We start from the raw sequence: 288,358 nt of genomic DNA on the forward strand, positions 1-288,358 counted from the left end.
GTGCCAAGCAAATGTCAAATAGTATGGTATATGGGTCATAGGAAGGTTTTGAGACAGAGAAATAATCCAAGAGAAGACCGCTTAATTCATGTTACTTATCTTGAATGCCATTGAGTCTACTCTAGGTTATTACAAGGATTTGGGTGGGCTTATCTATAAGCTGTTGGTGCCTGGGGTCCCAGATGCATAAATATGGAAAAGATTCAAGGCAAAGCCTTCTGTTTTCGAAGTGTGTTTCATCTTCTCAAAGGTATTAGTTATATGGTGCTGATTATCATGTTGAAAGACTATCATGTCAAAAGGAATATCCTCACCTTACTACTTATTAATATTGCTGAAGTGATAGGTCTATATAAATTCTAGTAGCTTAGCTAGGGTGATTGGGATCAAATATTTCAAAAACCTAGCAGTACTCTGGGCACCAGGGAGAGACATAGACCTCAGGCTGTGGAGATAATTTCTTGCTCAAGAACAGTGAATGTTTTAAAATGACATGATGCAGAGCATTAGTATTTTGAGGCTGGGTCACAGCTCCATCTAAAAGCAGTAATGTCACTTTTATGGCAGTATGGCCTGTACCTATTTATGAAAGCTTTGTGCTAGTTTTGGTACAAATACCAATGCATGCACCAGAATCAGTCAGTTCTTTCTACCACCACTCTTAGAATCTGTCACTATGGCTGCAACAGATTCTAAAATAATTGCCATCAGTGCACAGATAAGCAAACTGGCAGTAATTAAAACCAACTTAAAGTTGCCCTACATGTGGGGGAGGGGGGGGGGGTGTTGTGTGTTCAGTACTTTATATGTTTTTGAATGTGTTTTACATTTACATCATTGGTTGCTATGAAGAAGGCCCAGTAACAGAAAATGCTCCTACCTCACTGACAACAACCTTCTTGACCCTTTACAGTCTGACTTTTGCTCACTCCACTCCACTGAAACTTCCCTACTAAAACGCACTATTTATTTACTAACTGCTAAAACCAATGGCCACTACTCCATACTCTTACTACTTGACCTCTCTGCGTTTTTTGATACTGTTGACCATCCCCTCCTCCTCAAAAAACTCCACTCTCTTGGCCTCCGAGACTCCGCTCTCTCCTGGTTCTCCTCCTACCTATCGCAGAGCTCCTTCAGCGTTACCTATAACTCTGTCTCCTCTTCTCCACTTCCCCTTTCTGTGGGGGTCCCTCAAGGTTCTGTCCTTGGACCCCTTCTCTTCTCCATTTACACTTGATAAACTCCCATGGCCTTTAGTACCATCTCTATGCTGATGACACACAAATCTATCTTTCTACTCCTCACCTCACCCCTTCAGTCTCCTCTCGCATTACTAAACTACTAAGTGACATATCGGTATGGATGTCACTCCACTTCCTCAAACTAAATCTTTCCAAAACTGAGCTCATACTATACCCTCCAGCCTGTGCCCCCTCCCCTGACTTCTCCATCAAGATCAATAACAGAACAATCAGTCCTTCCCCTCATGGCAGGGTACTAGGTGTAATTGTAGACTCCCATCTGTCCTTTCAGCCCCAAATACAATCACTGTCCAAATCATATAGACTTCACCTCCGCAATATCTCCAAGCTACGGCCATTCTTAACCTCTGAAACCACTAAGCAACTTATTCACTCCCTTGTTATCTCTCGCCTTAACTATTATAACTCCCTCCTTCTTGGCCTACCTAATTGCAGGATATCCCCTCTTCAGTCTATCATGAATGCTGCTGCCAGATTCATCCACCTTACTAACCATTCCGTATCTGTCATCCCTCTACTGGCTTCCCATTGCCTAACGAATAAAATTCAGAACATTAACAATAACATATAAAGCCATTTGTAACTCTGCTGCAAATTAAATCACCGATCTTGTCTCCAAATATCACCCAAACCGTCCTCTCCGCTCGACCTCCTGCTCTCTAGCTCCCTTGTCTCCTCCTCCCATGCTTGACTCCAGGACTTCTCTTGAGCCTTCCTGTTATGTTTCACATGACTGTCATATGCCTTTAAGTATTCTCTATATTTTGTCTGTGCTCCTCCCTTTCCTTTGGTTTAGTTAATGCTGTATAGATAGTCCACCCCTTTTTCCCAGAAATGCATTGCAGCTCTAGCCTCATGTCATGAAGCAGGACACATTATGATCTTCTGACCTATCAAGATGTTCATTGTTGTAAGATTCTCTCGGTTTATGGAATAAACTTCACAAGATCTACAAGATATCATCTTGATTGAGTCACTGACTGTGGTATCCAACTGAGATTGGAGTTATCGATATCTCATCACAACTGTAAGTTACAGAGATCACACTTTCAATGCTTAGATTGGAGAGACAGAACACTTCCCCTTCCTCCAGAATGCTCCAATCTATCCGACTATCATCTACTCTGCCCACTTTTAGGAGATCTCTGAAAACCTATCTCTTCAGGGAAGCCTATCCCACCTTCAGCTAATAACGGAATCTTCTATTCCTCCTACCGGTCTGTCCCTACAGTTATTACCTTTTGTACCACCAGCGCCTCCCTCATAGATTGTAAGCTCCAAGGAGCAGGGCCCACCTAACCCTCTTGTATTGAACTGTATCATTGCTGTATTGTCTCTCTTTATATTGTAAACTTTGGCACTATATAAATCCTGTATAATAATAATAATAATAATAATAATATGCAAGTCACACAAAACCGACAGTGGGCAGAGCCTGATTGGGAACTCTGAGCAGCTGGTTCCCCACCAGGCTCACCTTGCCCATGATTAACAATACAGCAGTGGGAAGATCGATAGCAGCTATTCAGTCCAATATCTGCATTATCAATCACAGGCAAGGTGGACCTCATGGGGAACTATTCTCAGAGCTCCACATCAGGCTCAGCCCCCTGACAACTCAAATTCATGGTCGTGGCATCTATTGGTGGGCGGAGCCTGATGGGGAACTCTGAGGTTAGTTCCCATCAGGTCCACCCTGCCTGTGATCAACAGCACACAGCAGTGGGTGGATTCAAAATTGTTATTGAACTTAATAGTGGCTATTGATTTACCCACTGCCATGAGCTGTCAATCAGAAGTAAAGCAGACTTGGTGGGGAACTAATCTCTCAGATCAGTCCAGTATGGACATTCTGACCTCACTGCCTACTACACCCTTTATGAATTCCCCATTATTTATTCTGTCAATTCTGAAGATTTATTACTTGCTTGAAGAAACAGGGTGCTGAAAAGATCTATATAATTTAAGATAAAAATATGCTCTGGTAGCCACCAAATCCTAAGAGTCACTCTGGTTTAAGGTCCTCAGTTTCAAGCTCTAGGGCGTCAATCCTGTACTTATGGGGTTCTGTTTTGCGTTATGAGTATAATAATCTCATCCGTTTTGTGACCCAGCAGCGTTAAACAATGAACCATAAACCGGCCATAGACGAACCATAAGCCGGCCATAGACAGTTCAAATCTCAGCCAGTTCAGCAGGAACCAGCCAAGATTCAAACCATGTATGGGCAGCCTGAATGTACCCAAGTTGATCTATAGATCAACCTGGGTACAACCAGCCTGCTGGATGCGATTATTCCTAGTGGCTGTTATAGATGCTAGCAATAATCACTTTGTTCTCCTAGTGGGGACAGCTCCTCCCAACCAGTAAAACACAATGGCACTTGACAGGAGTGATTCCTCTATCAACACTGACAGTGGTAATGGGAAATCGAGCGAATGTCGAGCAAAAGTTTACATTAATTTTAAGAAAACTAACCAATAGTCATTATACTTTTTTTATCTGCCATCAATCTGCTGAATAATAAAAGCGCATGATCACAATGGTGAGGTTAGTACTCTTGCAATCATCAAGCTCAAGCTTGTACCAAAAGTCAGTTGGGTTCAGTGTGTGCTGCTGTCTGTTCGACAGAAGCCTCTCTGGCTCGAATGGTCATGCAGGAATACTAGCATTCAGTAAATGCTTGTACCCAAAGGCTGCAGCAGTGATGGGGAGGGAGTCCCCTTTGTCAGAATACAATAGTGCAGTGGGAGAGATTCCTGCATACACATAATATGTATTGATGCAGGGATGTTTTTATTTTTTTTGTTCAACCCGCTGGTTGCATAAAAGAAGAAAGTCAGTGTGTAAACCCAGATTTAGGGCTCATGTACACTGCAGATGATAAACTCACGTTTAGGAGCTGTTGAGCATTTTTTTTTCAGCAGCCCCTGAACTCTCCCTAATGTTTTCCTATGTACACATCATTGTTCACAGTCATTTACAGGCATTTGTGTTTACAGTCATTTTTTTTAATGCAGAAAACTTGCGTTCAGCATTAGATTTTATCAGCGTTTCAAACGCCAAACGCTGGTAAACGTGGCCAACCACGTTTATAAGTGTTTGCGTTTAAAAATGTTTTTAACTCTTCCATTTCCAGATGCTGTGCAGAGCCTTTTTTCATCATGAAAAATGCATGCAAAGTGTTTTTCTGGTACTCAAATGGATCTGGTACACCATACTTTGAGGATTTGCATGAAAGAAAATATGTTAGACACTGCTGCAATAATTTCTGCACTGAAATGAGCTGCAACACATCCAAACACCACAAAAAAACACAGCTAACCTCAACAAATACTGCTATCTCTGCTTTCTCTATTTCTCTAAAACCTGAGGTTATCTTTAAAAAATGCTTCTAAACTCAAACGCTCATAAACACGGTATGCAAACGCAGCAAAACAGATTTTTTTTTACCCTACGTTTTGCAGCAGTCAGTTTCCATCATTCAGAAGTGTCCCGTGTACATGGGGCCTAATGCAGGCCATAGATGGGGAGAAAATCGGCCGATTTTTTTTTTAAAAATTGAAAAACCGGTCGTTCAAGCGGCCGACGTTACCAGCAACGGTAAAAAAAATCGGCCGATTTTCATCCTGTCTACAGCCGGCAAAAAGTGTCCCTGCAGAGAGCTCCACTATTTCTTTGACAGTTCCTTGACATTTATAGCGGTTGCAACAATGTATTTGTATCCATTTCGGATACAGATGTTTTTATTCGGAAACAAATAGATACATTGTTGCAACCGCAATAAATGTCAAGGAACTGTCAAAGAAATAATGGAGCTCTCTGCAGGGACATTTTTTGCCGGACTGGAATTCCTCTTCTTCTTCATCCTCTTCTTCTTCTACCTCTTCTTCTTCTTCATCCTCTTCTTCTTCTTCATCCTCTTCTTCATCTTCCTCTTCTTCATCCTCTTCTTCTTCATCCTCTTCTTCTTCTTCTTTTGCTTCTTCTACTTCATCCTCTTCATCCTCTTCTTCTTCCTCTTCTTCATCCTCTTCTTCTTCTTCATCCTCTTCTTCATCTTCTTCTTCTTCCTCTTCTTCATCCTCTTCTTCTTCTTCATCCTCTTCTTCTTCCTCTTCCTCTTCTTCCTCTTCGTCTTCATCCTCTTCCTCATCTTCTTCATCCTCTTATTCATCCTCTTCTTCATCCTCTCTTCTTCTTCATCCACTTCTTCTTCTTCATCCTCTTCTTCTTCTTCATCCTCTTCTTCTTCCTCTTCTTCATCCTCTTCTTCTTCATCATCTTCTTCTTCCTAATCTTCTTCTTCCTCTTCTTCATCCTATTCTTCTTCTTCATCCTCTTCTTCTTCATCATCCTCTTCTTCTTCCTCTTCTTCATCCTCTTCTTCTTCTTCATCCTCTTCTTCATCCTCTTCTTCTTCTTCCTCCTCTTCTTCTTCATCCTCTTCTTCATCCTATTCTTCTTCTTCCTCCTCTTCTTCTTCTTCCTCTTCTTCATCCTCTTCTTCTTCTTCATCTTCATCTTCTTCATCCTCTTCTTCTTCCTCTTCTTCTTCATCCTATTCTTCTTCTTCCTCCTCATCTTCTTCTTCATCCTCTTCTTCATCCTCTTCTTCTTCTTCATCCTCTTCTTCATCCTCTTCTTCTTCATCCTCTTCTTCATTCTATTCTTCTTCTTCTTCCTCCTCTTCTTCTTTTTTCTTCTTCTTTTTGTCTTCCTCTTGCAGGTCACTGCTCATGCGCAGATTTTTTTATCGGTAAAAAGATCGGCCAATTTGCCCATCATTGCCGCGAAAATCATCCGATCGGCAAAGTCGGCCGATTTTTTTTCCAACTTTACAGATAAAAAAAATCTGCCAAAAAACGGCTGAACAATTAGCCCATTAACGATCCGAAAATCGGCCGATTTTATTTTCGGCCGAAAAATCGGCCGATTTTCGACCCATCTATGGCCTGCATAAGACTGACTCCACTCTGCAACAGTTAATAAAACCTGATTGGCTTTCAGTGTTGACCCTTCTACACCTAGTCAAAGTCTAGTTGTGCAGGGAATTACAAGAAGCTAACATAAAGACAGATTCAAATATATATACTGATAGTATTTAAAATGCATTTAAAGGGAAGTATAGTGGTTTCAATCAATTCTAACCTTTTTTTTTACGTAGAAAAGCGTATCCTTTCTCTGAGGTATTCAGTTGTGTGTGCAATCGTATCTGTCCTGCACCCTTAGCCTGGGTTCACATATGTGCGGTGCGGTACATCACATGTGATTTGCACAGGAACTCTATGGCTCTAATCTCACTGCACCCGCACCAAAAATGTGCAGGATCCTTTTTTGAGTCTGCACTAGAATGGGATCGCATAAGTGCTTCGATTCTGCACATCACACCGCGTTTTGTGAGCCATTTTTGGGGTGTTGTTGACTTAACATACACCCACAGCGGTTCGCATGAATGGGGTGCGATTCTGATGCGGTGCGGAATTTTCACAGAAAATTCTGCAAATTCCACACCGCATCAGTGTGAACCCAGGCTTACAGGACAGCTTCACATGTGTAGGAATCCTGTGCAGAGCAAGGTGCAACAAAGCATTGTCAAAGCTCCTCCTTTTTTTCTTTGAAATTACTCTGAAGTAAGGCAGGCCACAGATGGTGTAAATTTCTTCCGTTGGTTGCAGGAAATAAATTCGGTTGATTCCCCCATCAAAGCACAGACAGTGTTGACAGGGGAATCCCTCCCACAGAGCCATTGTGTTCTCCTGGCAGGAGGGTGGGGGAAGCCATCCCCACTGGGAGAAAACAGTGACCATTGCTAGTGGTTATAACAGCAGCTAGAGTTAATTGCATGTAAACTCTGGCAGGCTAGTTGTACCCAAGGTGCTTGATCAATCAACTTGGGTACCTTCAGCCAGCCCATACATGGTTCAAATCTTGGCCGGCCCCTGCTGAACTGGCTGAGATTCAAACTGTCTATGGCCGGCTTAAGGTGGTGCCTTTGCCGGCCTCCATCTCAGAAATACTTTTGAGTTACAGATCTTTAAAAAAATCTATATCTCTATATACTATATGTTCTAGATCTGTGAAAACACACTTCAATTAAAATGTATCCCATATTGGAGCTCACCTATAAAAAATTACTATTCAAGGTGGGTAAGACCCCAAAAAGACTGACATAGAGGTTTTCTTTGGAATTGTCTACTTTTTACCATGGAAAAGAGCCACATGCAGTGGTCTCAGCATCTTTGCTGTTCCAGAATCTGTTCTGCACACTGTGGGGGTGACATCACTTCCGCTCCCCTGGCATACGTTGCTATTGTGTTCATCCACAGTGTTGACAGTCCTCATGATGTTGGTGAAGGAAGTGCCATCAGCCAGGAAGTGAACCACTGGATAGATTTCAATATGGTGCTAGCAGGACGGGTAGCACAGCCTGGAGTGATTGGGATAGATCACTGCCCACACCACTGAACACTGCTCCAATGCTGTTAAATCATTCTGCCAAATCCAGTGCGATTCCTTTACCTGAATTCCACTGATTACAGATGAGGGTAGTGACATGAAGTTCAGCTAAAGGAGAGACAGGGTCACTTAAAGACAACCTTTACCAGCAGTTTAGGGATGTAATCCGTATGTAAATGTGAGTGCTGAGTAATTAAAAAAAAAGCTGGCAGCATGCTTTTAGAAAGGTTAATATGTGTGGTGCAAAGAAACAGTGCATTACATAGCATGGCAGATTAGACCAATAAATTAAATACACTACTTGAGAGCTGGCTGAAGCCCACTAGCAGCTTGTTTAAAGTGACAGCAATTCCATTATGATCTGTGTTTAACATCCCAAACTGCTGCTGAAGAGCCTTTTAAAGACTTCAGGAAAGCTGCTCATGGCTTGCTGAAAGCTTTGCAAATACTTTGTAAAAGCTTGCTGCACACAGAGTTTTTTTTTGCAAGCTAAAACCATTAATTATTTATTTTATAGAGATATGTAACTGGATTGAATCATTTATTTTAAGAAATACATAACTGGATTATTTGGTGATCTTTCCTCTTTGCCTGGAGTTCAGCTTTACCATTTGAAATCACTGTTCCGTGAGTAAAAATATCGAACCCCATTTTACTGTTGATTAATAATATCCCTTGTAATTGAGCCCTCAGAGACTTTGTCTCTCACCTTCTATCTCTATGTTTATCTCTCACCTTCGATCTCTATGTTGATTCTCCAAATATTTACAGAGAAAATGTTAGGAAGGAGACTTGTACGCTTTACTTACTAATATTCATGAATGTAAATTTTAAGAATTAATAACCCCTGTCCATCTCTGAAAAGTAATGCTGGCCATACAGTGTGAGATTTTGTTTTGGATATTATCCATCAACTAAATTTACCAACAGCTGTACAGTGTAAGGGTCTTCCTGATATAATTGAAATGTATAGGCTCTGTAAATTAACTTTCACACTATGTAACAGTTTTTAAATTTTTTTCATTTTACAGAACATGCCAAAGACAAAAACAGATGGTGTGTTTTCTGGCTTTAGTTTGCTTCCATTGAACATTGTAGAATAGTGGTAGTGATCATTTATGGGCAAGCAAAGGCTTCTGACTACCCTTGTTGTAAACCACTTCAAGCACTCTTTAAGTACTAAAATAAATAGCCACATACACCATAAAGTATTAGAATGTCTGCCTTCACATGCACATACCAGTCTTAGTCCGTAGGGTTCAGTATTGAGTTGTCTCACCCTTGCAGCTTTAACAGCTTCAACTCTTCTGGGAAGGCTGTCCACAAGGTTTAGCAATGTGTCTATGGGAATGTTTGACCCTTCTTCCAGAAGCGCATTTGTGAGGTCAGGCACTGATGTTGGCTCGCAGTCTCCACTCTAATTCATCTCAAATGTGTTCTGTGGGGTTGAGGTCAGGACTCAGGCCAGTCAAGTTCCTCCAAACTTGCTCATCCATGTCTTTATGGACCTTGCTTTATGCACTGGTGCGCAGTCATGTAGGAACAGGAAGGGGCCATCCCCAAACTGTTCACACAAAGTTGGGAGCATGAAATTGTCCAAAATGTCTTGGTATGCTGACACCTTAAGAGTTCCCTTCACTGGAACTAAGGGGTCAAGTCCATCTCCCGAAAAACAACCCCACACCTCCACAAAACTTTACACTTGGTACAATTTTGTCAGGCAAGTACCACTTTCCTGGAAACTGCCAAACCCAGACACGTCCATCAGATTGCCAGACAAAGAGTGATTTGTCACTCCAGAGAACACTCTAGAGTCCAGTAGCAGCATGCTTTACATCACTGCATCCAATGCTTTGCATTGCACTTGGTGATGTAAGGCTTGGATGCAGCTGCTCGTCCATGGAAATCCATTCCATGAAGCTCTCTACACACTGTTGTTGTGCTAATCTGAAGGCCACACAAAGTTTGGAGGTCAGTAGCTATTGACTCTGCAGACAGTTGGTCACTTCTGCGCACTGTGAGCCTCAGCATGCACAGATCCCGCTTTGTCATTTTCCATGGCCTACTGCTTCATGGCTAAGTTGCTGTTGTTCCCAGTTGCTTCCACTTTGTTATAATACCATGAACAGTTGAATAGTAGAATATTTAGTAGCAAGGAGATTTCATGGATGGACTTATTTGCACAGGTGGCAACTTATCACGGTACCACGCTTGAATTCCCTGAGCTCCTGAGTGTGACCCATTCTTTCACAAATGTTTGTAGAAGCAGTCTGTATGCCTAGGTGCTTGATTTTATACACTTGTGGCCATGGAGGTGATTGGAACACCTGAATCTAATGACTTGGAAGGATGTCCCAATATATTGTGACATTGGGTAGTTAGCTCTAGAGGTAGATGTATTTATAAGGTGAGACCACGGCCAACAGGAACTATTTTTAAGGGCCTGGTAGCTCGCTATAATTTAAAAGAAGGCAAAATGTCACAGAATGACTTCCCCTGCAGAGGATCCTCTTTAACTTCAGCAAAAAAGAAACACTGGAATATGCAGAGCCACCTGGTTCATAAGTTCACTCAGCTTCAGTTGCAGTACCTCTCCTGGATACTTGGCTCTCTAGCATTTAGACACAACACCCTGCTGAAAGACCCACCTCTGGTCTATGGATGGGGGTTCTCCTGACACCCTGATAGGAGCTGACATGACTCCTGGAACTGAGACCTCTGTCTCCTGACTTCTGGCTGGGTCCTCTGACCCCTCAATGAGACCTTTTGTCTCCCACATCGGGAGCGGTCTCCAACTGGGAGCTCTAGGCTTACCTCCCTCAGGAGGGTGGGGCCCTAACCTCTCATCCTGGCTTTTATATGAAACCCACACACACCTGTGCCATTAGTGTGCTTGTCTATTACCAAATCTACCATAAACTGGCCTTGCACTGTCATTCCATATATACTGTGTTTCCCCGAAAATAAGACATTTAGGTTAACAAAATGCACTAGGGTTTATTTTCGGGTAGGTCTTATTTTTATTGATACCCCCTCCGACGATCCCCGCAGGATGGATCGGATCTGAGGATTAAGCATAAAGGATCGGAGTCCGATCCATTATCCTCTCCAATCCGCAGATCCGACCCATCCTGGTGAGATCGTCAGCTTGCAACCTAACTGATCTCTCCACCAGCTCCAAAAAAAGGTACGTTTTAAAGCAAGCCCCCTCTCTCTCTCTCTGCCTTCTCTCACTCTCCCTCTGCCTTCTCTCTCTCTCTCTCTCTCCGTCTCTCTCTCACTTTCTCTGCCTTCTCTCTCTCTCTGTCTTCTCTCTCTCTCTGCCCTCTCTCTCTGCCTTCTCTCACTCTGCCTTGTCTCTCTCTGCCATCTCTCTCTCACTCTCTCTGCCTTCTCTCACTCTCTCTGCCTTCTCTCTCTCTCTGCCCTCTCTCTCTGCCTTCTCTCACTCTCTCTGCCTTGTCTCTCTCTATGCCTTCTATCTCTCTCTCTCCCCCGTCTCTCTCTCGCTCTCCCTGCCCTCTCTCTCCCTGCCCTCTCTCTCTCTCACATGCACACTCACACACACATACTCTCTGCCTTCTCTCTCTCTCTGCCCTCTCTCTTTGCCTTCTCTCACTCTCTCTGCCTTGTCCCTCTCTCTGCCATCTCTCTCTCCGTCTCTCTCTCTCTGCCTTCTCTCTCTCTCTCTGCCCCCCCCCCTGTCTTCTCTCACTCTCTCTGTCTTGTCTATATGCATTCTCTCTCTCTCTCCGTCTCTCTCTCACTCTCCCTGCCTTATCTCTCTCTCCGTCTCTCTCTCTCTGCCCCCCTCTCTCGCTCTGCCTTCTCTCACTCTCTCTCTGCCTTGTCTCTCTCTCTGCCTTCTATCTCTCTCTCTGTCTCTCTCTCACTCTCTTTTGTCTTCTCTCTTTTCTCTTTCTTTGCCCTCTTTCTCCCCCCTTCCTACATGAAGCTGCAGTACTGTCACCAGGGTCATGGGATTACATTGACCTGCTGCATACTTTGCCCACCCCTCCAGCACTCCGTCTTCAGCACCGTGGCAGGGATGTGGTCCCGCCCCTCTGCTGAAACTCCGAGAAGGAGAGATGCCTGCAGTGCCTGCCTCACTGTCCGTCCCCTCAATACCTCCTTATTTCAGAAGTGGCACATACAGGGACGGATTGAGCCTCTCATGGGGACTTGCAGTGACCCCGGGTCCTTGGGTAGTGCCTGAATGGTCAGTTCTCCCCTGGTGGAGGTAGGTCTTATTTTTGGGGGAGGGCTTATATTAGCGGTACGTCAAAAAGTACTGCTAGGGCTTACTTTTGGGGTAGGTCTTACTTTTGGGGAAACACGTGTGTAATCATTAGATTGTACTCACCTGCTTTCTCCATTGTACAAGTCCATCTACAGTGGATGCAATTTGTTTTTAGTGATTACCACTTCCCAGTGAGTGAATGCATACACACGACCTCAAGAACAAGTCCTTATTCATGGAGCCTCATACATGCACATGGGTGTTTGTGCTGAGAGCACGCTGCACAACACCTGATCACTGTGACAACCTCTTGTTGACTATCACATTGATCAGTCACTGTTCAGCATGCCCTTGTGTTTTTTCTCCTCTTGAATGGAGAAAAAGATACATTGTATTACATACAGGATACATTCTATAACACATTTTATCTTTTTCTCCTTGTTAGAGGAGAAAAATGTAAACAAATCAATGTGTGTAAAAATATTATTAAGTAGAAAAGCTACAATTTCTGGGGAAATTGTGTGAAGTGTTCTTGCCTCCACCAGTAGTCTACAACTGGAGTGGGCGGAGTAACTGTTGTGTGGTTGGAGTGGCTGGAGTAACTGTGAAAAGGTTGGACTGGGCAGAGTAACATTATGGAGTGGGCAGAGTAACTGTGTGGAGTGTTTGGAGTGAGTAAAGATAGTAAAAATTACACTAACCAATTGATCATATTTAAAAAGTGTACATGGCAAGCTTGAGAGTGAGAAATCCATTTCAACTTTTATTTTTCAGCTCACACTCTAGCTTTTGTCACTCTGCCTGAAGGCACAGTCACAGTTTAGAAACTGTCCCCTTTAAATTTGAGGCGTCTAGAGTGGAGTTTCAATGAATGTCAATGGGCAGCGTGAGTTGCAAACAAATGGTCATATTGTGAAAACTATCAGGACTATGGCTTAGCCGTGGACATTTTTAGTGGCAGCAGGGATAGCTGAATGTTTTGATATAAGATTTGTGTAGGTGGGCTTGAAAATGAGGGAGTGATGGCAGTTTAGAAATCATGTCCTGATTTTTCAGCTCACACTCTAGCTTTTGTCAGCTTCCACTCTAGTTTTGAACATTTCTCCATTCATTCCTATGTAACCAATTTCACCACAAAAACACCGATATTTTGTGAACCATTTGGCGAAACGTTCCACAAAGTAATAGCACACCAATCGGGAACAATCCGCACGTTTCCTTATATTACTGTCTATGTAGTGTAAAAACTGTGGGAGGAGTTAGGGTGGTAAATTTGGCTATAATAATAAGAATATATATGTGAGATAACAGTAAGTGGTCTTGCCATGCAAGAATACTTAAAAATAATAATAAAAACTAGAAAAGCTACAATTTCTGGGGAAATTGTGTGAAGTGTTCTTGCCTCCACCAGTAGTCTACAACTGTAGTGGGCGAAATAGCTTTTGTCACTCTGCTGCCTGCTCACACACCTGGGTTCCTATGGCAACTCACTCTACAGCAAGGGCAGAGGAGCGGTTAAAAACAAACTGCTCCAAATTGCTCACTTCACTGGCGGTTGCCATCTTCAAACGGTTGTAGTTTTAAAACTATAAATCCTAGTGAAGAGCTTGATATTGTGAGAATCACAAGACCCAGACCTACATTTTGATGCATAGTATGTCTCTGAAATATTAAAAATGAAGGCACAGTCGCAGTTTAGAAATTGCCCTTTAAATTTCAGGTGTCTAGAGTGGAGTTTCAATGAATGTCAATGGGCGGCGTGAGTTGCAAACAAATGGTCATATTGTGAAAACTATCAGGACTATGGCTCACACTCTAGCTTTTGTCAGCTTCCACTCTAGTTTTGAACATTTCTCCATTCATTCCTATGGGACCAATTTCACCACAAAAACGCTGATATTTCGCGAACCATTTGGCGAAACGTTCCACAAAGTAAAAGCACACCAATCGGGAACAATCCGTGCGTTTCGGTATATTACTTGTCTATGTAGTGTAAAAACTGTGGGAGGAGTTAGGGTGGTAAATTTGGCTATAATAAGAATAAGAATATATATGTGAGATAACAATAAGTGGTCTTGCCATGTAAGAACACCTAATAAAGAGAAAAATAGCTAGATCAGGGTTTGATCTAGGTCAGTGTCAGGGTTAGGGTCAAAAGTCAGGGTCAGTGTATTTTAGGTATGATTTTAAAAAAAGCATTCTTTGATTTAGTACCAGCATCAATGTGTTTTAGGTAGGATAAAAAAGCAAAACGTGTACTATTTTTGGGTCCTTTTATGGACACAGACAACAAATAACAAATCATGTGTAATCACTTGAATCGTCAATATTTTGGATTATTCTTTTATATATTTTTTCTGTTTTTGCCAGTATTCCTTTGATTAAAAAAAAACAAACAAAACTGAGACATACATTACATTTACCACCAATTGAAAGCCTGGTTTGTCCTGAAAACAACAATGTATATATTAGCTGGATACACTAAGGGCCAGTACACACTGACTTGTGCTAAAATGCATATACATTTCAATCATTTTTAGCTGCGTTTTAAAGCACGCTAACATTCACTAACATACATTTTGTAACATTTTGTATTTCAGTGCAATGCAATGCAATGTTATGGTGTGAATGGGACGCATTGGAAATTATTTTTTTTCAGATGTTCTTCTGTTGATCAGCATTTTACAGCTGCGCTAAAATGCACTGGTGTGAACTGGCCCTATGGCCGGGTACACACAGGCCAAATATTGCGCAAAATTAGTCGGTACAGTAGAAATTGGATGACTTTCAGCCCATGTGCACAGCTGCCTGTCCGACAGAGTAAGCTGGAGAACCAGCATCTGGCCGGCATCCAATCAGCGCTTGCAGCCTATCGCTGCGAGCACTGACCAGTGTGTCCCTGCGAGGGAGAGGTCCCCCTCTCAGAACACAACAGCTCATTGCTTGTGTTAGTACAGCAATTTGTCATTTTCTTTTTTAACAAAAAAAAACCTCAAACTTTTAGTGTGTACCAGGCTTTTGTAGCTGCAATAATATGTACAGATTAACTAATGCATGCCAAAGTTGCAGAACTGTGTTCAGGCATTATGATTTGTTTTTACCCTTCAACATGAATGGGTTAAAGAGTGCTTGAATTAATTTACAAGACAGGTAACCAGAAGCATTCTCTTCCCAGAGTAATAACAATGCACTAAGCTCTTTAAGATTATTCAGAAAATTGATGGATGCTTGTCTTCAAAGAGGTCCTAAGGATATTACTAAGATCATGTGACAATTTATTACATAACTAAGTGACATTAGAAAGAGTGCCTATTTAGGAAAATATGACAGCTCATGACAGCTGTTTTAATTCAAAATAATAGTGCAATTAAATGCATCTAGGTGACAGGTGCTTGATGCCAATATATATATATAACCACATACATCAAATGGTATCAAAACAAGAATTCTATTTAATAAAACAAACTCAGTTTCAATTGCAATCCCATTATCTTTAAATAAACTCATATTTTACTGAATTGTACAACTTTAAACAAAAGTTGCTACTGTCAAAAAAAAAAAAAAAGTTTCAAAGAATTTGGCACATAACTGAACAATTTAACTGGTCAACCATACAAGATTTTCCATACATCAGGAACATTTACATTCATACAAACTGACATTTGCAGATATATCATCATTGCAAGCGCTGTACAGGGTCTACAAGCACATAACAGTTCAGAAAAAATACACATTACACCTATGAAGAAAGCATTATACTTACAGTATATGCTACGACTAAGTTTACAATGTTCTTAAAGATCTTTTGTAACATATAATTAAAATGTTAAAGTTGTCAAATGACGTATCAAATTACAGATGTATCTACAAGAAGATCTGTTTGATCATGTGCAAGAATTCTAAGGCAACAATTGTTGTTGAACAGGACACAGAGCTGAAGAAAAATGATTTTGTCATACATGTGCTTAGACTTCAGCACTAAGATACAGAAGGGCTTGTGAAACATTCATATTTCCACCTTGATTGGCTCGTTTATCTTTTCATCAATGTCACTTTGTGGCTTCTTAATGGATATAGCACCATTGTAGAAAGTTCTTCCAATAACAATTCATATATAAGCAGAATCATTTGTATTTGTAATCGTTAGGGTCAAACAGGCTCCTTTTAGCAAATACTACTTACTTCTGCATTTAATAGAATTTAAATGACAGTCTACTTTTTCTATTCACAAAGTAGCAGCCATTATACATATTGATTTTGTAAGGTGGAAAGAAAAACTGTTTTGCATTCGCAATTCAGCTGACTGTTCCTGTTTAATTAACTGTTTTTTTTTCCTTTGGAGAATAAGGAATCTGAGAAGTATGACAGATTTGCAAACCAGTAACAGTTCCCTGATTACATCTGGTGCAAAGGAACAGTGCATTACAACGCATGGCATAGTAGACCAGTAAATTGAAAACATCCTTTTCGGAATTGCATTTACATTATGAATGTAATGGAGAGGAGGGAAAATTTACATTCATATAAATGATGGTTACAACGATGGAACAAAACTGTTTCTTGGAAATAAAACAGGCGTCTGTGCAGAAACAAAGAAGCTTTAGGTTCCCAGGTCCTAAGCATCATTGTTTTACTGGATAAATGGAGGAATCCTGACTTGGTTTCAGATCATCTTCTTAAACATCTTCTCATTTTGTATTCCGTATGCCATTTTATTTGCATGATAAGCAGCCTGTCAAGCACAAAAGTCTAATAAATTCTGTGAACACGTAAGTCTATGGCCTGCAGGACCTTTTTCATCTTGTTTTTTTCTTTCCAGGCAATAGTCAGAAGGTATAGCTGTCCTTGGGGTGACTTTCAGTGAGCGGTGCAGATTGATTTTGCAAGAAACATTGACAAATGTCAAGCGAAGTATGAAAGCGCTTACGGGGAAATTCACAAAAACTGACCTACAACGATTTCTACTGAGTATAAATTATTGTAATGACCTTTCTTTTACATATTGAAGTATTTATTTTGATGCTGTGGACTGTCAAAATGTAAAACAGCTCAACATTTTAGGTCAATGCCACCAGATTCAATGACCATTTTCCATTGCTATATTTAACACTTTGCTGGAAAATACAACAGAAAGAAATATTTCACATAATGTTTATTTGTGGTCATTTTGGTGTAAATTTCCTCCATAGCCTCCCTAGCAGCATGCAATACCCTGTGTTCAATGTCAGTAAAGGACATCAGCCTGCCTACTTGTCAATGTCTTTTAGGTGACGACATGGTCCAAACATGATCAGTGCAGTCTTTGCAATGATTCTTCCATTTCTATTTACGATATAAAACATTTGCACTAATAACGTTAGTAAAAAAAATATTTCCTTTCGCAAGTTCACGCAACATATCCTATTATCCCCATTCTTGGGTTACAGAGGACTCCTGTGTTATTTGGTGTGAAGGATATCTTGATACTTTACACTTTTGTATCGTATATGAAATCCCTTCTTGCTGATTGTATCATCAGTGTGAAAATGAATTAGTATCGCATCTCCAGTGGATATAATTTCTTCTGGAGGCTGAAATGAGAAATATATGTAAACATTTAAAAAAAATATCCATAACCATATCTGCCTCAACTATAAAATGTTAAAGTTATTAAAATTAAATCTGAACACCAAACAAGCAGCTAAATACATACAATATATTGGAATGGTTTTACCCCCCCCCCCCCCCATAGGTTTTCTGGTATCCCAGTGTAATGAACTAGGTATCTCTGACAGAAAGTATAAACAGGTCGCTTTCCATCAGTTTAGCAGCACAGCTTTGTCAAAGAACATATTCCCCCAGTCTGTTGACTTATAATACAATAAAGGTGGAACAGGACACTCATGAGTAATTGTACAAACAAATGCCAACCATCCCAACCTATACCTGGCCCTTGCAGCAAGGAGCACATGGAAGGCCGACGCATGACAAAAAACAACAAACGAATTACCAGCTCACTTACCAGCCAGCCTGCAACAAATCAAATTACCCTGTCTAACAGTTCACATTAAAACAAGGGTTTGAATTTGTACACATTTGCAAATGTATGCGTAAGCTGCAGAGGTCCCCCCCCCGCCAGTGTACTGCAGTCCTAACTATACATTTTGAGAGTCTTCAAAGTTGGAGCACATATACAATATGTCTGGAGTGAGCTCACCCCTCGTTAAAGGTATAAGGATGCACTGGACACCCAGCAATAGCACAAGGGCAGAGAAGGTATCCCATGTGTCCCCTCACCAATTCACCAAACTAAGCCCTTTGTTTTAACCGTGTTCGACAGGGTGATTCAGTTTGTTGTGCACTGGCTGGTAGTGAACCAGAAACTTTTTTTTTTTTTTACGTGTTGTCCTTCCATGTGCTCTGTGTGCCATAGCTGCAAAGGTGAGTTATAGGTTGGGGTGGTTACCATTTGTTTGTACTGTTGGTGAATTGGTGAGGGGACACATTGGATACAATTGCTGCCATTGTGCTGTTGCTGGGTGTTTAGTGTGGACAGAGACATAAGAGGAGCTGCAAAAACATGTCATGAACCCCTCTTCTACATAAATAACAGTTATCATACAGTACTTTATCCACCTACTTTTTTCTGGCTAGTGTCTGGCCAGAGTATTGTCTCAGCAAGCACTTCAGCAAATAACTGTCTACATGGTTCTATATATTACTCTAGTCTAGCCCATTAATGCAAGGAACCATTCAATGTCATTACTGGCTTCAGATGTATCATTTAGAGGGAGTCCATCCCTCAAAATCTTGACATCATCCTGGTAACGTTATAAAGGGGCCTTGGCAATTAGTAAAAAGGAGTATGGAATAGGAGTAAATATCTAGCCATTTAATGGTTGACTAAAAGATACTCTTTGAAGCACCAGTGCAGGAGCATATACAGTATGACCACTGTATGCTAGTGCTAGTCCATTCAAAAGCTAATATGTAAAGAATAATATGTAAGATACAATGGACTGAAGGTTCTGAGTTTTGATCTACAGTCACCCAGATAAAAGGCCCTCAGAGATCTATAAAAATTAGAGAGAACATGGTTTTTCAAATGCAAAGTCTTTTATATAATTTTCCAGTGAATTTCAAAAAATTAGAACTAGAAGCCGATTGGTTGCTATATCAACAATAGAAACATATTCTCTCTGGACTCTTCCATGTGGCCACACTACATAGATCTTCAGTGCTAATAAGGGGAATTAATCAACAAGCCATCACTGTTAAGGATTTATTGTATTGCCAAAAGCAACAGAGAATACAAACCCGAATCAAGCATATAAAACATTATTGATTAGTGCTTGAGAGGTGGTGAGACAGCCATTTCCTTTATTTTGTACACTTTTCCTGACACTTATACTAATGAAATGCATGAGAAAATAGGGTTTTGCTCCAAATAAATGACAGATGAATCGCCGAATATGCTCTTACCCCTGATCCACAGTAACGACCCAGTCTCATTGCTGACGTGTCATGGCCATCGAACAGCTCCATGTAATCATAGCCACAGTCTGCTTCCTCCTCCACCTCAAATGTTGGAAAGCTTAGCTCAACACGAAGACCTCTTTCAGATACTAACAACCACTCACAATCTGTTTGGACAGGGTAGTTGTTGTCACCAAACTGGGCATGGGAGAACAGGTCTCTGGGCTTTGTTTCTGATTTCAGTCTGCCGCCACACTCTGATGAAAAGAAATAGATCCTACATGAATGTATTTTCAACTAGATAGAATTGACATAGTGATCACATCTTTAAGAACCATGCTAATTTTTTCACGATCCTTTAGTGAGGACCTTGGCTTGAAAGTCAAAAAACACTGGTTGTACTAAACTCTCAAAGAGAAGAATGTTTAGAACATATCTCTAATATAGGGCATCATGTTGAGGAACATTTTGGTGGGCAAGAACATGTTAAAGCCTAACTCCAGCTAAAAATCATTTTGGATTGTATAGAGAAGAGCTCAAATTTCAATCAGGTTTTTTTCCTGGCTTTGACCTCATTGGGAAGATTTTTCCTTAGGTCCTCTGCGGATTGTCACTTGCAAAGGGTAGTGCAGACAGCAAAAAAACACTTTGCAGCTCTAACCCTACCTGTGCCTTGTCTGTGTCCTTTTTGGAGAGATTTTCCCTTCCACTCCTGACAGGAATGAAGGGAAGTCTCCCCAAAAGAAACAGATGGCAAAAAAACCCAATATAGGCTCTAACAGTCCCTGCTCTGTTTAAAACAACATTTTGGCTTTGAGTTTATAATGTAACGTACATAATCGCTGGCCAGATTTTTTTATTGTGATTTTTGGGACAGGAAGTTCCTTGAGTTCTTAAACTTGTGATGTGAAATGACTAATCCTTCTGTTGGTCCTAGTGATAGGATTAAAATTTCAAACCTCAACAGTTATTTAAAATTCACTTTAGTTTAAATAATTGGATAGAAAATTGGATAGCATATTCTATTTGCTGGGTGTATTCTGACTGTCACTTCTTTTGTGGTCACAGAGAGAATAATTTTTGACGTTAAGCTTTAAATAAAATGCACCATGGACATTGTATATGTAACATCTACAAGTAAATAAATAAAGTATACTTAGCTAGCAGAAGTGTACAAATACTTTGAGAGGTAAATAAATGACTCACCGTAGATCTATTAATAGGAGTTGGAGGATTCAAATAGACTGAAAAAGCTATTTACCCACTAGATGTCAGTGTAATGCAATTTTTGTGGCCACAATTACTAACCAGGCAAGGTGAATGTTACCAGAATGGCAGTGTTTATTGTCTGTTTTACTTAATAATGCTTACCCAGAGATTCCAATATTTATATCAGAATTGAAGTGCGGATACTAAAGAATTGCTTAAAATGTATCACTGGTTTACTGCTATTTTAAAGGCTGGTATTTTTTTGGCCATTTATTTTTTATTTGCTCTGAGGCATCAGAACCCCTTAAACAGATGGAGAAAATCAGCCTTTTGAACCCTTTTGGCATAACTCATATTGTAAGCTACTGCATGGAAATAATCACCTTAATAAATAACATTTATTACACCTCTAGCTCAGAAGCAGCTACTGTGGACAGGTCAAATCAAAGCTGCTGCCATTGGCAGTAGCATGGACATAGCGGAATATTGGGACTATACGATATGACCACTCTACAGTCAGCACACGACAGACATAAATAATTATTATCTTAGTGCGCTGCATTATAATATTAAAATAATCACACTCATACTTATTTTTAATTGATTGTTTAGCAGGTTTTTTTGTTAAAGAAAAAATGTGATAGCTGAAAAGAGTAATATATACTGTATATCCAGTGGCATTATAAGGGGGGGTTTGTGGTCTGCACCAGGTGCAGACTTGCTGGGGAGCTGTGGCTGCCTGCCATTCCTTTTTTTTTTGTAGCGTTATGATGTACTGCTCATATGACAGAGTTGAAAAAAGGATTTCCCATCACTCTGAGCTACCACTGCATATAGTACTCTAGTGAGTTAGTTTAGGGAGGTGGGTGCCTGTACTGAGGGTTCTGCCCTGGGATGTGGGGGAGGGAAATGGGGGTTGTCTGTACTGAGGTGTCTGTACAGGTAGAGATGGGGGGAAGCTGTACTGAGGGGTCAGTCTGGGGGGGATTTAGTCATGTTAAGGGAGTCAGTCTGTATTGAGAGATTTGTGCTGGGGGAGGGTGTCTGTACTCAGAAATTTGTACTGGGGGGAGAACTCCACCTATACTGAGGGGTCTGTGTTGGGGGGGGGGGGGGATCTTTCTGTGCTGAGTAGTCTATGCTAGGGGGATCAGTCTGTGTTGGGGGGAGCCTTTGCTGAGGGGTTTGTGTTCGTGGAGGGGGGTGCATCTGTACTGAGGGGTAAATGCTTGGAGGGTCAGTCTGTGCTTGACCATGTACACGATGCGGTGAATCTTCCCAGAATTATTATATTTATTCAGGGGCAGCAAACTAAATTAATTAATATTTCACTGACCTGTGGAATGAGTGGCTTGAAATCCTTTCCTTTGTACTGATGCATCAGACACAAAACGAAGAAACATCTTATTTCCTGTAGCAATTAAAGGCTCTGGAATTTTGTTACCACATAATCTTCCCAAGATGGATGACTTGTCCGTTTCACCATCAAAAACTTCTAGGTGGTCATATGCACATTCCTGATGCTGCTCAATCTCAAATTCACTGAATGCCTAGCGTGAAAGTAGATTACATAATATAAGATATAGCCTTATGTTTGTACAGCTGAGAGGCTTAATGAAATATCCTGTGTCACCATAAGCATAAAATTTGATCTGACAACGTATTCATGAATTGAGCTACAACACAAACTGCATAGTGCACAGGGTTTTCCTATGGATCAAATCTTAAAAAATGTTAACAAGCACGACCGGATTTAGTACATGCCAGATGGACATTTTTTTCAAGTGCTTCACTGCTTTGGGTGTTCTAGGTAGCCAGGCTAAAGGATTTAGGTTTAAATAAACAAAAACAATATTATATTTTTTTATCCAGTCCGCCAAGATGCATGTATTATTTTAACCAGCTAATTTACAATTTACTTACCTAAATGAATACTTAACTTTCAAAATTCTGTATAAATCAGTATTCTATCTCCACCTCAAATAGCTTAATTTTCTGACTATCGCTAGAAATTTCACATTTACTGTTAATCAGAATCGAAATGTGAGGAGCCCATAATGTTGGTGAATTACCCCCTTACATTGATAATATATAAATACCAATATAGTGCTGCGCTTATACTATTCTACACTAATAGGATCATGTTATTACCCAAGACATAAAAGAAAAATAGTAGCAATCAATCAAACTGAAATACATGCACATATATAAAATATCCTTTAAAAAATGTCCGTGTAATGAAGTCCCATATATCTTCCAGTGCTTCAAAGCTTAACATTTCTTCTTAATCACATTAGAGACATTCACCAACAAGTGAGCTTCTACTGCATTAAAATTGTGATTTCCCCCACTGGATGTGCTCCCACCTGAATACCTCTGATCTTTTTGAGGGAAGGGAATATGATGTCATGGCGCTCCAGGAGTAGGCGTGAGTAGTAACTATACCGTTCTGAATCCCGATATGCACGATTGTCTGCTCTGTTGTTTTTAAGCATGATATGTGTGGTGCGCTGTAAGCACCTTTTTAATGTGAGTTAATCTCCTATGGTTTGGGATAAATAAACTATGTGGGTATTTTCTGTCCTCCCCCTTATGTAATCTGGTTGTATTGAATAAGGGAAGAGGCACAGAACCTTAGCAGAATATGAAATAGAGGAGAAGAGAGATTGGAGTTTGTCTGGGAGCAATGCATCGGGTCCCTGCGGGACACAAAAAGCACTGGAAGATGTATGGGACTTCATTACACGGACATTTTTATTAAGAATATTTTATATATGTGCATGTATTTCACTTTGATTGATTGTTGGATTTATTTCTCTTTAATGTATTGGGTAATAACATTACGCTATTAGTGTAGAATTAGTAGTATGAGCGCACCACTATATTGATATTTACTTTAGCACATAAATTCATGGGATTGTGTTTGGTGCTAGCAGCAATTAATTAGATACAATTGCATAGCAGCTCACAAGGTTTTTCACATACATTGATAACATATAGTTTCTGATAATAAAAACATGGACAATTTATCTCAAAAACAGCTGCTCTCTGCACACTAGGCCTTGTATAACAAAGAGTGTGAATGAAAATTGTTTTTTTTCGCATGTAACAAGCAATAAGATTCTTCCTTATATTCTACTAGGGAAATATTTACTGTAATGGGCAACTTAAGCTGACCATAGACGATTCACACCATATATGAATGTATCCAAATTGATTGATCGATCAACTTGAGTACAACCAGGCTGCTGGATTTTACATGCGCTTATCACTAGCGACTGTTATAGCCACTAGCAATAATCCCTGTCTTTCCCAGCAGGGACGGCTTTTCCCATGTCCCCACTGAGAGAACACAATGGCTCGGTGGGAGGGATTCCCCCATCAACACTGACTGTGGTCCCAGGAAAGAAATTTGCACTGTCTATGGCCTACCTAACACTGTTCTTTCATTTGATAATTTGATAAGTAAGGATTATTGTTTCATTTCTTACTGTGTTAACTAAATGCAAGCGTTGACAACTGAATGCTAAATCCTTTTATAGCTCATTATTATATTGTATACCACATACTTTACCAATAGACAAAACACAGCATACGTCTGACACCATTATCCTCTAGTATATCTTACAGAAACGGCCTTATTAAGGAGGAACAAACCAAAATGGTTACATCTGAAGATCACCAAGAATTTCAGTCATGGTAAAAGAACTGATACTTTGAAGATCTGGTAAGCCATATATTTTTAGCAAAATGGATAGCCTGTAGCTCTCCCCTTAGATCACTCAATGGCTACCCATGCATGTAAGATTGTCTGTGAATTTTTTTTTTGCTGACACTTACAACAGACGTTCAGCAGAGCCATTAGCCACAGCAGAGATTGTGAACTGGTTGGTTACCTAAACCTTTGCAGGCCCAACATGGAAGCTAGAACTTTGATGATGAGTCTGACAGAGACATGTTGTCTTGAAGGTGGGGGGGGGGACCATTCAACACTGTTCCACCAAGAGAAACACTCTTCCCATAAGTCTATGATAACAGTCTCCAATCAGTCTAAAACTTTATACTGTGTGTGTATGTACATTGTACCCACATCATTTCCATCACCTTCATCCCATGTCCAGAATGGTACCGAATGTTGAGAAATTAAAAATTAGCCTTAGACAGCAACCCTATCAAAAAACTTTAAAATTCTGCTTTGATGAAATGTGTGATTTGTGACCAATTGACATGAATATGGCCGAGCAAATTTTGATTGGTACATAGATTTGTTATGCCTAGAATTTCTTAGGTAGATACTTGATCATGTGCGTGAATGATAAAATTCAAGCAGGGGTCGAGTCCTTTTTGTATCTATCATCTTAGGTGATTTTCAGTGAGATATCTCACCTTGTGTTCCAGCAATAACTCTGCTGTTTGTTCTGCTGTGCAAAACTAGAAGACCACATTACAGGTATTTATTAAAAGAAAAAAAGGAACAGAGAAAGAAAGGCAGCTTTGTAATCAATTTTACTGTGTCATGCCTTTTACCACAATTTTATATTTTCACAGTAGTATTCCTAGCCTTAAATAAGGTGAACACATACAAGTACTTACTAGCTTAACTCTATGACCTGGAGTGGCACTTATTTCCCAAGTACATTCCTTACGACTTGGATACTTGTCTGGCCAGTTGGGGCTTGTTATAAATCCATTCGGACTATGAATTCTATGTTCACATTCAGCTGTGTAAGATAAGAAATGATTTAATTTACAGTAAATTTCAATTCACAGAAAAGTTAGTCAAGATATTAGGCAGGGGAGATGTATATTATTAAAATGTTAATGAAGGTGTACACAATATTTTAATCACAGTAAAGGCATTGGTATGTCTATACTATCCAAACAGCCTGTAAATCATATTTTTGGTTCACTTATATTGTAAGTGGCTTGTCTTTTATTGCTCAGATGCTATATAAACTTTTTATGCTTAAAGATGAATTCCAGGTATGGTATATTTTTACATACTGTGGTTACATTGGTCCAGTTTGGGCCAATATGAGCATGTATATACCATACCTGGCCAATGCCCCTGAAAGCTGGAAATCACGGACGTAGACACTGCTTCCCCGAGGATCTCCACTAGCTTTTGAGTCCTGTGCTGAGCACCAGGCCTGATACATTGTGAACACAGGAGTTTCGTCACTGCATGGGTGCCATTCTCGTGAATGCTTTTTATTTTCGGAATAAATGCAAAGCATTCTCTGATTGGACAAGGGGGAGAGTGTCAAGGTCCTACCTTTTCCCAGAGGTTATGTTACTCCATGTGCTGGCATCCATCTTGGATTTCTGCTGAGCATGATGGGAATCTTTTATGCCTTCAGGTCTCTGAGGTCCATCCCCCAGAGGGGTGTGGCTGAGTACATATAAGCCTGGGATCTGCACATGCTCTTTGCACTTGTGTCTTGGTCTTGCTACAGCTCTGTGTATACGCTCGTGACTCTTCTGGTATTCTGACTCAGCTTGTGACTAAGACCATTCTCTGTGTTTCCCTTTGATCTGACCTTCCGTTGCTGAACCCGGCCCGTGACCTGTGATTCTCTGTCTACTGTTCTGTACTGTTTTGTCCCGTTGTTGTTGACCCGGCTTGTCTGACTACGCTATTGTCATTCTCACCAGCTACACGCCTTTGGCGGCGGCCATTACCGCAGCCGGGGTGTCTCGGGGGCCGCGACCTGGTTCCTAGCTGCGTCAAGTCCATCCCCACCATCAGGGGCCCTGGTGAAGGGCAGCCTGGGACTTAGACTCCGCGCCCTGAGGGACTTCGGTCTGTTGGTGGTGGTTGTCGTCAGCCAGTGCATTACCCTGCCACTAGGCCTACCTGTCCGTTCCACAGCCCTGCCCTGACAGAGAGTGTGACATCACCACCCCGCCTCATCACCTTGACCAATCAGAGATGTCTTTGCATTTATCCAGAAAATGCAACGCATTCTCTGAATGGTATCTGTGCTGAGTGGTCCACCTCCTGTATTCAGAATGCATCAGGCTGGCATCTCAGTACTCAGCACAATACCTGGAATTACCTTGAGTAGTGATGTCTACTTCAGAGATTTCCAGCTTCCAGGTGTAGTATATGCATAGCTATACTATGTAAAATATACCATGCCTGGAATTCTTTAAATGTTCAAGCTCACTTGTATTTTGTAGAACAGTTCTGGTTGATGGTGTAGCACAATATTTCCCAAATTTAAATATTTACTACTTTGTCATTTCCAGGTGCCACTTGTAAACCTGCTGTTCAGATATTTGGGCCAGGGTCTTGGCTCTTTGCAAGGGAATTTTCCCCAGAGCTTAGTAAATAAATTGAAGCTCTGCTGACTTCCTTAATCCCATTATGTCCAAGCAAAGATGTTTTTTTAATTGCATGTGATTGGGTGTTCTTTTCAAAGCAAAGTCTCACCACATTTAGTAAGGTCCAGGGAAAATGTCCTTGCTAAATGCAACTTCTCTTGCATAGTGAACAATTTGTTTGCCTTTAGTAAACAAACACCATATTCCCCAGAGTACTCTGGGTTTTATAAAAAGAGTACAGCAGTGTTTCTTGCCTTTCAGGCAGGATATCTGTAACTAAAACTTTGCACAGAGCTGTCAGAGAGGACACAGAGAGAACAGAATACAATATTGTGTAAATTACCTCTTGAGTGTTTAAGCTTTACAACAACAGGTTTTTACCAACAGAAGGTGTAAACTAAAAAACATGGTATAAAGAGCTTTGAGCTCCACCTGCTGGCTGCATATAAATATACAAGATAATAATTTGTAATATTTAATATCTATCCAATTAAACAATGCATATATATATATATATATATATATATATATATATATATATATATATTTATCAAATTCAGCCATAATCAGAGTACTTTAATTTGCCAGGCAGAAGAAGGGACATATTTAAACACATTGTAGACCAGAAGTGTCCAGAACCTCATCTAGGTGCTACTCTCTGCCATGTACCATCAGGATGAAAATGTGTACCATCAGTGATCAATGGATCAAAATTTGTAAAAAAAAGAAAAAAAAACATTGCGAGGAAACACTGGTGTATTTTATTCCCTTTGCTGCACTATAGTTAAATAGAAGCTGTTTATTTTCATTTTAAAATGCTAATCCAAATATTTTTAACTCCAGAGCAATCTGTAGATACCTACTATGCTATTCACTGACTTTTAGCAAATTAATTGCTTTGCTTACAGCACTCTAATGTAAAGAAAACGTTTAGTTCTCTTTACTGGTGTACACAATTTAGCATTGCAATGGTTTCCTTGGGACTCCTACCTTCTTTACAATCATGCTTGTTCTCATGGAGTACAAATCCATTGCGGCACTGGCAAACATAGCTGCCAATTGTGTTGATGCATTCATGTTGGCAACCTCCATTTTCTTTTGAACATTCATCTTTGTCTGTTTGTGAGAAAAAAGTGTTGTTACCCCTTTGAAAAACAGCACATTATGTGGCACCAAAATTACCAAAATTACTGGTAAATCAAGCAAAGCATATCATGCAAAACCATGTTAGCCTGTAACCTTGTACACATATGACTCTGCAGGTAACATAAATATTTGTTTATTATCATGAATTAATTTGTTCCATTTTAATGCATTTTCAAAAATGATCAGATTTTAATATATATTATTTAGAAAACTGAAGCTAAACTTAAACGCTGTTGATGTTTCTACAGATTAGGAAAATACAAGGTTGCAGGTAACATGTTTTTTTATTTAAAGATTAGCATAGTTGTACAGCCCTGAAGAACAATATAATAAATCCTACTAAATCAGTTTATACATTCGGGATCAATTCATAAATTTAAAAGTTATTAATATGTAAAAAGGAGATGGCTATAGACCAGTTTACTAGGAAAATTAATTAATATTAAATATGCATACTGCCACCATTAGATCTAAAGTAAAGATGAGAAGATGGAGAGCAATTTTCAGAAGGTCAACAGTGTTTTTGCATAAAGAAGGATTCTTAACAGCAGCCATTCCAGAGAGAGGCATCCACTAAAATAGGAATGTGTCAGATGTCATTATCCAGCAGACCTGGTCAGAGCTTCAGATCTGAACTGACAGATTGGTCTTGACATATACAGAAAAAGCTATGTCATGGCAATGCATAATGCAAATGAATAGCAATTAATTAGAGACGACACAAGGCAATGCTTAAAAGTTTTATCTTGTGTGTCATCCTTTTAAGGGCTTATTAGTCATCATTGTTCCTGAAGGGAGTTGTCATTTAATATGTTCAAAATTAAGTTTTTTAAAAAACGTTTTTATATGTTTTTCACAGTTAAAAAGACGTTTCATCTTTTATTCTTCCTCTATTTTTTTATTACAATTTCACAGGCATTAAGGTGGCATTAATGCTTTGCAAGTTCAAATAGCTCTGAAAAAAACAAGTTCCTTACCACCTTAACCTTTTCTAGTAGATACACAGATAAACATAGGTAGATACATAAAATATTGAGCAGAAAGCTTAAGGCCTCATGCACAGCAGCATTTTGGCAAAAAAATGCCTGACGCTTATAAAGATATCTAACGCTTTTACAAGTGTTTAGGTGTGTTTAGAAGCATCAGGCACTTGGGCATTAATTCATTTCAATGGCCAGAATAAATAATTATTAATAATAAATTATTATTATTTTTATTATTATTATTAATAATAAATAATTTATTCTGGCCATTGAAATGAACGAACACTCAAGCGCTAAACGCACTTAGGCTTGTTTTGCCACGTTTACACGCATCAAGTGTTTTTTTCTGCCAAAACGCTGATGCTCCTCCACGCACCGGCCCTGGGTTTTTTTTCTCCTGTTGGTAAACACTACAGCTAATAAAAGCTTCTAAAAGTCTACATAGGATAACATGGAGAGCTGTTTAGAAGCAGTAAAAAAAAGCCTGACACCCCTAAAAGTGGCCCCAAAAATGCCCTGTGTGCATGAGGCCTAAATGTACAGTTGTTGCTATTGTTAGGAGTTTAATTGCTCCCCAGCACCTGCACAGACTCCTCACTCCTGGCAGTAAGCTCCATAGAAGGACCACTGCTCATGTTCAGAAGTACAGCTCTGCAATCAGGCAATCAGCAGGGCCCATGGGCTTTGTGGCTTTGATAGATCTAAACAGACAGGCAGCATTTCAGACTGCTGCAGAGAGACCATTGCTTCCACAAGTTTTTGTTTTCAAAAACGTTAGTGAGGCTTTATTAACACAGCCCATGGCTTATTATTAAAAAGGTACACTTGATCAAACTTGATAGTTCTCAATAATGACATGTAATGTCAGTTGGGCATAGTTTTGTGGTTTTGTTTACACATTTTAACAATATTGTCATTGGCATGACATAAAAATCAATTCTATCTATAATGTACAGTATGCCCTTGACCATGAGACTTAAGTTTTTTGCCCATTGACTTTTCCTAACTGCCATGTACTTATACCAGCCAGGGTTAATGGACACATTTAAGAATATGAAGAACATGTACTTAAACTGACAAAAATAGAAAAAAAAATTAAAAAAAGGTGGTGTGTCCATATATATTTTGGGATTCACTGAACCACTGCCTATGCTGTCTTGTTCTAATTAAATATTTACTAATAAACTATCAAAAAGCATTTAAGGGATCCGCCTAAATAAAGCTACATTTGCATTAACAATGGCATTTGACTTAACCTTGCACTGTTTCAGATACCTCAAATTTAGCTCTGTTATAATGTAATTACATGGTAATAACATTACTGATTATGAAATAAATGTAAAAAAGAATATCCAGCAAAGGAAAGAAATAGGATATAGAACACTCCATAGGTATTTCTGAAATTCCTAAGATTTCTATTTTACCATGTACTAAAACAAAGGGAACACAGTAAACACTAAGAGCTCAACCTATTGATTCAGAAGGCCAGTATTTTAAACTTTTAATAAAAGTGTACTATTTTCCTATAGTGACCACAGACTAGGTAAGCAATAGCTTTAAGCTGGGCACACACGGGCCAAAAATCATCTGAAAATGGTCAGTTGGACAGGAACCAGCCGACTTTCCACCCATGTGTACAGCTCGCTTTCATACAGAGCATGCTGGAAAACCAGCATTTTATCAGCACTGGCAGCCAATGGCTGCAAGCGCTGATCAATGTGTTCACACACATTGTGCTGAACACAATAGTTTAGCAGGGGAGATTGCCGCACTAACATCACTTAGTAAGCATGGCAACCACTCATTTTTTTTTCGTTCAGCCCACTGGCTTGAATGAAAAAAACCTTCTACGTGTGTACCCAGGCAAACAATACTGTAGTTGCTAGCTTAAGGTTAACCTGAGTCCCCCTATAATTTTTTGTGTAGATGAGCTCCAAAATATTTTGGTCAGAGCTTGATGTCAAGATACAGAAAACGTAGATAATGACATGATCTTAAGGGATGCTTGCTGGAGTAAGTTTAAAATGTGTTAAAAAGTAACAGTCTGAAATTCCCTTGTGGTTAGTTGAAGTTATAAAGTCTTGAAAACAAATGCTTTGGGCATATCTTAACCCCAAGACATTTGTGAGTAAATGAGAAGAAAGCAGTTCCCCAGCTTTCAATGGATGTTTGTTCCCTTAGACCGAAGAAGAAGCAAACATCCTTCCCCCACCACAAATGATCTTACGGGGTGGTCGTACCTCTGATCCCTTCAGAGGCCACCAGTCTGTCAAATATACGTACACGACCTGACGGGATACTTTTTGTCAAGTCCTTGCAAGATTCAAAAATAAAAATTCTCTCTCTGCAGGCAGCTTTCTTGTCTGTGAACAAAAATTTACCAGCAACAGCAAAGAAATGAGTGTGGACAGTAAGCTTGACCCCTCTGCATCATTATCATCACCAAGTGTCCACAGTCTCTAAAAATAATTTAATAAACATGCAGCATTACACAATAAATACTGAGTTACATTGCAATAATTCAGTTATTAATTCTGCATAATAAACTCTATACACTGGAATAATGTTGTATGCTTTGTAATGAAAAGTTTATACATAATGATAATAAATGTGATGAAATATACACACTGCAAAACTGTGGTATGCTATACAAATACAAAATAAATACATAAAAAAAACACATAAGTAATATTCAACATAAAACACATTTATCAATGCATAAAATGTATTCAAACTGAATGAGAGGCAGATTTCCTTCTTTTCACCAAAAGTACAACAATCAATTAGTAAAATGAATGTGCTTATCACAACCATACATTTTTGGCATTACAGCTTGGGAAAGAAAGCAAAGGCTGTGGACTTGAACTTGCAGGCATTTTCTATCTCCCAAAAGCTTTCTTTAACTTGTCAGATAAAAATTCACACTATCATGGAGAGGTGAATGTCCAGACACCTCAAGGTCAGTAGATAGGGGCACTTTACTGCATTGTAGTCTACAATCTTCATATGGCTATAGCCTCCTTTCAACAAACCTGTATTTTGCCCAAGCAGGTATGTGGAACAATGTAACTCACACCCCTCCAGACCATTTGACAGCACTGGTGCTTGTTGACTGGCTGCTCAGACAGCCAACACTTGCAGGTGAGTGTGAAGAGTCTGGTTTGGGAGAGAATGGAAGGTAAGTATATGTAATTGTATGGGTCCAGTATTGACGTAAAGCTGTTAACCAGCATAGACAAAGCACAGGCTAATGTTAACATTATAGAAATGATAGAAATTGCCCAAGACATCAGCATTAGGATTTTGACTTAGGGTATAATAGTGTTTTGGAAACAAGAAAAATACAATGGATCCCTGTTCTTTGGCATGCAACATTCTGTAGAATGCCATAGCTTGACAAGCCTGGCCACTTGTGCAGGATATGAACCAGGGCACCAAGTTTAATTTGTACTCATTACCTGCAGACTTTAAATCCACAGACCCAATGATTCTCTGAATCTAACATACACACTCCATTACCTACTGTGTCTAAAGCCCCCAACTCTCAGAGCTTCTTATCTGCACTTATCTACACTATTAACTTCTAGAACTCCCTCCACCTTTACCATAAGAACTGCTGTAACTGCTCAAGATGATAATAAAGGAAAGCATATTTGGATAAGGCTATATATATTAACCTCAACCTTTGTTGCTGTTCTCCCTGTATCACAGGTTCTATCACTTCCCTTTATATTCTGCTAACAAATGTAACTGGATGAGTGAAGAAAAGCATATCTACTGTATAAAGGGTGTTATTTATACAGATAATTGTACAGCTAGTGGTAGTTTGGTAACATTCAGCTTGATTTTTCTTTAAACACTTACCATCCACCCTACAGCAGATTTACTGCTACAGGGCATATGTTCTATGCAAAATCACGTATATAAACGTGATTTTGTACATCCACCATAGGGGGCGCCGCTGTGCTGTGATTGGACACAGGAAACACAGGAGATCACCGAGGAGACTGACAGAACACAGCTCTGCTTATGTAAACAAAGCAGAGCTAGGTAGCGGTACCATGTACCCCATACTCATTCACATGGGAGGGGGTCAGGATCTGGGGGCCCCCTTGCTAAAGGGGGCTTTAAGATTCTGATAAGCCCCCTGCCCGCAGACCCTCACAACCACAGCCCATGGGTGTGGGGAAGAGGCCCTTATCCCCATCAACATGGAGACAAGGTGCTTTGGGGGGGTGGAGCTCCCCACCCCCCAAAGCACCCCCCCATGTTGAGGGCATATGGCCTGGTATGGTTCAGGAGGGGGGGCGCTCCCGCTTGCTTGCTCCCCCCTTTCCAGACCTGCCGGGCTGCATGCACGGATAAGGGTCTGGTATGGATCTTGGGGGGGACCCCACGCCATTATTTTTAAAATTTTGGCATGGGGGTTCCCCTCTATACCCAAACCAGATCCGAAGGGCTTGGTATGGATGGAGGGAGGACCCCACACCGGTTTGTTCTATTATTTTTTACTTTCTGGCAATTGTTTTTTTTTTACATTCAGCTGTCAGTGGGGAACCCTGCTGACAGCTGATGACTAAAAACTCACCCCCCCCATTTTGAGGGCATGTGGCCTGATATGGTTCAGGGGGGGGGGGGGGACTCGCTCGTCCCCTCTCCCCCTTTCCTGACCTGCCGGGCTGCATACAATCCGTTGATATCCGTTTTTCATCCATTTCGGGGGTTTTTGCGGAAGAAAAATAGGGTTTTCTTCCATTTAAAAAAAAACAAGGTGAATGGATGCGGGCATTAATGGATGTAAAGAGATGTTCAACCATTAACATACGCAAGTCCATAGAAATACATGGGGGGCCGTTTTTCATCTGTAAATGGACAAATGAAAAACGGACATATGGAACGCCCGTGTTAAAGAGGCCTTACACTAATAAATAATGTATTACAAATATTCACAGGTGTTACTGGTTTACCTGTAAACCTTTATATCTTTAGGCCATACAATCTGTTCATCTTTAATTTGGTGGGAACATCCTATTCACAAACCACAAAAAATGTTTTAGTTTTGATAAAATATGGTTGAGACTTAACCTAGGCCTCTAAATCTAAGGCATTGGGAAAGATCACTGGGAATGTAAAAATAGCCAGAAACTATGGCAAACAGAAGCTACTGTATATTGCAGATAAAGGTTTATCTGCTGATATATTTAAGTAATATTGTATAGGCACTGTAAACTGTTCTGAAATGTCCTTACTTTTACCATGAAATAGAAAGGAAAAGTCACTCAATGTAAAGCTATGAAATGCAGAATGTAACTTTTTTAAATACATGTATCCTTACACATGAATACATTTTGATTGATTCTACATTTGTGTTAACTTCACAGCAAAAGCAATCTACAGCAGCACTGTGTAAAAGATGTACCATGTTTAACATATTTTCTTTGGAACATATTTAAAGCCAACTTTTTTCTCCATTTTGAATACAGCAGTGAATGGTTAATTGTTTTTTTTTTCTATTGTAGTCATCTGTTTAATTGAGGACAGTGGTCACCAAGACAAAAAGAGAAACTGAATCTACCCAACAGGAATCCTTAACAACTGCTTGAAAAACTAAAAACAAAAAAAATAAATTTTGACTTTAGATACACTTTGACCCACAAGTGTCAAACTGGCGGCTTTCCAGCTGTTGCAGAATTACAAATCCCATGAGGCATTGCAAGGTAGACAGTTACAAGCATGACTCCCACAGGTAGAGGCATGATGGGACTTGTAGTTCCGCAACAGCTGAAGGGCCATCAATTTGACACCCCTGCTTTACCCTTTCGTTGCCAGTCCCTGTGCTTCACTTTTAACCACCTCCCATCCGGCCGTTGTATATAAATGGCTGGACGGTGGCAGTGCAGGTTTGGGTGGCCATTTATAAATGGCCTCCCCGCACCCTGCTTGTGCGCGCTCCCTGGGAGCGCGCAGCACTGCTATCTGTTGCCCGCAGAGTAGTAAGCAAGATGTCACTTGTGACATCATTGCTTACTACGTGTGAAATCTGTGAATAATCACAGAGGTCAAATGGTACAAGGCTATTCACAACAGCCTTGTACCATGTGACAAGCTGTGACCAATCACAGCTCACTCAGAAGTTCTCAATGGCTGCAAGAATGCAGCTAGAGAGAAGGAGAAATGCTTGCTTTTACAGCCTTTATGGGTGTAAAAGCAATCAGTGTAAAAAAGAAAAATCTTCATCACCCCCTACAAGTAGTACAGTGTCACCAGGGTGACAAATATGTAAAAAAAAAAAAAAAACATAAATAATAATATAAAAAAATGTAAAAAATGTAAAAAAAAATGTTTAAAAATTATAATTTTTGGTCATAAACTAATTTGTTTTTTTTTTCTACTAAAAAGATAATGGAATCAATTTTGGCCAAGATTTATGATGAAATACTATTTATTTGCAAAAAACACTTTTTTTCATTTGCAAAAAACACTTCTTTTAAAATTTTTGGACTTTTTCATTTACATAGCAAAAAAAATTAAAATCCCAGTGGTGAATAAATACCACCAAAATAAAGCGTTATCTGTCTCAAAAAAATGCTAAAAAATTTATATGGGTACAGTGTTGCTTGACCGTGCAATTGTCATTCAAAGTGTGATAGCACTGAAAGTTGAAAATTGGCCTGGACAGGAAGGGGGTAAAAGTGTCCAGACTGGAAGTGGTTAAACTCATGTGGCCAGACTTTGGAATTTTTCCATTGCTTTTTTTATTTTTCTCTTACAGTTTGTAAAAGACCCAATAAATTTGTAAACATTTGTAAAATACCCCTAAACCATATATTTTTTGAAAGCACTTTACAAGTAGAATAAAAAGAAGGTAATACTGATTTTTAAGGCCCTGCGATATTTGCAAAAATGTTTATTAAAACAATATTTTTGCTAAAAATACACTTAAATCATTATTAGCCGATACAAACACAGCAAAATTCCTGCTGTATTCCTACTACATATACAAGATTACCTTGTATTTAATTAATAAATATCAAATATTTGTCAATTTTAAATTGTGCCTTTTTGCAAAATGGTGAAATTGAGCTTACGCAAAAATGTAAATAACCAAATCTTTCTAAAAATCTGGAGGTTTTCTTTGTTCACTTACAGCTTTAAGAGTTTGTAAAAGACCCTCCAAACCACATATTTTCTGAAAGCACATCATCAGTATAATAAAAAGAATGTGCTACTGATTTTTTAGGCTTCACAATAATTGCACAAATGTTTATCAAACTGTTATTTTTGCTAGAAAAACACTAAAATCCTTATTTGCACACAAAACCACAACATACCTTACAAAATACCTGCTAAATTCCTACTAAGGCCTCGTTCAATGTGATGTACTAATGCGTACATGAATGGAGGGCCGTCTTTACCTGCACAGAAATGCAGAGGTGTTTTGTGTATCCCTGTGCAGGTAGTCATAATCACACCAACTGGGATGCAGTGGCTGCAAGCATAGATCTGACATCTGTGCAGATGTAGCTCCATGGCCCCAAATGCAGACAGTATGAGTTCAGGAACATACACCCACGTGGATGTCAAGTTAGAGCAGTGGCTGTCTTGATGCAGCCACTCCGTCAAAACTGATATGGATGAGATTGCATGCACAAGAATGCATGGGACACCTGTGCATTCCCTTGCAGCTACTGTGTCCCAATTGACATCAATGTGACTGCCTGCATGGAGATACACAGAACACCTATGCATCCCTGTGCCGCTTAACATGGCCTGGCTGTAGCATGCCCCACGTGAACAAGGCCTTAAGCCTTGTTTAGACTTGTGGTTGGGGATGGCAAAAATGCACGGTAGATTTGCCACCTGCTAAATGCCCCTCCTTAAGCTGTAATAGGTAGTGGACAGGGTGCTGATGCCATGATGCTTTGTGCCCATGGCAAAGTGAAGCCAACGTGTAGCGATGCTGTCCACTGAAAATGACACATTCATGTCAACTGGGAAGTGCAACAAACACCCCGCAACCTCATGCAATGCATGCGGTTGTGGCACATTTGTTGGTCAAATGGGGTTAAAACAAGCGTTGAGGAGGCACCACCTGTCAGTAGCCACTGGAGCGTGATCTGAAGGAGATTTAGACACATGTGTAAATCTACCCATACTATGTTGTTTTTGTTTTGTTTTTTACAACTTAATTGTTTTCTGTAGAGGTACATTTTTATTTTTTTACATTTTTTCTTTGAGGGTGGGGATTTGTCACATTTTAGGTAAATAGCTCTAATCATTGGCTCATCAGTTTGTTCAGCAGCGTCTGAAGTGACCATGAGCTTTTAGCAGAGGAGGAGTGACCATAAGCTTTTTAGCACAGGAGGACCTGGCCAGCTAGAGGCTGTGCTGTAGGTCCATAGGACATACAGGCCTGGAAGCAAAAGGATTAAAGGGCATATTTATAGTTATTATTATTATTATTATACAGTATTTATATAGTGCCAATGGTTTGCTCAGCGCTGTACATTATAATGGGAGACAGTACACGAGACAGTACAGTAACAATACAATACAATACACGAGGGGTTTGAAGGCCCTGCTCCTTGGAGCTTACAACCTAGGAGGGAGGGGATAATGGTACAGGAGGAAATAGCTGTGGGGGATGGAGTGATGGAAAGAGCGGAGGAGATCAGCAGTGAGGGCGGGATAGGTTTCTCTGAAGAGATGGGTTTTCAGGGTGCGCCTAAAGGTGAGGAGGGAAGGTGACAGTCTGATGGATTGGAGTAGTGAGTTCCAGAGGATGGGGGAAGCCCTGGAGAAGTCCTGGAGATGGGCATGGGAGGAGGAGACCAGGGAACTGGAGAGTAGGAGGTCTTGTGAGGAGTGGAGAGTGTGTTTTGGGTGGTAGATGGATATCAGGTCGGTGATATAGTTTGGGGCAGTGTTAAGTGTTTGTACGACAATGTTAATATTTTGAATTTTATGCGTTGGGCAATCGGAAGCCAGTGGAGGGATTGGCAGAGGGGGGGGGTGGCGAATACGGAGCGGTTGGTAAGGTGGATGAGTCTGGCCGCTGAGTTCAGGATAGACTGAAGCGGGGATAGCCTGTGTTGGGGTAGGCCGGCGAGGAGGGAGTTGCAGTAGTCAAGTCGTGATATGATAAGGGAGTGAATGAGTTGCTTTGTAGTTTCAGGAGTTAGGAACGTGCGTATTTTGGAGATGTTGCGGAGGTGGAGTCTGCATGAATTTGTCGATTGGATCTGGGGCTGGAAAGACAGATTGGAGTCTAGAATGACACCTAGTTACAAACAATCAATCATTCCAAATATTCCATGTGCATACAGTTGTGGCCAAAATTATTCAACCCCCAATGCTGTAAAGGGGTTTAGGGACTATAGTGTACATTTGGAATTGTATTCAGAATCAAATCCTACAAGGACGTTGTAACTACCCAAATGCAACTAAAATGACATCAATTGTTTATGTAATACAGTAGTAAATGGTTCTTATGTGGTTTCTTCATTGCCACAATTATTCAACCCCTTAAAGACTACCACTCTGAAGAACAGAGGTTCATACAGGTGCTTTCCATCAGGTATTGAAAACACCTGTGGATGTCACCGAGCAGCAATCAAGCATAATAAGCACCAATTAGGCAGCTTTAAAATGACTGTGATACTCAGCTCCTTCTAGACATTTACTGGTGTGGTTACAAACATGGTGAAGGCAAGAGAATGGTCCAGGAAGACAAGAGAAGAGGTGATTTCTCTTCACAGGAAGGGCAATGGCTATAAGAAGATTGCAAAGATGTTAAACATACCAAGAGACACCTTAGGAAGCATCATTCGCAAATTCAAGGCAAAGGGCACTGTTGAAACGCTACCTGGTCGTGGCAGAAAGAAGATGCTGACTTCGACTGCTGTGCGCTACCTGAAGCGTAGAGTGGAGAGAAGTCCCCGTGTGACTGCTGAGGAACTGAGAAAAGATTTGTCAGATGTGGGTACAGAAGTTTCAGCCCAGACAATAAGACGCACACTGCGTAATGAAGGCCTCCGTGCCAGAACTCCCAGGCGTACCCCCTTGCTGTCTCCAAAGAATAAGAAGAGTCGACTGCAGTATGCCAAAAGCCATGTGGACAAACCACAAAAGTTGTGGGATAGTGTTCTGTGGACTGATGAAACAAAATTAGAACTGTTTGGGCCCATGGATCAACGCTATGTTTGGAGGAGGAAGAACAAGGCCTATGATGAAAAGAACACCTTGCCTACTGTGAAGCATGGTGGAGGGTCAATCATGCTTTGGGGCTGTTTTGCTTCTGCAGGTACAGGGAAGCTTCAGCGTGTGCAAGGTACCATGAATTCTCTTCAGTACCAGGAGATATTGGATGGAAACGTGATGCAGTCCGTCACACACCTGAGGCTTGGGAGACGTTGGACCTTTCAACAGGACAATGATCCCAAGCATACCTCCAAGTCCACTAGAGCATGGTTGCAGAGGAAAGGCTGGAACATTTTGGAGTGGCCATCGCAGTCACCAGACTTAAATCCGATTGAGAACCTCTGGTGGGACTTAAAGAAAGCAGTTGCAGTGCGCAAGCCTAAGAATGTGACTGAACTGGAGGCCTTTGCCCATGAAGAATGGGCGAAGATACCCGTAGATCGCTGCAAGACACTTGTGTCAAGCTATGCTTCACGTTTAAAAGCTGTTATAACTGTAAAAGGATGCTGTACTAAGTACTAAGATTGAATGTCACTTGGGGGTTGAATAAAACTGATAATGCTGTGAGCACAGAAAAGACATTTGTGGTTATTTCATTATAACTGTTATGTTATATTTGTCTGACCTACAAGTGCCTCTTTAATGTAAATGTAAGCAAGATGACTGAATGATCAAAAGCAATGTCAAACTGGCCAAAACACTCAATTTCAGTGGGGGTTGAATAATTTTGGCCACAACTGTATGTGTTGAATTGACAGTGACTGAATCACCAGCAGTGCATTTTTGATTTAAGCCATTATTTTACAAATATGCTTTTAAGAGTGCTTTAGGCTAGTAAATAAGAAGTTACTTTATATGAGACAGCTACAAATAGAAACATATTTGCATTTCATTTGTATATTTCTATCCAGACCAGAGGTTAGGTTTTTGTAGGAAAAAAGGTGAGCTAAAGTGTATATCTGGCAAAACGTACTCAGCAAATCCCTGCAATACATGTACATTTTCCCATGATCTGTCTCTTTAAAAATGCTTAAAATACAGAAAAATACATGCTGATATTGCCAGAAATCCACTGTGCTTCTAACCTCCTTTTCTGGACTGAAAATGCTTCCTCTGCTGCAAAAAATATTTTGTAAATGCTTTAAAGTGGAACCTCACTCTCTTGATCAACAAAGACTATTTGTATTCAGTATGCTGCTAGCATTAGTAAATAGATGGGAAAGTATATCATATTTACTTGTTTTAAACTTTGTTTTTACATTTCTCCAATTGCTTCCTGGTTTCCAGTCCTAAGCAAAGGATGTAATACATCCCAGGAGTCTTCAGGAGGGGAGGAGGGGTTTTCTCAGCTAAGCACATCCTCCTGCCTGCATGCCTGTACTAAAGGCAGATGGATTCCAGGAAGTAAATTCTACATGAATCATTTGCTCTTACTTAACATGCCCACAGTCATAAATGTTAGGGGATGTTTTTCAAAGTGATTCCCCAACATAATAAAATTTTAAGACATGGATAGATGGGTGAGTTTGGCTTGAATATTATAAAAAAATAATTAAATAGTGTTTTTGGTTTGTGGTACTTTTTGAGTGCCACAAAAGAAAATCTTAATCTGAGTTATATAGAGAATGATGACAGTGGCTCAAATCTGATTACCAGTCTTTTCATATGTGCACTTTTGCAATCTGTTTTAAGTATTCAGAAGATACACCCTGCTCTTATCTTTAATATTTTAACCTGCCTTCAATAAAAACCTCAGTCCTTATTGCTTGTTGTTCACAATACAAACCCTTTTCCTTCTTTAATTCTGGCATGTAAAAGCGTTTGTATTAAATGCAGAGGAAAGTAGGTGTAGTGCACGACCACCACTGAGATGCTTTGTTTTGTATGGCTGTATAAAAATTACAGATGAAATACGACTGAAATAGAGAAGCAAAAAGTAAAGGAAGGTATTACCATACCTGAAAAGAAGTGTGCACGGAAGCCCTTTTTTGAAACTGTATTGTCAGAACGGAATTCAATTCTCATGTTGTTGTATTGCGAAGTAATGACTTCAGGCACTTCTGTTCCACAGAATTTCCCATGTAACTTGGAATCTGAAGATAGCCCACTCCTTATCTCCACAAAATCATACTTGCATACCTGAAGACAAAATATTCAAAAGGGTTAAGAAATATGCTAAACGGGCCAAGATATCTTTTGCTAAGAAAGCATTTGTTTTTCCTAAAATGATTTACGGAGTTAAAATATTCCTATTTAAAATTAAAAACTGTTGTTTTTAAGAAAAACAGCAAACATGGTGGATACTACAGATGCCTAGTGCATGCTACAGATTCCTACATTAAATTACAAATTATGTTTTAAAACACATTTGATTTAACTTGGATATGAGGCTTAATGGATACCATAAAATGAGATTGGTTAAAGCTTGAGGGAACCTTAAGGGTTAACTAATAATCCACTGATATTATATAAACTAAATTAGACTTTTATGAAATATAAAAAGTATATTTACTTTTTGGAGAAGATTGGAGAAGAGTCCTAACAAAGCAATGTGTGCAACCCCTTGTATAACAGTATGAATCAGCGAATGATTAGCAAGAGGGCATTAGAAAAGAATGCACAGGGCAAACAGCAGACCTTTGATGGTACTAGGGGCCAACTGAACCACAACTGAAGGAAAAAAAACACATGGCCCACTGAAAAGGCACATGGTGAAACTCACATACAGGTCAGTGTACTATTCTGTAAAGCCATTGAGAGCTATCAGAATGACTGGAATGTTATCAATCTCTTTACTTGGCAGTAGACAAGGCAAAGGCTTCAGTGGAAGTATAGAACAGGGCATACTGATACGGTGCCACAAGGGCATCTGCTGTATTCGCTGTTAAACCCCACTTCCTGGAGAAAAAAATCTGTCAAATTTTAGAAGTGAAGATTCTGACTGGGGACAACAACCCTGAACAGACAAAGGGTCCAAAACTTTACCTCAACACAGAAGACTGGCATCTTTCAATACAAACTGTTCATTGTAAGGGGAAAAAGAACCTGGTCTGTAACCACACAAGGACAGAAACCACCTTGACAGAGATGTCTTGGTTCAAGGACATAACCAAATTACTTGTCCAGTGGCAGACTGGATTTGTACCACACCTTGTTAATGTTCCATTGAAAGGTTCAATGTTATGTAAAAACTATCGGGCCACGCCAAAGCCACAGAACAGAGCCACAAACTGATAGTGGCTGTCGCCCCCAACAAAGCAGTGAAAATGCCAATGATCTGGAATGATGAGAATGTGAACATATGCATCCCTTATATTGATGTAAAATGGATTCCATCTGAAACTTTTGAAGGCAAACAGAGGCATTGAGAGAGGACCTTTAAGTCCAAGATGGGCTAAATATTCACTTCTGGTTAACTGTAAACAGCTGTGAGTAAAAAGAGCCAGAAATACTGTCTTCTGTGGAGGGTTAAGTGATCAGCACATAAAACACCTTGCAGATCTAGATACAAGGAAGTGTTACCCAAGACATAAGCTGTCTAGCGATTTCGATCAGTGAGCCAAAGCCTTAGAGATGAGTGTCGAGGCAAGCCCCTGGTGAGTGAGTTATACCACTCCTGAACGGTGTGAAACACAGGCACTTGAACACTTGCTATAACATTCCTCACCTTGTGGAAGATGTTTGTTTACACATTGCATGGGTTAATGGATTTCTGATTATTTTATTATATACTATCTCTTTTTCACTGTATTGTTTGATGGATGAACTAATGATGCATTTCGTTTATGCACCTTTTTGATTTCAACATTTTTTATTATGAGTTTTTATTTATTTTCATGCATTGATCTGTTCATTAATTGCATTCCTTTCAGTTGTAGTTATTATGGTATGCCATTTTTATATATATATATATATATATATATATATATGTTGTATACAACACATATAATCTTCACTGGGTGCATTTGTTAAAGTGGCTGTGAAGGCAGAAGGTTTTTTTTTACCTTAATGAATTATATGCAGCAATTGCATGCAGCTTACCCGCAGACCCCCTTAAATACACAGCCTGATTTCGATCCAGCAATCTACCAAGGTTGTCTCAGTTCTCTCACGCCTCATTGGCTCAGATTGACTCCCACTGCTGTCACTCATGGGGGGGTGAGCACTGTACTGTGTGTCCTATGGACACACAGAGCTGGGCTCAGGAGCAGGCACACATGAGTTGCTCTGGTGACATCCAGCAGGGGTAGGGGGAGCCCAAACTGCTGGCTAGGGACCCAGAAGAGGAGGATTGGGGCTGCTCTGTGCAATGGTTTTGGCAAGAATGTTTGTTTCTTTTTAAAAAATAAAAAGTGAGTGTCCTTGCAGGAGAGCAACTGGGAGGCAGGGGGTTGTCATCCTATAACAAAAAGTCCCTTAAAAAGAACATGGCAGGATCATAAGGTATTATTAAAAACTTCATATTTAAAACATTGAACATAAAATTACTTTAGGGTGTTAAAGTGACTGTTTAAAAAGGAATTATGGTTTCTGCAAATGAAGACTCTTCATACTTACTCCTCTGGTAAATAAAATGTTGTTTTGTTATAAAGTAATAGTGGGAATAGAATAGAATATTCAGCATTCAACACACTCCTGGGTGCATGTGGGGTACCTGGTCCCAATTGAAGTGGATGACGTACTACATTCAACCCTACTTCCTAACCTTAATGAACAAACTTTTACCATTACAGTACTTTTAACATCTGGCTGACCATCAAAAATTTCTGAACATCTACACTAACTCTTTGTTGATATGTATCCTTCTGCAGCTTTGCATTCAGAGAGTTAACTTCCAAATTTTAAAGTTCATTTTACAAACTGTGTTCCATATGTCAATGTGTGAATTATTGTTCCATTACATAATCTGATGAATTTGATAGAAAGTGTTTTATGCAGGAATTTTCTAAGCTTCTTATGATGAAATGTAAATTGCTTCAGAGAATACACCAGTTGTTTGCAGCAATTTTGTCATTCCCTCCAGTCACAACTATGCTTAAGAAAGTTTATTTGAGGCTCAATGTGTGTTATTAATTCAAAGTCCATAAATCACAGTCAGTTACTGAAAAACAGACGGAAGAACAAAATATGCAAAAAAAAAATCCTGGCTAAAGTTGCTACCTCCTGTAGCTTTCATTAATGTTTCTTCATTTATTACTGCTGTGTGAACACAGCTTCTGTTGTACAAAAAAATTGGTGCAATACTTGAAGCCAAATGTAACTTCATTGATCAGGGAAAGTAACATGATTCTAATATTAAGAATTGTGAGAACCACATTATGTGTGATTCTATGTGTTACCCAGCTGTGTGAAAAAATGTGTGAGACCTCAGGCTATAAATGTGGATGTCTGTACTGATCTATTCCAGGTTCATTAAAGGACCCAAATAAACCTAAAATAGAAGATGGGCCTTATAAAGTTGCTTGAAGTGACAGTTTTAGGAGCTCAACAGAACTAATGATATTCAACAATGATCTGTTTTTTGGAGACTTGTATTTGGCTCCACATTGCAGACTTTCGGAAATGCACTGTACTAAGAATGTGAAAGGGATAATCTGGATGGTTGCTATGTTCAATGCAGACTGTTTGATATAATAGGATTTTTGTACTTACCAAAAAATGTGGTTCTTGGAACTCATTAAAGGATAAGTTCACCTTTGGGAGCATGTTATACGTTACACCCATATTTCAGGGTGCAGTGTTAATTTTGACATCAAATTTCAATTTAGTTTTAGTCCTAGTCTTTTGACTAAAATGCCATTTTACTTTTATTTGTATTTTAGTAATCTGAATTATTTTAGTTTTAGTCATATTTTAGTCTGCTAAAATCTCCAGTACATTTTAGTTGACTAAAATCTCCTAAATTTTAGTTGACTAAAATCTCCAGTACCTTTTATTTGACTAAAATCATTTTAGTAGACTAAAATCCAGTTAAATTGTAATGCGTTATTTAGCCATTTCTCTAGAATTTTCAAACTCCAGAAGTAAAAATCTAATAACTTATTATTTATGGTATTAAGATTTGAACATGCACTACAGACACAGGTTTAGCTGCTGTGATATATAACCAGTGTTCATTTTTATGTCAAATTTCAATTTGGTTTTAGTCATAGTCTTTTGACTAAAATGCCATTTCAGTTTTAGTCATATTTTAGTCATCTGAATTGTTTTAGTTTTAGTCGTATTTTAGTCAACTAAAATAGTGTAATTTCTTCAATGAAAATGTTTTATTCGACCAAATTAACACTGTTAGGGAGTAACGTGTAACATGCTCCAGCAGTACCACACCACCCGCACCCCTCCATCCTCCCCCTGTGGAAGTAGGCCGGGGTTCTTCTCCCGAACTCTGCTGTCACAATTTTAAAAAAGTGTGGCTGTGAGGTGCTCTGCTCACACAACCGTGTCATGTAAACACAGCGAATGAATGGACTACAAATTTCATTTGCCACTAAAACAGATCATTTGTAGTTCTCAATGAACTGTGAGGGAGCTAGTGAGCACTCTCGTAGCTGACTGATCTTCCTGCTCTTCAGTAACTGTCTGCTCATACGGGAGGCATGGACAGACAGCTATACTGAGAGTCTGCAGGAGCCTGACACTGCACTTGTGATCTATATTAAATGCACAAGAAGTTCAAAAGTTCTGTCAACACTTCTGAAGTGTTGACAGAACCAAGTTCAATGTTCACAGAGCCACAGTAGGATGCAGAGGAGGAGCTACATGAGAGATACTTTGTACAAACGTTTTAGCAAAAAAATGGGAGGTTTTTAGAATAAGATTGAATGGGTCATGGTTTGCCCTTTGACGGTGCTCAAGGAAAAAAGCTGATCCAGGCCTGATTGCAAAAAGGTCTGGATTCGTACCAAAGAGTATTTCCTCGTGTGAAAATGTATTTCCTTGCACATGTTAACGTATGCTACCCATGCTCAATAGCTGACCATGTGGGAGGTAGACTTCCTAGCTTTTAATAGCAGCCATGCTCAGTTCCATACTTGTGTCTCACCTTGGAGGATAAAGCCTGGGAGAAGTAAGAAACCCTTCTTACTCTCGGAGAGGGGTGGAATAGGAATTTTCCAAGCTTGAGGCCTAGGCTTCTTGAGATGGTGTAAATGAGTACTCTTAACCCCTTTGATATTTTTTATAAGAGTGTCCAAAGCAGCTCCAAAGAGGCATTCCCCCTGAAAGGGCATGTGCAGCAGACACTTTGTATATGCCTGCTTCACAGACCCACATTTCAAACAATAGTACTTTGCATATTCGCTAATAGGAGAGATATTAACTAACCAGTCTACACAACAGTTTATGAGTTGTTGGCATTTAGTCTAGTCAAAGCTTTAGTCCAGACTAACATCACAACCATGACAGAATGCAATGCAGGGTCTGCTAGCGAAAACACGGATTTGGCAAGGGATTTGATACATTGTCAATGAGATGCTTAAACATTTGTGTATCCTAAACAGGAATAAAGATATAGAAAAAACCTCTAGACTAAATGGGGCTTCATGTCAGACATTCCTTGCTTAGAGGTGCCATTATGGATCTCTTATGACTATGCCTTGACATTGTCCGTGATGGAGCACATGGTGTGACTGGACAGAGATTAGTGGATATCTTTGTATATACGGCCTATGGCCTATTTATGCAGATGCCAATATATCTGTTTAGGACCATCGAGACCTCTGTTAAGTATAAGGTGATCTGGGTGGCCCCTGTGTTCTGTCTTGATGGGATCCTTAGATGCCCAGTGCCCGCAGGTGTGCTGGTCGGGAGGTGCTGGCATTTTGGAGTCTGTTTTTTATACGATTGAAAACTCATACACATTTTGATCTTCTCATACTACTATATCACCCTTACACAGAGTGTTTGCTATCCTTGAGGAAGGAGTTACATTACTCTGAAATGTGTCATTATTTTGCAGAATCATCTCTGTAACTAATCAGGACCATTGTTTAACAATTGCATGACATCCTTTTATGGTGATATGATATTATTTTAAACATGACTGTTTTGTAATATGGTGTTTTATGCCATAAATTATATGGAAATTTTGATAAAATAAAGATTTCACAATTTCAATTTTATGTATGATGCCTTTAAAGCTCCATTTAGTCTAGGGGCTTTTTCTATATCCTTATCCAGTTGTATAGGGATGGTGGCAATCTATCAGAAATTGTCTTTTCTTTCTCTCATCCTAAACAGGAATGGTCAATGCTTTGTTAAGATGGAGCACTGTCTGATCAACAGTGGGACTGCCCACCTAATTAAATGGAATATTCCTCTGAAAAATATTTGGGAGACGTGAATAGTTTATCGAGAGTTCATCATCCTCCATACATGATGCCTTGAAGTACCTTGTGTACCAAAAAGGTTTTATTAGTCTTGGGGCCTCTCAGGGATCCCAGTCTAGTGGCAGCACAGTAACAGCCAAAGGCTGCTTTTCTATTTTTGAAGTGGTACACTTTGCATCAATAAGGGTCAAGATGGTTACTTGAAAGCTGAGCGCTATGGCACATGCCTGTGACTCTTCAGGGACAAAATCATCCAGCAAGGATTTGCGAGTCTGCACCAAACAGTGCATTCACAGCAGAAGACTCAGATGCTGCTGCAGGTATATCAGACAAAGATTCTGGAGAGCTATTGAGGTAAGCTTACATGCTTTATGTTCAGAATCAGCAATCAGTGTCGCAATTTGGTCCATAATCTTCGTCATAACTATGGAGAATTCCTCCTTGGATAGAGCTGAGGTGGGGGCCATGCCCAAATGAACTAAGGAAGACTCCATAGGAACTTAAGCAAGGGACAGGCTGTCAATGTCAGGCCTATGAGAAGGGGTACTGCAGGCCGCCCTGGAGCTGTAATTGGATTATGAACTGGAGAGATCGGATAGAGAGGGATTGCTCCCCTTGCGTTTAGGATCTGACATGGTTAACAGAGACAAATCAGCTGAGGACAAACGTCAGCTACTCCTACACTGGTTCCTGAATGCAGTAGAGGTTCAAATGGCCAGAGGTGACAAGGTAGGAAGATTCTACCTCACACTAAAATGACAGGAACATACAGTAGCAAGGAGTGTGCTCAAAATTCTACCTAGTGATACAGCACTCAGTACTTCTGCATTTTACCCTTTCCTTGGAGACAAATGGAAATAAAGGGAAAAAATGTTAGCCAATGGTTCTAATAGATAGAGTAGCTCCCCATGCTCAACCCACATGGCTTACGCAAAAATGAATCTTCAGAGGCTGGGTTACACCACAGGCTGTGCCAAGGCTCTGGACATGCAAAGCACTCTTTGGCTAACATAGTACCCAAGGTCTGGAAAGCACTGCAAGCTGAGCTCAGTGCTCGAAGGTCACATTCCAGACAGGCCCTGCAATCCTTTAGTGCAATGGGGTCCAGATATGGCCTTTAAAGACGTTGCTGATAGTAATAGATCGGCTCAAGCAGAGAACTATTGATTGGATAAAGAAAGAAAAAAAATGACTAGCAAAAATGGTTAAACTTTTCTCAGAAGAGATAGAAGTCCATCATCCCAGGACATTAGCAAAAAACTGGGGTATGCTGGGAGTGGGAGGGGATACAATGACAGGTCACTTTTTTTTGCTTGCCTTTGCAAAATTCTTCTGTAGGTAGCAGAATAACCGAATTTTCTCTGAATCCTGTGTCCCTCAATGAATGAGAAAGAAAATTTGATTTTTGTACCTTCTGTAAAATCTTTTTCTTGGCAGTCCATTGAGGGACACTGTAAAATAGTAATTTGTGAACAGGTGGCTTATATGCAGCTGCCTTCAGGAGGTGGACACTGGGAAAAAAAAAATGTTGAGGTCCAATCCCCATATAACCCAACCCTATCATGCCTCAGTTTTGCAAGCATCTCATACATATAGCCAATAGAAACAGGGGATAGGGCCAGTGTCCTTTAACAGACACCAAGAAAAAGATTTTATGGTAATTAAAAAATATTTTTTACCATCCTCTGAGGGACAAAGGAATATAGTAATTCATGGACATGTGGGACATCAGAAAGCAATCTGACTGTGGAGCAGGCAAAAAGAGAAAAGGCACAAAAAAATAAATATGGTGTTCCAGAGCATGACAGGTGGTACCACTAGGGGGAGACTGCATAGATGAAAAAGTGATAGACCTCAACAAAAATATGGAGAACAACCAAACACCATAAAAAAAATATTTGAAAGAAACTCAGACCAACACCTAAAGTGGTCAGGAAATATGAATATTTACTAGGGTAAAGCCAAGGCCTAGGATACCTAACCCTTAATCTCAGGGAAAGCAAGCTTGGGCAAAACAGTATGTCCTGACCAAAGACCAACCAGTGAACAACCAAAGTTGAAGCAGAAAAGAGAAAGGGTCATTTCACAATGTAACAGCCCTCTCAGCAGCAAAGGGAAAGAGGAAAGGAACGAAGATAGATCTTCCTACTCACACCCATGGTTGTTACAGAGGTGTGATAGTAACAATTGACAGATTATATGTACAAATAATCAGTGTGATGAAGATAAGAAATGTGATATTTCTTCCAGTAAATAAGTCCCATAAGGACTTCCTGAATTACAGTTTTCCACCTTGGGAAACTCTGCAGCCAGGTACCATACATCTTTCTGGGAAAATGGCTATTTCCTTGTAAGGAAGGAAAAGGCATTGCATTTATGATCAGAACCCTTATTATGAAAGGAAGGAAACATTGAGTGCAAAGATACAAAAACAAGGCTTTGAGTCCAGCATGAGCACAGACAGATGACATGTTTTTTAGCAATGTCTAATATGGCTTTTCTATTCTATTATGAATGGTTTGCACCTTGTGGTGAACACTCTGTATTGGCTCTCATGAAGTCTTCTCTTGATTGTAGACTTTGGCAATGATACGCCCACCTCCTGGGGAGTGTCTGGATGTTGTGAATGGGTTTTTCTTTAGCATACAGAGGATCCTGCGATCATCCATCACTGTTGTCTTCCATGGACGGCCATGCCTTTTTATGTTGCTGAACTCACCAGTGAGTTCTTCTTTCCTCAGAATGTACCAAACTGTTGATTTGGCCACTCCTAAAGTTGCTGCTATTTTTCTGATGGATTTGTTTAATTTTTGATGCCTTACAATGGCCTGTTTCACTTGCATGGACAGCTCCTTTTAACGCATGATGTAGATTCACAGCAATAGATTCCAAATGGAAATACCACACTTAGAATTAACTCCAGACCTTTTACCTGCTTAATTGACGAAGAAATAATGAAGGAGTAGCCCACACCTGGCCATGAAACAGCTTTTGATTCAACTATCCAATTACTTTTGGTCCCTTGAAAAATGGGGGATGGCTACTCTTAAGAGCTGTAATTCTTAAACCCTTCCTCCAATTTGGATGTACATACCCTCAAATTAAACTTGAGAGCGTGTACTTTCAGCCCATATCCATTAGATAACTACAGCTTGAATATGTTTTGGTAAATACCTGAATAAAAGTTAAAATGTGCCTGTGTCCAAATATATATTGACCTAACTATATATATATATATATATATATATATATATATATATATATAGTGCCTTGAAAAAGTATTCATACCCCTCTCATGTTTCCACATTTTGAAAACATAAATATATTTTATTTGGAGCTTATGTAATAGATCAATACAAAGCGGCACATGATTGTGAAGTGGAAGGAAAATAAAAAAAGGTTTTCAAAATTTTTTACAAATAAGTATCTGAAAAGTGTGGCATGCATTTGTATTCAGCCCCCTTTACTTTGATACCCCTAACTAAAATCTAGTGGACCCAATTGCCTTCAGGAGTCACCTAATTAGTAAATAGAGTCCACCTGTGTGTAAATAATCTCAGTATAAATACAGCTGTTCTGTGAAGCACTCAGCGGTTTGTTGAGAACATTAGTGAGCAAACAGCATCATGAAGGCCAAGAAACACAACAGACAGGTCAGGGATAAAGTTGTGAAGAAGTTAAAAGGAAGGTTAGGTTATAAAGTAATATTCCAAGCTTTGATCGTCTCATGGAGCACTGTGCAATTCAGCCTCTGAAAATGGAAAAAGCATGGCACAACTGGAAATCTACCAAGACAAGACTGTCCACCTAAATTGACAGGCCGGGCAAGGAGAGCATTAATCAGAGAAGGAGCCAAGAGGCCCATGGTAATTGCAGAGATCCACAGCTCAGGTGGAAGAATCTGTCCACAGAAGAACTATTAGTCGTGCACTCCACAAATATGGCCTTTATGGAAGAGTGGCAAGAAGAAAGCCATTGTTGAAGGAAGCCATAAGAAGTCCAATTTGCAGTTTTCAGGAAGCCATGTGGGGCACACAGCAAACATGTAGAAGGTGCTCTGGTCAGATGAGACCAAAATTGAACTTTTTGACCTAAAAGCAAAACGCTATGTGTGGTAGAAAACTAACACTGCACATCACCCTGAACACACCATCCCCACCGTGAATCATGGTGGTGGTAGCATCATGTTGTGGGGATGCTTTTCTTCAGCAGGGACAGGGAAGCTGTTTAGAGTTGATGGGAAGATGGATGGAGCCAAATAAAGGGCAATCTTAGAAGAAAACCTGTTAGAGTCTGCAAAAGACTTGAGAACGGAGTGGAGGTTCACCTTCCTGCAGGATAACGACCCTAAACATATAACCAGAGCTACAATGGAATGGTTTAGATCAAAGCATATTCATGTGTTAAAATTGGCCAGTCAAGGTCCAGACCTAAATTCAATTGAGAATCTGTGGCAAGACATAATCATTGCTGTTCACAGACACTCTCAATCAAATCTGACAGAGCTTGAGCTGTTTTGCAAAGAAGATGTGCAAAACTGGTAGAGACATACCCAAAAAGACTTCCAGCTGTAGTTGCAGCGAAAGCTGGTTCTACAAAGTTTTGGCTCATGCTTGCTCGCCCCCCCCCCCCCCCCCTTTCCTGACCAGCCGGGCTGCATGCTCGGATAAGGGTCTTGTATGGATTTTGGGAGGGATCCCACGCCATTTTTTTTTAAATTTTGGTGTGGGGGTTCCCTCAAAATCCAAACCAAATCCGGAGGGCTTGGTATGGATGGAGGGGGGTACACCACGTCATTTTTAAAGTTATTTTTTAATTGCCGCCAATTTTTTTTTTTTTTTCACATCAGCTGTCAGTGGGGAGCCTCAACCCTCCCATGTTGAGGACATGTGGCCTGATATGGTTCAGGAGGAGGGTGGGGTGCTCACTCGTTCCTTTCCTGACCTGCCAGGCTACATACAATCCGATGACATCCGTTTTCCATTTTTCATCTTTTTTGCGGAAGAAAAATAGGGTTTTCTTCCGCTCAAAAAAAAGATGTTAACGGATGTGGACATTAACGGATGTAAAAAGATTACATTCGCAAGTCCATAGAAATACATGGGGGTCCGTTTTTCATCCGTAAACGGACAGATGAAAAATGGACATATGGAAAGCCCGTGTGAAAGAGGTCTAAAGGTGAAGAAATGGAGGGTTCACAGAAGTCAGGGATCATTAAAAAAAAAGATTGCCTATCCAAAGGTAATAGCTTCATCACATCATCAGGAGGAAGTCATGATTGCATGGGATGTTCCCAGTCCCCATAGAAGAAGTTTTAAATACTGAGTGTAAAGGGAAAGTCTTTGTGGCAGTTAAGATCTAAAAGGCCCTATACCAGGTACAACAGATTCATCCACTTGATGCATAGTAGAGTGTACTGCATCAATAAGATTGAAAACAACAGCTTGCATATCTGAGTTATATAGCATCTGCTCAATAATATTAGATGGTTTCATTAGATGGTAGGTTGTAACAACACTGGTAGTGAATCAGAGATTGTGATAGGAGCCTCAGGCTCTCTGAGATATAAAGGCCCACCACAATCAGAAGTAAATTCTTTGATGGAAGGCACCAAAAGCATGAGTAGAGTAAAGTAGATTTCTGGGTTAATTGTGCACAGACTGACACAAGTTAAGAGATGGATATAAGTGGCCTAAAAGACACAGTACAGCTCTCTCATACTCAGGCAGTAAGGGTTATAAATATTGCTGATGAAAATGACCTAATAGAAATAGGAGTCCCAGGATAGAGATTACAGTTGGTACCTTCTAAGGATATCAGTTAATTGCTTCTCTTATTAGGGGTCACCAATTGCAGTGGAACTGTCCTTTCAATGTCTTTCAAAAGACATGTTGCAGTACTCATCAGTAAACAACTAGGACCAAAGCAAGGCCTCTCATACTTACAAACCAAGGCAGCTGGTACTGATAAGGGTCATAAGTGGGCAGAGGTGATCAAGTCGCTGTAGAGAGGCCGTGGAAAAATATCAGAGAACAGATGATAAATGACTTGCTATAAAGCAGCAGCAGTAGTAGCAGCAGTGCAAAGGCAAAGGAAAAGTGGAAAAGAAATGTGTGTACACAAACTCCACATAGTGGGTAATATAAGTACTGAGTTCACTCAGGTATGACTTTATCTCAGTAAAAAGGGCAGGAATTTTAAATTGGTGTTCAACGGTCAAAACTGTGAGATAGCTGCTGTTAGACTACATTCACACCTGGAAATATAGGCCAGTGCAAATCGCATTTTGTGTACATCCAGCAACGATCTCCGTAAGTAATTGCTGGCTGTACGGACAGCTGTGAATAGCTGCAGCTGGTGGCGACCTGTCATAATAGTGAACAGGGACAGCTGCCATACCTAGCCGCTGACAACTGCAGCAGAAATCAGAAGATTCCTGCTGCTGCAATTTGTACCGGCCTAAATTGCTGGTGTGAATGTAGCCTTACTGCAGCTCGACCGGCCATACACATAAAATAGGTTGTGAGAGACTGGGGCACACTACAAGGCTGTGCCATGACTCCAAAATTGGAATGAGCTCTGTGAGCTACTAATAGAGTACACAAAGGACTAAAAAGTACCAAAAAGAGTTCATTACCCAAAGGTCACACATCAGGACATGTTAACAACAATCAGAGATTCACTCAGTGAGACAGCAAAGACTGGGTCATAACAGAAGCTGTGCCAATGCCCTGGACGTGAACATAGCTCTGTGGCTAACACAGTGCACAAGACTCTAGAAATAACTGCAATGCAGAGCGCAGTGTTAGAAGATGACCTACCAGGTTGTTGTTGGTACTGCCAGAGCCTTATTCACAAAGAGAACCATTAGAAATTCTGTCACACCAGAGGCTGTGCAATGGCCCTGGACCTGGAAAGTGCTCTGTGACTAACACAGTACACCAACGTTCGGAAATACAGAGCCCAGGGTCTGATGGTGACATTACAGGCTAGCCCCACATTACTGGGTACAGCAGTGTCTGGGTACAGCCTCCAAAGCTATTGCTGAGGATGTGCTGATCCAAAAAGCTGCTGTATAGAGACCAGCTCAAGCAGCATATTGGATGTCTTGACTGATGAAACAAAAGAAATCTATGGAATACAGAGCATGCTGATGGAAGATTAAAATTTTGTAAAAAATCCAAAATTTTCCTCAGTGAAGCTGATGAAAAAGCACCCAAAACCCTAGGATACTAGAAAAAAACGGAAACATTAGAGTTAAGCAGGCCATACATGACCACAGCCACTGGTTTCAGGAAAGATATTCATCAGTCAGTGTTGATGGGGGAAATCCCTCCTGCTTGTGTTCTCCTGGCAGGGACGACTCCCACCCCACCCATTCCCCCACAGTAATTATCGCTAGCAGCTATAATAGCCACTAGCAATAATTGCATGAAAAATCTGACATGCTGGCTGTAACCAAGTCCTACAACAATTTACTTGGATACAATGAGCCTGCCCATAGATTGGTTTGAATCCCGGGATCTGAACCATCTATGGCTGGCTTTAGAGTTGGGGTTATACACAGGCTGGCCTTCAACTTTTTTCTGTTTGCCAGTGTCCACCTTGTGAAGGAACCTGGATATAACCCACATGCCCAAGAATTACTAAATTCATGTATCCTTCAGTGAACTATAAAGAAAGTTCTTTACTTTATAAAATACAAGTAAACCTTTTAGGTGGGGGTGCCAGGGGAGACTGATGTATAAACAAGACCTGCTCCTTCACCCCATTTATAACACCAGCTCTACTTCAGCCATTTGCTACAACAACGATATTGTCTTTTCAGCTTACTCCTTTAATCATTAATACCTATATATTAGATTCTCCAGCTTACTATATGTAATTAAATCAATAGCTAAATCTATGGCGGTGACCAAAGGTAGTGTACTGTGTGACCCAGAGGCACTGAATAGCAGCTTAATAGAAGCTATTTGGTTTCTATGCAGAAGTGAGCTTGATTTTGCAATCTCCAGTTTTAGTAAATAAACCCCCATATCTCTGGGGTCCATAGAAGCTAGGCTTATTACATTGTATGTTAATGAAAGGAGACTCAGTCTGTCCTTAGGATAGGCTCATGCTGACACTGCTCAAAAAGCCAGGAGGGCTTCTCCTGAGAAACATCTAAAAGATAAGAAATATATATTTTTTGTATGATGGGTAAAAAGAAGCACATAACATATAGTGGGGTTTTCTCAACTTTGACTGAAAAGTGGAAATCCAATCTAAAGAGTTTTGAAATGTCTTAATCTTTTCATTCGAGGTTAGGGTTGTGCTTTGGGTTTAGTCACCCTTGTGTAGCTTTAAGGCCAATGGACAGAAGCAAATACTTACTTCATTACCCTCTAATTCAAAGTATTCAAACTTCACTGATATCCTGTACTGAGAAGGAGCAACAACTTGCCAGACACAGTTCTTGTTTGGTGGATATTCTTTGGGCCAGGCTGGGGTGGTTATTGTTCCATTAAGCTTGGTTAACAGCCCTCCACATGCAGCTGAAATGACAAAATACACATCATCTCAAAACATAGCCCTGAATTTACTCACAACAACCTATTAAACTAAAGTTACTTTTGTTTAGGCAAGAATGACTACTTGAGGCCAATAATGAAATGTCTGTGCAGAATTTTTTTAGTACAGAGCATATTTGCTTGACCACAGAGCTTCCTGGCCACTGCTGAAATTTACCTGAATGGGCATTAATTGGTTATAGCAACGGACCTTGGGATGTTTGGTAATAAACAAAGTTGATTGAGAGCTGTCCTTCCAATATATAAACTCATAAATGCATTAAAGTCAAGCCTTACTACATTGAGCATGTCTGTTATTACATAGTACGAAGCTGTAATGATACTATTTTTTTACTACAGCATCAGTTTACTCACATTCAGGCTCCATGCACACTGGCTTAAAAAAATGCCAGTGCTCTTGGCAGAAAAAAACAGCTAATTTTAAGCACTTTTGTACTAGCGTTTAGAAGTGTTTAGCAGCTTTTAGGAGCATTTATAATGTTTTTTTTCTGCCAGAGAATGCTCTCAAAAACACAAACCATAAGGTTTTTTTTTCTTCAAGTAAACGCTGAGCTTAAAAAATGCCTCTAGACTACCTAATGTGCATGGACAGATAAGATAACATTAGTTGCTTCTACAAGCAAAACGCTAAACTCCTCTAAGATCAGTGTTTTTTAAGCCAGTTTGCATGGAGGCTCATGAAAAAAACGTCAGCCTGCCATTTCTGAGTTCCTTCTACTAGCATACCTATTTCCTGGATACCCCCAGGTTCAATATGTCTGAGTCACTAACTTGTAACAAGTATAAAAATCAGCAATGTCATTAAAGTGTCAGAATTCACTTCTGCATACTTGTTTCAGGTACATTCTAGAAAATGAGGCCAAAACAGGCAGCAGGGAAGTAGCATAATACCTCCTCACTGCCTATCAAATGCCCTCTGATAAACAATCCACCAAGAAATCACTCTTTAGTGGGCTAACACAATTGTAAAGGGGCCCTTAGAGAGAAGTCAGTATTTGCATACAGGTTTTTTGTGTTCAGGGACTCCTGAAGTGCACAGGAGCTTGTTCAGCAGTGCCAGGAAATATACAGACACTTCATAGTGCTTACTATTCTGATTATAAGACTTTATTTGAAAAGGCAAAAAGAAAGGCAATTGATGATCTATCAATGTTACTTGCTGTATTTCCGCAGCATTTTACAGAATTTGGGCAAGAAACTGTGCCTGGTATAGTAAATGATAAGCTTTCATGCCAGGCATTTTAGCTAATTACAAGTGTGTACAAAAGCTTCATTTATCCAGTCGTCCCCAACCAAACAAAAAACCAATTGCTGCAGACAAAACAGTCAAAGTCTGGATGTGTATTGGTGTCCCCTCTGACACCTTCTGCAAATGGTAGATGAGCCATGACTGTGTCATTTGATGTGTATGATCCATGTTACATAAATTTTGTGAGCAAATGCATCTCTCTCATTGCACAAACTGGGACCTCACAAGACTCTCTTCCTTCCATGTCACAATATTAATCAAACCATGGTTTATGGCAGAACGTTGGACAAAGGGAGGAGTGTTAGACTTGACAGTGAATGTATCTCTTCCTACTCCTTCCAAAACAAGATATTGTGGCTTGAATTCCACTGTACACCATTTTCAAATTCGAAGAAATAAGCACAAAGAACACTGGTTTCACAGTGCTAGCTTTACACATCACTGATGAAATGTTACCTTCACAACTCTTCTTGTCAGGACCAAGCTCATAGCCAGGATCACAGGAACATTTGTAACTTCCAAGAGTGTTAATACAGCGCTGTTCACAGCCCCCATTGTCTGGTTTGGCACATTCATCTTCCTCTGTATATAAGAAAATATATGTGTAAAGTACACTGATTTCCATTAGTCTTAAAAAATAATAACCAAAATATAAAGAAATAATAACAACAATGAATGATATCAATACCACTCAGGGTCATATGAAGGATTTTTTTTCTATGGGAGACTAAATTACACATTGTCCTGAACATTAGGCTATATTCAAAAACAGATTAACAGAATCCCTAAATCCTGACATATTTTTTCAGTGATGAAAAAGGGAGTATTAAGTGGCATGTTTTAAGGATACAGACATATCTAAACTGCACACTGTTTGTCAAGATAAAACACAGTTGCTTTGTTAAAAGAAATTATAGATTCCTTAAGCGAGGAAGAAAATGCACAAAGATTGCATCCCAATGTATTTTGGCTCAATGAACACTTCTAATTGTATGTGTATTATCTAAGTTGAACAGCACTGCAGAGGTTTAGCTTGCTTTTGTTACACTGCAATGGACAATTTATTGTTCTTTAACCTTATGTCATAATGGAAAGCCAAAAAATGTCTTAAATCAAATCTACATAGCCAATCATGCTTTAGGAAGTATAAAGCACCTTTTAAGAAATTAGCAGCAAAGCCAGCCTTGTTTACAGTTGCATCTGAGACAAACTTCATCCACAGGGTGTTAGAGGTAGATCTGATATCGTCTGGCTTATCATAGCCACAGAAATGTCCAATCAGGGGGCTGTTCTCACTATTCCCATCTCGTACTTCCAGATAATCATAAGCACAGGTGTCATGACGCTCTATCTGTAAAGGAAATCATTAACTGGGTGATTACTGAAAAATATGCATGACACAAGTTCATGACAACACAGTACAAGTTCATGACAATGTGATGATCTCTAATAATTATTTTAATACCAGAGATTTTGACAGACAATAGGAAATGAGAGGTAAAAGCCTTCATTAGGAAGTTCAGACTATTATATGAATGTTGTCTCACACAAAGGATGCCACTATGGTGTTACTCCAGAAGATACCTTGCTTTTACCTTGGAAACATTAAATTGATTATTATCTTATAGATTATTTTATTAAAAAATATATTTACAAATTGTTGTATAAATCTGAATTCCAGGTATGTTTTTTTTTTCTGCATAGGGACATTGATCCAGCATGGACCAGTGTAGATATGTATGTGTCATACCAGTAGGATCCCTGTGGAAGCTGGACATTGATGTAGTGAGCATCACTACTACAGTGATTACATCTGTTTTTTGGGTCTCAAAATGAGCAGCTGCCCTGCTGCTTAGTGTACACAGGAAATCTCTTGCTTGGAACAGGAGCCATTCAGAAAACACTTTGCATTTTCTCAATGATTGGGTGAAGTGGAGAGGTGAGCCGGTGACATCACAATATCCACCTCATCTAATCAGAGAATGCTTTGCATACATTGAGAACTTTAAAATTGTCCTCTGATTGGCACCCATGAAAAGCGAGTTACCTCTTGTGTTTACTAAGCAGCAGAACAGAAACTCAGCAGGGGATATGGAATCCATCAGCAATCACTGCAGTAGCAGTGTCCACTATAGCGATTTTCAGCTTTCACAGAGATCAGCCAGGTATGGAACATGTATACATACATGCAAAATAGTCCACACCCAGAATTCAGATTTCATACAGCCAGATGTGGATAATCACTTTGGTATTTTCAGAACAGCTGGTGTGGGCACCAAACTAATACCAAGTTGGATTTTGCAAATGTGCAAGTATTATTACTGGTCAGTCACAGCACAATTTCTTAACACATACAAGTGTGCCCCAGAGTGCTTTAGAATCAATCAATAATCCAAAACAGTTCAGTGAGTGGACTAAGAAATAGCCTAGGGAGATGTGGCTACCAAGAACCTGGACGTACCATGGATCAGAGTGTAGCTAAAAGAAGAGGGACACGGAAGAAGGAGAATGGAGGAGTTTAGTGAGTAAGGGGACAAAAGGGAGGAGAGGAGAGGAGAGAGAGAGAGAGAGAGAGAATGAAGGGGGGGAGGGGGGGAGAGAACAGCAGGAAAGGACCATTGTGGGCAGGGAACAATACCCGAGGTACAATGCCTAACCCATACGTCATATGTCAGATACGTCACTTCCGGGTACACGCATTGGCGCCATACACGCTGACCAGCAGGGAAGCGGCCATATTTGTGTGCCACGAGCTGTGCAAGGCTGCACAGGCACCAAGGGGAGAACGGAGCCTGCCAGTCACAGTCCCAATGTTAGCGGCTGTTGCCGGGACTATGCCTGGTAATCCAGACGGAGGTAACTTCCAGAAAGTATCACCTATGGCTCGGGTGGTGAGTGAACTGTCACACAGCTAGATGAAAAGGCGTTTATTCGCCACTCTACACATACATTGGCCAGAATATATTGATTGACTGTCCATTTGTCATCAATTTATTGCAGGATGGGGACAATATGATTCACTATCTAGGCGCAAGGCACCAATTATATATTACAAGAGACGGAGGATCTTGCAGGCAAGAAACCTCGTGAAGCAGGGTGCTGCCATCTTTATCTCACTAAGGATATCAACAGTGATTCCTTCGTGAATGACTGCATCTATACATATGGGCATGTCCACTGTGAATCTGTACATGTTCCCCACTCACTCGTGCCCTACATAGGGGCTGTATTGCTATTATCCTATCATCCTGTCATTATAGGAGCATCCGTACCCCCATTTATATTTTCAATTTTTTCACCCACATTGCCTTGATTGGGTCATGGGTAATCTCATTAATATATGGTGCCTGTTATCAGCCATTATTGCATAGCGCTGTACAGTATTATGCCTGATGGTACAATTTTTTGACACACCCCCTGCCGGTGGTGTAACCAATGTGTTGGTGCTGCAAATGCACTAGACAGGTTTCTGTCATTGCATATGCAGCACATTTTTATTAAGACCGGTCATGATGTTGCTTTTATGTGATTTTAGGTCTTTGTATATTATTTCATACTGAGGTGATGGTGAACCAGGGTATTTACCCTATTGTCTATAATCATTGTGTGATAAAGCATAATTTTTGGGAATTATTCTGAGTATCGCATTCTGTCCATGATGTAACCACTTTTCCGTGAATCTCTTTCACAACCCCTCTTTTTTGTATGCATGTTTTTTGGTTACTGGGCAGAAACCATATATTGGGTGATACAGTATATTTATGAACCTCTACCCTCTCTTATTCACAATGCCATACCCCAGTCATATAGGGAGAGGTATCAATGTCTAGTCACAATGTCTAGACAGTAATGCCCTGTGCCTCTATCCAGCCAGCCTTGATTCTGTCAAATTTAGCAGGACAGTTCTGGCTAATGTTCATAAGCTTATATAAGGGAAGAGCCCTATTGACCACTGCCTTCCAGCCAGAAGCCATGGGCGGAGTAGGCCATTTCCATTTCAACAGGATTTCCCTTCTAGCAGTATGGCATAAAGGAAATACACTGTTTAACATGTTTAGATGCCTCCACAGAATCAGTAAGTCCTAGTGTTAATGGTATCTGTGTTAATTGTATCCAACACTCCTGCCCAGAAAGTACATCATTTTGAACAAGACCAAAACATGTGAGCAAATGTGCCCTCTGCCATGTCACACTGGGACAAGCTACCGATCTTCTATGGATAAATTGCAGCCAGTCGCTGAGGGGTAAAGTATAAAGAGCTGCAATAATTTGTCTCATGTTTGCCTGGAATGAAGCTTTAATATTGACTGGTGATTAACATTTTCTAAATATGAGGCAAAGTGCAGAATTTAGTGATTTACTAGAGAATTTGAGTTTACACCACATCCCAAAGTAAATATACAAGAAAACAGAAAAAAGGTTGCATGACTTTCTAGCTAATACCTCTCAACAAATCACACAACAGAGTATATCAAAAAAACTAGTGGGTGTAGTACTACACCTTAGTGGGGGGGGTTCTCTCTCCCCCTCATGTTATTCTGGAGGTTGTAATAAGTCCGTCTGTTGATTAGTAATATTATGGGGCTCGGTTATTTCTATATTGCACTATGTTTATAATGGGTAACTGTTTTTGTTGGTGTCGGGGAGTGTCTATGGGCCCTCCTCGATTTGGAAGACTCTTCCCTGAGTTGTCTCTCCGGGTAGATCCATTCCTCTACAGGGCTTTAGTCCTGAAATTGTTGGTATATTGGTATATTGTTTGATTCGACTTTATCATTATGTACCATACCTTTGATTACCGGACACGAGGATGTTTACATTCCGAGTGTCCCTTTTTACTTCTTTCCTTTGGGTCTTTTTTTGCTTTTCTTTTCTCCTTCTTTGAGGGTCAGCTGTCTGCGTTCCTGGTTTCTCTGGACCATTCCTGTGCTCCGAGAGCGAATGGTTCCCATTGTACACAGAGTATCGACTGTTCACCATGTCACCTTAACGGTCTAACAGCGGGGTCCTCCGCATATTATCCCACAATCTTCAGGGGTTTAACTCTCCCACTAAGTGTATTAAGTCCTTTAATTCGTACCGCTCCTTTGGGGCGGATATTGTAGCCCTACATGAGACACATTTCCCCCCTTCTTTTGCACCATGATATGTTCACAAGGACTATCCCCTATGTTATTTTGCTAATGCTATGGAAAAGAAGCGAGGGGTTGCCCTTTGCTTGTCCCGCTGTTTGTCGTTCACTGAATCTAAAATTATCCGGGATCGGGAAGGGCGCTATCTTCTGATCCCACTTGGGCGGACATTTACTTACTTTTTTGATTTATTACGCTCCGAACACCAATCAGGTGGATTTTTTCACTCTTTATTGAGTTCCCTGGCCTCGGAATTTGAGGGCGATGTTATCTTGGCTGGTAATTCTAACCTAACATTGGATCAGATTTTGGATCACTCCCGGACCGCCATGCTTCAGTCCCCTTCTAGACAAAGTCCTAAGTTTGCTCAGCTGCTATACTGTTATGACTTTATTGATGCCTGGAGAGAAGCTAACCCAACTTCTTGAGATTACTCCCATTACTCTAGAGCTCATAATTGCTACTCACGTATTGATCATGTATTTCTTGGTACACACTCACTTCCCAGACTTCTTCCAGCTAAAATCCTCTCCACACCTCATGACCCGATCTTTCTAACATTTCTATCCTGGGCCCATGGTAGGACTGTTCCTCATTGGCGCCTCAATGAAGCTATTTTGGGCAATGCTTCATATTGTCAGGATATTTTGTCACATCTACAAGCGTATTTTGAAATCAACAAAGCAGATGATATGAATCCGGCTATTAATTGGGCAGCCCATAAGGCTTCGGTTAGGGGGTTTCTTATTCAACTTTCCTCAAGGCTTAAAAAAGCTTGTAACGATTTAATCCTTACTAAAACTCAAATATATACTGACCTGGTAACTCATCACAAACAGAACCCTGATCCAGACTTATTGGTTAAACTTGACCAAGCCCATTTGGAACTTAACATATGCCTCACTACTACCGCTGACAAGCAGTTGCGATGGGCTAACCATAAATTTTTCACTTGGAGAGATTGGCCAGGTACGTTTTTAGCACGTAAATTGCCCTAAATACTCCCAAATGGCTCTCCCTAAACTTACTGATTAAATAACGGTACTTTATCTCAAGATCCCAGTAAGATCCTTCAAAAATGTCATTACTTTTACACTGAGCTATACCAATCGCCTCGATGAGATGTTTCCTTATCTTCTGACAGCTTTCTGAGCTCTGTTGCTCTTCCTTTTCTTTAGAAGGCCCACAGGGAGTCAATGAAGTAGCCATTTTCTTGTGAGGAGATTCGGAATGCCTTGAAAACTCTTGCCCCTCATAAATCCCCAGGACCAGATGGCCTTCCTCATAGTTATTATAAGACCTTCCCTGATCTTCTGATTCCACGTATGGCCCACTATTTCAATTATTTATGGGATGGGGGACTTGTATCTCCCGACGAAAATAAAGCATTTATTAGTGTTATCCCTAAACCCCATAAAGACGCTACCTTGGTTTCTAACTATCGTCCTATCTCATTAATTAATTGTGACCTCAAGATTCTTACTAAAATGCTGGCTTTACGCCTCCATAAATTTCTAGCTCTTTATATCCATGACAATCAATCCGGATTCATCAGCGGTCGACAAAATTCAGACCAAATTTGACATTGTTGTCAGCTGTCCATACCAACTGGGATAGATCCTCACCGAGGGAAATTCTACTACTATCATTAGATCTCCACAAACCATTTGACAGTTTGTCTTGGGACTATTTATTCCAGATCCTGGGAAGGTTGGGGTTGGGCCTTTCTTTCCTGACCCTAACACGGGCTCTCTCTATTCTAATCCTTCAGCTCAGATTTCCATCCGTGGATACAAATCAGCTTCTCTACCTATTGAGCGAGGTACTAGACAAGGCTGCCCCCTTTCCCCCTTACTTTTTGCTTTGGTAATGGAACCACTTGCTATAGCTATCCATTCCTACCCCACTATTTCTGGTATCCACTGTGGCCAGTAAGATCTTAAATATGCCTTATTTGCTGATGATGTTCTCATGTATATATCTAACCCTCGAACATCTTTACCTAGTCTCCTCCACCTGTTCCGTCGTTTTTCTACGGTCTCTGGTCTCACTCTTAATCCCTCCAAAACAACTGCTTTAAACATTTCTCTACCTGATGCAGAGGTTCAACATCTGCAGGATAACTTTGATTTTCAATGGGCCTCCAGCTCTCTCCCTTATTTGGGAATTCACCTCACGAGCTCTATCTCGTCACTCTATAAGACTAATTATCCCCCGCTGTTCAAACAACTTAAAGCTGACTTACATGACTGGGAGGACCTTCCTCTATCCTGGTTTGGTAGAATCCATTCTATCAAGATGACCTTTTTACCAAGACTTTTATACTACTTTAGGACTTTACCGATCATGGTACCCAAACAGGAACTTCTACTTTTACAAACAGCAGTATCTAGATTTATATGGAAAGGAAAACACCCTGGGGTTAACAAGTCAACTATATTCTCCCTAAAAAAGCATGGTGGTCTGGGACTTCCTAATCTCCAGATTCACTTTCAGGCAGCTCAGATGGCACAGCTCTCTTGTACTACTGCCAGGGGCTATGTACCCCAATGGGTTCGTATTGAGACCTTATCTTGTCATTCTCATGCTATTGGCGCTCTCATGTGGCTTCCTAAAAGGTTGCATCCTCCTATCCTTTGTCCTACATTATCCTATTCCTTAACGGTCTGGGATAGATGACGGGCGCGTAAATCTCTCTGCTCTCCACATACCCCATTAGCTCCTGTCTTTTGTAACCCCAAGTTTATTAATGGCCTATCGCCATCTGTATTCCATTGGTGGATAAATAAGGGTCTTTTTCATACTAGGGATTACTTCGATGGTCTTCATCCTCGTTCTCTCCAATACTTTTTGGCAACTTTTCAGATGCCGTCATGTGAACGGTTCCGTTATCATCAGCTGATGTCCTTTATTACCAGTAAACTCAATCTACTCACAGAACCTTGCACACTCACCCATCTAGAGATCTCCTGTGGGGCTACTGGGAGGATGAAGGGTCGATTATCCGCTATCTATGCTCCCCTTGTTGATCCACTCACCAAGCTATCCTATATGATTCAATGGGAAAGGGATCTGAACAGCTCTTTAGATTTAGACACTTGGCGGACTACAGCCAATACCCTATCTAAAATTTCGATCAATACTACTCTTATCGAATCCAATTATAAAACATTTCTTCGTTGGTATCTAGTTCCAACACATCTTGCTAAAATGTACCCATCCGTGTCACCCAATTGCTTTAGACACTGTGGACAGGAGGGCACTATGCTCCATGTATGGTGAAAATATCCAGTGGTCCATAGATTTTGGATTAGAATATTTAATTTTCTTTATTCAGTAATGGGAATTAATATTCGCAGAACTCCGGAGGTAGCTCTATTTCATCTGTTGCCCATTGATATTCCCAAGAAATCAGTTAAATTAATTCTTTATATTTTGTTAGCAGTACAAATTACAATAGCTAGAAGTTGGAAACAGTCATCTATTCCGCGAGACTGGGTCAAACAAAAACTTAATTGGATCATGATAAATGATAAACTTACGAGTATCATTATCAATAATACCTCTAAATTTGAGGTCACATGGGAACCATGGGTTAGGTATATCTCTATCACTTAATGGGAATGTGGCTGACCATCTCTTTCCCCTCTTCTTTTTTCCTTCTCTTTCTCTCCTCGTCCCCCCTTCTTCTTTTCTTTTTTTTTTCTTCTGTTATGTTCTTGTTTATTTTGCTTTTTGTTACTAAACTGCCCATTTTACTGACCAATGGAACATTTGCTTCCACATGGGGGCTGTATTTTTTTTGCTTACAATATTATTGATTGATATTTATTACGTGCTTATATACTTATGAACCTGTTTATTTGCCTCTACTCACCCTGTAGGTGGGCTAAGTCTCTATGTTCTTGTTTTTGTATATCTCTTTTTTCAATAAAAATATTGAAATATAAAAATAGCATGCAATCATCTGGCAATATAAATGCTGACCCTGATTAATCCCCACCTTGTTTGTAGTAAGAAGCAACCAGGGCTGTTTATTTAAACTGGGATTCATCGTTAAAGCAGTTTTTCTTCACAAAGCTCTCCTAAACAGTGCCAAAGCAACAATACTGAAAATACAGTATATAATGAAGTCATAAGACAATGTTACCAAGCCTTCACTGCCCTTATGTTAACATTTTGTAAAACCAAGCAGCTAAATGACATCACAAAATTGTACTGCACCATAATAAATATAGTTGGATATTAAGGATTTTTTATAGAAGTGGCTATGAAATGCAACACATGTACACACACCATTAGTTTTATTAGAAAAAGATGGATCACCACTAAATGATGTTTTACTTAATGGTGCTACATTATGGCTTGATTTAAAATAATTAAGAGGCTGAGAAAAGTGCCTATTGTCAGGGCTTTAAACCTGTTTAATGCAAATAGAACCAATACGCTTATATTCATTTAATCCTCTTGAAAATGTATGCATAGAAAAGGAGTCTAGCCTGGAGGTTGGCCTGTCAATGGCAATTTGTTCACTGCAGTCTGGATTAGAGATTTCTGAAAGCAATATAATTTATCCTAACACCAGTTTAGGTCAGATAATGTTACCTCAAATGCCTGGAAGGTTAATCCGACATTGTAATTTTCAGCTACTGTTATTTTCCATATACATTCTTTGGATGGCCTGTAGTCATCTGGATAATTGGGGGACTGAATCTGGCCAGAGTCTTTGTGAATTTCTCCTCCACAAATAGCTGAAAAAAATGGGTAAATAGAAAAAAATCAGATTTGACAAAAGGTACTGTTATCGTGAATATATGATAGTGTAAATGATTAAATTTGATTGTTATCTCAGATCATGAAAGTAAAATATATCTAATTAGCAATTTTGTTAAGAAAGATCACATATTTGAAGATAAATATGGACAGCTTAAAAACCAGTTTAGCAGCTAATGAACTACAATTCTCAAATTTCCCTGACAATGCAGAGATACAGTATGTTAAAATTATCATAGCTAACTCTTGGGTTATTAAAGCATGTATTGTACATGTACAACACTAGTAACTGCACAGCATGATTTGAACTGCCTAAGAGTTTAAATAGCCAAAACCTTTTTCTTTAGACTTCGGTAGCAAAAGGAAAGGTGTAAAGTCCTGTCTCTAGCCTGTTGGGGAAATTTCCCTTTACTTTCTGTCCTGGAGATGCAGCAGGAAGTGAGAGGAAATCTCTACAAAATGGGGTAGAATCCCCTTTTAGACAGTTGCCACCAGAGCACATGTCTCACTGAAAGATTTACTGTCACCTCTTGTTTTGGTGACAATGAAAACATTTTCCATTTCCCATCACTTTCTGTCTTTGTGACAATGGTCAGTAGGACAAGCAGAGAAGAGGAAATCTAACCAGTAGAGACACAGGCGGTGATGTACGCATGACATAGCTACTCATTTTTCCATACTTTAATCTAAAACTAGGAAAAAGTTTGGGCTAAACATATACTTTACTCCAAGACAATAAACTGACTTCCTAAGTCACCCTGTATACATTATCTCACCTTCATAGATTGAAGCAAATCCTTTGCCAACCCAGTTGCTGCTGCTTCGAAACTCTATCCACATTCTGCTGTCTGTTGTTGTCAGGACCTCTGGCACTTTATCACCGCAAAACCTGCCTAAAATAATTAAGAATATACTCTAATTTAGAAAAATTAACATGTTAAATGACCAAAGAATGCATGCTATTACATAAAAACACATCAGCTTGGAGGCTAACATTTATGATATTTAGATCAGAATTGGGCTTGTGCCTTCACCTTATGTTTGCATGGGTTCATGTATACAGTACATGCAGAAATAGGGCATTTAAGTTTGCTGAAACATTAGAATTTGTAATAGATGTACAAAAAAACTACAGAGTCCAGGTCCCATATATTAACAAAGCTCCAAGCAGCAGCTACACTTGTGGCCACAATCTTCCAGATCAGTGGTTCTCAGTGCCAATTTCTTGGCACTGGTAGATTTCAGAATAGGAGAGGACACTTTTCCACTGATGATGCCAACAAGGTGGGTAAGCATTTGAGGGGATTTACTTTGCATTGGAGGTTTTATTAAGGTTTTCAAGATGCGTTATCATTCCCTGTCATTTAAAACACAGACAGATTCACCTGCAATGAATAATTGGTAAATCTCACATTCACTGCTTTATAAATATGCTCATAAGTCTCAGGTCTTCAGGCCTGAGTAACTCGGGAAACACCAAAGGATGCAACTGGGAAAGGCAAGTGTGAGTTTGTTTGACTTTGTATGTAGACTTATTCTTTATGTATTAAAGATTAAGCTTAGTTAGCTGTTGCTGGGGGGAAGTTACATGTCTATTTCAGGGATTAGGATAAAATGCAGTGTTTTAGTAAAGGCAGGGTCTCAGCATAGATTAAACAAAAATGGCACCACTGACCTCTCAACTCTGAATAAGCTAGTTCCATGGCTGCCATGCAAATGACATGGCTTAACCATGAATAAGTATGGGGGAAAGGAATTCTGACTTTTCTCAGACTTTAATTTGCTTGTTTGATTGTTCCAGGTCATGAAATGTTGAAGCCAAACACAGCAGAGTAAATAGCATTTTCACAAGGAAGCCAGCAATGAAAACCTGTATATCTCTTTAATGACAAGTATACTTCAAGGTTCAGATCCACGGAAATGTTGAAAAACACTAACTTGTCTTGGCACCAAATACCTACACTGGGAATTATCTGTGCCAAATACCATTAAACTGAACTTAATCTACAGTACCTGTGTTTCAGTTACAGAGCATTGATACACTGAATAAATATAGTGGAGTTGATGTACTAAAACTGAAGAGTGCAAAATCTGGTGCAGTTGTGCATAGAAACCAATCAGTTTACAGGTTATTTGTCAAAGCTTATTTGAACAAGCTGTGGTTAGAATAGAAGCAAATTGTGTATCATGCACAGCTGCAACAGATTTTAGACTCTCCAGTTTTAGTAAATGAACCCCATAGTGTCTATTTTAGGGCCATGAAAAAGTTCATATAAAAAGCAGTGTTCTCTCTTTGAAAACAAATGTAGCTACAGGTATCAATAATAAAAGTAAATGAACATGTGTGTATTAAACATCAAGTCTGCCTGTTTTGTTTTTCTTTTGGGGGGGGGTGTTTTTTTTTGGGGGGGGGGGGTGTTTGTATGCTTCTGTTTGTGGGGGTTTTTTGTGTGTGTGGGGGGTTGTTTTTTTGTTTGTTTTTTGTTAACTCTTTTGTCTGAGTATAGATCTATGCCTGGCCCGAGCATATTGAAGCTACTTACTTTTGACTGGCTCAACTACTCTTTCAGTAGAATAGTACTTTCTGAGACTAGTTTTGAACTTTCCTCCAGTTAGTTTAAGGTCATGTCCCAGTGTTCTTGATTTTGGTTTTGTGTTGAAAATACTGCCCTCCTGAACCTTATTCACCTTGAAGTATTTAAAGGTTTCAATCATGTCTCCCATTTTCCTTCTTTCCTCCAGACTGTACATGGTAAGTTTCTGAAGTCGCTCTTGATATGTTTTATTACCCAGACCTTTCACCATTTTTGTTACCTGTCTCTGGACTCGTTCTATCTTATCAATATCTTTTTGTAAGTGAGGTCTTCAGAACTGGACACAGGGTCAAATATACCCAGAAACAGGCCTAACATTTGATGCACCAAAATGTGTGTTGGTTTGTGTAATAGATGTTATGTAAAATATATCAGCAGTATACAAAGGCAATCTGGGTATTTAATAAAAAGAAAAGGGGGAGTATAATGTTATCTAGGAGTTCAAAATTAAGAACAACTATAGTGTATTTAAAAAGCAGAGTATTGCTTTAAAAATAGGTCAAACAAAGGTACTTTGTACATCATACCGAGCAGAGGGGATTTTCTCCAGTAACCGTCTCTAACTTCAATATAGTCATACCAACAGAGACTGCTCTTATAAAGGTCCATAGTTGTAAAATTCAGGACAATCTGCAAAACAACAAGTTGGATTATGCATGCTGTTTAACAAAGGGTTATGTTGGAACTACAACCTTCTCAAATTGATATGTCAAACTTTTCTTACAAATATAGAAGTAGTAAAAACACTTGTGCCAATGTATTAGAAGTTGCAATTACTTTTTGTGGCTATTGGAATACCAATCTGTAGTGCCAATCCAGGATCATTAGGCCAGTAAAGACAGACCTTTTTTCTATATTTTTAATTATTAACATTGAAAACAAACTCAAATTTCTATACCTTAGTTCATTTTCCCTAAGGATACCCTTAGGTAAGCACCTTTCAACTTCATGCTTGTGGTACCTTCAGGCAGCCACAAACGACTGATCTGCAGCCCAACCTGTTTAATTGTCATTATTTCCTGACAGATAAGCAATCATTCTGGATCTCTCTCCTCCTGACCCTTTACTCTCCATAGGCTTAAAGCTGAGCTCTAAGCAATATAGCGTGTAAAAAATAATGCAGTTATGTATTCATTTAAAAAAAAATTACATAAACACATAATGGCTTTTATTTAGGTACTTACACATTCATTAGTAATCTTTCAGACATGCATTGCTTTAGTTATAATATTACAGTAGGAAAGAATCAGCATCCTATTGTAGTGCAATTTTTTAAATTAGATGGATAAATTTGGACACTTTTGTATTTCTTATCAGTATATTTCTGGTCAGCATGTAAACATTTACCAAGGGAGGTGTTTTATGTTAAAATAATGAGCTTAGTAGTGTAATCATCTAGAATTTGCACAAAAAACTGGGAGACAATGTCTATCCAGATGATATTTACATTTTGTAGATAGGAAAGCAAGAGAGAATGTCATCTGGAGAGGAAATCAAGAATAATGTCAGTGGGTTCAGCAAAGTTCCGCATATTCCGCAGATCAGCTGGTATATAGATGCCTAAATGTTGAATTGCTTTTGATTGCTATGTAAAAGGGAGTGGTTGCGTAAGAAAGGTGGAAGATAAAGAGATATTGAGAACATCTAACTTATTGGTACTTGTTCAGGGCTCTGAAGTTAGAAAATGCTTTCAAAATGTTAAGGATGGTGGTGGTTGGAAAAGATATCTATATTAAACAGTCTTCTGTGTACAGAGAAAGATTATGATGGTAGGCACCAATGTTTTATTTCTGAGGGCTACAACTATGTGTTCATTGTATTTTTACTTGCCTATATACTCTACTAATTACATCACTTGTTAACCATTGGTAAAAAACTGAGAAAAAATATAATTTTTCACACTACTATTAAAAAGGTTAAAGAGGTTCTTAATTCTCTGTACATAGGAAGATGGACTGCTCACTAATTAAGCCCATCTCTATAGCATGGCTAGATGTTTATATTTAATTAAATTAAATGGGTAATTTTAGATGTTTAAATTACATCACCAAGTGCAATGCAAGGCGTCGGATGCAGGGGTGTAAAGCATGCCGCCAATGGACTCTAGAGCAATGGAGACATGTTTTCTGAAGTGATGAATCATGCTTCTCTCTCTGCAATCCGATAAACATGTCTGGGTTTGGTGGTTGCCAGAAGAACGGTACTTGTAAAGTTTGGTGGATGGGGGATTATGGTGTGGGGTTGTTTTTCAGGGGTTGGGCTTGTTCCCTTAGCTCCAGTGAAGGGAATTCTTAAGGCGTCAACATACCAAGACATTTTGGACAATTTCATGCTCCCAACTTTGTGGGAACAGTTTTGGGATGACCCCTTCTTGTTCCAACATGACTGCGCACCAGTGCACAAAGCAAGGTCCATAAAGACATGGATAAGCGAGTTTGCGATGATGGAACTTGACTGGCCTGCACCTCAACCCGAATGAACTGGGATGAATTAGAGCAGAGACTGCGAGCCTTCTCTTCCGACATCAGTGCCTGACCTCATGAATGCACTTCTGGAAGAATGGTCAAACATTCCCATAGATACACTCCTAAACTTTGTGGACGGTCTTCCCAGAAGAGTTGAAGCTGTTAGAGCTGCATAAAGTGGGCCAACTTAATATTCAACCCTATGGACTAAAACTGGGATGCCATTAAAGTGTGTGTAAGGCAGGGGTCCCAATACTTTTGGCAACATAATATATAGGCTTCTTTAATGAGAAGGGTTTTCATGGGTCATCTAAAGGTTGATAGACTAGGAGATAATCGGACAGATTGGGGTAGGGAATTCCATAGGATGGGAGAAGCTTGGAAGAAGTCTTGGAGTCGAGCATGGGAGGAGGTGATAAGAGAAAACCTGGACATGTTTAATCCAGTAGACTTTCAAGGTACAGTGGATATACAAAGTCTGCACACCCCAGTTAAAATATCAGGTTTCTGTGATGTAAAATATGAGACAAAGATAAATAATTTCAGAACTTTTTCCACCTTTAATGTAACCTATAAACTGTGTGACTCAGTTGAACAACAAACTGAAATCTTTTAGACGGAGAGAAGTAAAAATAAAAAAACTAAAATAATATGGTTGCAGTAAGTGTGCACACCCTTCAACTAATGCTTTGTTGAAGCACCTTTTATTACAGCACTCAGTCTTTTTGAGTATAAGTCTATCAGTATGGCACATCTTGACTTGGCAATATTTGCCCACTCTTCCTTGCAAAAACACTCCAAATCTGTCAGATTGCGAGGGCATCTCCTGTGCACAGCCCTCTTCAGATCACCCCACAGATTTTCGATCAGATTCAGGTCTGGGGTCTGGCTAGGCCATTCCAAAACTTTAATCTTCTTCTGGTGAAGCCATTCCTTTGTTGATTTGGATGTATGCTTTGGGTCGTTGTCATGCTGAAAGATGAAGTTCCTCTTCATGTTCAGTTTTCTAGTAGAAGTCTAAAGGTTTTGTGCCAATATTGACTGGTATTTGTAACTGTTCATCATTCCCTCTACCTTGACTAAGGCCTCAGTTCCAGTTGAAGAAAAACAGCCACAAAGCATGATGATGCCACCACCATGCTTTACTGTGGGTATGGTGTTCTTTTGGTGATGTGCAGTGTTGTTTTTGCACCAAACATATCTTCTGGAATTATGGCCAAAAAAAGTTCAACCTTGGTTTCATGAGACAATAACAAATTTTCCCACATGCTTTTTGCGACGTCAGATGTGTTTTTGCAAAATTTAGTCGGGCTTGGAGGTGTTTTTTGTAAGAAAAGGCTTCCGTCTTTGCACTCTACCCAGACATATGAAGAATACAGGAGATTGTTGTCACATGTACTACACAGCCAGTACTTGCCAGATGTTCCTGCAGCTCCTTTAATGTTGCTGTAGGCCTCTTGGCAGTCTCCCAGACCAGTTTTCTTCTTTTTATTCATTTTGGGGGGGAAGTCCAGTTCTTGGTAATGTCACTGTTGCACCATATTTTCTCCACTTGATGATGACTGTCTTCACTGTGTTCCATGGTATATCTAATGCCTTGGAAATTCTTTTGTACTCTTCTCCTGACTGATACCTTTTAACAATGAGATCCCTCTGATGCTTTGGAAGCTCTCTGTGGACCATGGCTTTTGCTGTATGATGCGACTTAAAAAAAATGTCAGGAAAGACCTACTAGAACAGCTGAACTTTATTGTGGGTTAATCAGAGGCACGTTAAATGATGGCAGGTGTGTACTGACTCCTATTGAACATGATTTTGAATATGATTGCTTAATTCTGAACACATCTACATCTCCAGTTATAAGAGGGTGTGCACACTTATGCAACCACATTATTTTAGTTTTTTATGTTTACTCCCCCCCCCCCCGTCCTAAAAGATTTTAGTTTGTTTTTCAATTGAGTTGTACAGTTTATAGGTCACATTAAAGGTGAAAAACGTTCTGAAATTATTTATCATTGTCTAATTTTTTTACATCATAGAAACCTGACCTTTTAACGGGTGTGTAGACATTTTATATGCACTGTATATCTCTCTCTATATATATATATATATAGTTCCTGGAGTTTCCAGGTTCTCCCTGTGCCTGCGTGGGTTTCCTCTGCATGGAGATCCTTTCTAAATTGGCCCTAGTATGTGTATGTATGTATGAATGTAAGTTAGGGACCTTAGATTGTATGCCCCATAAGGGTTAGGGACTGTGAACTGTGAATGTACAATATATATGTAAAGCGCTGCTTAAATTGACAGCACTATATAAGTACCTGTAATAATGAAATATATATATATATATATATATATACTCTCTCTCTTCCTCTCTACTGCTAGCAATGAGTAGAAATAAACATGTAGAATATTTTTATTATTAACACAAGATCAGTTTGTTGAGATTGTATCATTGCCCTTCTGTTGTCAGCATAACAAATTGCTGTACATCACTTATGCAATTCCCTCCTTATATACACAGGTTTATTGCCATACATTACAAGAGGGAGATAGAAGAGGTGTGTAATGTGAAATCTCATTACATCTATTTGCATTATGTAGCAGTAGTGATTGCTGAGCCTGACAGATCAGGAGAAAGCACTGCTTTGAATCTCCATTGTAAATAATTAGACACAGGATGTCAGATTAGTTAGCACAGAATTGGCCTCGTAAGCAAATTCTGCCACTGCATTATAGCATCAGTTAATGTAACTTGTGTGCATCTCATTGACCTTGACAGCACAAATGCTGTTCAGATTACCTAAAGTGAATATAGAGTGTTTTTGTATATGTTGATTTAACAAGGAATTATTAAACTCAGGCGTAGGAACACACCTTTTTTCCATTACCTAGTTCATAAAAGCTTGTATAAGTTTTAAAATTAGATAGAAGCAGCCAACAAGTGAACAGGCAATGTAAGAAAAAAAGGAAGCAAAATAAAATATATAGAAAACCAGTTTATAAACTTGTTAACATTGTTGGACAAAACTCATCATAGTATTTAGATATAATGCTTCAATAGTTCAATGTACAGCGCACAGTTGCAGCTAGGATAATATCAAAATGAAAATTTTGTAACAGAATTATGAAAAATCGTTCTAACAGTAATGTTTATCATCTGTGTATGTGAAGATCTGTGTGGGAGAAATAAATTAATATAACCATAAATCAAATTTAACAGTAAGGCTAGGTTCACACGGCTCTGTGCAAGTACATTTATGTGGACACAGCAGCACATTTATTTGATTCATCTGGTGTACCTGCTGGAAACACAGAGAAAAGGTTTTTCATGTTTACTTCCCTTTCTCGAAATGCAGCACAGCGAACCACATGGTGCTGTGAAACCATACAGTTTTCAGACGTGTGGGGGTTCCATTAAGAATGTATGGCACTCACGTGCATCTGCTAAAGAGCAGCCCACTCTGGATGCTTGTGCTGGGATACATGTGATTTATCCACGCTCCCACACCTGCAATAGTGTGAACCTAGGCCAAAGCAAATACTGTACTATCTAGACCTACTCTGCTGATGCTCATTGCTTGATGGGGTAGCCACTTTGTTGTTTACACATTCTTTACTTAAAAATTCTGTGAATGTTCGCCTTCAATTATCTAATCATATGAAAAGCTAATTCCTGTTCACTGTGAATACACAATCGTGCAAATGCTTTTCACATGATTGGATAACTGAAATGAATGTTCACCAAATTTTTGGTGTGAAGATTTTCAACTCCTTTAGTAAATCAGCCCGTATATTATATATATATATATATATATATATATATATATATATATATATATATAAAATATGAATTGTAATTGATTTGAACTATAAAAAGTATGTGAAAATGAATACATATCAAATATGCTTACTCTATTATAGGTACAAAATGGTGACTTGGATTTCGTAATAGTAACCTTATTTTATCTAAGCACCAAAATACATTTAAGGATACAAAAAGGTCCATTAAGAAAAATAAACAATGAAAAATAATCAAACACAAACCATTTTTCCTTGATGTTGGTTCTTTATATGGTAAAGATTGTAATCTAAATAATCCGTTTTTCTTAAAAACGCAAAAGGTTTGATTTTACACAAACACATTGGCATGTTTAATACAGACTTGTTTCTGTATAGACACATCAGAATACATCTGTATCCACATTGTGTGGGAAATTTGTCTGTAGCTCAAAGTTTGAGACAATAGTGTTTGAGTATATCAGTCTTGTGTTCTAATAAGCATGTAGCATAAAACAAATGCAGCAGAGTTTCAGCACCTCATTCTACTAGTCTGTGGAGTCTGTATAAAGATTGTTTTTTTTACTCTAAAGAACTTGAATATACTTCTGTGCACACACACTGCTCAAAAAAATTAAAAGAACACTTTTTAATCAAAGTATAGCATTAAGTCATTTAAACTTCTGGGATATTGATCTGGTCAGTTAAGTAGCAGAGGGGGTTGTTAATCAGTTTCAGCTGCTTTGGTGTTATTGAAATTAACCACTAGATGGGGAACAATGAGATGACCCCCAAAACAGGAATAGTTTTACAGGAGGAGACCACTGACATTTTTTTCTTACTCATCTTTTCTGACTGTTTTTCACTAGGTTTGGATTTGACTAGGGTCAGTGTCACTACTGGCAGTGTGAGGCAATACCTGGACCCTACAGAGGTTACACAGGCATTCCAACTCCTCCAGGATGGCACATCAATACTTACCATTGCTAGAAGGTTTGCTGTGTCTCCCAGCACAGTCTCAAGAGCATGCAGGAGATTCTAGGAGACAGACAGTTACTCTAGGAGAGCGATACAGGGCCGTAGAAGGTTGTTAACGCATCAGCAGGACTGGTATCTGCTCCTTTGTGGAAAGAGGAAAAGGATGAGCACTGCCAGAGCCCTATAAAATGACCTCCAGCAGGCCACTGGTGTGATTGTCTCTGACCAAACAATCAGAAACAGACTTCATACGCTTGGCCTGAAGGCCCGAGGTCCTCTAGTGGGCCGTAAGCTCACTGCCCGGCACCATAGCGCTCGATTGGCATTTGCCATTGAACACCAGAATTGGCAGGACCGCCACTGATGCCCTGTGCTTTTCATAGATGAGAGCAGATTCACCCTGAGCACATGTGACAGACATGAAAGGGTCTGGAGAAGCCGTGGACAAGGTTATGCTGCCTGTAAAATCGTTCAGCATGACCGTTTTGCTGGTGGGTCAGTGGTGGTCTGGGGAGGCAAATCCATGGAGGGATGCACAGACCTCTACAGGATTGACAATGGCACCCTGACTGCCATTAAGTATCAGGATTAAATCCTTGAACCCATTATTAGACCCCATGGTAGTGCAGTGGGTCCTGTGTTCCTCCTGGTGCACGACAATGTCCAGCCTCATGTGGCAAGAGTATGAAGGAAGTTCCTGGAGGATGAAGAAATTGATACCACTGAATGGTCCTCACGCTCGCCTGACCTAAATCCAACAGAACACCTCTGGGTTATCATGTTTCGGTCCATCCAACGCTCCCAGGTTACACCTCAAACAGTCCAGGAGCTCAGTGATGCCCTGATCCAGATACGGGAGGCATACCCTAGGATCCCATCCATCATTTCATTAGGAGCATGCCCCGACATTGTCAGGCATGCATACAAGAACGTGGGGGCCATACAAACTACTGAGTACCATTTTGAGTTGCTGCAATGAAATTTCAGCAAAATGGACTAGCCTGCTGCATAATTTTTTCTCTTTGATTTTTGAGGTATCTTTGAATTCAGTCCCCTGTATGTTGATAATTTTCATTTCCATCAAATGATGGGGCATCCTTACGTTCCTATCACATTACCCAGTCCATATCAGTATAGATATCCAGCATGATATTTTCCCCACTGAGATCTGATGTGTTTTCAAAGTGTTCCTTTAATTTTTGTGAGCAGTGTGTATACCAAACTTGCCATTTCCATAAAACCCACTATGTAAAATATGGGACAATTCTAATACTTAGAAATATGCAAAGTGTTACTCCTGTGCTACCTGCAATAGTGTTTGCAAACAAATCCGGTGGATGAATTTGATGTAAACAGCTGCTAGCATCAAAATTGTGTTCCCACAATCTAGCTGTGAACTCAAATAAAATAATGAAATGCTGTGTTGCTAAAAAAAAATTAACATTTTGTGTGGTTTGCATCACTAACATCTAATAACATGTATATGTACCATCAACCTAAATATGCTGATGGAAAAATAATAAAGAAAATTTAAATATAAGTATTTGAAGTGCATACATCAACGTATAAATGCTATAAAAAACATATATTAAGTGCTTCTTATATATTACTATCCAACTGCTTCTCACAATGTCTAGTAAATCCAAATGTCCCTATTTAAATGTCCATACAGTTCAGGAACTTGTGATAGACACAGAAACTCTTATGCAAAGTATCCCTTTTAGATAGTGAGTGCTCCATTGATTTAGGTTGTGCCACCTCAGTGCTCACAGAACTGACACCTTCAGTATAATATCAATGCGCCTGTAAGGATTCACACACTGAGGTTCCTCAGCTGGGTTGATCCTCCAACGCCTTCTGTCCACTAGGCACTTCTTCCCAGTGACTCCACCTTATTAAGGAAAATGTCCCTTTAAAATTCCCAGGGGACATTTTATTTCACAGGGGAATGTTTCCTTATATTAGTGAATGAGGTGTAGTTGTGCTGACTTCCATCATTCAATCATCTGCAAGCAAAAATACTGTTTTTCCTTGTACGTGATTGGGTATTCTTTGCAAAGTTAATTTTCATCACATTCCCTAAGTGAAGGGAAATTTATTTTGCAAAGTGAATAGCCTATCTGCCTTTAGTAATTTAACCCCACTGTGTTCATTCTTCTACCTGGACTGAAAACATTTTTTTCTGTAATTTAATGTCATGAAGGTGCAAATATCACAATGCTGCATACAGTGGATGAAACTTTCCTTTTATAAGACAAGTGTTACACAATTGATTTATGGGTCACATAAAGAAAAGCTGTAGAGGAATACGCTAAGTTTGTAGTAAAGTCATAACTGTTATTTTTATACTCTAGCTCATCCATTATCAAGACAGTAAATTACTATTTTAGAGACCATTTAGAAGTAGACAGAGAAGAAGATCAAAAATATTTACAGGGATTTTGATGTGGTACTTCTGCAAATAAAGTGCAGGTTTTGAGCTAAGAACACATGGTTATAAGTCACAAGAGAGATGAAAAGATAAGATAAACATTTACTCTGTCAAAATCGCATTAAGGAATGATTACCTTCTCTCCAGGGGTCACGGAAATTCTCCAAATGCAGTGTGTGTATGAAGGATAACCATTTGGAAATCCAGGAGATGAGAAATTGCCTGTGGAATCTTGTAATGTTTCTCCACAAGCTGCAAGACATACAGTACAAAGGTGATTACAATATTAAGTCACAATGAAAAACTAGTATGTAGATGACAGGAAAAAAAATTCAAAATGAGTCAAGCCAGTTATGTCCTTATTCGTAGAAAAAATAATGCATGAAAAATTCAGAGGCCAATAACCATCTCCCTGCCCCTATGTGGCAGTGCTTGGTGTCTGAGCAATCAAACAGCAAGAACCAGCACAGTGAGAAAGTTGATAAACGAAAAAAGGCATAAGGTACTCCATTCCCAAAGTTTGGTTGTATTGACACCACATGGGTTGCATTTACAAATATTTTTTAATCCCGTCTATATACTGTCTTCTTTGACTATCTTAGACATCTACTTGTGAGTAGATGTTTTCCACTTTTTAGTGGTTTCTGGTCCATCTATGTAATTAAGTAGCTATCCTTCCTTAATTGGGCTCCATATATTGCATCTTAACTTTGAAAGTACCCCATTTAATTAGGGATGTGGAACTTATTGAAATGAAGACCACACGCCTAAGGGCTACAATGCATAGGTATAACCAGGTTTGGAAGTCTCATCCTAGAGGATCTCTTGATCTGCTTTGGATAACCTGACACTTAAAAGAAGTCTCATCCTAGAGGATCTCTTGATCTGCTTTGGATAACCTGACTATTAATTTAGTGTTCGGGCCTAGGATACGGGGAGACATGGATTCACCTCTTCTCTTCTTTCTTTCTCTTTTAATTTATTTAGTTTGTTACATAGCCATATTGTTTACCCAATGTCTCACAATGTTAACTGGGATGGTATCTTACACGGTACCCCGATAGTCTCAGTAGATGCATACAATATTTTTAGTTACATCAGTCTACTTTAGTATCAGATCATATATGAGAATGTCTAACATGTTTTACTCTGACTTTACATGGAACTCTATTGTTTCCTGACAACCGGATCATTGTAACCTGCTGTTCAGCCTTGCTGCTGTTGAGCTATGTACATGGTTTCTTACTTCTGTATTGAAAAATGTTCAATAAAGATAGTTATTTATAAAAAAAGAAAGTACCCAATTTACACTGACTATCAACTACACTGAATAAATATCAATGCAGTGCTCCCTATTTGCAAAAAAAAGGTGCTGCCCTAAACCCTTTCTGTAAAGTCAATGATAAGTATCTATGTAAATGTGCAATTCCATAAAATAAGAAAAACAATAAATGTCAACAAATCATATACAGTATGAGTGAATAAACATACAATACACCTGTGTCTCAAAATAAAATCTAGGGTGCAAAAATTAGGTTATACACAATTGTGATAAATATGCTCTCTGTTTCCTGTAGCCAGCAGGATTAAGTAACTCACAAAATGAAAAGCCATGAAAATTGTCTGGGTGATGTATATATTTGTAAAATGATTAATCCTCTCATTCCTGCTATTTCAGATATAGATGGTCCTGGTTGAAATTAATCAAGTACTACCATCAAAGCTCTCCCCAGCTCAGCCTCCCAAGTCGTCTGTGCCTACTGCTGCAGCAGGGAGTATTTCAGGAACCATGCTGTATTTTCCTTAATATTAAATAACTGAAAAATTCAGGACATGTGAGAAAGACCTTTCTGGCGCTCTGACAGGTGTTTTGGCAGCTCAGTGATTTAACATTATTAATTTTAGGCAAACTGCTCCTTTAAATGTTTTAACAAAATATATGCCTACACCAAAATTCCCAAAAAATAATTCATATAACAACTCCCTGTGCTTTCTTTCATACTTATACAGAATTAGTACATTTAGGTTTACATAGTCAAGAATGACAATTCAGATCTAAAAGCAAAAAGCTATTTCCGCATACAGATATATTTAATAGAACCACTGTCACACAGAATATGAGCTTATTGCCAGAGAAGATATGAAGATAAACTTTGTGAGCACGTCAGCTGCCATTCTCATACCCAATAAGAATTATTAATTCAACATGAATGCACCAAGCTGCATAACAAAATGACAGATATGTGGATTTTAATCCAATGGATTTTATAGCCAAAATGGCATGTTACATCTCATCTAGAAACCGTGTTAATTCATTTATTATAGTGCATACATAACAGTAACTTTAGAGAGTTAACTACTTACATGGGTACTATGACTGCTGACTGTATTTATTTTGGAGACATACCAAAATGGCAGACCTGGGAGGGCTCATTTCTCTTTAGTTATCAGGATTTAGATAAAGAGGCTCTGCGTGTAAAATCATGCTGCCTTTTTACACTAGTAAAGTAGAATAAAAGCTGATAAGTGAAATGCTAGCAAAGGTTACATGATATTAGGGCGTGCTCATTTGGCTGACAATTCCAAATCTTTTAAGCTTGCTGTCACATTTCCCATTCCTCCACCTCTGAACTCTGGCAGCATTGAATTAAGCTACTGAAGTATTTTTGCTGAACAATACACAGTTTTGCAGTACCTGGACATCTATAGAGCTTCCTTGCCTGTGCAATATCTCCTTTACTGAGACGTGTTCGTTGACCTATAGGAGGCCTCACACCATTTTCATCGCGGGATGGAAGAATTGTATCCAGAAACATACCCCTAAAATATGATACACACACAAAAAGAATCATCAGTTCTATTACACTCACATCATATACACTTGGCTTTAAATTGTACTTGTTTGCTTCATGTTTATCAGTGTGTGTTTGAGGCAAACATATATATAAAACATCAAACACGCAACCAGTTCACCTATAAAGCTGCACAAACATATGACTCCTGGACACTGTACAACTATAAACAGTATATGCAGACATGGACTTTGTGTGGACATATAGAAGAGAAACTGAGTACTGTAAAAACAACTTTGTTATGTACCATTAAAAATCTATTACACAACATTAAAAATCACTCTCCACATAGGGGTTCACAACATGCAAAGATTCTGATTAACGTTCCCATGTGACCTCAATGTATTTTGGGAATCCTTCTTTGAGGCGCACATGTAATGGAATCAGCACACTGAAACCCACTCCTAATGTTTAATAGAGTAATATCACTCAGTAGGGTAGACTGTAATTCATAGCATGTGCAATAGACTGGGGGTTCAGTCGCAGATGGGGGCATTTTTCCTGTGTGAGTGCATTTCCTGCTGGAGTACAGAACAGCAGTTGAACACAGCAGTGCATTTTCTGCTGGAGTGCAAAAGAGCAGTTGAACACAGCAGTTTAACTAAAGCGGGATAACTCAAGCAGCAGGAAGATACAACAAATAACTCTACTGCACGCTGGATGGACAGCAAGCAAACACCCTGGGAAAGATCTCCTACAATCTTGATTGCCACTCCATGTAACTTTTAATATGCCCACTCTACTCCTCCTTTTTATATTACTATTCTCCATTCTCAAAATTTCATTTCTTTACTCCTCTGCTCCACCCCAAAGCTAATACATATCACCCTCACTTTTACCATCTCCCTACTACTGCTCCCATCACATTCTGCTGATACTTTACTCACCTGCTAACACAAACACCAGGACAGGAAGGCATGTGCACTCATATACATCCCGCTCCCATCTTACTTTCCTTACCCTCCTTCTTCTCCTAATCTCTGGGGATATCTTCCAGTTTCCCACCCTTACACCAGCCACCCTCCTTCCTCCAGGAATAGCTGCAATTCACTCAATTTGATCTCAGTCCACATGCTCTGGAAAACCCACTCTGTCTGTAGTAAGCTCACTTCTGTCCATGACCTTTTTGTCTCCCACTCCTTTAACCTACTAGCAATTACAAAAACCTGACTTCAAGCATCAGATTCTGCTTCTTCTGCTGTACTTTCCTATGGAGGCCTTCTTTGGACTCACTCACCCAGACCCAATGGTCGGAAAGGAGATGGAGTTGGTTTGCTGCTATCCCCACTGAGCACCTTTCAAGTCCTGCCTAACCCTCCCTCTCTATTCTTCTCTTCTTTGGAGACTCGCTGCATTCTGATGTTTTCTCCCATTTCTCTGAGGATTGCCATGATCTAACAGTCTCCTGGACCGGTGCTGCGCTTTCTGGATGACTTCTCTGCTTGGCTACCCTACTTTCTATTCTCTGAAATACCCACTATTATTCTTGGAGATTTTAACATCCCCATTACTGTGAACAACCCAGCTACATCCCAACTCTTCAACCTAACCTCATCTTTGGCCTTAACATAATGGATAGAGCCCTCCACTCACTCTGATGGGAATACACTGGACCTTGTTTTCTCCTATCTTTGCACTTCCTACAACCTCACAAACACCTCCTTTCCTCTCTCTGATCACAATCTCATCACCTTCACAGTGTCCTCATCTTCAAACACTTATCCCTCCAAGCAGCAAACAATTACCCGTAGAAACCTTCACTTAAACCCTTGTCTTTTCCACTCTGCAACTGACTGCCTTTATGACAGAATCTCTCCCTTGTTTTGCCCTGACCTGGCCACTGCTGTCTAAAACAGTTCACTTTCATCCACATTAGACTCACTTGCTCCTCTAACTACACAAAGTATCAGGCCCTGACCATTACAAATGTGGCAGACTGACAACACCAGAAATCTTAAGATACATAGTTGTGCACTGGAGCAATTGTGGTGTAAAACCAAATTTCAGCAAGCATTCACCCTATATAAATCTGCTTTCTTGACATACAATCCTCCCTCCATGCTGCCAAACAAGCCTACTTTGTCACTCTTTTTAATACCTTGTCATATATTCCTCGTTGCCTCTTCTCTACTTTTAACTCTCTACTTTCTCCACCTGCACCTCCACCCAGTAACTCATTCACTGCTTTCGAGATTGCAAATCATTTCAAAAACAAGATTGATGCAATTCGTAGAGGCATTGCCACTACACAGACATCTATCCCACTTAGCATACCTTGTACTAAACCTCGGTCAACACTTTCCTCTTTTGACCTTGCTACTACTGAAAAGGTCATTAAACTTTTCACAGAAGCCTGCCTCACCACCTGCCCCCTGGATCCTGTCCCCTCTCATCTACTACGGTCACCCTCTGCTTCTGTCCTATGCTTCCTCACTCATATTTTGAATCTCTCCCTCTCTATTGGCAGCTTCCCCACCCCTCTAAAGCATGCACAGATCACTCCCATACTTAAAAAGCCCTTGCTGGACCCCACCAACCTGAAAAACTTAAGACCCATCTCCCTGATCCCATTTACCTCTAAACTCTTAGAACGCTTAGTCTACAATCACCTGAGCTCCTACCTCACTGACAACAACATTCTTGAGCCCTTACAGTCCGGCTTTTGCTCACTCCACTCCACTTAAACTGCCCTACTAAAACTCACTAATGATTTCCTAACTACTAAAACTAATGGTCACTACTCCATACTCTTACTACTTGACCTCTCTGTGGCTTTTGATACTGTTGTCCTTACCCTCCTCCTCAAAAAACTCCACTCTCTTGGCCTCCAAGACTCTGCTGTCTCCTGGTTCTCCTCCTACCTATCATCAGGCGTCACATGTTGTGACGTAACGCGTTTGGTGTGCCGATGATGTCAAGCCACAAACCAGAAGTCTACGTGCTGCCATTTTGCAAGTGGGATTACAGCATCTAAACAATCTGGAGCACTGTATAGTGAGTTTTTTTACACTGTGGTGTCCCAGGAGGACACATTTTAATGTGAGTGGATATATATATTTTTAATAAAGGCTATTTTTGGTTGTACATACTACACAATATTCAGAATTTCTTTACATGATTATGCAGTGGATTGGATCTATACAAAGTGTTGGCAAAGAGTTGGCAAAGAGTGGGAAGACTTTGTACCATATATACCTGCCCAGGTTAAAAGGGAAAAGTGTAGTTTGATCTGTCACTATGGGTCAAACTTTGAGGTGAGCACATAAGTGTGTCGGAGGTGGAGGAGCACAAAGGGGTGATACAGTAGCACTGTACACTTGAATATAGTGGTGTGATTAAACCTGTTTACACAAAGTTATCATGGAATACATGGGACTTTTCATCACGATTTATGTTGTATAAAGTCTCACGATTTATGTTGTATAAAGTCTCACAAGCACTGTGGATATTACAGATTATATGTGCGTCTATATATATATATATCCATTGGAATATATGATCATGAAGTATGTTTGATCATTAAGTATTCCATGTTTATTTGTTGGCTGCATTTTTTCATTATTTATTTTGTCATATGTGGGAACACATTACATACTAGCTGCACAATTATAAGGAAGTACCTATTGCACTGAAGTTATTTTTCTATAATTTTTAATGTTGTGTAATAGATTCTTAATGGTACATAACAAAGTTTTTTTTTTACAGTACTCCGTTTCAATTCTATATGTCCACACAAAGTCCATGACTACATATTCTGTATATAGTTATACATGATTTGCTGGGGCGTGGACATGTAGCACGCGCAGTCTGGGTTCTTCCCCACTATTGACTCCTGAATACTGTATTTACAGTATTTGCAACTAATAAATCATAGCTCCTTTCTCTGAGTCCAGTATACTGTAAATTAAACTGAGTGGAACTACTGTAGCTCCTCTATTTATCTCATGTTCCTTTCTTAACTTGGGTTTCAAATTTATCTTTTTCTGATTTTGCAAGTACAGAACACCTGTTCTCACGCAAGACAAAAAGAGGTACTGTATGAAAAAAATCTTTGGATCTTTGGGCTGACCTGTTCAGGCCTTGTGGTACTTTTTTGTATTATTATCCTAATTAGGTAGAGCTTCACTTTTGAAAGTCCTCATAAGGTCACACAAGGCTGAAATCAGAAAGTAGGAGAAGAGAATAAGGGATGCGAAGGAAAAAGCAACATATCTTTGGTTTGTTCAGACAGCAGATAAGGTTGTGTTGGATATCCAGGACTTCATAGTCCCAGGTGTACACCATCTGTGCCCACACAATAGCCTGAAGCAGAAAAAGAATACCAAACTTGCAAAATCCAGTCACATAAACAATTTGTCAGCTTTTGTGAATGTGCGGTTTTTAATGTTTTTCGTGTTGCCCCAGAGGAATTCATACATAGATACTGGAGAAAAGGAAACATTTCGAATTGCAATCAGTCAGATATAATCTTCTATTTTAACCCCTTCTCACCATCCGTATGGACATATGTGGCATCACGGAAGTGAGTCTTTTCTATCTCTCACTGTGCTGGGAGTGCATCACACAGTGCATGCCAGCACAGAGACCGAGCTCTCAGCGACTGCAGGTTTCCTGGTCCTGGGTCACCTGATCACTGTGATAGCCTTGATTGGCTATCACAGTAATCAGTTACTGTGAGCCCGTCCCTGTGTTTACTTCTTTTTCTGAATGAAGAGAAAGATATATTGTAGCTTTCTCTTCTAGCAGGAGAGGAAGATATGCACAAACAAAAGTGTGTAAAAAAAATAATAATTAAAAATAAAGAATAAAAAATAAAGAACAAAATAAAGAAAACAATATCAAGATCAAGGTTTGCCAGAGTTAGTGTTAGGGTCAAGGTCAGGGACAAAGGTCATGGTCAGGAAATTTTTGGTAGAATAAAAAAGAAAAATTAAATTAGAATCAGTGTTAGTTAGTATCAGTGTCAGTGTGTTTTAGGCAGGATAAAAAAAATGTAAAATGCACACCATCATTTCTGGGCCCTACTACGGGTACAAAAAACAACTAACATACATAGGTGTAGTATCGTTGCAATTGTCAGAAGCAGGAACATTTATTTTGGGTTGTTCTTTGGTGGTAAATCATAGTAATAGCAAGAAATATTCAGCTAAATTAAAAAAAAATGTTTTTCTTACTATTTTGGGCCAGTTTTCTTTTGATAAGAAAAAAAATCAAGAGATATCCATTACCATTAGCCACCAAAAGAAAACCCAATTTGTCCAGAAAAAAACAAGGTATAATCCACCTGGATACAGAAAGTAGTTGTGACGACATGTACAATTTTACTAACACATGTCAAAGTTGCAAAATTGTGCTTAGGCATCAACATTTGTTTTACCCTTAGGCGGGAAGGGGTTAAATCTACACTTAAAAATAAGAGGTTGAATCTGATGAGCTGCTATGAGAAACAAATACACCATTTATAAATGGTAAAAGGATTGATTAACAATATTTATCATCAAGAAGCTCCTGGGTGTTTTTAAAGCGCAGCAAGAGGGAGCAAGAACAGGTGAGTGTTCTATGTAAACTGCACTTACCATCATGTTGCCAATCACCTACTCCAAATCTGTTCCGCTTTCTATGCTTGTAATGGCAAATTAAGTTACCCTCTATTAGAGGGGTACAAATGATTTAACGTACTTAGTATGACATCACAATTAATCACTTTTTTTTAAGTGTAAACAATGGAAGATGATGTCTGAATTGTCTTATTAAATACGTGGTATAGTACTACCCCTTTGTTCACATAGCCCAGGGATGGGCAAACTTTTTGACTTGAGGGCCGCAATGGGTTCATATATTGGACCCGGGGGCCGGACCAAGAGTAGATGAATGATGTGCATGTGTCATCCATAGTAAGTATAGTAATATTCCCCCATAGTAAGCATAGTAATTAATCCCCCATATAGTAATTCATCCCCCATAGTAATTCATCCCCCATATAGTAATTCATCCCCCCTATAGTAATTCATCCCCCCTATAGTAATTCATCCCCCATATAGTAATTCATCCCCCATAGTAATTCATCCCCCATATAGTAATTCATCCCCCATAGTAATTCATCCCCCATAGCAATTCATCCCCCATATAGTAATTCATCCCTCATAGTAATTCATTCCCCATATAGTAATTCATCCCCCATAGTAATTCATCCCCCACAGTAATTCATCCCTCATAGTAATTCATCCCCCATATAGTAATTCATCCCCCATATAGTAATTCATCCCCCATAGTAATTCATCCCCCACAGTAATTCATCCCCCATAGTAATTCATCCCCCATATAGTAATTCATCCCCCATAGTAATTCATCCCCCATATAGTAATTCATCCCCCATATAGTAATTCATCCCCCATCCCCCATATAGTAATTCATCCCCCATATAGTAATTCATCCCCCATAGTAATTCATCCCCCATAGTAATTCATCCCCCATATAGTAATTCATCCCCCATAGTAATTCACCCCCCATAGTAATTCATCCCCCCTATAGTAATTCATCCCCCATATTAATTCATCCCCCATATTAAGTCCCCAAGTCCCCCCTGTGTCAATTCACTTACCTTTGCTCCGTGCGTTCCTCTCGCTGTGTTCCCGCGCCGTTCCGGTGTAGCATGAAAATCTGTCTCCTATGAGGATCTGTCCCCCTCGACGTATCTGCGCATGTGCCAGTTTCAGGCATTAGCAGCCGATCTGCGATCTCCGGCACATGCGCAGATATGTCGAGGGGGACAGATCCTCATAGGAGACAGATTTTCATGCTACACCGGTCTTCAGGGCGGACGGTGAGAGGAGCCTAGCTCCGCGGGCCGGATTAAAAGGTCCGCCGGGCCGTATACGGCCCGCGGGCCGTAGTTTGCCCATTGCTGACATAGCCCCTAGTTGTAACATTATTATAATACAGAATAAAGAAGATTGCTAAATTTGTGTTTTGGTTTTCCTTTTATGTATGAAGTTTTGAGTAAAAGTTTATAGGAGTGTAGGGAAAACTGATACAGTATGTGGGCTGCCATTGCTGTTTTGTTTCCTGAAACTGCTGTGTCAGTCCACATATAGACACTTTCAGCTTGTGAAATTGTTGTCTCCAGAATGTAGTGTGCTTAAATGGAAATAATTTTTATTCAGATATAGAATAATAAATGATTTTAATAATGATGATAATGTGATATAAATGATGGGGATGTCAAAAGAAAATAAACCTTGGACAGTCCTGAACCTGAAACCTGACAGACATGGGAATTTTCGGAAAGTCCTTACTGTTCATACCATAAGGGGACATTGGAAGAAACTTTACAAAATCTTAATGCTCATGAGGCACTTGTACAATCGTCCATCTTGGTCAATTAGCATCCATGTACATACAGTAGCTCTTAGCGTTAAAATTCAGCAGATGCTGAATTTTGTCTAAAGATGTTCTGCATGTGTATGGGCAATTTGTAAATGAGTTTTAAATACAGACATTGGTTTTAAACATTGGTATCGGTGCATTTTATACTACTTTAGCTACATTGGAATAAACATATCACAGTTAAAACAATCTACATTTTTAGGGTTGTTAAGTAGCTGTCAAGTTGCAGCAATTACATTGCAGGTGTACTGCTTGTCAACAATCTATCAGGAAACACCTTAGCATTTGCATAGGATTTTTAGGATTATGGTAAGGCCTATTTTAGACTTTAAGAATCTAGCATAATCTTGATGTATATGTACAAAGATCCATACTTAAATGCAGACAAAACTGTAATTATGCTGCTATTGATGCAACTATTTATATTTACACCAGAAAATTATGCACATAAAATCTCTACATTAGGAAGAAAAACTTACTTTAAACATACTTAACACCTGAATCCATCTAACCCATTTTTTTTAATGAATTGCTGAAATTACTGGTTTCAATGTTCAGGCATAAATGGTAAAAAGAAAAATATTGTGGATCTGCAAATGCTTTTTTTATTACCTATCTATCTTTATTTTCACTATACCACATCACTAAGCAAATGATAGTTCATTATCAAATATGAAAAAGTGAATTAAAAGACAAAAATTATAACCTGAGGTTCCAACCTTGAGAAGGTGTTCCTTGCATAGTGCATGATGCTGTCAAAATCATATGGCTCTCCCTGAGAGTTCACCTCCCCAGGCTCCATTTTCAGAAAGTTATATTCCTGACCTAGAAATTAAAGACACTTAGCATGTAAGCAATATTTAAAGTGCACAGTTACCAACACATATTAAATGACTGAAACTACAATGCAATGACATAACTAAAAATATGTTGACAGAGTCACTTTAGATGATAAATCCACACATGTCTATTTTTTGCACTTAGGCAAGTTTACCTGTCTACTGTCTTACTGAGGTTTCTAAAAAGTGTGAAATCCCACATGTGAAACCTCAGCTTCAGCTAGTTTGCCATGACAGCTACAGCCCTTGTCTGGTTTTGTGCAAATCAGGGTGCAGCTGGGAGTCAAAGTTTAACAAAAAATTCATAATGTGTCAATCAAAACACTTATTTCATTATAGAGTATTAGTAGAATCAAAAAAGTAATTAGTGGAGACCAATATCATGTTCTCTCAATAGACAGTTCCAAGGGTAGCCACGGCACTCTATGTTTGAAGTGAATGCCCAGGTGCTCACCCACAAAGAAATCCATATAAATCCAAAAATGGTATAGGAGCACCCATGGGTCTTGCAGAGGAGGTAGATGAAAAAGACTCAGTCTTGAGAAAGATGGACTGAGCTTCCTGGAAACATTGACAATAAAAATATTGTTGTATTTCATCACCTTTACCTCATCTGCAAGACCCGTGAGTGCCTCTATACCAGTTTTGGAGTTATGTTCTCTCATTAGAGTAAAACATTAAAGTGGACAATCTGTAACTTTACTCTTCAGATTTGAAATCTGTATCAGTAAATTTTTGACAAGTCACAAAATACAGCAACAGTATAATGTTTCATAAAAGCTCTACTTTTTATTAGTAAAAGCCCCAGTTGAAACTGCCTATGTTGGGATGCCATCAATCTGCTGCAGACAGGTAAAAGCATTTCCTAAGTCTGCTCACCCCTATTGACCAAATTGTTCTGTAGTAAGGTGAGAAGCTGCACTAAGAACTGTCATGTGTCAGACATTTGTGAATTGTATTGTAGTCCAGGAAAAAGATGATGCCCTGTTTGTTGCCTGAACAAAAGATAGTACCATCCTTCTAGTGGGAAAAGCAAATTAAGTTATTGTCATGTGATCTCTGTGAGAGGTAAAAAATACATGTGGTACAGTTACAGATTACTTATCACACGTCTCATGCTAGGTTTGTATTTTTTTTTATAATGTGAAGATACTGAATACTCCTTTTTCTGTTTCTTCATTTAACCACTTCCCGACCGGCCGTTGTATATAAACGGCCAGACGGTGGCAGTGTAGGGTCAAGTGGCCGTTTATAAACGGCCTCCCTGCACCCTGCTTGTGCGCGCTCCCTGGGAGCGCGCAGCACCGCGATCCGGTGCCCGCTGTGTCCTCCGGACACAGTGAAACACCGATCGTCGGACGGGACCTCTGTACGAGGTCCCAATCATGTGATCACTGATTGGCCAATCAGTGATCACATGCAAAGTAGTAAGCAAGATGTCACTTGTGACATCATTGCTTACTACGTGTGAAATCTGTGAATGATCACAGAGGTCACATGGTACAAGCCTATTCACAACAGGCTTGTACCATGTGACAAGCTGTGACCAATCACAGCTCACTCAGTACTTCTCAATGAGTGCAAGAATGCACACAGAGAGAAAGAGAAATGATTGCTTTTACATCCTATATGGGTGTAAAAGCAATCAGTGTAAAAAAGAAAAAAAAAAAAAATCTTCATCACCCCCCACAAGTAGTACAGTGTCACCATGGTGACACTGTACTGCTAGGGTGACAGTATGTAAAAAAAAAATAATAATAATATAAAAAAATTAAATAAAAATGTAAAAAAAAATGTTTAAAAATTATAATTTTTGTTATAAACTAATTTGGATTTTTTTTTTTACTAAAAAGATAACGGAATAAATTTTGGCAAAGATTTATGATGAAATATTATTTATTTGCAAAATTTTATAAAAAAAACTTTTTTTCAAAATTTTTGGACTTTTTCATTTACATAGCAAAAAAAATAAAAATCCCAGTGGTGAATAAATACCACCAAAATAAAGCTTTATCTGTCTCAAAAAAATGGTAAAAAATTTATTTGGGTACAGTGTTGCATGACCGCGCAATTGTCATTCAAAGCGTGATAGCGCTGAAAGCTGAAAATTGCCCTGGTCAGGAAGGGGGTAAAAGTGTCCGGTCTTGAAGTGGTTAACTACCTATTTTTAAATATCATTCCTTTTAAAACAAAGTGTGTTATGCCTTCATGGGACCTCAGTGATGTTTGAGTTTTTCGACTTCTGTGAACACAATTGAATTGCTGTAGCTTAATAGTTCAAATGCCATTTGTTACTAGTAATATATTTATAAAACCATAATAAGAAAATAGATACCCGGTTGTATATTTTCCCTGATGATTGTCACATGATCATCTCGATCCGGTCGAGTGTGCTCATGCCAAAAGCCAATCACATGACCCAGCTCATGGACTACAATGCCAAATTTATCACAGTTTTTGCCAATTGATATTGCCTGGGGGCCATTTCCTCTTCGTCCCACGTAAGAGCAACACCTGTTGAATAAATGAAGCACAGCCATAACACCTAGAAGCGGTCACAGGTTCCCACTTAATTATTAACCTCTTTGCAGGCATTTCAAACAGTAAAGGAGTTAAGTTTATTAATAGAAGAAACACTTGAATCATTTATTATATGTCACATCTGTTACACTCACAGATCTCCATCGTATCATAGCAACAACCATTCTGAGAACACTGCACAATGTATTGATTTTTACTAAAAATACGGTTTAGCATGGTGACATCTTATTATTTATCTTTAGTGCAAATGTTTAATTGTATCCTTGACAGATTTCCTCTAAAATTTTTATTTCACATCTAGTTCAGACATACAGTAGATGATACATTCCTAAAATGATTTTCTAAGTGCTTTATTTGTAATTCATGGTGAAATAAACAGTCCATCAAACATCAAAATGGAAGGATATCATGGGAAGGGCCTGGAGTAGTGTTAATATATTCAGACAATTCAGTGTGTATATTTCAGTTAGATTTAAAGACATTTATGTAGTGTTCTTAATGTTAACAGGGCACTAAGAGCTATCACGTACCTAAGACAGACAACTTTCTAGGCCCTTCGGCTATGTTTGAAAATTGTTGTGACAAATTATTTCCTATGATGATAGTACTTTGTTCTTTTTAACACTGAGTTGCAAATTTGTGGCAGTTTAGGTTCCTATTTTGAATCATTGATTTTTACAATTCTTTATAAAATAAAGTGTATCTGTGAAATGCTACCCTGTTTGATAGTGCCCATTTGTTGGATTCAACCTTACAGTTTGCACTTATCTTATGATTCACAATTACTGCATACAATCCAGTTGCAGATTCTATCAGAATGGCTACCAGAGTCTGCCATTGTGCACATTTCTTGTGTATGATTTGAATAAAAGCAATCTAGTCACAATAATAGTTTTGCAGGCATTCCTGTTCACAATTTTGTACCGGATAGTAGGCAGCCATTTTTGTAGGCATTGTTACTGTACACATTGTAACTAATTTTATTATGTTCAAATTGTTTACAATAGGCAGACCTGTCATCGCTAAGGCTACATTCACATGAATATGTGTTCTATGTAAAGTACAACCACACACTGTATGTAGGTTGTGATTTGTTGCAATGAATTTTTATTGGCATCCAATGCCCCAGTCCTTTAGTGCACCACAACGCATTTAAAGAAGAATGGAAGCACTGAAAAATGCTACAAAAAGTTTCTCTGTTGTTTGGCCTGTGACTAAGCATTGAAGATCCCCTGAAAAATTATTCGGCTATGAACCAGATATAAATTACTAGATAAACACTCCATTCATCTTAAGGAATATTTTATATATTAATAGTTTTGAAATAATAAAAGTCTATCTTCTACTACCATTTGGCAAAACAAATGTTACATTAAACTGTCCCTGCCAAACTCAAGTGCTTCCGCTTGGGGAACAAAGAGTAACAGGAACAATTTGTTTTACCTGTTAATTGTCTCTCACATCACTGAAAACCTATTCATATCAGAAAATCATATGCCCAAATGTTTACAAGAGGTGAGTTAAGGTTAGTGCATGCTAAATGGAGATTATATCTTTGTACATCTAGGGTGAGATTTACTGCCCAGGCTCCTAAAAATACCTTGTAATGCATACTATCATGGCACTGGAATTTACTGATAATGATCAAAAACATTTTTATCTACATGTTTATTCATTTAAGGGGAAAGGAAAAGGTGTTCCAAAGTACAATGCCTGCAATGCTAAAAGGAAGCGGTTATTGATATACCACAAAATGTGCTGCGAACTTTGTATCTGTACTCCCTTTTTTATCATTTTAAATTTGGGACTTTAAAGTGATTCTAAAGGTTCAACATTTTTTACTTTCATGCATTCTATGCATGAAGGTAGAACTCCTTCTGTGTGTAACAGCCCCCCAACACTTACCAGCGCCTCCTCTTCTTCCAGCAATGTCCACAAGAGCCCCGTTCTCCAGGGACTCTAAGGCAGGAGTGGGAGCAAGTCAGCCAATCAGGAGAGGAAGGGAGCAGGACCGAGCCACGGCTCTGTTTGTGAATTAACAAGAAGAGAAGCGGCTTGGGAACACACTTGCTCGGGTGCCCCCATAGCAAGCTGCTTGCTCTGGGGGAACCTGACAGGAAGGAAGTAGCGCCGGCGGGGAATCCGAGAAGAGGAGACCATCGCACAGAGCAGGTAAGTATGACATGTTTGTTATTAAAAAAAAAAACAAGGCTTTAGTACCACTTTAAATTCATTGTCATCAGTGTAATAAATGATAACTCCATTGTTCAAATTCACATATATATGTTTTTAAAGGCGCTACAATAAGAAAAAATCCTACATTCACACTCGTATTTTACGAGCATGCATGGCTGATGTACATAATGTTACTCTACTCTACTCTCTTTTTTACTGTTGCATAAGTGTTTGGTTCTTTCACTGTGCAATGTAATAAATCAAAATGCCATTTGATTCTGAAGTAAAAACACATATTGGCAAAACTATGCTCATAAAACCTTAAGGCTCCATGCACACTAGCATTTTTTTAAGCTGGGAAAAAACACTGGCTAAAAAATGCTGGTTATAGTAGCATTTTAGTACCGCTCAGAAATGTTTAGGAGCATTAGCGTTTTATTAGCATTTTTACAGTACATGTAGAATTTAAAAAAGGAAAGCTAGAAAAAAGCCGTTAGAGCATTTTAGTAGCGTTTAGGAGCATTTAGCATTTTTTTCTGCTGAAAAAACACTTAAACAACTCTACAAAAACAATTTTATTTTTGCTCCTAGACGCTGAAGCTCGAAAAATGCTAATAGCCTAAAGTAGTGTGCATGGACACAAATGATAACACTATTTATCTTCTAGGAGCAGAAAAATATTTGCTGATAATAGCTTCTAGGAGCTTAAAAAACCGCTAGTGTGCATAGATCCTAAATGATTACAGTACCTTTAAAACACATTGTTCTTCTTAATATACCCAGAGACATAAAGTAACTGAAAACATAACCTGACAAGGTAGTAAACCAGAAATACTTACCCACAAGGCCTATATGTAAACACAATGTAGCTCTCCTCATCAGTGCGCTCTATAAATGTCACACAAGTATGTTTCTCCCAGTGTCTCATGGCCTGCTTGAACATAGCCCTCTGGCTGCCTAGAAGAAATGCACGTGAGAAAGAAAATGCAACAATTTTAAATATGTTGGGCTGTTGCATGAAAAATAATCACCTGTAACTGGCACTATAACCATCTTAAAAAAATGTACAGTTTTTTTCATCATTCACTATTTTTACAACTTCTCATATTCCTGTTTTTTTTAGTGATTAGAATTATGTGACTGAATTGTCATCACCACCAGTGTGGATTACCATGCAGTTTAATGTTCACCACGTGTGTAAAGAGGCTGAAATCAGTATAGGATTAATGAGACCAGAATAGATTTCCTTTTAATCTTCAATGTGGCTACAGGCATAGATGTCCTATATCATATGCCTGGAACTGTTTTTAAACTTACCAGGTACAGAAATGGTGATTAATTGAACGAACGACACAATAATTCTAATTTATAATTAAAAAGGTACCATAATGCAGTTTTACAGTTTTTGGACGTTAAGAGGAAGTTAAAATTCTTAAAATTACAACATAATAAAACCAGTCCAGATGCAGGTCATCATTTAGGCATAGGTAAAGTTTAAGTGCTCATTTTATTACATATATCATGAGTGCATGTGCATTTATAACTGTGTCAGTGTATGATGAAATATATAGTAGCTTAAAGTGTTACTAACCCAGGACCCTGCATTCACTATATCTGGTCTCCCACAGTACATATCTGTTCCACAACATGGAAGTGCAATTATTTTAGTAAATATAAACTGCTAAATACCTTTTCTCATCAGCCGTTAGAGCAGTCTTGTGACTTCTATCAGTGTTCAGCAGAGCACTGGTAAAAACTTGTAGGAGGAGTTTTCTTTCTGCTCTAGGAAGATACAAACCCCCTTACCTCTGCCTGGACAGTGCTGATTGGCCCTGTGCTGACCACATGCACTCTCCCAGGAAAACAAAACCTCCCTAGTAATGCACACTAAACTAGAATGGCTTTGGTTCAGTCTGTCTTATTAGGAGACAAGATGTGGAACTTTGAACAAGAGGAGGAGCAGAGAAGACAGGATCAAACACACCAAACTGAGCATGTGCAGCTTGCCCCTAGCCTCTGTTCTATCAGGAGATATTTGGGAGACACTGGAAGAAGGGGAAGATCAGAGAAGTGAGGATCAAACATCCTTTTTACACAATGCAGAGGGTTAACCCCTTAGGTTCCACAGTAAGCATAACAAGCATGCTTTACTGCATATACAGACTGATTTTACTGTTGTGCGTTTACTAACACTTTAATAGTGTGTGTCCAGAGTACTTCTTTTGCACAGGCATTTGACGGTGTGCCTGGGTATCTGGAAGCCACTGTCCTGTATCTTAATGAGCAACATTAACAGTTTAAAAGGTACCTTTTTAACAGGCACCAGCCAAGGACAGTGGAAAGGTAAGGGGAGAAAGAATTTGAGTTTCAGAAAGACTCAGCTAATCTTGCATTGGCCCACCTTAATAGTTATGCTTGTTTGGCCGATAGTGAAGAAATAACTTCATGTGTTGTAGTTCAACAGTAGCCAAACTGGTCCTGAGTTTTCTTTATTTAAAGATCACTATATAGGATCAATTTAAAGATCAGATATACAGATTGATGGAAAGACCTCTGGTGGTTACAGTACACATCATCACATCAAAATTATTTAAGAGTATTAGCAGACATACACACAATTAGAACCACCAAGATTTGAGATGTCACATAAGAAAAACATTAGTAGCTTTTTGAATTCAATAAGAGAAGTTAATTCTGATATTTTAATAAGCTACAGAATCTATGTTAAAGTCAGGCTGCACTTTAATGGGTAGGTTATGCAGAGGGAAAGAATTATGTGAATGCTGGAGAGGTGAAATTGGAATCTGGGAAAATATAGCAAAGGCTTTTGGGCATATGGTGGGCGTAGTATGAGTAAAGAGGTGATTAAAACTACATATGCTGCTAACATGTATGAAATTTTTAACAAATTGCTCTTAATAGACACGGCTTTTGACATATTAGAGATTTTAAAAAACTGTCTCAATAAAGTATCAGTGGTAAATACTTTTGGAAGGTTACACATTGGGGTTGATTTACTAAAGGTAAATATACTGTGCACTGCAAGTGAAGTTGCTTTATATCTGAGGGGAAGCTCTGAAATGAGGCAAAGCTCTGCTGATTTCTTTCATCCAATTACGTGCAAGCAATAATTTTTTTTTATTTACCTTGCATGTTCCCCTCAGATCTAGAGCAACTGCACTGAAAGTGCACTTGCAGTGCATTCCAAGTGCACCTGAAGTGCAATTGCAGTGCACAGTGTATTTGCCTTTAGTAAATCAACCCCATTGTGTGATAGACATTGCTTAACCTCTCTAGCGGTCTGATTATGTCCATATTTCTGTGCTCAAAGCGGTACATTTTTTTGCATGGAAATATGTATTTTTTTTATTGTAGGCCTGTAATTTTTAGGAATAACTCACTGAAATCTGTCCGAACAAGAGTCTAGTAAACATCCCCAGTTACAATTTGAAACACGAAATCATAAATTACAATTTAATAAATAATTATAAAAAATAATAATATATTAATAGATTTAATTCAATAATATAATCAAACCAAAAACACTGAAATTTGAAATATAGCGCCAAGTTCGCACATCACTGAGCAAAGTCGCAAAATCATTTTCAGTGTCTGATGACAAATTTCCCCACGAATCATTATCACTCAATTCTGCAAGTGGTTCTAATTTACTATCGCTGTTCTCTAGCTGGTCTAAAACCGATTTTGACCAAAAGGGACGCTTTTTGGATGCCATGGACGTTTCTCAGAATCCAGGCAGAAATAACAGTAAAAATGTAGGCAGGGCACAGGACAAAGCACTAGGGACAGAATGTATGTGAAATGGCTTGATACAGTAATGTTTTACTATGCGATTTTAGTGTATTTAGTGAATGTCACTTTTTGTCATTTTCAAATTTCCCGCCGTTCCGTTCCCCGTGCGTCCCGTCGCTCGCAGGGGACGGAACCCAGAAGACAGATGCCGGCATCCGCCGGAGGACATTGCCAGGGACACTGCAGGAGGGACATCGCTGGAGCGCAGAACAAGGTAAGTGATCGAGGGATCCCGGAGCAGCGCTGCATGGTATTCCCGAGTGTTACCTCGTGGGTTACCGCTTGTGGTACTGAAACATTACCCTGAGCTACACTCAGGAATACCGCCAGGGGGGTTAAAAGAGATATTTGGCTGTACTTGTCCTGTGGATCACAGGAGTGCAGTTCATTCTGTACTCCTGTGACTCATTTTCAGCTGACAGTGGGCTAAAGTCCGCTGTTGGCTGACGTCACTCATCCAGACCAGGCTGGGGAAAGATCGAGACCATATGTTTGGTATCCACCCAGGAGCCAACTACTCCCACCCCCTCCACAGACCAGCGCTCCAGTGAGCGCTAGAAGGACAGAGCAGACAGGGTGACTGCTCAGAGCAGTAGAGAGAACTGAGCAATCAGCAGTGTCTGATTGCTCATTTCTCAGCCTTAGAGCAGGCGGCAGACAGATACAGCATCGAATCGATGTTGCATCCACCTAGGTGAATGTAATTTTAAAAAAATCTCAAACTTTTCTTTTAAGGAGTTTAAGACTGACCGTGTGGAATCCATGCAAGTAAGCAAGCACAGAGAAAATACCATTTTAATCACGTACTCATTGGGGTTTTATTTAGGCCACTCTAAATGATAAACACAAAGGGAAAAGAAACTGGGACTTTTAAAGTGCTCATACTCGCAGGAAGAAACATACAAGTACAACATAAGATTAAAAAATTGCTCCATTTGAAAAGTTAAAATAGCTCTCTAAAACCATGTCACATCTTTGTGACAGCATTTGCACATGAGAAAAAAAAGTAAATCATAATGGTTAGACACCTCAGGGATGTTGAATTCTTATCGCCCGACTACCAGGACATGCAGTTCTGGATGCCGGGCAGGTAGTTTTTTTTAACCCTTAGCCCTACTGTGGGCAAGGAGCAGAACTCACCTGTCAGGTGAAAGCATTTGGGTGGCAGCACTGCCGACCGAATGCTTTCACACAGCCCACAGTGCCAGCCTCTGCCCTCCCCCCCGTGTGAACCTGCCCCCCGCCCACTGTCTCCCGGGCTCCGCTTGCCCATCTGGGGTCTCGGGACCGATTCACCGCCATTGGCCTGACCCGGAAGTGACATTACGATGTCTTTTAGACCCCGGATGTCTCAATAAAGAGAACCTGTCACCAAAAATCTTCACATAGGGGACTTATTGTCCCCTGTGTGATGAATTGTAAATTGTAAAAAATTAAAGTTACAGCCAAGCACATAATATCCCCTCAAATAAAAAATTGAGGCCTCCCACCCTCACATATACACACATACAAACGTAAAAGCACACACTGGGGTGCCTACGCATGAAAACGTTGATTGCGATACACATGTTATATATCGCCGTGCACGCCGGAATGAGAGCAATAATTCAAGCACCAGAGCTCCTCCTTAACACTACACTGATGACCTTTAAAAGTGTCACCTATAGAAAACATAGGGTACTGAAGTTCGCCGCCATTTCACGAGTGTGCACACATTTAAGGTTTGACATGTTGGATATCTACTTACTCGCTGCAACTTCGTTTTTTATACTTTACAAGCAAATAGGGTATTTATTGCTTTTTGTGCTCTAAAATAAACATAAGTGTATTTTTTACTGAAATTTTGTGGTAATATCGGTAATATTGTGCGACATAAAAAATTTGAACCACCACTATTTTATTCTATAGGGTGCCTGCTTTCAGAAAATATATAATATTTGGGGGTTTTGTGTCATCTTCAGACCTAAAATTATTTTTTAAATGTGTGCAAAAAACACAAAAACGGTCTGGCAGCAAAAGGGATAAAGGATAAGCCCGACACTCTCCTTTCCTGATGAGCACTCAATCAGTGCTCATTACACTGCAAGGTCTCTCCCCTCCCTGCTAGTCCCCGAGTGCGGTGCTGGAGACAGGTAGGGAGGGGAGGAGGAGATAAACAGTGCAATGTTAAAAATATTAAACGTTCAAGTCACCATAAAGAATCTCAGATTTAAATACCTTTTTAGTTAAAATGTATTTTATTTATCTGGACAAGCAGATTGTCATGAGGGACAAGTAAATTGGAACCCAATTTAGTCCCTGGACAAGTGTTTTTTTCAAAACTTTCAACACCCCTGCACCTCATATTAGATTCCCCCCAACCCCCACCCTGAACATATATAAATATATTAAAAACATATTATATTAGAATGTTCCCATGTATATGGGATGAAGCCAGAAATCACTTTTAGATGGATGAGATATCTTCGCGATCATTAGAAGTCATCTTGCAGATATACCAGAATGGATACCCTCCAGATTTAGCAGGAGTATACAACTAATAAATGGAAAGCATTTGACCCCATGCTTTGACATCGATTGTCAAACAACTGGTGGGTATACATCATGCATTGCTCTTGCAATGTGGTTTCTATGCGAGAAAAAAATGAAAAGAATGCAAGACCACATTTATTTAATTCACAATGGCAAGATGACTTCCACAGTGAGTAGAAGCGTAGGCTTATACCATAGCTTTAATTCTTCAGCTATTACATTTTTCTGCCCTGGAACATGTTATGGGTTCGGTGAGGGGGGGACATTGGCAAGCAGCTCCTACAATTAGAAAAAAAATGGACTACACATTGCAGGCTGTGAAATTTTCAGGTCTCCCATGAGAAAATTAGCTTTAAGCCTTTTCTGTAGTACCAATATACAGTATCTCACAGACGTAAGTACACCCCTCACATTTTTGTAAATATTTTATTATATCTTTTCATGTGACAACACTGAAGAAATTACACTTTGCTACAATTTAAAGTAGTGAATGTACAGCTTGTATAACCGTGTAAATTTGCTGTCCCCCCAAAATAACTCAACACACAGCCATTAATGTCTAAACCGCTAGCAACAAAAGTGAGTAAACCCCTACGTGAAAATGTCCAAATTGGGCCCAATTAGCCATTTTCCCTCCCAGTGTCATGTGACTCATTAGTGTTACAAGGTCTTAGGTGTGAATGGGGAGCAGGTGTGTTACATTTGGTGTTATCGCTCTCACTCTCTCATACTGGTCACTGGAAGTTTAACATGGCACCTCATGGCAAAGAAGTCTCTGAGGATCTGAAAAAAGAATTGTTGCTCTACAAAAAGATGGCCTATGCTATAAGAAGATTGCCAAGACCCTGAAACTGAGCTGCAGCACAGTGGCCAAGACCATACAGTGGTTTAACAGGACAGGTTTCACTCAGAACAGGCCTCGCCATGGTTGACCAAAGAAGTTGAGTGCACGTGCTCAGCGTCATATCCAGAGGTTGTCTTTGGGAAATAGACGTGTGAGTGCTGCTAGCATTGCTGCAGAGGTTGAAGGGGTGGGGGGTCAGCCTGTCAGTGCTCAGACTATACGCCGCACACTACATCAAATTGGTCTGCATGGCCGTCATCCCAGAAGAAAGTCTCTTCTAAAGATGATGCACAAGAAAGCCCGCAAACAGTTTGCTGAAGACAAGCAGACTAAAGGCATGGATTACTGGAGCCATGTCCTGTGATCTGATGAGATCAAGATAAACTTTTTTGGTTCAGATGGTGTCAAGCATGTGTGGCGGCAACCAGGTGAGGAGTACAAAGACAAGTGTGTCTTGCCTACAGTCAAGCATGGTGGTGGGACTATCATGGTCTGGGGCTGCATGAGTGCTGCCAGCACTGGGGAACTACAGTTCATTGAGGGAACCATGAATGCCAACATGTACTGTGACATACTGAAGCAGAGCATGATCCCCACCCTTTGGAGACTGGGCCGCAGGGCAGTATTCCAACATGATAACAACCCCAAACACACCTCCAGTGCCTTGCTAAAGAAGCTGAGGGTAAAGGTGATGGACTGGCCAAGCATGTCCCAGACCTAAACCCTATTGAGCATCTGTGGGGCATCCTCAAATGGAAGGTGGAGGAGTGCAAGATCTCTAACATCCACCAGGTCCGTGATGTTGTCATGGAGGAGTGGAAGAGGACTCCAGTGGCAACCTGTGAAGCTCTGGTGAACTCCATGCCCAAGAGGGTTAAGGTATGCTGGAAAATAATGGTGGCCACACAAGATATTGACACTTTAGGCCCAATTTGGACATTTTCACTTAGGAGTGTACTCACTTTTGTTGCCAGCAGTTTAGACATTAATGGCTGTGTTGAGTTATGTTGAGGGGACAGCAAATTTACACTGTTATACAAGCTGTACACTGTAGCAAAGTGTCATTTCTTCAGTGTTGTTACATGAAAAAATAAAATAAAATATTTGCAAAAATGTGAGGGGTGTACTCACTTCTGTGAGATACTGTATATTACTATGTCTCTATAATTTGAAATATAGGGACTACTTCAAAAATAAATTGATTATTAGACTATCCATTGTACCCTTAGACATGTGTCAACTTTATTTGCTTTAATTTTGATTTATGTTGCATTTAATGTTTTGTAAGTATGTCACTATAGATTGCATGTAGGGCCTCAGTTGGAGCTGTCATCATGTGGTCCATGAGGAACAGGGGGGTGGGGGCAAATTTCCAGGAGTTGGGAGGGACAATAGATAAATCTAGACATATTGGAACGTGTGGTCCGGTCAACTTTTTCTAATTTTTATCACATATACTATATGTGTATGTATGTATATATATATATATATATATATATATATGTACACTACTCAAAAAGATTAAAGGAACACTTTGAAAACACATCAGATCTCAATGGGGAAAATATCATGCTGGATATATATACTAATATGGACTGGGTAATGTGTTAGGAGTTTGATAACGCCCTATGGGAGGGGCGAAACGCGTTGACGCATTTCCGGTCCACACTCCATGCGCCTGACATCATTTCCGGTGAGTGGAACGCACGCTGAGCGGTGCATTCCAGCGGCCATCTTGGTTCACTGTTTGGTCTAAGAGGAGTCCTGTCTTTGTTCCACTGTGGATGTGAGATTCCTAGAAGGAAAAGTTTGTATATTTGCTGGAACTGAAGCCTATTATACATAATAAACATGCCTTTAGCAAGTGTTTAACATGTGAGTGGCCTTAATCTCCATTTGGAAAAAGTTACTATTGTGTGACAATATTATACTATGTGAGTTTTTTTCTTTTGGTTGGATGGTGGAGTCTATTCGGAGGGTGAAGATTTTCCCTAGCGTGGCACCAAAGAGGGTTTAGGATCCCTAAAAATTCCTTAAAGGTCCTTTACTCACCAAGTTCTGGTGAGTGTATTCGATGTTGGTTTGTGCACGGGTGGAAGGTGAAAGTATTTTTTGAAGAAAAGAAGTTTGCACTTTTATTTTAACAATTTAATTATGTTTTCAGCACATGGACTTTTGGGTGTTTTTGTTTAAAGATTAAGGACAAACACGATTAATTTATGCACCTATTTTATATTTTTTACTATATTGATTAATCATCTAAATTTGCGCTGTTTATTTATATTCATATTGTTTGTGTTTTCACGATTGGCACAGCAGCAGTTTTAGAGTGTTATTTGGAAAGTTTTGGCGCAGGAATAAGTTTTTTTGTATAAACAATGTGTTAGGAATGTAAGGATACCCCATCGTCAACCTACAGAGGACTGAATTCAAAGTCACCCCGAAAATCAAAGTGATAGAATGATACAGCAGACTAGTCTATGTTGTTGAAATTTCATTGCAGCAACTCAAAATGATACTACTGCTCCTAATGAGACGACGGATGGTGTCCTGGGGTATTTCCTTCCATATCTGGACCAGGGAATCACTGAGCTCTTGGACAGTCTGAGGTACAACCTGGCAGCATCAGATGAACCTAAATATGATATCCCAGAGGTGTTCTCTTAGATTTAGGTCAGGTGAACGTGGGTGCCATTTGTTGGTATCAATTCCTTCATCCTCCAGGAACTGTCTGCATATTTGCATACTCTCCCCACATGAAGCCGGGCACTGTCGTGCACCAGGAGGAACCCAGGACCCACTGCACCAGCAAGGGTCTGACAATGGGTCCAAGGATTTCATCCCGATACCTAATGGCAATCAGGGTGCCATTGTCTAGCCTGTAGAGGTCTGTGTGTTCCTCCATGGTTATGCCTCCCCAGACCATCACTGACCCACCACCAAAACGGTCATGCTGAACGATGTTATAGGCAGTATAACATTTTCCACGGCTTCTCCAGACCCATTTATGTTTGTCACATGTGTTTATGGTGAACCTGCTCTCATCTATGAAAAGCACAAGGCGCCAGTGGCGCAACTGTTAATTCTGGTGTTCAATGGCAAATGCCAAATGAGCTCTTTGGTGCCGGCAGGTGAGTACAGGTTTCACTAGAGGATGTCAGGCCCTCAGACCACCCTCATGAAGTCTGTTTCTGACTGTTTGGTTACAGACACTCACACCAGTGGCCTGCTGGAGGTCATTTTGTAGGGCTCTGGCAGTGCTCATCCTGTTCCTCCTTGCACAAAGGAGCAGTTACCGGTCCTGCTGAAGGGTTAAGGACCTTCTACAGCCCTGTCCAGCTCTCCTAGAGTAACTGCTTGTCTCCTGGAATCTTCTCCATGCTCTTGAGACACAGCAAACCTTCTGGCAATGGCACATATTGATGTGCAATCCGGAGGAGTAGGACTGCCTGTGCAACCTCTGTAGGTTCCAGGTATCGCCTCATGCTACCAGTAGTGACACTGACCCTAGTCAAATGCAAAACTAGTGAAAAACAGTCAGAAAGGATGAGTAGGGGAAAAATTGTGTTGGGGTTTGTCTTATTGTTGCCCATCCAGTGCACCTGTTGTTAACTGCATTAACACCAAAGCAGCTGAAACTGATTAACAACCCCCTCTGCTACTTAACTGACCAGATTAATATCCCAGGCGTTTAATTGACTTGTTGCTCTACTCTGATTAAAAAGTGTTCCTTTAATTATTTTGAGCTCTGTATATGTATATATATATATATATATATATATATATATATATATATATATATACACACACACACACTATATTGCCAAAAGTACTGGGACATTCCTCCAAATCATAGGATTTAGGTGTTCCAATCACCTCCATGGCCACAGGTGTATAAAATTAAGCACATAGGCATGCAGACTGCTTCTACAAACATTTGTGAAAGAATGGGTCCATGGTCAACAGTTAGTGGTCTTATAGCAAATTGAAAGCGAATGCTGAAGCGCACAGTGCACAGAAGTCGACAACTGTCTGCAAACTCCATAGCTAAAGACCTCCAAACGTCATGTGACCTTCAGATTAGCACAACAGTGCGTATGGAATGCGTTTCCATGGTCGAGCAGCTGAATCCAAGCCTTACATCACCAAGTGCAATGTACAGCTTCGGATGCAGTGGTTTAACCTCCCTGGCGGTATTCCAGAGTGTAGCTCGGGAGAAAATTTCAGTACCAAGAGCGGTAACCCCGAGCTACACTCGGGCTTACCATGCGGCGTTGCTCAGGGAGTCCCTGCAGCACTTACCTTGTCCTTCGCTCCCACAATGTGTCCCCTGCAGCGTCCCTTGCCATCTCCTCCGGTCGATACCGGCATCCGGCTGCCGTGTTCCGGTCCCTGTGACGTCGGGACGTACGGGCGTACGGGCGGCAAATTTGAAATTTTTAAAAAATGATTATTATATAGTAAAACATTGCTGTTTCAATGCATTTCACATATATTTTGTCCCTACTGCTTTGTCCTGTGCCCTGCCTACATTTTGAATGTTCTTTCTGCTTGGAAACTTAGAAAAGTCCATGGCGTCCAAAAAGCGTCCCTTTATGTCAAAAGTGGTTTTAGACCAGCTAGAGAACAGCGGTAGTAAATCAGAACCACTTGCAGAATTGAGTGATAATGATTCGTGGGGAAATTCGTCATCAGACACTGAAAACGATTTTGCGACTTTGCTCAGCGATGTGCGAATTTGCCTCTGTATTTCAAATTTCAGTGTTTTTGGTTTGATTATATTATTGAATTAAATTTATTATTATTATATTATTATTTTTTATGATTATTAATTAAATTATAATTTATGATTTCGTGTTTCAAGTTTTATCATATCCGGAATGTTTACTAGACTCTTGTTCGGACAGATTTCAGTGAGTTATTCCTAAAAATTACAACCTACAATAAAAAACTACATATTTCCATGCAAAAAAATGGTACTGCTTTCAGCACCAAAAATCGGAAATAATCATACCGCCAGGAAGGTTAAAGCACGCCGCCACTGGACACTGGAGTGACAAATCACGCTTCTCTGTCTGTCAATCCGATGGACATATCTGGATTTGGCGCTTACCAGGAGACATGTACTTGCCTGACTACATTTTGCCAAGTGTAAAGTTTGGTGGAGAGGGGATTATGGTGTGGGATTGTTTCAGGGGTTGGGCTTGACCTCTTATTTCTTATGAAGGGAACTCTTAAAGCGTCAGCATACCAAGATATTTTGGTCAATTTCATGCTCCCAACTTTGTGGGAACAGTTTGTGGGTGGCCCCTTCCTGTTAAAACATGACTGCGCACCAGTGCACAAAGCAAGGTCTATAAGGACATGGATGAGCGAGTTTAGGGTGGAGGAAATTGACTGGCCTGCACAGAGTCCTGACCACAACCCAATAGAACACCTTTGGGATGAATTAGACTGGAGACTGCAAGCCAGGCCTTCTTGTCCGACATCAGACCTCAGAAATACGCTTCTGGAAGAATGGTTAAACATTCCTACACGCATTCCTAAACCTTGTGGACAGCCCAGAAGAGTTGACTCTGTTATAGCTGCAAAGGGTAGGCCAACTCAATACTGAACCCTACGAACTAAGACAGGGATGTCATTACACTTTGTGTGCCTGTAAAGGTAGGTGCCCCAATACTTTTGGCAATATAGTATATAAATATATATATGGGTGTGTGTATATTTATATATATATATATATATATATACACATTTATATTTCAATGTAACAGCTCTCTTTGATGTAACATGAGCACAGCTAAATATTCCATTCAGCGTTTGCCACACTCCCCTTTTTTCTGTTTTTTTTTTTTTTGGGGGGGGGGGTTGGGTTGTTTTTTTGGGGGGGATGGGTTTAGTTTTTCTTGGCACTTTCCATGTATTGTGTGTAAATTCAATGTAATATTATACCCCAAAGATATATTACAGTATTGGATCATCTCTGTATATAGATGCACATGCCTGTTCATAGTCCATAATCTGGGGCTCACAGTTGTCTGCTGTTCTTCTCATCCATATATGATGCTGGGCTCTCTGTTTGCTCCCTGTTCTATATCACATGGTGCTACCTCTGCAAATGTATTTGCAATATATCATTTTTTAATTGTTTTGTTTTTATGCATTGATATACAGTACATGGGAAACGTTCCAATAAATTTTGTTTTTATCACTAGCACCTCAGTGATTATATGTTGGCAATCACTGGACTAGTTGTAGATAAATCCACAGAGTTGGGGTCTAATATGAGGTGTCTAACCATTAGGTTTTACCTTTCTTTTTCTTGTGAAAATGCTATTACAAATATTTAGCATGCTTTTAGGGGCATATTTTACCTTTGCAAATTAAATAAATGGAATCATTTTTTAATATTATGTTTCAGTCGTATGTTTCTTCCTGAGAGTATGAGCAGCTTAAAATTCCCAGTTTCTTTACCTTTGTGTTTTTGATATAATATTGGGGGATGTGGTGCCCTATGTGTCTACTTTCATCACTTGTTATATAATATCACCCTAAGTAAAAAATGAGTAAGAAGGCTACAAAAAACACAATTCAAACACCCCAGAACCCTCAGAAACTAGAAATACTAAATCAAGATTGTAGCTGTATGCTGCTGTGTGATCTCCACCTTAAACTGTCTCCTTGCTAAGCACTGACTTTCTGAAAACTTAGGGCAAATGCTGCTGGGTGATCTCCACCTTAAACTGTCTCCTTGCTACGTACTGACTTTCTGCAAACTTTGGGTAAATGCTGCTGTGCGATCTCCACCTTAAACTGTCTCCTTGCTATGCACTGACTCTCTGTAAACGTGGGGTGAATGCTGTTGTGTGATCTCCACCTTAAACTGTCTCCCTGCTATGCACTGACTTTCTGCAAAACTCAGGATAATTAGTCCTATATCTTTTTGTCTGTTTGTGGTGATTGATTCTCACCTCCGTTGCCTTTCTGTGATCAAAGAATCAATCATCTTTTATGACTTTGGCCTGTGTCTGTGGCTGGTCTGGTTTTGACCAACCTCCCCCCAAATTCATGTGATCCTTATCAGTTCCTAATTGGGGCGGAGAAGAATTGCTCATCTGATCATCTCCCTATAAATTTAGACCAGCTGATATGGGTGATCACAGATGGGGGGGTACAGTCACAGATGGGGCACTGTCCTGCGTGAGTGCATTTTCTGCTGGAGTGCAAAACAGCAGTTAAACACAGCAATTTAACTAAAGCAGGATAACTAAAGCAGCAGAAAGATACAACAAATAACTCTACTGCATGCTGGATGGACTGCAAGCAAAAACACCCTGGGAAACATCTCCTATAAATTTGATTCTCACTCCATGTACCTTTTAATATGCTTCCTCTACGCCTTCTTTTTATATTACTATCCTCTGTTCTAAAAATCTAATTTCTTTACCCCAAGGCTTATACATATCACCCTCACTTCTACCATCTCCCTATTACTGCTCTCATCACCTCCTTCTAATACTTTACACACCTGCTGACCCAAACACCAGGACAGGATGGCATGTGCATTCGTATACATCCCACTCTCATCTTACTTCCCTCACCCTCCTTCTTCTCCTACCCTCTGGGGATATCTCCCTAAACCCTGGTCTTCCAGTATCTTACCCCTACACCAGACACCCTCCTTCCTCCAGGAATAGCTGCAATCCATTCAATTTAATCTCAATCCCCATGCTCCGAAAAAAACACCATCCCTTTATCATGTGTACTCTGGAAGGCCCGATCTGTCTGTAATAAGCTCACCTCTGTCCATGACCTTTTTGTCTCCCACTCCCTTAACCTACTAGCAATTACATAAACCTGACTTCCAGCATCAGATTCTGCTTCTCCTGCAGCACTTTCCTATGGAGGCCTTCTCTGGACCCACTCACCCAGACCCAGTGGTCGGAAAGGAGACGGAGTTGGTTTGCTTCTATCCCCACTGAGCACCTTTCAAGTCCTCCCTAACCCTCCCTCCCTATCCCTTTCTTCTTTTGAGACTCACTGCATTTGGCTGTTTTCTCCCATTTCTCTGAGGATTGTCATGATCTACCGGCCTCCTGGAACGGAGTCACACTTTTTTGATGATTTCTCTGCTTGGCTACCCTAGTTTCTCTCCTCAGAAATACCCACTATCATTCTTCGAGATTTTAGCATCCGCATTAATGTGACATCCCAACTCTTCAACCTAATCTCATCTTTTGCCTTAACACAATGGACACAGTCCTCCACTCACTCTGATGGGAATACATTAGACCTTGTCTTCTCCCATCTTTGCACTCCCTACAACCTCACAAACACCCCCTTTCCTCTCTCTGATCATATCATCACCTTCACAGTGTCCTCATCTTCAATCACTTATCCCTTCAAGCAGCAAACAACTATCCGCAGAAACCTTCACAACTTAAACCCTTCTCTTTCCCACTCTGCAACTGACCGCCTCTATGACAAAATCTCTCCCCTGTCCTGCCCTGACCTGGCCACTGCTGTCTACAACAGTTCGCTTTCATCCACACTAGACTCACTTACTCCTCTAACTACACAAAGTATCAGGCCCCAACCATTATAACTGTGGCAGACTGATGACACCAGAAATCTTAATCATATTCTTAATCATAATCAAATCATAGTCATGCACAGGAGCGATTGTGGCATAAAACCAAATATGGGCAAGTATTCGCAATATATAAATCTGCTTTCTTAACATACAATTCCTCCCTCCATGCTGCCAAACAAGCCTACTTTGTCACTCTTATTAATAGCTTGTCATCCAGTCCTCATCGTCTCTTCTCTATTTTCAACTCTCTACTTTCTCCACCTCCACCTCCACCCAGTAACTCACTCACTGCTTACGAGATTGCAAATCATTTCAAAAACAAGATTGATGCAATTCATCTCTGCTACATAGACATCTATCTCACTTAGCATACCTTATACTAAACCTCCCTCAACACTTTCCTCTTTTGACCTTGCTACTACTGAAAAGGTCACTAAAGTTTTCTCAAAAGCCTGTCTCTTTACGTGCCCCCTGGATCCTGTCCTCTCTCAACTACTACAGTCACCCTTTTCTTCTGTTCTATGCTTACTCACTCACATCTTCAATCTCTCCCTCTCTAATGGTGCCTTCCGAGCCCCTCTACAGCATGCACAGATCACTCCCATACTTAAAAAGCCCTCGCTGGACCCCACCAACCTGAACAACTTAAGCCCCATCTCCCTGCTGCCATTTACCTCTAAACTCTTAGAACACTTAGTCTACAATCGCCTCAGCTCCTACCTCAATGACAACCTTCTTGACCCTTTACAGTCTGGTTTTCGCTCACTCCACTCCACTGCAACTGCCCTACTAAAACTCACTAATAATTTACTAACTGCTAAAAACAATGGCCACTAATCCATACTCTTACTATCTGACCTATCTGCGGCTTTTGATACTGTTGACCATACCCTCCTCCTCAAAAAACTCCACTCTCTTGGCCTCTAAGACTCCTGGTTCTCCTCCTACCCATCCAAACGCTCCTTCAGCGTTACCTATAACTCTGTCTCCTCCTTTCCACTTCCTCTTTCTGTAGGGGTCCCTCAAGGTTCTGCCCTTGGACCCCTTCTCTTCTCCATCTACACTTCCTCCCTTGGTCACTTGATAAGCTCCCATGGCTTTAAGTACCATTTCTATGCTGATGACACACAAATTTATCTTTCTACTTCTCACCTCGCCCCTTCAGTCTCCTCTCGCATTACTAACCTACTAAGTGACATATCAGCATGGATATCACTCCACTTCCTCAAACTAAATCTTTCCAAAACGGAACTCATACTATTCCCTCCAGCCCGTTCCCATCTCCCCTGACTTCTCCATCAAGATCAATAATACAACCATCAGTCCCTTCCCTCATGCCAGGGTGCTAGGTGTAATCCTAGACTCCCATCTGTCCTTTCAGCCCCAAATCCAATCACTGTCCAAATCTTGTAGACTTCACATCTCTAGGATACACCCCTTTTTAACCTCTGAAACCACTAAGCAACTTATTCACTCCGTGGTTATCTCTCGCCTTGACTATTCTAACTCCCTCCTCATTAGCCTCATCGCAGTCTATCATGGATGCTGCTGTCAGACTCATCCACCTTACTAACCATTCCATATCTGCCACCCCTCTCTGCCAATACCTCCACTGGCTTCCCATTGCCCAACGGATAAAATTCAAAACATTAACAATAACATATAAAGCCATTTATAACTCTGCCCCAAATTACATCACAAATCTTGTCTACAAATATCTCCCAAACCATCCTCTCCACTCCTCCCACGACTTCCTGCTCTCTAGCTCCCTTGTCTCCTCCTCCCATGCTCGTCTCCATGACTTTTCCAGAGCCCCCCCATCCTCTGGAACTCTCTGCCCGAATCTATCGGACTATCGCCTACTCTGCCCAATTTTAGCCGATTTCTGAAAACCTATCTCTTCAAGGAAGTCTATCCTGCCTTCAGCTAATAACAGAATGTTTTATTCCTCCTATAAATTAATCTCCCACAACTATGAACTTTTGTACCACCAGCCCCTCCCTGTCAGATTGTAAGTTCCCAGGAGCAGGGCCCTCCTAACCCTCTTGTATTGAACTGTATTGTTGTTTTATTGTCTCCCTTTATATTGAAAAGCGCTGGGCAAACTGTTGGCACTATATAAATCCTATATAATAATAACAATAATAATAATAATAATACCAGTGCATTTCTAACATGACAGTTGAGTCTAACAGTTGAGAGTGCATATCTGAAACGTTCATTTATAAAATTAACTGTTCATAACTGATGTTATTCTGGCCATCTCTGTCCTTCATATACCCCGTGTCCCAAAAAATGTGGTTATCCTCACGCCAAATGGTCCATCATTGTGGATTTTACTGTCCATTTTCATAGTGAAATTATTGGTTATCATAGTGATGCATAAAAGAGCCAATGAAAGATGCAGAAGTATAGAACTGTCCTTACAAAAATCATTAGAAAGGATAAATCTTGAAAATTAACAAAAGTTTTGGGTGCCACACTGTTCAAAGGATATCAACAGTTTTGGAGAAGTGCCAAAGACAAGCAACCAATCTAGCAGAAAAAGGGGGGTCTCACTTAAAATGAGATTCGAAAACTTGGCAGGTTCAGTTTGGGAAAAAGAGATTTAAAGATGATCAAATAATATGTATTTTTATATCAACAGTCAGTATAAACATTTGCCAGATTTTTTTTTCTCATGGAATGTCAGTGGTATCTAGAGGGAACAAGATTTTAAAGAGGTTATTTATGATAAGAGTGTTTTAGCTTTTCAAACACATGAGATAATAATGGAATTTAAAGCAGATTTGGAAGATTTTTTTATGACTAGTGGTTTCCAAATTTAAAGCTACTACTACAGACAGTACGGTAATATTTTGATCCAGGATATTGATCCAACCGCTTTTTTTAAGATTGTTTTTCAACCTAAAGAGTAAAATTGGGAATCATTACTCAGGGGGTGTTCTCTTGCTTTCCTTTGAACCAAAATTAATTAGGTTTGTGGAAGGTTCAATTTGATGGCTATTTGTATTTTCATTTATTCTATAATAACTTTACAACTTTTATTATACACAAAGAAAGACACACATAAAAAGTGGGTTTTCCATATGTATCAAAATGACAGCATTTTATTGGCAGTGAAATAGACCAGGCAGTCAAAACAAGTCCGATGAAAACTAACTGACTGTAACAGAAGTTTTCTGGCTTCAACTAATATTTCAGCTAATATTTCTTATTCTGTAACATTTACTCACAGGGCATTTCAAACTTAAATCAGTATAAACCTTCTCTTACAAACACCGCTGCTCCAACACCAAGACAACATGGGTCAAGGTTATTATTTATCCCCTGCTTACTGTTTCTTTGAGCCCTATAGGAATTGATGTATAATCTGTAGCCCAGGCCTGCAGCGCTAGACTCTTCTCTGGCAGAAGAGCCAAGACCTCATGGGCTGAGCTTAATATCAGATTGGTGACACTCATTGCAGAAGCTAGTTAGTTGCACAAGTTTACACGCAAAAAAAAGAAAACACTGTAGTGTAGTTCCTGAGTGGTAATACAGGAATGCATCTTACCAGTGAAGTTGCCTCCAATAACATATGGAATGACTCCCCCAGGCCATATCCTTTCAGCGCGTGATGTAGCAGCTCTGGGAATTCGTCTCTTCTCACTTCTCCCTGAGGATTTTGGATCTACCTTTTCACTAGTTGCATTAGAGCGCTCATAACCTACATTGAAAGGGAAAGTACTATTATATCTATTGTCACGGGTCAAGAACCTAATAAAATGATAGTGAATGACACTATTTATGCAGCTTTAAAAATGCCACTGCAGTGATCTAAAAGGCATATATAAGTAGTTCAAATACCAGAGCCAAATCTTCTTATCCTCTCTATAAGCTGATAGAGTGCGCCTCTTTTTTTTGATAGATCATGCTCTTCAAGGCCACCTTGAAAATGGAATAAAGAAAATCATGAGTGTTGTCCCTGCCAGGTCAAGTACAAGATCACCAACAATGTTACCAATTTATAAGGAAGTAAGTTTGCATCTGACTTTGGAAAGCACATTCAACTGAAGTCATTTTCATCTAAATTCCAGGGCCTATGCCAAGATCTTTTTTTCCCTTCTTCAGACAAGTCATGACAATGACATCACCAAATTATTATCTAAAGTGTCTCTGCTCTGTGTGACCTTCACATCTTTTGTGCCATATTGATTGGCAGTCAGATGCTTTGCTTTCATCTAGATTGCATACCGCTGACTGTTTTCATCTTCTGGTAATGAAATTTTTCCAACTAGAAGCAATTACACCTTCTAAAAAAAGAACACCCAAAAATGCAGCGTAGTAACATTTTTTCAAAACCTTTATTGGGTTTGAAATGGATCTGAGAAACCACATCCTTTAATCACACTAGAACAGCACAGCTATCAAGCACTGGTGGGTTGTAATCGGATCTCAGAGGCTCTCCTGTGTAGCTTTATAATCAATAGCTCAGAGCCTCAGATACAAGCTGAAAAGGGCTAATGACCAAAGGGGGTGGGAAAAAAAGAAAGAGGAAAATGTTTACTGTACAAGTGCAATAAATCAAAAGCCTTGTTCAAAGAAAATGGGTCATAATAAACATCCAGTACATTTAGCGCACTGTTATCCATTTACCTAGCCAAGAGCCAGGGGACAACAGTTATAAAATAACAAGCTTTGCTCATTATCATAAAGTAATCCAGAAGTTGTGAGTAGTTTCTTTACATTTTGGAGACCTCTCTTTCTGCTCTCAGCCCTTCCAAAGGCAAAAATGTATGCCAGCAGTCACAGTACAATCCTGTAATTTTGTTAAAAGCAGTGACCAGAGATAACATGTAGCAATACTAAGCAATGCCTTGTAAACCAATGTTATATATTACTATCTACCTGTGAAGAAATTGGTAAGAAAAGAAAAACCTTGATCTGTTAAATTATAGTTTCATAGTGGTAAATATACTAAAACTAGAGTGTGCAAAATCCGGTGCAGCTCTGCATAATAATCAATCATCTTCCAGGTTTTATTATCAAAGCTTAATTGAACAAGCTAAAAAGGTAAAAGCTGACTGGCTACCATGCAGAGCTGCACCAGATTCTGAGTGCTCCAGTTTCAGAAAATCTCCCCCATAGTGTATTTGTATATACTATACAAATATAGTATACCTCACCTGGGAACAGTGGAAATGTAATTATACACAGCTCAAATGGTTGTTTATCTACATGTCAAAATTAATGCAGGCTTTGGTGTTAACATACATTGACTTGATGTAGAAGGGTTACATTTTATATGGGTTTATAATCCAAGTGTTCATTTGCATGCATTGCATCAACTAAAATTGAGGAGGGCAAACACAGTGAAACCGATTCACTAAGGGATCTGCAAATGTGCACAAATTAAATTGTGAGAATACTCAATTCAATTATCTGATCATGTCCAGATAAAATAAATAAACAGGAATTAGCATTTTACATAACTGGATAATTGAAGTGAATATTTCAACAATATTTTGTGAAGGTTCTTAACTCCTTCAGCCACAGTATGGTAAATTTCTTATTCTAAAATGTGAAGTCTCATTCAGACTTAGGAAACTGGTGCAAAGATTAAACAGGTGGTGTACCAAGGCGCCTCTAGCCTTATTTGGATGGCTCAAGTAAAAAGCAAAATATGAGCAGAGAAAAGGAGCAGGAGCCTCTTAAATACACTGGTAAATCTTTTTTTTTTCCAAATCACAGCATATAATTAACTAAATAAATCTAGAACCTTTGCATCACTGTGGCAACATAGTATTATTTCAGTTTAAAAAAGCAATAAGGATATGGGAAACCAGTAAAGCATTCCATTCTCAAGGACATTTTGTTGTGTCAGGGAGAGAAAGAATGACCTTTTCCAATGTAATGGGGCACCATAAAAAAATTTTGTGTTAGGCATCATGGAACCTATATCCACAGCTGCTTTGTAACCATAGACATGCAATAGTCTGATAACATAATAGGAGGATAATCTTTTTTTTTTCAGGTGCTTTTTATTCAAGGTTTTGCAGTTTTACAAAAAACAATTAGAAAAAAAACAGAGGAAAGAAAACAAACTACAATAAATAAGTAGCAGTCATGTTTTCCCTGGGAACAGGCACCTAGAGTAGCAATTCCTATACATTTAAGTATATGTAAAGAAATATGGGCAGCACAGTGGCTAAATGGTTAGCGCTTCCGCCTGGCAGTACTAGGATCGTTGGTTCAAATCTCAACCAAGCACTACCTGCCTGGAGTTTGCATGTTCTCCCTGTGCCTGCGTGGGTTTCCTCCGGGTACTCCGGTTTCCTCTCACACTCCAAAGACATGCTGGTAGGTTAATTGGATCCTGTCTAAATTGGCCCTAATATGTGTATGTATGAATGTGAGTTAGGGACCTTAGGTTGTACGCCCCTTGAGGGTTAGGGACTGATGTGAATGTACAAAATATATATATGTGTGTAAAGCGCTGCATAAATTGACGGCGCTATATAAGTACCTGAAATAAATAAAATAAATAACAAAACATCATAAATACATACAGGTCAGTAGCTATGCATCAATCACCACAGAACATATTCAGTGCAACCCAGTTCCCACTATGCACACAGATGTGAGAGGAAGCAAGAAGGGTTTTTACGTGCCAAACAAGGATGACAAGGAAGCATCACCACCACTCTGTCCAGTACAAGTAACAAGCACTTCTCAACTAAAGCGTGTCTACCCACTATGCGCCCCAGCCATCTATATCCACCAGTACTATACCCCAGTCATTCTAAAATAAACATCAACGTCAATAAACGTAATATTGTAGAATCTGCATGGTCACTAATGCTAAGAGGGGCTAGTCCTGGAATCTGCAGTCATGGGTCCCATAGTTTGTCAAATTTGTAAGGAGTGTCCCGTTGCAGCAAAATCTGTCTTTCTTTAAACTTATATACTTCCTCATCCAAGAATCTCAGTATACATGTCAATGGGTCATACTGTAAAACAGTCTGGAATGCCATGTTAATAGTAGCAGTAATATTCCAAAGCATGTGCAACAGATCCGCAGGGGATCCTTCACATCTGGGGCAATCCAGACTTTCTTTACAGTGTCATTAGTATTGCTTATGTGGCATTCTACACGCCCTATGTATGACGAAGAGTTGTGATAGTCATTGTATTGGTGAAAGGGACACTAGTAGAACCTGTTCTAACACGATCTGCCATACATCCCCATCTACAGCAGCAATATCTTTAGCCCATCCTTTCCTACCAGGGAGCTGCTGTTTACCAAGGGAACTATCCAGCAATTATTTATACATGGAAGAAATGATGCCTTTACTATCTTTAATAGTAGCTAACTGGTCCACAATTGGCATGGACGAAGTTGGAGGTATTGGAAAAACCTATGAGAGGGGATAGCAAATTCCTGCTGTATATCTTGAAAGGAGTTTAGTTGGTGATTAGCGTATAATTGATTAAAGAACTGGAACCCCCTGGAGTACCGGCCATCGGAAGATTATCTTAGGTCTATGCATACTTACACGGAAGTATAAGTAAATAGTGCAGTGAATGGTAATTGCTGACTCTACATATAGGGGTTTGAACTCTTTTTCAATTATGTTTTTTTTCCACAAATTGTATTTTTTTTTAAATATGTACTAAACATTCTCTTTTGCTTTTTTCAGCCCTCAATATGAACAGGCAAACATGTATTCTAGCTGCCCCGAGTCAGAAAAACACTTATGCATCCCTTTAAAAGTGAGTTAGGCTAAGCATGGCTGTACACAAATGTGGACTGTTTTTCATGCCAAATTCAGCAATGTCTCTCTAAGAAAGACCTTTTTTGTTGCATGAATATGATGTACATCCTATACATCACTATAATTGACTACACCCCACCCCAGATTACAAGAAAAGTGCAACAAAACAGGTAATATAGCTGCCCCCTTAATATTTCTGTCACTTAAGCTCATTAACTAGCATTCTCAAAAATAAATTCAGATCAAGTTTATTTTATAAATGAAGTCATTTTCTCACCCTCGCAAATAGGATTCCTAAGACATATTTTATACCTTTTATGGGTGCTGTTTTCATTGCAAATATTCCAGGCCAATCACTGCTCCACAGTGTTTTGCAGCACTGAAATGTGAAACCTGTGAATTAATGTCTCGCCTGTCAATCAATCTAATAGAGATAATTCAATAGAATAACAGCCTACAACGCTGTTAATTTTGGGAAAGTATGTGTCCGGTCTCATGAGAACCTCTAATGACTCCAAAATATTAATGTTCACAGACATGTTTCTTTGCTAAAAGAACTAGTGCATTCTTGGTGGTAGAAGTGCGGAAGTCATCCAAGGTTACATTTGTTTTATAAACCATAAAGGCTTTGACTTTATTATATGCTTATTTGTGGAATGGAAGAGATGGCATTTATGAGGGAATGTGTGGTCTATGTTAATCCAGCTGTTCCTTCAGCACATCTTACTTAATGCATAAAGTGCTGTGAAGGGCCACTGCACATCGTGGCTTTTTTTATGTGTATGGGGATGGGGGTAGGTCAAAACCTTTGCAGTAACCCATATCAACCAATTATAAATCATATTTCACTCATGAGATTTTATTAAATTGCTAGCTGAAATCAGCAGAGCTACAAGACATATATACTCTTTGAGCAGTATGATTAAATTCAATTCAATTGGCATAGATCTGCCACCTGGCCATTTATAATAGACCTGCCTGTCAAAAATAGAACTGCAATCAGATGTAATTGATTTCTATATGTAACAGCACACACTTTCAATTGGACCGTGAAGTAAAAAAAATATCTGGGTTGCCCATAGTAGGAATACAGAATGACCCCTATTTCCTAACCAGCACTAGAAAACATACAGCTAGAATAAATAAATAAAAAATCCTCTTGCACTGCCAAACCTGATATGATAAATTACGAGTGGTTGCAAACACAAAATTGCGTTCCCACAACACTAAAAAAATAAATAAATAGCGTTACACTACTCACTAAGCCTAACCATAAAGCAAAGAGTAAACACCTGACAGAGCCCCTAAGGTAATACAATGTGTACAACTTCAACATATATGAAAACAGATAATCTGAGTAATATATATCAAGGCATAAATAATAATAATAATATATATAATAAAACACCCAAAATATAAAGAAAACATTAAATAATATTAAACCCTTGGCACTGAGGGTACGCAAATTAGCAGCCACACTAGACTGGGCTTTTTTTCCATGGGGCTGCTAATTTGCGCACCTACCTTTGTGCTGGCAGCGTGCCGCACGGCATGCTCCCAGCACAAAGACCACGATGTCAGTGAAAGCCCAGGGTCCCATTCTAACAATCGAGACCCAGAACTCCAGATTCCAGGTCACATGATCGCTGTGAAAGCCTCTGATTGAATATCACAGTGATCAGTCACTGTGAAGCCCGCCCCCCCTTGTTTTGTAACTGAATGGAGGAGACACATTGTATCTGTCTCTGTCTTTTCAGAGAGAAAAAAAAAGTGTTTGAAAAAATATAAAATAAAAATAAAATAAATAAATAAAAAATACCTTGATTAAGGTTTGATTTGGGTCAGTGCCAGGGTTAGTGTTTGGGTCAAGGTCAGGGACAAAGGTCAAGGTCAGGGTAAAGGGTCAATATTTTTTTTATTAGTATCTGTGTCAGTTAGTGACAGGATAAAAAACAGCAAAATGTGCACTATTGTTTCTGGTCGTACTAAGGGTACAAACAACAACTATCATAAACATATGTTGTATCGTTGCAATCATCAGGAGCAGGATAAAATTATTTTGGGTTGTTCTTTGGTGGTTGGATATGGTAGTAGCAAGAAATATACAACTAAATTAAAAAAATGTTTTTTTTTTTACTATTTTGGGTCAGTTTTCCTTTGATAATAAAAAAAATCATAAGATATCCATTGCCATTTACCACCAAATGAAAGCCCAATTTGTCCTGAAAAAAACAAGGTATAATCCACCTGGATGGACATGTCAAAGTTGCAAAATTGTGCTCAGGCTTTAAGATTTGTTTTATCCTTAGGCATTAAGGGGTTAATTTAAATAAACACCCGGCTGGGCCCTCAACACAGTGACAGTCTGTGAATAAAAGCCTGTAAATGTAGAAAAATCGAGATCTGTAATGCAGAAAATCTTCAAATCAGCATATACAGTTGTGACCAAAATTATTCAACCCCCACTGAAATTGAGTGTTTTGGCCAGTTTGACATTGCTTTTGATCATTCAGTCATCTTGCTTACATTTACATTAAAGAGGCACTTGTAGGTCAGACAAATATAACATAACAGTTATAATGAAATAACCACAAATGTCTTTTCTGTGCTCACAGCATTATCAGTTTTATTCAACCCCCAAGTGACATTCAATCTTAGTACTTAGTACAGCATCCTTTTACAGTTATAACAGCTTTTAAACGTGAAGCATAGCTTGACACAAGTGTCTTGCAGCGATCTACGGGTATCTTCGCCCATTCTTCATGGGCAAAGGCCTCCAGTTCAGTCACATTCTTAGGCTTGCGCACTGCAACTGCTTTCTTTAAGTCCCACCAGAGGTTCTCAATCGGATTTAAGTCTGGTGACTGCGATGGCCACTCCAAAATGTTCCAGCCTTTCCTCTGCAACCATGCTCTAGTGGACTTGGAGGTATGCTTGGGATCATTGTCCTGTTGAAAGGTCCAACGTCTCCCAAGCCTCAGGTGTGTGACGGACTGCATCACGTTTCCATCCAATATCTCCTGGTACTGAAGAGAATTCATGGTACCTTGCACACGCTGAAGCTTCCCTGTACCTGCAGAAGCAAAACAGCCCCAAAGCATGATTGACCCTCCACCATGCTTCACAGTAGGCAAGGTGTTCTTTTCATCAAAGGCCTTGTTCTTCCTCCTCCAAACATAGCGTTGATCCATGGGCCCAAACAGTTCTAATTTTGTTTCATCAGTCCACAGAACACTATCCCACAACTTTTGTGGTTTGTCCACATGGCTTTTGGCATACTCTTCTTATTCTTTGGAGACAGCAAGGGGGTACGCCTGGGAGTTCTGGCACGGAGGCCTTCATTACGCAGTGTGCGTCTTATTGTCTGGGCTGAAACTTCTGTACCCACATCTGACAAATCTTTTCTCAGTTCCTCAGCAGTCACACGGGGACTTCTCTCCACTCTACGCTTCAGGTAGCGCACAGCAGTCGAAGTCAGCATCTTCTTTCTGCCACGACCAGGTAGCGTTTCAACAGTGCCCTTTGCCTTGAATTTGCGAATGATGCTTCCTAAGGTGTCTCTTGGTATGTTTAACATCTTTGCAATCTTCTTATAGCCATTGCCCTTCCTGTGAAGAGAAATCACCTCTTCTCTTGTCTTCCTGGACCATTCTCTTGCCTTCACCATGTTTGTAACCACACCAGTAAATGTCTAGAAGGAGCTGAGTATCACAGTCATTTTAAAGCTGCCTAATTGGTGCTTATTATGCTTGATTGCTGCTCGGTGACATCCACAGGTGTTTTCAATACCTGATGGAAAGCACCTGTATGAACCTCTGTTCTTCAGAGTGGTAGTCTTTAAGGGGTTGAATAATTGTGGCAATGAAGAAACCACATAAGAACCATTTACTACTGTATTACATAAACAATTGATGTCATTTTAGTTGCATTTGGGTAGTTACAACGTCCTTGTAGGATTTGATTCTGAATACAATTCCAAATGTACACTATAGTCCCTAAACCCCTTTACAGCATTGGGGGTTGAATAATTTTGGTCACAACTGTATTTCACACGTGGCTTTAAAATTCCTCCACCAGCTAGAGTGCACGCTCACCTCCCATTTTGACCTATAAGGAATATAGGTCAAATGCGTTTTAATATCAACCCAAAATCCTCTGTAAGTGTACTTTACTGGCTTCTTCTCCAATTCCTCATCAGAAAATCCATGTTAAAAAAACCCATCAAAGGACATCTCATAGTATAAGTCCATATTTGATGTATAAAAACCATACAACCATTCTGGTTCTGGGGACAGCGGAAAAGTTGGAGTTTTCTTTTGCTTTCATTTTCAATGATAATGGTAACAAAGAGAGTGGGTGAATCTTAACAGGGCCACAGACAGCAATAAAAAATTAATGGGTGTTCTAATCCCTCTCTACAAAACTAAAAAAAATGTTTTTCCTTTAGTTATACTTTAACCCTTGACTTCAGGGAAAGGAAAGATAAATAGATCAGGTATATTTGGATAAAACAAGTAATCAGTTAACAGCTGGAACACCCTTAATCCTTAGGTTCAAGGAAAGGAACGTCCTTAAAATACAGAATGTATCTGACACAGAAGAATTCTCTCAAGTGATATGAATGAGTAAAACAGCTCCAATAATAAGATATTTGCATGGAGAATATAAGGATTAGAGATGAGTAGTAATCCCAAATGTCTTCAGGCATAGGGTTAGGAAATATGCTGCATCCATATAAAAGGGCAGGCTGGCTAATGAGGGATAAATTGGCTAAAAGGGCCTAAGGACCAGAAAGGTGAGAAGACCTTTCAGCTCATGTCCAAAGGTTGTATAAGGGATGTGGTAGTACTCAACTTATCACCTGGGACAATTAGGTAGAGGTAGAGGGTAGGAAGAGGATCAATCTTCCGATGATTAGGTCCCACAAAAAGTGTATAAAGTTGCATTAAGCTACTGCCGGAATACCCCTTGTGACTAGGTAACTGACCTTACAAGGAAGAACAGGATTGATAAAAGAAGGATGTTCTGTGTAAGGAAAAAGACACACTCACATGTATTACCCCCATCCCCACTGTAATAGGTATGGAACAACAGTTGGATGTATCTGACAGCAATAGTTGAGAGAACAAAAGGAAATGAATTGGACAAAAAATATACCCTGAACAATGATTAAAGTGGACAGTCAGTTATCCAGTCCAAGAGTCACTCATTCAGATTTACATTTTTCCAAAGGAGAAAAAAAATATTGCAGCCTTCAGATGAAGATCAGAGAAGATAGTTTTTTTAGAAAACTGATGAAGAGAATTCATGAAACATGAGAAACTGTCTGTGATTATGAACCAGTCTCATGAGTGAGGGAGTGGATAACTGTTTACTTCCAGGAAGAGAGAAAAGAAAACGAGATAAACCCATCTTGACAAGGGATGATCTGACCTGGGTTTGATTCGAGCATTGTTCGTCGCACTTCAAAAGACGTTTGGATGCCAAACCACAGAAATGTCAAAATTCAAAATGTCAAATTTAAAATGTTCATTTCAGTGTATTGCAAACAGATTTCTAGCCTGTGAAAGGCTATTTTCAACCAGCTTGTAAGATTAACAAAGATTGCTTTGAAGTGTCATGCAAATTATTTTTTAAATCATTCAAAGCCTAGCTCAAATCATTCAAAGCCCATGCAAATGACTAGCTTTAGCCCAATACACCCAAATTCAGCATACAGGGCCTCATTTATTTATTTTAAATACACTACTGTACTCTACAGACTTTACTGAAAACAATGTAAATTTTACAACAACACATATGGTGCAAATGAGCCCAAAGGTTACTTACTCCTGATCCAAAGGGATCAATTATAAGTCAACATGTGCTTTGTTTTTTACAAACTAATATAATATACAATGAGCTCTGGTAGAAAATGAGGCTAGACAAGGCTGTAATTGTTAAAGTGTATATGCACATGTGGAGGGTGTCAGTATTTATTCAATACCTCCCTCTGTCTTTTCTGTTTAACACGTATAATAAAAAATTATACAGCTTCAAGCATATGTTATTACATGACATTAAAATAAGCAACAGGATTTGATTTAAATAAGTAACTGGTATGTGAAAGATTATTTCAGCCATAAAACCTATGCACGTCTACAGACATCAGTAAGATACCAGGCAAAAAGTCTTCCAGTGGTGTTTTTTTTCGGCATTAATGAATGGGTGGTTATGGTTGGCCTCATTTACCATAGGCTTGATGGAAGAGTTGAGCTAAGTAGCAACCATGGCAATAATTTCTCTAAGAACTTTGCCTGACAGGTTGTCATGTTGTAGCAAAACATTGGCTCATTATGAACCTGTAAGGTTGGTTCTTCACAGCCACAGAATGTTAACAATTAGGATGTGTGGGGTTGTTCTAATGGGCAATAACAACTGTTTGAATATGAACTATTGTGATTAGGTTTCCTTTTTACACTAAGTTAATAAACAACTTAACCAATGACAGCTTGGAAAACCAAAGTTAGTCCATGACTTGCTTCCTATATTAATTCTTTATTAGAACCACAACACAGACATGCTGCCCCAAATGTAACCACCAATGGGGTTTCTGAATAAAGACAGACACATTGAACATACCTGTTAATTAAACCAGCAAATGCAAACGTTTTGTCTTTCAAGCAGACTAAACCCAGTTCCTTTTTATTAGCTGCATTTTTTGTTTTGTTTTGACCAAGAAGAGAGCATGCTAATCAAGGCTTTCATTCTCTTAGGCTAGTGTCATATAAAGTACAAAAGTAAAACAAAAGGTAGGTAAAAACCAAGAAGTAAAGCATATACAGGCATAACAATGTACAGAGCAATCATATTATTAGCCAAAGTTGCCTTGCTATAAGTTAAAATTACCTAGTTATAAATAGCAAACCTCCATAATGTTATTTAATTCCAACAAAAAAAACATTTTAAATTGTGTTATTAACCACTTCAAGTCCGGACACTTTTACCCCCTTCCTGTCCAGGCCAATTTTCAGCTTTCAGTGCTATCACACTTTGAACGACAATTGCACGGTCATGCAACACTGTACCCATATGATTTTTTAGCATTTCTTTTAGATAAAAATAAAGCTTTATTTTGGTGGTATTTATTCACCACTGGGATTTTTATTTTTTTTGTAAATGAAAAAGTCAAAAAAATTTGAAAAAAAAGTGTTTTTCTTATAAAATTTTGCAAATAAATAGTATTTCTTCATACATCTTGGCCAAAATGTATTTCGTTATCTTTTTATTAAAAAAAAAATAACCCAAATTAGTTTATAACCAAAAATGATAATTTTTAAACATTTTTTTTACATTTTTATATATTATTTATTTATTGATTTATTTTTTTACACACTCTCACCCTAGCAGTACAGTGTCACCATGGTGACACTGTACTACTTGTGGGGGGTGATGAAGTTTTTTTTTTTTTTACACTGATTGCTTTTACACCCATAAAGGCTGTAAAAGCAATACTTTCTCCTTCTCTCTGGCTGCATTCTGGCAGCCATTGAGAACTACTGTGTGAGCTGTGACTGGTCACAGCTTGTCACGTGGTACAAGGCTGTTGTGAATAGCCTTGTACCATGTGACCTCTGTGATCATTCACAGATTTCACATGTAGTAAGCAATGATGTCAGAAGTGACATCTTGCTTACTACTCTGTATGTGATCACTGATCGGCCAATCAGTGATCACATGATCGGGACTTCGACAATCAGTGTTCCACTGTGTCCGGAGGACACAGCGAGCACCGGATCGCGGTGCTGCGTGCTCCCAGGGAGCGCACAAGCAGGGTGTGGGGAAACCGTTTATAAACGGCCACCCAACCCTGCACTGCCACCGTCCGGCCCTTTATATACAACGGCTGGACGGGAGGTGGTTAAAGTATACCTAAACCCAAAAGCAAAAATGCAATATTTGGCAGTTTACAAATTCTTAGATGTGGTGGCTAAATTAGTTTTCTTTTTTTATAGTCTTTTTTCCTTTATTTTCCCCTGATGATCTGGACAGTAAGTCTGTTACTTTTCATCTTCCATTTATAGACCACGCTGTCCACAAAAATTGATAGTTAGGGGATTGACCCCACCCCATGTGACGTCAGTGACCAGCATGACCCGGTCGATGATGTCACATGGGGGCGGGGTCGCATTGGTGATGTCACCGGGTGACCCTGCCCCTTACATATTTAAGAACTGTCAAACCAGCTTCTGAGCAGAGTGGCGGCGGTAGACATCGTGACATCGTGATTGATGTTGGATCTGCTTCGGGGGGACATTCTTTTATTAAAGGTCTTGTCAAAGAATGACTTCTGTCTTTTTTTCACACTACAGCTTTTTTTTTGTGAATGGGTAGTGGTACCATGTACCCCATATTCATTCACGTGGGGGGGGCAGGATCTGAGGGACCCCTTGCTAAAGGGGGCTTCCAGATTCCGATAAGCCCCTCGCCGCAGACACCCACAACCACAGCCCAGGGTTGTGGGGAAGAGGCCCTTGTCCCCATCAACATGGGGACAAGGTGCTTTGGGGGGGTAAAGTTCCCCTACCCCAAAGCACCCCCCAGTATTGAGGGCATTTGGTCTAGCATGGTTCAGGAGGGGGGTGCTCACGCTCGCTTGCCCCCCCCCCTTTCCTGACCTGCCAGGCTGCATGCTTGGATAAGGGTTTTGTATGGATTTTGGGGGAAACCCCACGCCGTTTTTTTTTTAATTTTGGCATGGGGCTTCCCCCCAAGATCCATACCAGACCCGAAGGGCTTGGTATGGATGGAAGTTTTTTTATTATTTTTTTAATTGCCGGCAATTCTTTCTTTTACATTCAGTTGTCAGTGGGAACTCCGCTGACAGCTGAAACATTAATTCATGATTTTCACTACTAAAATACAACTTGACTTGATAAAATAACTCATGCAGTATTTTAGTAGCCTTTTTTAGTGAATTTACTATTTTTCAGTGCATTCTGGGCATTTGGGAAGGTCTCCTGAGGTTATCTTTTAAAAACGCTTCTAAACGCAAATGTGCATAAACGCGGCTAAACTCGTTATGCAAACGCAGCTAAACTGACATTTTTTAACATACGTTTTCCAGCAGTCAGTTTCCATCTTTCAGAAGAGTTTTCCAAACGCCCCATGTACATGAGCCCTAAGAATAGGGAATAAACCTTTTGAGCTGTAGGGTCTTAAAGAAATTATGTGAACTTCTAAATTGGCAGCCTTTCATGGTCTGTTATGTTTTTAAATGCCTATTAGGTCTCATGTACACTGAATGTTTTTACTGCTGCTTTTTGGCTTTTGGTGCTTCTTTTGTACAGCCAGCAAACTCCCCAGCATGCTATTCTATGTGTCCATGTACACATAGGCTTTAATCAGTGTTTTTTGTCAGGGGCGTTTTTTGGCTGGAAAAAAACAGAACTGGGTTTCTAGAGGAGTGTTTTAGCTGTAAAAATGCTCAAATGCTGGTAAACGTGGTAAAATGCTGCAAACCGCTATGACCCTCATACCACCGCATAGAAAATCGGTAGTTCGTATGCAAAACGACAACATTTTTCACTGTTGTTCAACCGGATTTTTTCGTTCACAATATCGTTATTGGTTAAAACATCCTGCTCATCAACGAAGAGAAAATCGTTCTATCAGTGGTTACGCAAAATATTTGTACAATCTTCTTAACGTGGGTACGGGGCATAAGACATCTAATCTAAAGAGGGAGCGGAGTGGAGTGTTGGTGGTTAGATTTATACAGAGATTTTTGGGAATTCTGGATGGTATTATTGAATGCCTTATTAAAATGTATTAACCAAACACAAAATCTCATATGGAAAAGATGGGGTAGTTTTACATAAAAGTTTAAAAGTACTAAGGGGTTAGTAAAGGTTCTTATAAGGATACTTGAAGGCTGAAAGGTTACTATCAATATATGTAATCAGTTTTTATAGTCGGCCAAAAGGCTTTCAAGACTGACCAGGCCATTATTTCTTGAGATAAGAACTCCTGTGACCCTCCAGGCAAAGGGAACAGTGTCTTCCTATATGCTTGGTGTGTTGGTTGGTTGCCTCTTGTGCAGATCTTATATAAAAGTTTGATACAAAAATACATGCATACGTAATACATAAATAAATACATAGATGCATACATACATACATACATAAACAAAATGCAAACAGCACTGTAGCAAGAACAGGAACAATGTTGGTGTTTTCTAACTTGTACTTTATGTATACATGAACAATGAACATCTCTTACGTGCTTCAATTTTCTCTGTTAAAGCAGAAGTCTGGGCAAAAACTTCTTTACATGTTCTTGCTGCTGATTTCCTACCTTCACTGAACATGTCATCCCTCTTTTGGTTTACTCAGTAGTTGCTCTCAGAAAACCTATTCATCTTCAAATCAAACCGATAATTCCCTTTGGTTCCTTGTTTGTAAGACGGGTGGTTGCTATGCCTCCTATTCCCCCAGACAATGGTCTTGGGACATCACTTCTGTAGGTCTTTCTACAGGAAGCAGTGATGTAATTCAGCCCCACTTGCAGTGGTTGGCGGACCAGGACTCTCAGACTCTCAGACACATTCAACATGTACAGGCCTAGTGTACTCACCCTCATTCACTACAACTCCCTGTGGTTGATAGCAATTGTAGTTTCCTTTTATTGTAGAGAGAGAGGAGAGGATATGATGTAATCAATGCTGTTACACCTCCTCCTTGGCAGAGCAGATGCTGTTATCTTTTGAATTACAGAGATGAGGTCATGAAAATTTAATTAGACTTTTCCCCTAAATGGTAAGGAATTTGAAAATGTTATTAACTGTTCAGTGTTTTGTGTATGGGGGAGTAAAAAAGGTAAAAATCCTTCAGCCTTTACGACTAACAAGTTTTTTTTTTTACCTATCCTAGAGTTCTTCTTTAAATATACTCTTTAAAGTGTTTTGTTATATCTGTTAAAGTAAAAAAAAACCCAGTTGATCCTATCAAAAATCCAGTGCTTTCCTGTGAATTCTTCAGTGTTATCTCCAGTAATGTTATCAGGAAGTGTGTTAGGATTACAGAACACCTCCTCCTTATGTTATGGGGACAAGCAAAGGGTGAAGTGTTCTGTAGCCCTAACACACTTCTTGTCTTACGGTGACAATACTGATTATTAACAGATACAGTACAGTGAGACCTGTCACCATAGTACGGGAAGTATGTTGCTGGCTCCTGCCAATTTGTACATTCTGTTTGCAATAAATGTTTTGCTATGATACATGGACATGTCTATCCTATGCAGTAACTGACAAGTATAATGTTATAAACTAGCTGTTCTATGCTGGACTGTTAAATTCAAAATGTTGTCTGCATTTATATTTTTGGTATTTAGGCTTTAAGTTGAGTTGTGTGATGTTTGGGCTGTGACCACCTATGCATTCACATTTAATATGGCGATTGTTTATAGCAAATTATAGTAGCCCAATCTAAACTAAAGCCTATAAATTCTTCATGTAACACAAAACTGCCACAGCGCTAATTTGGTCATTAAAAACAATAAAAAATGTTTTAAAAGATACTACTTAAACATTTACAATGATACTGGCATTACTATCTATATACTAGGTTAGTATAAACCTAGTACTATACTACGTTAGTATGAACTTAGTGATATTAAAGGCCTAAATTTAAAAAAATAAATAAATAACAAAAACACATCACACTTACCTGCTCTCTGCAGTAGTTTTGCACAGAGCAGTCCGGATCCTCCTCTACTCAGGTCCCCCTGCCAGTGCTAATGGTCCCTCCCTCCTGTCAAGTGCTAGCACAGCACGCAGTTTGCTATGGGGGCATCCGAGCAAGCACATTCCCAAGCCGCAGCTCTGCGTGCCCATTCACACACAAAGCCGTGGCTTGGCCCTGCCCCCTTCCTCTCCTGATTGGCACACTGACTGTACTTGACAGCAGCAGGAGCCAATGACTCCAACTGCTGCCTCAGAGTCCCCAGAGAACTGAGTCTCTAATGGACATTGCTGGGGGCTTAGGTAAGTGTTGGGGGGGGGCTGGGTGGGCTGCTACACACAGACTGTTTTTGCCTTCTTACATGGAATGGAATACAGATACAGAGTTTGCAGCACATTTTGTGGTATATCAGCAATCTCTTACTTTCAGAATTGCAGGGCATGGTACTTTAGAAGACCTTTTCCTTCCCCCTTAAATTAATAAACATGTGGATAAAAATGTACTTGCTATGGGGGCACCTGCTGCTCCATTTGTCCATTCACAGACGTAGCCATGGCTTTGCTCTGCCACTCTCTCTTTTCATTGGCTCACTGGCTGTGCTTGACAGCAATGGGAGCCAATGGCTTCCGCTGCTGTCTCAGCCACTGAGGAGAGGAAGTCCTGGGATTGTCGAGACTCCAGTTCACATCTCTGGATCGAGAGGGGCTTTGGTGAGTATTATGGGGGACTGGGGAGGCTGCTGTACAGAGGTTTTTCTACCTTCATGCATAAAATGCATAAAGGTAAAAAACCTTCAGCCTCTACGCTCATTTTAATTACCAAGGCACCACCGTTATTTAGGAATAGGCCAGATTTTGATGGCTAGATCTGTTTTAACATAGTAAGTACTAGTTTAGAGGGTGTATCACATTTTATATAGGTACCTTTATTTAGAGTACGCAGCTAGTCCTATCCTAGATTTAAAGTTATTTTTAGTTTTCCCAAATTCAAATGTTGGTTTCAGAGCAGTAACAGAGAGGAAATTTTCCAATGGGGACACTTGTGTGGTGACCCTATTGACACATAGGGGTTTTTTTCATAGCCAGCCCACTGGTTTACTGGAAACAGATAGCAATAGTCTTCCTATTGCAGCATCCTTTCAAACACAGTTGTTTTATCCAAGTGCTAATATATTTCAAAAGGACAGAATAAGATCATAGGCTTACATGATTTTCTTTATCGTTATACTGGAAATAAAAAGCCCTTTCAATATATACAGTAATATGTGTTCACCGTATATGTATTTCAAATAATTATTAGACACTCAAATAGTTTGGCTGCTTTGTTAAGTATGAGATAATATGTATTTTCTAACAGTTGTTTTATAAAGGGACATTTTAGATTAGTAAAGAGATATGCACATGCGTAAGTTCAAAATTATTTACAAAAAGACTGCATTTCTTTCCAATGACATATAGTCATGGAAACCAGTCAAATGCATCAGGAACATGTCAAATAATTAGCATATGTAGCAATTACGATCAGTATGCTGGGAATGAGAATATAATTGTTTTCCAAACATGTTGGATAGAGTGAAGCATGAAATCTATGTATCACTCTTTGACATTGCACTTTTCGAGCTGTAATTTCTATGATTCCCAGCCAGACCATGGAGAGGGAAAAATGTGGGATGGCTGACATAATTCACATTACTCAGTCTGTTAGCACTACAAAATAGCTGGCATATTTCTGAATGTGTAGTATGCCTGGCAGGTATTTACTTTACATTCATGCTAAAATAATATTTCAGCTGTGTTATTTCTGTTAACAAATTACAAGATTATAATACATTTCAGAGAAAGGGCTTTTCTGCGGTCTTTCAGTCAGATCCTATAATACAAGACTTCAATTTGACTTATGGAATAAAAAATATATATACGGTACACTTTTTACAAGAAATCAGGTTTGGAGACATGTAAAAAAGGTTTATCACTTGCAAAGACAAAAAGCCAAAAGCATAGCTCATTATTTACATTACATATGAACCTTGAACCTTTTAAGCTATGTAACTAAGCAGTAGAACTGCAGAATAGCCATTTTGTAAAAAAACATCATTGTTTATGGGCTCTGCACATCTCAAACAATTATGGAAACAGGACTTTCAACCAACACTCTGCTCAATTATCACAGTAGATTAGGGACAAAATAAAAATGTTCCACTGATGCATCATTTTTTTTTTCTATAAGCCAAGCTGTCATCAAGCTATAGTGAAAGGGGTAGACAGAGTAACAAAAATTAATGTTTTATGGTCTCAGGTGTTAAATGTAGTGTATTTAAAAGCTGTTCATTCTAAAGCAATACCCTGCTTTTTAATTTGGCGGTTGTTATTAAAGGCAGTCTGCATTTTAGATTTTTAGAACTTCAATACATAAAACTGTATTTACAATGAAAAAGGAACTGAACTCAAAGCTGTGGCCAAAACAAGGTGAGCAAGGGACAAAGGACTACTCAGCAGCATTGCCTTAAGATTCCCTGCAGCTACTCTTTGCCCATTACTGACCTACCATGCCTTGTTCTGCACTGTGTCCCTGTGAGGAGGTGGCCATGTTGGTAGAGGCAGGGCTTTTTCTTCATCATGTCAGATATTCCAGCAAAGATAGCAGCGAGGAGCACAGTAGTGTCGTTACCAAATCTCATGCTAGATATACAGGTGAAACTCAAAAAATTAGAATATCGTGCAAAAGTTCATTATTTTCAGTAATGCAACTTAAAAGGTGAAACTAATATATGAGATAGACTCATTGCATGCAAAGCAAGATAGTTCAAGCTGTGATTTGTCATAATTGTGATGATTATGGCTTACAGCTCATGAAAACCCCAAATCTACAATCTCAGAAAATATCAGAAAATTAGAATATTGTGAAAAGGTGCAATATTCTAGGCTCAAAGTGTCCCACTCTAATCAGGTAATTAAGCCATAACACCTGCAAAGGATTCCTGAGCCTTTAAATGGTCTCTCAGTCTGGTTCAGTAGGAATCACAATCATGGGAAAGACTGCTGACCTGACAGTTGTGCAGAAAACCATCATTGACCCCTCCATAAGGAGGGAAAGTCTCAAGAGGTAATTGCAAAAGAAGTTGGATGTTCCCAAAGTGCTGTATCAAAGCATATTAATAGAAAGTTATGTGGAAGGGAAAAGTCTGGAAGAAAAAGGTGCACAAGCAGCAGGGATGACCGAAGCCTGGAGAGGATTGTCATGAAAAGGCTATTCAAAAGTGTTGGGGACTTTCACAAGGAGTGGACTGAGGCTGGAGTCAGTGCATCAAAAGCCACCACACACAGATGGATCCTGGACATATTCCTCTTGTCAAGCCGCTCCGGAACAACAAACAACGTCGGAAGCGTCTTACCTGGGCTAAAGAAAAACAGACCTGGTCTGTTGCTCAGTGGTCCAAAGTCCTCTTTTCTGATGAGAGCAAATTTGCATCTCATTTGGAAACAAAGGACCCAGAGTATGGAGGAAGAATGGAGAGGCACACACTGCAAGATGATTGAAGTCCAGTGTGAAGTTTCCACAGTCTGTGTTGATTTGGGGAGCCATGTCATCTGCTGGTGTTGGTCCACTGTGCTTCATTAAGTCCAGGGTCAATGCAGCCGTCTACCAGGAGATTTTGGAGCACTTCATGCTTCCTTCCGCAAACAAGCTTTATGGGGATGCTGACTTCATTTCCAGCAGGACTGGGCACCTGCCCACACTGCCAAAAGCACCAAAACCTGGTTCAATGACCGTGGGATTACTGTGCTTGATTGGCCAGCAAACTCGCCTGACCTGAACCCCATAGAGAATCTAAGGGGGATTGCCAAGAGAAAGATGAAAGACATGAGACCAAACAATGCAGAAGATCTGAAGGCCGCTATTGAAGCATCCTGGTCTTCCATAACACCTTAGCAGTGCCACAGGCTGATAGTTTCCATGCCACGCCGCATTGTGGCAGTAATTGCTGCAAAAGGGGCCCAAACCAAGTACTGAGTAGATATGCATGCTTATACTTTTCAGAGGTCTGATATTGTTATATGTACAATCCTTGTTTTATTGATTGCATGTAATATTCTAATTTTCTGAGATTGTGGATTTGGGGTTTTCATGAGCTGTAAGCCATAATCATCACAATTATGACAAATCACAGCTTGAACTATCTTGCTTTGCATGTAATGAGTCTATCTCGTATATTAGTTTCACCTTTTAAGTTGCATTACTGAAATAAATGAACTTTTGCAAGATATTCTAATTTTGCGAGTTTCACCTGTGCAGCTACAGTTGTGACCAAAATTATTCAACCCCCAATGCTGTAAAGGGGTTTAGGGACTATAGTGTACATTTGGAATTGTATTCAGAATCAAATCCTACAAGGACGTTGTAACTACCCAAATGCAACTAAAATGACATCAATTGTTTATGTAATACAGTAGTAAATGGTTCTTATGTGGTTTCTTCATTGCCACAATTATTCAACCCCTTAAAGACTACCACTCTGAAGAACAGAGGTTCATACAGGTGCTTTCCATCAGGTATTGAAAACACCTGTGGATGTCACCGAGCAGCAATCAAGCATAATAAGCACCAATTAGGCAGCTTTAAAATGACTGTGATACTCAGCTCCTTCTAGACATTTACTGGTGTGGTTACAAACATGGTGAAGGCAAGAGAATGGTCCAGGAAGACAAGAGAAGAGGTGATTTCTCTTCACAGGAAGGGCAATGGCTATAAGAAGATTGCAAAGATGTTAAACATACCAAGAGACACCTTAGGAAGCATCATTCGCAAATTCAAGGCAAAGGGCACTGTTGAAACGCTACCTGGTCGTGGCAGAAAGAAGATGCTGACTTCGACTGCTGTGCGCTACCTGAAGCGTAGAGTGGAGAGAAGTCCCCGTGTGACTGCTGAGGAACTGAGAAAAGATTTGTCAGATGTGGGTACAGAAGTTTCAGCCCAGACAATAAGACGCACACTGCGTAATGAAGGCCTCCGTGCCAGAACTCCCAGGCGTACCCCCTTGCTGTCTCCAAAGAATAAGAAGAGTATGCCAAAAGCCATGTGGACAAACCACAAAAGTTGTGGGATAGTGTTCTGTGGACTGATGAAACAAAATTAGAACTGTTTGGGCCCATGGATCAACGCTATGTTTGGAGGAGGAAGAACAAGGCCTTTGATGAAAAGAACACCTTGCCTACTGTGAAGCATGGTGGAGGGTCAATCATGCTTTGGGGCTGTTTTGCTTCTGCAGGTACAGGGAAGCTTCAGCGTGTGCAAGGTACCATGAATTCTCTTCAGTACCAGGAGATATTGGATGGAAACGTGATGCAGTCCGTCACACACCTGAGGCTTGGGAGACGTTGGACCTTTCAACAGGACAATGATCCCAAGCATACCTCCAAGTCCACTAGAGCATGGTTGCAGAGGAAAGGCTGGAACATTTTGGAGTGGCCATCGCAGTCACCAGACTTAAATCCGATTGAGAACCTCTGGTGGGACTTAAAGAAAGCAGTTGCAGTGCGCAAGCCTAAGAATGTGACTGAACTGGAGGCCTTTGCCCATGAAGAATGGGCGAAGATACCCGTAGATCGCTGCAAGACACTTGTGTCAAGCTATGCTTCACGTTTAAAAGCTGTTATAACTGTAAAAGGATGCTGTACTAAGTACTAAGATTGAATGTCACTTGGGGGTTGAATAAAACTGATAATGCTGTGAGCACAGAAAAGACATTTGTGGTTATTTCATTATAACTGTTATGTTATATTTGTCTGACCTACAAGTGCCTCTTTAATGTAAATGTAAGCAAGATGACTGAATGATCAAAAGCAATGTCAAACTGGCCAAAACACTCAATTTCAGTGGGGGTTGAATAATTTTGGTCACAACTGTATGAGGCCATAGGCACTCTGTTCCACTTTAGGTAGGCTCGGTAGATCTTTAATATTTTCCGTGTGTCAGCATAAGGTGCAAGATGGTTTTCCCACACCATATGAAACTACTGCAACTGCAGTTTTTTTATGTCAACATCAAATCTGTGAGCCTTAAAGAGACACTTTTAGAAGTGTGATAGGGTTTCTGTAGAAGTTCCTGTACTGGTCTTGATGTCACCAAGGTGTCTGACTGCTGCCTTTGAAATGTCTGACACCTGAAGCTGTGTGTGGGAGACAGCCTGTACGTCATCATTGACAGCACTGGCAGAGAAAACACAGTCTGCTGTAACTCACAGTGCAGGGAAAGCTTCACAAGCAGTAGGTCAACACCCTGATGGGCCAGGAGAAGGGAAGGAGGACACATTTCAGGTCCAGAATTGACAGAGGTTGAAGAAAACTACACTATTTTGCCAAAAGTATTGGGGCGCCTGCCTTTACATGCACATGATGGCATTCCGGTCTTAGTCCGTAGGATTCAATATTAAGTTGGCCCACGCTTTGCAGCTATAACAGCTTCAACTCTTCTGGGAAGGCTGTCCACAAGGTTTAGGAGTGTGTCTATGAGAATGTTTGACCATTCTTCCAGAAAAGCATTTGTGAGGTCAGGCACTGATGTTGGACGAGAACGCCTGGCTCACAGTCTCCACTCTACTTCATCCCAAAGGTGTTCTATCGGGTTGATATCTTGACTCTGCGCCGGCTAGTCAAGTTCCTCCACCCCAAACTCATTCATCCATGTCTTTATGGACCTTGCTTTGTGCACTGGTGCACAGTCATGTTGGAACAGGAAGGGGCCATCCCCAAACTGTTCCCACAAAGCTGGGAGCATGAAATTCTCCAAAATGTCTTGGTATGCTGATGCCTTAAGAGTTCCCTTCAATGGAACTAAGGGGCCAAGCCCAACCCCTGAAAAACAAAGCCACACCATAATAATCCTCCACCAAAACTTTACACTTGACAAAATGCAGTCAGGCAAGTACCGTTCTCCTGGCAACCAGCAAATCCAGACATGTCCTTCTCTGATTGCCAGACAGATAAGCATGATTCATCAATCCAGAGAACACGTCTCCACTGCTCTAGAGTCCAGTGGCAGCGTGCTTTATACCACAACATCCGATGCTCTGCATTGCACTTGGTGATGTAAGGCTTGGATGCAGCTTCTCGACCATGGAAACCCACTCCATGAAGCTCTCTACACACTGTTGTTGTGCTAATCTGGAGGCCACTTGAAGTTTGGAGCTCTTTAGCTACTGACTCTGCAGACAATTGGTGACTTCTGCACACTATGTGCTTCGCATTCGCTGACCTTGCTCTGTCATTTTACGTGGCCTACCACATTGTGGCTGAGTTGCTGTTGTTCCCAGTTGCTTCCACTTTGTTATAATACCACTAACAGTTGACCATGAAATATTTAGTAGCAAGGAAATTTCACGGATAGACTTATTGCACAGGTGGCAGCCTATCACAGTACCACGCTTGAATTCACTGAGCTCCTGAGAATGACCCATTCTTTCACAAATGTTTGTAGAAGCAGTCTGCATGCCTAGGTGCTTGATTTTATACACCTGTGGCTATAGAGGTGATTGGAACACCTGAATCCAATGATTTGGAGGGGTGTCCCAATACTTTTGGCAATATAATGTACATCACTGCTACTGGCAAAAATCAAAATGAGCTGCTATAGCAACAGCAGCATCAGTAAGTGCTTTTTGTAAACTTTTTATTTATGTGAGCAGTGTCACGTACCTTACTTGTCAGCCTGATGGCAGAGGAAGGCCTCTCGTACAGCTCTGGCTTGAGGGCCACTGAAGGTGGAACAGCAACCACAAGAGCATGGCGGTGTATGAGTTCCTGGTCAGTCCTGTAGTCTGTGCAGGAATTGTTGGCACTTCGCTGGCAGATAGGATCGCTGGACTGGCTGGCAGCAGAGCAGGCTGGTAGCAGGCAGACAGCACGGCGGGGCTGGCTGGTAGCAGAGCAGGCAGGCAGTGGATCAGGCTGGTAGCAGGCAGACATCACAGCTGGACTGGCTGGTGGCAGAGCAGGCAGGCAGTGGAACAGGCTGGTAGCAGCATGTATGCAGGGTCAGACAAGCCAGGTTGGTAACAGATAAGCAGATCAGGCACAAACGGCAGGCAGAAGAATGGTCGGGTCACAAGCCAAGGTCAGTGATGGTGGGAGCAGATCAAGCAGAGACAGAAGGCAGGGGCGGAGTCCAAGAAGCAAGCCAGGGTCAAACACAGGTATCACTCACAGGAACAGGTAGAGGAATACAGGTGGAGCTGAAGATCAGACAGCACAGGCTAATAGTGCTGCTAGGTTTAAATAGTCTGATTGGCGCCAACATTAGCAACGGGCAGCCGCGTGTGCAAACGCAAATGTGCACGACAATGCACTGCAGAACAGTCCCTCGCACATCTGCGCCTATGCTGGTGTGCAAGCCCAGAGACCTCAGCTGCATTATGGCGAGCATCTTCCTGACAAGAAGTTTGAAAATACTTTTTTGATGACAGTGTCTCTTTAATACCATGATAAAGAAGAGAGTAATTTTAGAGTTACACTTAGTGAATATACCCGCTGCCTTCATGATGCATTTTACAAGTAAAATGTTATCACACATGATTTATTAGATGTTCTCGAGTCCCACAGAACAGTCCATGCTGACAGCCAGGATAAAAGGCTCTACCACCAGACTGATGGATCATCCAGGCAGGTGAACATTTTCATCCTACACCTTTTAAACAGGATGAATGATTTTTAGTGAACCGTTGCACTGGCAAGTGATTAGCTGCTGGGAAAGACTGTAATAGACTCTAGAAAAGCTGTAGGAAGATGGTGCCCAGGTGTAGGCATGACTCAGACGATCCAACACTCCATATATGCATGCAAAGCAATTTGCATAGTATCTCTTCTACAAAATAGAATCTGCCATGTGTTATGCAAGGCAAGCAATCGGCTATGTATTTCGTGAAAAAGCCATTAACACAGCATGTGACAGGTCCTCTTTATTCTGTATCAGTATCAGAAAATATATACAGGAAGTGATTGAAGATTTCTCCAACAGGGACACAGAAAAAAACATTTGTGGACTGCTTCCCTCTTTTCATGTACTTGTGTAACAGGAAGTGATAATTTCTCTAGTGGGGTCATAGAGAGATAAAAAAATTCAATACAAAATTAAAATCTCACTCTCTCCATCAAAAAAAATCTGGAGTTAGGCTTTAGGGTTAATATTGCTAATATTGTAACAAACTTAATAAGTCAAGTTTCTAACCTGAGATCCAAAGGTTTAAGATCTAAGTTGCTGGCTATGTACAGGCCATGTACATAGCTTCCATCAAGCAGAGTTTGGAAGCCAACATCCAACCCTGAAATTATACATCAGAGTATTTGGAACTATGCCTCTGGTGGGAAGGCAGTGTCCTCGTGCACATGGCACCTATGTGCCACCTGCAGCAAGAATCTGAAGAATTGCTGAAGTTGAATTCACAGAAGGATTCAGATAGTCACAGTCAATCAGTTGATACAGAGCAATGAGAGGCCTGCAGCTGTCCACTGATGCATATTACCGAACTTTCCTTTGTTACTAAACTATCCCAATATAAATAAATTCATACATCAATAAGTATTAAGTAAATCACAAAATGCTCAATGATAAGTGTCCCAAAAATAAATATCCCAAATAATAAATGTCCAAAACGTCTCTAAATAATAATTGTCTTTTCCACCTCCAAACCAAATAATGTCTTTAAGATGATCCAAACGAAACTTATCCAGAATCTTTGTGTACCTCAAAAAATATAAACTTAAGATAGAGTATTACCTTTTATATAAAACGATAAAGTGCCATAAATCGTGTATCATGCATTTTTTTTTCCTTCCACGTGTGATTTGAGTGCACTTGTTATGCGGTTTGCATGATACACGATTTATGGCATTTTATCGTTTTATATAAAAGGTAATACATTTTCTTAAGTTTATATTTTTTGAGGTAAACAAAGATTCTGGATAAGTTTCGTTGGGATCATCTCAAGAAAGATATTATTTGGTTTGGAGGTGGAAAAGACAATTATTATTTAGAGACTTTTTGGACATTTATTATTTGGGATATTTAATTTTGGGATTTATTTAATACTTATTGATGTATGAATTTATTTAAATTGGGATAGTTTAGTAACAAAGGAAAGTTTGATAATATGTATGTTGACTTTCAAGGGTGAAAGTCTTTGACTTTTCTTTCTGGGTGTGTTTATATTGGCAGAGGTGGTATTGTGCAGAGTTTATACTGTCCACTAATACAATCACACATGGACAGATGATGGCCCTAGATGCAAGCTGTTTGCATCCTGGGTTGATCATCTGTCTCTAACCGCAGGTAATCACTCTGTATGCAATTACAGCCGAACACCTGCATACAAGTGTGGCAGCTCTCTGTCATTTTTTTGTACTGGCTGAATGGCCACAACTATCCACCAGTAGTCGGAATACAATAGTTGGCACAGATGGACACCAATGTTTTACATATTTTACTATAAATGGTCAAGGAGTCTTCTAATAACAAGTGATGATGATTATTTAGTGCTCCAGCCAATGCCACTGGACTTTTAAAACATATGTAGCATTTCTTTTATGTTCATAAACAGCAAGAGGATTCTTAACCACACAAAAAGTCAATGAACCATCATCAATCTCACAGATTTTCATTTTTATATTAACCCCTGTAAGGCCTAATTATGGGTATCTGTGGTTTTGTAATACATCCTTAGGACTGTTCTCCACATTCAGTTGTGTCAGATATGAGAAAGGATAAAACAGAATTGCATTTTGTTAAAACGCACAATCAACCAATCAGTAAATTAGGAGATATAAGAGCTAAAGTTATTCCCAACTTTCCATGTAACAGTTAAACTTGGCCCTGCCTCTTCCTGTCTTGCTGTTGGCCCTTTAACATGCACAGTTGTTTCACTGACCAATAGGTAGACTTGCCAGGAGGAAGTAGCAATTTTGATATCAACCTTTACAGGAAAAGTCAAGATTTTCAACTAACTTCAGCTCTGCATATATCTTAATTTATTGATTGTTCTCACAAATAGTTACTTCAGTTTATGAATTTTTCACATGTGCTTAATTCTATTACCAAAGCTTGTAGCAGGATTACTTTAAGAAAATATTTCAACTCAAACTGTACCATGCAGACATATATTGTCAAAAAAGAAGGTATAGCTTTACCTGTGGTGTGTCCCAAGTTATCATTAGAGTGCTGAGTGAGGTCAATTGTTCTGTCTATTTGGAACATTTTTAAGTCTTCTTCGTCTAAGGCAATGTCTCCCCAAAAGACAGCTAAAAAAAAAGATAAAAAGAAAGATTAGGAACAATAACTGTGTGCGCTCTTCAGTTTATTAAAAAAATAAATATTTCTCAAATCTATGAGAACAACATTCCATCACATTAGCAAAGGCCACTGACTGTAGTATTTCGGACTGATAATCATATACTGACATGGTCAGATATATCCATTCGTAAATATGTGACATACATTCCTGGCATTCTCTGAGAATGTTCACATGCTTGAAACGTAATTAAACGTTCACAAAAGATATTTACAGCAGGCATGTAACATAGCAATGCCCTTTCGGTTACAAATATGACGCATCCATTTCTGTCACAATACTTGGTAAAATACATTTTGCTTCTTAATATTATTATTATTATTATTATTATTAAGAATTTGATTTACAGTTGCCATATATATGCATTTATTCAAAAGATCTGTAACATCAAAAACGAAATGTCTGTGTAGCTGACTGCAACACATTTGAGGTTTCCTATATACATTGTTGTGAAAAGAGTAATATTTATTTACAAATAATCTAATGCTTTTTTATAATGATATTGTAAAGTACTGTGCAAATAATTGTATAGCTAAAAACACCCGATAAATAAATCAAATCATAATGTTTTGCTAAGAGCATTACATATAAAGAGTTAAGCAATAAGTTGGTGACCAATAAAATAATTGCAAAACAATGTAAAAAAATAATAATAATAATAATTACAAGACAAACAATTAGGAAAAATACAAAAAAAGATTACTGAAGCAAGCAGAATATAATGTGTTGTCAAAAAATTAGGATACTGTTCTTTTGATGGTGATGCAGGGTGCTATTAGCTGACCATAATCTGGATCTCACTCACATCAAGCTGACAGGTGTACAACTACCAAGCAGAGTTCTTGAGGGTGTGCCTGCATGGCTTCCATCAACAACATCTAATCACCAAAGACAGATGCTTGACAGGCATGGTCACTACAAGGTGAACTGCATCCACACAGTTTACTTGTTTTAAATCACTAAACAATTATGTTGTAAACGTAGTAAAACCTATTGCCACATTACATTACTTTTAGACATGCAAATTAATTTGTAAAACTAAATCTTGAAAAAAAAATTAAGAAAAACAGGTTACTTATTAACAATCACCCATGTGTTAAAATTGGGATTGAAATTCTCATATGAAGGAATTAGCACTATAAAACCTCGCTGGCAAAACCAGGCCAATTGTCTCAGTGTGTAGCAGTAAGTAAAGGGTTGCTTAGGAAAATCAAACTATCAAAATATATAAATATATTAAAAGCATAAAAAGGAAGTTTACAGTATAAGTATTTTATTGCCAATGCAGAACAAAGGGAGCCAGTCAGAAGAGATCACGACCTGTCCTATGTGTGAAATAGGCTGCAAAGGAGAGATTTCAGCAATGACCCTATATTCAGCAGAACATACTGCTGGTAAAGGGGGAAACAGTAAGGCATGGTATAGTACTAAACACTAAAGTTATGTTTTTACACATCTCTATTTCAGCAGAAAAATTGCCTTTAAAAACAATAGTTATGTATTTGAGCTGTCCAACCCTTGAGAGGTAAACATGACATGCTGTGTAACTATAGAAGGTGAGCTAAGTAGAACGCATGCAATACTTGAGGGATTTTAATATTTTTTTATATGCTTGTGAAATTAAACAGCTTGATATAATAAAAGTATATACTAAAGATTTAAAATTGATGTCTCAAAAAAATATAATTTTTAATAAATTATGCATGTGGAGGCAGCCATAGTAGTTAATTTCATATGGAGGTTATCTCTACATCAGCTAGCCATACACGGCTTGAACTTCAGATAGAATTCAGAATTAACCAAAATACGAGCTCCAGGTGGCCCTGTTGGCATCACCTGGTTCAAGAAATATTTTCAAATTGACTCAGCTGGATGTAAGATTCTCAGAATTCAATTAGATGCAGTCACTTTTTGGGTATTAAAGCAACCACTGTGCTGCTGCTACCTGAATAAAATAGCTGGCAGCAGAAATTCTGCCATCCACTCTCCTCTTCTACTATCTCTTTCCTGTCTTCTATATTTGTTCCAAAAGTATAAGGTTCATAACATCTCTAATTATTAAACATTATGAATAAACCCTTTGAAGATTTTGTGGACAGTGCCGTATTTTCATAGAAAAAGAGAACAAATGGTCTTTTCCCGAAATGTCACAAAATCTTGGAAAAAGAACATTCATTCCTTTTTTTTCTACATGGATTTTGCAGTTTACCTATGGGAGTTCCCTGGGAAGACAGTGGTGACATATCCTTCCCAGTAGGCAGCTGTGAGACCCTGACTACTTTCCAGTGCCAATACAAAACCAGGAAGTTGGATCACAAAAATAAAAAAAATAACTTTTATTAAAAATAGCAAAATTTACACTTGACCGATATGAATAATATAGTAAAGGTTAACATTACGCATTATAGTTACTGAATGTCTTTTTAGAAACAACTATCTAACCTAGACGGTCAGCCTTTCTCCAGTGCTTCACCAACAACGGAGTGCATGTGCAGCTGAAAACAGGCACTTCCTGGTACCATTGTCGGTGTCTGTGCAAGCAGCAGAGCAAAGGCCTGGTCATCCCCACCTCCTCCCCGCTTAGCACTGCCTCTGCCATGTTCAACCCCACCACAGTCAAGCCCAGCCCTGCCCCGTCTATGATGCCATATGTATTCTAATGAATGAGGATAAAAAAGCATCCTCACTCATGAGAGTGTTCTAACAAGAGGAAGGAAACACACCCACCACCCGCCCTACCTGTATGAATGGAGAAGCATTGTGGTTCCGAGACTGCAATGAATTATAATGAAAACAGCCGCAAACATCAGATTTAAACAAACTTACACATAGGGATGGACTTACATTGTTTACCTGATTGTGGGGAGTTATTTCAACACAGGCCTTTTCTTTTATTTGAAGTTGTTTAGGGATTAGCATGCAGAGATGCAAGCATGGGAGATTTATGTGTTTGGGATCTACTTAAAAGGTCTGCTTTAGGTGAAGTTAGTTTAAACATAGGAACCCTTTGATTCATTCAAAATGCCACATTCTCTAATTCACAATACATTTTATTACTTAAAGCGGAGCTCCACCCAAAAGGAAAAGTTCCGCTTTAAGGACTGCTCCCCTGCTCCCCATTAAGGATTGGTACCTTTGGAGGGCCGGGGGAGCAGGTATCCAAATTTGACAGGTACCTGCTCCCATTTCCGGTCCAGTCGCCTAGGCAATCAGAAACAGAAGGTGTCCTCCCTCCCTCCCTCCCTTCCTGTAGTCTTTTGGGACACGTGACAGGTCCCATACGTGACATAAGACTACAGGACCATTTATGAAGCGCAGCGCTACTCGCGCATGCGCAGTGGGTACCTGGCTGTGTAGCCTCAAGCTACAGTGCCCACACTGAAGATGCCGGCCTCCTGGAATCCAGAACGGCTGGTGAAATGGGCTGCAGGGGACACACCATGGTACCGAGGGACAGGTAAGTGGCTGTTTTTTAAAAGTCAGTAGCTAAAGCTTTTGTAGCTGCTTTTATTTTTGGTAGGTGAGTGGAACTCCACTTTAAAATTATCCTAAGGACCTTTAAGAAAAAGCAGATATCAGTAGAGGTATGAAAGTGGATATAAAAGGTACAAAACTAAATTCAAACATCATCAAACACTGCACTATGGTTGTTGTTAAGATCATAAAAGGAATAATGGCAATAATTAATACAAAGGAGACCACAGGCACGCAATAAAAAGCCCCAGGGCACAGGTCCTGGGTGCTAAGGGTTCAGCAACCTCTTTCATCACCAATACACACCCTTTGTTCAGCAATCTCTCTATTACTGTTTGTTAAGAATCAAGAGTCAAGAGTGAGTGAGGATCAAAGCAAACATTTTATTAAACCACAAAATGCCCTGCAACAAATAGTTTCCCAAAGCTCTCATGTGCAATAATTCACGGGGATATTGTTGTTGCAACATTGCCACAAAAGCAAATAAAAATAATAAGCATGTAATACTCTAAAACCAGCATGCATATTTAAATTTACATTAACAGTAATTAACTGAACAAGTAAATTTCACTTATAAAAGGAGAAGTTCAGATCAAGGAATTTTCTTCTAATAATGAAAAAATAAGCATTTTGTTATTTTATCCCCTGGTAAAAAATTTGAAAATTAACTACCATAAATCCCCCAGTACATGGCAATCAACCAGTCAAAGCAATAGGATTTTCTGGCATTAATCCCTCTTGTTAACGTATTGCGCCAAATTTATGTGTGACACTTTTGGTTCTGACTAAGACTTGTGCTCCAAATTCAGGTAGTTTTACAATGTGCTGCTTTTACATTGTGGCGCAATGAATGCACCATATTCAAAATAAAATACCGACACGTCGCATCTTATAAAAGTGGAGCTAATTAAGACCAACTCTATTTTGGAGTACTGGCAGAAACTGGCACAGATAGATTTTGCAAACGTGTCTTGCGTGCATTCTAAACGTGTTACAGCACGTGCCAATTCAAAATACAAGTTTTTTTTTCAAGTACTAAAAGCCACCGATAGTAATCATTGTGTTCTGCCAATCGTGAAGGATTCCCCCATCAGCACAGTCAGTATCGATAGGGGAATCCCCCGGCGGAGAGCCTTTCCTATTCACAGAACACAATGATTACTGCCGGCAGCTTTTAGCACATGAAAAGCATGAAGTAATTTTCTTTCCTTCTACCTGTGGTGGAAGGAAAGAAAATTGCATAATCTATGGCCTGCTTACGAATTAACTGTCTCTAGAAGAAGATAAATATTACAGGAATTACATTTTATGTATTGTTGGGCTGCTGAAGAGCTTATTTTTATTTCTTCTCCTTTTACTTCGTTTTTTCAGAAATTTAATATGAATAATATGTATTGTAATGGATGTTACTGCCAATTCTCAAGTCCCTACAGAAGACTAAAACAAATATATGTGTATATATACAGTACTTATGCATATTTGTACCGATTTCTGTTTGGGGATCTCACGCAGTTACGTACTCAGCAACGTATTTACTGGGAGGTAATAAATGCACAGCGTATTTCCAGAGTACAATTGATTTTTAAGTCTTGCTACAACAGTGTTAAATTAAAATCACTATGATGATTTATAGCACCACAGTCTGAAGACTGCTCAACAACAACCAGTCAATATTTCTGTCAATATCAGATCCTCTAAAATGCTGTAGGCTGCATTTTTACAATGTAATCAGTCAGGTAATTACTGCTTGGAAACTTCTTGTTTGCTTCTAACACCTCCAATTGACTGTATGTGAAATACAGTGCCAAAATATGCAGGTTTCCCTGTGGTACTTGGAATATAAATAAAGTGGAAAACAATGCCACCAGTTTGGCTCAGTACCCACTTAAAAATCTTTAGAACCTTGCCTTTGAAATGGAGTCAGACCTGCCTGCTGAGCACCCATTCAGTTAGCAAAAACTGGAGAATATCAGCTCAGCCCTCCCAGCTTCAGAATAAATACAAATTATCCAGTAGGTTAGGAAATTGACTAGGTTTGGAAGCCCTAGATAGCTGTGTTAGTTGGGCTCATCCACACAGGCATACTGGAGCATATAGTAAAATGCAACCGTATTTCAGTGCCACAGGCATGGCTGTGTGTGGGTATACGCAGCTCCAAGCAGGGGCGGACTGATTATTCGAGCACTCGGGCACTGCCCGAGGGCCCGGGGTCAGTAGGGGGCCCCATGAAATTCCCCTGGTACCTTTTTATAGGCTTTTTTGTGTGTGCTTTGAGTGTGGGCAAGGACACAGTTGCCCCATGATCCCCTATTGCCCAGGGGCCCCATGAGTTCTCAGTCCGCCCCTGGCTCCAAGCGTGCCAGTGTACGCCCCTGGACGCAATCGTATCCTGTAATTCATTTGTACAGGTGTCTGTACGCAACAACTGTGGCTATCAATCTCCATATTTTACATTCCATGCCCCAGTACACCCTTGTGCAGCAGCGCCCTTATAAATTGTAAGAAAGATGTTGTTGTTCTTTGTTTTATAAGCAGTGCCGGATTTTTAAGGGGGCAAAAAGGGCAACTGCCATGAGCACCCTTTACAGAAGGGGCTTCCCTCTATACAAAAATAATATAAAACAATATTAAGAAAATGTATAAAGCAATAAAAAATAAATAATATAAATATATAATAATAAAAAAATGACTCTTTTATTAAATGTATCAAGGAAATAAAATTTTGCTTGCCATCCTCTGTAAAAGTTTTTGCTCTGGACTGGTAAATTGTATCGCATTTAAAAACTAATTTTTAGACAGCTCAAGAAAACCACTCATACACATTCTAAGCCTAGGTAAACATATATGCGGGTACAGGAATGTGTGTAAATCGCACACATTTCCCACACCCGCATGCAGCCGCACACAAAACACAATGTTTCACGGAAACCGTGTGGGGGTGCCATAAACTCTTAATTCTCTGAAAAACTCTTATAACTTTGAAAAACGCAGTGCAGTTTCCAACATATGGAAATCACATGATACAAAAACACTATGCGTTTTCCATGCGGCCACATTTTAAAAGAGGCGCAGGGACCTTTTCCCTGCAGAAAACGCATCCTATTCAAATTAATGGGTTGATGTGACCACACATCTTTGGCATGCACAGCTGCATATATATGAACCATGCCTTAAGGAAGGTAGCCTATGACTGCATGTGTGTGTGTGCATGACTTGTGTTATGCCTTTTGAAAATGTGTAATTGTCATTGAGAATTAGCGGCCCACTGAACCTGAAGTGCCCTGCTCCCCCCAAGGTCTAAATCTGGCCCTGTTTATTAGCATATTTAAAAGAACATAATGTACTAGAATACTAGTGTTTAGTATAAAAGCATTTTCCTACACAGATTTGCTCTTAGAAGTTGCTCTGTAGGTGGCTTTTCGCAGTGCCCACTGACTTCAGTTTCTTTTCTAAAGTATGTTATTACAGCCAAAGGTACAAGGCAACATTTATATCTGGAAAAGATTTAAAGCCTCCACCAACAAATATTTTTTCACCATTTATTTAAAGGTTTGTGCTTCTTTAAAGCATGTATGAGACAAGTAGATATCCTAGAAAAGATGTTTCTTCTTTAAGAGGCTATGAGCTAACAATCCCCCCAATGAGTTCTTGATGTCCGCTGTTTTTTCCTGATCCTGCTAAAAACACAGATAATGGACGAAAGGCATGCATATCTGTGATCATAGACCTGTAACTCGATAAGCAGATGCTGTTCTAGTCGCATTAAAAAGTCATTTTTTTTCAGGCAGACATTATCAAAATTTAAAGTTAATGTACAACTGATTGCATTCTGGTATTTAAAAAAATGTTCTCTTTCATATCCAGATATTAACGGTATCACTAGATGTACAGTAGCTTTGCAGCTAGACGATGCTGCTATCTGCGAGGAAAATCCTTGTGTAATCAGAGCACCTTCTCTTCAAATGGAATAGCCACACATTAAGCAGCTAATTGTATTAGATGAGGAGCAACAGTGTATTTGCAAAATTCAATTATATCAGCTTTGATGTTGCAGCACTGATTGATGTAGTGGTTTGCTGCTACTAGCATTCAACTTATAGCAAGCAAAAAGGCATAATAGTTAAGCATAGGAAAAGGCATAGAATGGAATCTGATATGGTCGGTAAAACCAGCCATAGATGGATGAAACAGGCTGAATTCAGATCTATGGGATGGCTGGTTTTATTGAAGTCGATATATCGATTACTATCTATTAATTTTGTGTGATTACTGCCGCCAGCTATAGCAGGCGGCAGTAGTCATTGTACTCTAAGGGCTGGGAAACCTCCAGCTGTCAGAATACAATAACGCAGACGGAAAGATTCCCCCATCAACACTGGCTGTGTCAAAATGGGAATCAAGCGATTTTCTTTCCTTCAAGGAAACATAATTGCAAAATCTAGTTTGCTTTAAAGTGTTACTAAACCCATGACCCTGCATTTGCTATATCTGGTTTCCCACAGTACACTGAACATGGAAATTTAATTATTTTAGTAAATTTAAACTGCTAAAACCTTTTCTCATTAGCAGTACATAGCAGTCTTGTGACTTCTATCAGTGTCTGGCAGAACACTGGTTAAAGCTTGTAGCCAAAGTTTTCATTCTCCCCTGATTGTCCTATGAGTCTGCAGGACCCCTAACCCTCTGTCTGGAAACTGCTGATCACATGCACCCTCCCAACAAAAAAAAACTTTCTAGCAATATACACAAAACCTTGCCCCCAAGGATCTGTGCTTTCAGCAGATAGATTGGGAACTGTGGAAGAAGGTGAGAATCAGAATAGACAGGATCAAACAGCCTTTTTACACAAGGCAGAGTTAACCCCCTGGGTTTAACAGTGAGCATAACAAGCATGCTTTACTGCATATATGGACTGATTGTGGGTTTGATTGGTTCTGAGTTTAGTAACACTTTAAACTTGTTCTTCATTATTATATAATTTTTAGTTTGTTTAATATCCTGCCAGGCTATCAGAATCCCAGAAAAACATAGAACCACATATACGTTCTTCTGTTGGAACCTATTGCAGTCATCAAAATGACGTAATCAGGGGCAGACTGACCATTTGGAAACTCGGGCACTGCCCGAGGGCCCGGGGTCAGTAGGGGGCCCCATGAGATGCCCCTGGTAGGCTTTTTTGAGTTTGGGCAAGGACACAGGGGCCCCATGATCCCCTATTTCCCGTGGGCCCCGTGAGTTGTCAGTCCGCCCCTGGACGTAATGCTTTTTGAACAGTACATGTATAAAGTATGTTATGCTGTAGACCAGGGGTGTCAAACTGGCGGCCATCCAGCTGTTGCGAAACTAGAAGTCTCATCATGCCTCTGACTTTGGGAGTCATGTTTATAACTGCCAGCCTTGCAATGCCTCATGGGACTTGTAGTTTGGCAACAGCTGGAGAATTTTCATAAAGAAGACGATCTGTTAATACAACTGTCCTTCATTACTAATGCAACCCTAAACTGTCCTTCTTTAAAAAATAAATGATTGATGATCTATAGGTGGGGAGAAGTTAAATTTCTAATACAGATGGAGAATGTTGTATATAATTATTTACAAAAAGGAAATGAAATCAGCCCTAAAAGTTTCAACACATGTCTAGAGTTCATCAATCTGTTACGTTCGCATACGTCATTTTACTTTATCATGTGCCAGTTTGACATGATCTTCCTATGAGAATAATGTGATGACTTTGCTAATATACAGATGATGTTGTCTTAAACATTTTTTAATTCTTCTCCTGTTTTCTCAGCACTGCACTAGATGTTAAATGGAAATACTGCCACCTGTAAAAAATCTTCTTCTTGGCAAGGCTTATTGTAGAGATAGAATTATTTTTTTTTGTTTCTTTTTATGAGCATAGTCCTAAGGGAGACTAGTACATCTCACACCCTTTGCTCTTAAATCTGGGTCTTATTAAACACTCATACCAAACTCTCCTTTGAGACAGGAGATAGTTGCTGTTGCTGGACATATTTTTCTGAACTTTCAAACATCTTATAAATTCATCTTGTTGCTGAGGTAAGTGTTTTTAAGAGTTTTTATCAGGGTCTGTTTGAACATCAGGCTTTTCTCAAGATGGATTGCAAAACAAATATCATGTTCTAATGGTTTTTGTATCTCTACTCCTCCCAAAACTAGATGAATTAATGTAGTGGTGCAGACATTTGGAAGCAGTGTACACCTACGGACCTAACCCATGCTATCATATCAGTTTCCTGGTCAGGCAATCTTAGCATACGGTTTGGTTTTGAACTGGCCCTTACACAAGATCTGAGCATAGATATATTTTTTTAAGCAATTCACCGATTGAAAACAGAAATTGATATGCACGACATAGACACACCATAGAAATATTCTTTAAATAATAACATTAGGAAATTGTAGGTGTATGTCATGCATTGACATTTTTCACTTCCTACAAGATTTAATTTTTGACATTATTATTTAATGAATTTAGGTTTAGTTTACTTAAAGGGTTATAGTTTATAAGTTTTTTTTATTGTTAAGCTATAGATATAGGGGTGATCACTTACATTAAAGGTTCTGGCTTTAATGCTGACCTAAAGGACTTCTTCACAGAGTTCCAAATAGGTAGGTTAAGAAGAGAAAAGTCAGCCAGTGACTCAAAGTTTTGAGGAAAGCATCCAAAATGATAACCTTATAAAAGGTTATGATTATTCCATCAATGACAATATATTAAAACAATGTATAATAAATGTTTTTATATTGATGTGATCTGTGTTCAGATATATAGATCTATAGAAAGCAGGAGAATGTGGTTTCAGCACCTCCAGCACTGAATGTACTGTATGCAATGGCAAGGGATGTGCTGGAGGGTCTATTGATGCAAGCTGCTTAGGGATACATTGTCACTGTGCAGGATATATCTATTGTTGCTGAGGAGGTCCATTGTTGCTGATGGAGGATATATTGTTTCTGGAACGGATCTACTGTTGATGGAGTGGTCTATTGTTGCTGACTGCTGTATGGTCTATTAATGCAGGCTGCTGGGAGATCTTGCTGCTCACGCAAGTGCAGGGGCGGACTGACCATTTGGAAACTCGAGAACTGCCCGAGGGCCCGGGGTCACTAGGGGACCCCATGAGATGCCCCTGGTACATTTTTCATAGGCTTTTTTGAGTTCGGGCAAGGACACAGGGGCCCCATGATTCCCTATTGCCCGGAGGCCCCATGAGTTTTCAGTCCACCCCTGCTCAAGTGTGTCCATTTCTCTCTCTCTCTCTCTCTCTCTCTCTCTCCTCACAGCCAGGTGCCAACTGTTTCCTCTTCCTTTTCAGAACTCCTCTTGCATGTGAAACCCCTTCAGGACCAGAGTTCCTGTAATCAGGGTTTGTCAGTTCTTGCCACCCAAAACTCTTTAAATCTCCAAAATTCTGGGTCCCTAATAAGGAACGAGGAATCCAGGAATCCAAAAGTAGTCCACTCTTTACCAACCAGACTACCACAAAACCCTTCACCCTGCATTGACGAGAACCCCTGAGTACTCAACAATAACTGCAAGCCATCTTCTTTAAAGGGATTACAACCCAAATAGTGAACTATTTTACCTACATTTTTAATTCTTAGCTAGTGCTATGACTCTAACAACCCGGCCCACATGGCATAACTAGGCAGATGAAAACAGAAAGACAGAAATACAGATGGACAGATAGGCAGGCAAAAAGACAGATAGGTTCTAGGTATAGTTGTTTCACAAAGTTTTTTTGTTTTTGTTTTTTTTTTTTTTACAATATGTGGAAGCTAAACGTTACTAATCTAAATATGAAAAAACAGATACAGTATCTGTCATCCCAGTGTTCTACATACTTAAAATATCTCACAATTAAAACATTGAGAGAACACGTTCTGTTCAATCTGCTGAGCAGATGACAAAAGTTAAATATTCTTATTCCTATCCATATAGCAAAATATGCTGAGAGGCTTTGCTACAGTTTATAACATTTGACAGAAGCAGCCTGTCAAAAAAATAAGATTTATGTAGGCTACTAAAGCTGTCAGGGTTGAGAAGTTGACTGAGGACTGAGTGTTTTATTGAGTTTGATTCTCTTCCATATAATGAGTATCCAGTAATAATTAACAGCACAATCATGTATACTCAGTGGCTACTGTTTTTTGCTTCCATCTACAGGTTTTACATTATTCTGGGCCTGATGCCACATGCAGCTTGAATTTACCTCTTTGGAAAGAGTAGGCTAGAAAACCGACATTTGGTTCAGTGTGCACGGTATCCAGTAACCAGAGTTCCTTTTTATGGCAAAATGTGAAGTGCTCTCATCCACATAGTTATTATAGTCCAACATATGTTTCTTACAATAAGCCATATGTTCTGAAGATCATATGGCAGACATTTTTTTCAGGCCCTGCAGTAGTCATTTACCTTAACAAGCGTATCAGCAAGATAATTTCTTCCTAGATTTTCAGAATGTTGTGATTTCACTACAGAAAACAATCAGCACATTCAATGTTATATAAAACGATTAGTGTAATGAGGCAAACATGGTCATAAATTCAAGGTTTAACTACAGCCAAATCATTTACTTTAAAATTTGGCTGGAGTGGGGAACAGTTAAAACTTTTCTGGATTTCAATGTCCCTATGTTATTTCAATGTCCCTATCAAAGAAATGTTCCTTTACTTTTTGCTGGCCATCTGTCACAGGAATAGGAGCAAAGAGTACATTTTCCTAATGGAGTCAAACTGCTATAAAACCTGGTTAAAGGTTTTTAAACATCCCCTACTGTACAAGTAAATCATGTTTTCATTGCCTTTTAGGTCCCTGCTGGGTAGATTTCCCTTCACTTCCTATTCTGTTTTACACCCATCAAAGTTAGAAAGTGAAGATAATCTTTCGAATAGGGACACAGACAGCAATAAACACCCAATAAACTCTTCCTGACTCTATTCAAGTCTACTCTTGGACTTTAAGATGTTAATCAAATAAGCAGGCATGTTCCAACTTTCTTGACCAATTTGCTCATTCAAGGTTGACTGTATATCTGAAGAAAAAGGTGCATGAAGGAAGCAGAAACAAATGGTTATTCCCAGAGTGAAAGAAAAATGACTTGTCACTGTATGAACCCATCTTTCCATTTACTAGTTAGAGTGGTAGCACAGTGGGTGTCCACTACTGCTACAAACATCTAGATCCCGGGACCTTTATCTCCTACTAAACCCCCACCTTAAGTCGGCCATAGACAGATCCAAATTCAGCAGGTTCAGCAGGAACCAGAAGAATTTTAATCTATGGGCAGACCACCAATCAACTTCAGTGCAACCAGTCTGCCGGGTTTTTTTCTGCGATCACTGCCGATTTCTCTTTCTTGATCTTAAGCAAAAATAAGGGTTCATCCAGGGTATACATACAGGATTGTAGGACAATCTTTCACGGTACCTGTGGATCTTAAAGGGAATATGTCAATACAATTCCATCATGCACACATATACAGATAGAGGATGGGTTTTCCTGTGCAGTGTCTAGTGATAATGCTGCTCCTCCACAGAGTGAGCACTGTCAACCTAAGACAGGAAGGGTATTACTGGCAGGATCACCAGGTGTTAATAAAGGGAAAAAACCCTGAAAAACTACAACTAATTAGGCTACAACATATTAGGGCTTTTAAACTGCAATAAATTAAAGGATAGGTTCACCTTTTGGAACATGTAACATGCTCCAGCTCCAGCAGCTAGTTCCTTCAATCCCTGGCTCAATGTGACAGCGGGTAATGGATCTTCTCCCTGCACCCGCTGCCACAATTCAAAAGCAGTGCGGCTCTGCCCACGCGCCCACAGTTTCCTGTGAATGCATGATCTACAACTACCGTAGTTCTTCATGACTTCCTAGTCGGTTCCAGATGATTATATACAGTTGTGACCAAAATTATTCAACCCCCACTGAAATTGAGTGTTTTGGCCAGTTTGACATTGCTTTTGATCATTCAGTCATCTTGCTTACATTTACATTAAAGAGGCACTTGTAGGTCAGACAAATATAACATAACAGTTATAATGAAATAACCACAAATGTCTTTTCTGTGCTCACAGCATTATCAGTTTTATTCAACCCCCAAGTGACATTCAATCTTAGTACTTAGTACAGCATCCTTTTACAGTTATAACAGCTTTTAAACGTGAAGCATAGCTTGACACAAGTGTCTTGCAGCGATCTACGGGTATCTTCGCCCATTCTTCATGGGCAAAGGCCTCCAGTTCAGTCACATTCTTAGGCTTGCGCACTGCAACTGCTTTCTTTAAGTCCCACCAGAGGTTCTCAATCGGATTTAAGTCTGGTGACTGCGATGGCCACTCCAAAATGTTCCAGCCTTTCCTCTGCAACCATGCTCTAGTGGACTTGGAGGTATGCTTGGGATCATTGTCCTGTTGAAAGGTCCAACGTCTCCCAAGCCTCAGGTGTGTGACGGACTGCATCACGTTTCCATCCAATATCTCCTGGTACTGAAGAGAATTCATGGTACCTTGCACACGCTGAAGCTTCCCTGTACCTGCAGAAGCAAAACAGCCCCAAAGCATGATTGACCCTCCACCATGCTTCACAGTAGGCAAGGTGTTCTTTTCATCAAAGGCCTTGTTCTTCCTCCTCCAAACATAGCGTTGATCCATGGGCCCAAACAGTTCTAATTTTGTTTCATCAGTCCACAGAACACTATCCCACAACTTTTGTGGTTTGTCCACATGGCTTTTGGCATACTCTTCTTATTCTTTGGAGACAGCAAGGGGGTACGCCTGGGAGTTCTGGCACGGAGGCCTTCATTACGCAGTGTGCGTCTTATTGTCTGGGCTGAAACTTCTGTACCCACATCTGACAAATCTTTTCTCAGTTCCTCAGCAGTCACACGGGGACTTCTCTCCACTCTACGCTTCAGGTAGCGCACAGCAGTCGAAGTCAGCATCTTCTTTCTGCCACGACCAGGTAGCGTTTCAACAGTGCCCTTTGCCTTGAATTTGCGAATGATGCTTCCTAAGGTGTCTCTTGGTATGTTTAACATCTTTGCAATCTTCTTATAGCCATTGCCCTTCCTGTGAAGAGAAATCACCTCTTCTCTTGTCTTCCTGGACCATTCTCTTGCCTTCACCATGTTTGTAACCACACCAGTAAATGTCTAGAAGGAGCTGAGTATCACAGTCATTTTAAAGCTGCCTAATTGGTGCTTATTATGCTTGATTGCTGCTCGGTGACATCCACAGGTGTTTTCAATACCTGATGGAAAGCACCTGTATGAACCTCTGTTCTTCAGAGTGGTAGTCTTTAAGGGGTTGAATAATTGTGGCAATGAAGAAACCACATAAGAACCATTTACTACTGTATTACATAAACAATTGATGTCATTTTAGTTGCATTTGGGTAGTTACAACGTCCTTGTAGGATTTGATTCTGAATACAATTCCAAATGTACACTATAGTCCCTAAACCCCTTTACAGCATTGGGGGTTGAATAATTTTGGTCACAACTGTACAAAGCTCCCAACAAAAAAACAGAGCACCACATAGTATAATACCTTAAAATTCAAATAATTTATTGAAAACTTACATCTAGACACCTAGGAACAAGATTAATCACTTGCCCTCCAGAGGATTTACCCCCCTTCCTAAATAGACCATTTTTTGCGATATGGCACTGCGTTATTTTAACTGACAGTTGCGTGGTCATGCAACACTGCACCCAAATGAAATTTATGTCCTTTTTCCCACTAATGAAGCTTTCTTTCAATGGTATTTGATCGTCTCTGGGGTTTTTATTTTTTGCGCTATAAACATAAAAAGACGGCCAATTTTGAGAAAAAAAAACAATATTTTTGACTTTTTGTTAATAAACATGTCCAGTAAAAAAATGTAAAAAAATCAAATTTCATCATAAATTTAAGCCAAAATGTATTCTACTACATGTCTTTACTAAAAAAAAAGGGTTAACTGTGTGCTGTTTTACTGTATACTGTGTGTGTGTGTTTTACAGTGTAAGCACATTGCTATGCAGCGCAATACAAAGCAGCATACTGGAGCTGACAGGGGAGAGATCTGTATTGTTTACATAGAGACCTCTACCCTGTCAGTGATACTCAGCGATCGGCGGGTGCCGGCGGGGAACCGGTGATCGACAGCTGAAGCCACCAATGGCACATGCCCCCTACCCGGAAATGCAAAATTACATATATATATATGTGATTTTGCACAGCCTTGCTGCCCTGTAGCAGTATTTCTGCTATAGGGCAGTGGGCAAGCGGTTAAAAGCACTTTTAAATCACGCATCTTCCCTCAAAAGAAGTCATCTTTATGACGGAACGCTTTTACAGGCAAAGTCAGGCCTATCTGAGGAGGTCAGAGGACAGTGCTCTGAAAGTAAGAGATATACACAGCCGCCTGTATGATTGACAGTGATCCTAGTGTTGCAGGAGAGAGTAGGACACCACATTATGTGCATGATCTACTGTACACATGCTTTTAATCTTGTTCTTATGAGAGATGTAAGTTTTTAATATATTTTTTGAATAAATTGCAGCTGTATTCAAAAGGAAATAAATTTCAACAATGGTGGCACTTACAACCAAAGGTGATATGCTGAAAAATTATCTATGCTATATACTATAGTTTAGTAGCAGGTTTAAAACTAGTCCCATCATAGAATTTATTTTAAATTACACAGAAATTTCAACTGCAATTTTGTGTTTAAAAAGCAAAACCTTTTTAATTAATTCCTTTTACGAGGCATTCTAATCTCTGTTGTTGTAATTGCTTATCTTGCAGAAAACTATAGCTCTTGGCAGATTGCCGCATTTCATAGTCAATACATTTATAGAAAGAAAAGAAAAAAAAGATGGAAATTGGATGAACAGATTCTGGCATTGTTTTTGCTTGAACAATACCCTATTAGTAAGCAAATCTATATCAGCTTTCTTTGTTAGGAAAGAAAGTGCATGGCTTTGTACAATATAGGCAGCAGGGGATGGCAGAAAACCTTTTTTTTTTTTAAATTATTATTATACAGGATTTATATAGCGCCAACAGTTTGCTCAGCGCTTTACAATATAACGGGAGACAATGCAGCAACAATACAGTTCAATACAAGAGGGTTAGGAGGGTCCTGCTCCTTGGAGCTTACAATCTAGGATCAAAGTAAAATAAGAGGTGAACATATCACTGCTAGATTTATGTTACCATGCTATACAATACTGTGCATCAAGGACTGTTGCCCATTGTCTAGAAGACAATTTGAATATGTTCTTCACATTTTGATAATTTAACCACCTTAATATCATACACTTTCACCCCTATCCTGCCTAGGCCAATTTTCAGCTTTCAGCGCTGTCACACTTTGAATGTCAATTACTCAGTCATGCAACACTGTACCCAAATGAAATATTTATAATTGTTTTGAGACATAGAGCGCTTTCTTTTGGTGGTATTTAACCACCACTAAATTTCTTTTTTTTGGCTATAGAAATAATAATAATAATGTTGTAAAAAAAACAAATTTTTCCTTGTTTCTGTTATAACATTTTGCAAATAAATTATCTTTCTACATAAATTTAGGGCAAAATGTATTCTGCTACATTTCATTGTTAAAAATAACCCAAATCAGTGTATGTTATTTAGTCTGTGTGAAAGTTATATAATCTATAAACTATTGTATACATATCTGAAGATTGATCAATCCTGATATACTGACATCTAATTTCTTGAGGCCTTAAAATACAAGGACAGTACAAATAGCTCCTTCTTGAAAAGTGGACAGTTCAAGGTATTTAGTAAGAGGCATAGTGATATTTTTTTAAGTCGTAATTTTTGCCACTTTTTTGGAAAAGAAATTAAATAATATTTGTTTTTTTGACACTTTTTTAAAATAAACTATCACCAGAGCATTACATTGTCATCTTATGACAGGTGTGGCGGTGATCAGGGATACTGACTGATGACAGTATGTAAAAAAAAAATTTTTTTTCAAATTAAATAAAAAGTTTTTCTTTTTTTAAATTTTTTTTAATATACTGTGACCGGAGCAGTGCAGAGTTACCATAGTGACACTGTATTGCTCTGGGGAGGCGAGATTTTATTTTACACTATGATTGCTTATAATAATGATGATAGTTGTTATAAACAATCATTTTTATGAATTCATTGCCAGCATACATTATTGTGATAGCTGTTATTGGCCACAGCTATCACATGGTACAGATGTCCTGTGATTGGCCCTGTGTGTACCAATCACAGAGATCACCAAATAGTACACAATGAATGGCTATGAATGAAAGCCATTCATTTTTGTACAACTGTCATGTGATCGCTGTGACTGGTCACAGCAATCACATGGTACCGGGACAACAATCTGTCATCCGCTTTGTCAAGTGAACACAGCAGGTGAAAGATCGTGTTGCAGCATGGCTGCTAGGGCACGTGCAAGGCACATGACTGGGAGGACGTCATATGATGTCCACCCAGGATGGGAAAGCTCCCACTTGGCTGTCATTTGTCTATAGGCCAGGCAGGAAACAGTTAATATGGTCAGCATAAAATAAATAAATATAATTCCTTGTCTTCCACAGACTTACACAAACTGATATTAGAAGTTTCAATCATACAAAGAAAGCCACAAGGCAGGGTGTTACTGCTGCCCAGAGAGGAGAAGAGGTGGGAGTGGCCAGTGATGCTTTTTCACAGGAGAGATCCTCGAGAAATAGACCAGTCAAGCAATTTGCAAGAGTGGCTAGAGATGTCAACAAAACTGCATCTGAACAGTAGAGAACATGGTCTGTCAGTGTGTAAATGCTCATCTTACACTGAGGGAAGGACAGCAGGTATGGCAGCTTGACTACAAAGATCTCCTTTGGTTACCCCCAACAGACCACCCATCACCCTAGCAACCCAATATGATGGAAAGCCTGAGCAATGCCATGCAACTAGTAAACTAATCAATGAGTAACTAATGCATTCCAGCACACTGCAGCTGCACTAGGATGACAAACTTCAATCACTTTATCTGAACCTCAGCTTTGCTATTTGTGGCAACAACAGCACACAAACCAAAAGCCTATCGTGTACAACTTACTTCTTTGTATCCTGTACCAGCATCACATCCAATGGAGGTTTGAGGTGTGATTGGTGGCTGTGGGAAATATCTTTTAACTGGCCTTTTTTTGTTGTATGTGAAAGGAAACGGAGAATTTTCCAACATCACGAACAAGTGTGTTCCAAGATCAAGTAGATTTCCAACAAACAGAAGTTGGGTGAGCAGGTGCACCGCAGCAATGTGTGGATGGAAATCTACCGAACAGGAAAGCTGTGTTGTCTGGATAATTGTCAAGATTTCACTTTCTATTTTTTATTACACGGATATGAAAATTAAAACTGCGTTGTTTTGATATATTAACTTGATACAAAACTAAACCTAGCTACAAATATCTTATTATCATCACACGTCCTTTGCAGTTTATTTTAGATTGGGTAACAAGCTCATGTTTCCAACATTTTTCCCTTCTCATCAGTAACAAAACAAAATAATTGGTTTGGTTTCAGACATTCCAAGTAGTTCCAGTGAATGTAAGATATCCACAATGTAAAGGGAAATGGTCCTTTTATGACTAATAGCCAAAAATATTACCCTTTCTAAGTAAAACAAGATGAGATGTCATCACGTCATAAGCTTGAGAAGCAGAAAAAAATGGTCTACAGCAATTATGTAAAAATGGCTATCCTGAATCAAGAATGCGTAGTGTCTAGTGGTCCACTCTAGCCGTGCATGATAAGTCTGTCATCAAACAAGTTTGGTATGGATAAAATACTATATCTTTGCTTTCGGTATAGACATCACAAACACAATCCTCAGGCACCATGTAATTAGATATTTACCTAATAACCTTAAAAATAACTGTGACTGTTGGTCAATGCATACAAAATATTGTGAACATTTTCCTACCAGAAATCTGCAACCATCCGTTCTAAGATGCAAGCTGTGATCAGGCTTAGGCAACCTGCGGCTTTCCAGCTGTTCCTGGCATCTAGCAGCTTTATCTGCTTTTCCACAACAGCTGCAGAAACTCAGGTTCCGTAGCCCCAGTACATAAGCTTTCCTGCATATGTACAGACTTATTGAAGTCCATTTTAATAAGCCAAATAGCCTTGACTGGCATGACAAGTTTTCATGGGAGCAACAATATCAAACGTGTCTTTGAAGCATCATGTTTCTGGGTTGATCTATAGCATGGGTCAAACTCCTTTAATCCCTAGATTTCATTTTTATGAGCTGTGCCCAAATTACATGTAAAATATAAAATGGACCCCATCCTATTAATATTGTCCATATGATATCACATGTACACTGGTTTTGTCCGCAAATATTCTTATTGCTTTACTAGTAATTGTAAACTTGGGCACCACAATGACTGGTGCAAATCCATTGTTTATATGTCTAAGAAGATTACTCATTCAGTCATTTATCTATTTAAGTCAGCAAACATAATAAGAACATCATTCAACAGCTGCAGATAAGGAAAGCCCCTTTCAAGTCTATATGTAAAATAAAGTATCCATTAATGACAAATTAGCAGCAGTTAGCAATAGTATTAATCTATTCAAAGATCATCTGCTTCATATTACAGTGCAAGAAAAATCAATTACAAACAGTGCTAATTGAATGGAGACAGCTCAGTGAGTAGCATTTGTCTGTATTTTAAATGTCAAGTCCCACTTGGTGTTTAATTGCAAGGCACTCAGGCACTCAGCTATGATTAACACTATCTGTCATCTTATGTTATTTCATGAGTTAATATTTTAGCACCTGAACAGCCTGATCTGTAGTCATTTTGGCATATATTGAGATAAGACAACTACAGACTTATGGTTGGGACCATATAAATTCTACAAGCATACACTGGAATATGTTAAACCAAGCTTGTATGAAGTAGCTAAGCTGAGTCGGCATTTACATTTATAAATAATAATAAATATATTATACTAAATTATATAATATGAGTGATTATCTACCTTTTTAAAAGCCTAATTGAAGTTTTATACCTTTTTATCTGTAAATTAATTTGTTTGGAAATGCTTTAAAATATCTATATAATATCTTGCACAGAGCAGCCCAAATCCTCCTCTTCTTGGGTCCCCTACTGGCGCTCCTGGCCCTTCCTCCCTGCTGAGTGCTCCCAGAGCAAGTGGCTTGCTCTGAGAGCACTTGTGCATGCTCACTCCCAAGCCCAGCTCTGTGGGTCTATAAGACACATAGGGGTTGATTAACTAAAGCAAATAGGCTGTGCACTGCAAGTGCAATTGCTTTAGATCTGAGGGGAACATGCAAGGAAATAAAAAAAACTGCTTTGCCTGCACATGATTGCATGAAAGAAAGTAGCAGACCTTCACCTAAATTCAGAGTTTCCCCTCGGATCTAAAGCAACTGCACTTGCAGATGCACTTGCAGTGCACAGTATATTTACCTTTAGTAAATCAACCCCGTAGAGTGCGGCTCAGCCCCAACCCATGCTCTCTCTTCTCTGGCTGTGATTGACAGAAGTGGAAGCCAATATCAGCACCTGTGGTAGTGAGCTCTTTGATCCACAACTTGGGGTTCCCCAGGGCACGGAATCTAAGCCCCAACCTGCTTGTTCACCAGGGCAGGCTGGGACCAGGTCGCAGCCCCCAGGTACACCCAGTTGAGGTAGAGGAGACCGCTAGCGGGAGCAGGGTACAACGGGAGTAGACACAGGGAGTCCAGTAGGCAAGCCAAGGTGATTGCATGAAAGAAAGTAGCAGACCTTCACCTAAATTCAGAGTTTCCCTTCGGATCTAAAGCAACTACACTTGCAGATGCACTTGCAGTGCACAGTATATTTACCTTTAGTAAATCAACCCCGTAGAGTGCGGCTCAGCCCCAACCCATGCTCTCTCTTCTCTGGCTGTGATTGACAGAAGTGGAAGCCAATATCAGCACCTGTAGTAGTGAGCTCTTTGATCCACAACTTGGGGTTCCCCAGGGCACGGAATCTAAGCCCCAACCTGCTTGTTCACCAGGGCAGGCTGGGACCAGGTCGCAGCCCCCAGGTACACCCAGTTGAGGTAGAGGAGACCGCTAGCGGGAGCAGGGTACAACGGGAGTAGACACAGGGAGTCCAGTAGTCAAGCCAAGGTCAGGACAGGCGGAAAACTAGCAATGTCAGGAACGAAGCCAAGGTCGGTACACAGATAGACTACAGTTGTGACCAAAATTATTCAACCCCCAATGCTGTAAAGGGGTTTAGGGACTATAGTGTACATTTGGAATTGTATTCAGAATCAAATCCTACAAGGACGTTGTAACTACCCAAATGCAACTAAAATGACATCAATTGTTTATGTAATACAGTAGTAAATGGTTCTTATGTGGTTTCTTCATTGCCACAATTATTCAACCCCTTAAAGACTACCACTCTGAAGAACAGAGGTTCATACAGGTGCTTTCCATCAGGTATTGAAAACACCTGTGGATGTCACCGAGCAGCAATCAAGCATAATAAGCACCAATTAGGCAGCTTTAAAATGACTGTGATACTCAGCTCCTTCTAGACATTTACTGGTGTGGTTACAAACATGGTGAAGGCAAGAGAATGGTCCAGGAAGACAAGAGAAGAGGTGATTTCTCTTCACAGGAAGGGCAATGGCTATAAGAAGATTGCAAAGATGTTAAACATACCAAGAGACACCTTAGGAAGCATCATTCGCAAATTCAAGGCAAAGGGCACTGTTGAAACGCTACCTGGTCGTGGCAGAAAGAAGATGCTGACTTCGACTGCTGTGCGCTACCTGAAGCGTAGAGTGGAGAGAAGTCCCCGTGTGACTGCTGAGGAACTGAGAAAAGATTTGTCAGATGTGGGTACAGAAGTTTCAGCCCAGACAATAAGACGCACACTGCGTAATGAAGGCCTCCGTGCCAGAACTCCCAGGCGTACCCCCTTGCTGTCTCCAAAGAATAAGAAGAGTCGACTGCAGTATGCCAAAAGCCATGTGGACAAACCACAAAAGTTGTGGGATAGTGTTCTGTGGACTGATGAAACAAAATTAGAACTGTTTGGGCCCATGGATCAACGCTATGTTTGGAGGAGGAAGAACAAGGCCTATGATGAAAAGAACACCTTGCCTACTGTGAAGCATGGTGGAGGGTCAATCATGCTTTGGGGCTGTTTTGCTTCTGCAGGTACAGGGAAGCTTCAGCGTGTGCAAGGTACCATGAATTCTCTTCAGTACCAGGAGATATTGGATGGAAACGTGATGCAGTCCGTCACACACCTGAGGCTTGGGAGACGTTGGACCTTTCAACAGGACAATGATCCCAAGCATACCTCCAAGTCCACTAGAGCATGGTTGCAGAGGAAAGGCTGGAACATTTTGGAGTGGCCATCGCAGTCACCAGACTTAAATCCGATTGAGAACCTCTGGTGGGACTTAAAGAAAGCAGTTGCAGTGCGCAAGCCTAAGAATGTGACTGAACTGGAGGCCTTTGCCCATGAAGAATGGGCGAAGATACCCGTAGATCGCTGCAAGACACTTGTGTCAAGCTATGCTTCACGTTTAAAAGCTGTTATAACTGTAAAAGGATGCTGTACTAAGTACTAAGATTGAATGTCACTTGGGGGTTGAATAAAACTGATAATGCTGTGAGCACAGAAAAGACATTTGTGGTTATTTCATTATAACTGTTATGTTATATTTGTCTGACCTACAAGTGCCTCTTTAATGTAAATGTAAGCAAGATGACTGAATGATCAAAAGCAATGTCAAACTGGCCAAAACACTCAATTTCAGTGGGGGTTGAATAATTTTGGTCACAACTGTATATAGGAGCAATGTCAGGAACAAAGCCGGGGTTGGTACACAGATAGACTATAAAGGATTCTCAGTAGAAACACAAGGGAGCTCTGACAACAATACGAAGTCTTAAATAGACAAGCCAGCTAGGAGGCGGCCCAGAAAGTGATGAAAGGGAAGGACCTAAAACCCAGGAAATAGCAGATGATGCCCACAGGTGAGCACAGAGAAACACACATGTGAGAAATCAAGAGCAGCAAGGAGGTAAGAATAAACACACAAGAAGCTGCAGGCTAACTTGTGACAGCCAATGGCTCCTGCTGCTGTATTTCAGTCAATGAGGAGAGAGAGATCCGGGACAGCCAAGGCTCCCGTGCATGGCACTGGATCAAGATTGGGCTCAGGTAAGTATTGGGTGGGGGGCTGTGAGGGGTGCAGCACACAGGTTTTTTTACCTTCATGCAAAAACCTTCAGCCTTTACAACCACTTTAAGCTGTCCATACATTAATAATTTTTTTCTTGACCAACCGACAGGTTTGAAAAAAACAGGCTCGATTCTCTCATCCACCCACTCAATGTGGATGGGGAAATCCTTCCATTGAGCTATTGTATTCTGACGTTGAGGAGACTTCCCCACCATCAGAATACACTGATCAATGTTACCAGCTATAGGCGTAGGCATTGATCATTCACGAAAAACCCAACTGAACCAGCCAAATTTCAATCCATGTATGTCAGCCCTACTGAGAGTTGTTTACTGGAAGCACTAAGGAGTCTAAACCTGTTGTCTATTAGACTTTGCAGTCATATTTAGAAACCCTGCAAGACTGCTTCAACAGAAGACTGAAGGCAAGACTGTATTCCAGGTCAGTAATTCAAAAGTACTAATGTGCCACAGATCCACATAGCTCCCAAGCAACTAGAGGGGTAAGCCTTGGCAATCTCCATGTTTCCTTCAGCCTTCCATTAAATCACTCAATTGTCTATGTTTTCCCCAGTTAACAGTTTTCCAACCATTATTCAATGATTAGGGTGTCCTTTTTTCATGCAGCGCTAAATAACCGCTGCTGAGTTCTCTGGCATTCTCAGAGGAGAGAGCTCTCCTCTGACTGCCTGTTTATGAAGTGGTATAGATCACTTCTCCTAATGAGGAGTGAAGTGATCTACAAACACTCTGAACTCTAGAAAATGGCAGCTGTTACTGTTTTATATACTGATACAGTGAGATTACAGTAAGATATCAGTCAAACACAGTTTATGAAGCAGCAGTAAATTACTGCTGCTGTGTGGGCGTCTCTTTCAGAGCAGACCACCCAGCACCTCACTATACTGCATACACACACACATATAAAAATAAATATTGTGGTTTTAACTTTCTGTACCCCATCTGGGGTTGTGAAAGTCAGGGGTTTTTTCCACTGTCTTGGGGGCTCTGATTGAGAAAGAACCAAGTCAATAATCTTCCTCCTCAGATCTCCCAGGATTCACCTCTGGGCTGCAGAATCTGGGAGGGAGAATTTTCACACAGATTGCCAGTGAAGGGCTGATATCACTCCTTCATAAACTGGCTGTTTCTGTTTCTGTCAATGACAGATTCTCTGTGTACTGAGATGATCAGCGTAGAACATGTTCTCCGCTGATCATCTCTGTTTCATAAACCCCTAATGTACTGAGATCAGCAATGATCTCAGGATCACCACTGATCTCAGTGTTATAAACGGACACCTAGATTAGTTAATGAAATCATTGAACTGAAAACCTCCAGTCAGTAGATTGGAAGAAAAGTCAGTTAGTCAAACTGGACATTTTCATTTCACTACCAAATGTTTACCAAAAATGTTTTAAAAAATGTGCTCCTCTTGTCTGATCACATAAAAAATATTTGCTAACCACTTTCCACCTGGCCTATAGTAATTTTACGGCTGGGCGGGACTTTTGTCATTCCAGGTGGACATCACATGACATCCTCCCACAACAGGCCGTGCTGCGGGCGTGATCTGGTACCATGTGATCGCTGTGATCAATCACAGTAGATCACATAACAATTGTAAACAATAAATGTCTTTGATTTATGCCAATCATTGTTACAGTTGTGTTGTATGTTGTGATTGGTCAGTGGTCACATGATACAGACATGGCCAATCCCTGCACATCTGTACCATGTGATTAGGTGTGGCCAATAATAGCTAATCAGAACAAAACAAACTGAATTAATCGATTTCATTCTTTAAAATGCTTTCTTGTAGCAATTAAATTCACTGCTATAAGCAATCATAATGTGTAAAAAAAAATCCTGATCACTTCCCCAAAGTAGTACAATGTTACTATGGTAATATTATATTGCTCTGGTCAAAGTTAGGAATAAAAAAAATCATAAAGAAAAGAAAAAAGTAATTAAAAAAAAAATTAAAAAAAACTATTGTTTTTTTTTCATACTGTCACCATTGTCCCTGATCACTAACACACCAGTTATGTGATGATGCTGTACTGCACTGGTGACAGTATGTAAAAAAAAATTTTTTTTTTAATTTACTAATTTCCAATATAACTATGACAAAAAAGTACAACTTCAAAAAACTTGCCATGCCTTTTACTAAATATCTTGGACTGTGATTTGGGGGATATCTGTACTGTCTTGACATTTTTGGGCCTCAAGAAATGAGATAGGCCATCAGTATATCAGAGTTGATCGATTTTCTATAAATTTCCTACAGACTAAAAAATAAACACTGATTTGGGTTATTCTCAGCAAAGAAAGGTAGCAGAATACATTTGGCCTTAATTTATGAAGAACAATTTTTCTTTGCAAATATTTAAAACAGAAAATATTTATAACAGAAATAAAAATTGATTCTTTTCAGGAATTTTGGTCTTTTTTGTTTATTTAGCAAAAAATTTAAAACCCAGTGGTGATTAAATACCACCAAAGGAAAGCTCTACTTGTGTGGAAAAAAATTACAAAAATTTAGTTTCGGTACAGTGTTGCATGACTGAACAATTGTCATTCATATGATGACAGTGCTGAAAGCTGAACGTTGGCCTGGACAGGAAGGGGTTAAAAGTATCGAAGTGGTTAAAGATTTGCTAAATTTCCACACCTATGTTGACCTTAGTAGACACTGAGGACAGTTTAGGAAACAAACTTTCCATGTAGGCATATACAAATGGGATGTTCCCATGACACCTTTATTGGTCAGCATTTGAGTCAATTCCATAAATAGTCATTCCCTATCCCTCAACCCACTGAACAAATAGGTGCAGCAGGGTTGGCAAAGCTCATATATGCTCATTATGTACATTTCTATATCATATTTTGATTTGTCATTTGTACTTCTGCACCAAATTCCATAAACACTTGATTCAGAACTACATTTCCCTTTGCAAACCTTTGCTTATAGACAGCTCATTCCACCAGCTGGAAAGTGCTAAATTACCAGAAACAAGTTTGAAATATTTTGCTGTTAAATATCAAATATATAAAGAACAGATGCCAAACAACAAAAAACTGCGACCTTAGAAAATATATAAAAGTCAAACATGAAAATAAATAGAACACAGATGATTACTGGCTGTGTTAGCTGGCACAGTCTAAGCTACTGTAAAGCAGCTAGCAATTAGTGAATTTTCAGTTGAATTCATGGTCTAGAAGTAGTGCATGATATGATTGCTAAGCTGGATGACATTTACACTTGTTAAACACCACTTTAATAGACTTGTCGATTCATTCCCATCCATACATTGGAAAATAATGAGTGCTTATTGTCCCTTGGAATGTGGTAGATGAGCATGAGCTTCTTGTGTAAGCAGTAGCGCAAATAATTCTTTAGTCACGAAAGTAAGTTTCTTGCTGATTATGATGTGAGTATTTTCTGCATGGAACAAGATCATGAGGAATTAAAAAAAATGCTGAGTATGCAGCTTTTGAGTCTTCATTATATGTACAGCAATAGCATGTGAAATTTTCAGTAATATGCTGTCAAGAAATATCCATAATGAGAGACCATACTCCAATTACAAGATCGCTGTACTGCTTATGGTGACACACATTGGAAGCATAAACAGGCTGTACAAGCTTCAAATAATAGGTGATATTAAGATAGAATATGATTATCATTAAGTAGGAAAACCCCTGAAATTAAAAAGGAGAAATCCTGTTTCAGGCCCTCTAAATTTAATGGGTCCCATAACGGTTACAAACGCATAGATCTGCCTTTCTCAAATCTTTTAGTCATGGATGAACACTTGAAAAAGCTTTCTGGCCTCAGGGAACCCCAGCTGATAATTACTATATCCACAGCTCATGGTGTATTAGCGTGATGGTCAATGGGAACAATTCTCCTTTCACTTCTAATCATTGGGAAGCATACCCTCCTTACAGATAACTAAAATGATCATTGGTGTCAGCAGTTACTGACATTGTTTATTGTTCAAAGAGCCTCTAGCAACCTCTTGAGGAACCTTAGGCTCCATGTACACGAGGCCTACCTTTACAGCCGGCCACGGGAAACCGCAAATCACGGCAAAACCGCGGTACCGCAATTCTTCCACGTTCAGGAGAGGGAGGTTTAACCTCACCTAAACAAGGCAGCTCCTAAACTCTTCTAAAAGAGTACATGGACACATAGTTTTTTATGAAGTTGAGTTTAGGAGCTTTGGCAAAAAAAATGCCAAAAGCTCCTAAAATCGAGTTTAGCAGCTGCTAGTGTACATGAGCCCTTAGAGTTCCAAGGAAACCCTGGTTGGGAAACTCTAGCACAGATTGTCGTTACAGCCTCTTTTTATGTTTGGAAACAGTGGGAGGGGTTGGAAGGTCTGGTAGGTTTTTATTTAGGTTTGTGACTCCATTGGGCAGATTGCACCTTTTTATACCTGTGACACCAGGGCAAGAAAAAGGAAGACTAGGAGTCACTGGGACAGGAAGGCGAAGTTGGCACTAACAACTACACAGTGACTGGCAACTTTCCTCACATTATTAAATTAGTGTTTTTGTTTCTGTCTCTCTCCCCACTGGAGACATTTCCCACTACTTCCAGTCCGACTGATCTTCTATCCTCAGTAAGGGTAGTGAGGCCTTTATTGTAGTTCTGCCCTTGTATTTTATCAATAATGCCTTGAAATTAGCTATAAAAACTAGGAGAGACCACTGACAGAATGACAGTAGCAATAATACTTACCCCTCACAGAAGTCACTCAGTTAAGGAAATGTTTGTTTAAGATGTGCTCATGGCTTGAGCAAAATTCAGTTAAACTTTAAGTAAATAGTAACATGCAGTAAGTTTGATCAGTCTGTCACTCTGATTATTTTATGTGGTATCACAAATAGTGGAATGTAGTAACTATTCTTGATAATTCTGAAAAGGTGTATACAGGGCTTTTTTTCTCAGAGAATAGGTGCAGGTACTCCCTCCTCCTAAGTCACCAAGTTGTCTCCGCCCCCTACCCACCTCCGAGTTCCGTCCCTTGGTTCCACCCATCTCTCAGTTTTGCACCTTTTATGGAATACAGGACCATTATGTGGTGCTAAGTAGTTTGTAAGGATTTTGTTAATAATAATTATAGGAAAAGCAGTAAAATAGATACACTGCAGCCAGCAATGATAGACCCTCCCCAGCAACAATAGATCCCCCAGCAACAAGAGATGCCCCTAACAACAATATATCTCTGGCAGCAAAAATACATCCCCCAGTAGCCAACATCAACAGTACACCCCCAACATCCCTTGTCATTACATATATTTAGTGCTGGAGGTGCCGGGACTGAATTCCCCCACGTTACTGCTAAAAAAAAAAGCCCTGGGTATATGCAGATATTATGCAAGTTTTCTTTTGACCCATACACACGTGAATGTATGGCAAGAAAAGAGGACAGATCCGGAATGGAAAGCTCTGCTGTGAGAAATACAATACCTTAGTCAATCTTCTTTTGAAACTGCTAACTACTTGGTCATCATACAAAGTCTTTAGCTTCAATACTATTATCAACTTGGAACAGGTATGTAAATCAGGGCTTCTGACTTCACTGTACTGACTTCACTGTACACATGCTTCTTGAAGGTCACAATACTTAAACAGTCAGGTAATTAGAATTTTCATGACAGCATATTTCTCTTACAAATGGTTTTTCTGTAACACCAGGCTTATTTTGTGGTAACAACCAATGCCAACCAGAGCAGAATTCTTCTTAACAGATGACTAGATTATAATAAAATTGAATTAGATTTGGAAGCTACTAGAAATGTGGAAGCTATAGCTCACTGAATTTTACAAGTTAGCATTGCTCTTCCTTATTAAATAGGTCCAATCACATTTGTTTGAAGTATATTTGGCAAGGTATTATGATTTGGTGGCAACAAATATAAAACATGCACTAATATTCATTTTTATAACTATGTGGATTGTCTTAAAGCCAGCCTCTGGGCTCAAGAGTCCCCATCCCCTCCCCAGAGGTGCACCCCTACAACCATAATGGTGGGTGGATTGAATGCTGCATGAGAGCAGCATCACGTAATCATGCTAGCACTAGAGTTGGAGTGAGGAGCAGGAGCCGTTTTTTTTAATTTTTCAAAGAGACTGCAGTCTATCATTTTTATTGTTTTGTCCATAATAAAGACGGACTTCAAGGTTGATGGTTATCTTTAAAAATTGCATTGGTTTAAATACTGTACTGACATATAGTCAGCATTTTATGGTTATCCATATCTCTGTGTAACACTAGAAAGCATACTTAATGACTTGTTCTCCACAATTTATGTAACTTAAGAAAATCTCTTTGAAGGAAACATGAATGAGAATGAGTATGTGACATTTCCAGCTAAGAGGCAGGATGCAGCCTACCAGGAAGAGATAACCAAGTCAATGGTGAATACTTAAAAAAAATGTAAGCAAGTTTGGCAGTGTATAATACTGTACTGCTGTCGGGAAACTAGATAACAAAAGGTTGGCAATGTGCATTCTGCTCTTTAATAGCAGAGATGATATTAGATAAGTGGAGAGCCAATAATTCACATCATGTCTTCCTTACAATAACATGCACAGGAATACCTGGCAGCGTTAAAATTTCATGATATTTATCTTGGAGCCATTTTCGCACTGAACATTTGTACTGTGGACAGAAACACATGGCATTTCTAGAAAGATGAGCTGGCCCACTGTTGATTATCTAAGCTGTAAAACGAAGGAATACCAGAAGATGTACATCTTCCTTTTAAATACACCAATAAACTGATTGACCCAAAATGAAAGAACGTGTAAACCCAAATCACTTAAATGTAAGCTTTAACATGTTAATGTGATTTCAAAAATAATATCCCCCCAACCTTTAGATTGTAAGCTCCATGAGCAGGACCCTCCTACTCCTTCTGTATTGAACTGTGATTTAATTGTACTGTCCCCCTTTATATTGTAAAGTGCTGGGCAAACTGTTGGTGCAATATAAATCCTGTATAATAATAGTACTCACCATTTTTAAAACTGCAATTTTCACTATACCAACATGTAATACTGCCATGAAGGTCTTAGTTCAGGCACTTCCTATTATAGGATGGCAAAGCTCTCTTCCTGTCTCTCAATTGTGCATCATACTGTCATTCGTTGGAGAGTGCCATTAGTTGCACCAACATACATTATGTAGGTTTGGGGCTTTACAAAATCAAATGTCATTTATTTAAGCCTAACTGTACATGTACCTACAGTAATGGCTAGTTACTTTAAATCTAAACTCCAGGTAAAATAAGAAGCTATCCTTGCAGTGGGGCTTCTCCAGCACTGCTTGTTTTTGTCTAGGCATAACAAAAAAGTGGTTATCCCACATCACCCAGCAGCCAGCACTCTTCTCCTTCTGCAATGCTCTGGGTTGTAGGTGAGCCCCAGCATCATCACTTAGAATGCGGAGCTGGTGATCTCACATTATACGTGATGATGTTAGAGTACCTGCTATCGAGTGAGCATCAAAGATAAGCAACTTTGAGGGACCACTTGTGCAGTTGGGACGGAATCAAGTGGAATGAAGAATAAGTTAAATATAACTGTTTTTTTATCAACTCCAAACCTAAAGTAGTACAAGGGTCAGTTAATATTGGCTGCTGCAGGCATGTGTGGGCACCTCCAGCTGACACATTTTCTTCAGAGGCTGAATCAAGACAAACTGGTATTTTAGTTTTGAATGAGCATTTTTTTTTCAGATTGCCTTGCAGTGGTTTCTGTGTTCATCAGCACCCCAAAGGTATCACTCCTTTACTATCGAATTCCATGATTGTGTGTGACAATATGGAGAATACAAGGTATGACACATTCATTTGTAAAGGACATGGCAGTTGAAATCTGGTAGAGATGACTTGCTAAAGCAGTCCCTGAGATTAGATCTGTCTCCTAATATTAGAATTATTCCTTTAGGACCCACCAATCCACAGCTAGACTAAAGCAAAGATACACTCTCTGCTCTTTTCTATGACCCCAATGTAGGCTTGCACCCAACAACAAAGACTTCCAGCAGAGTTCAGCAGTTGTGGCCCAACTGTTGTAAAGCTACTCAAATAAATTGCATCTCTGGGAGCTATTAAGCTATGTATGGCTAGCCAAATATATAAGTAAGCATTTGACAGAATGCTTAAAAAAAAAGAAGCAAAAGTGTTACTGCAGACAAACAAAAACAAAAAAGGTATGTGGAATGCCAGCTCAGGTACTCTTGAGAAGTGTGAAGTAATTCAAATAAAAATAAAAAAAAAAAATCAGCACACACACACCCCATGCATTGTAAAAATGCCTACATATGTGACATGTAAAATAAAAATCAACAACAGTAAACACAAACAAGAATTCTTTCACACATCACATTAAAATATAAAAAGACAGTCTATGAACAATCTCCTGTTATCTGACTGACTGTAAACACAGGACACAGACATGCAAAAATGTGTCCTCACCTATAAATCAGAGTCACTTTGTCAACTGGCTGGTAACCTGTCTTCACATTGCACTACCTATTTAATTCCCAGCAGCTGGTCAGGTATAAGGACAGCAACCAAATGGCTTTAAAAACAATCCAGTGCAGAGCATGAACATATGAATGTCTAGCGGTGTGCAACTGATTTGCTTAAGAGCCCCTGCACTTGTTCTGAACAGAGACTGTAGTGCCAGTGAATTCTGCAGTTTATCTCGAATACTCAACCAGCACGCTAGACACACTAGAGTTAATTGTGCCACCCAGCTTAATACACTTCTCATACACTGGAGGCCAGAGGGCACTTGGTATGAAGACTCTCTTACAGTGCTCATGTGCACAATCCCTAAATCTGAAAATTCCTTCTAATGCTGCAGACTGTAGATGTACAGACTTTGTTGCCAGTATAATGAACCTTTCAGCATCTCTTTAAAGATTCTTTGTGTAAGCAAAGATGATTAGACCTGGCTGTGTATTACACTGTACAGGTCAGTTGTACAAAGGGACATCTTTTGTTCAAAAGTAACAAAAAAGGTTTAAGTACTGTGTATTCTCATTGAAATCTTTGGGATGGCTAGCCTGAACCCACAGCTATTCAGTTCTCCTTAGGTTTATTGTTTCAGGATATCCATCAGGCACAGATTTCCAAGCACACATATACATCTCTGTAGCTAATGCATATTCATTCATAGTACCTGCTTTGCTATTTACTTAGAAACAATGCTAGTTCTAGTCTATTCTATCTCTAGTGAGCATTGGATCAGCTGCTCAATAACATCATATACTATATAGTTTACCCACTCTCTGTTGGCTCAGGAACCAAACCTTAAACTGTCAAGTTTCAGCTATGAGTAATAACACAGAAATGTATGCATAAAGTGTGCCAAGTACAAAAAATCAATATATACAGCATTAATGACAAACGGAAGCCAAAGCAAGGCTTCCCATAGATATTAGACGAAGTTTGGATGTGCAGGCATTGTCTTCCTTGCCCTACATAAATGAACAATGTCAACTCTATCCACCTATCTCGTTTATTGAGATGCAGAGGTGAGGGGGAAGAAGAGCAGGCATATGCTACTGGTAGTGTTTATTTCAAGAAAAAACAATAACAATTGTGAAAGACTTTTCAACCTGCTTGATCAATGTTCCTACAAGACATCTCAGTCTCATGGGTAAGACCATTCAAAATAGATTACTCATCTTTGGAGGGTATTGACCAGCTGACTTGACAAATGAACCTTGAATATGTGTAGGTAGCTGTTCCTTCACTTACTACGGAGCAATGGGATTTATTGACCCCTTTCTGGGTCTTTCAGCATTTTTGCAAAAATCCAAAATGTTTTAGTGTTAGATAGCGTCAAGAATTGTAAAAATCCTGTTAGGCCTTGGTCTACCATCAGGCAAAAGAATAACACTACAGCCACTTAAATCTGCAAGCACCACTTAGTTGATCTCGTAGTTAAATCTTCAAGAAATGGTAAATGGACAGATTGGGCAACAGTAGCTGTTGTTGGCTTATCAACAGCAGCTACTGCAACTGGGGCAAGTATTCTAGCCTGTTTGACTATACATGTGAAACTCGAAAAATTAGAATATCGTGCAAAAGTTCATTTATTTCAGTAATGCAACTTAAAAGATGAAACTAATATATGAGATAGACTCATTACATGCAAATCAAGATAGTTCAAGCCTTGAGTTGTCATAATTGTGATGATTATGGCTTACAGCTCATGAAAACCCCAAATCCACAATCTCAGAAAATTAGAATATTGTGAAAAGGTGCAATATTCTCGGCTCAAAGTGTCCCACTCTAATCGGATAATTAAGCCATAGCACCTACAAAGGGTTCCTGAGCATTTAAATTGTCTCTCAGTCTGGTTCAGTAGGAATCACAATCATGGGAAAGACTGCTGACCTGACAGTTGTGCAGAAAACCATCATTGACACCCTCCATAAGGAGGGAAAGTCTCAAAAGGTAATTGCAAAAGAAGTTGGATGTTCCCAAAGTGCTGTATCAAAGCACATTAATAGAAAGTTATGTGGAAGTGAAAAGTGTGGAAGAAAAAGGTGCACAAGCAGCAGGGATGACCGCAGCCTGGAGAGGATTGTCAGGAAAAGGCCATTCAAAAGTGTTGGGGACTTTCACAAGGAGTGGACTGAGGATGGAGTCAGTGCATCAAGAGCCACCACACACAGATGGATCCTGGACATGGGCTTCAAATGTCGTATTCCTCTTGTCAAGCTGCTCCTGAACAACAAATGTCAGAAGCATCTTACCTGGGCTAAAGAAAAACAGACCTGGTCTGTTGCTCAGTGGTCCAAAGTCCTCTTTTCTGATGAGAGCAACTTTTGCATCTCATTTGGAAACCAAGGACCCAGAGTATGGAGGAAGAATGGAGAGGCACACATTGCAAGATGATTGAAGTCCAGTGTGAAGTTTCCACAGTCTGTGTTGATTTGGGGAGCCATGTCATCTGCTGGTGTTGGTCCACTGTGCTTCATTAAGTCCAGGGTCAACACAGCCGTCTACCAGGAGATTTTGGAGCACTTCATGCTTCCTTCCACAGACGAGCTTTATGGGGATGCTGACTTCATTTTCCAGCAGGACTTGGCACCTGCCCACACTGCCAAAAGCACCAAAACCTGGTTCAATGACCGTGGGATTACTGTGCTTGATTGGCCAGCAAACTCGCCTGACCTGAACCCCATAAAGAATCTATGGGGCATTGCCAAGAGAAAGATGAGAGACATGAGACCAAACAATGCAGAAGAGCTGAAGGCCGCTATTGAAGCATCCTGGTCTTCCAAAACACCTCAGCAGTGCCACAGGCTGATAGCTTCCATGCCATGCCACATTGTGGCAGTAATTGCTGCAAAAGGGGCTCAAACCAAGTAATGAGCACATATGCATGCTTATACTTTTCAGAGGTCCGATATTGTTCTATGCACAATCCTTGTTTTATTGATTGCATGTAATATTCTAATTTTCTGAGATTGTGGATTTGGGGTTTTCATGAGCTGTAAGCCATAATCATGACAATTATGACAAATCACGGCTTGAACTATCTTGCTTTGCATGTAATGAGTCTATTTCATATATTAGTTTCACCTTTTAAGTTGCATTACTGAAATAAATGAATTTTTGCACAATATTCTAATTTTTCAAGTTTCACCTGTAGATGCTTCAATTTTCTTTCCACAGGTTGCAGGTCCCTGCATCTTCACACCTCAGATCACCCCAATTCCTACTCCTTCAAACCTCAGATCAGTCCCAATTTCTGCACCTTGACACCTCAGGTCACTCCCAATCTCTGTATCTCCAGACCTCAGTTCACCCCAATTTTTTCATTTTTACAACCCAGATTAGACCCAATTCCTGTTCCTCCAGGCCTCAGATCAGTCCCAATTCCTGCATTTTCCCACCTCAAATCACCCAAATACCTGCACCTTTACACCTCTGATCATCTCCACTTCATGCACCCTTACAGCTCAAATCACCCCAATTACTGCACCTTCATACTTCAGCTCACCCCAAATCCTGCACATTCACACCTCAGATCACCTCTATTCCTGCACCTTCACACCACAGATCATCCAATTAATGCACTTTCACACCTCAGCCCACCCCTATTCCTGCACATTTTGCTCATAAATGTTTGCTGTGGAAGGGGTTAATAGCCATTTGAAGATAAACCTCTTTAGCTATATCCCCTCCAAACTGAGCCAGGCACATGGATGCTAAGGGAGTTAAATGTTCATAGGGAGGGCAGGTACACCGATAGGAAAAGCCTGGCCATGAGCCGTCTTTGGCTAAAGGAGTACTGTTCCACAGGGGAGGAAAAATACTGAAAATACCTACCCCTTGAAAATGAGAGCAAGCAGCCTGGGGAATCCGACTCGACTTTTCAGTGTGGAGGGAGCAATGCAGGAACTGACACCAACAGATAAAGAGGTGGTTGAGCACCAGCCGTGCTGTTTCTTCTGTATGCAGGCACTAGCCAGCTTTACTGTTTGGGAGGTGGGTCTCCCAGGACTCACCTTGAGTGCCGTACTTGATGCTGTTGGGTGCCACCTCTGGCACTAGTGCTGGGGTTGCCGACCCCTGATGTAGAGCAACCAATACATTAATGTTGCATTTTTTTAAGTCATGTTCATATTTTGGACCTCATGTGTTTGTTTGTTTGTTTTTATCAAATGCCTGCATAGTCAAGGGATTCAGTGATGGTGATATCTGCCCTTAAAGTATGCTATTTCCATAGTCTCAATGTTGCAGAATTCTCCTTTTCTTTATGAGTTTGGATAAAAATTTAGGACAGGACTACAGACTCAAACTCTCTATGTTATAAAGAAGAGTAGAGGAGTGAGTATGGTACAGTATGGTGTCTTACTGGCAGGATCAGCACATGAAAATAAAGAGGAAGAGTCTAAAAAAACAAATGCAGCCACCACACCTAGGGATTGGTATACTACAATATGTTACATTTTTGTTCTTGGGTTTGGATATGCTTTATTGAGACGTGGCACAACAAGGGCCCATGTACACTTGTTTGAGAAGTATTCCTCTGTTGTCCATAACAGCCAGTCAGACTCATTCATTTTTACCTGTCCAAGAAACATTATAGAGACACTAAACAATTTCCTTATTCTTCAATAATAACCCATACACAAGCACTACTTAAAGGAGAAGTACAGCCAAAGCTCTTTTGACTGTACTTCTGTAGATCACAAGAGTGCAGTTCATTCTGCACTCCTGTGATCCATTTTCAGCTCACAGTGGGCTGTCGGCTGACATCACTCAGCCAGTCCATGCTGGGGAAAGATCCCGACTTCAAAGTCAGGATCCACCGCAGAGTCTGAAGCGGCACCTGGCTCAACCTGTCAGCAATCTGCTGAGAGCCTGAGCCAGCTGCTCCCTCTACCTCCATGGCCCAGCATTCCAGTGAGCGGGGGAGAGGTCAGTGGTGACTGACAGTTACCATTCTCTGCTCTGAGCAGCTGTGAGATTTCAGCGATCAGCAGTCATGTGATCGCTGAGTTCTCACACTTAGAGCGGCAGGGGACAGATGCAGCAGCAGACCGACGCTGCATCCATCTAGGTATGATTAAAAAAAAAAGGAAACCCCATACTTCTATTTTAATGACCCTGTAATCTATTTTTCCATACTGCATTTTCCTGCCACTCTGTAATGTCCTATGCGAGCTCCTGAACATCTCCTTATCCTCCTCACTTCCATTATTTGGAACAAGCAATCCATGTTAATTGCAGCCATGTGCACTGCTCTATGCACACTACAAGTTCCATAGTCCCTAGTCCATCTCTGGAGTGACCGAGAGGGTTGCTAAGTTCCTATATACAGTGGGACCATGAAGAACAAACATAGTCACCCTCTAGCAAGAAACTGGATCACAGCTGAAAAAAGGAATTTGGAGATTTGGAGGAGACTGAGAACAACCGAACATACTTTCTTTGAGTTAAGAATACATACTTGAATAGATTTTTTTCTACCAGAGTTTGGCGTCACTTCAGAGAAGAAATGAGATCAGAGGCTATAAGCCACACAAACTCTTCCAGAAGGCAAAACGTGATTGGAAAATCCCATCATTTTGAAACATTAATCATTCCCACACAGGTAGTAGCTACTACCAGAGAACTGTTTGGTTGTATATTTTATTTCCATGCAAGCTGGAGTTTCTGGAGTTAACAGGACCCAACACACTAAACAACTGACAAACACATTTATTTTGCAATAAGCAAACATGGCTGCTATAAACACCTCTGGTGAGAACAGGAGAGCTATTTACTGTCAGTAGAGTCAGGCTGGTCAAAGACATCAAAGCAGTGGACAGCAGATTTGCATACAAGGCACACTGGCTCCAGACCAGCATTCACAGGTTAAGTATTAGAGACAGGAGCTGAAATGCTTAATCCTCTTACATCTAAATAAATCCTTTTATTGGGAACAATGAGGTTACTACATTGTTAATTTCCTTAAAGACAACACTTTGGATAAGACCTGAGTCCCTAACCAAACTTCATTAGTGTCCAAGTAAGGTAAACATTGATCAAGGTAAAGACCAAGCTGGAGAGATGAAGCTTTTCATTAAAACATAATTAAAACAAACATTTTTGTAACCCCCATTAGGGTAATCCTAAACTCATGAACATGGCAAATCCTGAACCAATATTTAAATGAAGTGATAAAAGCTGGCTTAAATGGTGTACTTACCTGACAAAAAGCTGAAATACTTTGCATACAATAGGGGAGGATTTTCATTCTGATTTAAAGTGGTTGTAAAGGCAGGTATTTTTATCCTAATGCATTCTCTACATTAAAGTTAAAAACCTTCTTTGATCATCACCCCCCCCCCCCCTCCCAAAATACTTACCTGAACCTGATCTCGATCCAGTGCTGTGCCTGAGAGCAGAAGTTACTGGCTTTTGCTGCTGTCAACCAAATCCTGGGAGCAAGAGGTGGGGTCGAGCTGTGGGTAATAGATGTACACATACCGGTTTAGGATTGAGTCCACACAAGTGGTGCTCTTGCTATGGGGGAAGAGGAGCCAGGAGCACCGGTGGGGGACCCCAGAAGTGAAGGATCCAGGCTGCTCTGTGCAAAACCATTACACAGAGAAGGTAGGTATGATATGTTTATTAATTTTAAAAATTTACCTTTACAGTCACTTTAAAGTCAGTGATAAAATATACACATTTTGCTAGCAATCTGAACTCATGCACTGACAATCACAAGATGTATTATTTAACATAGTGGCATAATTATAGCAGCCCACATAGCTGTTACGGGGCTCAGGACAGGGGGCAATTATCTTTATTGATTCAAATTAGCCAATTAATTGGAATTAAAAATGTATGGCAAAGATGCAGGTGCAAAGGAATATCCTTCCAGTCAGGCTGTTTTCAACCTAATCAGAAGCGTTCATATGCGTCTGTAAACCTTCCACACTGCCACTTAGCTGATCTTCCGCAGAGAAGAATCCATGATCCAGCATCACTATTGCTCCTTGTACCCTACTGACTCTACAGGCTTAAACGTAAAAGTTCACCAAATGCAAACTTGCACCATTTCAGACTAATATTTTAGCAGCCGGATCTTGCATGCCTGACTAACTGCCATGTAAAGTCTGCACAACCAAACTGTCGGTTACTGGTGGGGGGCACACTTGGCAAGCTAGTTTAAAGTGTTAAGAAAAGTACACAGGGGGCACAAACACCTAGCACATTCTCCAAGGTTAATGAAAAATTGAAAAACAAAGAACATACTCACATATAGAGATGCGTATAAAAGCCTGTAAAACTGCTGAGATGGCCCAATGTGATGGAACAGTACCCGACTGGTGGTGAGGTCGACCTGCTGATGCGTTTCTGGGACATGTCCCCTTTCTCACTATATTTGGTCTCCCACCGTACACAGAACATGGAAATGCAATTATTTTAGTAAATATAGACTGCTAAATACCTTTTCTCATCAGCAGTTAGAGCAGTCTTATGACTTCTATCTGCGTCCTGCAGAGCACTGGTTAAAGCTTGTAGGAGGAGTTTTAATTTCTCCTCTCACTGTCCTATGAGGTTGCAGGACCCCTGACTCTCTGTCTGGACTGCGCTGGTTGGCCCTGTGCTGGTCACATGCACTTTCCCAAGAACTGAGCATGTGCAGCTTGTCCGCAAGGCTCTGTACTATCAGCAGATGGATTGGGGACAGTAGAAGAAAGGGAGGATCAAACATCCTTTTTACACAATGCAGAGGATTAACCCCTTAGGTTGCACAGTGAGTATAACACACATGCTTTACTGCATATACAGACTGATTTTACTGTTGTGGGTTTAGTAACACTTTAAAGTTCAGCAACAAGCACTCCGGGGTACTACTGGCTGGACTTTCCTGGTGATATTTGGGATTTCTATTTCTGAAGCATCGGGCAATCATTTGCCAAATTTTGTCAAATTTCACTACTGCTTTCCTACTAATTAAGAATGGTAGGAAGGATCAGGCAAAAGAGGCAATAACAGCATCTTCAGTTATTTTTTTAACTTCTCTTCTTTAGAAAGAATGGATTATGCCTGGTCAAGAGCTGCAAAAATAGAGCTCCTGATTTGTAACTATGAAATTAATCTGGATAAAGTTTATAAGGTGAAAAGTTATTGATTTTATTGTTCTGCTTTTTAATGCAAAATACACATCTCTAGGACTAATCCTAAGGGTTAAAAACATTTAGAAACCTCCAGGATACACCAAGAATAGTAGAGTAGTTTTATCATCTCAACATTGGATTTGTATATTTCCTGAATTTAACTTCCCTTATTCATCTGATAAAAGGCAACTAATCAAATATTGAAGTCCCGGTGCTATTGTTACGCAAAGCATATATAAACTGCAACAGCTAATTCACTGCAAGGTTCTGAGTTTATATGTGCAAAAAAAAAAGTTAAACATTTCATTGCAAACCTTTCTGAAATTCCAGCTTGGCACTTGGTCAGAAAGTTTGGATATAAGGAAGGAAAATCTTCTGGGACTGCAATTTTCTAACAAAATGTACAGGAAAGAGAATTTTAAAGCCTTGAAATACACAATAAATGAATAGATTGGTGCAAGGACAGTCACGGCTGTTCTTAAATATTGGCTAAGAACAGCCAACATTGGCTCATATAATGAATCCAAGCATAAAGTGAACATTCGACACTGTATTAGGAAATACAGTAGATTACTATAACTGAACTCTAAGTTCACTTTGTTCAGTTAAGCTTTGCTAGTAAAACCTGGAAGCTGGTTGGTTTCTATGCAGAGCTGCACCAGATTTTGCACTCCGGTTTTAGTAAATAACCCCCTTAGTGTCAACATTTTACGCACTGCTTAACATACTGTACAGTCACATCAGTCCCTTCCCTCAAGGAACTTACAATTGAAGGTCCCTATCTCACATGCATACATACATACATACATACATACATACATACACACTCATACTGGGAGGTATGTAGACAGGAGCCAATTAACCTGCTTAACATACTGTACAGTCACATCAGTGCCTTCCCTCAAGGAACTTACAATTGAAGGTCCCTATCTCACATGCATACATACTCATACTGGGACTTATGTAGACAGGAGCCAATTAACCTGCCAACATATTGTATCTTTGGAGTGTGGGAGGACACAGGAGTACCCAGTGGAAATCCATGCAAGCACAGGGAGAACATTCAAACTCCATGCAGATAGTGTCCTGACTGGGATTCATACAAGGGACCTCAGTGCTGAAAGACAGAACTGTAAGTGCTAACCACTACACCACTGTGATGATATGAAGCATCCTCTTTGCAACTCCTTCCTGTCAACATTTATGTATTCTAATAGTGGCTGTACATTACTGCTCAGGGTGACCAAATACCTATGCACTGTGCATTGGTGCAGCTGCTCATAGTACCCTCTAGAAATGTGTGTGAATTTGCGACGATGGAAGAGGCCAACTGAGAGACGAGGACAGAGAATTGATATAATGTGATGTGCATGAACAAGGCCCTTCATGGTCCAGCACATTTAAAAACATAAATATAAAGACTTCTGAAATGTCATCAACAATTTAGAAATAATAGGGGCCTATCAATATGACTCTGATAACCTTTTAAGCCATTCCAAACCCAAACAATTGAAAGTTACTCTATTAAGACTGTAGTATATAGTGATTTCCCAGTGGCCCGAGCCAATCTGGTTATACTAATCAGGATGGCCATGATAGGTCTGTCTATACCAGCTGTCCTCAAACTGCATCCCATATATACCTGAAGGCCCAGCATGCCTGTGCTCAGAGGGTTTCAGCACCCAACAATGTAGTGTAGCACTAGCCTATTGGCTAAGATCAAGTGTAGTATCTGTTCTTATCAGTGTCCAGTAGGGGTGTTCCGTTATCATTCTTGTTTTTTGGTGAGGATGGCTGGCTGTATAGTATTTCTGCTGGTATGATGGGGGCTCTGAAGGTTAGTACCAACTGGAAGAGAAACCGAAGCGCCCACAGGCTGTTGGGGCCCAGGAGTAATTCCCCCAGAAAAATTGGAGGGGCCCAGTTCCTCCTGATTTGAATGGGTCTACCTTGTCTGGTCAGGGGCCGGGGAGGCAGAGAGTCCATGGAGCAGTGCCCCTGGGAGTGGTCACCTCAGGGGTGCTCTTAGTAACACATGGGGAAGGGATCCCAAGTGTGAAAAGTGCACATGGTCACTGTTCTAAACACTTTTTCTGCACTGCGCCTTTTAGGGCTAGGCTAGGCTAAGCCCAGGACAATTTTTTTGCTACAGGCCTCGGAGCCTGGCCAGTGCACAATTGCACGACCACTTATTTATTTATTGATTGACTGATTTCCTCATTGTTTTGTCACCTTTCACTTTGTATGTGTTTTTTCTCACTAGGATAGAGGGTGTGGGTCCTGGGCCTGCCCTGAAGTCTAGGGGGAGGATGCGTCACCATTAGTTCTGGCCATTATGTCACCCTCCCAATACAGAAGCAGTGTGAGACATTAAGACATACACAAGGGTAAGAGGCCAATGAACACAAAAGCTGGAATTGGCTTTCCCAATCCCATTGACTACAATGATGGGCTACTATTCCTCTTCCCACCAAACCTGGGAAATATTTTATTCCCCCTGTGCATATTTTACTTCTACTGACTTCGGGGAATTCACACTAACCACTGACCGTTCAACAGTCAGAAGGAACATGGTCCTTTGTTTAAAAAGTCTGAAGATCCCTTGTCTATACAGTCAGAGTCTCACTACCTCCATTGATATATGTCCAATGCATCAAGTTTGAATATGAAGTCACCACATTTTTTCATTAGTACCTAGTGTACTGTTGTTACCAACTAAGCGTTGCCATATCACCCCAAAAAAAGCAATGTATGATGCACCAAAAAAATTGCTGAATACACTGTATTAGATGCTTTATTTCACTTTTCTGGTCAGAAAAGCATAACAAAACTTTTGGTGGCCAGATTTGTGCCTAAAAGATAGCCACCTAAAAAGTGTACATGTATACAGCTAAATGTGACAAGGATTAAGCATAAAGGCTATGTTGCGCAGCTAGACCTTCAATAAGGTGGGTAGCTAACATCATGAAAAAAGTTTTAGAACAAGACCACAATGGCATCTGAGAACTTCAATATCCCTTTGTAGTGCTCAAATTACTTCTCATAAAGAAGATGCCAAAAGGTTTTGCAACTCATTGCAGTTTATGTAACTGAATTCAATATTGAATTGCAAGAACATGTTCATCATCTGACAAAGGCTAGGTAGAGATTGCACAGATGATCTCTTGAAACTGGACATTGCAAAACATTTGATGAAAACTTGGAATTCAAAAGTTTTTAAAATTAGTACAATATGTTTTACTATTTAATGGGATGACCCATCTTAGTGACGCAGCAAATACTGTGCTTACAATTATCTATAAATAACTTTGCATGTTCTACTTACATACTTATTATTATTATTATTATTACTACGAGTTTATATAGCGCCAAAGGGTTTGCTCAGCGCTGTACAATAGGGCAAAGGTACCTGGACCCTTGACTAACTTCTGTTCATACTAAGATACTAAGCCAATCTGGAAATTATTTTTGTAGTGATCCCCCCCCCAGCACTGAATTAAAGTTATTTTTTCTATGTGAACTTGTTTTATGTTGGGAAAAAAAGACCATTTGTATAAATGGAAATATGCTGCTAGCAGTATTTAGTCTCCACATAAACATTCTGTGAAATCACATTTTAATACCAACAGCTTTAATTGATTTTAAGTATACGTGAACCCTCACCTTGTAAAAAAAAAAACATTCAGTTTAAAATAGAAATGAAAGCCAAAACATTTATATATACTACAGTATATATATATATATATATATATATATATATATATACATATATATATTTATATATATTGCTCAAAAAAAAAATAAAGGAACACTTTGAAAACACATCAGATCTAAATGGGGAAAGATATCATGCTAGATATCTATACTGATATGGACTGGGTACTATGTTAGGAATGTAAGGATGCCCCATCATTTGATGAAAATTAAAATTATCAACCTACGGAGGACTGAATTCAAAGCCACCTCGAAAATCTAAATGAAAAAATTATGCATCAGGCTAGTCCATTTTGCTGAAAATTCATTGCAGCAACTCAAAATAGTACTCAGTAGTTTGTATGGTCCCCATGTGCTTGTATGCATGCCTGACAACATCGGGGCATGCTCCTGATGAGACGATGGATGGTGTCCTGGGGTATTTCCTCCCAGGTCTGGACCAGGGCATCACTGAGCTCCTGTAGCTAGTGGTGTCGGATGGACTGAAACATGATATCCCAGAGGTGTTCGATTGGATTTAGGTCAGGCTAGCATGGGGACTATTCATAGACATCAATTCCTTCATCCTCCAGGAACTGCCTGCATACTCTCGCCACATGAGGCCGGGCATTGTCATGCACCAGGAGGAACCCAGGACCCACTGCACCAGCAAAGGGTCTGATAATGGGTCCAAGGATTTCATCCCGATACCTAATGGCAGTCAGGGTGCCATTGTCTAGCTTGTAGACGTCTGTGCGTCCCTCCATGGATATGCCTCCCCAGACCATCACTTGACCCACCACCAAAACGGTCATGCTGAATGATGTTACAGGCAGCATAACATTCTCCACAGCTTCTCCAGACCCTTTCACGTCTGTCACATGTGCTCAGGGTGAACCTGCTCTCATCTGTGAAAGCGCAGGGCACCAGTGCCTGACCTGCCAATTCTGGTGTTCAAGGGCAAATTCCAATTGAGCTCTATGGTACCAGGCACTGAGCACAGGGCCAACTAGAGGATGTTGGTCCCTCAGGCCACCCCCATGAAGTCTGTTTCTGATTGTTTGGTCAGAGACATTCATACCAGTGGTCTGCTGGTGGTCATGTTGTAGGGCTCTGGCAGTTCTCCTCCTGTTCTTCCTTGCACAAAGGAGCAGATACCAGTCCTGCTGATGGGCTAAGGACCTTCTACGGCCCTGTCCAGCACTCCTAGAGTAACTGCCTGTCTCTTGGAATCTCCTTCATGCTCTTGAGACATCCTGGAGGTGTTGAACTGCCTGTGCAACCTCTGTGGGGTCCAAGTATCGCCTTATGCTTCCAAATGCTTCCAGCTGTGACACTGACCCTAGATAAATGCAAAACTAGTGTCTCATTGTTGCTAATCTAGTATACTTGATGTTAATTTAATTAACACCAAAGCAGCTGAAACTGATTAACAACCCCCTCTGCTGACCAGATCAATATCCCAAGAGTTTAATTGACTTGATGCTATACTCTGATTAAAAAGTGTTCCTTAAATTTATTTGAGCAGTGTATATATTTATATATCATTATAAATTCCTTCTTGTTTCTTTTTTTAATCTTTGTTCTCAACTGCATAAGGAGCTTTGAGAGCTGTGGGTGGAGAAGCAGCAGTACACTGATCTTCCCAGTAAGTGGCTTTGCAGGGGGGCATGACAGCACAAGTCAGTATGGGCAGCACAGTGGCTAAATGGTTAGCACTTCTGCCTTGCAGTACTAGGGTCGTTGGTTCGAATCCCAGCCACAGCACCACCTGTCTGGAGTTTGCATGTTTTCCCTGTGCCTGTGTGGGTTTCTTCCAGGTACTCTGGTTTCCTCCCACACTCCAAAGACATGCTGGTAGGTTAATTGGATCCTGTCTAAATTGTCCCTAGTATGTGTATGTATGAAAGTGAGTTAGGGACCTTAGATTGTACACCCCTTGAGGGTTAGGGATGTGAATGTACAATATATATATATATATATATATATATATATATATATATGTGTGTGTGTGTAAAGCTCTGCATAAATTGACGGCGCTATATAAGTACCTTAAATAAATAAATAAAGTATTGGCCATTGGAGGACAGGCAGCCTGTGCTCCCAGCAAAGCCAGAAAGTTGACCATGTTGGGATGTACTGTATGTGCTCTCAAGCCTACTGTGGTCAGTTTGAAATAGCAAAACAAGGAGACTGGTGGGCTCACCAGGTATTTCACACAAAGGAAGAAAAAAAAGAGAACTGGATACTTTTTAACACGAGTACATGGTACAACAGACACATATCAGGAGTGTGAAATATTGGAGTAACATATTCTTTAATAGCAAGTATGAGGGACAAGGGATAAACAATTATATTATCAAATCTGGCTGGCTCTCCTTGAAAAGCTACTAACTTTGCCAGAAAACCCGGTCTACTCAGTGAAGTAGTAAAGTGGACCAAAGAACCACTTACCATTTCATAGCCAGCAATGTTATGAAACCACAGGCAGCCACAGGTGACACTGCCAGTCACAAGAGCCCCTTTCACTGCCACACAAAGCAAGCAAAAGCTGAAATAAATGGTCTATTAGTCATTAAAAAAAACACACACACGAGTCTTAATAGCAATAATAACCACCTCTACAACCATCACAATATTTTATATTATTATGTAATTGTTTATTTATTCCCCCCCCCCCCTTACTATATAATAAGAATAGAAACATTATTTAAACTGTTTATTTTTTTTTCTTTCCAAGAACTTCAGACCTCAGCTCTCAGTTTTCAGCTGAGAAGACATTTTTACAGACTGAGGAAGCTTGCATTAGGCATACAGGATTACATTTAGAGCTGACTACAAGCTGCAGCAGGAGTAAACCTATACAGCTAAAGAGCCATACATGGCTAGATTTTCATTCAACCAGCAGGCTGACCAACAGAAAATCAGTCTATTCCCTCACCCAGGCTAAGGCTAGGTTCACACCTATGCACTTTGCATTTGATCAATTTCTGCAGTGCTTCTGCAGTTGCGTTTTTGCACATGCGTTTTTGACGCATTTTTGCAGCGTTTTGCATTTTTAAAACAGATTAAAACGGAAAGTGCTTCAAAAACACAGCAAACACGCACTACATGCTTTTCTAAAGGGTCTCCATTGAAGTCTATAGAACAAAAAATGCAACTTTTTGTGTTTAAAAAAGTCCCTGACCCTTTCCCAAAAATGTACCGCGTGAAAACGCAGAGATGTGAACGTGTCCCATAGGAAATCAATGGACGGTAGTGCATTACTGCAAAATGAAAACGCTTAGATGTGAACCTAGACTAAGGGCATGGATGGAGGAACCTCCACTGGCTGATATTGTACTTCGCACCAGTGACTGCCTGAATACAGTACCAATGCCAAACACTGGCTGCATTGCTGGATAATGATTATTAATGAGTACATAAGTAGATCAGATGCTTTTTTATACAGAACTGCAGTCTGAAGAACAAACAGAGGGCTTGTGTATAGTCTAAAAAAGTTAGCAATATACATTAAGGCTCCATGCACACTGGGCTTTAAAAAATGTCAGTTTGGCAGAAAAAAATACTGATATAGAGAGTTTTTGTACACAATTTAGGCAAGTTTAACATTTTTTCTGCCAGAAAGCTCCAATCAAAAATGCAAACCTGCCTCAAACGCTGGCCCTTTAAGGGGTTTCTGATGCCAGGAGACAGGGTGCGGTTTAGGGTTATGAGACCGCCATGATTGGCTGTCATGGCAGTCACATGGTCGGAAAGCTCCCAATCACAAAGAGAGATCGGGACCTTCCCGTGGGGTGCCGACACATGTGCTAGGAGTGCGCAGGACATGCGCTCTCAGCACGTTTGTTTACAAATGATACTCAAATATGCGGCCGCTCTGTGTTAAGGCCCAGCCGCTGAGCGGCCGCATATTTGCGTAAGCTCGGCGTGGAGAGGTTAAAATATGCCTCTAATTGTCCTAATGTGCAAAGACACCTAGGATAACACTGAGCTGCTTCTACATTGAAAGCATTGCAGAGCCCAATGTTGCTCACATGGTAGCATTAGCATTGCATTAAGATAGACCCAACATGTGTTTTTTGCCAGGCTTTACCACTTCCACTGAATGTAAACGCCACAAACTCCACTATGATGTTTACAGCGAGTTTGAGATGTGTTTAGAAAGCATTACTAGCTGAAATGATAATACAAAAATCTATACAATAGAACACCAACACAAAGGGGGCAACAGTTTTCTTAATGCAAAATGCCGTTAAAGTGTTTTAATGCATTAGGTACATCAATGCGCGCTCAAATTTATTTGCACGTCTGAATAAGCCCTAAGATTTCTTTTGCTCACCAATCCTCCCACCTCCAGGCTTAACAAGAGAAATCATTTGATTCCCCCAGTCCCGCTAAACATCGTGGATGGACAAATTTGCGGTCATGAATGCCTAAATATCCAAACTGTGACTGCATCTAATTGGATGTAAGTGTTGTTTGGCCAAGAATTTTCTAACTGGCTTTTTAAAAACATTTTGTTGAGCAGGGTGGTGCCAACAGAGCCACCAACGAAACAAATTTCAGAGGATTGAGCAGGAATCAGATGAAATGTGATCTGTGTATGGTCAGCTATCACTACAGGTCCTTTGTTTATGTTTACCAGCTTGTTGATAAGAACTAAGTAAGATAAGGGCAAACAAAACAACTATTCCTTAAAATCACAATTTGTAGTTCATTAGCAAAGAAACAAAAAACACTAATTATTTGTTTTAGTAAATGTACATTTGTTTGGAGAAGTTAATTACAGTAAGTCTTTGAACTGGACTGAACTGGAGTGTCACATTCTTATAGGACTAAACTGGATGTCTGCTGCTTAAGCAAAAATCAAAACTACATCGCTAATTGGGCATTTAAAAAATATATATGAAAAACAATAAAAGTGGTCTTTAGTTTAATTCAGAAACAAAATTAATGCAACATCCAAGTAGTGCATTTAATTTAAGGATCCATTCACACCATTGCATTGGGAAATGTATATCTGTTTTATTAAAACTGCATTAAGTATTTGCCAGGGGTGGTGTTAAAATGTGAAAAACAGCAATGCATGTTTAATGTTAATTATACATGTGCTATACATGTATAATTTCATTATTCACTCCCTGCAAACATTAATCCATGGACAAGTGGCTGAAAGCACACAAATTAAAACATACTGCACTTTTAGTACATTTTTAGTTTGTTTTCAATGTGTTACCATTGACTACAATGTAAGACATTTTTCAAGAACCAAACAGGATTCTTCAAAAAAAAGCGCTCTCTAATGTGACACAATGCACTAATGTGAAGAGCCTTATAGATTATAAAGGAAACTATTTTTCCTGCAATTTTGGAGCACTGTGAACACAGGTTAGAGCGGTTACAACACAATCATGTGAAGGGGCTCTTAGGCTGATATTTATATAGAAATGAGTCCAGGCCACAGAATCATTTACATATGTGGTTACAAGTGAATGGTAACAACTGTATGACATGCACAAGTGTATCGAGAATTGCAAATGAGACTGCATTCATGTTCACAGTGCTCAACGGATGGCATGGGAAGACATCATAGCATCCAAAATGGCTTACGACGCATTACCCATTTCCAGAGTCAAACCCTCTTCCTCAGAACCTGTGAAGAAGAGGCTCTAAACCTCGAAACACATAAGCTGTTCTGGATGCCATGAGGTCTTCCCATGCCATCAACTGGGCACTGTGGATCTGGTGGTGGTCTCATTTGCAACTCTTGATACACTTGTGCATGTCATGCCTTTGTGAGTATTCACTTCTTTTTGTATATCCCTAATAAAATTGTGATATGGTAATCCATTAGGTCAGTGTGCCCTGTCTTTGTTGCTGTTTCCTAATATATGAAAGGACACCCAGAGTCCTGAGTGGGCAGCAAGATGATTTGCGCTATGTCTATAAGCCATTAAGGTAGAGAGTTCTTAAAAGTTCTTTTACCACCACATTTGAACACAGGAGGTTTTTTTCTTGGTTTCATCAACATATGTACACAGACATGCTAAGATATATAAATGAACTATAGCGTGTGATGAGATTGTGATTTGGGGTGCAAAAAATTTTGCAACTTGGTAGAAACCTCTTCCCCCATCCATTAAAGTATGTGATTCATCAGCCTAGGGCTCACGTGTCAAACACAAGGCCCAAGGGCCAAATGTGGCCCACCAGGCCATTTCATGTGGCACCTCTGCTGCAGGAGCAGCACTCCCCTTGTCTCCACCCCCACCTTATCCCACCAGTCTGTAGCAGAGAGGAGGACAGAACTCTTCCTACAGATCCTGCACCTCTCTGTGCAGCCGCAGCACCCCCTTGTCTCAACTTGTCTCTGCATTCAGAAGACTCCAGCAGATGACTCCAGCCTCCTCTGGTCCACCTCCAGAGTTCAGACCCTGCACTTTCTGCTTCCCAACTCCACCCCCAGCTTCTTACCAGCAGCAGCATAAGGTAAGGTGGGTGTACTGTGATGTAAGGGAAGATGGGGGGCTCTTGACATCTGAGATAGGGAGGGATGGGGTTCTCTGGACATCTAGTCTTACAGATACAACTGGCCCTTTAAGAGCAACCATAATGCTGATGCGGCCCACAATGAAACTGAGTTGGACACCTGTGGCCTAGGGGGTTCTGCTAGGATCTAAAAGGATGACTGTAATAAAAGAATAACATTGGCACAAGTTGACCAGTCCTGAAATGCTATTGGCTAGTAGTGTCAATACTTGGAGTCACTGATCGGCAACAAGCAAAGCAGATCAGTTTTGACTGCTCACTAGTAACTTGTCACAGATCACTGACTGCCAGATATATTTGAAGTATATTAAAACTCAATAATTATTGTTTTCATTTTACAAGCTTTGGATAGAGTAGGGAATGATGAAAACCCCTGTCAGGTCCTTTATTTTTAACTTTCATTGTCACTTTCAGGATATTTTTCTTCATTCTCTATTCTGGAGACACAACATTGAGTGGTGAAGATTTCTCCAAAGGAAGGTACATTTGAACAAGTGTCCCCATTTAAATATTTCCCCTATATCATAGTTGCATTTATTTCATTATTTATTAAAGGTGTTTATATAGTACCAACAATTTCCACACATTTGTATATTCACATCAGTCCCTGCCATCAAGAAGATTACAATCTAAGGTCCCTCTCTCACATTCATACATACACATACTGGACAAATTTGGGTACACACTATACGCATTTTGTCCAGTACCTCAAGAACTAGTTAAAATTTGCTACGTGGGTGGCCCTGTTGGCCACCTCCAGCCTGACATCTTTGGGTTAAATATTGAAGGAACCGTGCAAAAAACTGTTGGCCAAACAGCAGCTGCATCCAATCAGATGCCAATGCCATTCAGGCACCAGCTGTGGCTGTCATAACACAATAGCCTTAGCATTCGTGCTGTATAGAGTGGATGGGGGAAAGAAAATGGCTGTGTATACCTTCCAGCGACAACTCAAAATGTTATTATTATTATACAGGATTTATATAGCACCAACAGTTTGCTCAGCGCTTTACAATATAAAAGGGAGACAATACAAGAGGGTTAGGAGGGCCCTGCTCCTTTGAGCTTACAATCTAAGATGTTGCCTTTTCTCTTACTTTTAGCCCTGGTAACAAGGATCCTCAGGACAAATGAACAGGGTGATTCACCCCAACGAGACACAGACAGCAATAAATACCTAGTAAAGGTTCTAACCCTTCTCTACTCCATCCACAATTTAAAAAAATGTTATATTTGGCTTTTGATACTGTATACTTTTTTTTTTAAGGGAGGATACTGTATACTTTAATGGCTACATACTCATACACAATGGCAAAACCACATGTATATAAATGAAATGCAGAGTTATAACAAAACAAGAACACTCCCTTTGAAAATCTTAAATTGCTCTGTCTTTGCCAAGACTGAAATGAAATCACTTTCAAAGAGCCATGAAAACTGCTGATAGTATGCTGAATGCAAAGATTTACCCTGCTCATGCAGTGTATTGACATCCTTCAATTGGCTGAATAAAATCCATAAGATGCTGACAGGAGTGCAGGAGTAAGATTGCACACCTTGTAATTACAATAATGGAAAGTTCACATTGTATATGCTGGTAGAAAGAAGTGGCAGTAGATGAAGTCCCACTTTGCAGATTGGTGATTTACTCAGATCCCAGGCTGAGGGACTGTTTTAGACAGCATATAGCGAAGCTCAGTAGAGTGGATGTACAGCACGAAGAAGATCAGTACATCAAAACGCATCATTTTTACATTTATCTCCTCTCACAAGCACTTTGTATTACACAGCTAAGATAAACTTCTGTTTAATACAGTCTTGCGTTTCCACAAGTAAATAATCACATTTTCCTCATTCAGTGCTTCTTCTGTTGTGATTGGCTGAGCTGGGTCTGCTGGTGGCTTGCTTGTTTATGGTTGTGGCCCAGGGAGGCAGAGGAGAGGAGCTATATTATTTATAGAGCCCTGCTGCGATCCAGTTTCCGGTCCACCTTACCCAGAGAGGGAAGCACCTGTAAGCAGGTATCTGTACCCACCTATCCCTTTAAAGGGACCTCTGGCCAGCTGGATCTACTCACATCCTCTGAGGGCTCATATCCTTATTTCCTGGAGATAGAATCACCTTGTGTTCCAGTCCGGACCTATACCTGTGAAGGGGATCCCTGTTGATATACACACTGCGTAATTTAATTACGCTTCTGGTGAGTGCGTAATTCTTACCTTACCACTGGGAGCACCACCACTGGATTAAAGTCATATTTCACTATATTTCCATCATATAGACTGTCATTTATTTACGTTTTTTGATATTGGGGACATTTATCATACCATGCTCCATTTGATTTGTTGATTAGCGCTGCACATATTTTATATGTATATGATGAGTTTTTCTTTTGTTTCCTTGGGTGTTCAGCTGCTTACCATAAGAGCGCTCACTTTTATTGCTATTTTTAATCAGTACTTGCCAGATATTCCTGCAGCTCCTTTAATGTTGCTGTAGGCCTCTTGGCAGCCTCCCAGACCAGTTTTCTTCTCGTCTTTTCAATTTTGGAGGGACGTCCAGTTCTTGGTAATGTCACTGTTGTGCCATATTTTCTCCACTTGATGATGACTGTCTAAACTGTGTTCCATGGAATATCTAATGCCTTGGAAATTCTTTTGTACCCTTCTCTTGACTGATACCTTTTAACAATGAGATCCCTCTGATGCTTTGGAAGCTCTCTGCAGACCATGGCTTTTGCTGTAGGATGCAACTAAGAAAATGTCAGGAAAGACCTACTGGAACAGCTGAACTTTATTTGGGGTTAATCAGAGGCACTTTAAATGATGGCAGGTGTGTACTGACTCCTATTTAACATCATTTTCAATGTGATTGCTTAATTCTGAACACAGCTACAGCCCCAGTTATAAGAGGGTGTGCACACTTATGCAACCACATTATTTTAGTTTTTTATGTTTACTTTCCACCCCCTAAAAGATTTCAGTTTATTTTTCAATTGAGTTGTACAGTTTATAGGTCACATTAATTGTGGAAAAAGTTCTGAAATTATTTATCTTTGTCTCATTTCTTAACATCACAGAAACCTGACATTTTAACAAGGGTGTGTAGACTTTTTATATCCACTGTTTATAAACACTATGTCCAAGTGCAGTATTCTTTCCAGATAGGATAACTTACAAAGTTGGAAAGTTGCTTTGGGCCTAGGTCGATGGTGTGAACATGTAAAGGTAATGACTTCCTTTGTTGCACAATATAATTTCAACCTGAAAGAATATAGGCTATTATATTACATATGGATTATACATATTGAATTTATACAAGGCATATAGAACTGTATAGAGAGAAATAAATGTCCAAGGTGAGTAAATAACTGAAATCCAGTGCAGAGGAAGTGAAGTCCAGAGTAGGACAGCCAGCAAGAATGAATATCTGTGTATTCAGCATACTGACACACGTTAGCCACATTCCGCATAAAGCAGAATGGATAGTGAATGCTCGCAGCACCAGAATAACACATTTCAGTGAAAACAGTATTGGAGAAAATCGATGTTCTGCTAAATGTAATAAATGTATTAGAATGTATACAATATTTGTGTGCCTTTCAGTACATTATAAAATTGTGCAAATATTTCCAAAAAAATAACAGTAATGTTTTACACCCTGAAATAAAACAGATGGAAGTCTGGACTTGGCTGTGTTAAAATGGAATTAAATTCTAGAGCACAATATTAAATTAAAATCAATAGCAATATATAATTAAAATCAATAGCACAGTTATCATCCAGTGACCAAGTTATTGCCTATGCTGTCAGGTATCTGTCTATAGTTCAAACAATATTTATCATCTTATTATCAAAATGCGGAGGATGTTTTATATCTCTGTCAAGCTTATATCAGAATTCAGGTTTGAATAGACACTTTATTTAGCACTGGCTGCATTAAGAAAACACATTAAAACCCTTTTACATAATGTTTCTTCAGCTGCTCGTTGTCACCATTTAAGTGGTATTTTGGCATTGCAGCCTTTCCACATTTGCTATTTTGTCCAGCAATGGCAAAAACAACTGGAACTACTCTAATAAAGACAATCAAACATGTTTTAAAGAAAACTCAACACAGCAACAGCCTCGCAAAAAGGAAAGGAAAAGCCTCTTATTAAAAGGGAACCTGTCACAATAGACATATAGAGTGGCTAATGCTGACTCTTTTCAAGGTGCATGTGACCTAGAAGTATCTGCGTTCATTTTATGTACAGTACATATACTTATTTCAGGTCACTGTCCCACCAGCTACAGTGCCTTGAAAAAGTATTCCTACCCCTTGAAATTTTCCACATTTTGTCATATTACAACCAAAAACGTAAATGTATTTTATTGGGATTTTATGTTATAGACCAACACAAAGTGGTACATAATCATGAAGTAGAAGGAAAATGATAAATGGTTTTCAAAATTTTTTACAAAGAAATATCTAAAAGTGTGGCATGCATTTGTACTCAGCCCCCTTTACTCTGATACCCCCAACTAAAATCTGGTGAAACCAATTGCCTTCAGAAGTCACCTAATATATAGAGTCCACCTGTGTGTAATTTAATCTCAGTATAAATACAGCTGTTCTGTGAAACCCTCAGAGGTTTGTTAGAGAACATTAGTGAACAAACAGCATTATGAAGGCCAAGAAACACACCAGACAGGTCAGGGATAAAATTGTGAAGAGGTTTAAAGCAGGGTTAGATTATAAAAAAATATTCCAAGCAACATCTCACGGAGCACTGTCCAATCCATCATCTGAAAATAAAAAGAGTATGGCACAACTGCATACCTACAAAGACATGGCCGTCCACCTAAACTGACAAGCCGAGCAAGGACAGCATTTATCAGAGAAGCAGCCAAGAGGCCCATGGTAACTGCCCATGGCAGAGATCCACAGCTCAGGTGGGAGAATCTGTCCACAGGACAACTATTAGTCATGCACTCCACAAATCTGGCCTTTATGGAAGAGTGGCAAGGAGAAAGCCATTGTTGAAAAAAAGCCATAAGAAGTCCCGTTTGTAGTTTGTGAGAAGCCATGTGGGGGACACAGAAAACATGTGGAAGAAGGTGATCTGGTCAGATGAGACCAAAATTTAACTTTTTGACCTAAAAGCAAAACGCTATGTGTGGTAGAAAACTAACACTGCACATCACCCTGAACACACCATCCCCACCGTGAAACATGGTGGTGGCAGCATCATGTTGTGCGGATGCTTTTCTTCAGCAGGGACAGGGAAGTTGGTCAGAGTTGATGGCATGATGGATGGAGCCAAATACAGGGAAATGTTAGAATCTTATACAACCTGTTAGAGTCTGCAAAAGACTTGAGACTGGGGCAGTGGTTCACCTTCCAGCAGGACAACGACGTTAAACATACAGCCAGAGTTACAATGGAATGGTTTAGATAAAAGCATATTCATGTGTTAGAATGGCTCAGTCAAAGTCCAGACCTAAATCAAATTGAGAATCTGTGACAAGACATGAAACCTGCTGTTCACAGATGCTCTCCACCCAATCTGACCGAGCTTGAGCTATTTTGCAAAGAAGAATGGACAAACATGTCACTCTCTAGATGTGCAAAGCTGGTAGAGACATACCCAAAAAGACTTGCAGCTGTAATGGCAGTGGAAGGTGGTTCTACAAAGTATTGACTCAGGGGGGCTAAATACAAATGCATGCCACACTTTTCACATATTTATTTGTAAAATTTTGAAAATCATAACACAATTATGAACTACTTTGTGTTGGTCTATCACATAAAATCCCCAAAAAATACATTTACATTTTTGGCTGTAACATGACAAAATGTGGAAAATTTCAAGGAGTATGAATACTTTTTCAAGGCACTGTAGGAAGGATGCCCCAAAACTTGTACTATCAAACTTAAGCCTAGTACACATGATCAGAAAATCATACCAAAAATACCGCTTTTAAAGTGATCATATGATAATCTGATTGTTAGTACACAGCTTTCGTCTGAAATTATTTGAAGGGACAAATATGAAAATTGTTCTCGTACTATGCCAGATCATACGATTTTGATTTAATCAGTACAGTTTTCGTCCAAAAATACAATACAAATAAAATACAATACATTACATCACTTCTGAATTTTTATTTTGTTGAACAAGAATTTTCGCAACTTTAGTATCCTCTTCATTTTCCATATGAGACTAGCATGCAAAAAAAAAGCAGGTGATTATTCGTCCGATATTCTCATCATGTGTACAGAGCTTCAGACTCAACAAAGGAAACTCATATATTTCTATTGTGACAAGTTGCAACTCTATAAACATGCACTGTGGATAACAATCACAGTTGACTAAACTTTACATACAATTTAACAGGATGGATATCCTGATGAACATGTCAAACACCAAAAGGATTCAAATCTAGCATTATGATGAAATTAGTACCATTCCCCTAGACAAGCCTTTCTCAACTTGCTACCCCAGAGGAACCCCAGAAATTATTTTTAGGTCTTGGGAAACCCCTGCTAAGATATGTCAACTGGGGATCATTAAAAAAAATGCCCTTTACATTGGTAATCTGTGGAAAGAATGCTCCCTTTTCAGTGCTTTCACACAGATCTGTTTTTCTTTAGTTTTTGTATTTAAAAAAAAACAGAAGAAAAACGCATGGCTATAAAAGCCTATGGAACTTTTCAGTGTTCATTTGCGAATCAGTTGTGTTTTTCAAAAACCTGCTTGCTGCATTTTTCTTGTGTATGTCTGGTGTGGTAAAGAAAAAAAAACACACCAAAAATGCACCTGCCCTTTGAAAATAACTGAAAAGCATAAAAAATGCACCTGCAAGAAAAGTGCATCAAAAACGCTCCTCCCTTATTCAAATGAATGGAATAAGCACCAAAAATGTGGCAAAATGCATCAACAATGCACCCACCATTGCACTTTTGGTGCTTTTTTAGAGTCACCCATCAGGTAAAAAATGCACTGGAAACATGGTAAAAATGCGGTAAAAATGCATATGTGTGAAAGTAACCTTACTGTCAGCTAAAAAAACTGGAACTATGTGGGAACCATCAGATGGGAGATCAGCTGGGCACAGCTTATAGAACCCTTAGCTGCCTCTGGAGGAACCCTGGTTGAGAATGGCCGCCAAAGACAGTCAACATGCTAAACCAAACCACAAAGACAGCTTAGCCAGCAGGCAGCAGCAGTGGAAGGAAAAGCTCCAATACATAAGGTAAATTGGAAGTGTTTTAATGTAAAGTGGCCAAAATCACATTGTTACAGGTCCAAACATTTTAAGACTTGGAAAGAAACCATACAGCAAAACATTACATCAAGTAACAATAAAAGCAAATATTGTAAGCAAGTATCAAACATGTTGGTAAATGAGTTCTGAAAACAACCAGTTATCTCATTCAGACTTTCAGACCCTAGCAGTCTAGAGACAAGATTTCAGAGCAAGGCAACAAGTGCCTTCCATCCCCATCAGCAACCATTTTGTTAGGTACACCTGTTCAATTGCTTGGTGACACAAATTGCTAATCAGCCAATCACATGGCAGCAACTCAATTTAGGCATCTAGATGTGGTGAAGGCAACTTGCTGAAGTTCAAACCAAACATCCGAATGGGGAAGAAAGGAGAATTAAGTGACTTTGAAGGTGACATGGTTGTTGGGTGCCAGACAGGCTAGTCTGAGTATTTTAAAAACTGCTGATCTACTGGGATATTCACACACAACCAGGGGCGGACTGACCATTTGGAAACTCGGGCACTGCCCGAGGGCCCGGGGTCAGTAGGGGGCCCCATGAGATGCCCCTGGTACCTTTTTCATAGGCTTTTTTGAGTTTGGGCAATGACACAGGGACCCCATGATCCCCTATTGCCCAGGGGCCCCATGAGTTGTCAGTCCACCCCTGCACACAACCATCTCTAGAGTTTACAGAGAATGGTCCAAAAAAGAGAAAATATCTAGTGAGTGGCAGTTGTGTGGACAAAAATGCTTTGTTAATGTTAGCGGTCAGAGGAGAATAGGCAGACTGGTTCAAGATGATAGAAAGGCAACAGTAACTCAAATAACCACTAATTACAACCAAGATATGCAGAATATTAACACTGAACACACAACACGTCGAACCTTGAAGCACATGGGCTACATCAGCAGAACACCACACCGGGTAGCAAGGTATACCTAATAAACTGGCTGGAGAGTGTACTTACCTTTCCTTCAGCCCGTCCTGAAGTGTCATCTATAAGATGTATGACCAATGTCTAACATGTGGAAATGAAATGGAATGATCGGATAATTTGATTCAAAGATTGTAGTGGTTAAAGCTGGCCATAGAAGGGCAGCAGATTCCTCCATCCACACAAACAAGGTGGATGGAGGAATCTTCCCTGTCAGGACAGCATATTCTGACCTTGGGACTTGCCATTGTCTGAATTTGCTGATCACCAAAAGTTTTTCAAAATGTCTCTTCAACAAAGCGGGGGCAGCCACACTGTAATGTGATGGTTCATGTTACAAACTGCTCCACTAAAAAAAGTACAGCATGTACTATTTTTTTTTCCATGGCAGCGGTGTGGCATGAACTGAAAGCATAAGAAATAGGTCATTTTGCATTTTGGACTGATGAAAGGTGAACATGCTGGGGATCACACATACCATTTTTCAACACATATGTATACAATCATTCACCTTGATCTGCTGCTCTAAATTTTTATTCGGCCTGCGGAGTGACCTCATATTTACTTGCCAATCCATATCGGCCCTAAGGAAAACACTTCCTCCCCTCTCTACATGAATATGACAGAATAGCATCTGTGTAGCATTTGGCTAATCATCATTATGCGTTCACATTATTTAAACTTGTTTCCAGAAATTGCAGATATACAAAAACACTGTTGCCAACAAGGCTATCTGTATTAAATGATCGCTGGCAAATTATAAGCAGAAGCTGAAGGAACAAAAAAATATATATATTTGGAAGGAATATTAACCAGCAGCTATAAAAACCTTGAAAAATAGAGAGTTGCATTAACCTAAAAAACTGCTCTGAAATGGAGAAAGGAAATATCCAATAGTTTTTTTAGAGCGGGGATAAATTAGGCCTTGTTCATGTATTATAGAGGATGCCAATGTGAGGACTGTATTTGCCCCCATGGGTATGCACAGGTGTTCCTTGCATCCCTGAAGCAGGAAGTCCCATTCATTTCAATTGGGAGACAGCATCTGCACAGACCGAGCCCGATTAGACAGCTCCAAATGCAAACGGTGTGCATTTGGGGTCGTGCAGCTACACCCACATGACTGTCAAATTGGGAGCAGAAGCTGCGTCCATGCAGGCGCTCCATAAAGAAGGGTTCTAGCACTCCCCCACTCTACTAAAGGAAAATATTTTTGCGTCAGTGTTGCTGATGGACAGTTTCCTTCATTTCCATTATCATCAGGACAGGAATTGAGGAAAAATCTCACTACCGGAGCAGTAATTCCCTCTATTTTTATATCTCCTTTTACTTGTCGAGGAATAAGGATGAAGGCTATGTAGTGTGTTTATACAGGTTTTGTTTAAGCCTTCATCAAGATCCCTTAAAAAGTGATTTCTTGTAAGTCAGAGTTTCCAACCTCTGGTATTTGGGAATTGCTGACAGTGCATACCTTCCACATATCCAGGTCTACACCCTTAAAGTTAACATTAGAAATAGTTCTTCTAAAACCAATCATTCCATACGTGACTCTAACTACAATACTGCCCCCTCATAAAGGTCATTTAGTAATGTCATACCCATTGGATCGCTGCAGCATAGCCATGGGTATATCATGTGTGAACCTCTGTGTCAGTGTCAAAGCATATACACTACTGCTTTTCGGCTCCACTTTTATTCCCTTTTCATTTTTTTTATTTTATTTCTCAACAAAATCAACAATTGCATAATGTGTTTTTACAATATTAATCACTTTCCCATCAAATTATGCAATTGCATAATGTGTTTTTACATTATCACTTAAACAGGGTGTAAAACAGATCACAGTATCCTCTGAGAAATGAGTCATTTTGTATGCCTTGGCTTACTTAACGTAATATTAAACCCTCTGTGTTTTTAAGCTTAACTCATAAAATTAACAGCATTGTGCAATGTTCAGTGCTGCTGGCTCCTGTTCTCTCAGTGCTGCTTCCCTAAACATCTGATCTTCACAGGAAAGACATATCCAGCGGCCATTACATTGAAAATAGTAAAATGTCAGCCGCACTCGAATTAGATGTTCTTGAGTTATTTTTTACTAATCATTGCAGTGACTGCAAACAGTGATATCTCCAACCCAAAACCAGCCTTCCGTGACGCGTATCACCATTCCTGACTTGCTCAGGGGAAGTCCTTATCCATGTGAGCAAGCCAGGAGTGGTGAAATGCATCAAGGAAGGCTGGTTTTGGGTTGGAGACATCACTGAACGCAGTCAATGCACTGATTAATAAAAAATACTGCAAGAAGAGCTAAATGGAGTGGGGCTGACTCTTTCCTATTTTTAATAAAGAGTGGAGACAGACTGTGATGACCGGCAGCCAAGTTGACCATGTGCAGGAAAGGCCAGGATAGGCCAGTCTTAAGCAGAGGTCTGGATCAGTGGCTAGTTGTCAGGAATCCAACCGCGGTAGCCTCTAGCACTCCACAGACCGGAATCCCCCAAGGTGCGGAATCTAAGTTCCGACCTGCTTGTTCACCAGGGCTACTGATGGTGGGGATGGACTTGGAGCAGGCCGAGACCAGGTCGTGGCCCCTGGGTTCACCCAGCTGTGGTAGAGGCACCGTTGAAGGTGTATAGCGGGTAAGAGTCTGATGTGAGGAGGTAGCTAGAGCAGCGTCAGGCAGGCCGGGTCAGTAACAGTGGTGGCGGTGTGGTACAGAATCAGCAGGCAGAGGGATAAACAGGTCACAAGCCGGGTTCATCAACAGGAGGTCAGGACATACGGGGTTAAGCAGGAGAATGGTCAGACAAAGCTAGGGATCAGAGCAGGAGACGGACAGCAAATCAGGGTCAGGCAGAGTCGGCAACAAACAATCTACTCTCAGGAACTCAGGAACACAGATAAGACCATATGGGAATTCATTGCAGTCTGATCTTGTTTTAAATAGGGCGCCCTGATTAGTGCCATGCTCGTGCCCATGATCGCGAGTGTGCATGCGCGAGCACCGCTGCAATCGTGAGTGCCCTGGTCCCAATGCTCGCACGCTAGTGCGGCCGGGCACACCGCGCAATATGCAGATCCACACACGATCGTGGCAGCCGCTGGGGTCCCTGACATTGCCCTCCCCTTACGGGCAGCCTCCGGATGCCCACCCGATTCCTCCTTTGGGGCTGGCTATGTAGGAATTCCCGCATTAATCTGGGGGCACGGATGTTCTGGCCAGGTTCCCACGAATTTTCTTCCAACCCATAGCCTTTCCACTTAATTAAATATTGTACCTGACCACCCCTCCTCCTACAATCCAAAATTGCTTCCACCTGAAATTCTTCTTCCCCATTGATGTCTATGGCTTCTGGAGGTCTAGACCTGCGGTCTAAAAAGGGGTCTGGAACCACAGTCTTCAACAGCAATACATGGAAGACTGGGTGTATCTTGAGGGATTCAGGGAGAGCCAATTTAAACGCTACTTCGTTAATCTTACGTTCTACCTGGAAGGGCCCCACAAACTTCCGATCTCCAGGATGTATAGCCAATTCTCCCTTTCTCCCCGTCACAGAACCTTTTACTGTCCTCTTGGGCCTTAGCCATTGTCTCTTGCAGTAGTTTGTAATTGGTAGTGAAGAATTCTAAAGTGTCCTGGGCCGCCGGGACTGAGTTCTCAGGCACCAGGTCTGGCAGGAAGGTAGGGTGAAACCCATAATTAGCGAAAACCGAAGATTGGTTGCTGGCGGAATGATTCCCATTGTTATATGCAAATTCCGCCATTGGTAGAAGTGTCAGCCAGTCATCCTGCAGGAAAGATGTATAGCATCTCAGATATTGCTCAAGCGTTTGATTAGTATGCTCTGTCTGCCCGTTTGTCTGGGGGTGATATGCTGACGAGAAAGATAACTTAATCTCCAGCCCTTCACATAATGCTTTAGAGAATCTGGAAGTAAACTGTACTCCACGGTCCAAGACAATCTCTTTTGGCACTCTGTGCAGCCTCACAATCTCTTTAATAAATACTTGGGCTGTTTTGGAGGCCGATGGTGTCTTGGCTAGTGGAAGAAAATGGGCCATTTTAGACAGGCGGTCCACCACCACAAAGATCATGGTGTGGTCTCGTGAGGGTGGTAATTCAACAATAAAGTCTAACGAGATCATACTCCAGGGTCGGTCAGGTATTGGCAGAGGTTTCAATAGGCCCCAGACCTTGTCTCTGGTGGGTTTGGTTCGGTTGCAGACGGGGCAAGATTTCACATATGCTTCACAGTCCTTGGCCATGTTTGGCCACCAAAAGGTACGTCGTGTCAGATCTAAAGTCTTATGTATCCCGAAGTGTCCCGCAAGGGGATGGTCATGACAAAACCCCAACACCCAGGGAACCACGACCTGTTCCCCCCTCCAAAAAAGACCCTCCTTGTTCAGCAGGGAGACCCCAGGCAGGTCAGGAACCTGGTTGGAGGCAGCCTGCAATTTAGACAATAGTTCCAAGTGTAGCAATAGAAAGCTACCTGCCGGCAGGATGGTGTCTGGCTTGGGCGTCTCCCTAGGATCCTCAAACATCCGAGAAAGGGCATCAGGCTTAGTGTTCTTTGACCCAGGACGATACGTTATGTGAAGACTAAATCTAGCGAAAAACAGTGCCCATCTGGCCTGGCGTGGACGGAGGCGTTTGGCTGTTTTTATATACTCCAGGGTTTTGTGGTCAGTATAGACCAGAATGGGGTGTAGGGCCCCCTCTAGCAGATATCGCCATTCCTCCAAGGCTGTCTTAATGGCTAGTAACTCCCTATCCCCAATATCGTAGTTCCTTTCGGAAGGGGATAGCTTCCTGGAGAAAAAAGCCACTGGATGCATTAGCTCCTTGGCCCCTACCATCTGTGACAATACTGCTCCTACAGCCACTTCCGATGCGTCTACCTCTAGTATGTAGGGTAGGGATGCGTCAGGGTGGCTCAGAATGGGAGCCGTTGTATATAGCTTTTTCAATGCGTCAAAAGCTGCCTGTGCAGCTGGAGTCCATTGGAAACGTACTCCTACCTTGGTGAGCTGGGTAATGGGCGCTACCAGGCCTGAGAAGTTCTTTATGAACTTTCTATAAAAACTGGCGAACCCAATAAATCTCTGAACTCCCTTTTTATCCGTGGGGGCAGGCCATTCCAGGATGGCCGAGATCTTTTGTGGGTCCATAGCAACCCCCTGTAGTGGAGATTATTAAGCCAAAAAATGAAATGCTTTCCTGTTCAAAGCAGCATTTCTCGGCTTTCGCATAAAGGCCATGCTGATGGAGGCATTCGAGCACACTCTTAACATGTCCCCGATGTGCTTCCAGGGAAGAGAAAAATATCAGGATATCGTCCAAATAAACAATAACAAAGATATCCAGAAAGTCCCTAAAAATTTCATTGACAAAGTGCTGGAAGGTGGCCGGTGCATTACATAGCCCAAAAGGCATGACAAGACATTCAAAATGTCCGAACCGAGTGCAAAATGCTGTTTTCCAATCGTCCCCTTCACGTATCCGCACCAAGTTATAGGCACCCCTGAGGTCCAACTTGGAGAAGATGGATGCCGTTCTCAACCTCTGAAACAGTTCTGGGACCAAAGGAAGGGGGTAGCAGTTCTTGACCGTAATCTTATTGAGGTCCCTGTAATCCACACATGGTCTCAGGGATCCATCCTTCTTTTCAACAAAGAAAATCCCTGCCACGGCCGGGAATGTGGAAGGGCGGATAAATCCTTTCCGGAGGCTCTCGTCTATATATTCTCTTAAGGCCCCTAGATCCCGCTCAGATAATAAAAAAATGCAGCCGAAAGGAATCTCGGAGCCTGGGAGCAGATCGATGGGGCAATCATAGGCCCGATGTGGGGGAAGAACCTCTGCCCCCCCTGGACTAAACACGTCAAAGAATTGGTGGCAAGCTGCAGGTACCCTTTGCGTTAGCTCGGCATCAGAGCTTACGGTTAACAAGGCCAGGGTATCTAGTGATGCCCTAGGTAGAGAATGTTCCTGACAGTATTGAGAGTGGAACTGGACCGACCCGGTCTTCCAGTCAATTTGGGGGTCATGAGCTCGTAGCCAAGGGAGCCCCAGAATAACTGGAAATAGGGGGGACGTGATGGCGTCCAAGCGGAGAAACTCCTGGTGATAACCCGCCACCGTGGTGTGTATAGGAGGGGTCTCCCGGTCTACCGTCCCCGATTGTATCTGAGACCCATCCGCCAGAAAAATATTCACCCTGTGTTCTTTGGCGAGCAACGGTATCTGGTGCTGGGTAGCAAAACCGAGATCGACAAAGCAACTACAGGCCCCGCAATCAATGATAGCAATCACCTGTGTGCTTCCTCCGGGAAGCTGAAAAGACACAGGTACAGCCAAGTGAGTGGGGTTGCCTGCACATATAGTAGATATATCAGAAAGAATAAAAGAGAACTTACAGTCTTTCTCCGAACAGGAACGCACCATATGAACCGCTGCTCCGCAGTAAAGACACAGGTTATTGGCTCGACGCCTCTGTCGTTCCTCAGTAGAAAGAGTAGGCCACATCAGGCCGAGCTGCATAGGCTCGGCCCCCTCGACGGCTCGGGGCTCTGACTGCCGACACTGACCCTTGGCATGACTGGTACTCTAGGCATCATCCATGAAGTTCTCTGCCCCTGGCTGGACCTCTCCTGTCTCCTTTCCCACAGTTGGCGATCGATCTGTATGGCCCGATCGATCAAATATTCCAAGGAGTCTGGAACTCCTGTTCTCGCCAACTCGTCCTTCAGTGGTTCTGATAGTCCCAACCGAAACTGGTGGCGTAAAGCTGCATCGTTCCACTGTGTGTCTCCACTCCATTGCCTGAACTCAGCGGCATAATCCTCCGCTGCCCAATGTCCCTGTTGTAATGAATAGAGCTGCCTCGGCCGAGGCGGCTTGATGCGGGTCATCGTACAATTGTGCCATCACCTTAAAGAATGTGGCGACAGTACTTAAATGTGGGTGGTGGGCCTCCATCAGGCGATGAGCCCATCCCTGGGGCTCACCCTGTAGCAAGGATATGACAAATCCTACCTTCACCAATTCGGAAGAGAAGGTCCAGGGTTGCAGGTCAAAGTACAGCTGGCAGGAATTTTGGAAGGCCCTGAACTTCCCTCGGTCCCCACTGAACTGCTCAGGGGTCGGTACTCTTGGCTCTGGCGGGGGAATGGTAAATGCTGCTCCAACTGCAGACCCCGCTGCACCTGTGGTCGGAGGAGTACCCACTGGGCCTGGAGTTGTGGGTGCTGGCGCAGCCAGGCTCTGGACCTGTCCCTCCAGGTGCTTGTATCCCTCTTCCAGGGTCTTCACTGCCCGTGTGAGTGCCGCCAGATGTTGGCACATCTCTTCCCAGGGTGAAGGTCCTCCTCCAGATTCTGACATGGCCGTATGGTTCTGTCAGGAATCCAACCGCGGTAGCCTCTAGCACTCCACAGACCGGAATCCCCCAAGGTGCGGAATCTAAGCTCTGACCTGCTTGTTCACCAGGGCCCCTGATGGTGGGGATGGACTTGGAGCAGGCCGAGACTAGGTCGCGGCCCCTGGGTTCACCCAGCTGTTGTAGAAGCACCGTTGAAGGTGTATAGCGGGTAAGAGTCTGATGTGAGGAGGTAGCTAGAGCAGCGTCGGGCAGGCCGGGTCGGTAACCATGGTGGCGGTGTGGTACAGAATCAGAAGGCAGAGGGAGAAACAGGTCACAAGCCGGGTTCGTCAACAGGAGGTCAGAACGTACGGGGTTAAGCAGGAGAATGGTCAGACAAAGCTAGGGATCAGAGCAGGAGACGGACAGCAAATCAGGGTCAGACAGGGTCGGCAACAAACAATCTACTCTCAGGAACTCAGGAACACAAATAAGACCATATGGCAATTCATTGCAGTCTGATCTTGTTTTAAATAGGGCGCCCTGCGCCCTGATTGGTGTCACGCTTGAGCGAGCACCACTGCAATCGTGGGTGCCCTGGTCCCAATGCTCGCACGCTAGTGCGGCCGGGCACACCGTGCATACGCAGATCCGCACGCGATCATGGCAGCCACTGGTGTCCCTGACACTAGTACAGTCTGAAGCGTGGCTGCACAGGACACTGTATGAGAAAGGAGTTACCCTGAAAAAAGAAAACCTGGGGCAGCTGTCGTGGCACCTCTTCAACTTGTATATAGGCAATAATTAAATAGCTAAAGAAGCTGCAGGCTCAGTAAAATGTACCACAGATGGGTCAGTTTATTTCATTCAACCAGCGGGCTGAACAACAAAAAAACTAACCTAATTCCCCCATCTACACATTCGATGTGGATGGGGGGAACCCTCCTTGCTATGTCATTGTGTTCTGACCGTAGGGAGACTCCCCCACCATCAGAATACACAGATCAGCGATGCAGTCTATAGCTTGCAGCACTGATTTTCCGACAGAGTGGTTGCACAAAAGTCGATCAGTTGGTCGACTTATGAACAACTACATTGCCCATACATGGATCGAAATATGATTGGTCCCTGCCAGATTTTCGATCCATCTATGGGCAACTTAAGGCTGCTTTCCCACTGATGTGGTACAGTTAGCCACGCCATGAGAGCAGTGCAGTGTACCCATGGGTTTGATGTGGGTTACCTATGCTTTCCCTTTGACTTCTATTATCTCCTGCAGTTTTGGTATGCAAAACGGACCAAAACTGCTCCATAAATCAGCTGCAGAAAGTACTTAAAAAACACAGGGCTCAATATCACTTTAGGATAAAATGTAAACTACATAAAAAGCCAGAATTCCAGACACACCATGCTTTGCTGCGTAAGAGTTCAGGCATTCTAGCAGTCTGGAAATGTGTGTACAAATGTATCTTTTGCAGGTGTCCACTTAGAAATGCCTGAAGTGGCAACCCAACACTAGACCTCCCAGCTGACCTAGGGCTAAATGTCTCACTTTCAGAATGGTTCTTCCATGTAAATTAGAGAAAGCTGCCTTGTATTAGGTTTCATATGAGGCATCTGCAAAATGGAGCATTGAAACCACATTTTACTTAGATCAAAGCACGAGTCTGTACTCTACACCAAAGTACCACACAAATAGTCATGTAGAATGTATACAAAGAAAACAAACATGAACACGGAATGGTCATACTCCATATACAGTTTGTTATATTAACCACTTGCCCTCCTGAGGATTTACCCCGCTTCCTGACCAGGCCATTTTTTGCGATATGGTGCTGCGTTACTTTAACTGATAATTGTGTGGTCATGCAACGCTGCACCCAAATGAAATTTATGTCCTTTTTTTCCCACAAATGGAGCTTTATTTCAGTGGTATTTGATTGCCTGTGAATTTTAAATTTGTTGCACTATAAACAAAAAAGACCGACAATTTTGAAATAAATTTAAGCCAAAATGTATCCTGCTACATCTTTGCTAAAAAATCCCAATACATGTAAATTAAATAGTTTACGTGAAAGTTATAGCGTCTACAAATGGCGGTATATATAGTGGAATTTTTTTTTTAATACTAGTAATGGCAGCGATCAGCGACTTATAGCGGGACTGGGGGACTGCGGTGGGCATTCTGACACTGGGGGGAAATGACTAACTGTCACTGACATCCCCAGTGACACTAATACAATGATCAGTGCTAATAAAAAGCACTGTCACTGCACTAATGGTACTGTGCAGGAAGGGGTTAACATCTGGGGCGATCAAAGGGTTAACTGTGTGTTTTACTGTGTGCTGTGTTTCACAGTGTAAGCATGCTGCTTTGTATTGCTGTGCTATGCACAGCAATACAAAGCAGTGTGCTGGAGCTGACAAGCGAGAGATCTGTATTGTTTACATACAGACCTCTCCCCATCAATGTTCCTCGGTGACCGCAGGGAATCGCTGCTGGGATCCGGTGATCGACAGCTGTAGGTGGCATGGGTAGGGCGCGCGTGCTGCCTACCCGGAAATACAAAATCACGTATATATATATATGTGATTTTGCACAACCCTGCCACCCTGTAGCAGTAGTTCTGCTATAGGGTGGTCAGGAAGCAGTTAATGTATGTACACGCTGTCTACATTTCCCAAGGAGAGCCCCAGTCCTGGTTTTCACTACTGACTTTTCTGCATGTTGTCTGTATATTTTGTATGGTATGGGAACTACAGTTTCACTGTAAAAAAACAGCAAGCAGGCAGGCTTTTATTACAGGAGACACATACAAATGTCCTACCTGCTTGGTCGCTGTCTTTCCGGCACATGCGCAGCTCAGCTTACAGCGACATGCCGGTCTCTGAGTACCAGGATGACTGGCTCCTACGCAGGTGCAGTAGTGACATCATTAGCGCTGCCACCTCATCCCTTTAAAACCGAACAAATATTAATTACACAGGTTCTGGGGCTGATTAAAGTGGTAGTTAAACTCACTTTGTGCCTTATCTGCATTAAGTTAGCCTCAGAACTTGTGTAATTAATATGTGTTCAGGTTTAAAGGAATGAGGTGGCAACCCTAGACATCATCCCATACAGGCCAATGAAGAGGCATGGAGACTGGCACTCAGAAAAAGATACCAGCACTGGTGAGAAATTGTATGTGAATATTTATTGAATTGTGTAGCCATCCACCACATTAACCACTTGCCCTCCTGAGGATGTACCCCCCTTCCTGACCAGGCCATTTTTTTTGCATTACGACACTGTGTTACTTTAACTGACAACTGCGCAATCATGCAACGTTGCACCCAAATTAAATTCACATCCTTTTTTTCCCCCACGAATTGAGCTTTCTTTCGGTGGTATTTGATTGCCTGTTCGGTTTTTATTTTTTGTGCTATAAAAAAAAATACCAACAATTTTGAGAAAAAAACAATATTTTTTACTTTTTGCTATTAAACATGTCCAGTAAAAAAAATTAAAAAATCGAATGTCATCGTAAATTTACACCAAAATGTATTCTGCTACATGTCTTTGCTAAAAAAAAATCCCAATAGGTTTATGTGAATGTTATAGCATTTACAAATGGCAGTATATACACTGGGATTTTTACATTTTTTTATTTTTACTTGTAATGGCGGCGATCAGCGACCTATAGCGGGACTGCGATGGACATTCTGACACTGGGGGGAACTGACTTGGTGTCAATGACATCCCTAGTAACACCAATACAGTGTTCAGTGCTAAAAAAAAAAGCACTGACAGTGTACTAATGGCACTGGGAAGGAAGGGGTTAACATGAGGGGTGATCAAAGGGTTAACTGTGTGCAGGGAGTGTTTTACTAGGGGGCTGTGTCAGTGTGCTTCACTGTAATCACACTGCTCTGGATGGCTGTGCTGTTCACAGCCATCCAGAGCAGTGTGCCCGAGCTGAAAGGGAGGAGAACTGTTAGTAAACAAAACAGTCCTCCTCCACGTCTGAAATCTTCGGAAATCACTGGGCGTCGGCAAGTAATTACTGGCTGGGACTCGGTAATTTACAGCGAATATCGAATGGCAGCGCGGGTAAGGTGTGCGCGCGCCCCCTACCTGGAAATGTAAAATCACGTATATATATGTGTGATTTTGCGCACCCGTGCCACCCTGTAGCAGTATTTCTGCTACAGGGCAGACGGGAAGCGGTTAACCAAGAGATTCAAGGGCGTTATGTTGGCCTGCTGAAGAAAAATTCCAGGCCTCAGTCTCAAAAAAACTCCATCCCCCACTAAAATCTCTTGCGCATGAGTGGAACAGTCGGGTCAGCCTGTTAGCTTTTCAGGTGGACCTGACCGGACCCTCCATTTTCCTCTGTGGAATGGCAGGACTAAATCGGCACGTGTCTATTTACACCCGGCAACATCCAATTTTCGTCTAGTGCAGGGGTGTCAAACTCAGTTTCATCAGGGGCCGTATCAGCATTATAGTTGCCCTCAAAGGGCCGTTTGTATCTTTACGACTAAATGTTAAAAGCACCCCCACCCCCCTTCCTTACCTTGTGCTGCTGCTGGGAAAAAACTGAGTAACTGGGGGGCAGAGCTGGGAAGCAGAAAGTGCAGGGTCTGGAGGAGGACCAGAAGAGGGCTTGAGTCAGCTGAATGCTGAAACCAGGGGAGGAGAAGATGAGAAGTTGCTGCAGCTGCAAAGAGAGGAGCAGGATCTACAGGAGGAGTTCTGTCCTCCTGTCTGCTGTCAACTGCTGAGACGGGAAGGGGGGCAGAGACAAGCCTCTCTGCGGCTCCATGAAAAAGTAGGGGAGTTCTTTCCTCTTTTCAAAGAGTAGGGGCGGAGACAAGGGTGGTGACACAACTGAAACGGCCTGGTGGGCTGGACACGGCCCGTGGGCCTTGTGTTTGACTCATGTGGTCTAGTGGATCAGATCAGATGGCAGTCAAGTGTAAACAGGCAGGTCAGTTTACATCCGAGAAGAGCAGGCTGTGTCTCTGTTTGCTCTGCATGAAGACCAGCCATCTGCCTGATCAGTGGGGATCAGCGGACGGATCCCCCGTTGAGCAATGGATTCTACATGGAGCCCGCCCCATGTGGAAGAGGCCTCACACCAATGCTGACTAAACTGTGTAACAAAGATGTATATACTGAGCTGTTTTCAGCCCGCTCCGGATCAGTCATATGAACCCTTGTGTCAGCCGGCAGCGGCTGCAGGAGTGTGATGGGAGTGCCAACAATGGATTGAAGCCCGAGGGTGACATCACTGCTCCCAGGCATTACCAACCATTGTAGAGTGCTCTCTCTTCTCACCTTCAGTTGGTGATGGCTGACACAGGGAAGATCATGTGACTGGGACACAGCCGGTTGAAAATAGGTAAGTTCATACTGTATACAGGTTGGTCAACATAGACGTTAGGAGGAGGAGGGGACATTTTATGATTAGTTAGGTATAGCCTGTATACAATGGGTGCATTACACACAGTTGCAGAGCAGTTGCTGCGCGGGTTCCATGAATGGGTCACAATTGGTAGCAGTTCCACCTGCCAAATACAAGAGGGATATAATTTTCATCACACCGCAACCGTGGCAGTGTGTATTAATATGGCCACTGGCTTAGCATGACCACGGCTCAACCGTGTTTTTACTGGTCCTCGGCCACCCATGTAAATGAGACCTAAAGCTATCCATACACTGTTGACATTTCATCCGATTACTCAACTGACTTTTGTTGAAGGACATGGGGTGAACATTGTTGGCCGAACAGCACCTTCAGCCAATCAGCAGCAGACATTGTCTGTGTATTCTGACAGTTGGCACTATCCACTCTCAGTATACAATAGCCTGCTACAGGGGGTTTGTCCGTCCACACAATTTGTAAGGATGGAGCCATGTATGAGATTTCTCATGTTCATACCGCAAGGTGAAAAAAGAAATCTATCAGTGTATGCTGTAGCCAGTTTACACAAATAGTCAACATACATTCCGCAATTCTCTCATTTCCAGTCAGCTTCCAACTACAATCGTTTCCTGGTTTCTGGTGACCAAACTACCAAAACCAGGGTGGAGATGGACTGGAAGTGCCTATTATGAGCTCATTTCTATCAAATCACAGCTCCTTTTTATCTAGTCAGTAGAAATGAAGATAGGAATGTGACTAAAAGCTGATAAGAATCCCCGCATTTCCACAAAATGACCCTGGATTCTGTTTATGAATATTTCACACCACTTTCCCCCAGGATTCACACATTTTCTGATGAGTGTCAATTGGAGAAATGTGTGAATCCTGGGTGTGTGCTTCTAAATAGCCCCCCATGTACATAATTTCCAAGAACACAGCCTGGTGTTAGCGTCAGGGTTCATTTTGACATCAAATTTCAATTTAATTTTAGTCATAGTCTTTTGAATAAAATGGCGTTTTAGTTGTATTTTAGGCGACTAAAATAGTGTTAATTTTGACAACGAAAATATTTTAATCAACAAAATTAACATTGGTTAGAATATAGATCTTGTGTTGGGTTTTTGTGGCAATGGGGGTGTGAGGATACTGGGTGTCTGTAGTATGAGTGAGTGAATAACTGTAGTATACTGAGTGACTGTGATATACTGGATGGCTGTAGTATATTGGGTGACTGTATGACTGTAGTATAAAGGATGAATGTAGTGATTGTAATATATTGGGTGACTGGATGACTGTAGTATAATATGTGACTGTACTATATTTGGTGACTGGATTATTGTAGTATATTTCTGGTGATTGGATGAGTTTAGTATACTGGGTGACTGTAGTATTATGGGTGACTGAATGACTGTAGTATACTGAGTGACTAGTATTATGGATGACTGTAGTATAATTGGTGACTGTAGTATTATGGGTGACTTGATGAATGTAGCATACTGGGTGACTGTAGTATTAAGGGTGACTGGATGAATGTAGCATACTGGGTGACTGTAGTATTATGGGTGACTGGATGACTGTGGTATACTGGGTGAGTAGTATACTGGGTGATGGTTGTATAATGGGTGACTGGATGACTGTGGTATACTGGGTGAGCAGTATACTGAGTGATGGTTGTATAATGGGTGACTGGATGACTGTGGTATACTGGGTGATGGTAGTATAATGGGTGACTGGATGACTGTGGTATACTGGGTGAGTAGTATACTGGGTAATGGTAGTATAACGGGTGACTGGATGACTGTGGTATACTGGGTGAGTAGTATACTGGGTGACGGTAGTATAACGGGTGACGGGATGACTGTAGTATAATTGGTGACTGTAGTATTATGGGTGACTTGATGACTGTGGTATACTGGGGGAGTAGTATACTGGGTGATGGTTGAATAATGGGTGACTGGATGACTGTGGTATACTGGGTGAGTAGTATACTGGGTGATGGTTGTATAATGGGTGACTGGATGACTGTGGTATACTGGGTGAGTAGTATACTGGGTGATGGTAGTATAATGGGTGACTAGATGACTGTGGTATACTGGGTGAGTAGTATACTGGGTTATGGTAGTATAACGGGTGACTGGATGACTGTAGTATTATGGGTGACTTGATGAAAGTAGTATAATTGGTGACTGTAGTATTATGGGTGACTTGATGAATGTAGCATACTGAGTGACTAGTATTATGGGTAACTGGACGAATGTAGCATACTGGGTGACTGTAGTATTATGGGTGACTGGGTGACTGTGGTATACTGGGTGAGTAGTATACTGGGTGGTGGTTGTATAATGGGTGACTGGATGACTGTGGTATACTGGGTGAGTAGTATACTGGGTGATGGTAGTATAATGGGTGACTGAATGACTGTGGTATACTGGGGGAGTAGTATACTGGGTGATGGTTGTATAATGGGTGACTGGATGACTGTGGTATACTGGGTGAGTAGTATACTAGGTGATGGTAGTATAATGGGTGACTGGATGACTGTGGTATACTGGGTGAGTAGTATACTAGGTTATGGTAGTATAACGGGTGACTGGGTGACTGTAGTATTATGGATGACTGAGTTAATGTGGTATACTGGATGACTGTAGTATAATGGGTGACTGAATGAGTGTAGTATACTGGGTGACGGCAGTACAATGGGTGACTGGATGACTATAGTATTACGGATGAATGAATTACTGTGGTATACTGTATGACTGTAGTATAATGGGTGACTGGATGACTGTGGTATACTGGGTGAGTAGTATACTGGGTTATGGTAGTATAACGGGTGACTGGATGACTGTAGTATTATGGATGACTGAGTTAATGTGGTATACTGGATGACTGTAGTATAATGGGTGACTGAATGAGTGTAGTATACTGGATGACTGAATGACTGTGCTATACTGGGTAATTGAATGTGATATACTAAGTAACTGGCTGACTGTATTATACTATAATATACTGGCTGACTGGATGACTGTACTATACTGAATGATTGTGATATACTTGGTGACTATATATTGCATAGTGAATAGCTATGTTATACTGGGTGACTGAGTATGATAAATTGGATGAGTGTCTCAATCTGGGTGAGTATTCTATAGTGGGTGACTGTAGCATATTGGGTGACTAGTGTACAGTGAATGACTACGGGCAGCACAGTGGCTAAGTGGTTAGCAGTTCTGCCTGGCACCACTAGGGTTGTTGGTTTGAATCCCCAAACACAACATTACCTGCATGGAGTATGCATGTTCTCTCTGTGCCTGTGTGGGTTTCCTCCTACACTCCAAGACATGCTGGTAGGTAAATTGGCCCTAGTATGTGTATGAATGGGAGTTAGGCACCTTGAGGGGTAGGGACTGATGTGAATGTACAGTATATATATGTAAAGCACTGTGTATACTGACAGTGCTATATAAGTACCTGTAATAAATAACATACTGGGTAACTATACTGTACTGGGCGACTATTGCTTAGTGAAGAACTATAGTATACTGAGTGACAGTGATATAGTGAAGAGCTGTGGTATTCTGGGTGGCTGTGGAGCCCCCAGCACCGTGTGCACCCGGTCAGTCAGAGAGATGTGAGGGCGGTACATGCTGCCCAGACAGGGAGTAGAATGGAGCCGGCCAGGCCGCGGGCTGTGAGGGGAGACATCAGGACAATTGCAGCCTCTTAGATATGCGTGAGGGGGTAATAAAGCTCGGAGAGGAAGGAGACAGCACCTCCTCCTCCTGTTTAAAAAGTTACACCCAACTCTCTCCTTCCTCCACCCTCTCCATCCTGACACGTGAAGACCGAGATAGGATGTGACATGTTCATAAACAAAGAGGACTTCTACCGGTAACACACAATACAGGTAGCAGGGCGCTATGACATGGCACAGGATCAAAGGAAGGCAACATAAAAGCTGGGAATCCCTGTCCACCTCCTACCCCATGACATACAAAGCCACGAGCCCCCCATCCTTCCTGACACTTCTTATAGGCTGCCAATAATCGGGAGCAGGCATGGAGAGCGCCAGGACTTTGATGTCACAGCAATATAAACGTGTATGCCTGGAGGAGAGCCTGGTGTCTACATACCTGTGTATGGGGGAAGGGGGCTCTTTATACAGCAGATGCAATCAGTGGGATTATATATATATATATATATATATATATTTTCTTGGTGAGGCTCTTACAGCAGATGCATCAGTGGGAATATATATATATATTCTTCTTGGTGGGGGGGCTCTTTATACAGCAGATGCAAAATGTGGGACTAATATAAATATCAATATACTTTTTATGCGGGGGGGGGGGTGCAGATGCAGTAGGTGGGACATATATATATATATATATGCTATTTATACAGCAGAGGCAATAAGTGGGACTAATAATATATATTCTTTTATGGGGGGGGAGTTGGGGGCTCTTTATGGAGTAGATGCAATAAGTGAACATATATTTTTTATGTTTTTTTTTGGGGGGGGGGGCTTTTTACAGCTGATGCAATGAGTGGAATATATATATATATATATATACACATATATATAATTTTTTTCCTGGGGGGGGGGCATCAGATCCTTTGTGATGTTTCTGATCAATGATGGGCCCCTGCAGCAATCGGGCACATCCCAGCATCCAGCTACAAAGTATGACCAGACTAATGACAGCTGCTTGATGTTTGTTTTCATTGTGGATCATTGACAGCCAAACAATGTTTTTCCATCATCACCATGAAGCAATGACAGGAGCATCCGCTTGCCCTGCCTTGCCATCCCAGGCGATGGATGACAGTCCCCTCCAGTACCCCCCAGTCAGTTCCCCAGTGCCAGGCACACGTGAGCCCTTTAATGCAGTAAGTCCAGTTGATACAAAGCGGTATTAGAGCCAAGGCAGATCCTCCACCATCATCACCCTGGTATAGTGAATTACAAGAAAAATAAAAAGTGACTTACGTGCTTTGCAGGGATCGTTGTACTCGAAGGAATCGGCTTTTTCCTCGTCGTAGTAGAGCAGATCGTCATTGAATTCAAGGCCATGGCACAGAGATAACTTTTCACAGAAAGTCCAGCCAGTCAGCAGGAAAAGGAGCCAGGAGAGCATTTTCATCGCACGACTTTGCTGCAGATCTGTGACAGGAGGTGACCGATCGCCGGCTAGGTAATGGCGACCCCCCCAATCAAAAACCTTGTCCTTGTCTCATCAGATTGGATCGGCGATCAGCATGCATGGACAGAATGGGGTGTGTGGGGAGAGTTTCCTGGTCGGATCGGCCGCTGTCTAGTGATCGGAGCGATGCTTATCACTTGAGATCATACCAATGGATCGATCGCCCTATGAGTGCCGCCTGTAGACAGGGCTCTCCGGTTCAATCATCCACTTCCACTTTCTGCCACTACACAGCCCGGCTGCCTGGAGGACCTGATCCGACAGACAGCACATCTGAGAGGCTAGGATCGGGGTGGGGGAAATAATAATAAAAAGAAAAATAAACCAAGAGCAGGGATCGCACTACACTTGTGCACTAAGGGGGCCCATTCACACCGGGGGAATCAAACAAGACTGGTCCCATGCACAGAGCATCCTGCGATCTCCTTCCTACAATCAGTGATCGATCGGACACCAGCACACTCACACCTCGATGTACACACCTAGACGAGGGCTTCTCCTCCCGAGCTGCACACACATCAACTTCACTCCTTGTGCCCACAGCTCAGCCTTCACACTTCATAAAAGATCCATTCATTGATCAAGGGAGTCCAGGCCAAGAAAAAGAAGTCAACTATGTAAATAAAATGTAACTATTCCTGGAGACTAGTCCACAATCTGGGGCGATCCTTCAATCAGAACGTGTGTCCCCGTTGAGGAGAGAGGATGGTGCGCAGAGCTGGGGACAGGAGGACCAACTTGGAGCCTTGTGGGGTCCGGACAGGGAGCCGCTCAGGGAAGCGGCACAGGAGAGCACTGCCTGATCGCTCTATTGATAATCCCGGTGTAGTAATTACATTTGAAAGTCGTAGCAAAGTAAGGTGAGATTTACAGAGCTCAGCCTCCCGCCCCTCCTCCTCTCCTCCCCATCTGATGGGAGGGGGGCTCCCTCACAGACATCTCTCTAATCCCGTTAGGGTGTCACATTTGACACCAAGGTTTGGAAAAACTGCTCTGCTGTCCTTATGAATCAGGAGCCAGGTTCTATTCTCTGTCCTGCATGACCCCAGGGCATGGATATTGGGTGAAACAACACCTTCATGTCTTGCCTTCATAGTCAAGGATTGTAGGGGGTACTTAGTACAGGGACAGGTTCATCCAGCACCCAGGGCAAAGATGCGGAATTGTGACTCCCACCACCGCCGCTAATTAGGCACGTGCACACCGAAAAAGTTTGTTTTTTTCAGATGCATTCGTTCATTGGTGAATTTCGCTTTACCATATTCATTATGTTGACCCGATTCGTTTTCAGAATTCGTTTCCTATCATCGGCATTCATTTAGTATGTTTGTTGGTCTGGATGGATTTGAAAAATGTTACAGTTTTTCTTGTAAAATTGTTATATATTCGATATATTATCAAATCAGATGGATTCGATATTTCTGGCCGCTAGTCCAAACCGCCAAGAGAAATGGCATGAACTGATTGGACAAAGCCGTCTGGTGTCATGTGCATCCAAATTAACAAATAGATCCATTCAGGGGCGGACTGACCATTCGAGCACTCGGGCACTGCCCGAGTGCCCGGGGTCAGTAGGGGGCCCCATGAAATGCCCCTGGTACCTTTTTATAGGCTTTTTTGGGTGTGCTTTCAGTGTGGGCAAGGACACAGGGGCCCCATGATCTCCTATTGCCCGGGGGCCCCATGAGTTGTCAGTCCGCCCCTGGATCCATTCGTTATCCAAATGTGAATTACTGAACAAAGTAGAAAATTGAATTCATTTTCCCATGGGCCTGATCTACTGTTGCATCATGTCATCCAAATAAAACAAATGCATTAGTTAATTTCGATATAACTTTTTTTTTGCTTAATTGACATTCATTACTATGTCCATTCAGAGATTCAGATGTATAATTAAAGCGGAGTTCCACTTAAAAGCGGGAGCTCCACTTATTTGTCTCCTCCCCCCCCCCTCCACTACTATTTTTGGCACCTTTTGGGGGCAAGGGGGGGAGCAGGTATCTGTTTTTGACAGGTATCGGCTCCCACTTCCAGCTCAGCTCACTGTGGCGAAGTGACACGGAAGTACGGCTCCCTCCTTGCACAGGTCCAATCAGAAGGTGTGACGCGACTCGAGCATGCGCAGTGGGCACCAGGCTGTGAAGCCGCAAGCTATCATACCCTGGTTCCCACAGTAGAGATGCCGGCACCGTGGAGGACAGATGGAGAGAAGGGACTATGTGGGTAAGCACATCGTTGGAGCCCAAGACAGGTAAGTGTGTGTTTATTAAAAGTCAGCAGCTACAGTTTTTGTAGCTGCTGACTTTTAATAAACACAGAAATGGCTGGAACTCCACTTTATTTATTTTTTTATGTTTTTTTGGAATGTACTTGTGGACTTTAGTACATTGGTAGAACTACTCATACCCTGGAGACAAGAATTGGGGAGCATTTGAATAATACACGTAAGGGATTTAAAGAATATAGCATTTCCCAGCATTTTGCAGCTTGCCATAAAAGGATCTGTGAACTGAGAGTTTTAGGGATTGACAAATTCAGAGGCAGTAATTGTAGAAGGGAAATCTCTAGGATGGAGACCAAGTGGGTTTACCAAAGGAAGACAAACAATCGCTTTGGACTAAACATCGACCTGGATATAACTTGCTATATAAATAACAACTAAAGTGTAATACATTAAGATATGAATTTATGGGTAAAAATAGCATGTACCTTTCCCTCTGTATAAGATGAGACGATTCTTTTTTGCTCGTTGGATAGGTTGATAAATACAGTAAGGGGAATTGTTTGCAATAATTAAATTTTAGTCCGCAAAATGAGTCATAACGAAACACACATATCTACTGCTAAGGCATGGCGTACAATAGGTGTACTGCCCTGTTCTCATTCTCTGCCCCCTCACCACATGGTTGGCATGGAGGGTGCACTGCAGATGTATGGCCAGTCTCATGCTCTCTAAAATATAGTTTCACATGTGCTTGGTGTTTTTCTGACAGCAGTAGCTATCAGAGTAGACATGAAGCCCACTGGTTCCCAGCCACTGATCTAGAGCATGTATGTGGTGAAGGGGTGCCCCCTACTGCTGCCCCAGAACAGATGCCCCTCCTGCCCACCCCTTGTCCTGACCCTGGGGGACTTGCACCCTTTCTCAACCATTTGTACCCCAGAGCAACCCTTCAGATCAGTTTCAGGTCTCAGGGGATGCCTCTTCGAGCTGGCCATATATTGTTAGATTTTTTTTACTAGGAAAAATCTGGTCACTGTATTTGATAATGCCTATGCAGACTTGACAAATGGAGTTTGAAAGTACTTCAAATTTTTGTTTGCTTTTAACATGTTAGCAATTCAGTAATTGAAGAAAAAATTCCATGCTGTACCTTCAAATTTTCTTGCCACTATGGTCAAAAAGAAATGTCAATTTGACCCGCTAAGGGCTAGAAAATTGAACGTTCTGAAAGTGAAAAATGTAAAACAGAAATTTACTAGGGATTCTACTAGTGTATGGAAAATTAAAGCTGGCAATAGATGGATTGAAATTCAACTGGTTTAGCAGGGACCAACCAAATTTTGATCCATGTGTGGTCACTGTGGTTGAATAGAAGTCGATCTACTGATCGACTTCTGTTCAACCTCCCTGTCAGTTTATTCTCAATCAGTGCCACAGGCAATAGGCAGGCCATAGACGGGCTGTTTATTGGCATTTCATTAAACCCACTGGGTAAGCAAAACAAAATGGACCCACGTGTGGCCAGTTTAACCACTTGCCCTCTAGAAGATTTAACCCCCCTTCCTGATCAGGCCATTTTTTTGTGTTACGGCGCTGCGTTAATTTAACTGACAATTGCGTGGTCATGCAACACTGTACATAAATTAAATTTATATAATTTTTTTCCCACAAAAACAGCGTTCTTTTGATGGTTTTTGACAACCTCAGAATTTTTTTTTTTTGCGCTATAAACAAAAAAACCCGTCAATTTTGAAAAAAAAAAACAATATTTTTGACTTTTTGCTATAAAACATGTCCAATAAAAAAATAAAAAAAATCTAATTTCTTCATAAATGTAGGCCAAAATGTATTTTGCTGCATGTCTTTGCTAAAAAAGAAATCACAATAATTGTATATTATTGGTTTATGTGAAAGTTATAGCAGTTACAAATGGTGGTATTTATACTGGAATTTTTATTTTTTTTATACTAGTAATGGTGGTGATCAGCATTTTATAGCGGGATGGCGGAGGGCATTCTGACACTGGGTGGGAACTGACTAAATTCCACTGACATCCCCAGTGACACTAATACAGTGATTAGTGCCAATAAAAAGCACTGACACTGTACATATGACACTGGGTAGGAAGGGGTTAACATCTGGGGCGATCAAAGGGTTAACTGTGTGCTGTGTGTGTTTTACATTGTGGTGTGTGCTGTTTTACATTGGAGACATGCTGCTTTGTATTTCTCTGCTGTGCAGAGAGATACAAAGCAGCATGTCCATGCTGACAGCAGAGAGACCTGTGCAGTTTACACACGGGTCTCTCCCCTGTCAGTTTTGCCGAGTTTTCCATAGTGTAGGGCAGGGGTACTGAATAAAAATTCACAAAGGTCCTGTCAGTAGAATATTCTTCCAGTAGAGACCCGAATCACATATTTGTGTTAGGCTTCAGCTCCTTCATATCACAGCCCTCTTCTCCTTATGCTAGGTTCACATCTCTGTGGCTGGAGAACATGCATGGAGTCGCATGCATTCCTGACCCACAGAAAAATGTGCTGCACCTTAGCAGATACATGGGGGACATGCTATAAATTCGTAATGGCACCCCCAGCACATTTTGACGCATTCCAAACCACAAGGTGCTGCAGCACCATGTGGTTTGGTGTGGCACCATTTAAAAGAAAAATGGGTCATAAATTCTTTCCTTGCATTTCTCGCGGGTAAGGCAGCCCATTGCAATGAATAGTCTGCCCTACCCATGACAGTCAAATGGCACAGATCTGAAACAAGACTTATATCATAATCCCGTTTTTACATCAGCAACCTCAGTCCCCCCTTCACATCACAGTCACTCCCCTTCAAATCAGAATCCCACCATCACATTACTGTCCCCAACACCCCATTGCTGTCCTCACCTTCCTTCCCCATTATTGTCCTCAACCCCCCATTACTGTCTTCAGACCCCCCTCCCCAATACTACCCTCAGCCACCCTCCCCATTAATGTCCTCAGAACACCTCCCCATTACTGTCCTCAGCCCACCTCCCCATTACTGTCCTCAGTTCCCCGTTACTGTCCTCACCCTCCTTCACCTTTACTATCTTCAAACCCCCCCTGCCCTTTACTGTCCCCGGCCCCTCCCCATTACTGTCCTCAGCCCACCTCCCCATTACTGTACACAGCCCCCACCCTATTATTTTCCTCAGGCCTCCTCCCCATTACTGTTCCTGGGGCTCCTGATGACGTCACTATGATGAAACACATTGGGCGGGGCTAATTATGTCACACGGTTCACACGTGGGTGTATACAGAGTGCAATAGCGTCCTAGGAAATATTGTTTTTAAAGTGCTACATACATGGATTTGATGTAAGTGCAATGTTATTTGATTTTACTGGAATAAAAACAATATAATACTATGGGAGTTTCCCTTTGATTATCCCTACTACGGTGGAGGAGGAAAAGTAGTCGTCTGGTGTTGGAGTTTTCCTTCTGGCTGGGAAGATTCTGGTTCAGCGGATAGCAGTCTTAGGGGATCATAGGAGGCTGGTCCATTGCAGGGGCTTGAAGAAACAAAGCACCCAAAAGTGCTTTTGACCTACCTAATCTTAGGGGGTCAACACCTTGCGGTAAGTGAGGTTCTGCAGGGGGAGCACGAGTGATGACACTTATCACCATTTTTTTAATATCACCAAGTCACTATGTCATAAAAATTGTGGAAGGTGCTTTGTAGCACCAGGACTTTATAATATGATCTGGCACATTTATTGTATTTATATATTAATTTCTCAAGGACACTTTCTTTTAAAAGGATGTTTTCCAGCACAACTAATATAGTGTGTTACTTTTTTGGGGAAGGTGTTTTGTAGTCCTTGTTACATTTATAGTTTGATATATAGTGTCCTCATTTCATGGTTTATGGTATACTTTATATCTAAGAACATATAATTCATAGGTCTACATTCGGCATTATTAGTGTGCCATTTTTTGGGGAAGGTGTGTTGTAGTCCCCACATTATTCACAGCTTGCCACATAGGGCTTCTCACCTATGGTTTATTATCAAAGGTATCTCATCTGCTATTTTTTACTATAGAGTGTTGCACAAGTACTTTCATCTAAAGGAGGTGTATTGTAATATGATGCAATACGGTGATTTGTAGGTCTACACCCATTAAGTAGACAGGTGCATTGCAACATGGTATGCACCATTGGCATTCTTGTTTAGTTCACACATTTGCACACTGAAGGGGGAGGTGTATTGTAGCACTACATACTTACACCACCACAGATTTTTTATTATTATTATACAGGATTTATATAGCTCCAACAGTTTGCTATTGTTTTCCGGTGCTCAGAATTCTCAAATATACTATTGAAAAAAACTGACCCAGGTTTGCCAAGCTCAAAGTGGTAATAAGCCCAAAACTAAAAATCTGATATATTGCAGCTTACCAATGATTAGATTTGGTCACTTCATTCCGTTTTTAGGCTTTATTCTCTCTGTGTTCTCCTGGTGACCTGGCCAGTAACACACCTCCTGTATTAGAGAGCCTACAATAAAATGGAGCACAGAGACACCTCTGGACAGCAGCATTGTCAGTCTGAGGGGAGTGTTAGAAGTACTAGAAGATTTAAATGCACTAACAAATTGAAGCTCAGTTCTAGCTAACACTTTCTAAGCAGTTACAGTAACAGTTTTTGTCCTTTTGGGAGAAAGGTTTTACATTAATAAATAAAAGCTGATCATTGTAAACACCCCTGTCAGTGGAAAATGTTTTTTCTCAACCCTCTTAACTGCTACATCTGTAGGACAACTTGTTCTTTTGAAAAACACCAAACTTGCTCACTGGATCACCAGATGACAATAAAAGAAAGCCTAAAATAGAAAACTAATGCAGCCATCACTTCTAAGGATTGGTAAGCTGCAATGTAATACATGTTTGCTTTTGAGTTTAATACCTCTTTGAAGGATATGGTACAGAGAATGTAACGTGTGGCCAGCTTTACAGCCTTATACTGTAATTTGTCAAGGGAAAATGTTTGCCTTTTAGATGAAAGTAACTTCACTTCTTTAATTATTCAGTATCTATAAAAATAAATGCTAGCTTTTTACATGTCTTCTATAGTGCTTCGATCCAGTTAAAGACTTGAGTGATAAATGACAATGAGAGCGTGGCATGCCTTTAATCTAAATATTTGCAGTGATCACTTTGACAATCAGATCTGACCTTGTACAGATAAAGGTGGAGGTTGAGCAATGATCTTGAATTGTGGCATTATTAAAGGAGTGTTGAGAACAAACAACATTGATTACAGCAGAGCTTGTCAATAACTAATTTTATCATTGCCTTAACCAGGGATAAAAGGCCATTGGTGATTATTCGAATAACCAGTAATAGGACAAACTGATGTTTATATAGCCTACAAAGCAACCTAAGTGTAAACTTGTGAAATGCATTTGAAGTTTCCAATTAGCATTGATTACATTTTCTAATTCACATCACTAATCCTTTAATTGTTATCAATTTTAAACTCTAGTCCTAATGTGACATTATTATTGAGCATTGGATTGAATTAGATACTACCTTTTGTATATATATTGATAGGATTACTAATTTGAAAATCTTGGAATTTGACATATCCAGGTAAAAATATTCTTACTAAACAGCTTCTAAAGATGAAGTAAGGTAATTGTCGTGTGAAGGTGACCTATGCATTTGGTTAATGTGTGAATAGCTAATATCGCATAGCCAGAGATTCCACAGTCAGGTTTATAGTCTAGATTAGGTAAGAGCAATGGAAATGTTTGTTTAAAATTTCAGTTCTGTCCCAAGTGGCCAGTAGTTGGCCTTGGTAATATATGATTCAGTTATCAACACAGGTATCACCAAAGCTTGGCATACACTAAAATTCCAACAGTGGCTGTCGACCCTGCAGGCTTGACAAAAGTCGATTACTTGACTTTCCTTTGTTAAAGGAGCTGGGTTGAAAATTGTCTGCCAAACAGTGCCTGCAGCCAATCATTCAGAGAAACTGTATGGATATTATGACAGTGCCAGAGGCTGGCAGAATTCAGTACCCCAGAGCAGAAGGGGGTTAGTCATCACTGTTTCTGTGGAGGAACAAATCTGTTGGTTTTCTTTCATCGTGTCTGCAGGCTTTACGAAAGAAATCCACTATTGTATGGCCAGATTTAACTTGGCCATAGATGGATCGAATCTCGGCAGGCTGATTTTACCCAAGCCGATCTTTTGGCTTGGGTACAACCAGCATGTCGGATTTTTAGCATGTGGTTAATGCCACTACCAATATTCATTTCTTTTCCAGGCAGAGACAGCTCCCATGCAGCCCCTCCTCCCTCTTCCCTATGGAGAGAACACAATAGCTCCATGGGAGGGATCAGGTGATCAATTGATGTTCTTTCCTGTAACCTGTAGTTGTAGGAAAGAAAATTGCATAATATATGGCCTGCCTTAGTCAACATTACTTGATCACACCAGTTTATGCCAGAAGACTTGGTGGTTGCTGATAACTCCAAGACTTTAATTCATCACACTAATTATCTCAGGTAATTCAGGGAATGGTAACTTTATGACTGGTTTTAATTGTACCACAATGAGACCATGGAGTGACAGCTAATACTGCCTAGTAGCCCCGTTACTGGAGGTAACAAATCACTGCCATTGTATGCCCCATGTCTTGGATTCTTGATCATCAGAATCTGACATCATTATGACATCCCATCACAATGTTGTATAAAGAGGTGGTAAACAATCTATGATTACCTGTAAGAGATTAGTAGGATTAAAATGTCAATGAAAAACTTTACCCTCACTTCTTATGCTGGTAACAACCATCACTATTACAGGAATGAAGGGGAAATCTTTCTCAACAGGGTAATGTACAACTGTAAAAGTCAGATTATCTAATCTCTCCGATTTTTATATTAGAAAAAAAACTTGTATTTTCACTGTAATGTATTTATAAGATATAGTGGATATAAAAAGTCTACACACCCCTGTTAAAATGTCAAGTTTCGATGCTGTAAAAAATGAGACAAAGATAAATCATTTCAGGATTTCACAGAAACCTTTTTTTACATCACCAGAAACCTTTGTGTAGTAGTCTAAAACTAGCTGTGACCTTCTTTCATATTTCATGAACAGTTAGAGTCTTCATCAGACACTGGCCTGTTACTGCTAATAAACAGACGCAATTTAATAAGCCTCCTAGAGCCACAGATAACATAATGAAAACAGGCTACAAATCAACATGCTAATTATAATTCTGCTTTATTCTGTACACAAAGTGCACAGTTAGCTGAATGGCCCCTGTATCCCAGACATTACATCCTAGATAATGTGTATTTAAAGCATGTCCCAAATGTGTGAAGTGCATGCAGTGAATGTCCCAATGGGGAAGGGGCCCACTTACTACACACACTGGTGATTCAGTTGGGGAAGAGCTCCTCTCTGTAACACTGTTTTTTGCGACACTCAGATTCACATATGCCGGCACTGCAATGCCGATCGTATGTTGTTCAAGTAGGCACATAACACGGGCTAATGCCAGTAGATGGGCGGGCCAGGCTTTTCTTCAGTCCCTACAAATGATTACATGTATTAAAATTTAAAATATAATAATAAAGGTATGAAGTCTGAAGCACTGAATAATGAGGGCATAGTAGTTTTCTTGGGTGCAAATCAACGGTACACACGTGATTACATGAGACCAGTGTCTCTGGCCGAACCTGGACACAGGTGGTTTGCATCCAGGGTCTTGAACTGGCTGTATACATGCTGAATGCATCAGTTCAGTATTTATGCGCCCATAGCAGAGAGTGGCGTATCATAGAATCTTGAGGAAGGGGGCCCAATTGATGATCTTACACACAGGATCACTGCATTCAGAAATGTCCCTGATCTACAGAGTGATCATGATTTGGATCTTTGTTGTGTGACTCAGAAATTGCAGAACTGTGAGGTCATACTGTATGACTTTCAGTATAAAGTGTGGAGGTGAATGGTGCTTTTACATTATAGCATTTCACTATTAAAAATGGCAAGAGAACAGGTATCTTCATTCACATCGGTGTTATGCTGACTAATGTCTTTCATTGTTGAATTCTGCTTTGTTTGGATTAAAAAAAACATAACTTCCAAAAGTAATTATCTGATAAAAATGCTTCTGGTAGGCAAACATGAAGCATTTTTACAGCCTACACAATGACAAATATCATTCAGTAGTTATTGTATATCTACTGTATCCAAACATGCAGCAGCATTATACTTATGCTTTTCATGTCAGATGTGTATTCAACCTCAGGCTGGCCATAGATGGGCCGTTTATCGGCCGAATTGCCATCAATGCTTACGAAAAACGTCAGTTTTCCGTGGATTTTCCAGCATGACCGATAAAAAGAAATGAGAAGATCCACGAAAAATAGCCGACGGCATTGCCCCACTAACGGTGTGAATATCGGCCGATTTTTCGTTCGGACGAAAATTTGGCCGATAAACGACCCGTCTATGGCCTGCATAACCTACATTTTCAGACACCGATGAAATGAAGCATGATTACTGTCACAGTGGCATGAAGTGACAGAGATCCTAAACATTGAGGACAACAATAAAAGTCAGACAGAGGTTCAAAATTTTCTTCGGTTTATCTAAAACAAAGAAAAAAATGATTTAGCTGGGGTTTTACGTTAGCATTCTCCTTGATATTAGAAGATAGACGCACAACCCATTAGTTTATGTCCAGATTAGTGACAATCTCATGTGAATGATTGGATCTCCATCTTGATATCCGGGTGGAATGCATTAAAGAGGAAGCTCCCAAGTGGGGCATTGTTTGTGCTATCAAGCACAATGATCAATAAAGTTTATTGACTCTAATGCTGGCTAAACAAAATAAGAAAATCGAGTGAACGATCGTTCAGATTTCCTTAATGTTTCACAGCAAGTCTAACCCGAGGATGGTACTAACTGTATGAAAATTCTAGAACAACAAAGGCTCTTTTTTATGTTTGATATAGAAAAATTGTAGCATAGATTATTGTTGTTTATTGTTTCTGATCATGGTCAATCAGTAGTTCTGTTCACATACGAGAAACAATTTTCGTTTTGAAAATCTGAATCAGATGTCGAAGTTATGTACACACTATACAAAAACCGAATGACCGTTCCTTGTACGGAATGTTTCCTCTGATTTTTTCATAGTGTGTACCCCAATTAACACTGTAACTGTAGAGCACAGCCTTAATTTTTCTTTAGGACTTTAATGTGGGGACTGAGAGCAACCTTTGGTATGGTATTGCACCTGGTAGCCTGGCACAGAAGTGCAGGGTAAAACACGTCAAGTCCCGAGCGGGGCTTACCTGAATCAATAAAGCTTTCATAATGCTGGAACTGTTAAGAGTGCAGGCTTTCTTTGCCTCTTGGGCTGTGGCGTGGGGACCACTAGCCAGGGATAGAAGCACTGCTCTGCCCTGATCACTTCTGCTCTTAAGATAAACAGTGTTGGAAGTGTCTGCTAGCACCACTCATCTACTCCCCTTTCACCTATCTAAACCATTAACATGAACAGGAACTTTGCATCAAGCATAACATACCTGATTATGGTTGTACAGCATGTCTTTGTGCCTGAGGGCAGTCAGATCATCTATGAACCATGTCCAGCTTGGTTTATGTATAATCCTAGGGTGCAGATATGCGGCAAAATATTTTTAAGCATTGATCGTGCCATCAGTTCCACATCAGTCAACGAGTGGACAGAAATTATTGATGTTGCATTATCTTTGAAAAAGAAAAGAGAAAAATTCAACTCAAGTGATGACCCTTCCCCCATGAATCAATGGCTAGATGTTTCTACTATACGCATATTGTAGATATTGCAGTCATTGAATGTCTTAGTATGCCTTCAATTCTAGAGCTTATTTTCACAACAACCACTTAATTATCTCCTATGGTTATGTAAATAAACACAAATGGAAGAAGCTTTACAAGTAAAGGCTTTCATGAATTAGAGGTATCATTGGCCTAATGAATTTACATGAAGAAATGCAGAACCACCTCTGCTATGAAGATGATCTTATTTTGTTTCAGCATGGCAAAAGGTTGTTTATCAGTTTTGTCAACAATTAATTAAACCTAGTCCACGCCTGCCATATATAGTACCTGTCTCCCATGCTTAGTATATAATCCTCTCAGGCTTCTCAGTCTTATCACTGTAATTATGTGTGTGCACAGCAAGTAGGGGCATTGTTCCTGACAAAATAGACTATTTGTAGATCATCAGATATGATATGAAAGAGGAACAAACTTCTTAAAGGGAAAGCATCAGGCTTTCTTCCCATGTAGCTGGCATTGTACAAGTTTATGATTTATCATTTGTGAACATTCAGCCTCGGACAATTTATTATACCTTTTTTCTTTCTAAATTGTATATATCATATTAGGTTGCTATACTCTTTATAAGCAATGGCCTACTGTACCAGTTTATTTCTTATTAGAAAGCTTCCACGTTGTGGCACCAGTCAAACTTACAATTCAGGAGCATACTTTTTCGTTTTTTGTAAATACCCTTATTCTAATGCACAAGTCTACCTAAATATGTAACACAATCCAAACCTTTGCAAGATAGGTTTGAGTCTCTGTCATTACAGGAACAATTTGGAATAGGCATAGTGTAGCTTTAATAAATTATATTTGTTCTTAATGGTATAATGGTTAAGAATTCAGCTGCTTGATACACTATTGCCTATCTATTAAGCTGTCACTTGCAGCAGGTTTCAATGAAACTTTAAAGCCTAGTACAAATGGGCCAAATGTCGCGTGGCATTGGCCCGTTCAATAGAACCAGCCAACATTCTGCCCGTGTGTATGGCAGCCGGTCCGACGGAAGCCAGACACCTGGTCGGCTTCTGTCGAAGGGGCATAGCTGAAAAAGGTCTGCCAATAGGATCTGGAGTGTTCTGTCTGGGGGCACAGAACACAATAGCAGAGCAGGGGAGATTGCTTTACTAACATCGGATAGTTAGTATAGCGGCACCTCGTGAGCTGTCAGGTTTTTTTTTTATTTGGCCCACTGAGTTGAAGGAAAAAAAAACTAGTAGTGTGTACTAGGCTTTATAGCCAACTCAATCACCTTTATGTTGTTAAAGTGTATGTAAACCTCAATAATTAACCAATAGAATACCAGGCCTTTTCTGACACCTTTTGTTTACATGTAAAAATCTGTATTTCTTTGCAAGAGAATTGCTTAAAACGACCAAACAATATATGTACTTTTATAAAGCACAAGCCCTAGAGAATAAAATGATGGAAGTTTCATCTTTTTATGTCACACAGTATTTCTGCAGCAGTTTTTTAAAAGCCAATTTTTTGGAAATAATACAATTTTATTTCAATACAAAAAGCACAATATAATACTCATCACTTCCAGTTTCTTAGACCATAAAGATGATCAGGGCCATTCTGTTCTGCAATCAGCTCTATGGTCAGACAGGTGCAGTCCTGTGCTCCCCGGTGGTACGGGAGAGCCTGGGTAGGCGGCGGAAGGCAGTGGAGGGGGGCCCCCCTTCTGCACTTGTAAAAGTAATCCAGTGGCTCAGCCAATAGGATTAATTTTAAAAACAGAGCATTGCCGGCTGAAAAAAACAATACCAGATTGGTGCCAGCAGCTGCAGGTATTATCTCGGTATAAACACTGAAAGTCCAATGACATACAGGTCTGTTAAATATACAATCGAAATGATTTTATTATTTGTCTTTGACAAATACATAAAGATACCTATTTCTTCTTCCAAAAATCATGTGAGCTGAAGGACATCATGTTCAAATACTATTAAAAGAATGCCTACATATACATACCTTTTAGAGGACCAGTATTTCCAAAAGGCATACTAAAATCATATAATATATATGTAATTTATAATATAAATCTATAGGTAAAAGTTCCTATATCTGTGAAAAATGTGAGATGCTTGCATTTTGTGTTTATTTTTGCTACGCGTACCCTTTTTTTAAGAAAGTGAGTTATTTTAGGCTGGAGGAGGCTGGCAAGAGCCTGCTTGATGTGTGTTTCATTTAAATTACTAATTGGAAAGAATTTGTGTAGGAAAATGTCTTCCCACGATATCAGAGATTTATCTCAATCATAGATATGATTAACTTCTGAATCATTTTTATATGCTTCAGAAAAAAATGTAAGTACTCCAGTTATAATTCAAAATGTAATATAGGATTAAACATCTCCACTTCTGGTGTTCCTGTTGCTGTAATATAGGATTATTGTCCATTTAAAGTGGACCTGTCAAATAAATATTAAATATCTAAATCTAATGGTTTTGTGAAAGTTTTATTTTATATATGCATTGTGTTTATTTATTACATATTACAAACTGACGATTTGTAAACTTTTTTAAATACAATCTTTATTGAAGGATTGATATTGTTGTGTCATACGGGTCTTCTGAAGAGAGAGTACAACAATAGCTCTTTGCTTTTATATTGACTGTCTTTAAAGGATAAGTTCACCTTTTAACTAAAAAATAAAAAATGCACATTTTTTTGCAGGTAAAAAAAATTTGCAGTTACTATTGTTTGTTTTGGAAGTCTGGTAAGCATTGCACCAGCGACCCACAGATTGCTCATACCATTCAGGACTCCTGCATACCTGTTCGTGTATCTGTGTGTTTGTACATTGTATGGGCAAGCAGATACACACTGACAGGAAGAATCAATGAACTACTACACCACTCAACAACGTCGTGGTTGTTCATTGAGAACCACAAGCTGACAGCCCCAAAGGCTGTCGTAACTTGTAGTTTTCCCATTTTCAGAATACTGTAAACAGTTGACACAGCTGAGCGAGCTGAGCCCCGGCTAGAGTTCTATAGCCTGGCTAGAGTTCTACTTTAAAATTAGCCAGGTAAACTCAAAAAAAGAAGTCTTGAGCTCCACCTGCTGGCTGTAAATAATAAAATCAAATGCTCATGTGCAATAGTATTACAACATTGTGCTAATATTTATCTGACTGAAAATAGAAAAAGTTTTTTAAATATTTTTGTAATCCCGAGCATAATAAATAAAGAAAATTCATGCAAAAGCAATATACCTTTCCTTTACAGTTAGTCTGGACAAAGGGAGCACTTATCACAGCTAGTAAAACGACTGCCTCCTTTTCTATTAACACAGCTTTTTTTGAAGACTGCAAGTAGGTGCAGTCACAGGTAAGGTATAGGTAAGATAGACGTATATAAGATTATTCCTGAAAGTGTTTTCAATCCATTCAGTGGAAGGGATGAGGCTAGTTTGTACCATACTGTAGATTTGCAGTAAATCCTGTGGACTTGGTGAATAATGCAAGAATTCACCAGACCAAATTCTTTGCAACCATAACGCATTGCCTGGCATTTGAACTTAGGCTAACTGGCCTAGAGGAGACAATAAGGGTGCCTTTGGATAAACTGACCCCCTCACTATAACAGGGTAAGGTAATAGCAATCACATTAGCAATATGCTTTAGCTGTGATATGGAAAGCATAGTGGGTACCAGGGGTGGACTAACAACTCATGGGGCCCCCCGGGCAATAGCGGATCATGGGGCCCCTGTGTCCTTGCCCAAACTCAAAAAAGCCTATGAAAAAGGTACCAGGGGCATCTCATGGGGCCCCCTACTGACCCTGGGCCCTCAGACAGTGCCTGGGTTTCCACATGGTCAGTCCGCCCCTGGTGGGTACTGCTGATAAAGTGCATAGGGAAGATCAATGTAGGGCTTGTAGGCAGTTGCAGGCCTTTTAAAATAGCTATAAACCCTTAAGCTATGTACACACAGGTCTAAAAGTGGCCAAAAATGGCTGGAAGTGCTGTTTGTGTGTGTGTGTGTGTGTGTGTACCTGTCAAAAAATATTAAATATCTAAATCTATTGGTTTTGTGAAAGTTTTATTTTATTGATGAATTCTATGTATACCCCCTGTCAGAACACAATAGCTTAGCCTGGAGATTGCACTAATATCACACTTCAATCTGCTGGGTTGAACAAAAAAAAAAAACTTCCTGTGTGTACCCAGTTTTACTGCATGACCTGTAGGTGTTACATTTTAATGCTGCTGATGTCCTGCAGTCTTTACAGCCTTCCCCGTCCACTGATTATAGGCTGCATGCATTTTCTCATTGTTGCCGGTTGCAATTGTTTTTATCAAAAGCTTTTTTTTCCATGAAAATGGAAGGTCCAATCAATAAAAAAAATTTCCCAACCCCAAAGTCAAATTGTTTGCAATGGTGATCTAAAAATTAATCTGTTGGGAACTGATGGAGGAAATCAGGTGGGAGAACGGTAATTATACAGTCTTACATAGTCACACAGTTGGGTTAAAAAAAAACACTATTCCATTCAGTTTAACCAATAAAAAAAAGATGCACACAAGCGATTAGAAAGCCTACATACACACAATCCTATACCCACAGTTGATCCAAAGGAAAGCACCCCCCCCCCAATAAAACATGATTCAATTTCCTCCAGTTGTGATCACCCTTGAGGCAATTGGATATTCTCTGGATAAACTACCCATGTCATTATTGCTAAATATTGATATCTAGTTATATTTTGTGCATTTAGGAATGCATCCAGCTCTTTTTTAAAGTGTTAATAAACCCAGGACCCTGCATTCACTATATCTGGTCTCCCACAGTACACAGAACATGGAAATGCAATTATTTTAGTAAATATAAACTGCTAAATACCTTTTCTCATCCGCAGTACATAGCAGACTTGTGACTTCTATCAGTGTCCAGCTGAGCACTGGTTAAAGCTTGTGGGAGTAGTTTTCATTCCCCGCTGATTGAATTATGAGGCTGTATAACCCCTGACCCTCTGTCTGGACAGTGCTGATTGGCCCTGTGCTGATCACTTTGCCAGAGAAAAAGAAGAGGAAGCCCGAGCAAATGCGCCAATGCGCAATATGGCCAGTCCAATTCGCGCAAAGAAGTGCGCATGTGCATAGGCGGGCGACACTTAATCATGCATTCCTGTGCACAAAAACGCACAGGCACACGAAGGGTGCACTAATTGCTGACACTCAGTGGCCTTTATAAAGGACTGCAGCTCTGCTCAGTGATTGCTGGATTATCATCAGCTCCTCCCGTTCCTGTGTTCCTGAGTTTACTGCTGATTACCCATTACTGACCCGACTTGATCCTGACCTTGTTCCTGTCGGCTGCTCTGTGTATGACCTGGCTTGCTCCTGACCTTGCTCCTCTCTGCTGCTACTCTGTGTATGACCCTGGCTTGATCCTGACCTTGCTCCTGTCTACAGCTACTCTGTGTATGACCCTGGCTTGATTCTCACGTTGCTCTTGTCTGCTGTTCCATATTGATCCTGGCTCTGGCTACTGACTACTCTACCCATCCTCCGGGATCCATGTGTTCTCTGGAGAAACTCATCCTGCAACTGGAGCACCCATGGGTTCCATCTCATCAGGCATTTCCAAGCAGCAAGACTACTGGCAACCTGTGCTTCTTTGGGCACTGCACCTCCTGTTTCCACCTCCAGGGGCGCATTGTACTTAGCCGTAAGGGGAGCCCTCTCTCTATTGCAGCCTTCAGTCAGGTAAGTGACACACATGCACTCTCCTAAGATAAAAAAAACTCTCTAGCAATTCACACCAAATTGAGCATGTGCAGCTTGCCCCCAAGGCTCTATTCTATCAGCAGATGGATTGGGGACAGTAGAAGAAGGGGAGAATCAGTGAAGACAGTGACTATAAAAAAGCATGCTTTACTGCACATACCAACTGATTTTACTGTTGTGGGTTTAGAAAAACTTTAAGGACCCTAATCATTTGTCTTTGTATATTAAGGCAAAAGCAAAGTGACATAGGTTCATGTACACTTGGCCTATAAAACAATAAAAATAAACTAGCCCCGGAAGACGGCTGGTTATGACGAAATGCGTTGGGAAGAGTCTCCCTTCTGACATCATGCTTAAGAATCGCCATTTTACAGTTTGTTTCTGTGGATTGATGCTTTTTAATCTACTATGCTTGTATGTGCATTTTCGTTCATCTAAAAAATTACTCTTTAACCACTTCCAGTTCGGACACTTTTACCTCCTTCCTGTCCAGGCCAATTTTCAGCTTTCAGTGCTATCACACTTTGAATGACAATTGCGCAATCATGCAACATTGTACCCATATGAATTTTTTAGCATTTTTTTTTAAAAAATTTGAAAAAAAGTGTTTTTCTTATAACATTTGACCTACAAAATCACTGTGAATCACTGGAAAAAAAAAGTTTTTAATCAGGCAAAAATATTTTTCAGAAATCATATCAGCAATGACAGCTTACATATTTATCTCAGCACATATTTAATAAAAATAAATTGCATAGCAGTTTGCGCATTGGAAGTGCATATACATTTGTTGTGTGCAAATGGGCCAAAAAAATTAATGTTATTAGGCTAATTCCTGCACTGGACAACTGTTTTTCATTGATAAAAAATGGAAAATATTGCATTTTGATACTAGATGGTAGGAATTATACTTAAGGATCGTCTACTGGCCAAATGTCTATTAATTTTTTTCTATAAATACACTCCTAAGTGTGTAGTTATGTAAATAAATATGTGAGTCTATATAAACCTCACTTGCTATGAAGCTTGTGCCATTGATTTGCATTCAAAATCAGAAAAAGAAAATCAATATTTCCCATTCCTTTTAAAAAAAAATATAAACCTATATGCTAAAATATGACTGTTACAGTAAAATTATACAAATGCCTCTGCAGTCCTTTTTCCTATAGCAGCTGTGTTATGTTTTCATTACCTTTCACATTTGGGATGCTAGATGAATATTGCATCTGCTGTATTATGTACGTTGACTGACAAAGATGGTTCCACACTGATGATCACATTCACTAATTCGGTAAAAGGAAGCTTTTTGGCAGTGTGGGAGAATGCTATCACACACAAATTCCATGATAAGTGACCAGATTAGCATGAAGTCCCATTTACCACTGTGATCTTGATCTTATTTTCATAAGGGGAAAACCAACCATGCTAAACACACAAATAATGACAGAATATCATGGTAATTTCACAGTAATTTGGTTGTCTGTCATGGTAATGCTTTGTCTGTTTTTGCAAGCGTTGCGGTGGAATTTCTTTGTACACGGACTGCCACTGGGCTTGCCCTCTTGATTCTACCAGATGAGCTCAAGAATTAGTAACAGAAAAGAGAGTCATGCCATTTTTCTTGCTATCCTATTTAACAATACAATAGTGGGCTGGCTGATACCCTTGGCCAAGGCAGCCACTAAGAAAATTACATTCTGTACTCCTAATGGTCATTTCCAGTACATTAGAAGGTTTTGCCCCTGCCACCTTTCAAAGGGCAATGGACTAATTGCTACAACTTCATCAAAAATGTACTTCATTCTTCCAGGACAACATGATAATCGTCAGCACAGTTATGGAATCCATCTTCTCCGAGTTAAAGCAGCGTTGGACTACTTAAGTAAAAGGGGTTTCATTGTTATCCTTGAGAATATGCAATTGGGGTGGAAGAAGCAGAATACCTATGGTATGTTGTGGGTAGGGATCTGGTGAAGCCCGAGTTAAAGATGTTCTTCAGTCAGGTTTAGGAAAATTTTAAATCAACCGCTACAAATACTGTAGCTGCTGCCTTTAATAATAAGACACTTATCTGTCTAGGGATCCAGCGCTGTGCTTCACCAGTCGCCGGATTAGCTGCACTTCCATGTGAAGTGGAAGAAGCCAGCCGTGACTCCTTGCAGCTTCACAGCTGCCTCCCTACTGCACATGCTTGAGCCATGCTGCAAAGTATGAATGGTCCTGTGACTTATCCCAAGAGGTTGTAGGGAGGGAAGGGGTGTAGCAAACCTCCAGTGGAATCCAGCAAAAGTGGTATCTGTCAAAACTAGGTATCAGCTCCCCCTAAAAAAATTGTTATTATAAAAAAAGGGAGGATTAAGAAAAGGGGAACTTACTTTTTCAGTGAAGTTCCACTTTAATAAAGAAGAGGCCTCCTATCAAGAAAGCAGGTCCAGGCATTTCTGGGAATAGCTGGGAACTACTGACGGTCTGTACCCAACTTCACCACCATAACTGCACCACTGTCTGACCAGATCTGACAAAAGGCAGGAAGTCAGTGATGGTTGAGGGGAATGCTAAAGCAAGAAAAAACTTTACTGGAGCTTAGGGCCAATACAAAAAGAAACAAAACCTAATGGGACTTTACTGGTACATTAAGCAGACAAACTCATATTGTACATTAAACATATTTATTGAAATGCACCTTCCAAACATATTATGTAAAAGCAGTACTTGGCTAATAACCCCAAGAAGTCACTTCTTTCTGCAGTGTTCCATTTGACTGGGGATGAGAGGGAGGGGCCCTGGATGTGGAATCTTACCCAAGACCATGTTTTGACCCTCTATGTGGGTTCTGTTGCCCCGCATCACTGTTTATGTTGGTATGTGAGTCTGCGGACAATGGTTTTTGTAAGGTTTATGATGTTTTTGTGACACTGTACTTGTATGATTAATGGTGTATATACAGTGAAGGAAATAAGTATTTGATCCCTTGCTGATTTTGAATGTTTGCCCACTCACAAAGAAATGATCAGTCTAAAAATCAAATGGTAGGTGTATTGTAACACTGAGAGACAGAATAGCAACAAAAAATTCAAAAGAAATGCATTTCTAACAAATTATGCACTGATTTGCATGTTCATGAGGGAAATAAGTATTTGATCCCCTATTATTCAGCAGAATTTCTGGCTACCAGGTGTCTTTCATACAGGTAACAAGCTGAGATTAAAAGCAGTCTCTTAAAGGGAGTGCTGCTAATCTCATTTTGTTATCTGTATAAAAGACACCTGTCCACAGGAGCAATCAAACAATCAGATTCCAAACTCTCCAACGTGGCAAAGACCAAAGAGCTGTCCAAGGATGTCAGGGACAAGATAGTAGACCTACACAAGGCTGGACTGGGCTACCAAACTATCGCCAAGCAGCTTGGTGAGAAGGTGACAACAGTTGGTGCAATCATTCTCAAATTGAAGAAACACAAAACAGCTGTCAGTCTCCCTAGGTCTGGTGCACCATGCAAGATATTACCTTGTGGAGTGTCAATGATCATGAGAACAGTGAGGAATCATCCCAGAACTTCACGTGAGGATCTTGTCAATGATCTCCAGGCAGCTGGGACCACAGTCACTAAGAAAACAATTGGTAACACACTATGCCATCAAGGATTGAAATCCTGCAGTGCCCACAAGGTCCCTCTGCTCAAGAAAGCACATGTCCAGGCCCATCTGGAGTTTGCCACTGAACATTTGAATGATGCAGAGGAGGACTGCTTGAAAGTATTGTGGTAAGATGAGACCAAAATCCAGCTCTTTGGCATCAACTCAACTCGCCGTGTTTGGAGGAGGAAGAATGCTGCCTATGACCCCAAGAACACCATCCCAAGTGTCAAACATGGTGGTGGAAACATGCTGCTTTAGAGGTGTTTCCTGCTAAAGGGACAGGACAACTGCACCGCATCAAAGGAATGATAGACGGGGCAATGTACCGTAGGTAAGAACCTTCTTTCCTGAGCCAGGGAATTGAAAATGGGTTGTGGATGGATGTTCCAGCATGACAATGACCCAAAACATACGACCAAGGTAACAAAGGAGTGGCTCAAGAAGAAGCACATTAAGGTCCTGGAGTGACCTAGCCATTCTCCAGACCTTAATCCGATTGAAAATCTGTGGAGGGAGCTGAAAGTTCGAGTTGCCAAATGTCAGCCACCAAACCTTAATGACTTGGAGAGCATCTGCCAAGAGGAATGGGCCAAAATCCCTCCTGAGATGTGTACAAACCTGGTGGCCAACTACAGAAAACGTCTGACCTCTGTGATTGCAAACAAGGGATTTGCCACCAAGTACTAAGTCATGTTTTGTGAAGGGGATCAAATACCTTTTTCCCTCATGAACATGCAAATCAGTGCATAATTTGTTAACCATGCATTATGTATATACACAGTATATATATATATGTATTTACACATCTTCCAGCTAAGGCATTTGATTTCCTCGCCTCCAGTTTTGGGGTCCTGAAGAAGCTAACAAGCGAAACACATCGACCAGTGGAGGACATTGATGCCATAGAACATGATGCTGTGACTTCTTGGGCTTATTAGCCAAGTACTGTTTTTACATAATGTGTTTGGAAGGTGCATTTCAATAAATGTTTACTGTACAATATGAGGTTATCCGCTTAATGTACCAGTAGTGTCCCATTAGGTTTTGTTTCTTTTTGTATTACATATTAGGGATAAGGTATACTTGCAGTCCAATATAATATATTTGGAGCTTAAGGCCCATTTCACACTGGGCAGACTACTTTATTACTAGCAAAGGATCTGTTTGTTGATCTCCTGCCGTTCAGAGCAGAACGGGCAGGTGACACATTCGAGTCCTCTCAGTTTTTGTCCGCTCTGCTCTATGGACCAGCGGGTATAAACGGACTCTAGTATGAGGGGGATGGGTCACCTTCCATTTTTTTTTAGCAGACTGAATCAGATTGGATGTAGGCAGGTGTAAAGTGACAATTTATCTGGGGTATATGGTGCTATGTTTTGACACAGGGCAGAGTTTTTCTGCCTCAGCAAGGGATTGAAGAGATTGCATTTGGTTTCTAGGTCTTCTGTCCTCAATGATTCTGTGGGCCAGATGGAGAAGAAGACGAGTTCAATACAATTTCCATCAATGAGATTGTGTTTCTCTGACTCATAATATCATCTTACCTTTCCCAAAGGTATAATCTCTGAGATGGCGGCAAATATTGCGGACATGCCATGGTTTGGCACACTATCCTGTTGTTTCCAGTCCAGGAAAAGAGTGCGCATGTCTGTCAATGCTACTAAGTCATTTGCAGAGCCTGATTAGTGTTGGCATCACAACACAGGAGGCAACCCTATTGCCCTTGTTAATAACTGAAATCATTTAATGTATAATAAATCCACACTACACGATTTTCACAGAGTTATAATCAATTCTATTGATCCAGTTCAATAGCTCTACCTTCTGACAGATTTTATCCCCTAGTGGAGGAGGGAAGGAAAGAAATACTGAAAAGAAAGAAAGGAAGGAAGAGGGGTGGAGACAGGGAGAAGGTGGAAAGGGAGAGGGAGAAGGGGAGGGAAGGGATAGGACAGGGAAGGGAAGGAAAGCAAAGGGGGGAATAAAGGAGGAATAAAAGGGGGAAAGGGAAGGAGGAGAGAAACTAAGGATATAAAAATGGGGGGGGGGGGGGAAGGGAGTGGAAAGAGGCACAAAGAAAAAATTAAATCTTGCAGATTATAGAAAGCTTTCCTCTGAAACTTGTGCAGATCTTTTGCTCAGAACATAAACGAAAGATACACTGAAAAGAGAGCAGAACTAGCATCTCCTAGCTAGAGAGTGAGGAAGGGACAAAGTTATTTAAAGGCAGACAAACAACAATGCATGTGAAATATGATAGGGAGAGGTTGAAAAGGAGCAAGGAAGCGGAAAAAGGGGAGGTGAAGAAGGGTAGGGGTGTCAGGAATGGACTTGCCAATAATTGTGGGACTCAACTGCCTTGTGGTCTGCAGTACCAGGGCTGGCCAGCGGGTGCTCTCGGCAATCAGAGACTCACCCCTGCAGTCAGCCAAACACCTGAAGCTGATTGCAGGGGTTGTATTTAAGGAATGGCCAGACTCACAGTCAGTGGGGTGGGGGTCTACAACCCCCACCCCACCTATACATGTCTACACAATATTAGGACAGATCACCCTGTACCCCTAACAGGCACAGGGTGACTTACACATAATAGGGATATGGGGAGCTGAGACAGGGGTCTCCCCACCTCTCCAAAGTGAGTTGGGTTCCATGGGCCCCCCACCCAAAGTGACTCCCGTCACACAGGTATATAATAGGTTCAAAGACCTCAAAAATAGATTTAACTGATAGGGTTGACTTTTAGTTGGTTCAGTTTCGCTGTTCATGGCTATTACAAATAACATAGATGTCCTGAAGTAATAAGAAGATGTGAAGTCCCATTGGGGTCACTACCAATGCATGGGGAAAGGTCTAGGTGAGCCACATAATGGACAAAGAGGAACATTTTTAAGAGTAGTTAGGTTTTATCTGGAGTTCTACTTTAATAGTTTTATCTCATACTAATAGCAAAATGGGTACTGCACAATGGTAGGAACTTCTGCCAACACCTATCACACAATATAAGAAATGTGTGAAAAGCAGGTCAAAAACATAGGGGTGTAGCGCTATTCCTAGGATAATGTTACTACTACCCCCACTAGAGGGATAGGAGAACTAGATGGTGTGTTATGCGACAAACTGGGATGCCTATAGTGAAAGAGACCCCCCATGCTGCAAAACACCTTCCCCCTACTGGACTAGTCAATGAGAGAAGCGGGGATATATCCTATGGCCAGGTTGGGTAAGTAAAACCGCAGGTACCTCCTCAATCAATTCCACATCTTGAATTTAAAAAATGAGGTATAAAAACTTCATCCCTCTACCCAAAGGGTTAAAAGTGGCAGTGAACTATTCAAATATGTAACTACAATGCACCTCCACTAGAGCATGGGTTGTCCTGCATCCCTAATGTAATGTGTAATAACATTCAAATACAAATAGTAATTGATGAATGTGATCATATGATGATGAGTGGTGCTATAATGCACCTCCTCCAACTGTTTCCTCAAACCCAAAAGTGCAACAATGGATAGTGAATGAAAATTAATCAATGCTCCAATGCAAATGTGAAAAATAAATGGTAAAGAACTTCCTCCCTCTTCCTAAAGAGCTGTAAAGTGACAGTGAACTGAAAATGTGGTACTAAAATACACCTCCCCTAAAACATGGGATGTCCTGTATCCCTAATGTATTGTGCAGTAACCGTTTAAACACAACAATTAGATACAAATAAATAAACAATCATAATATAAATGATGAATAGTGCTATAGTCCATGAATGTGACAATAAATTCATATACAAGATCTGTCCGTCAAACACGTTTTGTTTGTGCTTGTGTGCACTGTGAAGGAAAACAAAATTGGTGCCTCCACATGTGCCCCTCCCACCGCACCCACCACAAGATCAGACCCCCGTTCCCAGTGGGTCAGACATGCCATGTGATTTTACACTCTGCAACGTGTGCACTGGATGATCCTCCAATAGGAATTCACTTTTCTTCCATGATCTGACCGTGCGGTTATATCCAGAGCAGAACTAAGGAGAATTGGGATAAAGATCTGTTCCTGGGCAGTCACAAATGTCAATTGCTTCAGATGACCTTGGTTTAGCCTTTTAGAACCTGTGTAGAAAAATGTCTGGTGCAGCACTGTCGTCTCCTTTCCCGGGAGTGAAATCCCACCATGTCACCAGTTTTACCTCATGACGAGCCTCTGGTGAGGATTCCCCTCTTCCTGCCCGGCACAGGTCTGTTCATCAGTGTTATCTCATACTGTTTATTTGTAACATAAGATGGTAAAGTTTACCAATCCTAACTCTCTACAACTAGAACATCCAGTGTCTCCATCAAGTCCATTTGCATTTAACCAAGTGGTACTTATTTGTTTTGTTTTGAAACATTCTTGGACATAACTGTTGTACCAAAGCTAGGGTGTTTTTAGCTACAAAGGTGTCCGTTTATGAACCAACGATAAATGATCGCTGCTCAGTTCTCCGGCATTCTCAGAGAACACAGTTCTCCTGTGAATGCCTTTTATGAAGCAGTTCTCCGAACGAAGGGAGAACGGTCTACAAACGCTGGAGAACGGTCTACAAACGCTGGAAAATGGCTGATTTTACTATAATCTCCCGAGATTACAGTAAAAGATCAGTTTACTAAGCAGAGGTAAATTGTCGCTGCTTAGTTTGCGGTCCCTCTGATTCTCCAGCTCTTCTCCGATCCTCTGAATCGCAGCTATTCTCCGTGTCTTAAACGGACACCAAAGTGTACCGCATTGTCCAATGTCCAATAATTGGATTCATCCTTGTGTAAAATTATTAAATATCCCTTTGCTATCTTTTTTAGCTTCATAAATTTCCATGTTAAATTGGGTAGAAAAAAAGCACTCTCTTTTCCATCTCTTTGAACCTCTTCTCTGAACAACAAATTCTTCCATCCACACAAGCGAGGTAGATGAAGGAATCCTCCCTGTTGTGCCACTGTATTCTGTCAGCAGGGAAACAGCTCCACTGTCAAAATACATTGATTAGTGCCGTAGCCAATTATCTGCATGCACTGATCGAAAGATAATTTCCCAACATCCTCGTGCAAGAGAAGCCAAGCATTAGATCGACTTCTTTCAAGCAGGAAGTGCTGTAGAGGGATCAAAATTTGTCCAGTCCTTGCTGAAGTTTCTTGGAAACGGGTTTCCTATATGACTGTATCCCTACTTTGTCACCATCTATTGCAGTTCTTAAGGTCAGATTTAAAAAAACAGATTTGATGAATATTCTCCACAGTTGCAAAGCTTAAATTATACGGGTTATAATTTAAATGTCCTATAAATTGACATGTTTCCAATCCACCTTCAACCACAAAAATCAGTATGCTTGATATGAAAATTGTATTTTTCGTCTAAAATGTTTAATATTTCAAAAATTGTGGTGTTTCTCCCAACAACCCATGTATAGATGAGTACAGTACGTTCCCAAAATTTCAAAGCACCACATCTTTAGGGATAGCATTGGTTGCTTTCTGCAGAAATATCCACTGCGCTCTTCTGGGATCTGAGGAACTGGACAGAGCAAAAGACCCAGCATGCAGGCACCTGAAGGTTCATGCAATAGAAGGTAAGTATTAGCGGAATAACTTTTTGTTTTCAGAGATTCTCTTTAAAATTATCTTTTTTACATATATATTTAAAAAATAATTAAAAAGACTATAGCATTTTATGGAGTCCATTCTCTAGATTCACTGACTCACCGCTATCATTGTTTACCTCTCACCATGGCAGAACCAAACCCACGCAGTACATCTGGTTGAAAGCCTTTATGTATTTTTATTACAGAAAACACATTTATTCTGTAACTTTTTTTTATCCACAGGTTTATAGTAAGATAAATATCAGTATGTTCTTTCAATGTGTCATTTATAATCATATGCTGTGTGTATATATATATATATATATGGGTAGCTGTATTTTCTTATTATTGGGTCTGTCTGATTGGAAACAATTAACTCTTTCACAGTCTCTAATAGCATTGATCAGTCATAATGCACCGTGTTACCAGAGACCATGAGGTCTTTACCCTGTTGGGGCATTACTAGGGGGGGACTGACAACTCATGGGGCCCCCGGGCAATAGGGGATCATGGGGCCCCTGTGTCCTTGCCCAAACTCAAAAAATCCTATGAAAAAGGTACCAGGGGCATCTCATGGGGCCCCCTACTGACCCCGGGCCCTCGGGCAGTGCCCGAGTTTCCAAATGGTCAGTCCGCCCCTGGGCATTACCATATTGCCCTGCACTAACACACAATGATGCAGAGAATGGTAATGATGTCTTCACATCAGGGCTGCTTTCTGCATGATTGAAGACCACTCACCTGACCCATGCATCAAATGGTCAGCCTGAAGACACCTGCACATTTTAATGAAATATTCTTTTTCCTTTGGCTGGGTTGCTGATACTGATGGCTTAACAATGGTAATATAAAAACAGTCCTTGAATTTGTGCTTAGCTAGATCCACCTTCACTTCATTATTATAAAACTGTTTATCACAAGAGCAAATCAATTGGCAAATGTGTTTGGGGGCACGGCCAAGAATTGAAGGCCGTAGTTGTATATTAGAGCTTCCCGGACTTTGGTCATCCAAGGGAGCTCTACAAGCGATGTAACATGTGTGGACAGCTTTGGGTCTGCTACACCTGCTATTAATTTCTGCCTGCAAATTTAAAGTGAATATAGGATTTAATTATATTTTCTAGAGATGTTTGCTACTAATTTCTATTTGCAATAGATTACATGTTTCTTATAATTTGAATCAGACCTCTTGTATTGATCATGTGAAAAACATGTGGCAATTCAGAAAGAAAATCAACAATACATTATGTGATTATGTCATCTCTAAGTTTACATCAATCCCCTATCCTTGTTTTTCAAGACTTTCCAGGTCTCATGCAGAGCGGAGAAAATGCAAAGCATACGTGAACAATGTTTTGTTTTTGTTTGTTTCAATGTGCATAGTTAATTGGTCATTTTAGGAAGTTTTGGCTCCCATTTGACTTTTTTTTTTTTTTTTTGCTTGTCTACTCTTTTTTTCAGGAAGCAGCAACATCCTGCCACCCGGCTAAACACATACAACAATGTGCAAACAATACAAGAAGGAACATAACTGTTACAGGAGTGCTAAGCTTAAATTCCTAAAATTTAATATAAATTGAAGCAAATCAAATCCCATAGACAAAAAAAATCCTGATTGTCACTGTTAATATTCTACATAAAGTTTACATAATAAAATATTGCTATTGCCTCTATTGTTTTCAGATCTGATTCAAACCTGCCTTGCAAACATGAATTTGAATCACAGAGGCTGATTTACTAAAGGAGTTTAGAATCTCCCCTGGTAAAACCTCAATTACCCAATTATGTGAAAAACAATCCAGTTGAATTATTTCATTTGCACATGATTTGATCATCAAAATGAATATTCATACAATTTGTTGTGTAAAGATTCTCAGCCCCTTTTTTTGTAAATCAGCCCAACAGACTTGCTTTGTGTTGAGTAGCAGTAAACCACAACCATTGTGTGGCGCTGCTAAGCAGGAAGCAGATTCACCATAAGAATATAGATAAATAGGGCTGCCCGTGTACATATATAATTGCAGATGATACATTTAAATAAAGCTTGCATAAAACATTAATACACATTTGTAAGCATATAAACATCAAACTGATTTAAATTTACATCTAAAACAATAATAATTAAAAAAAAAATTAACATTTCTTTAAAGACATAATTTGGCAAGTGCTCTACAGTGATGTTGCAGTATTTTGCTTTAACAAAAATCAATAGATTAACATATAAATGATAGCATAATAAAATAGTCATCATAGAAGTATTTTGCTTGACCATGATATAAAATTCATCTAGCCTTCAGCTGCATTTTTATGAACATTTTAAGTGCTTAGACAGCACCAACATGCCTTGAGAGATGTTTTAAATTCCCCTTTTGACCTTTGTGGTTAAGATACTTCTCTCATCTATTCCCATTCCTCTCTCTCTTACAATATTTTTATATAACAAGAGAACCTTTGTGATTTCATCAAGGTCCTACCTTCTGCGCTGTGGGAGACTCAAGATCGAGAAGTAAATCAGATATTGTCAGCTCGGAGCCACCTGGAAACTGAATCAGCCACATGCATGGAATCGTTAACCCTGTAAGCTATTTTAAGACCTGACACACTGGATTGCTAATGCAAAGAAAGAGAACAGAAAAAGATTAGATTAACATAAATGATCAGAGAAGTCCATTTATAAAATTAATATGGCTGTGCGTGTGCTTGATTTGCAGTTACATTTGGTAGTTTTGACCCAAATCCTAAAAAAATAGATACATTAAATTTGTATATGTGAAGTTATGACCAGTCCAGTCTCTACATCAGTAATCACCTTAACCCCTGGTTCACACCTGCGCAGGTTTACAGCCAATGTTTGTGCGTGCACGGCAGCCCATTCATTTGAATGAGCTGTTGTACCTGCATTTAACACAAAAGAAGGTGCTTGCACATATTTAAAAACATGGCCACAGGGAAATCGTATGGTGCTTTTGCACCATGTGATTTCCCTGCATTTCACACACCTGCAAACGCACTATGGGTTGAGATACATGGGGGTGCCACTGAGAATGAATGGCGGCCCCCCAACGTCTCTACAGAGCACAGGAACAGCTGTGAATCCTGCACCTGCAACCACCCACTCAAGTGCGGTCAAGTGTGAACCTAGCTTATGATGGGTTTATTAAAGGTTCTTTCTGCTTTAAAGTGCACAGTTCCCCACACATGGCTAATGTGTAAGGTAAAGTCTACATCCTTGGAAAAATCTTTATGTAAATGTATAGAAAACTGGCTAACATGAAGTTGTATCAACTTTTCAAAGATGAGTCACTCTTACCCGGAGACCTCCTTCTAATCAAATGGCCATCATTAATCTTGACGCCGTGGATGTACAGACAACTCCACCACTTTATACATAGCTCCTCACATTTTAAAAATTATTCTAGGCCACTCACCCCATTTGAAAAACTTTGTTCAACTGACTCTCCCCAGAGACATGTTATATCTAAGCTCTACACATGCCTCGAAGACACCATTGACCTGCCTTCCAGAAAAGCTTGCAAGGCCTGGTGCTCTGACTTACAACTTCAACTATCGCCAGAAGACTGAAGACTGGGATCACATTTATGAACATATACATAAAGGATCCATATGTGTCTCCACACAAGAAAACAATTTTAAACTATACTCTAGATTGTACAGAGTTCCATCCCTGCTTCACAAATTTGACCCTGACATTTCAGATTCGTGTTGGAGATGTCACCAGGCGACGGGTACACTCTTGCATATCTGGTGGGAATGCCCATTGCTGCAGACTTTCTGGGAGAAAATCCAACCCATAATCACGCAAGTAACCTCATATTCATTAGACCTCTCCCCCCGCACAATTCTTGCTCCACCATTCCACGCTTCCATTTAGGACATACCGTAAATCACTTACCATGCACATGGTCAACGCGGCAAAACAGTGTATCCCAGTCCACTGGTGCTCAACACATGTTCCCACTATCCGAGAATGGTTTGCTAGGATCAGCAAAATTGAGGAAATGAAGGAATTGATTTTTGTAGTGAAAGAACATCCCAAGAGATTCAGGAAGACATGGGCTTGTTGGAGCCATTTCAAAACCACCACTACCTATCGCCTCTTAGTTCATGCACAGCCTATATCCCCTGACTGAATGATTAGACACTATGCTGTTTTAGGGAACGCCCTGTCCACCGAAGATGCATTTGATGCATATTTGGTTGGGTTGTGACTCGGCATCATGGCCTACATTTCAGATTCTTGACCTACGTGTTACCCCTTTGACTGACCCTGCATGTATTGCATCCTAAACTATAAGACTATTTTTTTCTGGCTCGTACCAAATGATGTGACTGATTTTATCCACAATTGTCCACCTTAACATCCCCTTTACTCTCTACCCATCCCCCCCTTTTTTTTGTTCCCTCCGCCTCTCATTCCCCCCCACTACCTCACTCTACATTTCCATCTCTTTCTCTAGCTATTCATTATTCATATATTCCCAAAAAATATGGCATTTCATCTAGCATACAGGTGTGCCTGATTTCACATGGCTTACACGCTCCCGAAATGGACACACAAATTTTGCCATATAAATCATCCTGTGCTAGCATTTCCTGACACTTAACATTCACTCAACATAAGGGCTCACCAGTACATAGGTCAGTAATCATTTTACCTATTTTGATTTATCTACTATTGCTATACTCTTTGTATCTACTGGTTTGCCATATACATTTGCAATAAGGATATATTTCAACCAGATGTGTACTTTTGTTTAAACCCATGGCAAGTCTGCGAAACGGGATGCTACATGATGTGTCTATGTTCGGACTGTGATCCGTATTTGTATGTACAATGCTATACATTACTTTTTCTAATAAAAATATTTTAGGAAAAAAAAAAAGAAAACTGGCTAAAAGATCGTATTCAGGGAGTAGTGGTTAATGAGTACAACTGGGGGAATCAATGGTGGAGAAGGATCTGGGAGTTCTGGTAGACTAATAATGGCATGCAATGCCAAGCTGAGGTTTCTAAAGCAAGCAAAATCCTCTCTTGTATTAAAAGAGGTATAGACTCCAGAGAGCGAGAATCATTTTACCCCTGATCAAATCATTAGCAATACCTCATCTGGAATATGCAGTTCAGTCTTGGGCACCAATTCACAAAAAGAACATTGAGGAACTGAAGAAAGTGCAGAGAAGGGCAACCAAACTGATAAAAGGCACCCTTAGGTCATCACAGAGGACAAGGAGGCACTCTCCAAATACGGAAAGCTGTGAAAATATGAAATAGACCCCTCAAGAGTTGGTTATGGCCAGCTCAGTAGATTGCTTTCAAAAAGGCCTGGATTCTTTCCTAGACACAGAATATAACTGGATACTAACATTTATAGATAAAGTTGATCCAGGGAACACCCGATTGCCTCTCGGGGGATCAGGAAGGAATTTTTCCCCTTCAGGAGCAAATTGGACCATGCTTTGCTGGGTTTTTTTTTGCCTTCTTCTGCATCAACTGTGGGTATAGGATTATAATTTTTTTTTTTTTTTATTTATGGTTGAACTATGGACTTTTGTCTTTTTTCAGCCAGATTAACTATGTAACTATGTGTATTTCCACTTTTGCAGCCAAATTGGGATGACACCTACATGGCCCCATTCACATAAAAAAAAAAAGAATTTCAGCTTACCTTTTTTAGAAGCTCTATTCTGGGCCCTCCAGTGAGGAAAATCCTACAATGTATAGGTTAAAACATATTTAAAAACTGTAGCTTATTTTTTTTTACATGCTGTATTCTAGAACCTCCAGCAAAGAAAATCCGATGTAATTATTTTTGTTTATAAGCAGAGTTGGACAGCTGTGTTTGCCATAATTAACCCTGTCTATACTGTGCAGGCAATTCTTCATTATAAAATGTAACTAGATTTGAACACTGTCTGTCCTAACAAATGGTTAAAGGTATAGAAACTGTTTGCATTGTATGTTAATGAGGACAGTCCTGGGACAGGCTCACTATAACATTATTCAAAAAAACTTGCAGTCAGCCATGACACCTTCTCTTGAAAAACATCTAAAAAGGTAAGACATTCTTTAAAAACATTTTTAGGCATTCTATGTGAATAGGAACACATAAAAAAACATACAGTGGTGTTTTTTCAAATTTGACTGCCAAAGTGGAATAATGCTAAACTGCAATATAAACATTTTGCACCAAACTGTATTCTCAAGACAAAGTTCTTTCTTCAGCTCATAGTACCTTAGGTGCTTCCTGCTGATACAGAAACTGCTTCCATAGTGCCTATAAAGGAAGAAATTAGGAGGTTTAGCCTACAAGGGCATAACTTAGCGTCAGGAGTATGGAGTCTCCAGCCTAAAAACATTATTTCATTTTAAACAGAGTAAAGAACAGTTAAAAGTTTCTGACAGTTATTTATGATCTGTGTTCCTGTTGAAAGATTTCCTCTCACTTCCTGTCAACCATCACAAGAACAGGAAGTGAAGGAAGATCTACCAAATTGGTTCATTGATTGGAATAACCTGACAAAACTTCAAAATTCTCCCCACACTATCTAAAAACAAATGAATGGAAGTTGACTTTAAACACAGCATGAGCAGTTTAATGCTCCCGCATTTAACATGTATATTTCATAATACACATCATTTTGAAGGTTATTTTTCATTTTGTGAAATTTTTTGTGTTTACCTCATCAGCACCCTTTTCAAACTTGCATGAATACTGACAGTGTATAAGTCTGAAGACATTGCCAAGTGGTGATCTTCCACATATAGAAGGAAATAGAGAATGTTCTTAGACATGAATGCCGAGGAAACGAGCAAAGCTTAACAGGAAACAAGTCGTCTTACAGCTATCATGAAGAGATAACAGGAAGAAAATTATTGTAATGCTTTTCCATAAAGTTGTTAATGTCTAGGTTTCCATTCTAAACACACCGAACAAGGTTAATAAATACCAAATAATTCACAGCACATATGCCAAATGTAAGGAAGAACAATCACCCCAAAACTGACAGATATGTGCAATTTATATACTTTTTTACTGTTTCAATAACAATAACAATAACTTCTCTGATAGTTATATGTTTAAGTATTTTTATTGAAAGATTTTAATACAAAAACAAAACAAGGTACATTAACATGGTTCACAGTTAAGTACAACAATACTTTTGCGTAAAGTAGATTCCCCACTATTTGGCTGGGGACGGTATAAACGTGAGTCGTATTTACTCATAATGCTCGGATTAGTGTGAACCAAAAAAAAAAAAAAAGGGTAGAGATGTTGTATAAAGTGGGTAAGGAACGGGGGGGAGGGAGGGGGTGAGGAAGGGGGGGGGGGTGACGTGAACACCAGTGTAGTGTATCGGTCTTAGTGTTTGATATTTATAGAAATATTATCATTTTATGGAACAATTAGGGTTCTGTAGCCAACAAGAACAATGGTAATTGAATTTGTGATGGGAAGAGTTGTTGAGGGCTGATCTTCTTTCCATATCACATTGAAAGTTAAGGTCTGTTATAAGGGCAGAGAGAGTAGGGATTTTGGAAGATTTCCATAGTTTAGTAATGTTGGTTTTAGCAGCTGCCAGTGTGTGGATAATGATGGTGCGTGAGTCTTTAGGGAGTTTGTCGATTCCTATGTGGAGGAGTGCTAGAGCCGGGTCTGGAGCCACTGGGGCATCAGTGACTGTTGAGATCAATTGGAAAATGCTGTTCCAGTAAGATCTGAGAGATTTACATGTCCAGAGTATATGTAGAGTTGAACCTGTTTCTCCGCATTGTCTCCAACAAGCGGATGAGTGTTGAGAGTAATATAAGGAGAGTTTAACAGGGGTTAAGTACCACTGGTGTAAAATTTTCATATATGATTCCCAATGGGAGCTACATCTGGATGCTTTGTGAGTAATGTTGAAGGTTCTTTCCCAAATGTGCGGTTGTATTGGTTGTGGGAGAAGTTTCTCCCAGTTGGATAGAGAAGTAGTTTGTAGGGTGAACTGTGAGCTGGTTATGAGTGCGTAGAAAGTCGAAATCCCTTTCTTTGGGTATTGTGTTTTATTAAAGAATTGATGTGCGGTAGTAGGAATTTCCAAAAGATGTGGAACGTTTATATTTTGTAGGGAATGAGCTACTCTTATGTAGGTGAAGTTTTCATTGTCTGGGAGGTGAAATTTTTCCTGGAGAGTCAAAAATGAGTCTAATTTGTGGTTTGTATAGAGGTCTTGTATAAGAGATATGCCTCAATTTTCCCAACGTTGAATTTTTAGAGAGGGGATAATGAAGTGTAAAGTGGTAATTGGAGTAGGAATTAGTTTGGTATCTGTCGAGTTAGATACCAAGAAATCATACCAGGCTTGTAGGGAAGCCTGGATGCATGGGTGTTTGGGTAGAATTTTGGAGTGAGGTGTTTGTGGTAAGAAGAGTATGTTACACGATGTAGGCAGGAGATGCGGGAATGTTTCCATGGTAGTCCAAGATTCTTCATTAGTTGGGTGCCACCAATAATAGAGTTGGTCTAGAAGCGTGGCATTATAGTATGATTTTAAATGTGGGAGCCCTGCTCCTCCTCTAGAAGTTGGGCGTATTAAGAGATTTGTAGTACATCTGGGTTTTTTTGAGTTCCAGAGGAATTTGGCAAGTACTGCTTGTAATTTGGAGAAGAAGGTATTGGGTACGGGGATGGGGAGTGTGCGAAATATGTAAAGGATTTTGGGTAGTATGCACATTTTCAGGGTAGCCACTCTTCCTAGTTTTGATAGCATTGATGTGCGTAGATTTTTGAGTTCTTGTGGGATGGATTCAAGTAATAATTTGTGGTTTGATGCGTATAGTTGATCGGTCGTAGTGGTGAGTTTAATTCCCAGGAGATTTAGGATAGAGAATTTGGGCTCATTGAGTTTATAGTATGAAACTTCCGAGTAGTTGTGAAAATGTGTACGGATCGTTTGAAGCGATTTGTATGGGTTGGTGATAATTAGTATGATGTCATCTACAAATAGGCTAATTTTGTGTTCTTTTTTGCGGTGGGTGATTCCTGTGAAAGTTGGGTCATCTCTAAGTTTTGAAGCTAAGGGTTCAATAAGTAAAGTGAAGATTATGGGGGATAAGGGGCAACCTTGTCTGGTTCCGTTGGTTATGTGGAAGGTATATGAGAGAGTGCCGTTTGTTAATACTCTAGCTGAAGGATTTGAATAGAGGGAAAGGATTGCCGATAGCATCCAGTCTGTAATTCCAAATTTCGGAAGTGTGAGTTTCATAAATTGCCATTGTATTCGGTCAAATGCTTTTTCAGCGTCTAGGGATAGGAATAGGTAGGGTTGTTTGGTGGGTTCTAATCTGTGTAGGAGGGATATGAGTTTTCTAGTTGCATCTGGTGCTTGGCGACCAGGGATAAATCCCACTTGGTCTAGGTGAATTAATGTAGGAAGATGGGGAAGCAGTCTTTGAGCTATTACTTTGGCATAGAGTTTTATGTTGGGGAATTCGCCTGTAGAAGCGGCATGGTTAAAGAGATCGGTTAGATGTGGTGTAAGGTTAGGGGCAAATGTTTTGTAAAATTCATTTGTGAAGCCGTCGTTTCCTGGAGATTTATTAAGAGGTAAGGTTTTTATAGTTTTTTCTATTTCTGTGGGATAGATCAGAAAAGAGGTGGATGTGAGTTGTGATGGAGTAAGTTGGGGTAAATTAGTGGTGGTTAGGAAGTTTTGTATGGATACTGTTGTTGGTTGGGTTGTGTCTGGATCGTCTTTGATATTATACAGGATTTGGTAGTATGTCGCGAAAGCGTTAGCTATGTCTTGCGGGTTTGTGAGCGATTTGTGAGTAGTTGGGTGTTGAATTAAAGAGATTTTGGATTTAAGACATCTTTGTTTGATTATTTTTGTTAAAAGTGAATTTGCTTTGTTTCCTAGGGAATAAAATTATGATTTCGTTTTTTGAAGATTGAGGTCATATTTGTAAAGCAATAGGGATCGGAGTTTGTTTCTGTCAGAGGTTAGGGAGGCAGAGGTGCAGGTGCTTTGGTTTTTTTTGTTGATTTCTTCTTTTAGTTTTATGGATGTTAGAAGTTGGTCAATTTGTTGGGATCTTTGTTTAGTAATTTGGGAATTTAGTTGTATGAGGATACCTCTCATGTATGCTTTGTAAGCAGGCCACAATGTGGTTATAGAAATATCAGGTGTAGCATCAAATTCAAAGAATTGGTTGTGTGCTTCTAACAGGTATTTTTGGTTGTCTGGGTTTTTCAAAATTGTAGAGTTCAGTCTCCAGATGGGAGGAATTGCAGAACGTTGATTGTCGTCTAAGGTTATGTTGATTGGAGCGTGGTCTGGCCAGGTTATGGTACCGATTTTGGATGATGTTACGTGTTGTAGAGTCCATTTATCTGTAATAAAAAAGTCGATTCTGTAGTAGGATAAGTGAGAAGGAGAGTAGTAGGTGTAGTCTCTTTCGGAACTGTGTTGGCATCTCCAAATGTCATAAAGGTCGTGATCATGTAGGAAACGGTTGAAATTCTGTTTGGTAGATCTTTTGCTGGAAGATGAGTCCAGGATTGGGTTGCCGATGACATTGAGAAGCCTCCACCAATGAGAAGTCTGCCTTGTTTTTGAAAAGAGATGATGGTGTGGAGTTTGCGATAGAATTGCATCTCGTTATTGTTGGGACCATAGACATTTACTAGAGTGTAAGGAATATCATTGATTTTGCAGATTAAAATATGATAGCGGCTCTGAGGGTCAGCCATTTCTGATATGTAGTTGAACTGTATAGAGTCCTTTATAGCTGTAATAACACCATTTTTTTTCTTGGAGTTAGTGGCCATATAGATGTGGGAGAATCGATGTAGCTGTAGTTTGGGGGTCTTGGTCATTGCAAAGTGTGTTTCCTGTAGAAAGAGTATGTCCGCATGAAATGATCGAGTTTACTTTTGGAGCATCGATCTCTTAAAGGGGGAGTTTAAGCCACGTACATTGAGAGATGTTATGTTAATCATAATGTAGATCCTTGGTTTGGTTAGTGGAGTAGTTGAGTTGTTGTTTGAAATGTTGAGGGAAGTTGGATGTATACGGTCGTGAGAGGAAGAGTTCTGTAGACTTGGTAGTGTAGTGCTGGCTCCATCGATGAATCAAGGGGTGTATTCCATGTTGTTTTGTAGGATTCAGTTGCACAGGTGGTACAATTGGTTGACTGGTGGTGCAGGAGCAGAAGGAGGTGAAGGGGATGAAAGGGAATAAAAAAAACTTGCGTAAAATGCAAGTGACATGAGTAGCTAGGTGTGCTACTTCAAAACCGGGGGTGTTGCACAAGCAATGACCGTAAAGGAGGTCATGCCAAACAAATTGTTGTAACAGGAAAATTTCCTATTCAGGGCCGAACGCCAGAAATTAGTAGGGTGGGTTATATCTTCCGAGGTTTAGTGTTGGAGGTGGAATAGAGGTGGATGAAGTCAGAGTCATTCTGCCTCCATTTGTTGTATATTGGTTGAGGTGGATTGTTGTGGATCCACGGGTATTATGTTCCACATCTTCAGTAGGTCAATGCCCGCTTCTAGGTTTTTAATTGTGTGGATTCTGCCATGATGTTTGACAGTTAGTTTTGTGGGGAAACCCCATTGATCGCCTATTCAGTGGTTTCGTAAGGCTTTGGTGATAGTGATCATCTTTTTGCGGTTAAGGAGTGTGGCCTTTGATAGGTCTGCGAATAACCTGACATTTGCATGTGATGGTGGGAGTGGAGGGGGATTTCTGGCTGCCGACATTATCTTTTCTTTTATGTGGTAAAAGTGGATGTGAGCCAGAACATCCCTAGGAATTGATGCTGGTAGGAATGAAGGTTTGGGTATCCTGTGAGCTCAATCTATGGCGAGCTCCATATATGAGAGAGACGGGATGAGGTGTTTCATATATTGTTGGATATAAGGTAGTAGTGCATCATTGGTGATATTTTCAGGAATACCTCTGAATTTGATGTTATTACATCTAGAGCGATCCTGTAGATCTGCTAGTTTCAGATGAATTTGTTCGATGTCAGATGTATGGTCAGCATGTGCGTCGATCAGGTCGTTATGTGCTACAATTATTTCGCCCATTCTTGTTTCAATATGGTGTAATTTGTGGTCTTGATGCTGAACCACGGTTGTAATCTGGGCTAGTGATGACATTAAATTGCTGTGTAGTGTTTGTCTCAACGATAGTAGCATGTTTTTCATGCATATTTCAGTGATGGGTTGGTCGGATGCCGGGAACGATTTTATCACTGGTGGGTCAGTGTAGAGGTGAGGTGATGTAAGGATGGGGGTCTGGCAGGCAGATATGTTGTCCGAATCTAGGCAGGGTCTCGATTTGGCTGGGCTGCTTGTTGTAGGGGATAGGGGAGGAGATGACTCAACAGGGTCCCCAGGATATAGTGGATATCACAGCCTGGCATCTGCTTGCTGGGCTGTGTTGTTCCCCTCATCGCTGCTGTGTACTTCAGTGCTGCAGCCGGCACCATCTTGGATCCCTGTGACAGCAGGGAAGAAATTAATTAACTTCCCTGGCTGTCCAGGGGTTTTTCGGCGGCGGGGCATTATTGGAGAGGGTTGCGTGTTGCTTAGCTGTCAGATTCTGACAGTTGTGTCCCTCGGGGCCGGGATGTGCTGAGTTTTTGCTAGCGTGAGGACGGAGCGGAGATTACAGCACGTCCATCCGTGAGCCGGCCGCGCATGCGCCCCCTTCTCTGATAGTTATAATTACATATAAACTATTACAAAAATATTTGTATATATGGATGTTTTCTGTATTGCCTAATCTTTCTGTTGTTGTATTATATTGTATCAGGTAACTATTGTTCTTTGCACTCTGAAATCTAGTGGTGATTTTAGGCCACTATAATTTGTTTACTTTTTGACTTGGTATCTCCCTCCGTCCTCCCCTCCTGGTTAATGTTAGTTAGATTATACCCAGGTACACCCTTCCTGTTTCTTACAAGTTCCCTCAGTCAGTGTTAGTTCTTTACAGAGACAGTGAGTAGAAAAGTCATTGTCTGCTTACACTTCAAAAAACTGAAAAAAAGCATCCTTTGTATTGCACCGATCTGAAATTGTGTTGGTTTCAGCTACTTGTGTCTTTATGAAGAGTTATCTTATAGGTCAGCTTAAAGGGGCAAACAGGATAAGTGCACTTTCTCTTAAAATCCTTATCAATCAACTCCCCAACATCTGTGAAAACTGAAGAGTGAGTTTGGGTACACTGATATTAATCTGACCTTGGCACACTTGTAATGTATATTTGATCAAGTTTTCCTACCACATTCAATCATTCCTTGAATGCGCTATTAAATGAAAAATTATATAGAGTAGATACAAGCAGATTTAATATGGAAAAGACGAGCAGTGACCTATCCCTGCCAATCACATTTATTTTTCAGTAATTTAGAGTAGTAAGAACAATGAAAAATGACCATTGTCAGTGATGGGCCATACTTTGTGTGCAAGTGTTTGCCTTTTCAGAGAAGGGCCTAACTGTTAAACCTGGCCTTAAACAAATATACGGACTACATTTTTCATGTAGTGGCTGAATGTTGTTTTCTAAAGGATATCCCTGTACTGAAATGCATCCAAGGTCTGATATAGCAAGTGTCAAGTCAGAGAGTTCTTCTGGCCAAGAAAAACCATGAGTTAGAGATAATTATTCAGTCATTTGGACAGAGAAAAAAAATAAGACAGGACCTTTTACTGTGGACCTGGTAAGGTCCTAAACGTTTATTTTCTTTGTCAGAATAATAGGAAACACATTATAAAAAATAAACAGAGGCTAAGCATAACATACTAAGAGAAAGCACAAGGGGTAATGTAAATTGATGGGTAGAGTGACAACAAAAAATGTGCTCACATTGGCAGATTCAGAAAGTGGAAAAGGGCAAAATGAGATTTTAAGGAAAGAGTGCATAATGCGAGCAGAATTCTTCTTATCTCTTATCACATATAGAGTTGGGATTTAGTTCAACAAAAGAGCAGCTTGGCAAATGCAGAGCGTATCCTAAGTTCAGATAAATGCCTTTAAAATCTGTTCTACAGATAATTTGTGTGATTCACCCCACAAACCAGCTTGTATTGTAATGCACTGTGAATATCTATTGTGATTATACATTCTCCCACTATGCTTTTATAGAGCAGAATTTTTTTTTTGTGGAAAAGCAGAGCTACTGATTTGTTTAAACAATAAAGACATATGTTTGCTAAGAACGCCATGAAATTATTTTCTTTTTACCAATTCTGTGTTTTTTTGTTTTTTTTTCTTGGGGGGGGGGGGACCAAGAACATTGGGCATTTAAATGATGTGTATTGTGTTGAAACAACAATGAAGGGATAGCACTCCCAGCTAACAGAACAATGAAGGCAAAACGCAAATGAAATCCTGCAATAGATAGATCTAATCTCAGCTAGTTCAGCAGGGACTGGCTGAGGTTCATTCTATTTATGGGCAGGCTGGTTGTACTGTACCATTAACCACCGGCAGTAATAGCTTAAAAACAGGCTGGTTGTACTGAAATCAATCCATTGGTCGATTGCAGTACAACTGTCAGAATTTTTATGCAATCACTGCCGGCAGCTTTAGCCAACAGCAGTGATCATTGTGTTCTCCCGCTGGGGAAGGCTCCCCACCAGCAGAATACAAAAACACTGCAGGAAGGATTTCCCTTTCAAACTGACTGTGTCGATAGGGAAATTAAGCATTTTCTTTTCCTTCCACCCATTTTTGATGGAAAGAAAATTGCATATTCTATGGGCTGCTTTTTACAGCCAAAGAAACTGCCATCTTAGCCTCTGTTTGATCTGCAGTAGATATGGTGCTGGTGTTCCACTTCAAATACCCAAATAGCAGCCATTGTGGTGGGAAGTTTCTTGACACCAATGGGAGATTTTAGCAAACCAACAACTGTTTTAGACATGATACGATAGTCTATGCAAGCAAGCACCTGAAATGCAGAGTGAAAGCCAGCTCAGGTCACCAAGTCTGCATGATATAGCTCTTCTGGGATCAATTAAAAGACTTATATAGCTTTGTTTGGTGCCAGAAAAACTTTGAAGCCATGCCCAGTGGAGTATATTGGCTGCAGATGACATTGCTACTAGTGTATCTGGTTTTGCCAGAGCTGTAGTAAAAACTGGCTATCTTGCCAGAATACTAGTATCCTTGAAATGTCCTGAGCACTGAACTGATATATCAAACTATCATTCATTTCAAGTATAGGAATCTGCTATCCTTCACTACCTGTAGTTCTAGATGTGTGGGCTGCTGATATATTATATATGCATTTAAGTGTATTAACCATTTCCATACCGGGCACTTTTACCCCCTTCCCTCCCAGGCCATTTTTCAGGTTTCAGCGCTCCCACACTTTGAATGACAATTGTGCGGTCATACAACATTGTACCCAAACTAAAATTTTATAATTTTCTTCACACAACTAGAGCTTTCTTTTGGTGGTATTTAATCACCGCCGGGGTTTTTTATTTTTTGCTAAATTAACAAAAAAAGACCAAAAAGTTTGAAAAAAAAACACGTTTTTCTTTGTTTCTGTTATAAACGTTTGCAAATAAATAATTGTTCTTCATAAATTTAGGCCAAGATGTATTCTGCTACATGTCTTTGGTGAAAATAACCCATATTAGGATGTATTTTTTAGTTTGTAGGAAAGTTATAGAGTTCACAAACTATGGTATAGATCTGAATATTGATGAATCCTGAAGTACTGACAGCCAATCTAATTTCTTGAGGTCCAAGAATGTTAGAACAGTACAGATATCCCCCAAATGACCCCTTTTTGGACAGTAGACAGTGCAACGTACTTCATAAGAGGCATGGCAAGTTTTTTGAAGTTGTATTTTTTTTGTCATAATTATTCGGAAAATTACAAAATTAAAAAAATTATTTTCACAATTTTCTTTTTACATACTGTCACCAGTGCAGTACAGCGTCATCATATAACTGGCATGGCGGTGATCAGGGACACTGACTGGTGACAGTATGAAAAAAAAAAATGTATTTTTTAAAAAAAAATTTAAATTTTTTTTATTATTTTTAATTTTTTATTACATTTTTTTTCTTTTTTTAAGATTTTTTTTCATATTTCACTATGTCCAAAGTAGTACAATGTTACCATAGTAACATTGTACTACTTTGGAGAAGTGATCAGTATTTTTTTTTTACACAATTTGCTTATAGCAAAGAATTACTTTGCTATAAGCATATAAGCAAGCATTTACCTGAATGAAATCGATTCATTCAGGCTTTTTTTTTTTTTTCTTTTTTTTGTGCTTAGCTGTGATTTGGCCACAGCTAATCACATGACATGTGCATGTGATTGCTGTGACCATTCACAGATAGACACTAGTATACAATGGATGGCATGAATGAAGCCATCCATTGTATACAACTGTCATGTGACCAGGTCACATGGTACCTGCAATGGGGGCCGATACTCAGATCTGTCATCGGCCGTGTCTGAGGTACATGGCCGGTGACAGATCGCGCTGCTGCGCGGCTCTGCAAGCATGAAAACTGCGCATGCCCAGGAGTACGCCATATGGCGTCCACCCAGAAATCTACAGCATTTTGCCGGCCGCCAAACGGCTATTGGTTAAAACACAAAAATAGATTATACTGTATATATTGCAGCTTACCAGTTTTTCAGTGTAGTGGCTGCATTAGATTTATTTTCTTCAGGCTTTTTCCCTATTATTTTGACCTGGTAATCATGCAAATACCACAAGTCCTGTCCCTGGGTGGCTACCCTCATTCCTTCATTGTTTCTTTGGGGGCAGCTATGGTTGTTACACTTGTTCAACTTCAAACATGTCTGCCTTTGTTTATCTCCATTGTTGCACATGGTAGATTGATGAGACTAGTAGTTTGCCATTATTATTATTATTATTATTATTATTAATCATTATTCCTTCTTACAATCCATGTAATGATCTTTCTTATCTTCCTCTATTTCCTTGTGTGACAGTGATAGTCCTTCTACAGCAACACATCAGTCACTTACAGTACATACCTGTTTCAATGTAAAAAATAGCATAGACAGTGCTCAGTTAATTCTCAGGGCTAATTCATCAAAGTGCACAATACAATACAACAACACTTAAGTTGGGTATGCACATACTGAAATTTGGCTGGTGCAGCAGGCACCAGCCAAATTTTGGTACATGCTTACTCCTCTCTGTTTAACCGAAGCCAGTCTAATGACCAGCTTCTGTCAAATGGTCCTACCTGAAATCCAGCATTCAATCAGCACATGCAGCCAATGGCTGCAGTGCTGATCAGTGGATTCTGATGAAGGGGAGTCCCTGCAGTCAAAATATAATCACACAGCGTGGGAGATACCTGCATCCACATGCTGGCTGAATGAAAAAAAATTATGCATGTATACCCTGCTTAAATCCAACTTAAAGCCCAACTCCAGGATATTAGCAACCCCCCCACCCTCCACCTCTAAATCCCACCCCCTAACTGTAACACCCAGCTATTATTCAGACTGCAGGATGTTAAAAGAGACACAAAGTGGCAGTGTCCTGCAACTCAGTGGCACACACTGGTGAAAAGCTTTCTCGATTTTGTAGAATGAACTGCAGGAGTTTGTTAGAGGGCAGCAAATAAGAGGACTACATTTCCCAGAGGAGCTGGTGTTTGGCTGAAGGTATATAAATGTAGAAGCTCAGGAACAGAGGCAGGAAGTGAGATGGGAGAGAGCTGGAAGGAAGATGTGCGGAGGAAGCTGTGAAGAACACTGGAGGACTGGACCAGGCCGCAGAGTGGAAGAGTGGAGAAAGAGGGAGGAATAGCCGACTGCCGACATTGCCAAAGAATAGGGAGAACCACCCTGTCAGCCAGAGACCCAGAGGGTTGCAAACTCTGCAAGAGGCACCTCAGGACCACTGGGGGCCTCCATCTACAGTGAGACCACCAGTGACTGGGATGATACCACAGATCGGGTGAGGGAGTCTCAATCTGCAGCCAATTAGGTTGTCATTGACATTCTATTGAATCAGCCATTCTCTATCTAGTTATTGACATTGCTCTCAAGTTGAGGCCTAGTTTACTTGGCCTATTAGGAAACACATCTCCACCATAATCCAGTAATCAGAGCCTGCTGCAGTGTCTGGCCTATGCGGGCCAAGCCACACCAGTTTCCTCTGCAATTGGTCTACATCCATCAAGTGACACTTGTCATTGTTGCCATTTGATACTGCATCTAGAGAGGAATTAACCCTTTGCCAATAAGTGCTTCTGCCCACCCTTTAAACCTATTGCTTGAAACCTGCATCTCATCTTGTGCTTTAAAGGGGTACTGCCCAAATTAAATACTACATATAGAAATAGTGTCTGTGCTTGCATAAATCACTTATAAGAGACTTCCACCTGTTGCAACCAAGAAGATCTGAATTCTTGTAGTGCACCAACTGGGCCCCAGCAGGCGTGCAGAAGAGCTTTCACTGCAGTTAAAGGGACTTTAGCCTTCCTAATTAAAGAGCTCTTTCTTAATCTCAGAGTTGAACCTTGTCATCAGAGTGAGCCAGCCTTATTCTTAGTAGCTTTTTTTTTTTACTTTGCTCACTTGGGACAGAAACATCTCAGAGTTGAGGCCCTTGGTTAAATTCTGACTTGCAGGATGTCCAGAACTGATTGAGATTTTTGCTGTATACATTTACCTTGGCTTAACATTAGTAAGATTGATAACTGTTATTATTGAAATGCCTATAATTTTGTGCTGCTTTACTGTGCTCATACTCAACTCCAATATAAACAAAATATCAGTTTGCTCTAACTTGTGTGTAATGCAGGCCATAGATGGGTTGAAAATCGGCCAATTTTTCGGCCGAAAAAAAAAGTCGGCCGATTTTCGCACCATTAATGGGTTAAATGGTTGGCTGTTTTTCTGGATTTTGGCACATATTTTTTATCGGTAAAGTTGGAAAAAAATAGGCCGATTTTGCCGATCGGCCAATTTTTGCGGTAATGATGGGCAAATCGGACGATCTTTTTACCAAGAAAAAAATCTGCGCATGAGCCGTGACCTGCAAGAAGAAAAAGAAGAAGAAGAAGAAAAAGAAGAAGAATTCCAGTTTGCTATTATTTTTGACATGAAAAACTATTGCGGTTGCAACAATGTATCTATTTGTATCCGGACAAAAACATCTGTATCCGAAATGGATACAAATAGATACAATGTTGCAACCGCTATACTTTTTCATGTCAAATATAATAGCGGAGCTCTCTACAGGGACCGAAGTAATTAAATGCCGGCCGTAGACGGGATGAAAATCGGCCGATTTCTTTTACCGTTGGTGGTCGACTGATTTTTCGTTTTTTTTTTTAAATGGCCGGTTTTCAACCCATCAATGGCCTGCATTAGTCTATTTTGTGGCAGTATTGAGAGAGTTTACTTTGGTCAGAAGTGTATGGTGGTGTCAGCAAGGGTTGGGCTTTCAGAGTGGGGTCAAGAGTGACAGGGAGCGTGAAAATAACTCAGCGGATTAGTGCTATAGTACGGCTGGTATTAAAAAAAGCTATCCAAATGGCCATTTTACCTACATAAAGCCATATGTAGATCCTTCTCTTTTCTTCAGTTTACTTCCTGGGGTCCTTCTTAGGGTGTCCACATGGCTGCCTGCTTGATGTATACACCTCCTATTGGTAGAAGTGATACTTTCAGCTGCAGGGTCCTCTCTCATAGTCAGAGGCAGGAGAACTCAGGAGGTATGGTGAGGGGATCAGTGCATAAGAAGATGATGAGCAGGAAAAATGCTTGGTCCCAGGGCAGGATGTTAGCTCTGCTCATAGAGGATACTGAGAAATCAAGATGTAAGAGTAAGGTTATTAATGCACAGTGCACTATTTAAAGTGGTTGTTAACATCAGACATGAAATATGAACAAAGCATATGTGCACTTGTGTCAATCCAGAGCACTAAGTGTCACTTTGGTCTGCTGCCTCATTCCTCTGCTATCTGTATGAAACAGGTTTTCCTGAGACCAAGAGATACAAAACTGACAGGGGAGGGAGCTCCAACACACAGCCTGTTAATGACAGCTTTAGCTCTGTTCCTGTGTGCTTTGTGAAGGGGTTTGTGTGTGTGTGTGTGTGGGGGGGGGGGTGTTGTCACTGAGCTGTGCAGAGTGTTACTTCAGCTTCCCACCCCATGCTTTCTGAAAGCTCAGACAAGCTGTATGAATTCTGCACCTTGAACAGCTATAGAGAAGAGAAGACTGCAGATAAACAAGTGCAACTTATGCAGGATGATTTGTTTTATCCCTGTGTATCAGTGGAGACCAGTCAATTCCCTGAGTATATGTAAGAGCTTACAACCACTTTAAATGTAATTTTTTTCCTGGAGTTAGGCTTTAACCACTTCAAGACTGGATTGTTTCACCCCCTTCCTGTCCAGGGCATTTTTTCAGATTTCAGCGCTGTCAAACTTTGAATAACAATTACTAAGTCATGAAGGATTGTGACCAAATAAATTTTATATTATGTTTTGAGACAGATAGAGATTTCCTTTGGTGGTATTTAATTACCACTGGGTTTTTTATTTTTTTCTATATCAAAAGAAAAACATTGGAAGGAAAAAAATGGGAAAAAATGGTTTTCTTGGTTTCTGTTATAAAACTTTGCAAAGAAATAATCTTTCCTCATAAATTTCAGCCAAATATATATTATGCTATATTTCTTTGGCAAAACATAAGTCAAATCACTGTATATTCTTTAGTATGTGTGAAAGTTATAGAGTCTGCAAACTACGATATATATAATTGAAAACTAATCAACCCTGATGTTCTGACTGTCTATCTAATTTCTTAGGCTCTAAAATGCCAGGACAGTACAAATCCACCCCCAAATGATCCCTTTTTAGAAATAGACAGTCCAAGGTATTTACTAAGGGGTGTGATGAGTTTTTTGAAGTTGTAATGTTTGGTCACAATTTTTGAAGAAATTATAGAATAAATAGTTTTGATCATTTTTGTTATTTCTCACACACAATATAGACATACTTACAATTACACCCCAGCACACATTCTGCTATGCCTTCCTAGTATGGAGATACCACATTTATAAGCCTTTTGTACTGACCAGCCACACAGAGGGGCCAAAATTCCAAGGAGCACCGTCAGGCATACACATGTACACATCTAATACCCTGACTACCTGTCACAAGTTTGGAGGCCCTGGAGCACCAAGAAAGTGGAAACATCCACAAAATGACCACATTTAGGAAAGAAAACACCCCAAGCTATTTTCTAAGAGGCATGGTGAATGTTTAGAAAACTTAATCTTTTGCCACAAGTTTTTGTAAAATGTGGAATGAAAATAAAAATGTATTTTCTTACAGAATGTTGCCAATTAATAAAATATTTCTAACACACAGCATAGGAATACTTTGAATTACACCCCAACACACATTCTGCTACTCCAAGTGTGGCAATACCACATATGTGAGACTTTTTTTCACAGCCTATCCACATAGAGAGACCCAAAATCCAAGGAGCACCTTCAGACTACCCTAGGGCATACATTAAACATCTGACTTCCTGATTACCTATCATATTTTCAGATGCCCTGGAGCACCAGGACAGTGCTCCAGGGCATCCACACCCACAAAATTACCACATTTTATAGAGTTAACACCCCTGATGAGTCTTTTGAAAACGTCATTTTTTGCTACAAATTTTTGGAAAATGTGGAAAGAAAATGAAAATGATTTTTTTTACACAGTTGTCAATGTAATAGGATAATTTTCACATGCAGCATGGGCATACTTATAATTGTGTATGAAAAATGCTCAGCGCAATGGACCTCCTATGAAACAAATATTGCAGCTAGCATGTAACGTGTACTGTGTACACTATTCATTTAGCGCTGGTATATGTAGTTGTATGGGTATTTTATGGGTATTTATATGTATGTGTTGATATATATTTGATGTAGCACATGTTATGGTCACTAAGCACAATTTTTGTTTTCACTATTGGATGCACATTGGATATTATTAGCATCGTATTTGAGTTTATAGTACTGCACTTAATTTTTTTTATTCATACTTATAATTGCACTCCAAAACACATTCTGCCACTCCTTCCAAGTATGGAGATACCACGTGTGAGACTTTTTCAGTGTTTGGTCTGATTATTTGCCAGACATTGTATCTTGTGTATAACGCAAATCAACTAATTGTATCAAACCACTGTATCAAATGTACTGTAATGGCTGCCTCTATATGAGTAATATAGCTTAGTGTATCTATATATGGGGAATATAGCTTAGTGTATCACCTATAGCAGTCCCTGTTCCTATCAGTCAGTGAAGCCTAGCCTACTCGTATGTGGCTGCCCCAGGTATGCAATGTTTACTGGCTAGGAAGTACAGGGAGCTGAACAAAGAGTGAACAAAAATGTTCTTGTGGTTCCAGATCAGAAACACTGTGACTGGTGTGGCAGTGATCAGGGACACTATGAATGGTGTGGGGGTGATCAGGGACACTGTAACAGCTGCAGTGGTTATTAGGTGCACTGACTGGCAGCACTGCCTGGTGACCTTGTACTGATGTGGCAGTGATCATGTACAATGGCTGGAGACACTGACATACAGTGATATCAGAACAGCCATCCATTGTACATGATCACTCTGGGGGTGGGTTATCAGGTTTTTTTTTTTTTACAGTGTGGTTGCTTATACAGTCATGATGACAGTGTGAGCAATCATTTCTAACACTGTTCAGATTTTTATCATGAATCCTATGTGTACCACTGTGATTTCTGTCATTGGATACAACAATCACATGGTACCGGGCCAATTTCCTTGACCCGGTACCATGTGATCACTAAGACCAATCACAGCAATCACAGTAGTAAACTTAGGCATGAATGAAAGCCTCTGTGCACTATTACAACTGTGAACGCTATGATTGGTCACAGTGATCTCATAGTGCAGGGCCAATGTACTTGATCTCTGTGATCTGCTGTGTTCAAGGGGCATAGCAATCACAGATCATGCCGCTGTGTGAGGTTCATGCATAGGAGAATGTATGGGTACGATCAGGGGTGGACTGACCATTTGGAAACTCGAGCACTGCCCAAGCGCCCGGGGTCAGTAGGGGGCCCCATGAGATGCCCCTGGTACCTTTTTCATAGGCTTTTTTGAGTTTGGGCAAGGACACAGGGGCCCCATGAATCCCCTATTGCCCGGGGGCCCCATGAGTTGTCAGTCCGCCTCTGGGTATGATGATTTTTCTGCCCAGGCCATTTATGTATAGTGATATAGGTAATAAGCAGGATGGGCAGCACAGTGGCTAAATGGTTAGCACTTCCACCTGGCAGTACTAGGGTCTTTGGTTCGAATCCCAGCCACGGCACCACCTGCCTGGAGTTTGCATGTTCTTTCTGTGCCTGCGTGGGTTTCCTCTGGGTGCTCCGGTTTCCTCCCACACTCCAAAGACATGCTGGTAGGTTAATTGGATGCTATCTAAATTGTCCCTAGTATGTGTATGTATGAATGTAAGTTAGGGACCTTAGACTGTACGCCCCTTGAGGGTTAGGGACTGATGTGAATGTACAACATATATATATGTAGAGTGCTGCGTAAATTGACAGCGCTATATAAGTACCTGAAATAAATAAATATACACCAGTTCTGACAGTGAAGGGCCTCTCACCTGACTGCAGTCCAATCTATCTCTGCTTCAGAAAAAAACGTGTCTTCCCCAGGCATGTCCAGGAACCCAGGAATATGTTGCAAAAGGAGTTAAGGGGGTCTGTGTCTGCATCTGAGTATTTGCATTCCACACTGTCCCTGCAAATAACAGGTTACAATACATGGTTACATTCTGCCAGACATGATTTCCCTTCATATCACCACTACAGACTGTCAAACCCCACATCTGCAACTTGAACTGACAACCTGAAAGTGAATAGCAACAGCTCCACACAGCAGTGACAACCTGAGAGCAAAGGCTTCTCTCATCTTTCCAGATGCCACAGGCATCATTTCCACCACAATTGTTGTTGATGACAACTGTTTGACCTTCAATGCTTTGCTCCGTATTGTGTCTCTCTTGTAAATTCAATTCCTCACCACATTCCAATGTTTCATACAGCTCCTATTATTCCTCAGCTATAACTTGCCCTTACAACAGAAGCAATATGACAAGGGACTAATAAACAAGAAGAATGCTTTGATGGGCAGAAGAAGATGTGGTGAATGACATGTTATATTCAACTCTTGCTGAGACTGTGCAGGCAGGCAAGCAATCCATTCCATAATGTCAGATGTTTGAAAGAGATGAGACTGCTGGCAGTTTACAACATATTTGGCAACATCAGCTCTTTCTTTTTGCTGTCACTCCATATTGTCCTTGACACTTTTATTATTGATGGAGGTGCACTGACATTTATGTGAATTTATTTCTTAACAGATGATAATGTCTTTTTTTAATTGCCACTACAAGTCATGGGGCTTCAAATTGCATCTACATTCAGGCAGTATTAAACCCAAAAACAAAAATGCATTGTAGCTCACTAATTGTCGTTGCATTCGTTTTCTTTTTTCTTTTTTTTCTTTTATATTGACCTGGTGATCCTGTCAGTAAGTTCGGTATTTTTCAAAACAACATTCTTTAACAGAGCAAGCTATCCTGCAAAAACAGCAGCTAGAGGGTTGACACCATTTAACACTGACAGGGTTGTTTACAATGGTCAGCTTTTATTAACCTCTTCACGCTGACCGTACGCAAATATGCAGCCGCTCGGCGGCTGGGCCTTGATACCCAGTGGCCACATATTTGCGTACCATTTGTAAACAAACATGTGCTGAGAGTGCGTTTCCTGTCCCACGGAAAGGTCCCGATCTCTCCTTGCGATTGGGACCTTTTCCGATCATGTGACTGTCATGACAGCCAATCAAGGCGGACACATGACCCTAAACACCGCCCCGTCTCCCGGCGTCAGAAACCCCTTGAAGGGCCAGGAGGCACCAGTGTGAAGGGGTTAATTTATGTAAAAAACGTTATCCAAAAAGTAAAATAAAAAAAAAAACAGTTGTTGTAACTGCTTAAAAAGTGTTTGGATTTCAGGTTCTCTTTGTTTGTCAAGTCCATCTAAATCTGCCAGTGCATTTATGCTGCTCTTCAAAGGTCCATCTCCATCCAGAGTGAAGTGCTCTTCTCCATCCAGAGTGAAGACACCCTAAAGCTGGCCATATGCCAGTAGATTTTCAAGACAAACTTTTGAAAATTCGTATGAAAATTCTCAGTACATTCAATGGCTCGACTTTGCAGAATGAAATTTAGTTGTTCAAGAAAAATTTTCTATCCTGCTTCTTCAAATTCCCTCATCACTTCGGTTGAAAATGAATGTTGATTTGACCCCATTTAAAAAAAACCCAAAAAATAAAAAGAAAAGAAATGCAGCGACTGCATTTAGTGGTTGGTATTCTGCAATTTTTACATTTTTGCTTTGGGTTTAATACTGCTGTTTGGGCTTCAAGACTCTGACAGTTTTTGACCATGGGGCTTTTGGGACAGTAAAGAAGTTAAAATAAAAATGTGTTGTATACGTAAAACTTACATTTTTTGGATCCCTCTTAATATTTAATTTTCGAAAAACCTAGTAATCATTGGGATATCTATTTACAGCTTTTTACATGATATAGTAATTTGTGAGTCATTGTCCAAATTTGAGAATGTTTTAGTAGTACTACAGTGTTCTGATTTTACTAAATTTGTAGTATTAGTGTTTTATGTTATTGTTACGTGTAGCAGCTTGTGAGCTTCCAGAAATTAGGTGTTAACTGCAGAGCGTCTGCAATTTACAGATTAATGTTCATGGTGTTTTGGGTTTTTTTTCACTGATGCATACTGAAATTCCTATATTTGGTCCAGGCATCTAGGCTTTAATAACCTTTGGCCATAAAGAGGGTGAGGGAGTTTTCATCTACTATTTATTCTAATTGTTACCTACAGGACTTTGTTATATGGTTCGAGAACATAGATTGTTCTATCCCAGGCCGTTGAGTGTTACAGCTGCTATATTTTAAAGTGCTCACTTTATTACTATTTTATCTTGTCTGTTCATTCCTATATGCTTGTGATCTAATATAAACAGGTAAGCTGACCATTTCTAGAATGAAAACATTGTAGCTATCTTTCACATTTAGGTCTACCAGAAAAACCAACACAAAGGACATAACCTACAGTAGAATCTTCCCCTTGTGCTGACGCCTCTTCTTTTATGTGAAATCCTCCACTGTTCAAAGCGATGGGGGTTAATACAACCAAGGGGCTCTCTGGCTTTCATAGGCTCTCATCCAACTATGTCTACCCTTTCCAGCTACCATATTCATGGAAGCTGTGCTACAACTATGAATGAAACGTGATCTATGAATGGAAGGGGCAACCCTAAAAATCATATGCTTGTAATTCATTCATAGATCCTATTTTATTCCTAGAAACTATAGTACAGCTTCTCTGAATGGCAGATCTGGGTGGAAATAGAGGGCATTCTGATGCTCTGTTGATGAGAGCCTATGTTACAGTTCTGGCTGTGGGGACTGGGGGCATGGACAGGGAGGATTTTATCTAAAAGAAGAGACATCAGCACCAGGGACACAGCTAATTGACTGTAAGTTATGTCTCTTGTGCTGAGTTTTGTTTTTTTTATTTTGGTTACACTTAGCCCTCAAAGGATACGTTCACCTTTTTTAGCACAATTTCAACAAGTGTTTTCCAATTCCATTTCTGGCCCAGCCATCCAAATGTTCTTTTTTCTCACTAACCTCATTCACAGGACGTTTCATTTTTTTGTCAGTTTCTGTGAGATTTTGAACAATTTTAAGTTTGCATAATTTCCATTAGATGGTCTTTCAGCATTCACTTCCTGTAGACCACTTCCCAGAAATCTTCACTTCCTTGTTTCATCACAGAACAGGGTGTGATAGGGTGTGTTCACCACTCTGGACCACACATCCCTTATTACAATACTACCTTCCTCCCATCAGATATGTAGTACAAGGGCCTGTCTGATTTGATACAAATGGAATAGATTGTTCAGGCATGTCCTCCTATTTCATAGTTTTGTTAAATCTAAAGGAAATTGTACAGAGATTGTACAATCAGATTGCATAGTGTATGGTCATTTTTATACAAGTACATAGGAGGGAGTGGATGGAGACACTCAGTTGTAGTGTAGTGTAGTGAAGACTCACATTCTCACATGCATTTGTTTTGGGTGTTTTGGAGCATTTTCACTTGTCACGCAGAGGGCAGTGCATTCAATTGAATGGTCTGCTATACAAGCAACAATCTCCCCAGAAAAGCTTCTGAACTTTTTTGAAGCAGAGCATGGTGTGTTACTGAAGTTTGTCACACTTGGGGTGCCTTTAACATGTAATGACAACACAAACACAATGCATGTGTTTCTGAAACGCATGGCAAAGTGTGCATTTTCTGTGTAGATCGCCATGCACTCGGAAACACACAGATGTGAATGGAGGCTCTTTGTTCTGTATAAACACACCAATTTCTGTTTCAGGCTCCATTCATGCCGAGGGTAGAGGGAGCGCATGTTTTTTGCCTTGTTTTTTCCAGTGACACACAAAAGGCAGCCTGTTGATCTCAATGGGCTGCACTGCACGTGGCAAAGTAGCTCATGGAACATTTTGGCGTGATGCGTGTTGCACATTTTTTACTGCGCATTTTGCTGCGCATTTTGCTGAATTTGTCATCTATTTTTTCATGTGGCAAATTGTGTGTTTGTGTCTTTATTGGTGTGCCATTAACAATTAATGACACTGAAAGCACAAATAGTTAATTTTAGGTGTATAAATGTGATCAATCTCTGTACAACCTCCTTTAGATTTACCAAAACTATATAATAGGAGGACACAGCATCTATCCAATCACTCAACCTAAGCCCACTGGGGTAGAGACGCTGGGGTAGCCAGGCAAATGCGCGTAGGGAGAGGTCCCGGGATGCTGTGAAAAATAGTTGATGGATGAAGAGTGTGTACTAATGAGGTCAGTGCAGGATGCCTGTGATAATGAGATCAGCTGGTAATCTGCTTCCAGGGTCCTACTGGCTCTCTGTCTTCTGTCTACATTCCAAGAATTGAAAAAGCTTTCTAAGAAATTTACCAAAGGCAAAGGTAAGACTTTTCTCTCCAGATCAAAGAGAGCTTGAATATTTTTGCAACAGAGGTACATTAATGGTACACTGGTGCACAGGGGAGCTGGATTTTATATTAGAAAATGTGAACTTAGCCTTTAATATGTATGTAAAACCCAAAATTAAAGATAAGTCTATTTTCATGGAAAAAAATAGCATATAAAAACAGATATATACGTAGTATATACAATTGATACACAAGCCATATTGTAATCTAATGTTATTAAAAATTACCTCCTTTTTGATCTGCAGCTGCTGTAAATTTATATAAAATTCAATAAATTATGGCCTCTCAGAGCTGTTCTGTACACTTTTGGTGTACAGAATGCCCCCAAAAATGTATTTTCCTGCTTGTTTGACTGGCTTGCTGATTTTCCCAAAAGTTTACACTAGAATACAATACAACATTTAGGTATCCCCAGCAATAGAACTTTCAGTTTTGGTAAGACTGAAGGGTCTTAAATATTTCTAGAAGGATGCAGATATTGCATCTTTTCTCACCAGATCATTGAAGGTGCACCAGGTGATTATAATGAACCAATCCCTCCTATTCAGAATCAGTCTGCACAGGACATGGTCAAACAAACACCTATTTCTTCAGAGCAGAAAGGGGTAGGAATCTGCAACAAAGTTTGGTAAATTCCCTGCAATGTACATAAATTGCCCAGAGGGGATTGTTTTTTTCACAACAAAAGTAGAGTTACACTGTCAAGTTCTCTTGAGTTTGTTGACTTATGGTCTGTTACATAGAATTGAAAAAAATTGGTTATACCTGTTCCATAACTGCAAAATAAAAATTAACCGTGTTAAACACAGCTGTCCTGTGTACACTTTCTGTGTTATCTCAGGGTGTCTTATCATGGACTACAGAACAATGTTCCCTTTTGCTGTGGAGATGAGGAGAGGGGGTGGGATACAGGCATTTAAAATACAGCTGGCCTGGGATGACACCATTTTTTTGGATTGTAGACTACAAAAATAGCTGATTGCATTTCTGGCAGTTCAGACAGTGTTTTCAGTATTTTTTGGCATCTTTTGTAAATGTGCTGCAGAGATTTACTAGATTTTTTAAAATTTTGCCCTGACATGCACTTTAACCTTATCCTCACTTTACACCTAAGCCCTAAAATGGGCACTTATCAGCTATTATTTCAAAGATGATTAAATGTACTTTTCAGTTTTTTACATTTTTCTACATTCTAATGATAGAAAATACAGAGGACCACCAGGTTGTTTCACAATTCCCCTATTCATACTGAACAATGTGTACTTGTATTTACTTTATTGGTTACCCATAATTGTTTACATTACTGAATAATGATAGTAGGATGTCAAAGTGGTCTATGTGAAATAACTATTACAGAATTTTCTACTTTTACTTCCTCTAAGAACAGAGTCAGATGAACAGCCTACAGGAGGCATAGCAGTCCATAAATCCTGGCAGACACACCATTGAGGGTGGTTCCCACGTTGCCAGCCTATACCTGGATATGGGTTATGCATTTAGAGAAGGAGCTAGCAGGCTTCTCCGTTATTCTGAAATTAGGCTGTATTCACTTTATAGTAAATGCGTGCATTTACAAAACTTGCAAAATAAATGTGTATAATACTTGCAGTGCCATTCATTATTAAAGGCACCCCGTAAGTGGCAAGCAGATGAATGAAGCTTGATGCTAAAAACAAAATACATGGGCTACTTTGTCGTGCGTAAGGCAGCTTTTTAAACTGTATGGGCTGCCCTACGCATGTAGTGTGACAACGCCAAAAAACATTTTTATGAACGTCACCTGGCATCAGGCATCATAATGTGAATAGGACATTACCGAGGAACATTATTCAAGCTAAAGGTTGAAGTGTATTGCACTGAACTGTTTAGTGTAATTAAAGTTTTTTTTTACTTCAATGTGCCAAATCCGATTTAATATTAGCATGTCTATATCACTGTTACACATTGAGGATTGTGTATGCACTGCAGCATGACTTCTGTGTGCCAGAGCTCCCACTAGTGGCTAAATGGAAAACTGTTAGCAAATGCATCCTAAGCTAAGTTTGCTATGTCTACACTACTTCCTTCCAGTGATCAAAGACTTTTACTGCACTGGTTGCAGAAATAATTATTAATTATATTATGTCAGTTAAATATGTCAATTAAAATGGATTATTTCATCCCCATATTTTTAGAGAGTTGTTATCTAAGTCAGAAGCATCAGAACCTGCCGTAGAGGATCTTATAATCTGATGTCTCTAACTCAGACATGCAGGTACACAATAAAGAGCACATTTTGTCAGGACAAGACAAAGAACTTTTTAACAATATTCCAATTCACACTGGCTATTATTTGACATGTTTCATACATGAAATCCACTTACTTAGGGCTAGCAGTGAAAAGGTTACATTCAGTTTATTATTCATCATTAATAGTATAGAGATCTGTACATGATCTATAACATAATACAATTATTTTACAGATATTCTAGTTTAATCTAATGAGAAATGGATAGTGATCACAGGATGCCCACACTTCAGGGTATGTGCAATAAATAATCCTAAACACCTACATGTAGTACTATGTAAATGTTTTGTGTTATATGTACCTGTATATTTTTATTTATTGTACATACCCTGATGTGTGGACACCCTGTGATCATTATCCAGTTGTATTATATTATGTGTATGAGCTAGAATATCTGTTGACTCGTAAATACTATGAGTCAAACAACAGACCGCTATAATATTATTCATGAATAATATAATACATTTATTATACCCAGGGGCGGACTGACAACTCTCGGGGCCCCTGGGCAATAGGGGATCATGGGGCCCCTGTGTCCTTGCCCAAACTCAAAAAAGCCTATGAAAAAGGTACCAGGGCATCGCATGGGGCCCCCTACTGACCCCGGGCCCTCGAGCAGTGCCCGAGTTTCCAAATGGTCAGTCTGCCCCTGATTATACACTTTCATTGCTGGTCCTTAGAAAATAGATTTCACCTGCCAGTTTTTTTTGACCAGACACTATTGTGAAATGCAATGTTGCTACATATTAAACAGTATCTGCAAGTATAAGTATAAAAATGACTACACTTGGACCCCAGAACAGTACTGAATTTGCACTGATTGTACCTGCTGAAGCCTGCTGAAAGCTTTTTTATTGTACTACCCACATACCCATTAAAGTTAACCTGTCATGGAATAAATATGGAGGCTGCCTTTGCTAGCTCCCTAGTGGTTATGATTTCTGACTCACTGACCCAGAACAAGTGTGCAGATCAGAATCATCAGTGTAAAGGCAGAAATCCTTATCTGCATGCTTGTGCTAGGTCAGTGACTCCAAGAGGTTGATTTGCTAACATTGCTAACAGCAAATAATCTGTTCACATTGCGAGTGATTTTTCCCTTAGCTTAGTGAATATGCCGAAAGTTCACTCTGCAAAGAGTACCCAAACATGTGCAAAATAAATAAATAAAAGAAAAAGAAATGGATTTTTGCTTGCACACGGTTGGATAATGGAACTCAGCTGAGTTTTACCATATTCACAAAGCTAAGGGTAAATTGCCTTGAAAAGTGCAATTTCCTTTGCAAAGTGAACAACCTATTTACCTTTAGTAAATCAGCCCCAAAGTGTTAAAGCTAGTGGGTCAACATGACAGCCGGGCAACCAGATAATGTGTCAGTAGTAATAACCTCCATGTTTCTTTCATAGCAGGTAACCTGAAAGGACTATTGTGTTGCGGTGATGTGCATTCCATGAATTGGTGAGACTGGTTCAGAATGTATGGTGCTCTATTGTTGCTGGGGTAGGGTCTTTTGTTGCTGCAGGGAATCTATTGCTGTGGGGTCTATTTTTGCTGCAGGGAACTATTGTTGCTGGGGTAAGGTCCATTGTTGCTGGGGGAGTCTATTATTTTGTGGGGGAACTAATGTTGCTGGGGATCTATTGTTGCTGGGGGGATCTATTGTTGCTGGTTGTAGGGGGTCTATTTTACTGCTTTTCTTGTTATCATTAACAAATTCCTTACAAATTATTTAGCACCACAAAATTATACTTGGTTCTCTAAAAGGGGCATTATTGGGAGGTGGGTAGGGGGCAGAACCAAGGGACAGTACTCAGAGGAAGGTGGGGGCAGAGACAAAGGGGGGAGTTCCTGCACCTATTCTCTGAGAAAAAGAGCCCTGCATCCATGTATATTTGTGCAACACTGTTTCATGTGACAGGAGAAGGGGCTGAGTTGTTGACTGACACATTTCGCTCAGGGCTTCATCAGAAGTCCAAAGGTGTTGTTATATAAAATGATTTAGACAAAATCATGCAGGATATAAACCTATATGTTACATATAAACAGAACAATAAAGCACAACTTCACCGTAAATGGGATGTTTCTCCCTTCCCCCTCATATTTTGTTTTTGCCATTTTTTCTATTTTTTTTTGTAGGGGGGGGGGCGGGTACCTGGTTTTGACAGGTACTCGCTCCCACTTTTAGTCAGATTGCTGCAAGGATCCCCACAGCCCTCTGGGACATGTCACAAGTCACAGTAGGCTGCGGGACCATTCACATAACAAAACACAGCTGACCACAGCAAAGAATAATTTTTTGGAAAAAGATTGAAGAACCGCTTTAACTATGAGAGTGCTCATTATGTATTTCACATTTGCTGCATATCCTCTCCTGTACATAAAAAGTTCTGTGTAATTGTACAAATATGTACTATAGTTCATATAATAGAGTAACAAAAATCAGACATACAACAAAATGTGCTCCTATTAGCATTCTAAAAGCTCCATTGCTACTGGGCTTTATATATTATAGGGATGACAACTGTAAATGTTTATTGGTAGTAAATTGACAAGATCAGACATATCATAGTAATGGGTCAAAACAAAGAAAAGAACTTCTTCTTATATCATATACTAAAACATTTAAAAGCCGTATGTGGCAGTCACATGAGATTTTTTTTTTGTTGGGTTGTGTAAATTCTTTTTGTTATATTCCTCAAAATGTTCTCTGAGAGCATTTTCCAGACTTGAAAACTGGGGCAGGTCATTCAGAGATGTATACTGTAGGTATAATGATTTATCTGATTATCTAATAATGATAGGTCATCATGTGACATCTGCAGTTTCAGAATTTATATAATTCTGAGGGAGCAGTGAGTAAACTAACCCACCTAAGGATAAAAGCTATGAGGTAAATAGAAATGATATGCAGCAATTATGGGTTTTTCTTTCCTTTAGTGATAGGAGATGCAGTACCCACTTGGAGGGATCCCCTAGTATACTAAGCAATCTCAATGCAGGTAACGATTACTCAAGGTGGGGGGTTTTCCTGTATCCTGGGTATCATGGTATTTGCAATATGTGCAATATAATGCATTTGTAACAAGTGTTGCCTACTATTCTGTATGGTAGCAACAAGATATACTGATTTAACAATATGTTATAAGGAATAAATATAGTAAATAAATATGCATTCTTATCTTATTGTATATATATATTATATGTAACATAAAGGTTTATGCACCGAATGATTTTGTCTGAATCATTTTATCTAACAGCCCCTCTGAACTCCTTATCCTATGCGCTGGCCAAGTGAAATGCGTTAACATTAGTCTCTCCTTTGTGTGCTGTGATCTTGTGGATGTTTTAACCATTGCAATATGCCAAAGCGCTTATAGCGTGAAACACGTTAACATTAGCCTTTCTTTTGTGCGCTGTGGATGTTTCAACCATTGCAATAAAGAAGTGGGAGTTTTACTGTTATCAGTGTGCAGTCATCCATCTTTGCTTGTTTGAACCTCTGGTGGTATTGTACACTGCTTCTTTTTATCAAGGCAACATAGTTTTTAGGAGTCCACAATATGCAGTATAGTATACTATCAGTGTGACACATATGGTTAGTATACTAATCATATGTGACAAGTTAAACACCACCCAAAATGTGGTGATTGAATATAATGAATATATTTTATACATTTACAATATCTTTTAACATGTATTAAATAAATAAATTATTCTTAAATAAAAGGTGTACAATTAAACAGTTTAGTTTTCTTATCATCAAATGACTTATCACCTGTTAGACACATTCAATGTTAGTCATTTTGAAGGAAAAAATATATATATCTGTCTAAAAGATAAGAAGCCTTGGAGTTTAACTGGGTTCAATTATATACACATAAAGGCCTTAAACAGAACTAAAGGATATCCTCTTAAAGTCTTCCATATGCCGCTGAAGGACAGATAAGCCCCTCAATTCCTATGCAATGCATAAAAATGCATACAAATACCATCACAGAACTTCTGCTGAAAGTAACCATATGTGACAAGTTAAACACCACCCAAAATGTGGTAATTGAATATAATGATTTTTTTTTATACATTTACAATATCTTTTAACATGTATTAAATAAATAAATTGTCCTTAAATAAAATGTATACAATTAAATAGTTTAGTTTTCTTATCATCAAATGACTTATCACCTGTTAGACACATTCAATGTTAGTCATTTTGAAGGAAAAAATACTATATCTGTCTAAAAGATAAGAAGCCTTTGAGTTTAACTGGATTCAATTATATTAAATACAGATATATGGTGAGCGCTGATATAAAAAGCCACTAGCACAAAAGACAGTGACAACAAATCTCACAATATATAAATAAATAAAGTGCAGCACTAAATATTAAATAGCATCATTAGTGCAATAGATAACAACTCAAAACAGTCAATATGTTTATAAATAATATCAATGAGTGATTGGGTGATATAATGCATAAACATAAGTCCATCCAATAATATAGCAAAGTGATGAAAAAAATCAATAGAAATAAAGATAGAAAAAAGTGCCCATGGCACTAGAAGACACAGCAATGATAATGCTTAATTCCAAGTAAGTGCTGTGAAAATCCAGTGAGAGAATCCACTACCGCTATGGCTATGCACTCACCATAAAGCTACTGGTATAGTAGCAATATTGCTGATCTCTCAGGGATCCATTTAACCAAATTAACTTCTCTAATGAATACTGGTATACTCAGAATCTTAGACCAAAAAGGACTTCTCCTAAAGAAGAAAGCAAGATGGCCGCCGCTCCGAGTCATGGATGCGGCAGCGTGACATCAGCACATAAGCTCCACCCAATGCATTTTGTGCGCATGCATGTCTTCACAGGCAGCACAGTGGCTAAATGGTTAGCACTTCCGCCTGGCAGTACTAGGGTCATTGGTTCGAATCCCAGCCACGGCACCACCTGCCTGGAGTTTGCATGTTCTCCCTCTGCCTGTGTGTGTTTCCTCCGGGTACTCCGGTTTCCTCCCACACTCCAAAGACATGCTGGTGGGTTCATTGGATCCTGTCTAAATTGTCCCTAGTATGTGTATGCATGATTAGATTGTACACCCCTTGAGGATGTGAATGTACAATATATATGTAAAGCGCTGCGTAAATTGACGGCGCTATATAAGTACCTGCAATAAATAAATAAATGTCCTCAGGAGTACACCCATTTCCAACGTCATGGACAGACTCCATTTAAATAGCCTGCAAGATGTGCAACCAATTGACAGGCGCTATTTTCTTGAAGCTCACAGACAAGGAGACGATCACCGTATATAGTAACAATACAGGAACCATAGATCCAAAGTCTGTGAGGAAACACATACACCGCTGATAAACGATTACACGGCAGCAGGTGCAAAGAGGGTATAAATTAATATGATTGATATTAAAATACTATTATGAAAAATATCAAGGAGGGGAAAAATTCCCCAATACCAAAAATAAAAAATTAGCTAAAAATAGGGTAAAATAAGTTAAAAGAGACAGTCACCAAAGAGCCATGATCCAAAAAATTAATAATGATGGAATTAGCAGAAATATCGATCGGTGATACTGTCCCATAAGGTAACGATCAAACACATAAAAAATAAATAAAAAATAAAAGATAACAACCATTATTAAAAAGCAGGTGATCTGAGTAAATCCGACCATAATAAATGGTAAAATAGTGGGATACATGTCAATTATGAACAAAAACTTAAACAGACCGAACCCATATCAACTATTGTCAATAAAGCAATTAATGTCAATATCAACGTTTTATATATCCACATAGCCTCTAGTTGAGATACTGCTCTCCTTTTATTGCACCTTCTCCAATGGGGATTCAAGATATCAATACCTGTAAATTTAATGCCATGCGGGTTCTTATGATGGCAATCCCTAAAATGCTTGGACAAAGAATGCTCCTTATAGCTTTCTTGATGTTATACAAATGCTCTCTCATCCTCTCTCATACATCTAGTTGTCCTACCGACATATTGCTTATTGCAAGAACATTCTAATAAATATACTACATATCGACTGTTACAAGAAATTAAGGAGTTGATGGTGTAACTTTTATTAGAGACACTCGAGGTAAAGGAAATTAGCTTAGTACGTCTTTTCCCTCCTAATTGGCAGATCATGCAAGGATTACATGGAAAAAAGCCTTTTAAATCGGTGAAAAATGAACTCTCTTGCGGAGGGTAATAACATTCGGGGCAACTTATCCCTCAAAGTTGGAGCCCTCCGAAAATTTACTAATAATGGGACTTCCAGGGGAATGGACAGGTTCCTTATAGATTTTAGGTAAACAATATAATATAGGTAATCTTGGGGCAGATGGACATAAGAAATCTCTTTCTTTTTAAGTGATGACACCATCTCTATAACCAACTTTAATAAGCCTTTTTAATTCCTTCTTGAAAACCAGTGTAGGATCTTTAGACAAAATTTGATATGTACAACTATCATCCAAGATTTTATAAGCTTCAGTCATGTAATCTATTTTATCCATAATTACAACACCTCCCCCTTTATCCGCTGGTTGAATGCCCAAATCCTTGTTATCCAAAAGGCTGGCAATACTCTTGGAAACAGCATGAGACTGACTGATGCCTTACTTTTAATGCATCCAGATCTTTAAGTACCATATTTTCAAATATGGTGATATGTGGATTGTTACCAGCTGGAGGATTAAAGAGAGAGGAGTTCCTTAAGTTCTAATTTTTTTATTTGTGCTCAAGGCCAAAGAATTCCTAACTATTGGGTTTTGTAGAAAATACTTTTTCAAAGAAACATTTTTTGTGAATTTATGAATGTCAATATATGTCTGAAATGTATTAAAATTAGCATGAGGGGCATATTTCAAACCTTTGTTCAGTAAATTAGTCTCATTAGGAGTGAAAGTTGTCCTGCTCAAATTGAATATACCATTGTTAGTTATGTTTGCCTTCTTTTGGGGTCTATTGACCCTCTTTCCTCTTCTTGGGCCTCTTCTGGATACAAATTTATTTTTCTGTTGTGGCCTGATCCTAAAAAATTCTTATTGTAAAAGTGATTTACATTTTGTTGTGGTATATTAATACAGTTCAGAGGAGGTCCTCTGAATTGTGGGTAATGGTTATAGGAATGTCTGGCTTTATGATCATATTGATAGGAGACATCTCTGTGACTATCATAACCCCCTCTCCCAGACAATGGGTAGAAATTAGATCTGTACCCAGTGTTAGAATTTCCCCTGGAGGTGGAATTCAATTAAATACACATAAAGGCCTTAAAGAAAACTAAAGGATATCCTCCTAAAGTCCTCCATATGCCTCTGAAGGACAGATAAGCCCCTCAATTCCTATGCAATGCATAAAAATGCATAAAAATACCACCACAGAGCTTCTGCTGAAAGTAACTATATGTGACAAGTTAAACTCCACCCAAAATGTGGTGATTTAATATAATGAATCTATTTTATACATTTACAATATCTTTTAATGCTTTTTATTTCTACATTTATTAAATAAACATACATTTTGCTATCCATCCGGATGTTGTTATCTAAAGATAGCACTTTATATAATGCTCATTGCTTCTGGAAATAAAAGAACATCTCTGGCACTGGCTGCATGCAATCTTCAGGAGAGCTTCCTAATGGTGACAAAAGTGAAACATGTTTGCATAATGTGTGTTAAATTAGGCAGTTGTAGTTTCCATCCAAAGCATGTGTGATGGGGGGGCAACACAGAAGCACAGCTGAGAGATATAACAGGAAGTGACCAAACAAGGGTCTTCATGGGATGATCACCAGATATTATTGTATTAAAAGCTGCAGATTTAAAACCATTAATAATTATTTTTGAAATGACAATTTAAACTTAAAGCTTAAAGTACGGTATATGAGATTAGGTTTATATATTTCTTTACCGTGAATGAGGCTAGGAGAAGATTTTGACATGCAGCAGCAGCAGAATTTTGCTATGAGAGCTCTTTTTACACTCCAACCAGAAGTAAATTTGTTTAAGATTATTTTTTGTATCTGTAGTATTTTAATTCTAATATAGATGATTGTGTTGCAAAGTGAAAATTTAAGAAATATCTGGTTTAGGCTTAAAAACTTAATAATATTATATCCTTCTTGATATTCTAGATGAGCTTCAGAATTTGTAAAAAAAAATGCATGTGGCCAAAACTGACGAATATTAAAAAATTGAAAGTGCCTGGAAGGAAAAAAATGATTACATTTTAATCTTCAGACTGTATTTGACCTTAATTCATGGTATGTGGAGTTTGAATTATATGCTCTCTATGATCAAAAACCTGTAGCTACCTCCATAACATATGGAGGGAAAATTGGCATCCAGAGTTCATAGTGGTTTTTCATTTCTTATTTAATCAGTTCCAACAAAGAAGCAAGATGTGCTTTGTCTGAACAAAAAAGATGACTATAATGACCGTTATAAAGTAATTAAATGATAAAATGCCTTCATATTTGTGCTTTGAGGTCATTTCTCATTTGTCCTTAAATAAAATGTATACAATTAAATAATTTAGTTTACTTATCATCAAATGACTTATCACCTGTTAGACAAATTCAATGTTAGTCATTTGGAAGAAAAAAAAACTATCTGTCTAAAAGATAAGAAGCCTTGGAGTTTAACTGGATTCAATTATATACACATAAAGGCCTTAAAGAGAACTAAAGGATATCCTCTTAAAGTCCTCCATATGCCGCTGAAGGACAGATAAGCAACTCAATTCCAATAATAAATAAAACACATGCAGCGCTAAGAGTATGTTAAAAAATGTAAAATCATAAAATGCATGAATCAACCATAACTAGATATAATAGATAATATATAATTGACCAAATATGATATCCATATAAATTATAGTGACATAAATAGATAATATAAAAAAATGACCAACTATGATATCCATGTAAATTATAGTGACATAAATAAATACATGCACTGAGGTGTATGGTGGAGTATAAATACACGCACTGAGGCGTATGGTGGAGTATAGATGGAAAGTGCTTGAGCACGAAACATGTCAGGAAGCCTGCCTCATTGACATACAACACATGGTGCATTATCCTATGGACACCTGGCTGCCAGCTTTTTATTATTTGGATATCATTGATTTATTGTGAGTTCATTTCATCTTCTATTGTTATCCTTTGATTGAATAAAAGTTGCTATGGGAAGTCTTTTTGCTTTGGCTCACTTCTGGTGAGTCTTTTCCATAAGGATACCCATGATGACCTGGCTATAATTACTAATGTGATCCCCCTGGTGGCTGATTAAGTCCAATCTCAGTGCCGAATAAATCCTGATGGTGTGCTGTTTGCCCCCCTGATGCCCACCAGATGACCTGATGTTTTAAGTAACCTGATGCTGATGACCAGGAGTTGGTCCCAATTACTCAAATGCGCATTTATTTGCGCTCTCTGGTGAGTGCAATCTACAGCCACTTATTATATTTTCACCATCACGGATCTACACGAATTAGAGACTAACCGCTTTAATATTTCAGGTCTGCACCTTGAAACGCCAACTTGGGATGTTTATCACATCTATACTCCACCATACACCTCAGTGAGTGTATCTATACTCCACCATATGCCTCTGTGCGTGTATTTATTTATATCACTATAATTTACATGGATATCACAGTTGGTCATTTTTTTATATTATCTAATTATGTCACTATAATTCATATGGATATCATATTTGGTCACTTTTATATTATCTTTTGTATCTAGTTATGTTTGATTCATGCATTTTATGATTTTACGTTTTTTAACATACTCTTAGCGCTGCATGTGTTTTATTTATTATCGAGGGTTTTGAGGTTCTTACCTTTCATGCTAGCAACTCCACTTTTATGTTTATCCAGCGCTCGTTTTATCTTATTGGATGTGTTTGTTTTTAACTCAATTCCTATGCAATGGATAAAAATGCATAAAAATACCATCACAGAACTTCTGCTGAAAGTACCATATGTGACAAGTTAAACTCCACCCAAAATGTTTATTTCCATAATTGGTGGGCACTGCTAGGGTACTAGGTAAAACACTAATTGCCATTTATCTCTCCGAGCAACAAAGACAAATATTCTCATGGGAGAAAACCCCATGCCTCATTTCTCATGCTTCATTCCCCGTAATGTGAGATTTATTAATAAACCAATAGCAGGCACAACTAATCATAATTACTGGGAAAAGTAAATGTAGTTGTGGAACTCTTCACTGAAAAATACTGTAGGTATAAAATTTTGAACCTGCAGTCTTGGGACATAACATAATCAGCATCAAAATTCAACCATCAACATTCTTTTTAGTGATCAGCTCAAGGTGTCCCATGCTTTGGCATGTTTACATTTCTCTAATCATGTAGTGTTAATTACTTTTACCAGTTACTGTTGATTAGCTTTAGTAGAGTGTGCTTGGGAGGTTATAAATGAACAATCCAAACAATCATTGTTGATCATGGGTGTTGCTAGACCCCGACACCTGGGGAAGATGCTCTAGATCTACTGTATGGTAGGCAAGCAAGATCCAACAGTAATACAGTCACTGTTGGGTAGAGTGATCTCCCTTCGACAGTGTTTGCCTATAGTAGTTCTGCTGCTGAGGTCTTTGAGAATAGAATAGAATAGGTCATGGAGCCTATCCTATCACTTGCAAATGGCATCAGATCAAGACATCGCTGACACCTATAATTTATTTCTTAAGCTCCTTCTGACTGCCAGTGTAAGGGAACACTTCCCCAGCATCCACCACCAACCATGAGCACTACAATGAATTCCAACATAAAGGAATTATTCTTCAATGTCTGCCAGTATAAGGGGACAATTCTTGAATGATTGCCAGTGTAAAGTGTAGAGATTCTTCACTGACCACCAATTAAAGGATATATGTATTTACTGACCATCTATATAAGGAAACATACTTCCCACTAACCTATAATGTAATGAGCGACTTCTTCAATGACCACCAATGCAGGGAGAACCTATCCAATAACCATAGATATAAATGGGCACTACATTGACTACAGTGTACAGGGGATGGTAAAAGATATGTAGCAGATAACTATATAAGGAAAATGCACCTCATTGCTTTTAATACCTATTGGCAGAGGTCCACTGTGCCTAATGGTAAATCCAGCTCTTCATTTGGTCTAAGAATACAGTAGGTTACAGACTGACAGATCAAAAATGTTAATTAAATTGTAAATGGAAAATATCAATCTAAATGGTATGGTGTCTCTCATTCATATCATTCATCAACCTTTGCAGTTTTTATTTATCTATCATAGCTATTATCAAATACAAAAAGGCATGTGTATGTTACAGCTTTGCTGGCCTTTTATATGCATAACATTACAGTTAAAGCAAGTTCATATATTAAAGCTCCCGTGTTTTATCACCATTGTGATCCTTAATTATTATAATTTATTTGACAGGCATTTTTTTTAAAACAGAAAAGGAAGCTAAATCCCTGAGGATACAATGAAAAGGGAAATCAGTAACAAAGGTTACTCTGATAATCTTTTGTCAAGGCAGCCTGTAAAGTCAGTTAATAAAATATGATTTTGCAATTCCATTAGTACTATTAATAATATTTACTACTATACACATAAGACAGACTCCTAGTTATCTTAAGTTCTCTTAGAGTGAACTATTCCAACAATCAACATCTGGGGATCACATGTCGCTGAGTCAGTTATACTTCATCTACATTTACATTACATGAGGTCACTGTAGCAAGCTCTTTCCTACAAATTATTTAAATAGCCCCTTTATCATTAACCTATGTATGGATTCTTTTCATACGATTACTGCCGGTTGCTATGTCTGCTAGCAGTAATCATTGTGTTCTGCCAGCAGGGAGAGCTCCCCTCCAGCAGAACACAATAGCAGTGCTGGAGAGATTCCCCCATCAACACTGACTGTGATGATAGGAGAATC

General features: G+C 40.1%; 1 protein-coding gene across 2 annotated transcripts; it reads right to left on the reverse strand.

The window, feature by feature from the left end:
• Positions 1-15,393: 15,393 nt before the first annotated feature.
• LOC149445200 (tolloid-like protein 1) lies at positions 15,394-219,627 on the reverse strand. 2 transcript variants are annotated; one of them, XM_089654091.1, is made up of 22 exons: positions 218,585-219,627; positions 141,813-141,923; positions 115,008-115,088; positions 114,715-114,867; positions 96,216-96,333; positions 92,996-93,174; positions 90,541-90,646; positions 82,279-82,403; positions 79,720-79,835; positions 70,457-70,559; positions 68,112-68,228; positions 67,168-67,313; positions 58,586-58,781; positions 57,887-58,012; positions 55,985-56,145; positions 41,243-41,423; positions 31,325-31,447; positions 27,946-28,071; positions 25,222-25,349; positions 21,965-22,178; positions 19,426-19,676; positions 15,394-17,534 (listed from the first exon to the last, which is right to left on the reverse strand). In XM_089654091.1, exons 1-22 carry the CDS (start codon positions 218,736-218,738, stop codon positions 17,403-17,405), a joined length of 3,147 nt encoding a protein of 1,048 aa, XP_089510217.1. In that variant the 5' UTR covers positions 218,739-219,627; the 3' UTR covers positions 15,394-17,402. The 2 variants fall into 2 exon arrangements, with proteins under 2 accessions (XP_089510217.1, XP_089510216.1); XM_089654090.1 differs by lacking the exon at positions 31,325-31,447.
• Positions 219,628-288,358: the final 68,731 nt, after the last annotated feature.

Source organism: Staurois parvus, unplaced genomic scaffold (assembly GCF_062004578.1).
Source record: "Staurois parvus isolate SC_StPar_1 unplaced genomic scaffold, SC_StPar_1.0 ptg000743l, whole genome shotgun sequence".
Lineage (NCBI taxonomy): Eukaryota > Metazoa > Chordata > Amphibia > Anura > Ranidae > Staurois > Staurois parvus.

Coding starts and splice junctions, on each gene's coding strand:
- LOC149445200 (XM_089654091.1), bottom strand. CDS start 218,738: ATGAAAATGCTCTCCTGGCTCCTTTTCCTGCTGACTGGCTGGACTTTC. Junction 96,334..114,714: donor TATTGGAGGCAACTTCACTG/GTAAGATGCATT, acceptor CATTTCTTCTAG/GCAGCCAGAGGGCTATGTTC. Junction 56,146..57,886: donor TGACAAGAAGAGTTGTGAAG/GTAACATTTCAT, acceptor TTGTCATTTCAG/CTGCATGTGGAGGGCTGTTA.